The sequence below is a fragment of the Amblyomma americanum genome, chromosome 4 (genome assembly GCF_052857255.1).
Source record: "Amblyomma americanum isolate KBUSLIRL-KWMA chromosome 4, ASM5285725v1, whole genome shotgun sequence".
In the NCBI taxonomy this organism is placed as follows: Eukaryota; Metazoa; Arthropoda; class Arachnida; order Ixodida; family Ixodidae; genus Amblyomma; species Amblyomma americanum.
The window spans coordinates 129731365-130007797 of record NC_135500.1 but is presented as its reverse complement, the minus strand read 5'-3'; the positions used below and the strand labels follow the sequence as shown (position 1 = coordinate 130007797).

Below are 276433 nucleotides of genomic sequence, written 5' to 3'. Positions count from 1 at the left end.
TTGCACAGATTTCGCCACCTACGGCAACACCCGGCACCCCTGCTGCGAATTCCTACGCAGCGAGCAGAACACGCCGCCGGCCGGCAACACTGAAGGGCATTGAAGGAGGAAAAAATAAGACAAGAACGACACGCAGGCGCGGCCGACCTGAAAGAGAAACGTTCAACCCGTCCGCTTTGCCGGCCCGAAGACCTTGACACCCAGTCCAGGGATGAGGACCGCACAGTTCGTGGAAACACGTCTCCCTTTCTTCTCTGTCTTTTTTCTCCTTCTTTCTCTCTCTTTCTCTGCGGCTTTGCTTCGCCTCGTTCCGTCCTTGATGGAGCTCGTTAATGCCTCCCTTGTTTCACTTCTGATTTCCCGGCATGGCCCACTATCTCCGCCTGCGGCCAGAGAAGAGGCGACGCGAGCTTGGCACGTTGCGTCTGGACGCCGCAATGTGCCGCTTTTGTACGCCTCCTGAAAAACAGTCGTCAGTAGGCACCGTTAAACGCACGCCCTCCCCCTCCCCCCGAGTGCTAGCCTTATCCTTACTCGTCGGTCATGGGCGTAAATAGTGTTTTTAATCCCCACTCGCAACTTACGGCCCTTGTGTGCCTCTGTCGCCGTTCACTCTATTCCTTTAAGGCTTGATAGCCACTTGCAGAATGCAAAAAGAAGAGATAACTGGCAGGCGTGAAGAGGCCCCCTGCGGTCGAGCTGAACGACGCCGTACGTGCCTGTTAACGAGGGCAATCCAGATAGCGTTCGACGCTTCGCCATTGTTTGTGTATGTTCCCTGCTGGCAGCTGCTGCCATTTTGTCACGCACCGACAGACCACGCGCAGTGGAAGCGTTGTGTAGGAGTCACGTGTATTTAATCGCGGCGAAAAGGCAGGCCGCATGATACGGAAATTTTAAGGCGAATCGCATGCTTTTTTAAACGTTCTCAGTTTGATTTACGTGTGCTTTTTGTGCACATTCCGCATGGTTTACACATGAAGTACAGTCGTGAGCAATATGAGTGGGAGCAAGGTTTTTGCGCACAATATCAAATTTCCTGGTTATTTTTTTTTCACCTACTTTGAGAATGACTTGGATATCACAAGCCAAGAAGAAACCTAGTTAGAAAACAAAAAATAAAACTCGTATCTCTACGCACATAGTGATGGAGTGGAATGAATAAATGAATGCTCAGACTTGCTTCCTCCTCATATTGCTCTGGACTGTACTACGTGACATCATGCGAAACAAGAAATGACACGCAGAACCCGGATGAAATTTCATGACTCATCACAGAGGGCGAAAAAGGGAAAGTTTTCTTGTCCCAAACGATGATGTTCCACAGTGCCTTCACCCAGCTACATCACTACGGAACGATGTTCACGGTGGCCAACTTACCTTTAGAAGAAGCGAGCTGGATTCCTATAACGCAAGCGGCTGCGTGTGGTACGTAAGCGCAAAGAACCACGAGGCTGACGCTGAACAGGACGCCAAGAGGAAACTCAAGATGGGTCAATGACATTCACGCCCTTAACAGTCAAGTCAGCAGGGACGTAGCCTGGGGCTTCATCCCCCCACCGAAATTTTTTCGAACTTCATGCTCCGCTGACCAAAACAACCCAAAACAACCACCGGCGCCGGAAGTCATTCCGGATTTTGTCACTTACAGTGTGTTTTTCAGACTAGAAAAGACATTTTAGCGCGAACATTGCTAACTAGGGTTGCATTTCGTGGCCAAACTCATGTATCTGGAGTGATGTAACGTAAGGAGCCCCATCCTAGCACAAACATTCAAGGGCCTATCGATCGCTCGCTGTTGCGACTGAAATTTCGGTGCAATTACTCGCAATACATGACCGGTGGCAGCCGCTGCTGCCCAGTACACTGTAACGAAGGACAGCGTCATTGAGATTTTTCCCTGGCCGTTGCATATGTTCAAAAATGTAAAGGTTCTTGAACGGCAAACATGCATTAAAATATTTGTCCTCTACTTGCTAATTTCATGGCCTTTACGTTTTTTATACCAGCGGCATGCACTGCTTTGCTGGTTACGGACCGATATAGTTATAGACTTCGTGTGATATTTTCTTTACTTATTAAATACGCAAAAACGTGGAAGCATTGTTATCAGTTATATGCTATACGAGTGAACGATGAGGGGATAGTTTGTATGACATGATTACAAGACATAAAACTGAGCAGGGGACAAGGCACAGAAGAGAAGCAAACAGGACGAGCTCGTCCTGCTTGCTTCTCTCCTTTGTCTTGTCCCCTGCTCAGTTTTATGTTTTGTAATCATATCTGCCACGATTTTTATGACATACGAATACATTATTTTCATTATTTTATTTGAAAATACATATTTCATTTGTCTAGACATTGCGTAGCGTTATCTAATACACAATGGAATTGTCAATGGCAATGGCAATGCAGTCATTATTGCTGCGTTTGATGCCTACACAAATTGTTTGAGGAGGTCGCGCTGCAAAATGAGCCCCCCTCCCCCGCCCCCCGCCCCCCCCCCCTTCCCCTTCCCGAACAAAATTTCTGGCTACGCCACTGCAAGTCAGTAAAGGGACTTCATTACTGTACATGCATCCGTCTGCATGATAGTGTTTGTTTACTTTTGTTATCACAACAATAGCTCCGTGAGGAGTTCTATGCGCTGAAAATGGCATAGGCACGGGCAGGGGCATCGTAACACGTCGTAGCCGAAAATTTTTTCGTTCACCTAGACTGCCTGTCTCGGTTGATAGCGTAAATAAGGACACGTACGTCCATGGTGAGCTTCCTCTGGCCAGAGCGTTTTCTCATTTGTATTTGTTTGTTTGTTTTTTATAAGATTCATGCTGCATATATTCTTCCCTCCCTAATAGAGTTCAGTTGAAGTCTGCGCCAGCCTTTACTGCGCACTTTGTTCTGTCCGCGTTTGCTGCGGTGTTGTGAATTATGAAGATATACCAAGTCGCCAAACATTCTTCACGCAGCCGCCGCGACCGCGGCGGCTGCCCGTGTGCCCGTGTGCCCGTGTGCTGTGCGATGTCAGTGCACGTTAAATATCCCCAGGTGATCGAAATTATTCCGGAGCCCTCCACTACGGCGCCTCCTTCTTCGTTTCTTATTTCACTCCCTCCCTTATCCGTTCCCTTAAGGCGCGGTTCAGGTGTCCAACGATATATGAGACAGATACTGTGCCATTTCCTTTCCCCATAAACCAATTAATATTATTATTCTCCACTCATCAAGGATATCATTAACTCAAGTTTGTTCCCTCACCCACTCTGCCTGCTTCCGGTCTCTTAACGTCACACTTAGCATTTCCTTTCCATAGCTCCCTGCGCTGTCCTCAATTTAAGTTGAACTATTTTGGTTACCCAACACGTTTATGCCCCATAGATGAGTACCGCCAAGATACAGCTGTTGTATACTCTTCTTTTGAGGGATATTGTTAAACTTCCATTCATGATCTGAACGAACCTGCCAAATGTGCTCCAGCCCATTCTTATTAGTCTGCTTATTTCACACTCATGATCAGGATCTGCGGTCGCTACCTGCCTTAAGTAGACGTATTCCCTTTCCACTTCGAATTATCCCTTGCCTCTTTGAGACTGCTGTTATCTTCCGAGGCAATTCGACGTTACTTTAGATTCCTTAATATTAAATTTTATTTCCACCATTATGATTTGCCTGTATAGGTGCTCGATCACGTTTTGCAATTCACCTTAATGTTTTGATATTATTATTATTTTATTATTTCAAAATACTGCAGGCAGCACTGCTGCCCAGGCAGGAGAGGGTTACAAAAGGTAAGCTTGCAAAGAACGCTCAAAGGTATTAATGTTAGCACATTCAACAACCGAAGCAGGCAGGCGATTCCATTGTTAGATTGTGCATGGCAAAAAAGATTTTTGGAACTGCTATATGCAAAGTTGGCTTTTTCCTCTACAACAGAGTAGTAGTGCACGAAATGCTTACTCACTTTAGTAGCCTCGCCCTTTGTCCTGACTCATTTGGCAAAGGTAGGCCTGAGAGTGATTTCAGTCGTAAGGTGGGACTCGTGCGACCACTTCTACACTTTTTTTTATATTGCTAACACTTGTTCGCGCGTGCGAGGTTGAAGAGTCTATGAGATTTTTTTTTGGATTACCTATAGTTCTCCGAAGGTCATTAAAATGGCAGGCACCTTGAGCATTCTGCTCTTAAAGCACGCCATGAGGAGAATGAAATAAATAAAAGCGGGCGCAGGGTAGCCAATAACATAATGAAGGAAGACGACTCAAAGGAACATCCGGGATTTAGCGTATTTATTTCTCTATTAGCGCCCTCGTCTTGCATCGCACTGTGCAGGTCACTGTGAATAAAGACTCAAGTAACCTATGGCAGCCCCCAGCTCTCGGGGAATTCAATCAGGCTGAAAGTACAACCAGCTCTATCGAAAACGAGTACGGTGGCGTTGCATCCAGAACGCACAGAAGACGCTTTATAAGGACGATGATAACTTTTCTTTGAGGACAGCAGAGACTTGGTAATGCTGCGACTCTCAGCAGGCACCTCAACTGCTCCGTAAACGAATGTCCTACAAAGAGTATAAAGGCCAGTTAAAAAGAACTAAAAGGAAAATTGCCCGGCCCGCACCCCCAAAGAGGGAAAGAAAACAGGAAAAGAAGGGAATTAGGGTTATGAATGTCATTGACGAAGCGGCAACGCATAGTTGGTCTTGTCGCCATGCTTTGAACCGCGAAGCTGATTCCTGTAGGCAGTGCGCACCAGAGGTCTCTATGCATAAAAGACAAAATGACTGCCCGCAAGCGCTGAAAGGCAAGCTAGGTAGCATTTACACTCTAAGCATTATTCCCAGTATCAGAGACAGAGTAGGTTGCCCAAGCCCTGGGGTAAATTCTCATCACTAAAAATACAGAATGCTTACGGTTGGCAATGAACGCATATTCCCTCTTCAAAACATGCGAAGTTCTTGCAGTTACACAGGTGTTAACCGAGGTTGGTAACCTCAAGACCTCCGGTGCACCGTTTAAAAGTCTCCTTAAATTTCTGACTGCACCAAGTTACTAGGCTTTCTTGTGAGAATATGCCTCCGTTGCCGACAGTAATGAGCCTGTCACACTAGGCCAACAGTCGGCCGATTTGGTCTGCCAAAACCATGTCGTATATTGATGTCTGGCTCTATGTCACACTGCGCCGACTAAAACAGTCGGCCGGCTGTCGGCGCCGGAGCCAGGTCTCCCACAGGACGGCAGTTGGCCGATGGTCCGCCAACTCCAATGTCACACTAGCGAGACAGCACGCGAGACCTCCCGCCGACTTGGCCCTTTCTCGTTCTCAGTCTTCTTTTGTCATTTCTTGCTATGCGAAATTCATGGGCCGGGACTGTTCATTTTTAACCTTTTTAAATAAATCCCACCATAGTAAAACAAACTCATTAACAATCATGATTAAGAACCTAGGCTGAGTGCAGCCCAGTACTGAGCGGCACTTATTGCTGGGTCAGAAAGGCATGGCTCGAAAAATAAATCCAGTCACTCGCGGGTAAACAGGACGGGAGGGATTATTTAAGGTTAAAATAATAAAAAGAAAAAGAATTCTCTACCACGCGGATTTGAACTGGGAACCTGTGGAATGTTAAGCTACTGTTATACCCACGACGCCATAGAGAACAGAGCAATTCGCGGTCTTCAGAGGTGCTGATAAGCACTCCGCAGTGTGACATTCGCGACAGAAGTAAAGCAGGCGACCCATGTGCGAAAACTCGGCCGGCGCGCTGCACCGGTCGCTGCTTGCGAATTGCAGCTCCAATGCAAGCAGGGACACACGGAGCAGCAAGCATCGCTGCGCCGCTCGACTCAAGCACTCGAGCTCAAAGCGTACGCTTTGCCACTCACAGCAGTCTGATTACTGCTTGGCTTGGTGTTGAAGTTCGCACCATAAAAGACAAAATAGCCATATTATCAGAAACACCGCCTGCTATCACGAGCAGCGGCAAAGCATGCTTGCGCTAGTAGCGAGCTCAGTTCGGCAACGGCACCGCCCGCGGTCGCACCAGGCGACGAACTGCGCTGCTGCCTGGCGCAGCGGACGCTGCTTCGCAAGTAGCCTGCGCTATAAATATCGCTTTGCTGTTAACAATATAATCGTACCGTAAACTAAAATTATAGTCAATTTCCGCGACACCTTCGTCTGCGGAGCTAGCGGACCACTGCGGGCGACAGGCGAGCCGGACCGCAACTGCGGGCCAACGGCGCTTGCGAGGTGATTCTGGCGAAAAATTTTGCTCGTATCAAAGTTGTTGCTTTTACCAGCAACTCGGTGTTGATCAACAAACCTCAGAAATGATACATTTGTCACATTTTTTTGTCTCAGCGTTTATTGCTTACGTCAGAAACAATCTTAATCTGATATTTATTACGACTGCGGACGGGATCCAGGCTGGCCTGCCGGCGAGCAGGCTCGGTTTACTTCACGTTCTCACCAAAAAAGACAAAACAGCCATGCTATCAGAAAGGCCGCCTGCTATATTCGAGCAACGACAGCATGCCTGCGCAACAGCCGCGCTTTCGGCAACGATGCCGCCTGCGGGAGCGCCAGGGCCACGAACTGCGCTGCTTCCCGGCTGCCGTACTCGTCGCTAAGCCTAGCTGGTTTCGCATCGATGCCGCAGCTCAGGGCGCTTTGGAACTAGCCAGCTCAGTAATAAAGGAACTTCTCTAGCCACCCATTTACTGCCAACCTGTCCTATAATAAAATAAAGTTATGCTCGATTTCCGCGACGGCTTCAGCAGCGGATCTAGCAGACGTCAGGCGAGCCGCACGAAGCAGCAGCAGCAGAAGGCGGCTATAGGATGAAATTTGCTTGTATCGTAGTTATCACTTCACCCAGCACCTTGGCATTGGCCAACGATCCTGAGTAATGATACCTTTTTGGACATTCATATATGCCAGAGCTTGTTATGAACGTAAACAAACAGTACTATAGCGGAATCGTGTTCGTGTCTGGTGGTTGTTTTTGCTGGGCGACCGATCTCGCGACGACATGGCCGGCCGACTGGTTTTGTCACCGTCCCGGGCGTCAAAGCATGTCACACTACGAAGACATCTGGTCGTCGGACGCGTTGGTGCCATTGTCGGCCTAGTGTGACAGCTTGGTCTGCCACAGACAAGGTCTGCTGACCGGGTAGGCCGATCTTTAGTGTCTTTGTCGGGTCGACGTCGGCAGCGTGTCGGGCTAGTGTGACAGGGCCCTAAGCAGTCCGCATATATTTAGTGATTGAAATCTACCTCTGGAATTCGGCAGTTTACTCTGTCCCTTAAAAGCAGGGAGCTATAGGACGGCTGACTTTTTTCTTACTTATATGGTAATTAATGTTTACAAAATGGAAGCGCGCGAAATGACAAAGGCTAGGCGAGACACATAGAAGCGACGAAACAGGCAAAAGGGGGAACAAAGCAAGTTCCGGCTTTATGTGCTTGTTTCGTTCCCTAGACTCTGTGGGGACCTGCCCTGCAGCTCCCTGAGTTTGCTTTCCCGCGAGGCACCGTGCAGCGGCAGTCTCACCTCGAAGCTGAGCGCATTCCCTTGTCATTTACATTAACTGGCAAGAGAGGGCGCCAGCATCCCCCTCTCAAGCCCGCGCGCGGGAGAGGGGGCATGGGGGCTTCGGCTGGGATCGTCAGCGCGGGCGGACGTGTCGCTCGCGGCTCCTCTCTTCGCCGGCGGGGCAAGGAAGCGACGGGGAGACAAGGCTCCCGTACTCGTCCCGTCCGGCCTTCGGAGTATATATCCCTTGCCATAGCGCGGGCGAACATTCACTCGGAACCTTGCTGGTGAGTCGGACGACCTCGATTCATTAGCGTACCTTGTTGCTAGCTGGCGTTATTGTTTCTGTAGCAATAAATGCCTGTTTGTGTCAGCCAATGTGTCGTTCCTTTGTTCCCCCTGAGCAAGGCCCGCCGTGGTCGGCGAGCGCTCGGTAGCGTACGCGACCACGGGGTGGGGTCCGGGCGGCTTTGAACCGTGTCAGCCGCGATTGAGTGGGGAGAACGGAGAACGTACTTATCTCCCCAATTCAACCCCACAACTCTAAACACGAATATACTTACATGGGATTAAAAAGGGAGTAAACTTCCCTCTAGCATCATTTTATTGCTCTTCTCTTTTATAAAAGGGTGTGCACAAGAGGACAGCTTATACGTCTCTTTTACTCCTTTCTGTTCAGAGTGCGCGTTTAACACCCCGCGGTTCTTTTTGCTTAGGCCTAGATTTTTGACTATGTAAACAGTGTTAGAAATCAGCTAGACCAAACAGTACTTTGGAAGTCTGCGCTTCTTTCCCCGTGTCCTTTATTTTGCGGCAGTATAAATAGGTACGAGTAGCAGTATCCTTTTGATCACTTTTCGCTTAATTAGGGGCAAAAAAATGCCGCTGGCGAAGAGGCTGTCAGGAACTCAAGAGCCACGGACACACACAAACACACATACAAAAAAACACGCTATTTCAAGGCCGCTGTTTCGCGGTTGCTTTGGCGATGTGTTCGCGACGTCATGGGATTTCTCACAGACCATGCTGCGTTGCACCATATAAACAAGGGGAATTCTCGCTCTGGTGGGAACGCAACACGGATCCATTGCTTATATTTATCGGTCAGAGCTTGTAAACCGAGACCAAGAAAGCCACACAGCAGGCCGCTAAATATGTTCCTAAACGGTGACTCGTTGATGGCGTTCAAAGCCATCTAAGGGGAAGTAACAGTTCATGTCCTGCCGTTTTTTTACAGGTGAGTCTAAACAATCGCAAAAGCTCTGAAGGTCATAAAATAGCTTACAGAGCCTACGCGACCGCATCCTGGTAACGCGTACTTGTGCAGCTAAGGGCGGTCACATTATTAGCTATTCTGAGCGAGAATGGATTCCGAGCAGCACAAAAGAAAAAAAAACGTAACATGTAAGAATACAGATTAGTGAGGCATAGAGCGCAAGATTGAAGTAAGTTTTTGTAGGGTTAGTTTGTGCTGACTTCGAATAGGATTTAAGAGCGCAAACAACACACACACGCACACACACACACGCGCGCGCACACAAACCACACACACACACGCGCACACACATACACACACAGACGCGCGCACACACACACACGCGCACACACAAAAAGAAGTGTGCGCGCGCATACAAGTGGACGAGACAAATGTCGTGGTGAAAGTCAGTGCCGTTTTGGCTTTTGTGCCCCTGTCTTGTTTGGACACCTAAATCTTATTGGAGTGTATAATACTGTATATACTTGTGTAAAGAGAGCGCCCGTTAAGGGCAGGTTTTGTTGCTTGGCTAGCTGATTTCTTGCAGTCATCATGGAATCCACAGAGCTTGCAGAGAGAATCACAAAGACGAGAACGAGAGACGAACAACAAGCGCTGGGGATTCCATGATGGCTCGTTAAGGGCAGCTCCTTCCTTATTCGCAGCCGATAATTTGAAACGAAGTTAATAAAGAGCCACTATTTTTCACGCGTGTACAATTTTTGTCCGTGTGGGATGCTCCGCATGGAGCGAGCAGACTGCCGCAGCTGCCTGCGACGCATATTACAATCATGCAGAAGACGCGTCGCTGCGTTCAGAGTTTGTCTAGAATTGCTATCACATGGAGGTTTCGCCACTGTGCAGAATTGCCTCCGCGCAATTTAACTCTTCTTATGTGCTGCGCGCATTCCGAAGCTAATGCAGGCAGACTTATAACGTATTAGCAGAGCCCTTCAATAATTTTAGTAGTCGTGAAGCTTCACTGTCGCGCTATGCGAGAACTCTGCACGCTGCCAAAGACGACCTCACCGCGGCGCCAGGTGCCGCCTGAGAGCACCGAACAGATGACAGATATGTGGCCGCTATTGTCAGCGATGTGTGATGGATTGGTTGGTAGTTTTCGCCTTTGATTTTGCGTGTTGCGAATGGTGCCTCAATTGATACTGAACGTCCGGTGTGGATCTGGATGTCGTTTCAAGATGTGTTCGCCGTGCCCGACACATTACGGAGCGAAGAGTGGAAGTGGGCCATACCGCAGGCAAAAATTACGGACTAACGGGCGAAGATTCCTGCGATCAGAGACGAAAAATGCGATAGGCGCATTCACGAGCGGCGACTGCTTCACTTCGGAGTCGCATAGAAGTATGCCAGACGTATGCATACAAGTTGTGCACGTATTCGTTCTCTGCATGAATAGGATGCATGGACTAAATTTTCGCCCACGACTTGCTTACAGAAGCTTAAACGATGCCCTATTTTCCCAGAACACTCCCGGCGTACTATTCTACAAAGGGCGCAAATATTGAAGATCCGCGGTGCAGATGACAAGCGCAGCATTCGGGCGTGACCGGGCGTGAAAGTATGACTGTCGGCTTACGAAATTCTAGCTGAGACTGCCAGTAAAAGCCGAACGAAACACAATTTCGTGCCGTACTATATCGCATCGTAGACATAGCCTCCGTTTGTTTTCGCGAAAATTTTTTTTCGCCAACTTTTTACCTTCCCACTGAGTCCCACAAATCATATTGGTACGAGGGGGCAATCCAAAGAACAAGACGACATGGTGACAGATGGTGATTTTTATTTAATGGCTGCGGCCCTAGCTCGAGCGCTCCATCCCGCGCCACTGCCCTCTCAGTCTTCGTAACAATATCTTACATGTAATCTTGGTCGAAAAACGTCACATTTGCCATTGCCGCAGTCGAGCCCTTGTAAAGTCAGTTGTGCGTCCTAGTGGCAGTTTCCGTCCCCATGTCAAGCTTACGGCGAAACTCAACAGGTGACCAGTAAAAATGTCAAAGGAATCAAGCCTTAGCTTCACGAAGGGTTCGCCGGAACAGCGCTTATTAGTCGTAATACACCGGTCGTTCGGGCTCCACTGCGCTTGGGGTTCCACTCACCCGGAAATAATGAGCAGAAAAAACTGATGGGGGCACTTAAGCTCCGCCTTAAAGTTACGGCGCGATAGCGTTAGTGAGTTGATGTCAATATATGCGAAACTGGTCACTCTCAACCTTACATTTACAGTTCCTTGGGAGTTCTCATACAATTCTTTTGCGCAATGGTGCAGCGTTTAACGAATGCGCCACTGCCCCGCAATGGCAGGTGCTGCCACCGGTGGGTCTTGAGCGACCCAAGCTGCTCTTTGCGAGCAACATCTCGCGACAAATCATTAATTTAAATGCCTGTCAGGTGGTTTGTTTGCTCACAATCCAGTGGGCAGGTTGTGATGACGTCACAAGGTCACGTGGCCTAGGTAGTTCCCCTAGGTTGCTCCTCAGGGGGCGGCCGCCTGGCAACCCGATGCCACCCTGTTTATCGCTCACAACGCCGACGCCGCATTTTCTGCACAACGGGGGCTTAAACGCTTTCGCGTTAAAACTCCACTTTCATGTAGAAACCGCACCGGGTCAAACTCGCGAAAAAAAACTGTGGCTCTCTCCCCAGTGCGTGCATTGTTATGACACCTACCCCCAGTGGAATCGGCGCCAAACATCGTTGAGGCGCTCTGAGTTTACATCACAAATTGCAACCTGATAGCATCGAAAGCTAGTAGTTGCGAGTTTAACATCCATTACAGGTACAAAGGCGCTGGCGCTGTCGGAGACCTAGCGCAAGTGTCTCGTCTTCTCTTTCTCTGTCCTTGCGGAGTTTGAGCTGTTTTCCTTTGTGATGAACAACCGGCTACCTCGAGATGTGTTATTAAAGTCCACTACAGGTAACCAGAACCATGGTATGTTTGTCCTTGTAAACAAAAACAAAATTGCTCGCTTTGCTTCCCGTACTTGCTGGAAAGGAACACCTTTAAGGAAGTAAGCTTGCCTAAAACAAAGAACGAAAACAAAGCATACACACTTTAAACAGAAAGAAGTGAAAGGGAGTAACCTGTACTCTAAAAGGAATAGAAGGAATAGGTTAGAGGATAGGTTACTCCTTTTTTCATTCCTATATAGGCGTATTCGCGGTTAGAGTGCAGGTAGCCCTGTATGCCGGACGGCACTCCTATAAAATGAGAGGGGCTAAATAATTTTGGTTGGTCACTTCACAACAGGAACTTTTCCGGGTATTCCCCCACCCCGCGCCTTTTATTTGTTTACTACTCTAGCGTGAACGTGTAGCAATGTGGGGTGGACGTCCATAAAAGCTGAGCCGGAACAGTATACTGTGTATCTGCCTCCGTGCATGGGTTCTGTGATAAACCGAGCCAGTCTAACTCTCCAACGAAAAGTTAGCTAGTTGACAGTCTTGTTTGATCCCAATTTAGCTCGTTTCGTACACCAATCAGTTCGTTAAAACAGATGGTTTCATCCGTATGGACGTACCGAGGTACGAGCAAAATTTGTTTCACAAACGTCTGCAACAATTTGGTGTTACTGTGTGCTCTGTATTGCAACCGGCTGGACGATGTTCTCCAGCCATCTATAGCATTAACGCGCAACACAATTTTCAAGGAAGCATTTAACCTTTAACACTCGAATTAAAAAGGAAACCGGCAAAAATAATCATTTCGCCCGCATTATGCGAGCAAGTGTACCGACATTAAAAAGTTGATGCCAGAAATTTTTAGGCGTTGAAATTAGAACATATCCATGTCGCCAATTCTTGACGCTCGGAGCTCGACCAGTTTTGCGCAACTAACCCGATTCCCGCGGATGACGAGCCGAAAGGCCTGCGTTCGTAATTGAAGTGGTATAAACTGTTTTTCTTGGCTAGAGATCGATGCATATTGCATCATTTGCAACGGAAGCGTATAGGGCATGCAGTCACTTTCTCCCTTTAACTCGGCCATGTGACGTTAGCTTGGTTGACGTCGATTTCACTCCTCGCAGCCCGCATAACGCAGCTGGTGAGCAATTTTCAATGCTAATGAAGGCAGCCATGTAGGTAGCAGACCTTGGCGGAATATAGGTGCGTGCAAAAAATAGGGAAATCGAAGGTACGTGTTAAGCAATTGCATTCGTTATCTGGCCTGATTCGTAAGCACTTATCGATCACGGTCAGCGGGTGCCTATTGCTTCACTTCTCTGTATTTATATTTTGGCATTCCTCGCGACGTCAATGTTTTCCTCCCATGGGAATTAGCGCTCTCCATCTTGGCTGCGTGCCGGTGACGGCTGAATTAATTGAACCCAAGGAACACTGCGTAACTTATGCGCTGCCACAGAACGCGATATATAGTATAATCGCGTTGCATAATTCGCACTGTGATGTTAGTTCCAACTGCGAAACTAACCACGCAAGCTACTAATACTATTTACCTACTGTCAATAAAACGGTGGCTCTGTGGTGGCGGCGTTCTGCCGTTAAACACGAGTTGGGTGGTTGGACTACTCGATAATGATTATGGCGGTTTGATTATGGAGGCGAAATGCGAACGATATCGAGACTCCTTGCTGAAGCATGCCCAGCATTATTAGACAAATATTTTGAAAATTGGAAAATTGTAAGGTACGCACCAAAATATTGAAGGTAATAGTCCGTTCTTCGGATTTCATACCCAACAATGCAGGGCAAAAGCACTTTTGAGCGGGAAACAGTTTATAAACGTAATTTTTTTCATATATAATGTAAGATTTCTTTATAACAGTCAATATATCCACAGATCACCCGACGGCAGTCCTGTATTTTTTCTTCAGTTAACTCCGCCAACGACGAACGCTTTGCCCATGACAAAGACAAGCACCGATCACGAGAACGCGGGCCACAAAACTTCACCACTTGTTGGAAAGTCTCCTGGAGAATCCGCACGCCAGGCCGATATGTATCTGAGGGCAGACGCCTTGTGGTCAACGAAAACCGTTTTATTGCGAAAGCATTTCTTGTCTCATGAGTGGCGTGTAAAGGACCTGTCGGCATGAGCGTGTCGGCAGCGGGTGTCGACAGCACATGTCCGCGGATGGATGGTGCGTCGCTGGATGGTAGGGTCTCCCAGGCTTCTCTACTTACTATATTTTGTCCCGCCGCTCTATAGGCTTTGTGACAGCATCCGTGACGTCATCATTGGGTAGAAACCCCGATTTGGTTTTGATTAACTGGTTTTGTCATTTTAGATGCTTCTACTTGGTATTATAAAAAAAATGTTTTCTTTTCTACCGGAGCGAGGGGACAATAAGGCATATGATGTGATGGTCAACTCAAAATGTTAAAAAAAACGGAGTTTGCCTCTAAGGGTGGAATGCGACAGCATTAGAACTCGCATTTGTCGCAGCTTCTGTTGCGACTTCTGTGCGTTTCTTTGCAATTCTCGTCAATTCTCGCCGGCCTCCGCTATGCTGTCATGGTGCCGAAATTTGCATATATCACGCTGTTTTTTTATCATTAAATTCGATTCTCTATCTATAGGTTGCTGTCTAGAATCTAGTTTGCTCACAACCCAGTGGGAGGGTTGTCTCAGGTGACATGACCTCTCTTGATCAATCAATTTTTAATGGCGACCTGCTTCATAAAATGGTGGCTAGGTTGCCACCTGCCAAGGTGGGCCCGTTGTGATGACAGAACAAGCTCACATGACATCTCTCGACCAATCGGGTGGCTCGTAAGGGCAGGTTGTGGTGGCGTCATAAGGTCACATCACCTCTCTCAACCAGTAAACAATTTCCTGCCACCGGACATCGGCGGGGTTTAGCGTAACGACTCTGCCACGGTGGACAGGTTGTGATGACGTTACAATGGCACGTGACAAGCCGCTCTGTCAAACAATTAGTGTGGACCATTAGGGCAGGGTGTGATCACGTCACAAAGTGACGTGACTTCTCTCAATCAGCCAGCGAACTTCGTGACACCGGTCGTTGGCGGGTTTTGGTGTGACGACCGCTCTAATGCAACCGGGTTTTTTTTTTTAATTGAGTAGTGTGCCCTTCGGCATAACACAGTTATATGTACTACTTAGGACAAAAGTTTCCGGGATGCAAGTTCTAGGAAGAACGTTCATTGTAGCTGCACCTCGCGACCCAATCGCCTGATATTGAATGAAGGCATTAAAGGCCTAAATGCTCCTGCCTTTCATCGCAATATCAGGAGGCTGAGTAGCGAGGTTGAGCTGCAATAAACGTTTTTCCTAGAACTCGCGTCCCGGAAACTTCTGTCTAGTACATATGAAGACCTGTGTAGGCTATAAACGCCCCCATGGCCTGCAATTGGGTCCCGTGTGTACAGATTGTAACCCCTGAGTTCGGCGAAGGTGACTGATTACGGGTATGGAGAGTGCGCTATCAGATGGCGGCAACCAGCAAAGCTGCGGCGATGGCTTTGCAGACAATCGCTGGCGAATTGGTCAAAATTGACGAAGCGCGCTCCAAAACCTTACGATACAGGCTGCTATTCATCTTCATTTCTTTTAATGCTCTCGCATTAAAAGCCGCAAAGCAGCACTAGGGAAATCTGAAGCCCTGTTCAGGGCACTAGGCCATTCGGTTTACATGAAGTTCTTGAGTGCGTGCTTGATTCCGCTAGGGGCTCTATACACGGCCAGAGAACTGCTTGTCCTCCGGGGCACCACAGCAACTGGCCTCAAGTCGACTGCTCGCTACATCACCCCAGCCTGCCCTGCCCCCCATGTCTTCCGCGAAAGCATTTCAAAGAGCCGCGGCGCTGTAATTATGATAATGCGTGTAAAAACGAACACAGATGTCTGTGGCTGCAGTAAGTCGTGCCTCGTTCGGCAAAGCATGCATTAGGCTGAAGTAAAAAGTGCGACGTGTGAGACTTTACCCGGCAGGTGTCGAAGAGTGCGGAGATCAGGGACACAGACACACAGAGAAAATAATTTCATTAACAAGCGACAGATGACGTGCTCAGGAGATCTTGAGTATGGATTAGCACCGTGGCGCACTAATCGTCAAGGTACCTGACGCCAGCCACGATCTCCAGATACAGGAGAGTATACGGGAAGGGGCGATTTCGCAGACCTTTTGGGCACTAGAAGGGACAGTGTTCCAGGGTAGGCTGGGTTGAGGGGTAGCTGGGGCAGAAGGATCCAGATAACTGGCGGGAAAGGCACAGGAAGGCTGGATATGAGAAGAGTGCTGGTGCAGAAGATCAGTCACGAGTGAGCTCGAGGGGGGGGTATAGATTGTTGTCAGCCAGCCCAGCATGGCCAGGAATACACATATTTGAGACCTCAGAAGAGAAAAGGGTATAAACAGGGAGGAAGGGAAAACTCAGGAGAGGGCCTCGTCTGAACTGCATGCCAAAAAGTGTGCCGGAAGTCGTGCGCTTTCGCAAGGACTACTGGAAGTCTTTGGCCGACGGCACAGCTAATAGTAACGGTGGCCGCAGCGGCGTCGTCTGCTGCATTGTCTTCTGCGCATGCGCAAGCGGGCTTAGACTGCGGCAAACTAGGGGGAGTGGAGCAGGGGGAGCTTTCCCGTCCGGCTTCAAAAAATGTGACGTGACAGCCTCTCCTTGATTCTTTCCGCCATGGGTATAATGAACACGAAGTGACCTGCAGACGGTGGATGCTGGAGACATAGCATGCCACTGCCGCCTTAGAGGCTTGTGGGTCCTCGCAGCTGATGTGCCGAGGTACCCTTCAATGCACGACACTCAAGATAGCCTTCGCATTATAAACCGAAAGTGACCTTAACATATGGCGTTATCGGTTATGTTTCGTTGCGCGCCATATCAACGGAGTAGCCGAACTATAAATACGCGTAAAAAAGCGAAAACAAATTTTGTGTATCCTTTAAAGCAGCCACGTACTACGTCGACCGTGCAATACGTGCGGTTATGCACATCAAGCACGTCATCATGCCAGTCCAAGCATTAAGAGGCTTAAAGCAAGCATGCGAACTGATCAGTGCGGAGACCGCACCATTCCGCAGGATGCACCGACTGTCTTCCATGTCAAGAGAGTAACGTCCAAGCGAAGGCGGACGACGTCGCCCAGAAGAGCACGGCTGCCAGGGAGAGTACTGCCACCTTTGAGCCGACGTTGCAGTGATGCCTGTCAGCGCACAGGCAGACCTCCTTCACGAACTGGTTGGCCATGTGCTCTACGAAACATCCCGTTGCCAGACTGTTCACGCACATCCACGTCACGTTCACCGGCTGACCTGCGATCACGGAAATGAAATGGGGACACGGAGAGACCAGTCAAGCCTTGTCACATGCCTCAAGAAACAATAGGTGATGCACTAATTCCAATGATTAGCTTGTTTGCATGATACAAGCGTCCGCTACTAGAATGCACCTGATGCAAAGCACGTTAATTCACCGTCTTATATAGGCTGTGCTCTCAAAACCTGCAGCATTTCAGCAAACGGCTCAATGCAAACAGCAACGCAGCAGGTCACAGCAGGTGGTCTGTGTAATCTCGTTTCACATGGAGCGGATATACATAGTAGATAGAAAGAAGGAAAAAAAGAAATCTAAAACGGACCAACTTGAATTGAGAAACAACTTGAGAAAAGCCTCATGCCGGTTACTAACTAACGACAAGATGACTTGTCTTTGCCTAGGCGACAAGTCCTCAACAACACGACAAGATGGGCGAATACAAACCCTCCTGTCGAAGTATTGGTTAGCGGATGGAAACTTTCCTCCGGCTCCCAAGTCAAGTTTGTGCTTACTAGGCGGGACCGTTACCCAACGTATTGCATCAAAATTTCAGAAGTTGCTTGAATGCGTCGTTGCTTGTTACGACGCTGTTCCGGAAATAACCGTCGGGTTCACTCTCTCTTGCCTGCAAGAACCGGCCTTTCGAAAAGATGAATTTCTTTTTAAACAAAGATAGTTCAATGTTTTCAAATGAAAAATCCAAACAGCTCAATGGGGCCAGGCGATGAGAATGCCGTACGACAGTACTGGTCGCTTCCAGTATAGTATTAACCCGCCCCCACATATCGTACGAAGGGAATCGCGTGGCGACCGCTGTAAGGCGTCCCCCACAGGCGACCATTGCTCCGCAGACGACATGGCGGACTCCTCACATCGCCTCACTTCACGTAGCGTCGCGGCTACAGAGAAGGCATGGTGCAGGCCCATCGCCCTGTAGACCTTGGACTTCTAGTTAGCGCTTCCGAACGGAAGCGCAATGCCTGCTCCTGGTCGAATACCAGCTCCTCAGTTGGGGATTTTGGTACCGACCTTCCGAACAATATGATGCCTGCCTGGATACAAGGTTACCGCACGACAGCCTCCTGTCGCCCACCAAACCTGAGAATAAAAATGTCTTAAATACACTTTTTACAGGCCTCACCGAGCTTTGATGAAGGCCATAAACAGGCATTTAATTTTTATTTATTTATTCAGTACCTCCACCGCATTCAGGCATTGCAGCAGAACGGATTTCTTCGCCGTGTGCTGTGCGATGTCAGTGCACGTTAAAGATCCCCAGGTGGTCGAAATTATGCCGGAGCCCTCCACTACGGCACCTATTCTTCCTTTCTTCTTTCACTCCCTCCTTTATCCCTTCCCTTACGGCGCGGTTCAGGTGTCCAAAGATATATGAGACAGATACTGCGCCATTTCCTTTCCACAAAAAACCAATTATTATTATTATTCGGAAAACAAGAGGTTATTAGAGGTATTCATACACCCAAATGGTGGTAAAAAACACCAACGAATGTAATTCTTGCAATGACAGGCGGAAAAAGAATCGTGGCACACGGTGTCTGGAGAAAAAAAAATACCGAAAAATGTCACCGTTAAAAGGGATGTCTTTGAACTCCAGAGGGTGATCATTTCTTTGAGATACATATGCGAAGGTGACTTTATGTATTTCACTAATGTAAGTTTCAGAATAACATAAGCTAAAGTAAAGGTTTATTGGCAGATTACTTTTGTAAGTGTTTAAGTCCAGCCACAGGAAAGTATATGTTAAGCCTTTGTCGTACTGAGTTTTCTATTATAGTTTCCAATGAAAAACCTGGCAACCCTGTTCTGTATTTTTTATAGTTCGGTGATTAGGTCTAATGTGTAAGAGTTCCAATACGCGTATGCGTAGTCAAATATTGATCGTGCATGTGTGAAAACCATTGCTGTTTAAAGCCATTGGACAGGAACTGAAATTTCGCGTCAAGAAACCTATAACCAAAGCCGCTCTATTCCTTAAGTGATTAGTGTGCCTAATTTATTGCCAATGCGAAGCGGAAAAAAAAGACCTAAGTATTTGAATTCCTAAAGTGGGGCTAAATTGGCGTCACAGATTCGATACGTCTGCTCTTGGTAGGAGTGTTTCCTTGTTAAGGGGACATGAATACATTTTCTCACATTTAATGATCTTCCAACGTACACACTGCGTTGCCATCACCTCCAAATCATTCTGATAAACTTCATTTTCACTGAAGTTGTCAATGACTGGTCTGCACAAAACGCAGTCGTCAGAAAACATTCGAAACAATGCATCTGTAATGTCATTAGTATATGGTAGGAATAAGAGCGGCCCCAGTACTGATCCCTGAGGTACAGCGGAAGTGTTTGGGGCATTGATCGAAGAAAAACCGTTCAGAATCACAGAATTTTGCCGGAAAGAAAGATAATTTGCAGTCCATTTGACCACATCTACATCCAAATTACAAGCTCTAAGTTTCTATACAAGTAAGCCGCACGCAACGACACTGAACACCCTCACGAAAATTGAAGAAAGCACAGTCAAAAACTAAATGCTTGTCAGTAGCCAGAGCTAAATCATCTGTAGACTCCACCAGCTGTGTCATCATCATCATCATCATCATCATCATCATCACTAGCAGCAGCAACATGACTACGCCCACTGCAGGGAAAATACCTCTCCCATGTCTATTCAATTAAACCTGTCATTTGTCAGCTGCGGCCACCGTACGCTCGCAAACTTCTTCACCTCATCCGCCCTACTAACTTTCTGGCGTCCCCCAATACGCTTCCTTCCACTGGAATCCACACCGTTACCCCTAAGGACCAGCGGTTATCTTGCCTTCACATTACATGCCCAGCCCAATTCCATTTCTTCCTCTTTTTTTTTGCAACAGTGTGAGTGCTGGCATAAAGCATTTGCAAACATAGGTACACAAAGGACTCTCGAAGAAAGTCCAGTAACATCCGGTGGTGGGGTCCAAAAATCCATTCTTCGACATCTGGTGACAGATACTGCGCCATTTCCTTTCCCCAGCAGCCAATTCAATTCAACATCTGGTGGACGGCCTGGGGGCGGCCCGCACCGGAGAAGCTGTTTCGGCCGGATACCACGCAAAGAGGGGCAGGTCCAAAACAAGCGTTTTGTGTCCGCCTCGCATTTCTTCCACTTGATTTTGACTACGATGTCATTGACCCGCGTTTGTGCAGCACAGAAAAATGCGCGAAAAAATACGCGCTGTCTGTCGTTTAGAAGATTATGCTTTTCAATATATGACATTATAGAAGAATAAATTATATCCTCCGTTACTTTGCAGCGGACACTTGTTAAATATACCGGTCTGTAGTTCTGAACGTTGCTGCATGGCCTATTCTTAAGTAAAAACTCGACGCGTACCGACTTCCAGTCACTTGATAAAGCAGCATGGTTTAGAGACTGTCGAAATAGCCGAAAAAGCCCTTGCTCCCGTGTTACGCACCCGTGTTCCCGTAGAAGGTCCAGCGTGCGCAGGCGCCGTCCGCCTTGGTGCAGTTGCCGCAGCGCGACGACGCAAGATCCGCCCTGGTGGGCGGCTCGGAGAACGCATCTTTGCCCAGCAGTGGTGGCTTGAACGGGTTGTCGATGGCGTGCTCCACGTGGCCGTACGCCTTCTCCCACCGCCTTGCGAATTCCTTCTCGAGCTTGGTGTTAACCTGCTGCTCGGCCAGCCAGCTGCACTGGAAGCAGCTCAGGCTACGCCGACCCCGCTGTAGCCGCTGTAGGCGCTGGTGGGCCGCGCACGAACACGACGCTGCGCCAGGTTACGCGTTCCATGAACGTTTCCCCCTTTTCGCACGGAATATGTTAGAAGGTAGGGCAGGCATCAACACCCAAGTTCAACACAAAAAGGATTGATTTGAAAGCTGAGTGGTCCATGTTTTCTAAACGCCGCGTCATTCACTCATGGGAAAATTTCACGCATGGGCGTGACTAACAGCTTGTAAGTTTGGCGCCAAATCGAAATGTTGAAATTTGACTTTTTACTCAAGGATAAGGCTTGGTAAGTCTCCTCATGTGCGCCTAACGGCGTTAATGTCCGCCCACCAACAAATAGGCTCATAGATTCTCTAATAGCATCCTTTGAAAGAAGGAACTGTTTCAAATATTCTTTTTTTTTCGCAATGCCTTAACCAAGTGAAATCATTTACCAATGTGACCCCTTTAAACGCTGACACTTTGGAACAAGTGGTTCGTTGACTTGCTGGTTTGTTGTTGTTGTTGTTAGCCTATCAAAAGATGGCACATACCCACACTGGGGGATCGGCCAAGAATCGGGTGGCTATTCACCTGAACGCAGTTAATAAAAAGGAAAAGCACGTGGGAGCGCAATACCGGTGAATTCTTCCTCATGAACAGAAAAGGGATGAGAGTTTTGATTTGAAAATTATAAGAATAATAATAAAGAGAGGGATTAAATAATAATGATTAAGTCAAAGGGTAATAATTGATAGAAAAGAAAAAATTTAGGAACACTTAGCAAGGCAGTCGGTGAGATTCTATCAGGAAATTTAGAACAGCGGTACAAACAGATCTGATAGATTTACTTGAAAGCTCTGATAGATTTACTTGTGAAGCATTGCTGGTTTCATTCATATATAATGCTTTGTACACTTTCTTTTCTTCTCCATGATGTCACTTCTGCCCACGGGCCCTCTGCTGGACCTGCATTATATGACAAACGTGTGAGGTAGGAAGTTGAAGGGAGGCGAACAATAAACGGCAGCTGATCAGCGTGTACGTTTAGGGGAACGGCTGAGGGCAGTGCGCAATAGGTGGGTTCAATGCTGCAAACAAGGCTCTACACAGGATAGTTGACGAAAATTCTTGCTTTAGGCTGTGTTTATTTTGTTATCTTAGTTTCTTCACTTTCTCCTGTAATTTCATGGGGAGCCTGAAGGCACATTAATGGATGTAAAGAAGAAAAGAGAAAAGTGCGAAACGAAGCCAGTAAGAAAAAATAACAGAAAGGAAAATAAAAGAGAAAGAAAGGAAAAAAGGAGAAAGCAGGAAAGAAAGAAAGTGAGATAGAGAAATAGAGAAAGGAAGAGAGAAAGAAAGAAAGAATCAAAGAAAAGTGTGAGCTGTGAAGGGATCCTGGTTTGAAAAGTTGTTTTGTACAGTACCCACGAAAAAAAAAAATGACACCAGCAAGGCACTGGCAATCAAAACGGAGACAAGACTGCTAGGCCCCTCCCATTATTGTAGCTGAGGAGAGGCCGGCACAAAACAGCTGCTGGCTGGTGAGCATCGTATCGCTGTTTTCCTTCCCTGTTTGTTCGCCTGCCGATAGTGACAGAGCACAATAGTTCACATCTTACCTGCTTATCGAAAGCAACGCTATCTACTTCCTCAATCAGTATTTGAGCGTTAGGACGCTGAACTGGTGTGAAGGATACGAGGCAGTGCTGGTCTACGGCCGGAAAAGAATGTCATTGTTTTCATGTCGCCGAGAACGCAGACCCGCTCTAGAACCGGTAAAACATTATCTGGAACGTGACCTGACAATACGTAAAACGGACCTTTTCTTTCTTTTCAAAGGCTGTGCGATAAACGGACGTTCACAGGAAAAAAGGGGTTACAGACTACAGGATAAAAGCGCACTATCTTAAACATGCGCCAAATAGCCCGTCAGAAATCCTTGGTAAAACGGACCGTTCGGCGAAGTACTTCTGCAAAAAAAATGCGCGCCCGTCACAGACATCCCCACTCCTCCCCCCTTTCGCACACAGACACACAAATACGCACAAGCAAAAAAAAATTGAAGGATGCTTAACCTTCTTCTTTAAGAGTGAGACGCGACAGCGTGTTGCAGCGTTGCCAAGGGGTGCACGGAACACCATCGCCCGTTCGGCGCGACGCGTGGCCCGTTGGACAATTTAAGGAAAGGACGCCTGTTTCACATATCTCGGTGGACACCCGAACCGGGCCGTAATAATAATTGTTTCTTGGGGGGAAAGGAAATGGCGCAGTATCTGTCTCATATATCGTTGGACACCTGAACCGCGCCGTAAGGGAAGGGTAAAGGAGGAAGTGAAAGAAGAAAGGAAGAGAGAGGTGCCGTAGTGGAGGGCTCCGGAATAATTTCGACCACCTGGGGATCTTTAACGTGCACTGACATCGCACAGCACACGGGCGCCTTAGCGTTTTTCCTCCATAAAAACGCAGCCGCCGCGGTCGGGTTCGAGACCGGGAATTCCGGATCAGTAGTCGAGCGCCCTAACCACTGAGCCACCGCGGCGGGGCCGGCCGTAAGAGAAGGAAAATGAAATGAAAATTGCTTTTAAGGAAAGGAAATGACATCTGTCTCACAATTCTCGCCGGACACCCGTACCGCACCGTATGGAAAGGAAAATCCCTTCCCTTGCGGTGCGGTTCCGGTGTCCACCGAGATGCGCCATTTTTCGCTCACGTCCAACGCCGCCGACGACACCGACTTTTCTGCGACACGGGTTCCTTAACGCTGTCGCGTTAATAGAGTGAGAACGGCATGGATAGCCTCGCCCTCGCGGATTTCGCTACATATAGCGATTTCCTCGCTCTGGCCCTGGTTAGGGCGCTCGACTACTGATCCGGAGTTACCGGGTTCGAACCCGACCGCGGCGGCTGCGTTTTTATGGAGGCAAAACGCTAAGGCGCCCGTGTGCTGTGCGATGTCAGTGCACGTTAAAGATCCCCAGGTGGTCGAAATTATTCCGGAGCCCTCCACTACGGCACCTCTTCTTCCTTTCTTCTTTCACTCCCTCCTTTATCCCTTCCCTTACGGCGCGGTTCAGGTGTCCAACGATATATGAGACAGATACTGTGCCATTTCCTTTCCCCAAAAAAACCAATTATTATTATTATTACTCTGGCCCTTCATCACTTGCTGCAGTTTCTTGTAGTGCGCACTGCACGCATGTTCAGTGTTTGCTGCCCTCACGCTGTGTCGAACGAAGAACACTAAAATCAAGCCCAGAACGGAGGAAAGAGGAATGCACTCGGTACTCAACCTGCAACCAATAGTGAAATATGCGGGCTCCTTCAGAACTGTGTTCACAAGCGTGGCAAGAGGCAGCGCGCCCTAAGAAACGAGGCACATCGCAGCTTTACCAAGGCTAGGAAACTCCGATCACTTTCGGTTTCAACTACTCCAGCGAACCTGGTGAGAGTAGGAGAAGTTATGTATAAATATGGTTCATTCCTGCACAAGTATGTACACAAAGCGAGCGGTAGTGCCCTTTGCCTAATTGTCTGAAGCACCATGAATTGAAGCTGCTCACTTCTGTTTTCCAGAAGTAGTTCAAATATCGCTCCGCGATGAAGTTTTTCTTTTGTGGATACTATTGCCATGACAACGAGACGACGCTGCTGGCTTCCACCCGGCTGCCGCTGTGTGAGGTATTGACGCTGACGTCTCGAGCGGCTGAACAGTGGTATATATAGCACGTTTCCTATTTTACAGCTACGACACCGCTGGGGGTGGGAGGGGAAGGACAGAGATGTTATGTGCGTCTCAAGCAGATAATTTATGCCCGAAATCGGACAAAGCACGCTCGACACAGCAAAGTACTAGACAATGTAAATTTCAGTCAGGAGTGCTTAGACCAGAGACAGTGTGACAGCTGAGGTCTCCCGACTTAGCTGCTGGAACATGGCTGCAAGACTGGCGCCAGCCATGTGCACCCGACAGTCAGAAGCAATACAGAGTGCAATGGGATGATATCACTTTTATCGCTACACCTTGTTACGCTTCGGTATTCCTTAAAAGTGGTTAAAGCGACAAGGCTTATGGCAGAAGCGGATCTATTTGCGGTCACACATGCACGTCAATTTTTTTTAAACCTCCAATTGCAAACCATCAAGGGTTGGCAACCACAGCAAGGTCGCTGTGGTTCTTCAGTACACTACTTCCTGGTGAGATGAGGCTGTCGCCCCAGCCCCAGTTCTTGAGCCTACTAATGAGTTAGGAAGACAGGTATAAACGTATAAACGTTCCTACCAACTATCTGCCACCTCGTGCACATTGCTGCCTCATATTTCACGTAGATGGAATTCGCCGATGTGTTGGTTCAATACCGCACTCGTCCTGTATCAACAGTCAGTACGGAAGTCGGCAGCGATGCCGTACCAAAAAAAAAAATAGTCGCCGATTTATGCGGTGAGGCCAAATCCGAACGAGGTGCGCTAGAACGTTTTAGCCATTGTTTTGCTGGTTATGGCAAGGTTATGGCAATGCATACGTAATGTAAGTATTCAAAGAACCATCATTTCCATAAGATACTTGATTGGCGTTGCAGTACCAGTTATAATACATGTCCACAACCAAACGTAACAAAAATGTCTTTCCAAAGCGAGCCTAGTTTCATAGAGTGTTTTGCCATCATGTTATGGGAAATAGGGCGGACACCTCTGCAAAGCGAGAAAGTCGGCGGTCGTTCATACTAGGGCAAAGGTAATGAGAGTTTACGGGTGTGACCAGCGCAAGCAACGAGGTCTGTGAGACGACTGCGCGAAGGAGTTACAGAGCGCGGCTGTACCCAAGCAGCGTCCACACAACAGAGATGACATGGTATGGTCCGGTGTGATATGGTATGCTTTGTCCGGAATAACGCCCCTAGCAGCGCATGAGCTATGAGTGACACTGCAGTGGAGGGTTACGAAATAATTTCGATCACTACGGATCTTTAAGGAGCACACGGATGTCTTCTGCGTTTCTCCTTTATCGAAATGTTTCCGCCCTTACAAAAATTTCTTTACACAGTCTACAGACTGTCCATAGACTTCCGTCTATAAAGTTTATAGACTCTCTATAGACAAACCCTACAGAACAGTCTACAGGCAATACAAATCCTATGAACAGTCTATAGACAATCTGTCGATTTATGGCCGTACACTTTTAGTAGACTTTTGGCTATACACAGTCTATAGACTATGAATAGACAAACCGAGATATATATAGGAGGACAATATAGTCGATAAGAAGTCTATAGACTGCCTATAGACTATTTTTATAAGAGCGCCCCGGCTGGCGTTCGCTCCCGCGAACTTGGGTCCCAGCAGGCGAACGCCATAGATACTGACCCACGGCGGCAGGTCACACATCACAGAGGCTAACTACTCTTGCACACTAACAGGGTGAAAATGCCGGTGCGGTGGTGCAGTGAATAAGAACTGATTCCATCATCTGACCGATCGAGACACACACAAGCAATTCTGCCAGTTGTCCTCATTTCGAACACTTATGAACCGCTCTCACCATAGTTAACATGGAGGTCTTTACTGCTTGTCCCACCTGCCACGAGTACAGCGCGGAGTTTCAGTATCCCAAAGAGTAAACGCAGTCGACGGCGCTCGACGATAAGACACACTCACCGAAAAGTAGCAGCAAGGCCAGGACAAAAACTTGCAGCGCTGGAGACGTCGGGCGCATTTTCGCGAGTGTCGACAGTTGTGCGACCGCTCGAAGAAAAGTCTAGCGCCGAGCGAGGTGCGACCGCTTATCGCGTGTCGGTGACGTCCGGAGGCGCCGATAAGGAGGCGGGTATAAAAACAAAGCCACTACTGGACTTGCACTGCTCCTCCTCCACTGCGCACTGTCGCTGCAGCTCCGGCTCGCTTATCTTGCATGTACTCAAAGCGGAGAACGATCGCGTACGGAGCGTCCGAAATGGCTTTTGCGAAACATAGGAAATTCCTAGAGGACACAAAAGGGAGAAAAGCGCTATGCGTTCACCCGCACCATCAGAGATAAGAATAGGGCGATGATAGAGGAACTGTTGCGTTTGCAACGAAAAGCTTGTAACAAAAGGGGCGGTGGTTAGAATCGTTGCCCGCCGGAATGTCGCACATACAGTGGAGCATCGAGACAGTTCGAGCAGCACGAAGGGGCACAACGCGGAGTCCAGGACATTCACTGACACCAGCACCAGGAAAAAGCCTCAGCGCCGTCCCTCAACGGATAACCGCTGAGCAACGAGCAAGGACACAACATTCTCTTATCCTTCCCGACGTCCCCTCCCTCTCCGGGCCAGTGCTGTGGGAGGCTGGCGGAAACAGGTCGAAATTATCCGGAGCCCTCCACCACGGCACCTCTTTCTTCCTTTCTTCTTTCACTCCTTCCTTTATCCCCTCCCTTACGGCGCGGTTCAGGTGTCCACCGATATATGAGACAGATACTGCGTCATTTCGTTTCCCCAAAAACCAATTATTTTATTATTATTATTATTATTATTATTATTATTATTATTATTATTATTATTATTGTTATTATTATTATTATTATTATTATTATTATTATTATTAACTGGATGCTGTCTGCGCTATGCTTGCCTCGACGTGAGACGCTTGCCGCAGTCGTCGCCCGATGGGGTGGGTTCACGTAAACGCAGTTAGGTTGGCTTCACTGTCGGGCCAATGTGAACGAGACTAATGCAGCCACCCAACCTCGTCTATTCGCCATGCCTCCTCGTCAGCTCAGTGTTACACTCTAAACTGAAAGAAGCAAGCAGGGAGTAAGCTATTCTCTAGGTTCAGGTGTCCGCCGATATGTGAGATAGATACTGAGCATTTCCTTTCCCCCAAAACCAATTTTCAATTTCAATTTTCCTCCCTCACCCTATACACGAATACGCCTGTATGGTAGTAAAAAGATAATGAAATGTACTCTAGCCCGATTCATAGCTTAGCTCCTTATTATAAAAGAGTGCGCTACAGGAGAGCTTACTCCCTTTTTAGACCTTTCTGTTTAGAGCGCTTTTATAAAATAAAGTTTGTTGTAGAGAGTGTGTAGAATAGTGTGTGTGTGTAGAGTGTGAGGACAGTGTTAACCCTTTTTACTCCCATATAAGCGTCTTCGTGCTTAGAGTACAGCTTCTGCTGCTTATGTTTTTCCCCCTCTACAGGCCTTCACGCCTTCTTGCTACCGGCATGGCAGCGTCTTCTTCAGTTAACCTTCTTCACAATTGTCCCCTTTCAAAGGCTCAGATGTTGCCACACGAACACACGGTCGTACGCTGGGTGTCCCCTCCAATAACGGCTAACACCGGAAAAGCAGCAAACACAAAACGCGAAAAAATGACCGGGAATTAGACACACACACACACACTGACAATTGTGCAACGCGACCAACAAGGCAAAATCCGAGCGGAAGTATAAAAACAGATAATCTTGACCGGTGATCAGGACAATTGAGCCCTAACGCTAATTTCACAAAAGGTTTTTCTTTTTATTGCATCGATATCCTTTCTTCTGACCTTGTCTCCTTGTTCCGCGATATGATTAAAGCTCTGCCGTACCAACCCGTCATATCATCTGCTCTCACGAACTACACCTAACATAGCCCCTTACTGCAAAATCTTAAGTTAAGAATCTGTTAATGCAGGTTTCCTCTTTAAAATACGACAACATAAGATTTGTAGGGCTAGTTGGTTCACTCTGAATGAACGAAAGGGCTAAGACAGGAGAAAGCATTCTTCAATGATTCAGAAGGGAAACCATTGCTCAAAAATATGTGTGCGTCAAAGGTTCTACAAATAATTAGACAGTTGACGGATAGGAGTATCGTTACAAGGGACGTTGATGCGTTTGTCAAGACCAACGTAAGAGCTATCAGCCCTACTTCACAGCAACCGCAAACTGATATATTAACTAGGAAAATACATTTCGTTGTTGCTACAGAGCATGTCGTGCTTTGCAGACCTGCACACCGCGAAAGACCTGCATTACGCAAAAACACAAAAAAAGACAAACCAGAACCCTCAAACCAGATTGTAAACAAAGTTTTCACTGCTAGTATAACATGAGCATAAATCGGGAGGCGAACGAATAAAACAAGCGAATGTGCGTCATTCTCAATAAATGCAGCGATAAAATTTAATCACATGTTTGCCACATAGGAGAGCGGAAATACGCTCAAGATTTCAAGATTTAACATTCAAGATTTTCGCATACTCCAAGGCAACTCAAGGAAAGACCATCCCGCCCAGCGATCAACCGAACACGCCGGAGGCTGTTGCATCGCGTCGCACGGTTTAAAAATAACATCCCAGGTTGTTTTCAAAGCCGCGAGTACTACTCGCAACGTACATTGAAAGGGAATGTAAGTAATGTCATTAAAATATAGGTAATTGTTCGATCAGTTTGCTTTCTAACTTTGCTAGCGAATTACGCGGCCGACGCCAGCCGAGGCCGGCGCGCGGATGCTGTTATGGTCAGGTTATTTTTATTCGCTATCAAGTAGTGAAGTGCTTCTGTTCCCCACAGGGAGGAGGTAAGGCACCAGGGCACATAATCTATTTCGTTTCTTCGCATGCATAACAACTAACTGGAATGCAACACTCCGCTGTCTTCGTTTGGAGTGAAATAGGCCTAAGTTCTGATCACTTCGACGATTGCTGCTACGAAGCGCGCGTCAGAATGTTCACACACATGGTGCAAAGCGATGCACGGGACACTCATTCGTCGATGACAACGAGCACTGTTTCAGCTGATCAAGCTTTCCGGTGTAACACGCACCGAATAAGAAAGCCAACGTGCACGAAACAGCACAGCCCACTGCAAAGCCTATTACAATTGAACCTCGTTATAACGAAGTCGGAGGGCCCGGAGATTTCTTCGTTATAGCTGCTGCTTCTTTAGATCCGTACGCGACCTTCGTCCTAGCTCTAGCACGCCAGAAGGCTAATCTGTCACAGTGCAGGCATACAACGTAGCTGGCGTTTAGTCTGCCGCCGATGTGTATGTATTGCGGTAGTCTTGAACACGCGCACCAGGCGCCCACTACGCGGCTGAATGTGCGTACACCATGAATACGCCGGCTCTGAGCTTTGCCAACTGCCGCCAGTATTTTCCGAGGCCAGCATACGGTTCAGCACTTAGAAGACGAGTCTTGGAGCAATAATTGCGGAATGTTTAGCTCCGTTTGGTAGGGAGTGAAGCCGATTAGCCGCACTGTAAAAGAGGGCTTGTCGATTTCGTGGTGGTGGTAGTGGTTTTATTAAAAATAATAGTAAAAAGGAAGGAAAAGATTTTTGCTAGCCCCGGCATCTGCCGTCGATACTGAAGCACCTGAGCTGGGGCAGCGGAAATAAAGGACAGCAGGCAGAATGGAGAAATGAAATGAAAGAGGTGAGGGGACAGGAATAGAGGACAGGGGGAGAAGTAATATGTACAAACTATTTACACAGTAAGTAATGTGTCCAGGTTGTGCGCGTGATTAGTTCATTTAAGAGGAATTAAATCACACACGCGCACAGCACTTTCGTCCAGAATACCCATCTTTGTCGGCTTTCCCGCACCATGCGCTGCCCGCAGCACTTCACCGCACAACAGTCTTGCCTTGCGGAGAATGCATGTGCCAGACCGAAGGCTACTTGTCAAGGCGGTCAACGGAAATTGATTTGTGGGTTAGTTCTACCTTGGACGATCAACAGCTGGACGCCCCATTCCAGCTGTAGTGTACATAGTGTTATGCGCGTGTGCTTTCTCTTTTTTTATGGACTCAACACGCATGCAGCCTGTATATATGCATTATTGTGTAAATAGTGTATTTGTGTATGTTACCTCTCCCCCTACCCTTTCTTGTTGTCCCCTCACCTCTTTTATTTCATATCACCATTCTGCCTGCTATACTTTATTTCCGCTGCCCCAGCTCAGGTGCCTCCGTAGTGATGGCCGATGGCGCGGCTAGCAAAAATATTTTCCTTCCTTTTGATTTTTATATTTCTTTTCATTTTTGAACAAACACTACTACTACTTCTAGTTCTCCACCACTTGGTCTTCTGAATTCAGTGGGACGTCGATACCGCCAAGCAGACCAAACACACTGCCAAACATTTTAAAACACGCTACTAAAACGGGAACTAAACTGCCCACGGCACTTGAGAAATAGGGAGTGTACGGAACGGGCCTTGCGCTGCGGAGAGATTAGCGTTACAGCACTGCACGGGTGTAATTTTGAGACCCGGGCCCGGCACGGACCCGAGCCTCAAAAACCGATCCCACCCCTTGTCTGCAGCCTCTAGCTCGGGCTACGTTCAGGCCCACTAAATTATCGCTTCGCTGAGCCCAGGCCCATCCTTGACCCAGCCCGTTCCTGACAGGTGAACTGCTTTGCTCACTGCATGCAAGTAGACGCATACAACACAGGTAAAAAATTGAACGGGACACTTAACCTCCACTTCAAGGCTCTGACGCGATAGCTTCAGTAGATAATGCGCTGCACAGTTTGCTCACAACCTCGTGGCCCGGTTGTGATGACGCGCCACAAGGTTCCGTGACAAAGGAGGCCCACCTGCCTCCTAGGTTGCTTGTCTGTGAATTTTTCGTGGATTCTCTGTTCATGGTCAACGACGACGCCGACGGCGATGCTGCAGTTTTGGCGCCACGAGCTCCATAACGCTATAGAGCTCGTGGTACGTGCCATGTTACTAAAACAACAACAACAACAACAACAACAACAACAACGACGACGACGACGACGACGACGACGACGACGACGACGACGACAACAACAACAACAACAACAACAACAACAACAACAACAACAACAACAACAACAACAACAACAACAACAACAACAACAACAACAACAACAACAACAACAACAACAACAACAACAACAACAACAACAATTCTTCAAGTCATGCAGAAACTGCAGGTTTTTTTTAACTCTTTACTGTCAAATAACCAACTAATCTGTTCTGACTGATGGTTCCTTCTGCACTAGCCTCACAAGTACTGTTGTGCCTCGGTTAGCTCATACCACTGCCTTTCAAGATTGATTTTTGTTCTTGCCACTAAAAGCTGGAATGGCCTTCCAAGATTGATTTTTGTTCTTGCCACAAAAAGCTGGAATGACCTTCCACCTCACAAGGCTTACTAACCTCTTGTCCTTTGAGCTAGTCACTGCAGAAATCCACGCAATAAATAATGATGTTCATCCACTGATTAAAGTAATTCCCCCAAGGCAGAGAATATCTGTAATAAGGGAGCAATTACTCATTAGCATCCACCCAAGTGCAGCCATAAGGCCACAAAGGAGAGCTAAAAAAGTTTTTTTAGTAGCCATATGGCTGTGCTTGGATGCTAACGGCTGATTACTTCTTATCAGTAAATTACAAACTCATGAAGTTCCTACTTGGCACATCATGTCAAAGCTGACCACTCAAGTATTGTCATTTAGTACTGTTTAGGTATAATAAATGTTAAAATAAATTGTTTTAATTAAGTGATTAGTCGCTTTTTCAGCTCGGCAAACCAATACAATGCTCTCCTCTGCGTAAGAACTTTCCTCACAATCTATTTCAAGTAATACTGGGGCATATTTACACAATAGTTTTGTCGGACAGTATACAGTTGCATTTACGCGAACTTGCACACTGTGCACAAGCTAGGTCTAGCTAGCTGAACCCGTGCACTGAAAAGCTAAGCATGCATTATTGTGCATATCTGTGTCAGATTTTTCTTCGTGCTTCTCTCTTATTGTCTCTTCAGCTAAGCAACACACCGCCTTCATAACTTGGCTCAGTGGGAATGCTACAAATGCAAGTTTATGCATGTGACTTTTACATATTCAGGATAGTGTTAACAGGGCCGTTGGTTCATCTTAAGCACAAAAGCCACCAACTTCAAGTTGCAGCAAAGAGACACCAGTAAAGACAAAAGCCATCACTGGTTTTCTGGGTTTTTTTCGGCATTCTTCGGTCTAACTTCAAATTGGTCTTTTCCAAATTTCTGATGCCTATCAATGCCTCAGTTAATTTCTTTCTTTGAGAACGAGACTGGCAGTGATGTAGGTATATTTTGCTGAAGATGTTGGCAGTCAGCAACTAATAGCACACTCTAAAATTCAACATGTGTTGAGTGGTATAAACATCAGTTAACAGTTAGCAATGCTCATTTTTGCTGGCTAGGTTGGGAACTGGTGACCTTTATATTCAGTCAGTCTACATTTTACTATTGAGTGAAAATAACTCTTAAACGTTGCTTTAAAGTTGTATCAGAGAACATACACATATATGCCTGTCACATATTTAATGGCTCAATTTTTATTTCATTTTATTGTGCGACATCACAGCTCTCATACTGGAAATCCAATTTTACAAATTCTGCTTGGGTGTTTGCTCGAGAAAATCAGACTATATGGTCATCATATCCTGTTTCCCTGACTATCAAAGTATTCTTTCCCAGCCTAAGCCAGGAGCCGTTGCCATGTAAACCCTCCAAATTGGTTCTTGCATTTCCTCTACCTGTAATCCAGTTTACTGGCTCCCACATCTCATTATGTTTATAGTAATGAGAAAGACATGTGTGGACTTTTATGCAATACAAAGGCACCCACTTTGTTTTGCACTCACAGCGACATCTGAGAATGCTTTGGAGTTGCACCGAGTATAAGCCAGCTTATTTTGTACATGGCAACAATAACATGGCCTTCAGCAGAACTTCCCATGCTTGTTTTCAGCGCTGTAGTCTGGTTTGTGGAACGGCAATATGAGCTCATGACGGAAAGCTAAAAGAGTACCTGTTGGCCCGCTGTCACTGTGCAGAACAAAGCCTTGCACTATAGCCAAGTGATGCACGTCTAAGCTCCTTTACAGCCACACAGTGCTATTTCTATTTTGGCTATATATTGGACTGAAAAAACAACAACAAAAAATAAGTCCCTATCGTTGCATTGTCACTGTTCTGTAAAATGCAGAATTGCTTTATTTCTTATAGGCATTTGCATTCGTGTTTGACAGCAGTGTGCAAAAATGTGAATTTTTAATGCATGCACAATTAACAGTCAGCTGACTCTAGGTAGCTGGGGAGGAGGTTGTTTACATATTAAAGTGAAACTACTGTGCAAATGCTTAAGAAAGACTGCAAGTGCAATTATTTTTTTCTCTGTCAGCAACGCAAAATACACTGCAGTATGCAATTTTGAATAACTGACTAAAATTTTTAAGTATGTAATCTTAACTACTTGAAAAATGTGATTAGCCCGGTTATAATTACGGACGGTTGTTAGCAGCCTGTACTGTGGCCTGACCCGATCGAGAATTCGCAATAAGAATCTCGTCGTTGTTCTGAAATCGTGAGGGGAGCGTACCTTTCAGAGCGTGCAGCCTTCCGTTATTTTGGCAAATCGTCGACCGTTGTGAAAACATAGCGACCGAACGATAAGGAGTACGCGACCGCGATGTGACGCGTTTTTCGGTCTCTTGGATAGAGATGGTCCACATAGCGTTTCCCACAACGTCGCTTCAGATGATCAGACTATCCTGCGATTCTGCAAAGTTTTTTCACGAATTGGTTCACAGCCGTTATAGTGGCGGCAGCACCGAGATCCATGCCATATCACAGCCGGCCACGATTGTATGTACCTTCGACGAAAATCCGGCTGAAAAAAAAAATAAAAATAACGTTGATGCAAGGGATGTCTCGAGTACGCCGCAATTAATACGGGTAATTTCTACTGCAGGATACCTGCGTGTTTTGCTACAAGCACATGTCTGCACCGCCGCACGACAGGCACTGCCTGGGCGCGCCAATCGGAATGCTGGGATCGTCCGGCTCGCTCGCAAGCGCCAAAGTGATCGTACAATATTTCCGTCCCACGGCCGCTCGCAGGCTGAAAACAGGCGGTCCGTTCGCCGAACGGGCCGAGCGAAAGCCGCTCAAAAACGATCGTACGACGGCCATAAGTCTCGAACTTTTCGTCCTATTATCGCCGCACATGAATACAATCCCCCTGATCGTATATAGGAAGCAGAATCTGCCATTACACGGTTGTCCACACCTTCGCATTTCTCGAGAACCGCCCGTTCCCGAGAGCTGGTTAGGCTGCAACAGCTCAAGGAATGCCTGCGGCGCATGACTCGACAATCCAGGCCAGACCAAGCCGAGAGTGTGCCGGTTTAAGCCATCTACCTTGGTTAAGCTTCCGCAATGCACCGTGCAGCTTTAGCTGCTGTCTCATTTACGCCGCGGCCACCAGTGGTGATTCTTCCAGCGTCTTGGCCAATCGGCGAAGAAATCCCAGAACCCCCTCAAATCGCTCAGGCTGACAGCGTACGTACTGCATTAGCCCCTGTTGGCCTTCGTCAGGCATTTAGTGACTGACGCTTTACCGAGCTCGGAAGCTCGTAGTGGGCGGATATCCCAACGAAACCGGCGTGAACGTTTTGCGCCGCCGCATTTGTTACCGCACTGAAGGAAGGGTTCTGACGCCAGCAACCGGACTTTAGGAATTCACTTTTTTTTCTTCTTCTGCATTGAATGAGTGATACTGTAGTCTTAACGAAAGTCGGTGTTTACCGAAACGTCATGGTCCTTGGCTGTGGCCGACCGACTGCGGGCATCCGCGCCTTGGTTTGACAGCGACCCGGAAGTTGGACGCTGCTGTGACCACCTCGAAGATTTGGCTAGCTCTTCCTTGAGCAGGTAGCCAGCTAAAGACTATGAGTGCGACGGATCAGCTATCGCACGTTGCGTACCACAGAATGCTGGAGGACCTATTGCAGGACACCGACGACAAGGATGACCTCAACCACAAGCAAAGTTGCATAGGTGATGGCGAATGTGATACCGCGCCCGATTACCTGGATGTGCAGCAAGCCGGCGATGAGCTCGTGCACAGCGGAGGCGATGTCGGAGCCGACGCAGCGGACGACGGGTTTGAAGTCTCCGGAAGCGTGGTAGCAGCGCGTCATGGGTCGGCGGTGAGCTGCTGCTGTGGTGACAACCGGGGCTTCAACTCCCGAGACACCCAGAGGGACGACATGTCCGGCGTAATGGTGGCCACAGGCGGTAGGTAAGTCGATCTCTACAGGCCACTCTACATGTCTCGTCTCGTCCTCTGTGTTCGTAAGCGCTTCTTAAATATGAAATGAACAACTGGGGCCAGATTACGCAACTGTCAATTAGGAAAATTGTCAAAAAGGTGTCAGTAAGCCTCGCTCCTATTGGTCGGTCGTGGCCGGCGGCCATTTTGCCTTTTTGCGTCATGGGTGGCTGCAGATTGCGTCACGGATGCGGCAGAAGTGGTGACGTTGCACACCTAATAATGCAGGCGCTAACTGACAGTTTTTTTGTGACAGTCTCGAGGCGGTCAATTTGACCGTTGCGTTTTTGACAGAAAATGGCGGCGGTGTACGTGGCGATACGACTGAGCCGGCTGCTCCAGCGTGAGAAACGGCGAAGGAGGGCGCACGAAGACGCGTTTGACTTGCCGGACGAGCTGTTTCGATGCATTCTCGACTGGAGAAGCTGACGGCAGTTCTTTGCTACCGGCGGCTTTCAAGCTGCCGTTGGTTACGAGGCGCACGTCGGCATCGCACAACCGATGGTTAGCACATGCGTGCGACAGGTATTGGAGGCAATCTACAAAGTTAGCGCACAGAGGGGGTGGGTTCCCGCGGTCACCTCTGTGCCACATAAATAAAACACGCTTATGATGGCAAAGCACTTTATTTTTCCCAGCAAATCGCACTTCGTGGTCGTCTTCTGTTCCCCAAGGGAAAAGAAACAGACAACCACACATGACGTACTGCAACACCTCACCTTTTGAAATTTTTGTGATCGATTGAAAGAGCCGAACAACACAGACTTCAACAAGTTGTCTTCGTCGATTTCTTACCAAGCGCCTCTTGCAAGTTCGCTCGGTAAGCACGTAGCCTTCACTGCATTCGTTGAAATTATTCTGCACACTTAGGTCAACCGCACAGTAGCTTGACTTCAGACGCCGCGTAAAAAAACAATAACACTTAACACAAAAACAATAACAATAACACGGCGTGGAATCGGCTGCTTTCGTGCAAAGCGGCTTGACGTTTTACCGCCGTCAGCAAAAGTTACCCACCAGGAAATTTAAAAGTACATCTTCGAACGCTTTTTGTTTTGCTTAATATTTTACAACTTTAAACACAAGGTTTCGGCAAAATAAAATATTAGTTACTTTTATTGCTGCGTATTTAAGTCTTTCTACAGAAATTTAGCAGACTGCCCCTCGCCGTGCAAATAAATGCTCTCGGAGCGCCGCCCTGCTCATCGTTTCGTCATTTTGACTTCACTGTCAATAAGCTTTGACAGAATTTGTGACAGTTGCGTAATACGGCCCCTGGTTTACGTAACAGATTTGTCTTTTAAATGGGCTCTGAAACACCTTCCGAGGAGAGAACATAAACTTGCTCAATCACTGCATTGTGTTGTCATGAACACCTGAGTCAAATAAGACACTTCTACAAGCAGCAGAGAGCCCAAAATCACGCGCGAAAGTTGGCGAGCCCTTCGCGGCGACTTTTTTATGCTCGCACCCTCCTCCGTCGCTCGCATCCACGTATACATGTTGAGAGATGGCTATTGGTTGGATTTCTTCAGACGTCAGGCAGCTACCGTGGCCGCGGCCAATAAGCCGCGTAGCTCCGGCGGGTCTGGAAGCTCTCCCCCGTAGGTGGGGCCGTCAGAGAGGAGCGACGACCTTCCAGTGTGCAAAAAGTGACGAGAGGAGAGGGAAAGGCGCGAACAGGCTGAAATTCAAATTTTGACTACAGATAACTGTTTCTACAAAGCGCATTAAAAAATTCTTCCTGGACAATATTCGTGCAGCGGCGTGCTTTAATATCCCAGGCATACGGCAACTTTATTAGAGCCCCTTTCAGAGCCCCTTAATTTAATAGGATGGATCACCACCAACTCGCCCAATCCTCATTTCTACTACACTTGTGACTTGGGTTAAGAAATCGTTATCAGTCGTCTGTTTCCTTCTTTTTATCATTACGTCGAAGTTTTGCCGCGAGCAACAAAAATATCGACGCCGTACAAGTGTATACCGTAAATAAAATTTAGTTGCTAGGAGAGAAGCGACATAAGGTGCAAGAAAGGTTAAATTACAGGGTATGACTGAATTCTGTCTGGCCAGAGGGAGACATAAGGAAAAACACGAACGCCGACCAGCTGAGTGAAAAAGATCGCGCCAGAAGAGTATCGGTGTTAGCATAAAATTCATTGTATTTCTTGCGCAGCGCACTCTAAGACGGGCGATGCATAGTACTCGCCGCACTGTTTGAAGCCTGCACGCATCAAGTTGGGCGAGTTGGTAATGGCTTCATTCATATCTCATCCATCTTTTCTAGTGAACTTGCAGACGCACATTACACAGACCAAGACAGTACAAGCGCTATCGACATCTGCCATGTCTTAAACGCTGCATTCGGCCACTGTTCTTCGGTTTCAGCGAAGCACCGGGGTACACTTTGAATGCCGACTCGTGGGTTCGCAGGAAACTTCCTTTTCGAAACGATCCCTTGCTTCCGAAAGGCTTCGAAACTATCCAAGCGCTTCATTTGCATTTGTGTCGAACGCAGTTACAGCTAGTGTTATCAGTGTGCCCCAATTATTTTTAGAGAATGTCGACGTTGACGCAAAACACTTGCCACCAACACGTAGGCATACTGTTGCGATGATGGCTGAATGGTCTGGACAGCTACTCTGAATGCAAAAAATGGAGCGCACAACATTTGGCGAAAAAAAAAAATAATAAATTCTCACGGGAATCCGCCTTTTTCACGACGCGACTGCGCATGCGCCCATCCCCTGGCGGCGGTGTCGCGAAACATATTGGAAGGGTCGCTCGGTCCACTCGAGACCGGTCGTGGAAGTGTAAACAAACCGGCTTCCTATACGCGGGGTGCGTTGCTGCAGCCGTCGGGCGTTCAGCGCGACGCATTTGGCGATACCTACGAAATGTGTTGCATACGGCAGCAATGCTCAATATGTAAAGGGAAGTAAACTCGGATTTTTTCGCTTTCCGAGTGCTTCCCGGGACAGCCTTCGACGCGAAGCGTGGATAAAAGCAGTTCGCCGGCTCGACGATCGTGCCGCCCTGGGGCACCGTCAAGCACGTCAAGACTGTGCGGGAATCACTTTGTGACAGGTGCGGACGAGGTACTGTGTTTAAAAGCGTGTGCAGTCTATCACGAAGTGTTTTATTCATGGGCAGGAAGGCCTCGAATGTCACCGCGGCACCCACACTTCGTTCCGACGCTTTTTGCTTTCTCAAGCAAGAAGGCCAAATGGGCAAGCGCTGTGAGCCGCTTTCAACGCGCGATGGAGCGGACAACGAAAAAGAAGCTACGAGAGCATTCACGCATGGTGCTAAAATTTTGTCATAATCTCGTAGAAGGGTCAGGGTTCGGGCTAGTGGGTAATCAGCATGAGGATTCATAGCGCACAGAATACACAGGACACAACACAAGCGCTTACTTCCACTGAAGGGTCTTTATTTGGCGCTGACAGCCTTATAAAGATCAGGTATTGCGCACGTACAAATAACTAACAATGATTATCTTGTCAAGGTCATGACGTGTCAAGGAAAGAAGAAAACCAAAACAATAAAAACATTAAAAAAATACAAAATAAAAACCTACCAAACAGTGCACAAGTTTCACACTTTCGCCCTCTGCCTTGCACCTAAGAAAGCTAAGTCTTTCATTGATAAAAACACCGAAGGATCACTGATACAATTTCCCAGTCCCTCTTTTGTATCAGTGATCCTTCGGTGTTTTTATCAATGAAAGACTTAGCTTTCTTAGGTGCAAGGCAGAGGGCGAAAGTGTGAAACTTGTGCACTGTTTGGTAGGTTTTTATTGTTGTATTTTTTATTTTTTAATGTTTTTATTGTTTTGGTTTTCTTCTTTCCTTGACACATCATGACCTTGACAAGATAATCATTGTTAGTTGTTTGTACGTGCGCAATACCTGACCTTTATAAGGCTGTCAGCGCCAAATAAAGACCATTCAGTGGAAGTAAGCGCTTGTGTTGTGTCCTGTGTATTCTGTGCGCTATGAATCCTCATGTCATAGTCTCCTATGGAAATTTCCTTGTTTATGCCTCTACACCCTGGCCAATCCCCCCGTGTGGCCATGTGCCATGTATTAAGAAGCAGAAGAAGGTGCGTTATGCGTGTGTTCGAATCATATCCATGATGAAGAGCTTTGCGTGGTATCGCCGGAATGGATTAATGTGCGCCTCTCGCGCTCGTCTTTATGGACGCGCATGCTTGTTTAACCTATGCAGCGGTGTGTTGTGGGAAAATACAGTGAAATGCTTGCAGAGCTGCTTTGTTGCGAGTACGCTTGTGCTTTTATAGCTCGTGTAGCTATTCGGCAGCGCTTGAGCACAACGATTGCTTGTGGAAACTGTTGTCCCCAGTCGTTTTCTGTACTACGGCGTGCACGATGTAGTATCCACCTTTCATGAATGGCGGGCATATACAGCGGAAAACGCCAACCTCACTGATCGGGGATATTTCATTGAACATTATGTTCCGAATGTAGCCTTCATCTCTGAAGCGGCGGCCCTTGCTAGCTGGTGTTCGCATCGCATGCCAGATGATCGGAGATACTGAAGAATTTGCTCTTCGGTGGGCACTACAGCCAGCCTCGGACTTTGCACCAAGCCATCAGTCAACCCTAGAAATCCTCCAGGTACCAGGTGCTGCCCAGGACACGCCATCGTTGACAGATTCCAACAAAACGTGCTCCGCAGCGGCACTCAGTCCGGCCGGGTTGGGCGCGCAGTACCCTACCAGTGAGCTTCCAGCGTTGTACGCGAGGTGGCAGCACAGGAAAATGAAAAAGGCGGATTGTGTCACCGATATCAGTGCCTTCTTTACCGTGGTTTCGTACGTCAGAGTGAGGTTGCCGAGAATGAGAGGTGAAAGCATTTTAATACGATAATACAGAATCTAGCTTTGCTAAATAGTGTCAGCGCATTATTAGCAGGCCTAATTCATATTCTTTTCACTCTAACTCGAATTGCGACCGATAGGTGGAGCAGTAGAGCAAGCGACTCTACTATAGAGGCTAGAAGGTTTAAACCTAGAAGGTTTTACCTTCTAGCCTCTATAACTCTACTCTGCTCGAGAAGACGGGCGATGCGCCCGGCTAAAACTCTTTTATCAGGCGCCTCTTCGCTGGTGTATCCGCACGCCCGCTCCGCCGCGCTGGCCGTAAAAACGCTCAGCTAAAACTATCTAATACTTTTCACGCTTCGAGAACACGCGAACGCACAGTACAGACGCGTCTGACACAACCGGTCACAGATAGCGATGACCTGCACTGGCCTTTCTGCCTTTTGGTGTCAGCATGGTAGACGTCATCGCCACCTGTAGTTTGACGCAGCCACTACCGCTGCCCTGAACAATGCGCCATCTCTTGTCAGTGTGCAAGCAGTCTCTAGCGAGTGTCACGGCCTTGTGGTGCTTCACCGTTTCCTAGCACTGCACGCAATTATCGCACCACGCCATTTGCTCGCTCCACGTCAGCATTGATTTGAATGCAGTTGAGCCCGAAGTTTTTCTGCCCTGTAAGAATTCGTTTGTCGCCGATATTTCGGTGTCGATTTCGCTTCTCGTTTTGCCGTCAACTTCGCTTTGATTTAAAGACGACGCTCTGTTGCAAATGCCGATAATGTAATCTAAATGCATTTGATGGTCAAAGCCGATAAATGCAACTCGCACGTCTGCTACGAAACGAAATCGAAGACAAGTGGTCAATTCGAGATAAGAAAGCAGACGCGATCAATTTAAGGCTGGCTATTCATATCGCACAAAACACTCGAACGTAGCGATAGCTAAATGGAAGCACTCTAACTACGGGCCAAATCGAGAAAGTTTGGTCCTAACCGTCAGCACCTTTGCCTGAAGCAATACTGAAGGAGACTAAATATCGCCGTACCGGTCCCCCCCCCCCCCCCCAAAAAAAAAAAAATGAAGGTTATGCATTCACTTTATTCACTGCGTATGGCTGGCGAAATTCACTCTTCGCGGTTTTGTTTGCTGGTTTTGTGCTATTTGTTTCGTCAGGTGGTCTTTAAGTTTTCTGTTTTGCAATAGCAATTGTCCCCCTTTCTGTAAATTTCGCTCATCTGGTTTTTCGAAATAGCTTCAAGTCCTCCCTTTTATGTTGGCATTAGTTGCCTATGTGCCATACAGCCCAACACACCACAGCTTTTGTACCGTTTGTTCTTTCGAAGTAAAAACAAACTACACAATGTGAAACCAGTTATAAGTGAATGGAAGTCCTGCACCCATCAGGAACGTTTTAAGGAAGTGGTTATCTGCCGTCTTCGTATAGGACACACGCACCTCACGCACAATTTCCTACTCGCAAAACAAGATCAGCCTGTTTGCGAAGAATGTGGAGACAAAGTTACGATTAATCATATTTTATTGTCTTGTGCCAAACTATAAAAACTAAGTAAAAAGGACTTTACTAAATTTTATACCGAATGCATTCCTTTTTATCCTGCACTGCTTTTAGGAGATGATGCAATTATTGATATATCATGTGTTTTTAGCTTTCTCAAAGGAACTGGATTTCTTAAGAGACTCTAGATTTTTTTCTTATCTACTGGTCTGTTTGTAATTGAGTACACCTCAACCACTTTCTCCTTCCTGAGGAAAAGGGCTGAGGTTGTTTTATCTGGTTGGTTAGGGGCCTCCAGTCCTTGCCCAGCCAAGGACAGGTGTTGAGGTTACCCGACCTCCTTTACAACTTTTAATCTTAGCCATTTATAGATATTGTTTTTGCTCTGAATACTGTGCAGAAGGCAATACCTTTTCAAGCTTTCTACCTAGCCATTAGATTTTATCTGTAAAAATCTGCATAAACCAATTCCTGATACTTTGAGTTTGGCGCATGATAGCCTTGGTTGCCTATTTGCCATACAGCCCAACACAACACGTTTGTTCTTTACCAATTTTCCCTAATTGCAAGCCTTTTTAAAGTTCGAAGTTTATTTGAAATGCAAGCGAGTCTACAGTTTCATACCTTTAAGGTACAGAAAGTTTTTCGAGGGTATTTGTGCTGAAGTGGGACTCCTTCTGATCAAACGAAGACATAAATGGCAGTTGTTGACAACAACAAAAACAACTGTGAAGGCAATGAATTCAAGCATGCAGATTAATAACTCCACTGATAACGCATTTTTCGGCATATCTGTAGAGGAAATTAAAATAGTTACAAAAACATAGCAAGAAAAGTTGATTATTTTTAATGTCGAATTTGGTATCATATAGTGCAGTGACTTTCAAATTTAATAAACCTCAAACCAACGGTGTGAGACCCAGAAAACATTTAGGATTAATTCCTTTGCTGTCGATTGAGCGTACCTCCGACAGCAGGATTAACTTGATGTTTTGGCACTGTGTTTATCAAAGCATGTTCCCTATGTGTGTATGCGCTGGATGTGCAGGGTACGTCTTCCCGCTACCGTGGATTCGCACCCGCTTCTCGTTCTCAGTGGGCACTATCTTCAAACATGCGACGATGGGCGCATGCGACTAGCCCTAATCTCCACGCCGCGCGAATTTGATTTTCACGCTGGGACCCAGTTTTGAGCTTCAAATGGAGTCTCTGTGACTGGCTTTCAACAGTACAATGCCTTAACGGCTTCTGGAAACGTGCTGCAGTGAGTCGAACCAGTCTAGTCTTAACCCGTAGCGCAGCTAGACTGAATAGCATAGGTGATAAGACAGCACTGGAGATCCCTGCTGCTTTGTATGGAGACAGTCTAGCAGGCATCGCTGGCAGTGCGCTTTCGTGTTCTTTTAAGAATTGTCTTTTCTTCACTTAACAGACTTCCATTCAGTGAGAGTAATGCATACTACCTCAAAACCGTCACTGAAGCTGCTTTCTATCCTTACCGAATTCACGCTTGATTTTCTGGTTTCGCATGCGATTTGAAGTCAACGGAAAGATTGTAGAGCGCACGGGAAACGTTGTTTTCTTCGCACCTAGTGATGACAAAAAAGTCTTGTGATCTGCGGTTATCTTTCTTTATAACGTCGAAAGAGGCCAGACGCACTGTGTAAAGGACATCAGCAGGCTTACGTAGATGTTCTCGACCTTGTTACTTGTGTATTCGGTTCGAATTGCAAGTCCCTGCTCTCAAGCTCTCCCTGCTTGCTCAAAGATCAAAGTCGAGGGAGGTTAATTTCGACAATAACTTAGTTTTGTAGCAGTGGTTACTCTTGGGCCCGTGTTTCCATTCCGTTTGCACACTTCCTAGCCAGAATTAGCACTGATTAATCACGGTGTCCGATAACCATGAGAGAAGCAAGAAACTCAACGAAATGATATCGCGAGTGAATGGCAAAAATGAAAACTGACCGCAGTAGCTTGCTTCATCATGAACTAATCACGCGCGCAACCTGCACGGCCTTCCTGATTTTTAATAATATAGCGCGAGCGTCGACCAAACCACTCGTCAGCGCCTTGTAACGGCGATAAGCGTGTAACACGGCGAGAGCTCGCGCATGCGCACGAAGGTAGAGCATCGTCTGCTATGCTGTGCCGATCATGAGGACACACGCCCTGCCACAATATCTGTTGGCACAAAACCGGCGGGCAGTAGAACACATGCGCATGTGACACTGAGACGTGCTTTCCCTCTTTTTTTTTTCCTATTACGGGAGGCCGCGTTGGCGAAGCACGGCTAAGATAAGAAAAAATAAAAGAAAAGAAATTCAGTAGCACGGGGAAACCATTGCCTGGAATGCGAACCTTCTGATTTGAGCAACACTCTGCGATATGGGAACACAATAAAGGGGCACCAACCAGCTCTTTAATCAGTCTTTCACTGTCTAGACGGTATAAAAAAAAGCATCGCAACTTTCAAACGTCTGTGTCACATCTTAGTCATGAACATGTGCCCTGCTGCCCGGCGGTTTTTTTAAGATATTGGGCAGGGCGTGTGTCCTCGTGAACGGAACAGCGCAGCAGACGACGCTCTCCCTTCGTGCGCGTGCGCGAATTCTCGCCGTGTTGCATGCTTATCGCCGTTATAAGGCGCTGACTAGCAGTTTTGCCGACGCTCGCGCTATATTATTAATGATCAAGAAGGCTGTGCATATTTATTATTTTGTAAATAGTTTTTGTCTATATTACCTCTCCCCCCCCCCCCCCTGTCCTCTATTCCTGTCCCCTCACCTCTTTCGTTTCATTTCTCCATTCTGCCTGCTATCCTTTATTTACGCTGCCCCAGCTCAGGTGCTTCAGTATCAATGGCAGATGCTGGGGCTAGCAAAACTCTTCTCCTTCCTTTTTATTATTATTTTAAAAAACCACTTACTACTACTACTACAGTAGCTAGATGATCGAACCGGTACAGCTTCGTGTCTAAGGAGGAGGAAACGCTGCAGAAGCGAGGCGCAGGAGGGGCTTTTTTTTCTTTTAGTTTCTTAACATATTTAACCATGTGATTCGCCTTATCCTTATTGAGAAATTTTAACAACGGAGAGAGTTACAGCATCGAGCCTCACGGGCTTCGAGGAAATCATTTCCGCGTGTGTTGTGTTAAACAGTGGCAGAATACGTTATTTTACACTGGACTGGCCCACATGTGTATTTTCGAGGCCATCTACGTTTATCACCAAACACTAACAGGATGTAGGTTAGAGAACTGCGCCCCGTAAAAGTCGGAGTCTTGGGATATGAAAACAGCGCCTGTGCTTATTTGTTAACAGTCGGCGACTTCCAGGAACGTGCGATCCTGATGACCCGCAATCACGATGCAGTGTTCTCTTGCCGACACCTAACTATTTATTTATTTTTATTTATTTATTTAAGATACCGTCAGGTTACAGATGTACGTTACAGAGGGGAGGGGCGGATACAGGTTATACAATGTCAAGACAGAAGGCTTATATAATAAATGTATGCAAAGTTCTAAAGAGAACAAGGAGGTACGAAATGTAATTTCTAGAAGGCGGTATTGGTGTCAAAAATATAACGAAATACAAAATGTAACAAGGAACACAGTACACAGTGAAGATAAACAAATGAAAAAGGGTTTAACACTAGGCAAAAAAGAAGCTCTGTAACGCGCATTTAAAGTTTTCTTCCCCAGTTATACTTGTTAGTGATGCAGAGAGGTTATTCCAGTATTGTGGCATCCTGTAGGGTACAGCACACTTTTAACGTCGACATGATATTTGAAGGAAAAACTCGTCACTACAGGCATCATTCTCGCGCTCTTGGAGTAACGCGGACGCCTAATGCTGTTCCCGTTCCCTCTCGCATTGCAGATTCCCCTGTCTTCACATCGGCCTGACGGGGCTCCGAGCCAGCAGGAGGTACTTCCTGGCCCTGGACTTTGTGGAAGTGGGTGGCGCCAGCGAAAACGGGCTCTCCCCTTATAATTACACCGGTACGCGAATGCAAAACTATTACACTGGACATTCACAGGATACCAATTATATGGTAACATCAGGGGTCCGACCCTGCCTAGACGCCAATTAGCCCTGCGGCAAAGTGTCGGCAAGCAGTGATGCTTGTGCGCAGAGGCGTCGACATGCTGGCGGCATAGCATTGTGGGTTCGCTGGCCTGCGATAGCATAACCATAAATGCCTATCAAGAGGCACCCCTCCCCACATGCGGCTGCCGATAGCGGCTGACGATAAGATCTTGCATGCGGTTACCTATGAGGCGGTGTTGCCTCAAGTGCTTGCGCATGTTCTGCTGGGTTTTCCTACTTTAAAAACCTCACCATTTTTTTTTTACAGCGATAGCTGTTGGCGACCGTCTCTGGTTTGCGCGACCGCCATCGGCGTCGTCGGCGTAACCGGTGGGTGAGTCAACGCACCCACCGGTCATTAACCCACTCACCTTATATCACGGTCAACCTTGGTCGCATAAGCCTATGGGTGGCTCTGTTTGTAACAACCGCCTGCCAATGCAGGGGCGCATCACTGAACCACTGCACTAGCTATCGCTGAATCTCGCGTTACACAGTCTAACCGTCCTGTGAGTTTTTTTCTGTGGTACTGTTCTTCCGCAGTGCTTTTTCCTTTTGCAGATGTTTTCCTGTACATCTTTTGCAATATAGTCAAACCCGGATGTATCGCTCTCGAAGAGGATCGTGAAATGATGCGATATGTAAAAATGGCAATAAGCTTATCTGTAACCCGGAAGTAACAATACATTGCACCCACTGTAGTGGCGAGCTTCTAGCAGTGACGTGCCGTCCGCCGTCGTGCTAAGCTTAACATGCTTCGAATCAAAGCCGCAATATTTGCTGCTTTGAAGCGAGCCACTGCCTGCCATAACATCTTTATCGTGTTGTCTGTTCACTACAAACAGAATAACCTCACCCGAATTAACGTACAGTTTGTTTCCGCAGCGCTTTCGGCAGCGTAGCTTCACCACATGACAATGACGTGGCGTGGAAAATGAGTACAAGGAATAGAAGGCCGCCCTCAAGCACATCCCACGTTCACGTCGTCATGCGATTTTGCAGCACCAGCGCTGGCGGCAGGTCCCCAAAGCCGCGCAGCCACTAGAAGAGCCACTTGCAGGGAAGCGGGGCGCCGTTGATATGTCTAATTTTCCGCTGAACGCGAGTTTGATGAACGTGAATAGGGCTATAAGTTTGCATGGGATATGCAAGGGGGGGGGGGGGGGGGGTGTTTTGACTCTTCGATATAGACAATAAGTCGACATATCCGAGGTCTAGCAGTGTGAAATCCTTGTTCCGTCCCATTCTGGTGCAGAGCCGTACTACGCTCCGCGGCCGAACAACCTGCCAGGGAAGCAGTGGATGAGCGGCGTGCTCTACTTCAGCCTCAACTCAATCGCGAACGGCCGGCTGCAGGAGGGCGGCGTAAGTGACGCACAGATGACTCCTAGCAAGCATGTAGAATAGCCGAGTGTTGCTGCATTTCTGAAAACAAAAAGAGAGCGGAATAAAGCTGGAGCTTCAGAGGCGTGTGCTTTGGACCATCACTTCTCATTCTCAAACTTTCTCAAACCAAGAGCCCAGCAGAGGGTGCTTAGTTCGGAGGCCCAAGAAGTATACAACATCATGGCCATTACCATATCTGCCGTGCCATACGTAGTATGAGACAGTGTATACACTAGGACATGTGGGGGCTTGCAAGGAAGGATAAGCGTCCCGGACGTTTTGCCCGTGATTGCTCTGTCCGAGCTTTGATCCCATCTTCTTTGTCCGGCAGACCACACTGGAGGTTGGCGGCGAGTACGAGCCCACTCTGCGCCTGCTAGAGCTCCGCGACGACCAGTGGCCCTCGGGAAGCTCGGCCATGCGTTTTCCGCTGCGGGGCACCGCCTTCCTCGTGGTCTCCCTCAGCAGTGAGGTACTCACTTGAGTGATGGACGTCCGTCACGTACCTTTCACGCCACAAATGGTTCCGGGTGGTGGTGGTGAAAATCATTTAATAATATTTGCAGAGAGGTTGAGAGGAAAGCAGCCTGTAGTGGACCGCTCCCCTTACAGTACTAGGTGGAGTCCTTTATTCAGGGACCCCACTGGTCTGGACCGCCAGGTCCAGGCCGCCGAGCAGGGCAGCCTCCCAGTCCTCTCGGGTACGGGAATGGGTTAGGGGTGGAAGGGAAGGATTTTGCTGGCGTGCCCAGACCATGTGGAAGGCGTCAGCCACCTCCCCACAGAAAGAGCAGAGGCCAGAGAAGGATATTTCAGTACTGCCGGACACAGTAGAGTGTTAGTAAGGAGTCTAAGAAGTATTCTTTCGCCCGCTTTCCCTAGGCCCTTGATAGGAGCCGGGTACTGACGGTGCGAGTCCCGGTAATAAGCGGATATATCTTTGAATGTTAAAAGAAGACAGGTGTCCTGATCCAGATCGCTATGGTCTACATCGGGGGCCCGGTTAGTGAGGGCGCGGGCGGCCGTGTTGGCGGCCGAGTTCCCTGGTAAATCCTGGTGACCTGCAATCTAAATGTGAAATCGGATCGTGGGGTCTTGATCCCGACGATATGTCGTGATGGTAGCCAGTTTAACTTGGCTACAACTGTTAGTGGGAGCAGGCCGCTCGCTGTAGCCTCGAATCTTTCTTAGTGTTCTCCAAGTTCTATCCAGGGTATCTTTAAGCTCGTTAGGACGACCACATTGCGAGCTGTTTTTACATGATGAAAGCTGAGAGCGCGAACAGTTTAAACTAAAAAGAAAGGAAACACACGCAGTTGTTGTTGGCCTCTGGTGGAAAGGCACGTTACCCACAGTGGGGAATTGGTCAGGCTGTCTTGCACATTGTCCTCGCAGCTCAACAGATTGTGCTCTTTGTTGTCTTCGTGTTTTTTTGTGTGTGGTCAATCGTATGTCCTGCGTAAGTGTCCGTTTATCGCGGCAAATCGAGTTGTGTGTGTTGCGCTCTGACTTAGCGCAAAACCTAGGTAAAACCCTATAATCTATGGTTCGCGCCTTTGGCCACAGGTATGACGCGTAGTGAAGTGCATACTTAGGCTGTGACAATAAATCCGGTATATATATGGTGTGCACACATGGAAAGGGTACAAAATCAAAGCTTGTGCATGGGCCATTCCACCGTTCTACAAAGCACTTTTCCGCAGGTTCGCACGAGCAGAACGGCTCTGGCCAACGAGTTCCTGCTCGTCAGAAGGTCCGAGATGACTAGGTGAGTTAATAATAATAATAATTGGTGTTTGGGGAAAGGAAATGGCGCAGTATCTGTCTCATATATCGTTGGACACCTGAACCGCGCCGTAAGGGAAGGGTAAAGGAGGGAGTGAAAGAAGAAAGGAAGAGAGAGGTGCCGTAGTGGAGGGCTCCGGAATAATTTCGACCACCTGGGGATCTTTAACGTGCACTGACATCGCACAGCACACGGGCGCCTTAGCGTTTTTCCTCCATAAAAACGCAGCCGCCGCGGTCGGGTTCGAACCCGGGAACTCCGGATCAGTAGTCGAGCGCCCTAACCACTGAGCCACTGCGGCGGGTCAATAGGTGAGTTCCCATTTCTAATTCTACGGCATAGCTATTCAAGACTGAAATTTCATTATCAGTGAGGCTCACGCAAACGAAGAAATTACGCGCTACTGAGGCGACCGCTATCCACAGGTTGCGGTGGCTCAGTGGCTGCGCCGTTCTTCCGCAGAACCCCAAGTCGTGGGTTAGACCACTTCACTTCAGTAGAAATGCCCGTGTACAGAGACTTAGACGAACCCAAGTGATCAAAATTTATCCCAATCTTTACTGTAAAGCATCTCTCATAGCCGGCAGTGTTGTTTCGGCACGTAGATATTCATCAGTTGATTCAAATGTTTTTCCCTCTCGACTAGTGTTATCGTATAGTTCCACTACCTACTGTCCGCTTCTGAGCTGGCTGGCTGTGCCCGTTTGTCACACCCGGACTTAAGCTTATCTGCTGAATTTTTGTTTGCTTAATTTATGAGGGCTCAGTAACTGCAGTGGTGCACATTTAGCGGTCCATTGTCTCTGCCTACAGCATTCCCGGTCGACAACTTTCTCATTCAGCGGGGACGACTGAACGGCACTCCTGTCAAGTGCCGTTCGGAAGAGGGGACTCCTTTCACCGCATGGCACCCCATTTAATTTGATTTTATTAGTTGAATTGCGTGCTAGGGACAGCGCATCCATGCGTATCTGCGTTCGTTAAGTTGGGAATTTTACTAAACAGCGCAGTTTCGTAAAATGAATGCTCGGTCACATAATCCTATTAAGCTAATGTGGCACCGACAACACTGCATATTTCCACCTTCTTTTTTTTTTTGTCTATTTCGTCCACCAATAGACTGTCTCCAAAAACATTCCAGACACGGCAACTCAGTGCTCTTTCCTTCTCTGTCTCTCCATAATCCCTTCAATGGGGCTTCCGTCACCAGAAGTCCTTGCGCCTCTCAGCGCCAGCAGCAACAGCCTCATGAGCAGCACCAGCCGCAAGATTCTTTCCGAAAGAGCCCTCCCTCGCGGGGCGTATTTCTGGAGCCGTCTGCCGCGTCACCAACTACGCTGCAGCAGCCCGACTGGCGGAGGCTGCTAGAACTACGTGCGGGAAGTCGGCAGGTCGCCACCGCCGCAGCCAGTAGGTCGCTACTTGCGGGGAGCGGAGAATCAAGGTCACACGGTCTGCAGGTAAGTGCTGAGCGAGGTGTGCAACTTAGATCATTGTCAGCATACACTGCAAGAAGCAAATTTTTCTCAGTCTATAGCGTGCATAACATGGAAATACATACAAAAAAGACTGTATTTTGGAGCGGCAGTGAAAAATAATAGCCTCTCCCGCACCACTACTGTATCGCGGGTGCAGCGGCAGTGAGTAACAATTGCGAAAGAAAACAATAAGCGCCCATGGACCACATTGGATATGGGTCCTTGGCTTTGAGGGTATTGTTCATTCAGCCGTCCACACCTACACTTCCAAATAATTTTACTGAATTTTATAATAAATGCATTCCTTTTCATCCAGCACTGCTTTTAGGAGACGATGCAATTGTTAATATATCATGTGTTTTTAGCTTTCTTAACGAAACGGGATTTCTCAAGAGACTCTAAATTTTTCCCCACTGGTTTGTTTGAATTTTAGTACTCCTCAGCCAATTTCTCAGGCCTGAGAAGGAAGCTGAGGATATTATTTTGACTGGTTGGGAGCCTCGATGTCCTTCCGCAGCCAAGGAATGCTACTGAGGTTACCCGGCCCTCTTTAAAGCTTTTACTTGTAGCCATTTATAAAATTTGTGTATGTGTTCACTGGGTAATATTAATGTTTGAGGGCCGCTAGAGCAAAGATTATTCTTGCATTTCTATAATATTCAACAAATGAATTTTCCTATACCTTGTTCCTGGCGCATGATGGCCTCAGTTGCCTATGTGCCATAAAACACAACACAACACAACACCTACACTTCCGCCTGAAGTGTGTATACATGAATATATACTCTAACCCTAATTCGTCACTTGGTTCTCGACCGGTGCGTTCAGCCGCTGTGGTTCGCGCTGCAGGCATTGCCGACGGCCCAAGAACTGCTGTCCACGAGCAGCGGGGCCGTGTACTCCAAGCCCGTGGTGCACGACCACTTCTCAGGCGGCGTGTGGAAGTCCCTGCCCGCCCAGCCATCGGCGCAGCTGCCTCACCAGCACTGCCACCAGCACGGCCACCAGCACCCGGTCGGCGCCGGAGCATGGCACTCTTCCACGGCTAGGCACAACCCCTTGGCACCGGGGGCTCACATGGAAATGGGCGCCGCCCCGCTACAGGGAATACAGCATGGTCGGGAGGTGCGATGAATTGCTATGGTTTAGGCTGATAGAATTCGGCGTGGATTTAAGGTTCTCGTTGTGCAGAAAATCGGGCGTCGTCGTCCGCGTTGAGCGAAAAACACCCAGAGAAGCAACTTAGGTGGACTACCTAGGTCACGCGATCTTGTCGCGTCATCACAAGCTACCCACTGGACTGTGAGCAAAGTGACCACCATGGCACGTGGCAGTTAAATTAATGGTTGATAGCGAGAGGTTGCTCGGGAAGATAAACTTGGGCCGCACAAGATGCGCACCGGTGGCAGCACCTGCCATCGCAGGGCAGTGGCTCATCGCTTAACCGCTGCACCACTTCAGCAAAACTGGCATGAGGACTCCTTACTCCTAGGGGTCTATGAATGTAGACGTTGAGAATGACCAATTCCGCATATATGGGCATGGACCCATTAACTCTATCGCTTCATATTCCCTTAAGGCGGCACATAAGCGCCCCCTTCAATTTTTTTTCATTCGTAGGTTACCCGTTCACCCGCCGCGGTGGCTCAGTGGTTACGGCGCTCGACTACTGATCCGGAGTGACCGGGTTCGAACCCGACCGCGGCGGCTGCGTTTTTATGTAGGAAAAACGCTAAGGCGCCCGTGTGCTGTGCGATGTCACTGCACGTTAAAGATCCCCAGGTGGTCGAAATTATTCCGGAGCCCTCCACTACGGCACCTCTTCTTCCTTTCTTCTTTCACTCTTTCCTTTATCCCTTCCCTTACGGTGCGGTTCAGGTGTCCAACGATATATGAGACAGATACTGCGCCATTTGCTTTCCCCCAAAACCTATTATTATTATTATTATTATTATTATTATTATTATTATTATTATTATTATTATTATTATTATTATTATTATTATTATTATTATTATTACCCGTTCGTTTTGAGCATACCGTTCTGAAAGCTCTTCGACCTTCAGAGGGACCGTAAACAGTTCAGGACTTGTCTTTAACAGATTGCAAGCGGCAGCTATAGTGCTTTACCTCGTGGATCTCGATAAGCACCCATGCCTGCGTGTGAGTGCCATAAAGTTCGTTTCACCCGGAGCACTCGTCCCATGCTTTCACCCTCAAGGAAGCAAAGCTGCTCTTGCGGATGTGAAACCACTGCGCATCCATTTTAACAAATATGAGTAAGGCTGTGAGTTCGGGTCAGCAGTAGACTGTTTACGGCGCCTGCCCGAATAGAATTTGGTAAGTTGAGGTACGCAGCTCCCAGGCGCTTCATTAGCCGGAATGCAGGTAGCAGGAATGCAGAAGAACCGCTTTTAGTTTCCTTGGCTGCCACCACACGGTCCATGACATTGAACGTTCAGAAATAGCGCGCTGACATCATCCCTGACGTAAGAAAGGAAATGAATATATATTCTCCCAATGAAATGCTATATGCCACTAGGCTTAGCAGCACTGACTGGGCGCTATCCCTTATTCGTGATTATTGTCCGCAGTACAAGAGCACTTGTCTGAAGTGTCCTGACTGGGTCTGTAGAGCTTGCGTTCCAGCGAGATTTCTTGAAATCTTGCGCACTCCGTCTTAACGGCCAGCCACCCTTGTTATTCTAGAGTCCCACTCACTCTGCTTTCACCTTTGCCATGTACGTTGACCCGCGGACGTCGGCACGCAGGCGTTCTCGTCTCTGCTGCACCAGCGTCAGCAGCGCAGCATTTCCCCGCAGCAGCCGAGGTCCGTGCCATCGAACTTCGCCAACGGCGCGCGAAGTGGTGCCGTGTTCCAGCCTGCGGCCGACCACCGCCCCGTGCTTCCGCCGTTCTGTCCGACGGCCGCGACTGCGCATGCGCTGCAAGAGTGCTGGACCCGCAGCGCGCCGCGCACCGCGGCCACGGCAGCTATGATGCGCCTCAACTACGACCTGCTGCCGGCCAGCTACCTGCAATGGTTGGCACTCGCCAAGAACAGCATGGCCAGGCCGTCTACGACTGCAGCATCCGGTACGCGCGTTCCCGAGTATGGTGCAGCGGCGGAATCACTGTTTCAGCCGAGGTGGCTGGCTGCTTCCTTAAAATTTTTTATTTAGACAGCCTATAGACTTTGCATATACTTTTGTCTAAAGTCTATAGACTGGTTATAGTCTACAGCTTAAAGGGACACTGAGGAGAACTCTATCAATTTTTTTTGTTAGCAAAATCTGATAGTTCGGCATTTCATGGCTTTGTTGCCGCTTGCCCGGGCGCGAGAGATGGATTTATTTCAAAGAAATTTGGATTCGAAGTTGAAAAAGTTTTTCCCGCCGCTCTGATTCAAACTCAGGGAACTCTTATGACGTCACAGAACGGAGTGACGTGAAACGTGACGTAAACGCAGACTCCGTGATTTCTGACGGCTAGCGGTGCTGTGCGCAACCTTCCTTTGCCAGCCTCAGACATTCTTGGCGTCCATGAAGTAAGGAAATTTCCTCCAAGGTGGCGCCTCTTGTCCTAGGAAGTCATCACGCTTGTACTTGCAAGATTGGCCTGTGGCGGCGATACCTGTATTTTGGTTCTTGCTATTTTCTACATTACAAGAGCTTTGTTTTCAGGAAGAGCGGCGGTTTTGGGATCAGGAGCTGCTATTTTATCGATACAAGCCAACTTGAATTTCTCCTCAGTGTCCCTTTAAGGACAACGCAGCGAGCTATGGAAAGAAAAATTGTAGCTGTATACGTTAAGAGACCAAAAGCGGGCAGAGTAGGTGAGGGAACAACCGCGGGTTAATGACATCCTAGTCGAAAGAACGGAGTTAATTGGAGACATGGGAGAGGCCTTTTCCCTGAAGTGGGCGTATTTAGGAGGATGATGACTGTGATGATGAGACAAATCTTACAGAAGTCTACAGGCAATACAAATCCTATACAGTATATAGGCAATCTATAGATTTTTCTCCATACGCTTTCAGAATTTCGTCGATAGACTGTGAATAGACAAATATCTACAATAAGGCAATAGTATATAGCGTGTCTATAGACCACTTTTATAAGGGCTGTCCTTAAGCGCTACTGATCTCGGCGCCGCAAGTTTAACATGCATGGTTACTTGCGCCCAATAACGAGCATGGACCTCAACCTGTCTCACTGGTAGACATTGAGCGGTTAACGATAAAGTGTGCGGGCTATACGAATGGCGCCTCTTCCGTAGCCTGGACCGCTGCCCTGGACCACGACCAGCAGCCACAGCATCAGCCCAAGCAGGACCTGGGCGTGCAGGCAGCTTGCTTCACCACGCCGCCTGGGGAGGAGGAGCCTGAGCAGGACAGCGGGGACACAGTGCGCTCGAGCTCCGCCTCCCCCGTGGCGCCGTTCAGCGCGCCTCGTCCGGCCATGTATTATTCGTCCTCGCCTGCCAGCACCTTGTCGCCGCCTTGAAGCAGCATGCCCGTCCAGTTTTCGAGCGTTTTTATGCATTTATAATGTTAATATAAAACAACTAAACTTGTTCCTCGTTTACAAGATCAAAAAAGATGCCTTTGTTACTTAACGAACCTCCAACACAAAACGCCTACGTTTGTTTCCTGCGCTGGTTTTTGTTGCTTTCATGTTATCTCTTGCACATGCACGAAAGAAATCCGCGGAGTCAGCTTTTAGGTGGATTTTACCCTTTAATGCATTCCCTTCAGTCCAGATGCCTCTCTACCGACGCGCATTTCGTGATATTTGGTTTGGCTCGAAGACGGTGGCATCTTACCCTGATGCATGCCTCTGCGTTTCAGAACATGCGCAGCCGCATAGATTTTTACTTACCCACTTTAGAAGCCGGCGAGCTACGCTCAGCAATTGCATCGTGTTTAAGTGATGTATCTGGCACTGCATGAGTAAAGTGTGACCGAATGATCACACTTCATCCTAGACGTGAAAAACCGTGCCTAATAAACCTTGTAATTGGACAGTGATTGCACATTTGCTTGGAGCTTGGTGCAAGCCATCGTCCGTTATCAGACGAGTCCGAAACCTATAAAGTTGGCGGAGAGCCCGAGTTAAAGAGTAGTAGCCAGAGAAGAGAGAGAGATGCCGCTTATTAAAGAGCGGGGATGTTAGCTTTCATAGAAGCCCATACGTTCAAAACACAACTCGCGGTGAAGTGAGTGAATAACTAAAATTTGATGGCACAATGGGTGAGGTGCGTTTCCAATGTCAACGCAAAGGATCATGGGAAGAGTCTTCTGCTACCACTACTTCTAGTTCCAACATTGTCTGCTGGCTTGCTTCATGGACGTCGCTGTGTTAATATCGCATGTTCTACTCGTTTACTTAAACTGAACCATCGCCTATTGTACAGCCTTTACATGCTGTGAGAAAAATACTTCTACCATCTACTAAACTTTGCACGTTTCAGCACTTTGCAGAGTGGCGGCAAAAATAATGACCGACGCGTTAAACTAATACAAACGCGCGTGAAACTGACTAGCGCATATGCAGAACAGCCACCCTATGCCGGCATACTGAACACGACAGACCACGCTTACCTTTCGGGATTGTCTATTTCTGTACACAGGACACGCAGCACGCGCTGATCTTACGGTGTCGCAGCACAGATAAGTAAACGATGCCGGTATGCACGGTAACTGCATGCAAGGGGCAGTGTATCGGTGAAGATTGGAACCGGAATTAGCTTGCAGACGATTTTCCCATGACACTTCGCGTTGGCTTCAGAAGCTCACCTCACTATAACATGACGTCATAGCCACGTGTTGTTTGGCGGAAAATGAAATCCTCTGCCTCGAGGCTCAGCGCAACGCACGAGACAATGACGAAAAAAAAAAAAAGAAACACGAGTTCTTGCCACCGACGCTATATTTAATATTTTTGTATCTTTTCCTTCGTCCTCGACTCGTGTGTCGCATTAAATTTCAAAGAGTTGCGGAACAATAGGCGCAGTTGTTTGCCTTCATGACGGAAAGGTAGTTCCAAGGGATTGACTCCCCGTGTGGGAGTCTCTCTAGAGCAGGCTAGAGGAATCTGCTGAGAAAATTGTCTTGATCGAGTTTTGCGGAGATAAAAAGTAGTGGTGAAAATTTTCATTGAAAGTAAATAAAAGACTAAAACCACAACAAACAATTCAGACTCGGAATAATGACACAAGACGTTGCTTAACAACCGATGAGTATTAGCTAGTTGCCCGCTCTGCATAAATAACATGATTGGTGTAATTAGTGCTGTCCTCTACTAGTGCAATTAGGCCTGCCTTTAGAACATATGGACAGACATTTTCATTAATAGGACCAAAAGCCACTTGGACCAAACGAAACACACAATCAAGCGCTCACACAATTGGCAAGCAAGAGAAGATAAGGGAGAGTGATTAAGTGCGAATAGTGATTGCAGTCACAGGAAAGGTTTAGGCACACTCGCTCAGAAAAAGCTACGAATAGCATACCACAGCATCATTGCGACTGTACACTCTAACACTAATACGCCTATATCGGAGTAAAAAGGGGGTATGTCGTTCTCAAGCGCGCTGCTTTTTTATAAAAAGATAGTGCCCTAGAGGGCATCTTACTCCTTTTTTTACTCCATCTGTTGAGAGTGTAGTAACTCTAGCATGGCAGCGTGATGCCAGTGGAGCAGTTCTCTGACACTCAATTGCCTACGGAGCACGAGCACCACGGGACCAATATTCGTCATCGGCCATGAAATTCGCACATCGGCAGGTGGGGCAGTGACGGCACCAGGCCGCAGCATTTCCACTGGCTGAAGGGATGCTACGTCAATCAATAGCTGGTAATGCTATCGCATTGCCCACACATAATGGAGTTATGTGTCCCCGTGAATTTTTTGCGTGTCGGGTGTCGAGCGAAGCCGCACAGGCGAGGTTTCTCGCTGATCCACCACATTTTGGATGGACAATAGTTGACCGTCACACACGGCTTCTGTGACCTGCACAAACGAATGTCAGTAAGAAGGATACCTTGGTGAGAAGGCTGTTTTCGCTAAAACTTGCCCATGCGCCGTCGGGTTCTTGGTAAACGGTAAAAGTCAATCATATTACGATGCACTATTTGTGGGAGACTCCTCTGGACGAAAAACGAAATTTTACTGATCCGGAGTTCCCGGGTTTGAACCCGACCGCGGCGGCTGCGTTTTTAAGGAGGCAAAACGCTAAGGCGCCCGTGTGCGGTGCGATGTCAGTGCACGTTAAAGATCCCCAGGTGGTCGAAATTATGCCGCAGCCCTCCACTAGGGCACCTCTTTCTTGCTTTCTTCTTGCACTCCCTCCTTTACCCCTTCCCTTACGGCGCGGTTCAGGTGGCCGGTGACATATGAGAGATACTGCGCCATTTCCTTTCCCCCAAAACCAATTATTATTATTATTATTATTATTATTATTATTATTATTATTATTATTATTATTATTATTATTATTATTATTATTACGCACATGCAAACCTTCGAGAGAGTATCTTTTCTTTGAAGTGCTGTGTGAGTGAAAGTAGCCATGTATAAGTAATCATTTACTTTTCACAAAAATCGTTAGGGCTACTGTAGGCTTAGGTACTGCCATGTAGAAGAAGCTCATCGCACAGCGCGCTACGGTGAAACGTTAGAAAAGCACAAACCGACATCTTGACTCTTCACATCTCTTCCTTGTCTGATACTGTTCGTTGTAAACTGAACGTGGGTGCTGCTTAAATACATCTATTACAATCGCAACAGAAAATGAGCTCGGGATGACATGAAGCAAGGTTTAATCATTGACAGGAGAGGAACTGTCTACTGGCGACATTATCTAAATCTTCATAGGCTCCTTAAACATCTCAGGTAGACGAGGAAAGCTCAAGGCCCCCGCGCTATATTTGTTCTGGAAGCATATGGCCTAAATATCCCAATAATTTTCTTCACGGGTCCTTTTTCACAAAGTTGCTTTTTGTTGTAGCACAAAGCTGGTGCAGCATTCCAAATTTGGCGCGTTTCGATGGAGGCGAAACGAAAAAGGCGTTCGTAATAATAATAATTGGTTTTTGGGGAAAGGAAATGGCGCAGTATCTGTCTCATATGTCGTTGGACACCTGAACCGCGCCCGTATGCTGTGCGATATCAGTGCACGTTAAATATCTCCAGGTGGTCGAAATTATTCCGGAGCCCTCCACTACGGCACCTCTTACTTCCTTTCCTCGTTCACTCTCTCCTTTATCCTTTACCTTATGGCGCGGTTATGGTGTCCAACGATATATGAGACAGATACTACGCCATTTCCTTTCCCCCAAAACCAATTATTAATTATTATTATTAGTAGCAGTAAGCGACAACAAAACTGCCATTCAAAATTTTGGAAGAGACGGGATCTCACCGGACGCCGCCAAGATCCTTAGCCAACAACCGCTGGATAGGAAAATTCATTTAATTTGGACACCCGCACACACCGCCATCCCCGGTAACGAGGCGGCTCACGAGCTAGCCCGAGTTCTCTATTTCCGGGTAGGCGCCGAGCCCCCCGAGCACTGGGGAAAGAGGAGCGCCTGCAAAATTACGGGGAAATTGTTAACCATTACAAATTGGGACGTAGGGTGGTGCCCTCCCCCCCACATACGCACACACAGACTCAGAATTAAAGAATGGAGAAGCTGTCGCGTGGAGGCGGCTACAAACCAATATATTTATGAACCCGGTATGGGCTTACCACGTGTACCCGAGCTGAGGTCGCATGATCGATGCACACACTATGGGGCGAGAGGGACCCTCGACCGCATAATTTGGGAGTGCCCAAATTCTCCCTGGCCGGGCAAAAACATTGCTAGTAGAGAAGCCTGGGAGACCCTGCTAAGAAGCCCGGACCCTGAGCTCCAGAGGAACACCATCCATCTGGCGGAAGAGGCCGCTACCAGTCAAAGGCTGCCAGCCAGCCTCTAACCGCGGACGCGCAACTCCATGTCTCCCAGGCATGCGTGCTGGGGGCAGGGAGAAACGTCTTTTCCGGTGGAAATTAAAGCTTTTCAATTAATCAACTTCCTTACGGCGTAATTCGAGTGTCCGCCGAGATATGCTCACAGTTACTGCGCCATTTCCTTTCCTCTAAACCAATTTTTAATTTGCAAGCTCAGGGGAAGACAAGGAACGATAGCACTGGACAGTTATGTCTTGTTCTGTCGTCTCTTGCCTTCCCTCCCCTGCATTTGCGAACTTCCTAATGTCCTTCGTCGCGTTCTTACAATTAGCTGCAAGGTTGACTTTCTTGATTCGCGCCCAAGGCTTTCGTCGCAGACAACCCTGAGCATACGTGCACCCCCGTCAAGAACAAAATCCCGGGTTATAAGCTTCGAAAGAAGCTAACGTTAAAAAGGAATACCTGATACCGGCGTATCAGAAAGTTCTTTTTATTGCTCTTTCACTGAGTGATTGGTTTTAATTTTAAGATATGAATGTCATCGCTGGAGAAATCAGGGTGTTGGTCCTCCGTGGGCACTTCTTCGATGAGGAAATGCTGCCTGCAGCCCTGTGCACACCAAGAACAGAACACGCGACATTTAAAGCAGCCGCCTCTTACCAGGCAGCATGACACAGAACGAAAAAAAAAAAACACTTGCAGCCCTTCTACGGGCTGCAATTTCACTCTCCCCCCTCACCCTTGTAGTCTATGCGCAAGTGCCACCAAGCAGAGAATTTTTGCTTAAAGGGACATTAAAGACAAACAGAAGAGAAGTTGCCTTGCATCGACAGGGTACCACGTTCTAATCACAGAGAGACCAAACTAAACGAAAATAGAGCCTTTAAAAGCTAGGAGAGAAAAAAAAATACAGGTGCGCCACCACCGGCCGCTTTGGCAAGTAAAATGTGTGCATCGACACTGATTTTTTCTCGCGGATCCCAGAGGCTAAGCTGCACCACCATTAGTTTCAAAACGGTGGCAACTCTTCTTTTTCGGTGAGAACGTCATGAGTTTGAATCGACAGGCGGGAAGCTTCTAAAATTCAATTTTCTCAGCAATAAATTCGTCGTTTGCTGTCGGACAAACATCAGCACCGTCACAAATATCCCGAGAATTAATTTTACGCAGAAAGATAATTGGATAGAGTTGCCCGCATTGTCCCCTTAAGTTTTTTGAACATGTACAAGCGCGCCAGTTTTTCATCGGTTTTCCTACTAAGGGCCGGCTGTACCAACAAAAAAAGTGGTAAGGTCTTGAGGTATACTTAAACCGAGCAGACGTGGGAAAGCACCCCTTGCTTGAAAGCTGCAGAAGCAAGAGACCTTGAGGGTGCCAAGGTCACCCTCAAGGTCATAATAATAATAATAATTGGTTTTGCGGGGAAAGGAAATGGCGCAGTATCTGTCTCATATATCATTGGACACCTGAACCGCGCCGTAAGGGAAGGGATAAAGGAGGGGCCCATTGGCTACAGCTGACGCGACGTTCCTCCGAACTTACCCGAGCTCCCTCCCATTGGCTGCTGCTTGAGCGACGCTCCTGCGAACTAACCCGGGCTTACCCGAGTTACTCCGAGGTTTCACACTACATTCTTGGTTGGAATCCTGCTAAGTACGCTTTCGCGCTAAAACGCAATCATACCGAAAGAAGACGTTAGTACGCACCCCCGGTGCTGGCAATCGAAGTGCAGTGGCAAACTTAAACAGGGAAAAAATTAGCAGGCAACCACCAAAGGTGCTTCAAATTTCAGCGCTTGCAGTGGTGGCTAAACCCTGCCGACCAATAATACTACTGACGAATGAGCTGGCTAAGCGTAGAGCTACCACCGAAATTCGCCGCGTCTGTGTGTCCCTGAGCGAACATGCAAAGCCAAGCGGGTTGGCGTTGACAACTGACGCTCAAGCTCCCAATTATTCTACCGTCGAGGTTCAACCTCCCTCTTGCTCGATTGGGGCGGGGAGGTCGAATCTTGACGTAATCGTCGCTTGCGCTCGCGTACGCGGTATCATTCGCGAAGTTATTCCGAGTACTGATTCGGACAACCCATCTCCATCGCAACGGTAGCGAGTGATTGAGTGACGGTGTGACGCGGGCGACGCGAAATTGCTCATTACTCCTTCCCCGGGGCGAGGAGGCGAAAACTGTGGCTGTTGTCCCTCCCCCACGACAGCGTCCAGTGCCAAGCCCTGCCTGAACCAGAAGCAAACGCAGGGCAAACAATATTTTGGTACACGGGTCCTGCGAGGAGTTTTGAAACTGGGATGGTCAAAGAAGCTGTGAGGGCACATAATAGAGAACGCCCGTACAATGGCGCAGAAACACATGGATTGCATGACCCCGCTCAGCTCGTTCTACAGATCGTCCTCCCCTGGCTCACCTGACCAAAATTCCCGTAGTACAGCCGGTCAAAGGGGGAGTTTTCGGTTAAGGCATCCGCGATTGCAGCGCCGTTCGCCCAGCAGAAATTCGTCTCTACAACTATTGCCGTAAAGAAGCAGTATACGTGTTTCAAACTATAAGTACAGTTACTATAGACACATTTTGAAATCATATGCTGTTTACTTAATAATTCAATTGCATTTCTGCTATTGTATAACTCATTGTTCTTTGCATTTCTTGATGTCAATTAACACGGACACTACCTGTTGCTGTAAACCACTACTGCCTTGTAGAAGGGGTCATGGGCCTAGTCGAGCTGTCGAGACAGCTTTTAGCTCTTGACCCTTTCCAGGATCCATTATTTCTGGAAAAATAAAGAATTGAATTGAAAATAGAAATTTGTGCACGTTATAGCATTGCTGTAGAAATTGCTGCGTTTGTATTCAGTGAAACGCGACATCGTTGGTGAGCAAATGGTCCCGCTTAGTTGCTTGGATGGTGGTAATCTTGCGGGTTTATTGTGCGATAACTTAGTGACACTCCTGCAACTCACTTAAACACGGAGCAGGATGTAAATGAGGCATTTGCGGCGGGCCAGAAAAAAGATGCCGGCCTACGTTCCTTCCTGCGTACGCACCTGCAAGAAGCGGTTGACCGCCGCCGAGTTCGCTTCGTTGTCCCTGTCCTCGTAGGACAGAAGCACCTCCGTGTTCGGGCCACACAGTTCCGTCATGGTCTTCACAAGGGGATCCACAGCCTGCAAGCAACAAGGCTCGTTTGACCAGCAGCGTCTGCTTCTTTTTTGCTGCGAAGTCGCCGCTTTTCTAGCGGTGCCACTCACAGGAATGCAGAAAAGCGAGAGAAAACAGAAAGAAAAAGAAAGGAAAAAATTTGTAGGTGAGTTCATGTCCACACATGCGGAATAGTTCATTCTCAACTTTGCATTCGTACGTCCCTGGAGGTCCTCATACCACTCCTTGCGCAGTGGTGCAGTGGTTAAGGGATGCGCTGATGCACTGCCATGGCAGGTGCTGCCATCTGTGGGTCTTGTGCGACCCAAGTTGCTCTTCCTGAGCATCATCTCGCGATCAACCATTAACTTAACTGCCACCTGCCAGAGTGGTTAGTGTGCTCACAGTCCAGTGGGTAGGTTGTGATGACGCCACAAGGTCACGTGACCTAGGTTTCCCGCCTAGGTTGCTTCTCCGGTGCAACCGCCTGGGTCACCTTACGCCACCCTATTTATCGCTCACCAAGCCGACTACGACGCCTACGACGCCGGAGTTTACGCACAACAGGAGCCTTAACGCTATCGCGTTAATAAAAGGTGCGGTAATGGGAGGAAAAAATTCTGCACTTCGAGGACCTATGCTACATCATGACGAAAAAGTCGCCGAATTTCATAAAGCACTGCAGAAACGTGGAGGCTAACGAAGAGGGTTCAGCTTAAGCTAAGGACAGCACAGCGAGCCATGGAAAGGAAACTGATAGGTGTAACGTTAAGAGACCGGAAGCGGGCAGAGTGGGTGAGGGAACAAACGCTGGTTAATGACATCCTAGTCGAAATCAAGAGGAAGAAATGGGCTTGGGCAGGGCATGTAATGAGAAGGAAAGATAACCACTGGTCCTTAAGGGTAACGGAGTGGATTCCAAGAGAAGGCAAGCGTAGCAGAGGGCGGCAGAAGGTTAGGTGGGCGGATGAGGTTTGGAAGTTTGTGGGGATACGGTGATCGCAGTTGGTAAAAGAAAGTGTTAATTGGAAAGACATGGCAGACGCATTTGCCCTGCAGTGAGCGCAGTCAGGCTGATGATGATGATGACGATGGCTGCGTTGGAATTTATCTCAAGGGAAATATAAAAACCGTCTTCGTGCGCTATTTTCCAAGTGACCGCCTTTTTGGCACAAGCGCAAGTGATAATTAAAGACAAGGAAAAATTGCTCCGCATGTTTTAAGCAACCTCCGACGAGTCATTAGCTATCGTTTCCAGCAGATAGAAGGCAAAAAAACAACAAATAATTGTTCTTGCAGACCTCCACCAAGGATGGCGTCCCTCATAATCTGAGTCGCTTTGGAACGTTAACCGCCTAAAACCAAACACAACCTTTACCAATTAAGGATGGTCGCTTCTAGTGTAATACGGCTTAGGTCGGGCATGATGAACTCCTAACACACAACATGTCCAACGCGTTTCCACACTATCGCAGGGATAGCGAATAAATAATCGGTAAAAGTCAAGTGCATGTCAATATAAGCACACCTTGAGAGACACGCTTCGTTTCCAAGGCGCACATTATAAGCAACTTCCATCCTGCTTGTGATCACTTTTTTTTGCTTGTTTTCGGTTACAGAACATTTCAACTATTTTTCCTGCCACGTAAACTCATCATTACTGCGTAATTCTTTTCATTTTCATTTTACATTTACGATAGAGAGGAGAAGCCATGCACCGTACACCGTATGTTGCCTGTCGGTTGTAGTTCCACTTTATCCCTTTCAGCCGTCATTGTCATCATCGTAAATGCCCCGCTACAGCTACCAGAACGAAGTAATCGCATTTTCAATCGTTAGTAAAACCAGAATCAATTTAGGCGCTTTTCACTTACTGGCGCACAGGTCCCGCACACCGTCACGGCCTTAGCGGAAATCATCAATATTTCATCGCCATGCGGTGAGACATATGAGAAATGGGACACGTGCGGTGTGCGAGCAGTGCCTTTTCGATACCGAATCGAACGCGAATAATGTAATTAAAAACCAAATGGAATGCGATTCGAGTAGTGAAAGAGCCGGAATGAACAAGAATCTAACGTTTGATTTTGTTTTATAATTGATACTGAGATTTGTTCTGTAATCGTTCGACATCGCTATGCGCTAGCGGCACCTCTAGCTGTCGAAAGACAAACACTAATCTCCACTAGGGAGATCGCGTCACGAAGTCAGTATATTAACTCTTTAAGCGTCATGCCATGCGAACAGGAAAATTACCGTATAGATAATGAAATCGAACAAACTAGCGCCACATCTCAGTTGATGAGAGGGGCAAGTTATAGACCATGGCCTCTGAAATTGGTAACGAAAGCAGGGTTTGCTAAACCTGAAAGAGCCTTGCCGCGTCTCCCGATCTTGGAGGCCATGTGTATCAGCATTGTGAACTCCACCACACGAATGATCGCGTCGTGGTGCTGAATGGTCCTTCTCGCGCCAACCGATCACGGTGGCTTGCTGTGCGAAGTCAAAGAGGACTTTTAAACAGTCGCCAATGAAAAATACGGCCTGTCCTAATGCCAATTATTCGAAAACTTAAGAACGCATCGGATTCGTCTAGAATAATTTTAGGCGCACACCATTCTATTCATTTATTGTTTTCTTAAAGGCCCGAAGGCATTATATAAGGGGCATTACATATTCTATTTGATTCGCTCAGCGATTTGAATGGCAGGATTTTCGATTCGCTATTAGAAAATTTCGAATATTCGCACAAGCTTAGCACTAAGACGATGTTCACTAGCTCTGACCCAAGCGCGGGAACGTTGCGCTCATTTTCCACCGGTGACTTCCAGACTTGAAAATAATTATAGTAGAAGAAGCATTTTTGTTATCCTGTAGAATACATACGCAGAGAGAAAGATCTTGACGTAGGAGACTAAACAGGCGAGAACTTATAGTTACTAATATAGAATACGGTCTCACAGCAAGCTGGCTCTGCCGCACTAATACTAACGTAGTGGAAAAGCATCCCTTCGCGCATTATGAAAGCGTTAGAAGGCACCTGATACGCAAGGGAAGAAGCTGTAACGTAACTTGGTTTTGGGAAGCGGCAAGATAACGGAGAGGGTCAACCAGGAAGAAGTTATAGTTCGAAAAGTCAGCGGAAAGGCACCAAAATAATGGACTTCAACAGCAGTTCAGTGTCTGCGCTAGCGTGGACAGAGCAGCCGCCTATTTCAAGCTCACTTTCGAGGAAAAATACCGCAATATCGCTTTCTCTTCGAAAACTGGGGCACTGGGTGATTTTTTCGAAGTACTACGGTTTTCCCACTTAATTATTCATTAAAAATTAATCACAAACAACGACGAAAAAGTTGTTTAGATGGAATTAAAGACGGTTGCATATGCACAATACATAACAACGGTGTGTTCATTTCACGCAGACAGAATGGAGAAATTTCGAAGCAAAGTTTAGACTTCGAGGAGTCGCCGTAGGGAAATTGGTCAGGCTTCAGTATTTCCGCGTATCCCAAACTTCAGTGTGGAAAATATAGGAGGGCGTTGCATGTAACTTGTGCTAAGCTTCAAAAACGACAACGTGCTCTGCGAAGATTCGACTAGTGCAGAGTTATAGGCAGCCGTATTTTCCAGATCAGTGCATTTGCTAACTTGAAAAGATGGGCCTAAATTGGCTAAATTTGACATCATTAACTTTCGCGCAAAATTTTCAATGTAAAATTTGCAGAGCAAGTTGAGAAATGCCCATTACATTAGTTTTCTTGAAAGTAACTTTAGTGTGGTCCCTCTTTTCGAGATTAAAGTAAAGAATTCGAGATTTAAAAAATGTCACGTGACTATGCGCTCCTGCATCGCGGAGTGAGCACCCTCAAGCCTGGACTCCATGTGCGCGAAAGAGCGGGCGACGCGACAAGGCGGCACGGCGACGCTCGCTCCGTCGCTTGTGGGCAACCTCCATGCAAGCGAAGGCGGCAGGCGACGCGAACCCGCGACGTGCGCAGCGGACTCCGTGAGTGTGCCTCATAGTCGGGGCCAAAGGAATCTTTCCTCAACGGCAGCGGTGTAGCGGCAGTGGAGATAACCAACGGCGTGCTTGCGGAGACGAAGTCACATCACGGATTCACGGGGGAGGTGTGCTTTCGTTCGGTGCCTGTCCACTCCGGCTTAGTAAAAACACTCCCATAAACTGTCACCGCAATCTAATTGTAAGTGTGCAAACTATAATATACCAGCGAGAGTGCGCGCCACGAGTGTTTCTGCACGTATATACAGTTGGAGCGCAGCGGCACGGTGGATCGAGCGCCGGTACCCGCGGCTCGACACGCATCTCTCCCTGCAGTACGCCCGCTCGCGTAGCCCGCTCCAATTGCTGTTCGCCCTCCGCACCCAACAAGTAGATTGTTTTAATTGTTTAAATAATGCGGGTCTGCCTCTCAGCTACAAAACCAAATATTTTCTCGACGGTGGCGATGAACAAGACGACGCGCTGGTAGGGTTTCGTGAGATGTACTCGTGACAAACCATGGACAAACCGGAAACGGCTTTGTGGGGCTCTGATTGGCCAGTCGCATGGGGGACTTCCGGGCGACGAGCGAAATTTTCTGTGGGTGCAGGTCCGAGCGACACGGCAAGCGACACATGCATTTTGCTTCGCGACACATGCATTTTGCTTTGCCTGGCTTAAACCTGGACTCCATGAACGCGAAAACTCACGCGAACGCGACGGCGGCAAGCGACGAGCGACACCGTCGCGCGAAGCAAAATGCATGTGTCGCTTGCCGTGTCACTCGGATCTGCACCCACAGAAAATTTCGCTCGTCGCCCGGAAGTCCCCCACGCGGCTGGCCAACCAGAGCCCCCAAAGCCGTTTCCGGTTTGTCTACGGTTTCTCACGGGTACATCTCACGAAACCCGCCCGTCGTCTTGGTCATCGCCATTGTCGAGAAAATATTTGGTCTTGTAGCTGAGAGACACACCCGCATGGTTTATATAATTAAAACAATCTACTTGTTGGGTGCGGAGGGCTAACAGCATTTGGAGCGGGCTACGCGAGCGGGCGTACTGCAGGGAGAGATGCGTGTCGAGCCGCGGGTACCGGCGTTCGACCCACCCTGTGCCGCTGCGCTCCAACTGTGCAGAAACACTCGCGGCGCGCATTCTCAGTGGTATATTATAGTTTGCTCACTTACAATCAGACTGCGGTGACAGTTTATGGGAGTGCTTTTACTAAGCCGGAGTGCACAGGCACCGAACGAAAGCACACCTCCCCCGTGAACCCGTGATGTGACTTCGTCTCCGCAAGCACGCCGTTGCATGGCTATCTCCACTGCCGCTACACCGCTGCCGTTGAGGAAATATTCCTTTGGACCTCACTATGAGGCTCGCACAAAATTTTAAGAGAGAGAACAGGTTACGGGCGTGTTTCTAAGCTTGAGTGCGCAAAGCACGGAGTCCGCTGCGCACGTCGCGGGTTCACGTCGCCTGCCGCCTTCGCTTGCATGGAGGTTGCCCACAAGCGATGGAGCGAACGCCAGCCGTCGCCGCCGCCGTCGCCTTCGCGTTCGCGTGAGTTTTTGCGTACATGGAGTCCAGGTGTAAACGTGTCTCCGGTTAAGAAAAACTGTTACGCGAAGCCGCAGTGAATTAACAGGCTACCTTTCTCGGCCACGATTCCCCGATAAGCACAGACACTTCGCTTTGCTATAATCATGACGGTGCAGAAGAAGCGTGACCACGCTGTCGCCGTTTTCCGGCGCACGCATGCGCAATAGGAAGCCTGTTGGTCCTGTGTATTTGGGCTGATATATTCCTGTAATTCAAGAACTTTAATATCGCGATGTCAACGACGCAGTGCTTCACAAAATTGCGCCAGTTAGAAACAAAGTCTTAAATGCAGGTTTTGAGAGCTTCGCATCAATTTTACAGCGGAAGTTAATCGATGTCGCATTGCCTTGCGTACTGTTTTTTTTTATGTTTAAGCCACCGCGTGGCTAACAACTTGGCCAGTTATAAACAAAAACGGGCATTTTGAAGGCTTCCGTATATTCTATATGCAGCGATATTTCGCTAATGTCGAGTATTACGCTTTGTCACATGCCGTTTTTTTTTTTCGTACCTTTTCGTAGTAAACGCACTCGCTCATGAGAATGACGTCAGGAGTGACGATGTGTGGAGCCAGTTGTGCGCCCCACTCCAGCGCTTGGGCATGTGCTTTGCCTTTCAGATGTCTGCGGTTTTCTTCCAGGTTTTTGTCCAACAGAGGCATGAACTGCGGAAGGTCGGTCAGCACAACGTCGTTCCTGCAGAATACAAGCGCAATCAAACCTCGCTATAACGAAACAGTTGAAACGTAATAATGGCAATAACGAAGTAATAGCCATTCTCCTTGGAAGGTCCCACAGAAACCCACGTATTTCATATTTCGTTTTTCCAAAGTAAAATTTTCCTTCAACGGAGTATAACGAGCTTCCGATGAAGCCCACTGGCCAAATCGCATTGAGTATGTCGATTTGACATACCGATTTGTCTAACAATTCAGTACTGATTCGATTGGGCAAACTGAAATCACCGCGCATAATTAACTTGCTCTGTAAAGAACCACAAAAAAAAAATGTACGGAAAACTTATCAGCCTCAAGTGGGGCCTGAGTGGTGCGCTTGTCTGGACAAGTTGTCAGCCTTGGTTCGTTTTTTGACGCTGGTGCTCTCTTCGCTGAAAATTGGGTAAGCGACCCGATGAACGATGCCACACTGCGCGGTACGCACCTGCAGCCCGCTGCGCCATGCTGCGGCTCGACAGTTGATAAGCTCATTGGAGTTCCCGTGTTCTCCAACCCCCTCGCCGTACATGGCTTACTTCGAGCGCGCTCTGCTTCTGTGGTTCAGCGTGCCGCTTAGTTTCCACTCTCTCATCATAGGCAGCCCGCAATGGTGCTGCGTAATTTACTTTATTTTAGGCTTTCACTTCAATAAAAGTTTTTCACCACCTTTTTCAGCGACCCATATTGGTTTCAGCGTCTCGAAAAAAAAATGAAATTGGTTTTGGGGGAAAGGAAATGGCGCAGTATCTGTCTCACACCTCGGCGGACACGTGAACCGCGCCGCAAGGGAAATGATAAAGGAGGGAGTGAAAGAAGAAAGGAAGAAAGAGGTGCCGTAGTGGAGGGTGCCGGAATAATTTCGACCACCTGGGGATCTTAACGTGCACTGGCATCGCACAGCACACGGGTGACTTTTGCGTTTCGCCTCCATCGAAACATAGCCGCCGCGGTCGGGTTCGAACCCGTGTACTCCGGATAAGTAGCCCAGCGCCCTAACCACTAAGCTACACCGTGCACTAAGCCACCGCGGCGGGTAACTCTATAAAACATAGTTTAATATTCAGGACAGATATCTCCGTATCCTCTGGGACATTGTCTCTCCAATATCATTTCCCTGGGTCCTAGCCATGCCGGCTGCAAAAGACCCGTAGGGCACGTGTTGGCAGGGGGGCTGACTTGTAATCGATTGGCGTACGTATGTTCGCCCTCGTGGTGGGCGCTCCGTGCGGGAGTTTAATTCTCCCCCCAAAAGCACAACAGGTGACACATTAAGGGACCCCTTCGACTTCGTTATAGCGATATTTAACTACAAGAAAGTGCGCAATTTAATGCCTACTGTTGCAGCTGTACACATATGCACGATTAGGCTGTGAAGCAATCCAGCCCGCTGTTGCCGCAAATTGTGATCCAGTGAACATTTCCCACAAGGTTTCACGCAAAATCAGCCTTTCAGTATCAACAGGTAGAGCTGTTGTGTGTTGGAAGAGCGGAAATCAATGCTTCATCCTGCAGACACCGACATACCCTACCACGCCGGTAGTAACAGGTCAGTGAGAGCCTAGTTTGAGCACTACTTTGCTGCGAAACTTAAAAAAAAAAAAAAAGATCTGAGTCAAAGAAAAAAAGAATGCTCCCCGTCGGGGAATCGAACCCCGGTCTCCCGCGTGACAGGCGGGGATACTGACCACTATACTAACGAGGAACGAGAACCAACCGCACTAAACATTAATAAGAACATCAACCACACGTACCCAAAACTAGATGCAATGATCCCAACAATGCCGGTGCCGGAACCTAGCTCCAAAACGCTCTTCTTCGGGTCCCATTCACGAGTGCAGTTCTTGTGGTCGATGAATTTGCCCAACACGAGGGCACCGTCCCACACAACGCATCCCACATCACCTTCCGTCCACTGATGTATGGCAAGTTCAACACCTGTAGAATCCAACTGCACAACGCGCACAAATGTTGACAAGTTCATTGGTTACCAGTGAAAGAAGGCACTAAGAAAAAAATTACCGAACAGCGCTATTTAACCCGCCACTACAGAAAACACCAAGTGAACTTTGAAGAGCTACGCACGCAACTACCTACGGACAGCACCAGAGGACTGACTGACTTAGTTTCAGATCAAGCCGTTTAATTAACTTAAAATACTTTTATCATTTCTCTTCGAAATGGGCGATTATGCGATGAAAAAGAGACACGAAACCAGCTACGGCCTCGCGGCTAAGGCTGAAGCAGCTGACGTGTAAATACGTGTGCTACGGCTGCAAGTCGCCGTGTCAACATAAACTAACGCGAGGGGTCTCTCCGGTTTTGAGACGACGATGAGGCGAGGCGAGAGGCTGTGTAAGTTTGTTTTAAACTTGATTTTTGTCCGTTGAAGTGCATTGTGGTCGCTATTACGCTAAAGAAAAGTTCTGCTAGGGCTCAGGAGCTTATAACTGAGTAGTTGCAGCACCGTGCCGCCCGGCGATAAAATAATTTTGCCGGCGTTGACACGTGGCGTATCCGAGCGAGCGAAACACTTGACTGTTTGCGGCGTCCACGAAGAGCACCATTGTTGGGAATCATTCTCATTACCCGAATAAACTAGTTGCATTTCTTGGCGCAGCTGAAAAAAACAAAATTCTGTAATTAAGTCGCCAGTTTCTAAACCTGCGCTGTTCTCGGTGCTTCTTTCGTTCACGTATATGCAGTACTGAACTTGATCTGTACCGGCATTTCTTTCGCATGTTTGAGAACCGAGTTAATAGCGGAGCAGTGAGAATACTTAATACTGTCTTCAAGAGCTTACTTCCTCGTCCTACGCGGGTCATAGTGACTAGGTTTTTCAAATATTTACTATCTGAACTTAAAAAGTTTGTTGACGGTGCCGCTTGCAACTCATTGGACAGGCGTTGATAACCGTGAATGTTCGCCCCTTTTTTGTTTTAGTGGAAAACTTTGCAAGAAATAGAAGAAATTGGTATAATAGCCTGAGATTTGTGAAAGGCCTGCCCAAACTTGTTCCCGGCATAAGCTGTCGGTAGATTGAGCAGTGGATATTTTCTTCTATTCGAATGGAGCAGAAACGAGAGGCGACTCAAAAACGAACAGTGGGACCTCATTTGAGGGTGAATCCACATTCTAAGTGCACAGTGTATGCCTGGTGGTGCATAGCTATTTCGTGCAATTATAGCGTTATTAAGTTTGAGCATCAAAATGTTAATTCTTTTTACTGTATGAAGCAAATGGAACACCCCATAAGTTTGGACATTATCTGCTGTACTCCTACGCAATGTAGCCAGTAACGTAGCCGGTCTTTTGGAGGCATCTTTTCTTGCTGACGAAGTCCTGTTGAAGTGGTTTCAGTTTAGTGCTTTACTCGAATGTGGTGTCATGAATTTGACTAAGCTGTTTGCAGTTCATTTCTAGTCGAAAAAATCTGATAAATTAATGGTTGCACTGATATGAGTTGTGCTTTGGGTGCCTTTTTTCCTTACAAGTTACTGATGCCCTGTTATGCGTTGTTTCTGCACTTCATCCAGAGCATCTGTTTTAATTGCAGCCATACCTAGGCTCGTCCTAGCAACCGTGTTGGGAGCCCAGCTGTGCTGTGCCCTGACGCTGTCCACATACTTTGGACCTGAGGACAAAGCTCGCCTGAAGAGCCTTTTCACATCACCCAGAGCCTTGGCAGATGTGCCATCTGCACACTATGCAGCTTATGGCTTGGGCTTGCTGGGTGAGAAGATCACAAACCCGCAGGCAAGTCTAATAACTCCAAACGAACTCTTACATTAGCTAGGCGTGTTGCTGGGCGAGTTGGTTAAGAATCATCAGTTGTGTGTCCTCATTGTTCTCGTCCGTTATCTTCCAGAGCTGTGCTTCTCAGACTGCATTAACTAAGTGGGGTTGGCACAGCGAGGTGAAAATGAACGAGCTACTCTGCTAGTTTGTTTTTTTGTTTTCACTAGGTCAATAAATACAAGAGTGGGGCTGTTCCCAAGCAGTAGAAAAAACATTAAAAGTGTTGTATGGCAAACTCATATTGAAGGGCTAACGAGATCAATGGAGGGCATCTTTCTCAGGTTGTATTCAGAAACAAGAGCTTTGAACACGTTCCAGGGAAGAATTGGAAAAGACCACTGCGTGAGCATTAAAGCGGCTCTGAAACACCTTCCGAGGAAAGCACATCAACTCGCTTAATCACTGCATTGTGTTGTCATGAAAACCTGAACCAAGTAATGCACTTCTACACGCAGCAGAGGACCCACAATCACGCGCGAAAGTTGACGAGCCCTTCCCGGCGACATTTTCATGCTCACACCCTCCTCCGTCGCTCGCATCTACGTATACATGTTGAGAGGTGGCTACTGGTTAGATTCTTTCAGACGTTAGGCAGCTACCATGGTCGCGGCCAATTAGCCGTGTAGCTCCGGCGGGTCAGGAAGCTTCGTCCCAGGAGGTGGGGCCAGCAGAGGAGCGCTGACCATCCAGCGTGCAAAAAGTGACGAGAGGAAAGGAAAAAGCGCGAGGACACTGAAATTCAAATTTTGCCTACAGATAACTCAGCTTCTACAAAGCGCATTAGAAATTTTCTTGCTGGACAGTATTCGTGAAGAGGCGTGCTTTAACATCCCAGCCATACTGCTACTTTATTAGAATCCCTTTTCTGAGCCCCTTTAATGCAATTGTGCGCAAATATGAAATTCAGAGAGTGGAGACATTAGAGTGAGCAGCCACTATGGTGGCTCAGTGTGGTCGCGTTGCTTGGCTGGTGACCTGAAAGACGCGGGTTCGGTCGCGGTCGCAGCCGCGGCAGCCGAGGCGAAATGCTCAAGGCTAGTGTACTGTGCGTTGTCAGTACCCCTCAGGTGGTCGAAATTATCCGGAGCCCTCTGCTATAGTGTTCCTCACAGCCTGAGTCTTTTTGGGACATTAAACCACATAAACCAAACCAAATATTACAGTGAACTATGTCTATGTCTATTATGTCTATTATTATTATTATTATTATTATTATTATTATTATTATTATTATTATTATTATTATTATTATTATTATTATTATTATTATTATTATTATTATTGGCATGCCTTAAGGGCAACTCCAGTGGTTGTACCAACATTTTGAGGTATTGATCACATCATAATTCTTGGAACCCCATGTCCCCGGCATAGCAAACCATTTTTCAAAATGCCAAGTAGAACTATTTTTAAAGAGCAAAAGCAGCAAACCGAAACACAGTTTGTGGCCAAAGACTAATCTCTAGTTGACGCAGCGATGACGTCATATAGAGTGTTCGAAGAACACTCGTATGCGCATTGAATGGCTGAAATAGCTACTGGAAATGAGTGCTGAGTTGACGAAATGCATAATACGACCTTAAACAAGCCTTATAATTTGTTGCTTGTGCGGGGAACGGCTAATAACATAGGATTGCTGTTTGTGACATCACAAACACTAAGTTGCCCACAGATACAGCCTGAACTGAGGCCACACAAATGGCAAACTTTAAAATTGATTTGCACAGGAATTATTCACTGCACAGCTCCGAAACTGGGTTTAAAGTATCAAGGCAAAGAGGAAAATACTATACAGTAAAAGTTTCATTAGAATGCGTGGATCTTGGAAAAGTCCCCCCCCCCCCCCCCCCACCCCCCTTTGAGTTGCCCTTGAAATCATTTGCATCTTCTTGTTCTGAAACGCAATCACAGCCAGGACGTAAACCTTGTGATGTGCATTGAAGATGGCAGCTGTGATCATATACTTATCAAATAAAACAGCAATTACATCTTGTGTGAGGTGGTTTCGCCTGTCGCACATTTAGGGGTTGGTATTCTTGTTCTATTGATTTGGTTGTAACTGTAGGTCATTTACCGATGGCTGCCTACTTTTACTTTTTGCTGCTCAGATTAACCTTTATAGTTAAGGGATTGTGAATGGAAATGTTCTGTTCTTTCGTTTCTTTTCTTTTTGTACTTGCTTAAATTAAAATTTCAACCATAAAACTGCTGCCAGAAGTTGTTCTGGTTTTGCAGTCCGTCATGAAAAGAAATTTCTACAGCTGAAGGCACTAAGATTATTGCCAGACATCCTGCTACATATGGAATGATTTGCTTTTGCTCGAAGTGAATAACGTCTGATTTTTTTCTTATTTCAGGATTTCTGTAAAGTTCTAAAGACTGTTGACCAGAAGAACTTGGAGTCACTCTACCATGCAGCATCTGGGAGCAAGGCTCTTGGGAACTGCCAAGTAAGTTTTCCGTTGCCCTCGTTGTTTGATTCTGCTATTTTATGCGTACCTCCCTAAATTGAACTTTCCCATTGTAAAATTCTTCTTATGGTGCGCTACTCTGCATTTTTTACTCTTTGCTTTTGTGTGTGGTTCTCTTTTTGTGAAGCAATTCAAGATTATATGTAAGCATATTTGCAAGGCATGTTTGAGAGAGGGAATGATTAATCGCTGCCCATAATCTGGCTCTGACCCGTCAAGGGACTAGAACCACTCATCGATGGACTTAATTCTAGTGGCAGTTGCACAAGCCAGCTCTCTTCAATCTAATACCTGTGTTACACGGGCATTTTCAAAGGCAGTTCAGTTAATCGCCAGTGAGGATTTCAACTGCCGTTGAACTCAACTGGAATCGCCACCTGTTACACAAGCACTTCGCGTTCAGTTCAGTTAGCACTCTAACCACATGACCTCGCGTCTAGAGCGAAGTGTAAATAAGAAAAAGGCAGTGTCTGCATTTTCTTCTTGTTGTAAATGATCGTAGTGTATATATTCTTTACTATAGTGACAATTCTTTTTGTGTATTTTTTGCTTTGCGGTAGAAATTTGCGGGTGCGAAGCACACTGAGTCAAGAAAATCCAGTACGAGGGCAAGTTTTTCGTTCCGTAGGTCGCCATCTTGTCAGTTGGCCGTTCCACTGAGATCCCCGATCTCAGTCGAACTCAACTGCCGTTGAGATTTGAACGGCAGTTAGCACTGCCGTGTAACACCGCTAACTGCCGTTCAGTTCAACTGAGAGTCAACTGAACTGCCGTTGAAAACACCCGTGTAACGCGGCTATAAATGCACAAAACTCAAACACCAAAATGCCACTTTGTTCTCGTAAAATTGCCGCATTGAAATATGTCTGCAAATATACTCCTGCTCACTATAGAAATGACTAATTTTGTGGTCACTGCTGAGCAACCACAGCAATGTCCGAGTTGCTTTGAAACCACGAGCAACTGTTGTACAACATGGAATGCTAACAAGACTTAATTACCTGGCCCTGCCTGTAGTGTCAGAGGCCATACAGCAAGGAATACTAGTCACTGAATTGTTTGTGATGATGTGCACCTCACCCTGTTATGGCTGGTCTGATGCCTTGCATTACAACTGAGTGCCTGAAGAGCTTTCACTAATTGAACCCATCGGTGAGTGCTTCAAGGAATCTGTCCTTCAAGGGATCAAAATTAGAAAATACACCCTGGAACAGCAAAGAATCTGTTCAAACAGCAAAGTTGTTGGTTAAATTGCAGTGATAGGGAAGTTGCATTTTGCACAGGGCAAAGGCATTTGGCAGTCCTCTGGCAGGAGTCTTTGCCATGCAGCAAACGCCGTTGATAATGGCAGCACAATGAATTCTTATTTTTAATCACTTCACTTCCACAGCTGGACATTCCAGAAGGCAAGGCGACACTACAGGCTGCACTGAAAGAAGATTCATCTGTTGTGCAGCTCTATCACACAGTTCTGGCTCTCAAAGCCCTTGGGGTCTCAGGTCAGAGAACAATTTTTTTTACTTATTTGTTGTTGCTTGTTCACCTGTTGCTGCCTGAAGACGTTCACGATGTGTGCCTTGCATGGATGGTTGAGATTGTGGCCTATAACTATTGTTGCAGCATCATCAGTGTGGCACTTATCTGTCTGATTAAGAGACTGTCCATCTGTAATTCTGACTGTCCATCTGTAATTCTGATCACATGAGTTTGCTGGAACGTCTGCTAACACAGAAAATTAATTTAATCAAAGAAAAAAAATTTGGTTGGCTGGACTACAGACTGATGTGGACTGGTGACCTACAGTGGGTGAAAGAGAGGAAGGAGGAGAACTTGTAATGGGTCAGAAAGGGAAAGAGTAACGGGGCGGGGCGTGATTCTGAGCAGATACTATTTTCTAGTTGGGCTTGCTCATAACCAGTAGTGAAGTCTTACGATGTGTAAAAAGCTAAATTAGACCGTGATAGCTGGAACTACGCCTTGTAGTAATAATGAGGGAAGCATGCATGCTTAGGTGTTTTAGTAAATTGTGTCCAGAGTAAGCACCTTCAATCTAAATGACATCTAACTGATGTCTTATGACAGGCCTGCAAGGCTATATGCCAGTGCTGCAATGGTAAGCATTGCTAAGGAAACCCGTGAGCATGTGGACTTTTACTTGAAGGGCCCCATCACTTTTTGTTAATTGCTTTTTGTTTTTGCACTGCATATTCAGTGGACTCTGCTAAGGTCAGCCAGCTACTGCTTGCAGCCCTGAAGAAAGATGACAGCATGGCCAAGTAAGGGAGTGACCTTCTTTTTATAAGAAGTCTTGATGGTGTTTCATTGCCCACTGCTGCTTATTGTAAACAGCTCAGAATCATTTAGTAAGTTTGTATTTGTCTATTTGGCTATACAGGCATGCAGCTCTATTATGTGAACATAACAGCATTTTCCATGCAGATTAGCTCTTAATTACTAGTTTGGTTCTAGTGCATCATTACTGCTCATAGAAAATAACCGCAACTTGCTTGTCAGACAGTCAATTGAATGCGAATGCACAGTTTAAAGTGTTGCGTCTGAGTTGTCACTGCAAGGCCAAACGTGCTGCCCCTCTAATGCATGCTACATTCTTTTTCCTTGTCTTGCGGTGCACAGCTTGGGCTACGCTTTCCACGTGGCCTCTGTCCTGGGCGGTAACCTGAGCCCCTTCACTGATCGCATCGAAGATGCCATCGTGCAGGCCGACGAAGTTGGTAATGAGCTGCTTCAAGTAAGCACTGATATTTTTTCTTTCATAAATTTGTTGATATCCTACAGACTTAACTCTGTCATTCAGCTTTGAAGAGGGCTGCAAATTTGTTTGTGTTGTGCAGAGTTTGGATTAATGGGAGCCTTTTTATTACACCCAACGTTAACAGGGCTAAACCAGCATTTCGAATTAATAGATTTGAATTAACGAGAGTCTCCTGTACTGGGAAAATCATTTGTGTAATTGTTGTGCGTGATGTGCATCGTGCATATGAGGTTATCATCAGAAACTGATTATTTGACAAGGACGCAGAAAGCAAGCCAGCAGACGGAGCACTGGCTGTCAAGTGCGGTTTATTTCAAGAGGCATGCAGAAATATCAATGAAAATTGGACAGTTGTAGGGAGGCGGTAAAGAGACGCAGGTTCCTTTAGTATTATTACAGGCTGCACTGCCTGACTCATCTAGCTGAAATGCATAAGAGGGGTTTGCAATGCTCTCATAGCATCATATTAGCTGAGAACAGATGGCATTGTCGACCAGCCTGCCACCTGCAGATGGAAACAGTTGATGACTCAATGACTCGGCAACATTAACATCTTTTACTGCTTGGTGCCACTGCTGTTTCCCTGTCCACTTGCTGCAGCATGCATCGAAAAGAGTTTTTTTCGCCCTACTTGGCTTCATGAGTGGTTACCGTTCTCTGCAAAACTGTCACTTTTGAAAGGGAAAAACAGTCGTGGGGTAAGCGGTGGATTTTTCTCGACTTGACCCGTGTGCTTTGTTTTTTTATGCGTGTTCAGTTTGAGGGTGGCCTCAGCGTTACTGCTACCATCCTGAGTGGTGTGTACCGGCTTTCTGAAGCGGCCAAGAAGGCTCCCACAGTCACCAAGGCAAGTATAGTTGACATATTAAGCCTGTAATAAGCTCATAGGTAGCGTTGGTCAGGTTCTGGATAAAGTTCTGAGTGAACTTCACTCAACATTGTGGAACTTTAGTGAGACAAGTGAATTCATACCACTGAGCCAGAACGAAACCTGCTTTCTCCCAATTTCCCATGCCTAAACAGGTGAGCTCACCTCATTGCTTGCTCAGCAGTAGTCAGAAGGGCCGTTGGCATATCGTGTGCACTCGTGTATTGGCTGCTTTGTTCCTTTTTGTGTGTGTGTGTGTGATTTTGTCTGTATGTGGCTCTTACACAAAGTGACGTTTTTCCGTTCAGTATTTGCGACTGCAGTGAGGCTGAGGTTATGCATACCCTGTTTGAGTACAGCCATATTTTAAGACTGAGCACGGGCCCAATGGGCGCATTGAAAGCCTGTATGGTACAACTACTGACAGGAGCTGGCCTCAGTAAAACAGGCTGCAGGCTGCCTTACTTGCAAACTTCACATCATCCTAAGTAATTCAGAATAAGTATTAAGGTGCAGACATATGAGTATAGTGATGTGAGTTGGAGCTGATTAGTATTGACAGGAGTAAAACCAGTCAAAAATGGGACACAGCGAAGAGACGAGGCACACACACCCAGTCGTCATGTGTGTGCCTCGTCTCTTCGCTGTGTCCCGTTTTTTTACTGGTTTTACTCCTGAACATGTACCAACTGACCCAGATTTCAACACTACTAGTATTGACAGTTTGGCCGACAGTTCGTAACGCTGCTTCGTGTTGTTTGCAACCTGCGGCTTGTAAGTGCAGCTGGGAGCTACGACTTGTCGTGGGACAGGTGCCGTGATAAATGCCTTAATCGGTTTTTCTTTTCGCTGCTTCTTTTAGGAGCAAGTCCTGAAGTTTTCAAACTACTTGCTGTCGCGCAAGAACGTTCAACAAGTCAAGGGTGCAGCCCTTCTGTATGATGTGCTCAAGCTGCTTGCGACCAATTCAGTGAGTTGATCAACACATTTCACCCTCCCATTTCACCTTAGATTCACATCTCGTTCGTCATCAAAGCTCTTATGAGCACAGCAAATGTCATTTTTTGCTTGAGGTCAATTCTTTTGTGCGAATCGAATTGATATCAGGATTACAGATTAAAGAAGTTTACAGATTATTTTGTTTGCACTGAAAACCCCTGCATTCCTTCTTATTCATTTAGTCTAAGTGCTTTATAGTGACAGTCTAACGCAGGAGTTCTCAGCCTTTCTAGCCTCACATAGCCTCAGCGGCTTTTAAAAGATGCCGAGAAACCCTACATGTCTTGGCGTTGATCCTTTCCTGCCTAGTATACAACCAAAATGAAGTATTCAAACTTATGGCCCCTCAAAAAATGCTCACATTAGTAACAATGACTGGCCGCATAGCATAACAGTCTGGTGTGAGCACTTACAATATGATCCCATAATAATGCTTCCAATGAAAGGGGAGCATGATGCATGCATGGATTAGGGGTCCATAAAAGAATTTTTGTTTGATCTGGGAGAGTTACTCGGGCATCCAGGCTGTCACTGAAACATCTGTTTCCACAAAAATAACTTTTTTCTGTGCATCTTGTGTCAGGGGAGCTCTGCTTGATTAAAATAAAAAATTTTTCCCTGAAGCCATGACCTTTCTTCAAATTCTCAGAATGAACTTGTTACTTTCGGAAGCTGTGACTGTGCTGCAGTTGCTCCATCTGATGTGTCTGAAACATAGATGCATGCATGTCATAGGGTAAAGGTATGCCATCCTATGACATACAGTCGAGCCCATATATAACGGCCCCACTTAAGACAAACTTTCGCTTACAACGAATGCGACCTGTGCGACCGTCAAAATATACATTATTTTAATGGCACAAAATCACACGAATAACGAACGTCAATAAGCCCTGCTGATCGGTTACAGCGTACGGGCGGCATAATCCTGTCGCCGCGAGGCGAGATAACCTGCCTTCGAACCCTTTGCGCGCCTGGCGCGCGATATGTTTTCTTGAACCTCATCGCAGGAGAACTGCCCGCCCTGTTTTGTGCCGCTCTCAAGCGAGCTACTCTTTCCTCGTCGACGCGCCTTCCAAGATCGCCCTCCCGCCCCTCCTCGCAACTCTGCTCCCCTCTCCTCATTCTTTTGCAAATCCGTGCGTGGCCTCCGTGATCACCCACGCCGCCGCCGGCGCTGATCACAGAAGCCATGCTCCGTGAAGCAAGCCTTCCATGGGAGCCAAGAGGTGGCTGCGCTGACGCTCACGGGCGCCCCTCATTGGTCTCTCCGCTGGCACTGTGCGTCAGTATCATTAGCTTGATTGCCGCTTGTGCACATTGCACGCCTACCCGTCGCGCAGTTTTGTCACTCTTGTTGCGGTGCGGATGTTTCGTTGGCTTCGTTCAAATCTCGGGCCCTGGTTGTAATTCGGGATGGCAGACGGGAACACCGTGCCCATTTCCATTGCATTCAGCGGTCAAGATGATGAAAGCGGCCTGGGCAGAGGTGACGGTCACTTGCGTGCGGAACTGCTTCCGCAGGGCTGGCTTCGTCGACACAGTGTCTGATGCCCAGCCTGATGCTTCGGAAGATGACCAGCCCAGCGGCGATTTGCGGCAGCGCGTCGTCGACTCTGACATGGTTTGTCATGACATTGGTTGGAATGATTTTATTTCTGCCGATAACAACGCCGACACCGCGGAACCGTGCCCGGATGAAGGCATCGTTCTTAAAGTGCGGGACAAGCGTCTCGCGGAGGAATCAGATGAGGCTGAAACTTCGGAGCCAGCACCCATAAGCGCGCCTGTAGCAATGGGCTACAATGAGAGCCTCAGACGACTTGTCTGTGCCAAGGGCCTCGGCGAAGAGCACGCTTCTGCTTTAAATAAACTGGAAACCTCCCTCATCGGATCTGCGCTGCAAAAACAGATGTCCATCATGAACTTTTTCGCAAAGAAAAAATTGTTTTGACAAGCAACTGTCTTTAAAGCTGTGGTCCACTTACTATGAACATCGGGATATAACAAACGGATGCCGCATGCCACTCATGTTCGTTATAAGCGGGCTCGACTGTATTGCCTGCTTCTGGCCTGCCGAGCGCCCTTCTTTTCTTGCTTTCTTCTGATGATCTGCCTTCCAGATATCAATGGTGCTAGTGAATGCTCTCAAGGTTAGACTACATGTAACGCAAATACCATCGAAAGTAAAGGGCAAGACAGCCTTCACCTTAGCTCAGTTGGTTCAGTGCTGCGACACGTGGAGGTCGCCAGTCCGGACCTTTGCCCTTTGACATTGGGTGACCATTGGGTTGACCTTTGACCTTAATTAAGAACATCCGATCGGGGGATGTAAAGCCACGTGATGACATCCGATGGGGGTGTCATAAGACCATGTGATACCACATCATAGCCACATGGTTGCTGAATTCCGGGGTTAGCGAAGTAAGGCCACTGCCAATTTTTTTCTTTCATCTTGTGCAGAGTTATCTCCTATGTAAAAAGATTTGCTGCTAATTTTTCCCTCCAATCAGCAACAACAAAAAAAATTCCCCTGTGCTTTTTGTGGTTTCATTGATTGTTGGCTTTTTTCACATGCAGTGTTTACCAGTAATAGTTGATATACAAGCCTTGGAGGTCCTCAAACCTATCGCTATAGTAGTTTTGAAAGTATAGGATGTTTAATGAGCATGGCGTGACCTCTTCTGTTGTCTCTTTTTGACCTGCTTGTTGTCTGCATGCGTGTGTGCCTCGTTCCAGTACCACGTGCCAGTGGCAATCAGCGTGTCTGGCTCGAGTGCACTGAGCAAGGCGGCGCCCACAGTGGTGGTGCAAGTGACCGACCTTCTGGGCGCACCCCTGGGGCCGCTCAGTGTGTTGCTGAGCAAGGCTGTGCGACTGCTCGACAGCCAGGTGATCATGGAGAGGAAGCCCTTTGCCCCGGCCAAGGAGGACCCGTGAGTGCATGTGTCCCACTTCATGCCTCCCCATCATCCATCTGCCCCCCATTACTCTCTTCCCTCCACTTTCCACTTTCTCTCGGGAGTGAGCCGGATTACACTGGCTCAGGCTGGCTTTTTGCCTTTCCTGTGTATGAATTCTCCCTCAATATGAAACCCAAAAGTTCCGCGGATGTCTTTTCAGTGTACGTAAGCATACCTGCATTTGTCTCGCAAAGTGTTGGTAAAAAAATCGTAATTTCTCTCACACTTAGGTCCCTGTACGTGTACAACTTCATCTCAAACAAGCCACGTCGGGGCTTCTACAAGCTTTCCTTGAATGCTGTCCCAGTCAAGGCTGATGCCCGCCTTGTTGGAAATGCTGACGCTGAGGTGAGCACTGCTCTTTTCTGCTTGCACGTACAAGTGCGGCCATAAGTAAGCGGTATGGGGTCACTGCGTCCTGCCGGCCGGGAAGGCGAACTTCCGTGCCAGCTACACGCAGGCGTCATTCAAGTACGCAACACGTTTCCCCAACCCGTGGCGCAGAGTCCCAGTCACGGCAGGTCCGGACGAAATAGGCAATGGCAGGGCATGCTAGAAAACAGTTTATTATCCTAACGCGAGGCAAAGCACACTGCGGAAGAATGTTCCATCCGTAAAATAGATGTTCAGTAGCTCACCAAGTCGTTGACGTCGACCGGCGTTGGGTTCGGGGGCCGGCGGGCCGCGAAAGGATTCCTCGGGGCACTTAGGTCAGGTCCGGTGGCGAGAGTCCCTTTCCCACCGTGAGTTCTCCCTTTTATCCCCTCAGACATTGCCTCCCTAGCAGCAAATCGTTGCCGTCAAGCTTAGGCATACAGCCCTCTCCGCAGAAGGCAGCGCGCTGCCGTGACGTCATGTCAGTGCTGGGGCGGAAATGAGCAGAGTCGCAGGGGTGCCTTCTCTCCACATTCCTGGTGGACAGCGCTCACGTGGAAGTTACGGTCGCCGCTGGCATGGGGGACAAGGGGGGGATACCAGTGTATCCCCACCACGATTTTGTTGCAAGTGCAAACACGTCTTCACTATAGGGAATGGAGAAACACTGTTTGTCCATGAGGAAGTGCAATGGCGCCCCCTACCAGTATGCGCACACCATTGCTTGCAATTTCAATTAGGGAACGCGGGGAAAATGTTGGAAGCCGATACCATGCTCTGTTTAATTTTGTTCATGCCTGTACATGCAAAAAGAAGATCTATGGACATGCAGATTACAACATGACATGCATGCATGTGGATTAGATGCCCGTTTTATTGTAGAGCAACCTGTAAGTGCAAAGTTTTATTCTCCCTCACTTTTATGTGTCTAGGAACTGTCACTACTTGTGTGGCACGCTTTGTGTTATATTCCCTTTGCAAAATTCGGTGATTCAGTTTGATACATACTACTGCTTAGCTGGGGCAGAAACCTACGGGGCAGAAACGTGGAGGCTAATGAAAAGGGTTCAGCTTAAGTTAGGAACAACGCAGCGAGCCATGGAAAGAAAAATGATAGGTTTAACCGGAAGCGGGCAGAGTGGGTGAGGGAACAAACGCGGGTTAATGGCATCCTAGTCGAAATCAAGAGGAAGAAATGGGCTTGGGCAGGGCATGTACTCGAAGGCAAGACAACCGCTGGTCCTTAAGGGTAACGGAGTGGATTCCAAGAGAAAGTAAGCATAGCAGGGGGCGGCAGAAAGTTAGGTGGGCGGATGAGATTATGAAGTTCACAGGCATAGGGTGGATGCAGCTGGCAAAGGACATGGTTAATTGAAGAGACATAGGAGAGGCCTTTGCCCTGCAGTGGTTGTAGTCAGGCTGATAGTAATGATGATGAATTCTTAGCTTACATTATACCAGATACTCATGTTAATTCTCTGATCTGAACTGCATATTTCGTACTGTCATGCCTTGTTAATATGGACACTTTGGTCCCTGGGTGAAACTGCCTACAGAAGGAGCCATCCATTACAACCAGTTGTGAAGAAAAGCAAGAAGTGTTAAGAAACGCGCGCACACACACGCACGCACGCGCGCACACACACGCGCACGCACACACACACACACTCTTTCTGCTTCTGTGCACAGCAATGTGCAGTAAAATGTTAAAATGTAAATTAGAAGAACCTTTGGCAGCTCCATGTACATTACCCTGGGCACTATATTGTAACCTGATGTGCCCAGTGGTTGATAATATTCACGATGGCGCCTCAAGGAATGATGACCTGTCTCGAACTAAGATTGTCCACATCCCATTAAGCACTAGTCCACATCTGTACCCAGTAATAACAGGGTGAAGTTTGGGTCACTGACCAAGTCAAAAACAAACGAAAATGACGTTTCGGGTCCCGTACGGGACCCTTGTTCACAATAAGACTGTCAAAGAAGAAGGCGGGATTATATAGTCTTCAAGATTGTTCCTAATCTTTTTGCTTAGATATGATCCCGCCTTCTTCTTTGACAGTCTTATTGTGAACAAGGGTCCCGTACGGGACCCGAAACGTCATTTTCGTTTGTTTTTGACTTGGTCAGGGACCCAAACTTCACCCTGTTATTATGCTTCATCCTGACCAGACGGTATTCCGTCGAACGTTAGACTATCTGTACCCAGTCTGCTGTCGAGTGGTGAATGCTGCTTTCAACATAGCAGGAGCTGCAGAGAGAGCTTCTTTCACAACCATTCCTACAATGCAGCAAATGGAAAGGTGCATCGACCAGGCACCAGTGTAAAGAATGAACCCCACAAACAAGCGAACAAACTAATAAAAATGCATCGCAATGGTACTTTTGCATTGAGTTTCGTAGATGTCCTGCACTGACAAAATAAAATGAAACATCTAGTTGGGGCAGTCAAGGTTTTGTTCTTACTTCTTTCGATATTAGCATCACGAAAATATTTGGGCCCGAATGGGTTCTGTGCATTTTCACCCTCTTTATTGTCTAAAAAGCAAGTTTCCATATTAACGAGGCTTAAATATGTTGTTAAGGTTTCATTCCCACAAAATTGTCCATATTTCGAGTAGCCCAATACTGACTAGGCACGAATGCTGTATTTTTGTTTGGAACCTTTTGAATAGCCCTTTTGTGTTCAAATTTAGCTTAAAATGGCTATTTTGTGATCAACAACAGTGTGGCGATTTGTTGTCAACAGATTGAAGTTCATAGAGGTTGGCGGAAATGGTCTTGAACCATATCCCAAAAGCTACGAGCTACTGCATGTGCTGGGTAACGAAAGCTGTGCGAATGTTGCTCGTGTTTTGCTGAAAGTGGGCGCTGATCAGGATACTCATCATGTTGGAAAATTGTAAATGTGACATTGTCGTTGCTGATTTGCTAAGTAGCATACCCTCAGGTTTGCTGAGGAAAGCAGCCATGGTGAGCATGCTAAACGAAAAAGGTGGCTTTGTCAGCACTTCCCCAGAGGTGGAAGGAAGAAGGGAGGGGGGGCACAGATATTATGGCAGCTTTTGTATGAGGTTGCACAGCTTTCCTCTTGCATGTGTGCCATCTTTTGGGTGGGAATTCATCATTTCCTTAACTTCGAAATATTTCAAGAAAATGTGAAATTTCCGAATCCCAATTTCAGATCACTAACTTTGAAGCCTCATCAAACAGTGCCTTACTTTACTCAGTACTGTAAAGCTTCAGCTGTGCATGGAACATTTCCGAAGTGGTAGTTGTTAGGGTTAAAAATAATGTCAACTACTTTTCTTTATTTATTTATTTATTTGTTCCTCAAAGGTCCTCAAGAGACATTACATGAGGGGTGGGCTGAAAAAGGCAGTAAAGGCAGTTAGTATGTACAGATGATATTTGATGGCGGTTTTGAATTTGCTGAAGTCGATGGTGGTTGCCACTTCAGATGGAAGGTCCTTCCAGTCTCGGGCTGCTTTCAGGAAAAAAGACTGGTAATATGTTTCGGTGCGGGCTTTCACGGTGTAGACGGCGTTAGGGTGACAATTACGGGAAATACAATGAGCGCATGTGATAGGAATAACTTCGGGATTAAAGGTGTGGTAACATTTATGATATAAGGAAAGACGGGCAATCTTGCGAATACAGGCCAAGGTGGGGAGATTAAGCTGAAACTTCTGTGCGGAAACGCTAGTGTGATATGAAAAATTAAAACAAATGAATCTTGCAGCGCGATTCTGGGTGGATTCGAGCGTGTCAGTGAGGTTAGAAAAGTTAGGATCATAGGCAGCGCATGCAAACTCCAATTTCGACCATAAAAATGTTAAGTAAGCAAGCAATTTTATGGAACGCGGTGCTAAGGCATGGTATGACGCAGGTGCCCTAAAACTTGATTAGCTGAATTAGTTACATGGTGAACGTGTTGCGACCAGGTTAGATTTTTACTTAAATGGATGCCGAGATATTTATAGGAATCTACTGATTTAATGGGAAGGTTGTTAATTGTATAAATTGCATCCTGGTGGTTGCACCGGCAGTGGGATGAAAGAAGGTGCCTTTTGTTGGTAGTGAATTTTTTCTTCAGCACAGCTGTTTTGTAAGTTGTGTCATTCTGCCTTGTGGACTGTGCGCATGAGCTGGGAGGTGTTTATTTATTATTCTTTATTAGTACAATATCCACAGCACAACTGGGGCATTACATCAGGGGGGGGGGAGGGGCGGGGGCACTAAACATTATAAAACAAATCTACAGTTTTGTGGAAAACTACATGTTCAGGTAATACGTTCCAATTGTTTATCGTATGCGGAAAAAATGATTGTTTATTTTTTCTCTCTCTCTCTTTCTAGGTCAATGTGAAAGTGCTGACAGATGTGGAGGTGGTTGGCCTTGAAATCGGCACTGCTGACAGAGACCAGACAGCGGCTCCAAAGATGATTCCGTGAGTGCCCAGTTGTCGTGGGTTGCATGCATACTTCCTGTTAGTGTGTGTGACAAGTGGGCGCACGTGTATATGCACAAAGTGAGGCTTGTGCGCTGCACTAACCTCGCATCGAAGTTTCTCTCAAGCTTGGTTCACAAAGTCAGTAGACTAGTTGTGTAGCCACTTTTATCACGCCATGCTCTACCAAAGCATTGGGCCTAGATGTGTAGTGTAATGTGCAATTTTATCACAAAAATGACAGCCCGAAATTGGTGGGGTTGGGTAGGTGGCTTGTATGTGTAGCCGACCTATCTACAAGGCGTAAGGCAGGTTCAGCTCAGCCACAAGTGATGTGCGCCCAGCGGTGGTAGCACCCAGTCTGGCCGGGATGCTTGGACCTCCATGTGTAGAACAAAAAATGCATTAACTTGTGCATAAATTGGTGCCACCAGTGAGAATGTGAATGTGCCAACAGGCCTATTTATCCTGTCCACTCGGGCTAACGGTCGCATTCCCATACGAGCAGTAGGTAGCACAAAAGAAACATATATTTACTAGCTAGAGCTCAGATAATTTATTTTTTAGGAGCGGGACAGTTGCACCATTTCGATACAAACGATATTTTCTGCGCTATGCTGCGCCAAAAGCATTAAATTGGCGAAAAGTTGTGTCAAAGCTGCACCAGAGGCGAGGCGAGCTTAATTGCTTTCCCAGTACTTTATGGCTGGCTTTCTGGTTCTTGCAAGGGTTGGTCAGAATATCTGAAATTTTGAGCAGTCAATTGTTAATAGCACTTGCTGTTCAATTCGATGATTCGCAACACACTTTAATAAAATTATTTCAAGTAGTCATCCATCTGAATATTTATAAATCTCAAAATTTCTTGCTGATTTGAACTCGCGGCCTGCCGTTGTGGTGTTTCCAAATGGCACTGCCAGTTGCAGTGTCTTGCACTTTTCACATGGGTAAACTCCTCATTACTCACAGAATTGACTTTTGACTTCCAGCACGCTATTAAGTGCGTATACAGTAATGCTAAGCCTTTCGTAAGAAACAGTGCGTTTGCAATGATCGGCTCGAACGCCCACTGTGCACTTGTGGGTTGGATCACAAGGTGCGGCACCACACACAACGCATCACCGCATCAGGCTGCAATGCAGTCTGCAAGTGGCAATGAACACGTCGGTGAAGAAGGCAGACAAGTAGCTGCTATTACTTCCAATCCATGTGGCGCACATGAAAACAGGTCTTGGGAGGATAGTGGAACAGCATGTGGGTTGTGGGTGCCCCTGTGTTGGGCCCACGGAAACTGATTCCGGCCTACAAATACAAGAGAAAAAAAAGCAGATGACTGGAACAAAAGCTTCGAAGCCAGCCTGCACAGCTGCATCTCGTGTAACGCAAACCCTGTGGTGCATCTCTCAGCTTAATTTCATTTTTGCAGCTTCGGTTTGCGACAGCAGTTTGGCCCCTCCCAAGATTTGCCGTGTAGCAGAACTGACATGCAAGGGCTAAGCAGTTTACGCCCCATTAGGATCAGTGCATTAGAGACGGCATGAAAGCTGTTCCCACCTGTGTTGTAGCTTAAGCGACCGCGCTGTTTTTCTAGGCATCATGTCACGTTTTAGTGCCAGCAGTGCCTTGTCGCTTCAATACAGAGCGGTTGCGAGAGGCTTGCTTTGGGGTGCACAAGCACAAAAGTTGGCTTGTGGCATGGTACGCAGTGTAAATTGCAGACCGTGCCAATCACTGGCTGATGGCAGGATTTTCATATATCTGAAATTGGTCATGAAAACCATGCTAGATGAGCGGGGACAAATGCAGCGCCTATTGAAGTTTATTTTGTAGAGTAGAAAGCTCGACCTCACTGATATTTTGAGGCATGCGAGTTCAGGCTAATCAAAGTTTACGTACTATATGTACACGATTGTAAGTCTACCTATTTTTCAAAATTTGAAAGTCCGAAGTGGGGGGTCGACTTAAAAAATCGAGACCAAAGCATCGCACCATAAGTAAAGGCGAAACGAACGAGATATCGGGCATGCTGCAGCGTGGTTACATTTGCTGCGCGGCTCCGTCGCATCGCTCTTGGTGCTGTCCTTGAGCAGCTGCTATGTCAACGTGCAAAACCGGCATCCCCACCCCGCGCGCGGCGGCCGATGGTGGCTGTTGATAAGCAGCAAACCGCCACCTGCCCACTCCCCACATGTGGCCACAGATTGCGTCTGCTGATAAGCGGCGGTGGCCCGATAACGCGAGTTTTTTTGTTTGTTTGTTTACTTTCAACCGCGCACTCGGCGCTCAAGGGAGCGTCGATAGTTGATGGAAGGGCCGCTGTTCCAATCGCGGCGGCACCGCCACTCGGAACCGCAGCGGCGTTGGGGAGTGTCGTTAGCCGACGGAAGAGCCGGCGCCGCTCACGCGTAGGTGGATTTCGAGGTGGATTTCAAAGGGCTCCAACAAGTGGATGTATCTGTGAGGTCATATGGCTGACAGCACACCGTGTGCATGTCACACAGATGTCATTTGTATCAGTTCTGGTAATGCTCGGTAATTGCTGCTTTTATAGTGGCTCTCTATAGCAGCGGGACAGCTCTCTTGTCCCTTTTGCTGTTCAGTATCATTGTAGGGGCTCTTTAGGGGATGTGACAACTGCACATGGCCGTGCCAACGTCCGAGACTGGTTCACTAAAGCAAGCAGCATTCACTGGTTGTGTTGCATGAGAATAAGCATGCTGCATTTTCGGGAGTTCACTTCGTTTTCTTTGCATTGCACTAGGTAGCATGGAACAAGGTTTTGCAAGTTTGTAATGACCTTCACGCATATAAATGACCTTTAAATATTTTTATGAATGTGTAGAGGTCATTTTTCATGCAAATTTCTGACGACAACAGTCGTTTGCGCAATGATTCTAACGCACTTCCTGGTGCAGATTGTGTGACATCTTGGCTCACGTATGCACGCAGGGTGGCATTCCGCGGCAAGCTGGCCCAGACGGTGGAGGCAGACCACCACCAGAAGCTGGTGATGAAGTTCTCGCTCAAGGACGTCTCCAAGGGGGATGTCATGTCGGCCCACCAGGCCTTTGTGCACCTCTACCACGTGGAGACAAAGCGCGAGATCGTGTTCCTGGCCGAGCCAGACAACAGCGTTGTCTACCGCTTTGACCTGGTCAGTTGCCTTGCCTTGGTTTCTTTGTGTTTTTTTTTTGTGTGTGTTTTTTTTGCATGTGCTGAGTTGGTGGTCTTTGGCACCAGGAATTTGAAATTTGCCCAACCGTCTGCGCTCGCTGTTCCTCTTTCAGGACCTGTTCCAGAAGGCAAAGGACATGGGCTACCTCTCTGGAAAGTACGACTTGTCGCTCATCATTGGTGATGCTGTGATAGCCAACCCCTTCAAGTGGCACCTGGTGAGTTGTCACCACAGAGCGAGATGACATATGAGAGAGGGCCGCCGCGGTGGCTGAGTGGTTATGGCGCTCGGCTGCTCGCCCGAAAGACGCGGGTTCGATCCTGGCCGCGGCGGTTGAGTTTCGATGGAGGCGAAATTCTGGAGGCCCGTGTACTGTGCGATGTCAGTGCACGTTAAAGAACCCCAGGTGGTCGAAATTTCCGGAGCCCTTCACTACGGCGTCCCTCATAGCCAGAGTCGCTTTGGGACGTTAAGCCCTCATAAACCAAACCAAACCAAACATGTGAGAGGGAGGGAAATCCCCACTGGTGAGAGCATCTGAGAGCATCTAGATAATTTCACATTTGGGAGGGTGCTGCTACTGTCAGCTGGGTAGCAGGGAGTGCAGGCTTCCCATACTGGTTTTTGTTATGAGGGCAGCAGTAGTTAGTCAAGCCACCACACGTGCTCCAAAGTCTTACACCAGATGTGAAAAATGCATCAGTACTGACTACTGGGTGGCCGAAAATTGGCTCTCTTTTTTTTTCCCCTGCGGCACCCATGGTAACCTATCGAGCAACTGGTAATTCTGGCAATAAACTGTTCTTTTTTTTTCTTTTTTTGGTAATAAGCACCTTTTCCAGCAATGGCTGGTGTGGATGTCCAGTCGTGCTTCAGGTTTTGTGCATCTTGGCCCTTTTGCCTTTTTTTTTAGTAATGACAGCCATGTGAGGGACACGTGCTGTAGTTGTCCATCGGTGCAGTATGCCACGAGCTAACACTGCCACATTCCCCCTATGGCCATTGAGAATACATTCCGCGTACCATCTGTGGCCATGCAGTGCAGGTGGGTTTGGAGGCTCTCATGAGGTTGGGGGCGTGGCACAGCTGTGACTGTTTTTCCTTCACCTCCACCCAGTAGACACTCAGTGAAGTGCAACGCTACGGTCCCTCTTCTTCTTTTCAGGCTTCCCTGCAGCTGACTCTTCCACCGAACCCATCACCTCCAAAGCCCACCGTTGACGTGCATGCTCCAAAGCCAGAAATCAAGGTGGGTGCCTTCTGCGACAACTTCCCACTTCACAGCTGCTACAGCCGAGACTGTACAGTGCAGCTTGACACGTATCTTTATGACAGCCGCATGTACGTCTTAACTGGCTCATTTGTTGGCAGATGTTCTTTCTGCTCAGAACATAGCTTCATAGTTCCCTTGCATGTTGTGATACCTATTGAGGCGTTTTTCTTAACTTTGGCCTTTATAATTTAGCTCAGCGTTGCTTGTGTCTTTCGCAAAGGGACGGATAGCGAAGCTCGTGTTATATACACAGTCTGTAGATGGAGTAGCTGCGCCTTTTCGTGATGCGAACGGAAAAGGCAGTTGCATTCTGGTTCAGTTCTGAGCAATGAGCTATGATGGTCGTGAAATGCACAGTTCTGCCCTGTTACTCGTTGCATTAGTGCCACAGTGCTTGCTGGGAAGGGAGTGTGTGTGTGTTGTGCCTGGACGGGTTGGTCAACTTCTGCCGTGTGCCCGCCTGCAGCATCTGTTCAGGGAGCAGGAGAAGCGTCCGCCAGTGTTCCTCTCCAACGCATTCTGCGGCCTGGTCCTGGCTCCCCTGCTGCTGCTGATTGTGCTGGTACGGATGCGTCTTCTCCCCTTTCTCTTTTTACATGCCGCTATGTGTCCCCGATCAGCTTTGAAATAGTCTTCAGCAGGCCAAGGTTTGTGGGGTCAAATGAGGCGCATGTTGCATACACAACACTGTCATAGTTCTTGTCGAAATCTGCAAATTGTTGATGGCACCTTATGCATTTTGACTTCTATGTATGAACCACATTGTCTTTTCTCTTGTTCAATTCATACATTCCGAGGCCTGAATTGGGAACAGTTGGGGATAAGAGTTAATGGAAAATACCTAAATAATCTGCGATTCACTGATGACATTCCCTTGCTGAGTCACTCATGAGATGAATTGCACAGCATGATCAATGATTTAGACAGGCAGAGCAAAACGGTTGGTCGAAAAATTAACATGCAGAAAACCAAAGCAATGTTCAACAGCCTAGCAAGGGAACAGCAGTTCACAATTGGAAGCGAGGTGCTGGAAGTGGTAAAGGAATACGTCTACTTAGGGCAGGTAGTGACAGCTGATACGGATCCTGAGAGGGAAATAACTAGAAGGATAAGAATGGGGTGGAGCGCATATGGCAGGTTCTCTCAGATCATGAATAGTAGTTTACCAATATCGATCAAGAAAAAAGTGCACAACAGCTGTATCCTACCGGTACTCACCTACGGGGCAGAAACGTGAAGGCTAACAAAAAGGGTTCAGCTTAAGTTAAGGACAGCGCAGCGAGCCATGGAAAGAAAAATGATAGGTGTAACGTTAAGAGACTGGAAGCGAGCAGAGTGGGTGAGGGAACAAATGCGGGTTAATGGCATCCTAGTCGAAATCAAGAGGAAGAAATGGGCTTAGGCAGGGCATGTAATGCGAAGGCAAGGTAACCGCTGGTCCTTAAGGGTAACGGAGTGGATTCCAAGAGAAGGCAAGCGTAGCAGGGGGCGGCAGAAGGTTAGGTGGGCGGATGAGATTAAGAAGTTTGCAGGCAAAGGGTGGATGCAGCTGGCAAAGGATAGGGTTAATTGGAGAGACATGGGAGAGGCCTTTGCCCTGCAGTGGGTGTAGTCAGGCTGATGATGATGATGACGACATTTTGGGTTGAAAGGGATGCTGAAGCAGGTTTTGTTGATGGCTACATGTTGGTGAGAATGAGCTGTATGAGACACTGTTGGAGTACTCACCTGCTCTTCACTGCCCTCATTCGGTAAAAAATATTCAGGAATGGAAAACACTTCCAATGACACCCTTGGTGCTCGGTATAAGCCATTAAAAATTCGCCCATCGGAGTGCTCGTGGTGACAGCACTGAGTTGAATCATTGAACATCAAAAGTGTGAACACCTTCATCAAAGGCATGAGTTCTGTTAAAAAAAGAAGAGTGTCTAATTGGGCTTGAGCATAGTGAATGAGATTTTGATACTTCAAGCTGCATGGCATGGCTGAAAAAGGACTATGTATTGATTTTTTTGTCAGTGTATTTTGAAATGGCATCCTCATGAGAAGGCAGTCATCATTACAATGGTTAGGTTTTTGCCTCCATGCTGCATCAAAGGACAGATTAGCATGAACTGACTCGTATGACATAATTCTTCTCACCTTTGCACATGTTTCGAAGCAAACATATATTTTTTTCTGGTGGTGTGAGATTCCTGGTAGTGGAAAGTGTAATAATTTGATAAGTTAAATAAGTGCTACTAGCTTAGCATCCTAGCTTTTAACATATTTCAACATCAAACTCTTGGAGGCAACGTTCTGCATGCTTTGAGGAGTAAATTTGCAATTGTAAGTAAACTTCACAGGGGAGGTCAAAATAGTAGTGGTGTGTGAATATTGAAATTCTCAGATATGAATTTGATAAAAATAGCAGGAAGAAAAATTACTTTGAATGTTCAGTCGAATGTAAAATATCTATGCAGTGCGAAGAAAATCTTTAAATAATCGCAAACAATTTTTGTTCTTTGTTTCAGGATTGCACAGAGTCTTTCAAATGAGTTTAAATAAGCCTAGACTTGACTGGGCACCGCGTAAAAAATAAAATTACATTCACAGAAATGTGTTGTGCTCAACTAGGCGGCATAAAGTAGGAAACCTATACTATTGTGGTCATACGAATGACAGATAGCGACACTTAGAAAGTGAAATCAATGAGTTGACACTTGACTACATGACAAAAATAAAATTGCAACATTGTTTGAGGCACTATTCTGCTGTAAAACCTCTTTAATTTTGATTTCAAAGTACCAGAAGGAATGTTCAAATTACTTGAAGGTTGAATTAACTACTGTCCCGGCAAAAAAAAAAAATCTGAAAAAGCCATTTGCATCGCAACAAATTTATTAGCTGAAAAACTGGGGAATGGTCGTGTTTGTGAGATAAAAACTATACGGCAGTGTTGAACTTTCACGATTCCGTTAGCTGCTCTACTGCGAGCTGTGCGCATACTGTCGGGAATGTTTAAGCAGAACTGCTCCAAAACAGTAGTGGCCGTAGCGGCCTCTTTTGACGGTGTCACAAACTGCGAACAGCACCTGACAGGCGCACTGTTTCAGTGCACTTGAACTTTAGAACCACATGGATGGTAGTGACGCAAATGAGTAAAATGCACATTGATGCCAGAGTGGTGACAGTTTTTCAGACGAAAAGAAAAAAATCTAGCAATGTGTGGCCAATGGCCACCTTTGCCATGGGACGAACAAAGTGAAACCGCACAGCCGGACCATTTTTCAGCCCATTGATGGGGACACACTGATCATTGCTATACTGGCTGTTGCCCGCACATAATGCATATGTAGGCAACAGTGCACCATGTGATAGGAAAGATATTTGGGCACGCTTGCCCTGTTGGTCGCACCTCGACTCGGCCGCAACAACCGCAAACGATCGTGCACCACATTGATTAACAAAAATGAACATGACTTCAGGTGTTTTCCTGACAGTTTCAACTTGATCTTTTGATATATTTGCCCAGATATTGTCCAGATATTGCGCTTTCATCACGATCGGATTTATGAAACGCCAGCTGTATTCAGTCGCTACTAAATGTTCGAAAAGTTTAGAATACCAGTGTCCCAAATTGAATATGAATTAAATAACAAATGTGTCCAATTTGTATTCATAGTTCCAATTTTTTGCACACCCTTTCAAAATATTGAACGTCTGTCCATATACATGACTGATGATTGACTGTCCATCTACGACTGATGATCTACACTTGGGTGGATGCCAATGAGTAATTACTCCCTTAATGCAAATCTGCTCTGCCCTGGATAATTCCCCTAAAAACAATCGCCAGTTGTGGGCTGTAGGCTGAAAGACAAGTGTGCTAGACACTTTATCTACGGAGATCGGACATGTGGATGCCTTTTGCTGTGCCACGAATGAAATGCTCGGAACCTAACTTTGACATTGTAGGTGATCCTTCCTGTTGCTGCATGCAGTACTGCTGTGCAGTACAGTGCCCTCTAGCCTCAACTAGATAACTACAGATTCTCAGGGAATACTGATCGCTAAGGTATGCATAATTTGCGGAAGCCAGAAATAAGAAAGAGTGAGGGTATTTAAAAATCAATGTAAGAGAATGAGAGAGTACATCGATGGAAGAGAAACTGGGAGTAATGTGATGGTGTGGAAAGGGAAAATTATTATACTAATTTGTGTCTGCCACATTACACCTAGAGAGTTCAGATGAATATTTAGGCATTTCGTGCTGGCGTTTCTTTTTGACCATAGGAACACTCAAAGCACATGCCTTCCCCAAGACACGTCTGGCTGCAGCACTGTTCTCAGACATAAGATATGCCAGCAATTTTTTTGTTGTTGGGGACATAAGCTCCATCGAATTGGATGTTCTAGTGGACTGGAAATGCAGCGCAATCATTGCATACTTGTGTATAGATTCATGTGCATCCGTCTTCTCGTCTCTTCCCTTTTCGTTTCGTTGCAGTGGGCACGCATTGGTGTGAACCTGTCAAACTTCCCCTTCAGTCTCAGCACCATCGTGTTCCACCTGGGCATGTTAGGTGAGCACACCACAGGAGCAGCGCAGCTTTCTCATATCTCGAGGGACACCACCTGTTGTTTTGTGTAGTGTGTGTCAGGAAATTTTCAATTGCCAGGCATGTCTGTTGCTCTTGTTTTACTTAACGTTATTGTTATTAGTGGCTCTTTATTAGTAAAATAACAAAGGAAGGAAAAGATGTTGCTAGCTGCGGCATCTGCCATCCTAACCTGAAGCACCTGAGCTGCGGCTAGCATCAGAAAAGGACAGGTAGAGGGAAAGAAAGTGTGGAGCGATGCCAAGAAAGGATAGGGCTTAAAAGAGGCAGTAAATTTAATTTTCTTGAAAGGACACTACGGAAGGACTAATTGAAGTAGGCTTATACCAATAGCTTTACCGCATTATAACAACAAAGACTCTGCTTTTGCTGCAAACAAAGCTTTCTGTAAAATAGAAAAGGCCAAAAGATTAAAACAGGTGTCTCCATAACCGGCTGATTTCGCTAGTAAACTGCGGTGCGTCGACGCAGGTTCTTGGGCACGGACCTCGGAAGCTAGGCGGCACCGCCATTCACAAAATTTCACAGAACAGTGATCCCAGATTCCTTTGTTGGTAAAATTTTTAAATTTAATTTTGTTCAGCAATTAATGAATTTTTACTAAAAACAAAATTGGATGGAGTTGTCCTCAGTGTCCCTTTAACCTAGCAAAATCCCCATTTGTCAGCCCATTGCTGTGTTGGTTCCCTGCCCGCCCACCTGCTGTCTCCCTAAACATTGTGTGCATCCCTCATTCGTTGACAGTGCAGTGTTATCTTCTTTTTCCTCTTCTGTGCAGCCATCTTTGGCCTGTTTACCTGCTTCTGGCTGCGGCTGAGCATGTTCACCACCCTCAAGTACCTGGCTGGCCTGGGTACTGTCACCTTCATATCGGGCCACGGCATGCTCACACAGCTCTCTCAGAGGAAGTGAAGCAAGGTGAGGCACCCGCATTCACATTCTGCCGGCAGAGGGCACCACCTGCAGCAGCTGAGCTCAGTTTGTGGCTTAAAGGGGTACTAAAGTGCATTTTCATTGTAGCTGCATGTTGCAACGTGAACTTTGCATTGCATTGAGTAAATTTTTCTGTGGAGGATCTGCTGAGTATAGAATAGGGAGTGAACTAAAAGCAACCCGCTGCGGTGTAATTATGTGGCATTGTTTTGAATTGATCATTGTTATCCTTTATAAACAGTGCAGAGGTGGAGGCATTACGAACCAGTCTATAGTATTGGTAGACATTATTTATTTTGTGGAAAAGGATGCTGCTTCCACAAGAGCCGCAGGCAAACTGGTTTATTCCAGCTGCTACGTGTCGCTTCCTTCACTTCACCTCATAGCGCGTGGTGCGTTAGCATCACCACAGGGCCTCCCCCTCAGGAGTCTGAGTCGTCCCAGCAAACAGTCTTCCGGCAAGGTGAAAAAGGGTAGGGAGATGTCTTGTTGGGAAGAAGTGGAGAGGGCAGCTGATGAAGGAAGCGTGGTGGTGTCGACGTGGGCAGGCTTTAGGCGGTCGAGGGAGATGCTGGTGTCAAGACCGTTGACTCGCAGCATGTAAGTTTTGTCACCCCATGCGATGACGAGCTGGGGTCCAGTATAGGGTGCCTGAACCAGACGGCGGGCACAATCCACACTTAAGAAAACGTATGTGCTGTTTCTAAAATTGCAGTGGACAAAGGTCGGCTTGCAGTGGCAAGCGCGTGTCAGAGGGGCAGAGATACGGGACAGGAGAGTAGTTAAGACGTTGAACGTAAGGTATACCAGGAGAAGGACAAACGACGCTCTTGGCAGGGAGGCACACGAAATCAGCTGGTAGACGCAACGATGTGCCATAGACAAGATGAGAAAGGGCACATCTGAGGTCTTCCTTGATAGCCTTATGAAGGCCTAAAAGGACGACTGGCAAGGGAGTGGCCCAGTGCTCCGGAAGGTCGTAAGCCATGAGCGATGCCTTCAGCTGAAGGTGTAACCTCTCAACCAAACCGTTGGCTTGCAGATGGTAAGCTGTAGTTTTGAGGTGCGTGATTCCGAGAAGCTGGGTCAAACTGCCAAAAAGTGCGGACTCGAACTGGTGGCCTCTGTTGGTGATGATCTTTTGCTGGGACGCCAAAACGGGCGACCCACGTGGAAATGAGTGCGGAGGCAACTGTTTCCGCAGTGATGTCTGGTATAAGGGTGGCATCCAGCCAGAGCGTAAAATGGTCAATTACAGTGAGTATATAAAGGTACCATGCGGTGCTGGTAATGGTCCAAACAGGTCACTGTGAATAACTGCAAAACGGGAGTCCATAGACTGGAAACTTCCTAAAGGGGTCGTAATGTGACAATAAATCTTGCACTGCTGACAGGCAAGGCACGCCCGAGCCCAGTTGCTAACGTTGGCGTTGAGGCCAGGCCAGACGAAACGCTCCACAACGAAATGCTGAAAGGCATGAATACTGGAATGAGAAAGGCGGTAAGGGTGCAGCTTAAAGGCACAGGTATATAAGGGCATGTTCATCCAGTGACGACGTTCACATTGCAAATAATGTCGACACCAAAATCAGTATAATGTACAGGGCGTAAGGTGCAAGGATAATGAACGTGATGAGCAAACTGCTTGAAGTTCTTCGTCCTCCTGTTGATAACGGGCCAGGTGTTGCAGGGTAAAGGAAGTGGTTTGCAAGATAGATACACAGCTCAGTGTGCCGGTGGGAATGTTATGGGCACCCTTGATGTGCCGGATGCCGGTAGAAAATTCCGCCAGGAAAGCCAAATGTCGAATTTCCCTCACTAAGTAGGTGGTCTTGGATGAAGAGAAAGCGCTTGTTAGTAGTTTGTGATCCACACAACTTCAGCTGTCCAAGACTAGGTACGCCACGAGCAGGTCACGGCTGAAAGCACTGTACCGATGCTCCAAAGATGAGAGCTTCTTTGAGAAAAAAAAAAACAAGCGGACACTATTTGCCGTTAAGAAATTGTTGCAGGATGCCACCAACGGCGGAACCTGAAGCATCAACCATAATGTTCGTAGGTGTGTCGTGTGCTGGATGAACTAGAAGGGTGGCAGAGGTGAGACGCTCCTTGACAGCACTACAAGCAGCATTGGCAGCCTCTGTCAAGTTAAGAGCAAGTGCCTTTGAGTTGACCAACCGAAGTAAACCGAGTGGTTGTAGAAGGGCAACGCATCCAGGAATGAAACGCCTGTAGTAGTTAACGAAGCCAAGGAAACACTGGAGCTGACGTAGTGGTCCGGGTAGGGGAAGTCTGCGACTGCATTGTCCTTGTCTGGAAGTGGTTGGATACCGTTGGTGTCGAGATGTGCAAGGAATACCAAGAATGAGATGCCAAACACACATTTGTCAGTGTTGAGAATGGGTCCGTCCTTGTCTGGAAGTGGTTGGATACCGTTGGTGTCGAGATGTGCAAGGAATACCAAGAATGAGATGCCAAACACACATTTGTCAGTGTTGAGAATGGGTCCGTGGTCAACAAAATGTTTAAAGTCTAAGTGCAGATGACTGAGGTGCTTGGCAATACAGGAACTGATGACGAGGACATCATCAACATATACGAATACGTACGGGGAACCATGAAGAATGACATCAATGAAACGCTGGAAGGTTTGCGCTGCATTACTAAAGCCAGAAGGCACCCTGATGAATTCGAAAGGCGTGATGATGGCCATCTTCTGTACGTCGTCGGGAGCAACCGGAATGTGATGGTACGTTTTTTGAAGGACAAGTTTCGAAAATATGACGCAGCCACATAGGTTGCTGGTAAAGCCCTGGATGTTTGGCAAGGGGTAACGATCAGGATGAGTAGCCCAGTTGACTGCGCGATAGTCCCCGCAGGGCGCCATTCGCCTGACTTCTTAGGGACTATGTTGCGGAGGGATCGACCAAGAGCTGGAGGATAGCCGGGCGATGCCAATCTCTACCATGTGCACGATCGCCTGACAGTCAATGCGGAGCTTTTCAGGAACAAGGCGACGAGCTGTGTCATGCGTTGATTGACCACTGGTAATAATGCAGTGCATGACATCATGCTTAGCAGGTTTTGTCCAGTCAGGGGCGGCTGTCAAAGACGGAAACTCTCTGAGCAGGTTCCCGTAAGGCGAAAGGACAGTATGCTGGATCGTAAAGGCAAAGGGGTAGAAAAGGGAGGGCTGGCCAGTCAGAGAGGGTCCGGTAGTCAAATCGCAGAGTTTCTTGTGTGCCATGTCAACAAGGAGGGAGCAGTGACAGAGAAAGACTGCTCCAAGGATGGGGTGGCTGGCCTTGGCAGCCAAGAATATCCAATGAAATGACCAGCATATACCAAGGTTGACAAGGACTGATCGTTTCCTGTTAACTGGCATCCACGAGCTGTTCACAGCTTGGAGATGACACAGTGGCGGAACAGTACGGTCCACAGCATTGGCAGGGAGTATACTGACCTCGGCACCTGTGTCAACCAGAAACTTGAGTCTACTGATAGGGTCGGTAATGTAGAAGAGGCGACCTTGATTGTCCTGGAAACCGCTCATCACCATTAGTGATTCTTCAGTGCGTTTCCCTGCCATCCACAGGGTTATGTGCAACACTCCGCAGCAGCACCAAAACGCCAGAGATACCAGCAGTGCGGCACGCTGGGACACTCCTCAGTGTTCCGAAAGAAGAGCGGTAAGGAAGAACGGAAGCAGCTGTTACAGGAACGGCTTGGATAACTCCGCTGAAGACTGGAGCGGAAACTAGGAACGCCCTGCCTGGAAGACTGCAGGACGCCAGCAGCGAGGTCTTGGAGATGATGCATGTTGTTGTGCAGCTCTGCAAGTTCTTGAGGAAATGCCGCGGCGGATAGTTCAGAGTTGGGGACCGGGCACATGCCACAGAGAGTGGCCCCTGATAGAAGGTGGCTACGTCCATGATCTCGTCCGCTTGGTCGGCTAAAGCTGCAAGAGGCATGTCAGTGGCCATCGCCAGTAGTATCTGCACTGAAGGCGGAAGGCGTTGCAGGAAGAGCTCCCGAAGAAACTGGGTATCAAACGTGGCTGCATGGTCACCAAGCAAGCCCTGCATGTGCCGAAGAAGTTGCGATGGACGTCGGTCGCTGTGCTCTGATGCGGAAAAGAGCTGTGCAGCCGCTTGCGGTCGGATGGCAAAGTGTGTTATAAAATGGCTGCCTTCAATTGGTCATACAGATCCGCCGCTGGGGATTTGCCAGGATGTCGCGGACCTCGAGCGCAACCTCGGCAGGGAGCGAGGCCTTGAAGGTGCACTAAACAGGAATCTGAACTCATTTTTTTACCACAGGAACTCTATCTACACGTTCCGGGCATTCTCAGGAACTTTGAATTATTGTCCTGTGCGGCGAATTGCCCTAATTTAAACGGATTAACCGTCCCGGCTCCCGCCTTTTTTTGATGTCGGAGCCTGGGAAACGTCATGGAGCTCAGCGATGCACTCCATGTTCCAGGTCACCAGTGTAAAAAAAGATACAAGAGCCACAGGCAAATTTGTTTATTTTATCCACTGTGCATCACTTCCTTCACTTCATAGTGCGCAGCGCTAACGCGCCACCACAACTTGCTTTAAGGGTAATTAGTACTTAACCATCATTTGGCATATTTTATACCATGTGTCACATCATCTATAGGGTTCCAGAACTTTGTTTTGACCACTTCAGTTCTGGAGTACGAGGAAAACAGTTTCTGTTTAAGCAGTTCTTTTTTTCCTTTTGAAAGCATCCACTCCTTAGACATTTCAGTGTTGGCAGTTATTTCACTAAAATATCTTGCCACATCTACCAGTTACATACTAGTTTCGTTCGTGGAGGTTGCGCTGTGAGAAATTTCCATATATTTACACTGCATTCAATATCATTTCTACTATCAGAGCAGCTGACATAGTGCCATTTTTGCTGCTAGTGAACACGCGACAGGAGCAAGGAGCTCTGCTGGCTTGTAAATTAAATAATTACAGGCATATTAGGTCACTGCAAACAAAAAAAAAACAGTCCGGCCACTGATTCCCCGCATTTGATGTTCTGGTCCCTGTGTGTTTTGGCGCTGCGTGCCAAACCTTGAAAGTGTTGCAAGGGAGAATCGTCATCATCATTGGTCAAACTACCTTGACTGCTAGACAAACGCATCTCCCATTGATCTCCAGTTAGCTGTCCTGCCAGTTCAGTTCGGCCAAGTTAGTTCATACTTGAAACATAAGTGACGTGGACAAGGGGACACTCGAGACAGGACAGGCGCTGTCATGTCTCATCAGCCCACCTGACTCGCTGCTGCACGGTGCTGCATTTTTTTTCCCTTGACGCCCACTTAGCTGCCATAAGGGACCATTATTTATTTCTTTGTTTTCCATGTTACATATCCCGCCGAGGGTGCAGGATCCAGTGGAGTAGAGTACTGCGTTACAAAATCTTGTAGGTCATTTCCAACTGCAGAGGCGTAATTACTAAGGTTCAGTGCCACCATGTTGAGTCATCTTTTCTGTATTATTTTTTCTCTTTGCAGGTGTTCTTTAAGGGAGGTCATCAGAGACAAGGGATAAGGAAGACATCATTCCTTTTTTTTTTTTTTTCCCCTTTACATACCTTAAACTTTCAGTGTGCTGGGCTGTGAGCAGTTGGGGGGACTACAGAGAGGTGCATGTGACGTGTGCAAGGACATTTTCATTCCACAGGTCTATTTCATGAATGTATGGCCGTGCTGTTTTTTTTGTTATTTGTTTAGTACACAGGCTGACAGTGCTTTTTTAATGGGATGCAGTTGTTTTGTTATTTTCTTATATGTCAGCGTGTCAGCAGCTTGCTTATTAAACACGTGATCTTTTGTCTGCCAAGTTCAAGACCTGTAATAAAGACTTTTCAAATGGTGCGAGCTTTGTCCCTGGTGTGTGTGACTGTGTCTGTGCATGTGTGTGGTACTGGCTAAATAAAGAATGACTAGGAAGAGACACGGAGCATGGTGCTCAGTCGGACAGACCTTAATCTCAAATTTCTTAGTTTTAGTTTATTGAGCCTTGTCCCTGGTGTGTGTGACTATGCTGGTGCATTTGCGTGGCACTGGCTAAACGAATAACTAGAAAGAGGCATGGTGCTGAGTCTGACAGACCTTAACCTCAAATTTATTATGTTTAGTCTATTGTTTAATGGACTTTTCAAATGGTGAGAGCCTTGTCCCTGGTGTGTGTGACTGTGCTGGTGCATTTGCGTAGCACTGGCTAAATGGATAACTAGGAAGGGACACGAAGCATGGTGCTGAGTCGGACAGACCTTAACCTCAAAATTCTTACGTTTAGTCTGTATTGTTTAATGGACTTTTCAAATGGGAGAGCCTTGTCCCTGGTGTGTGTGACTATGCTGGTGCATTTGCGTGGCACTGGCTAAACGAATAACTAGGAAGAGGCATGGTGCTGAGTCTGACAGACCTTAACCTCAAATTTATTATGTTTAGTCTATTGTTTAATGGACTTTTCAAATGGGAGAGCCTTGTCCCTGGTGTGTGTGACTGTGCTGGTGCATTTGCATGGCACTGGCTAAACGAATAACTAGGAAGAGGCATGGTGCCGAGTCTGACAGACCTTAACCTCAAATTTATTATGTTTAGTCTATTGTTTAATGGACTTTTCAAATGGTGAGAGCCTTGTCCCTGGTGTGTGTGACTGTGCTGGTGCATTTGCGTGGCACTGGCTAAACGAATAACTAGGAAGAGGCATGGTGCTGAGTCTGACAGACCTTAACCTCAAATTTATTATGTTTAGTCTATTGTTTAATGGACTTTTCAAATGGTGAGAGCCTTGTCCCTGGTGTGTGTGACTGTGCTGGTGCATTTGCGTGGCACTGGCTAAATGGATAACTAGGAAGGGACACGAAGCATGGTGCTGAGTCGGACAGACCTTAACCTCAAAATTCTTACGTTTAGTCTGTATTGTTTAATGGACTTTTCAAATGGGAGAGCCTTGTCCCTGGTGTGTGTGACTATGCTGGTGCATTTGCGTGGCACTGGCTAAATGAATAACTAGGAAGGGACACGGAGCATGGTGCTGAGTCGGACAGACCTTAACCTCAAATTTCTTACGTTTTGTCTGTATTGTTTAATGGACTTTTCAAATGGTGAGCGCTTTGTCCCTGGTGTATGTGACTATGCTGGTGCATTTGCGTCGCACCGGCTAAATTAGTAAATAGGAAGATAGACAGCATGCAGCTGAATCGGACCGTAGCCTCAAATTTATTTGTCTGTATAGGCTGTATTGCTGTCATCGTGGACTGCTAGCATTTTGCAGGAGTCGGCAGTCTGTCCAATTACTGGAATGTTCTCGGTTGGTGACCTGCCGTGAAGTTTTTTTTTTTTTTTCTCGGCAGCTATGGCAGACCTGCATGTGTAGCACATGCACTCACAGGAAATCTACAATGAAATTTAGAAATAAAATGTGCAAGGATGTTCTGACGTGCAGCCAGTGTCTCTGCAAGGAATATTTTTCCTGCATTCAGCAAGTCGCAGGAACGCACGACTAGACATGCTTGGCACAAGCCATATATTGCACTTAGCACGATAGTTTGTCAATGCACCTAAGCAGTACGCGAAATACATATCACTTGCGCCCGGCGTTTGATCGTAGAAGTGCAACTAACTGAGCTAAGGCTGGCTAGCTGGAACTTGTTGGAAAAATAAAAATAGTCTCCTTCAGTGAGCATCCCGTCATGGTAAGAGCAAACAAAACCCAAGTTGTTGGCAGCTGGAGCAGACGTTTTTTCAAAGGGAAACTGAGTGCAGTTTGACATATCAGTCACTAAAATTGCCGAAATGCAGCGCCGGCGAGCCATGACGCTCGTAAAGGCCCACGTGTTAGGCTAGACCAAGACTGGATTAGTTAAAGTAATAAAAAGCTAGTCACGCACGAGACGCACTGCGCATTTCAAAGCAGGCAGAAACCGCAACCGGCATGGCAACCGAATTAACGTCACGTGACTGCTTTTACGTTTGCGCGCCCTCTGTTAAGTCATAATTACTCCTCATCTGTTTTTGTCTTCATAAAATATTATGCACTAAAATGTACTGTTCATTTTATGTACTAAAACTGCGCACAATCGTCTTCTTTTGGGTGACGTTTTGTTGAACGGCGTCCAATCGCCGGATAGTTAAATAGCGCCATTGCCGCCTCGTGGTCTCCTTTTAATCTCGACGAGGGAGGCCGTCTTTTGTGGTCTCTGCGCCGACCGTGTAAGTTGCTTAATATCGTCACTCCCCGTTTGATCTGCCGTGTTTGTTGAATCGGGACAGTGATTTCATTGCTCGAGCGACCGTGTTTTATCGTAGCTAGCACCTTGTGCGATATTTGAAAGGTCAGCGAGTTTCAATGAAGCGAACCCTAACTAAGCGCGCTAAATCGCACTACAAAGCAAATGCTTCTCCGTGTCTGTGCGTCGCGTCATTTTCGCTGTTGGTGTAGTTTTTCTCAACTCGTCGGCCTGGTGCCGCTGTTAATGAACATGCGAGAAAGTCTAGATAAGTCGGCGTCGCGTCTTTACTGGCCGTTGGATGGGACGCTCATTCATGTGGCGAACTTCGAGTCGCCCGTGTGTCATGCGTCAACCGTTGTAACCGGCCTGCATAACTGCGATCCACCCCTCAAACTGCGCGTTTTGTGACTAGTTTTCATGAGGGCCACCCTTTCTGCTCTTGGCAGGCCGCAAGAAGCCTGAATGTTGGCCGCCGCCTCGACTTTCCACCACGTGGGGCTGCGTCGTAGGCGCGTCTTCCAACATCCAACAAACGCGAGCTAGCGTTCTTATCGGCCTCAACGACTCTCGTTTTTTTTTTTTTTTCTTCTGTCAATATCTCGTGGTGACAAGGACCTAGAGCTATTTGCGTGGAATCTTTTTCGCTGTTTCCCGCCTTCGGTCCTTGCGGGCCGTGCGCGCGGCAGGCGGTTCTTGGCCGCTGTGTCAAGTTACGTCACCGCAACGCGATGAATGCTACTGCGTTCTTTGGGACGGGTACGAGAATTTGCGCGCAGCTTCCTCGTGAGCTTCTTTCCTGTGTGTCCGGCGCGTCATTTTCTTCTTTGTTTCGTTTTTTGCAGAACTTATTTTCACGATGGCAGAGCCTGCTCGGTGAGTTCACAGACCCTCGTTCACGACGCGACGTGGGCAACGGAATAAAAAAAAAAAGCAAGATGCTGACTGCCTTTTATTGGGGAGGGCTTCTTTGTAGAGCCGGCTCTGTGCCCCGTCTGACCGCTGGACCTTTTCTTTTCCCCTCTTCTGCCGGTCACCTTTCGAGCCAAGGGAGCGGCACACCTTGTTCTCTGGGCTGCCTGAGCGCTGTGCTGTTCGCGGGGACATTGTTTCCTTGCCTTGTGTGAAACAGTAAGGGGAGGCGATGGGCGGTTTCAAACGCGCCGATGTTTTTTTTTTTTGGTATGTCTTATGAGCTGTCCTTTCGGATTAAACGGCGCCTTGAGTATTAGATTCTTGATTTATTTTTACCTTGGGAGTTTTGCGGGCTGTTCGTAGTAATCAGGTGAAGCTGCCTTCTAAAATGTTCGCCTGGTCAAGCATGGCATTGCCATGCAATTACAATGCAAGGTGCGAGTGCCATTGCCACTTGTAACAACGAAAATTCTTAGGCAATCGATCTGTTCTACAAGCTTTTCCTGTGGTGTTGGAGACTGCATGCTGATAGTGCTAAGAGCCATTCATTGTGGTGCTGGGTTGAACTGTTTGTCTGTCTAGACTGTTGCCTGTAGTATAGTTACTGTATGACTAAGAAAAGTTGCAGCTTGCTTGACATTGCTGTCAATTTTCCATTCTACATTGTGCTTGTTTGGTTGTTTGCTGTCATCAAATATGGAAGATAGTGATGTCGGCTTAAACCTTGGAACTCGAATAGGCTTCACGTTTATAGAAATTCTAGTCAGTACTGATGCTTTCTAAGGTTCTGGTCATTTACTTTGTTAACATTTCGTGTGACCACTTCTTGGCATCGTGCTGGTATTCGTTGTCCTCGGGTGAGACAGGAACGGTGCAGAAGGAACCTGCCTTAGTATGTTAATGGGTTTTATAGCGATTTCAAGGATGTCAGATTTGATCCCCTGCATGAAAGATGGCAGTGGATCCTTGAATAAGGCAAAAGTAGGTTTAAATGTGGAAGTTGTGAAAAGCCAAATTCTTTTGTGGAAAATGCAGGCATCCCGCAGTGAAATGTTGTATGCTCTCTTGCGCAAGACAGGTGGGCGCACCTGCAAGCAGCAGCATCCATGTTGTGATTTATGCGAACACATTATTCAGGAGGGGGGCGGGGATAGCCTTCACGTCAGCTCTGCTCACAAATGTAGCTATGTAGCTATCCGCACCGTTCTTTGTGAAGCCTTAGTACATGTTGCAGATGTGGCTTCCACGTGTGTCGCACATCCAGAGGACATGCAGCACTACACCCCATACTGGATTGTTGCAAGTCACGCCTTGATCTAGATGTCATATAAGCAGTCGGCAATCATACCTGTTGGGGCAAGTAAACCTTGCACGGTGTATGCTGTAGTGGTCAAATAAGGGGGACATCGGCTCGAGATAGGGATAGGATCCTAATCGCTGTGCTTTTTTGCATATGGTGTGCGAGCTGGTGTTTTGGCCCTCCTCATAACTAACTGTTCCTCTCGTCTAGGGAACCGGAAGCTGGTGAGGGCAATGAAGCAGACATTGAGGATGTGGAGGAGAGTGAAAAGAAGAAAGGAGGTGAGCTCTCTGCATCTCAGACCGGTAAGAGTCAAGGGAGAGTTTTTGTCTCTGCGCATGTGTTATGGTGGGCATGGCTTTCCAGGCCCAGCCAAAGTGGCTGTTTCGGGCAAATGATTAGTCGTTAATTTTCCTGCCTTTGTTTAGTCATGGCTTCGCACTGCAGCTTATTAGTGATGTTTGTTGAAGGTGTTCCATGTTGCTTATACTCTCGATTCATGCACAGCAGTCAACGCTGCCAAAGCCAGCGTGCCTGTTCGCACAGCCTAAGTTCGTGCCCAAAAAGTAGTTTGCCACACAGATAAAGTGAACACAGGCATGTTTCTTTGGGGAAAATCTCGAGCACTGCGAATAAAGCCTCCTGCACTTCGTTCTACTTCTTTTCACATTTTCGTCCTGAGACTCATCCAGACTTAGAGCATTAAGAAAGACGTGGTGGTATAATACGCGGCCGATGGGTTGGAATCACTTACTCCATCCGTGCCTAAGAAGTACGCACTCGGCGAAAGTTATAGCCAGAGGGCTCGAACACTGGTCGCCTCACAGCTTTGACCATGATTTTCATTGCTACCTACCACTTCATTTTTTTACCGCTCCTTGTTTTCTTCCATACACTCTCTAGGCATTGTGGAGAGCAGATGATACATGGTGGAGTAAGTCTTGTGTACGCACTGCTTCTGCAGCATTGCTTGCTTTGTATGAAACAGCATAATTTCGCCCTTTCGGCGGGTTGAGCTGTGGTGAGCAATACGAAATGACTGCTCCATTTGGTGCTGTGTTGGATTGGTTGTACATATTGCTAAAAAATGCAAACTTGCGATGTTGCATGTCATGTTGAGAATAGACCATATATTGCGGGGTGCTACTATTTTTTATTTTTTTTTGACAAAGTAATGTAATGTGTCTCGTGGTGTGTAGCAGGCGGATGTGTCTGATTAGCTGCATGCAGCTTTATTTTTTCTTGAATTTTATTTCTTTAGAGTTCGTTGCATTGCAAGAGCACCCAGTTTGGTACCCTATCACAAAACCATCCTACGTCACAAATCTGCCTTGGACAAGTGTTTTGCACAACTTTCTTTTTTGATCCATAAACCATGAATGCAGACAGACTTCTTTTTGTGGTAGTGTACATTGTCCTCTGCATTCAGGCTGTGAAAACAATGCATGTGTTAACAGGGGTATTGTCAGCATTTTGTTTTATTTACAAGGTACTGCAAATGTTTATTATCGTAGTTTCGCAGTAATATCAACTACTATTTCTAATTGCTATAAGTACTTGAATTAGGCTGACTTGCAATACAAATGTGTGTACTACTGTTGAATCTCCCAGTCTACAGATTGACACAGCTCGTTCTCTAATTCCTGTTGAGGTGGATGGTCATATCAAAGGCAGATGCTGAGCTCTAGAGTGCACTGCAGTGTGGGACATGGTTTTTTTGCTTTGAGTGAAGAAAAAAAAAAGAAAACAAATTTTCTCTCGGCTTCGTGTGTTTCATAGTTCAGACATGCCAGTCATGTACTGGAGCATTGTTCTTGCCTACTTAGCGTGGAGAATATTTTGTTCTAGCTGCTAGATATGTTGTTGCCGGTACACAGGAATAGAAGGCACTTGGGCGGGTAAATTCTGGTGATCAAAAGTTTTGTTGAGCCTATGTGCAGCATTTAACTGGTGCTGTCAAAATTTCTAAGTCAGCTTTTCTCTCTAAAGTTCGACTATTGCTTTCTCGCCAGGGACAGTGGTGCCATCGTGTTTTGTATACCCCGCCCTTCATCATGGGACAGGTAAAGCACGTCTTTGTAGCCATTAGTCCGCGATAAGTGGCGCCTTCAGCAATATAGTGCGCAGGCATTAGCGCGCATGTCTCTCAAAGCTGAGAGAGTTCTAGCAGTTTGCAAGCTTGTACTCGCTGTCATACAGTGCTGGCTTCCCTGAGTTTTTTTTTCTAGGGACAGTTGTGTTGTTCTGCTGTCTTGAACAAAGGAATTCGCTTGAATCAGTGCCATGCTGATAGATTATACCCATGGTTGTTCTCTCCTTGGGTGTCTATTTGCCAACCAACACTGTGTTGGTTACTTTCTTTGTAAGGCTAAATTAGCTTATGCAAAAAGAAAATGTCTGGAACTTTTACTTGCTTTTTGCTGTCACTCTGAATTTGCATTTGAGCACTTTAATTATATTTGTAGAAATGTTTTGACGAGAGAAAAGGTGACTTAAAAGTGTTGTGAAATGCAGAAAAAAAAATGGCGAGGCAGAGGAGAGGTGAACGTGCAGCGTTACTGCTGTGGAAGTGGAAGGAACAAGGTGTTCTCGGTGTTTTGTTATGGGCAAATAGGCGAGGGGTGAGTGGTGCAGGGAACTTGCTGAAATAACTCCAGCGTTTGGGCAGTTTCTGCCATGGTTTAGCCGGCAGTCAAGCTTGGCTGACAAGTACAGTTGGTCGGAAGAGTTGGTAACGATTTATAGTGGCAAACAATGCAGAGGACAAAATACTAGAAAAGGGAGCACACAGGGTTGGGTGCACAGAGATGAGTCCCCACAGTATAAATTCGCCGTAATGGTTGGCTCACGTGCCGGTTACATTGAGAGACAGGTTGTGTGGGCATGACTTGCACTTAGTTAATGTAGAGCCTTCTGCAAATGTCCCCCATGGCCTGTGGTGGATGCTGTTTTGGATGAGAGTTCTTTCAGTAATTATCCTGCAGACACTTGGTGGTTGGACCTTAATCATGTCCAATTCTCAAAGAAACTGACAGGTACATCAATGGGACGTAGTTGCGTACTGGAGATTCCCACAACTGAATCATCCAGCCCCGTTATGCATCCTACATGTTGTGCTGGGAGAAATCTGATGTTGCATGTCACTGCGAAGTGAAATAACAATGTTGGCTACAGCGCAGTCCTAACTTCTCAGCGGTGCTTCCTGGTCTAGTTATTTACTTTGTGGCAGAAAGCTGCAAAGGCAAGATCAGTAAGTTAAAAGCCTAAAGTGGCGGAATTGTCATTCTTACAGCATAAATAACGAAGTTGAAAAAGAAGCAGTGTGGCAGTAATTTGCCCACACTTGGCCTAATTGCTAATCTATCATGTTTAAAGGATAAAGGAAAGCTTCAAGATGTGTGGTGGGCCCTTGAAAATGTCTACGTATTATTTAAAAACTCTTTTTAACTGAGAAATTATCATAAAGACCTGTAAGAAATGACCTAAATGGGATGTTATTTTGTCATAAATTTCTTTCCAGGAGAGAGATTTGAAATCTAGATGCATATTTGGAATTAGCATTTCTATGGTATGTGTGCCAAGTTTCAACAGGTTATGTTGAAAAATAAGTTTTTAAGACCCTCATCCCCCCTTCATCTGCCCCTCCCGTGCACCCCTTTTTTCATTTTCCGCCCTCTGCACTGTTTTCCACTAAGAGCTCACCAGAGTTCAGCTGTAGCTGCACTTCGCCTCTGGGTCAGGCTTGAAACACCTGGGAAGATACTTATTTGAGGTTGGCTCGTACCAGTTTAAGGATTTTGTGAAATGTTCATGGTTTATGGCGGCTCAACGTCCCAAAGAGACTCGTTGTTTAGCATTTAATTTTGCTTTCATTAGAAATTTACCTTGAGTGTTTTCCTATACTTTATTCATTATGTAAAATTCAATTGGAGGTTACTGGCTCTCCATCACAACTTGCTGCCTTAGAGGTAGGGGCCACCCTTTGTGAAATCAGGTGTAGCCATTTCAGCCTGGCCCAATTGTGATGCAGTAAATCTTTTTTTTTTTTTTTTCAAGCCACCCTCCTGACATGCGCCAGCTGCTGTGGCTTGGGTTCTTTCATTATCAGTTATTGCCCAGAACAGTGGAAAAACGCCAAATTATGTATGTGTGTGTGCTCACCATTATCTTTTGGCCCTTCCCCCATCTATTTTGCAGCCCGGTTGACAGCAGAGATGATGAAAGACCCCAAAATATTGGCAGCTCTACAGTCTAAACTTGGTGTTCTGGCTGGCGCAAGTTCTGGTTACATTGAGAAGTGAGTGGTGTGGGCTTGACTTGCACAACAAACTTGACACTGAAATGTTACCAGGGGGCATTCTGCAGATGTGTTTCTTGTGGCCTGTGGGGGGTGTTGTTTCGGACGAAAGTTCTTTAGGTCATGGTCCTGCAGACACCTGGTGGTTGGACGTTACTCCTGTCCAATTCTCAAAGAAATTGCAGGTACATCATTGGGACGTAGTCTGCGTACTGGAGATTCTTCTCACGTAATTGAATCTTCCAGCCCCGTAATGCATCCTACATGTTGTTCCGTGTTGTCACTTGAGTTGCAGGTAGTGTTATACGGAATGGTAACTGCTCAGCGATGCATCTTTTCTGGTTACTTGGCGGAAAAAGTGTGATGTGGGTGAACTGGTATTCTTGAATTTTCAGCATAGTTAACCTTTGATTTTATTAAGGCGAAAGCCTTTAATGGCTCATGCTCGCGGCCACGCTCGTGTCCATCCGTCCGTGACGCTTCGTTTAGTGGGAACTAATAAAGATAGGAGAAAAAGAATGGTTGCTTCAGATAGAAGAGGAAAAAATAACCCTAGAAACAAAGTTTGACTTCAGAGTCATTAGTTAATTATAGCCAAATATGTCAAAATTGCGTCGAAATAGCACAGATGTCGATATAGCCACGGGAACGGTGGGACATCACATCCACCGGAAGTTGTCACAGCATAGTGAAATAACTCGGGAACTAACAAAAATAGCAGAAAAACAATGGTTGCTTCAGATAGAGGAGGAAAAAACCTAGAAGCAGTTTGGTGACTAAAGTAATTGGTTAATTATAGTCAAAGATGTCAAATTGCATGGAAAAAAACTGAGACTTCACATCCACCGGAATTCGTCGCAGCACAGAATGGACAGGGGAAAATGCCGGATTACTAAGTAGTAATTGATTAATGATAATTTACAGAGGCTGCTACAGTAGCAGCCAAAGTCTCGCGAAAAGGCTTTCGCCTCGCGCATTTAACATCGTCAAAGTTCCCCCCGAATTTTTTAGAATTTCTGCTCAAACTTGGTCTTTGTGGAGACCTTAATCTGTAGTAGTCTTTAACCCTGAATTCAGTATTGCAACTTCGACTCACGCCACATAAATTGTCAACTAATTATTATTTTTTTTTGGTCTTGTTTAATGCAAGCTGTGATACTTTGCCAGTTTTCCCTCGATATTTTTGTTTGTCTTATTCTATGTGTGGCTCCCTAGAAGAGTTCTTCATGCAGCTCTTTTTCTCTCAGTGGTGCTGTTAATTTAGCTATACCTGCTTTTCCTGCACCATCCATCTGAAATGCATGCAGGTGTTGAAAATATTGTCTACAATTTCTGTGTCGGCAGTCTGATTGCAGTTTTGCACTGTTGCCATCGGGCTTCACCTGAACACGCGAGCGCATGGCTAATGGGTCCTTCCAGAACCCTTGGTCTCGCACCGGTTCTTGGGTCTGTCACAGCCACTTAGCTTGCCATGTGACCGCCATCAGCAGCAAATGTAACAGTTGTAACTGTGACAGCAGCTAGCAGATGGAACACATGCATCTGTAGTTGACAGGCGTGACACGGCAAGCTCTGCTGCTCTCTGACAAGGTATAGTGCTACTGAGTTGCACGGCAGCAGTGAACCATGCTGTGGTACAAATTATGACGTTTACAGGGCTGTGCTCTAAGACTCATTGCCGAAAGAGTGGTTGTGCTGTGAAGTACAGCTTTCATGCTGCACTTGTAAAGGTACAGAAGTCTGACAGTGAGGGTCTTTGGTACATGCCTTGTGTGCCGAGTCTGAGGCTTTGGTGGGAAAACTTTTACAGTAGCCGACGAGTAATTTGGACTCTAATAATTTGGACTTGTAGGATATTTCGGACCTCGATGAGGCATCATCAGTCACCCCATAGAAACGCATACGTATTCGCGACGGATATTTCGCTCTTGAAAAGTCAGAAAGTTCGATTTTTCGGACTAATTTCAGTCGCCTGCGGGCCAAAATCTGCCATCTTGGATTGAGGTGGATTTACGCTGCAGTTGGATTGGCTTGACATAATTTCGGTACCTCATTTTTGCCAGTAGAGGTCCCTACTATCTCTGACACTTCAAGGTGGCAGTCAGATTGTCATCGCCGTCAACTTGCTTTTGTCGCAGACGTCGCGGGCAGTTATCACTTGTCTCATACATCGAAAATTTGTTGTTAGGGGAAAGGAAATGACGCAGTATCTGTCTCATATATCATTGGATACCTGAACCGGGGATTAAGGGAGGGAACAAAGGAGGGACTGCGAGAAGAAAGGAAGGAGGTGGTGTAGTGGAGGGCTGTGGAATAATTTCGACCACCTGGGTATCTTTTAACGTTCACTGACATCGCACAGCACATGGGCGCCTTTGTGTTTCGCCGCCATCGAAATGCGGCCACCGCGGTCAGGTTCGAACCCGAGTACTCCAGATCAGTAGCCGAGCGCCCTAACCACTGAGCCGCAGCGGCGGGTCTCATACGTTCGCCATTCACCGTTTCGTCACTTGGGTTTCTCTGACCGCGTCGACCGAGCGGCGCTCAGTCTGCACGAAGTTACACCCAGTCGCCGTTTTGTCATAGCGTCCGGTGGTTCCACTGCATTGAGTGAAAAGTGCCTTGTCTTTGCATGTGTTTGACGAGCATTGTGGTGCACAAATCGGGTTGTAGACAACATGGTCCCGCCTGTGCCACCGGGTCCCTCAAAGAAGCATGGGAAGTATTCCACCTGAACGCCGTGACCTTGCTGCCTAGCGTGTACAGTGAAAGCACAACTTTGGCGTGAATACAGGTGCAAATCGTTGCCAGCAAGAGAAATTTTCCGCAAGGTAAAATCGGTGACATTTTTAAGCAGATTTCATCTCAATAAAGTGATTTTTTTGTACTTCACTGATTTTTCTACTGTTCGATAATTCAGACCATTTTTCGGGTCCCTTAGAGTCTGAAAATTCGGTCAGCGACTCTATATCGAGGGAATTTTTTTGACATTAAGGTTGTTGCTGCAGTCTTGGTATCTGCACTACATGACTGCTGCTGTTTAGGTTGAGTGGCGGTGTCACCTGGCCATGGCTACTGCATTCTAAGAATTCTTCTGGCAGGCTAGTTGCTGCGTATTCTTCATTTTCAAACTGAGTGAAAAAAGTAGTGTCCTCGTTAGCGTGCTATATTTTGATGGAATTGAAATGCAGAAGTGCCATTACTGTTTCCAGTGCACATAGCAGGTTTTCATAATCTGTCCCCTGCCACCTACATGAAAAATTACTCGTGCTCAGGGGTTCAAAGCTGTGTGCTACACATTGAGTTTGTCACAGTAGATTTAAAGTGAAATGCATGTTCTAGTCCCTTTTTCTTACTTAGAGGCCTATTTCACTTCATCCCATCAGTTCGGAAGCAGTTGGTAAACTTCTTGGTTGGGATGTGCTTGTCTGTTTCTGCTGACAGCGTTTTGACTGTACTTGATTCCTACTGCTAGACAAACACTGCATTGAAGGCTACTGGTCTCAAACCTGCTAAGCAAAAATAGTGCTGTTGTTCAGTTGTTTTCGAGACCGATTGCTTTCAAGTAGTTCCCAGCCATCGCCGCATGTGACATTAAATCTTTATGAATGGCACTAGCTGTGGAAATAGTTGCCTTGGAGAGCTCTCTTACAACTGCATTTCTTTTGCTTACCTTTTGTGCTGACATTTAAATTCTGACTTCTGCACAGAATTGGTTGCTTAGTCTCCATGTTGATCTGCGTCTGTTTCCCATTTCTGATGCCTTCCCACCCACAGTCTCCCGGCCTGTGTAAAGCGACGCATCAAGGCCCTCAAGAAGTTGCATGTTGAGTGTGCCAAGGTGGAGGCCCAGTTTCACATGGAGGTCTATGCACTCGAGTGCAAGTACTTCAAGCTGTACCAGCCCTTCTACGACAAGGTACTGCTGCTGCTTCTTTAGCACTGCTGGCTAAAAATATTCTTCACAAATGGGTTCTGTTCACTGTACAGCCGGCCAAATCTTTAACTGGCGTGCGCGGCGGCCACTTTTTCCGTGCTCCTGCAGCTCATGGTGGAGCAAACTTTCGAAAATATCAAATCTAAGCACAGGCTCACTAAGCCCGTGCCTAACATCGAGCTTTCTGCAAGCTTGCTTCGTCACAAAGCGCAGGAGCGCAGAAAAAGCTGCCGTCGCGCACGCCAGCTAAAGATTTGGCCGGCTGTACTTACCAGCTGCTGCATTCAGTGAATTATTTGTATCAAGAGTGATCAGACTGATTTTCAGTTGCAGGCTCAGGCGTCTCTAAATACCGTATTCACTCGAATTGAACGCGCCCTCGATTGTAACGCGCATCCGTTTTTCGTGACCCCCCCACCGAAAAAAATGGCAGACGGCATCGTGCACCACGCATTTTTCGCCCATCCAGTGAAATCTTGCAGCGAGGCACGCTTAATTCTATTGCTGGGAGTGAATTCATGGCAGCCATTCACAAGCCATTCGGTGTAGAGCGCGCAAATCCTATCTTTAACCGGCTTGTTTAAACAAACATCGAGCAGCAGGCCCAAACTGATGCAGGGTCTCTTGCGCCAGGCGCGATTGATCCAGTCGGCGACAAAGTCCGTAGTCATCCAACCTTTTTCATTTGCACGCACAACCACGCCACTCGGAAACACGATTCCTTTCGGGAGCGTCTTGCGTCTGAATAAAAGATACGGGGTCAGCTTGTGTCCATCCGCGGTGCAACAAAGCATTGCGGTGAGGAGCGTTTTTTCGTGGCCGGAAGACAACACGCGCACTTGCTTCGCCCCCTTCTTTCCAGTGGTTGTGGTGGCAGTCATGTCGAAGTAGAGCGGTGTCTCATCGGCATTTACAATCTGGCCGAGGTGGTAACCATTCCTGCGGCGCAAGCTCAAAACGAACCGCTGAAAACTGTGCAGCTTTTCTTCATATTCTTCAGGCAACTTCTGGCATATCCCGTCCGCCTTCGAAGAGAAAAGTCTTTTCTCTTCATAAAATTTGACCGCCAGCACCTGCTCGCTTTGAAGTCGCTCCGCTTTAGCCCTGTTTGTAGGGCTAACTGCATCGTTCGGACTTTGAGCAGATCGGTCGTCACTGGCTGCTGCGCCGCTTGCTGCTCTTGAACGTATTCTGCAAGCCGCTCTTCTATTTCGGCGAACCAGCCCTGCTTTGGGCCACTGAAACCCTTTCGTGTAGCCTTGCTGGTGAATATCCTTTCCTTCTGCTTGCGCCAGTCCCGCACGCATGTTGCTGGAACTCCGAATGGAACTCGCGATGCGGCACGCTTTCCGTTCGTCTCTGCACACAATTATTTCCCTTTTAAATGCAGCATCATGATGAACTCGACGTATCTTCGCTGTCGGCACGTCCATGCTGGTACATCAAACGCAGAAAACTGGTAGACTGACCTAAGCACATGTACCACAGCACACGGAGGACGCTACTGCAGCTAGGCTTAGGCAGCTAGGCTCGAAGTGTGTACGAGGTGGCCATTTTGAAATGGCGATATATCTGAGATTTAGGGTTGTACTCTATTCTAATGTGCACCCAATTTTTGGACCCGATATATCGGAAAAAAGGAGCGCGTTACATTCGAGTAAATACGGTATGTCTTGGATAGTACTCTTAGAGCCTCTGAAATTCAGGACCAGGTGAGCCTGTTCTCTAGGCGTTCATCATGTTCATTGTGGCTTTGATTTGGGTCTTCCATCATAACCTTCAATGTCTCTTCTGATCACTCTCAAAAGAAATGCAACTGCAATGTGCATGAAATGGAGCTGCTAGCCAGAATATTTGCTGGAGGAAGGAGAGTTCAACCTGTGGACACTTGGAAAATGAGGTCAGATGCTCATTTTCTAAAGAAAATGCAGGGACATTAAAGGAACTGTCTAGTTTTGAAGGGTGCTTCTCCGTGCTGCGGTCCCGTTACTCTGATGGGACACCAGTCCTTTTTTGCACCCTACACTTAAGTATCTGCGAGTTACGTGAAGCAATAAAAAAACTTTCTTAAGCACATTGTGGCAGGATTGTCACAAAATAGGTTCTGCCCTTGCGTAGCCATGCTTGGGTTTTATGTAGAGAAACAACCATGTTGACTTGTCGATATTGACTTAAGGTTTTTTTTTTTAGGGGTGTGCAAATATTGAAAATTTCGAATACGAATCGAATACTGATATGAAGAAAAAATTGCTTTGAATATCGAATATCTGTTCAGTAACAAAAAAATTTTCAGACAATGATAAACAAGCAAATGTTGTTTCCTCTTTTTTTTTTCTAAATAGTGTATGGTTTTTGCAACTAAAATAAACAAAACTAGACTGCATCAGTACCATATAAAAATAAACATAATGTGCACAGAAATGTATACTACTTGATCCATTTTGAAACAGCGCAACAAAGACGGGACGTGGAAACTGAGGTGTCTTTGTTTGTGTTTGTCTTTACACCTCAGTTTCCACGTCCCGTCTTTGTTGCGCTGTTTCAAAATGGATACGTACCAACTTGCCCAAATTTCTGCTTTACTCAATACAGCGCTTGTTTGTCTTTACACCTCAGTTTCCACGTCCCGTCTTTGTTGCGCTGTTTCAAAATGGATACGTACCAACTTGCCCAAATTTCTGCTATACTACTTGATTATACAGCACAACAGTATCCAAACTGTAATGAGGTCATGCAAAACAGTCCATAAAATGACAAGACTGGCAGCAAAAAAATATGACTAGTAAAACCTCAATCGTTCGGTGTTCAAGGGACGGGAAGAAATGCCCCGTTCACCCAAGGCCTCGGTTTATAAAATTTTCCGCGCCCTCCAAAAAAAAAAAAACCTGAAAATGCGAAGTGCAGTAAGGCCTTATAAGGCGGCTCTATTGCGCTATCACCTATAAGCCGAAGGCGAGCTGCACGTTTTGGAGTGCTGGAAGAACAATACAAATGCAAGCTAGGGCTAGGGTCCCTGCCTGTCACCTTTTTTCTCTTGCAGTAAAGATCTTTCCCGCACTGCATGCATGCATAGGTGGGTGGGTGGTTGGTTGGCTGTGGCCACATGGGGTATGACGAAAGGCTGCTGGACATTACCATTGCCAATGAGGCTAGTGTGTGTTAATTAGTGATCCATCACCTGTTGTTAAAGTGTGCAAGGTGTTGTGAAAAAATGTATTGAGCTGATGTGGATTGCTGTTGGTGGTGGCTCCTTTAATGAGTGTGCAACTTTTTCCTCTTGTTTTGTGATCCAGAGGCACCAGATCACAATGGGCAAGGTGGAACCCACTGACGAGGAGTGCGACTTTCACACAGACTCTGACAAAGAGGAAGACGAGATTACGGTGAGTTGCATGACATCGCACAGTTCTGTTCGTCGTTCATTTTGCGGCCGCTTTATTTATGGAAGAAATTTTCACGGTTTCTGCAGGAAGGTGTGAAGAAGGCCGACATCAATGAGAAGGGAGATGAGAAGAAAGAAGGTGAGTGCTGTCTTTCTACCACTGTTCTTGAAAGAGCCGGTGTGTTATCAATCACTGTTTGTACATTTGGCTCTTCCAGAAACCGTGGTGGGCATTCCAGAGTTCTGGCTAACGACACTGAAGAACTTGGATCTTGTTGTAGACATGATTCAGGTAAGCTGGTAGATGTCATTTAGCAATTGCTGTGGGCCAGCAGGTGTTTCTTCCAAAACCAGTGTGTGCATTTCATGAGGGGATTGCTGCTAGTGGCAGTTTTTTTTAGGCTTGCCGACTTTCCTCCTTTAAACTATGCGTATTCAGTAGAATTTTGATGATGTCGCAGTTGGTGTGAATTTGTAAAAATGGCCAGCCGGAGTGCATCGTATACAATGTGCAGAGTTTTGGATGCGCCGAACATTCTGCGCAAGCCACAAATGCATTCTCGGGCACTAAGAGCTGCCTGCACATTGCAGCCACTGCAATTGCCAATCGTGCAATTCCCACAGTGAGCAGCGCCATGCGGCCTGCCCATTGCCGAAACTACGTAGTGTGCGGTGATGCAGGGCCGTACATAAATCGTCAGCCATAAGCAGTTGTTGTCCATGAGTGAATTTCCCATGCTTCCAAATACACATTTTGTTAATTTTGGACGAAGTGGTATTTGCGGATGACTCCTGTTTTTCGGAACCCCTTGAGGTGCATCTCTAACCTACAGTTACTTTATCTGTTTAATGTCTTAGCCAATTCATCTGGCTGCTAGGCTTAGCTGTGGCAGCTCATAGGGGCATGAGGCGCTCGGAGCCATATTGAACCAGACATGGGATCTTGTTGTACTGATTGCTGTCTGTATTTTGTTCTAGGAGCATGATGAGGAGATCCTAAAGCACCTTATAGACATCAAGGTTCGCAACCTGGAGCCCCCAGGCCCCCCACTGGTAAGTTGGAATGCTGCCTCTAGGCTTGAGATTGGTGGCTCAATGCAGTAAAACCTTGTTAATTCAGTCATTGGGACCATGAAAAATATTCAAATTCAATGATTTAATTGGCACACTGCAGAAAAAAGGGATTTTGTTGAGGGAACATGCTCGCTTTATTGGGCAAACTTTGCAATTGTCGTATGCTGCCGCATAAAAGTCTGCCTTGCAGCTCTTAGTTCTTGCTGGCCAAAGTTGAGTATAGTGTAAATATAAAACAGTACATCAACAGCAGTCTTCTTCTTCTATGCAGACTATACAGTAGTCGCAAAGTTCGTCAAGGAAAAAGATCGTGTATTCCCTCAATGAAATTTTTTGCCTCAGTCCCCTTTGTTTTTTCTATGCTTGGTTAAGGGGGGACACGGGTCTTTCGGGCCGAAAAATCTCGAAAAAATCAGTTTTTAGAAAATGTTATTTTCGAAATCAGCAGCCATTTATCTACCTCTCTGTTAAATTTCTCGCCTCTAAGGTCAGTATTTTACTCACAATACCAATTTATATAATCCATGTCGCCCGAATTTGAGCTGAAATCGGCGCTGAAACAGCAGTATTTCGCAAAGCGTAGCTCCCGTTTCATGTGCGGCACCTCAGCCATCTTGGTCTCATTTGAAAAGGCCGCCTTTCGCCTTCAATTTCCCGCCACTACGGCTTCCGTTCGCCCATTGGTTGCCGAGAAAATAGCAAAAAAGAAAAGGTAGTATTCAAAATCCTATTGGCTGCCGCGGATCACGTGACAGCAGGTCGTCATCCGATTGGTGGAGCTGGCTGGCAGCGTCTGCTTGACGCGCCCGAGCCACGGGGAGACGCGACTCTTTGTGCCGGACCGTGCAGTGCAAGAAACGCGCAGCGATGCCTGGTTCAGCGCGCAAGGTGCACTGAAGGCATAAATTCGGCAGGAAAAGGAAGAAGTCGCTGGTCGATAACCTCAAGAGACGCCCTGCTGTGCGCCCCGACAATGATGAAACTCCTGCGCTGAACGATCGTGTCGGCGAGGCCGCGCAGGTAGGCCTAACGCGCTCCGCAGCACGGGAAGCTGTAAGCGGCAGCGCCCGCATCCGCCGTGATACAGTGATGCTGGAGCCCTCAGATGTGCTCCAAAATAAGACGAAGACTGAACAAAAACTGCGAGAACTCGCCTCAACTCCAGCAACGGAGCGGAAGTCTCGTTGTTTACGTGACGGCAGCGCGTCGGACTGTCTGCTCGACGAGGCAAGCTTCACGATCGTTTGTTTGGAATCGCTCAACAGTTTGTTGAAACTTGTGAAGTGTAAAACGTGTGGCGGCAATGACTTGAGCTTCGTAAAAGATGAGCGAGAATACGGCCTTGCCGTTAAACTTTCTCTTCAATGTGCGAGCTGTGGAGACGCATCGTCTGCATGGAGTTCGCCGCGGGTACGTGGCGATCAGAAGATCAACCCTTTTGTGGTGAATGTGCTCGCTGCTCGTGCAATGCAGAGCACTGGCAACCAGCAGACAGCTCTAAATGACATTTTTTCATCGCTGAACGTTTCGCACCGCGGTCTTCACAATAAAACGTGGCAAGACTATGTGAAAAAAAAGTTGACACCTGCAGCAGCTCGTGCAGCCGATGAAGTTACACAAGAGTGTGCGCGGTCGGTTCGAGAACTTTATAATGAATTGGACCTTGGGAACCCCGGCAATATTGCAGTATCATACGACGGCACTTGGATGACACGCGGCCACACATCCCACATTGGTGTGGGAACCGTAATCGAACTGTTTACCGGGCCTGTGCTGGACTATGTTGTATTGTGCAACTTCTGTGCCGGCTGCGAGCGAGGCCCAAAAGAAGGTGACCCATCATACCAGTCCTGGAGGGCTGGGCACCTATGCCAAAAAAACTCGGAAAAAAAGGCTGGAGAGATGGAAGTTGAGGCAGCCCTTAATCTTTTTGAAAAGTCGTTGAAGAAGTGTGGCCTTCGCTATACCACAATGCTTTCGGACGGTGATAGTCGGGCTTTTCTAGCTGTGCAAGAGGCAGATGTGTATGGATACATCAAAGTAAAAAAAGAAGACTGCATAAACCACGTGCAGAAACGTATGGGAACAGCGTTGCGGACTTTGTTGTCCAAACACAAAGGTGCCGAAAACCTTGGAGGAAAAGGCAAACTGACAGGCAGCCTCATAACAAAGTTAAGCTCCTATTATGCCTGGGCTTTAAAATCCCATAATGGGGATGTAGAGGCTACGCAGAAGGCTGTGATGGCCACCTACCACCACATTACCTCTACTGATGAGGCATCAAACCATAGCTTCTGCCCATCGGGACTGGACTCTTGGTGCCAGCAAAATGCGGCAGCAGCCCGAGGCGAATCTGCTCCAAAGCATCGGTACAACATTCCACCCCATGTTGCTAAAGCATTGCTCCCTGTCTATGAGCGGCTGTCGGATAGGAAGCTCTTAGAGCGGTGCCATAGGGGTAAAACCCAAAACAGTAATGAAAGCCTACACTCTTTGATATGGTCCTTGGCACCGAAAGAGCGCCACGCATCATTGTTTACTGTTGAGGCTGCCGTGGCTGAGGCAGTAATGCGGTTCAACGCAGGCAGCAAAAGAACTTCTGCAGCAATATTACAGGAACTGGGCCTCAATACGAATGCTATGAGTGCAAAAAGAATGCGAGAGAAGGATGAGCGCCGAGAGCAAAAGTGCGCTCGAAAGCATTCCATTGCGGGAAATATTCAAGGAGTGCTCAAGAAGCGGCACCTGGATACTACTGGCAATCAAAAGGACTACATTCCTGGTGGCTACTAGCCATTTCCTATTGTAAATATGTTACTGCACTTGTAAATATTTATTAAACTGTCCCCTGCTTGTTTTTGGGGCTTTTCTCAAAATGCATATGGTTGACTGCTAGCAGTCTTGAGGCCTTGATATCTCAGCAACCAAGTCACATAGAGCTGAAATTTCGGTTGCAATGGAAAGCCTAATGTATGCTGTGTGAAATGTTGGGAGCAGATTTTTTTCATTTTACCTTAAAAAAATAATTATTTTCGTTAATTTACCATTACTTGGTACACACATTTTTTATACTTAAATTCAGAAGGTTGTAAAATGAGTAATAACTGACATATCAAAAATCTGCTCTCAACATTTCATAATTCAATATTCTGGCTATCTAACCATGCCTTAAAATTAATTTTAGATGAAATCATTATTTTGCTATTTGGGCCTCAAACAATGGGCATTAATTGTTAATTATCTTGAAAACTAATTGGCCTACATTTAAAATAAATGCATATTTGAAATCAGCATAAAAATTTGAATGTCTATGCATTTTTATTAAGATTGGTCAAAAAATAACAAAAATAGCTTTAAGACCAGTGTCCCCCCTTAACTTTAATATTCCCTTAACTTTAATATTTTTCGAACGAGGTTTTACTGTACTTGATCAGTCAGTTTTGTAATAGGTCTGATTTGGCTGCGCTTGCTGCACCAGTTCAATGACTGCAGCACAAGCACTCTGTGGTTTCATATTCGTCAGAAAAGAAAGACTGCAGTCTAAATGAAATGGCGCCTGTTCTTTCGTGATAGGAGGAGGTGGACCGATGTTTGTGCCGTCGGTAATGTCAATCTGGCCAGTGAAGTACAGCCCCGTGGGTGGCATTCTGGCGCTTATTCATTGATCATGCATGTGTGCTGCAATGCTCTCCTGATACTGGTTGATGACACCCCTTCGCTGTGCTGTGTGAAATCTCTTCACGCAATTATGGCTGTTTGCAGCTGCTGATCTGGCGCCAAGCAGCTTGCTGCAATTTCGCAGAGATGCCATGGTGAGCAGACGAGGCCTGCAATAGTTTTGAAAGCAAACAGTGCAGACGTGCACTGCCTGAAACTGCACTGCGCACTTGTACTCTGCAGAATAGTTGCAGCCAAATCAAACAGCCCTGGTGTCTTCACAAGCAGCAGCTTAGGGATTGCGATGTTCATTCGTGTGGTCTTCTTCAATGCAGGGCTTCGCGCTGGATTTCCACTTTGAGCCCAATGACTTCTTCTCCAACACAGTACTCACAAAAACATACGAAGTGAAGTGTGAAGTGGACGACAGTGACCCGCTCTCTTTTGAGGGACCAGACATTGTGAGCTGCAAGGGGTAAGTGCAGACGTTGTTTGCTTGGTGTTGGAAGGTGGTGGGGTTACTTTTTACAAAGAAAATCGTTAGCACTTCATTGTATTGAATTTTTGGAGGATTTTAACTGTGCAACTCGGTACGTCCATGCTACATTTAAAATATAACACGATAATTCGAACGCAAATGAACTTAGATGCCCTGGGCACAAGGCCATAGCCTCCTGTATTTTCAGTGCCCTCTTGTCTGCAGACTTTTACGCTGCTATATTGAGCAATCGTAAAGGTAGCGTGTCCCTGCAAAGGTAATTTTTTATCTGGGTCCTTTTTTTTTTTTTCTCTCTGGACTCAATTGAATTGCCAAGGTTTTACGGTATTTCTGAATCTACCCGCACCGCGTCACGTGGTTAGGCTGCTGAAACCAGCCTTTTCCGCTCGTCAAACGGTGCAACACTGAGGAATGTGCTGTTCTCATTTTGCTACCATGTTTGCACAATGTCCGTGGTGGTAATTACAACATGCGCACACTGGCCTGTGGCACAATAGTTTAGTCTGGTGTGTTGTCTAGTCACCTCCTTTTTTTTCTTTTTCGTGCAGTGCATGATTAAATGTTCGCTTGCTCTCTGTAGGTGCACGATCGACTGGAAGAAAGGCAAGAATGTGACAGTGAAGACCCTGAAAAAGAAGCAGAAGCACAAGAGCAAGGGTACAGTGCGTTTTGTGACGAAGACTGTGCAGAAGGACTCGTTCTTCAACTTCTTCAGCCCACCCAGCGAGGCAGCTGGCGAGCAGCTGGACGAGGACACACAGGCACTGCTGGCTGCCGACTTTGAGATTGGCCACGTGCTCAAGGAGCGGGTTGTGCCCCGCGCCGTGCTCTACTTCACGGGGGAGGCCCTCCAGGAGGACGAGGTTCGTGCCCTGCAAAAAGGCTTTGAAGAGGGTCTCCGGGAGGCTAGCTTTCTTGTTTTTGGACGTTTTTTTTTTTTGCAGATTTCAAACATTGTGTTCGGCTACAGCATTTGGTTGTTAATCTCTAAAATACGTAGTGGGTTGGTTAAAAAGAAATGCCATGGTTGAAATTTTTTAAATAATTTAGTAATCTTGCACCCTATAGTCCGATACAGCTTAAGTCGTGAAGCAACCCCCCCCCCTCCCCCGGTCAGAGGATCCCCTTCCAGCAGATGGCGTCTGCCGATTCTCATGAACCTGCTAGCATGACAGTGCAGGCCGGAAACTATCCCAGGCCATGGAGGGAGGAAACTATCCCCCTTCATCTGCCACTCCCTGCACTGATCATGCTGGCAGGTTCATGAGAATCGGCAGACGCCATCTGCTGGAAGGGGATCCATTGACGGGGGGAAAAGCTGCTGCGTTCTTGAGTTGCGTCTTAGTTGAAGCCTGGTTTTCAAAGTGCGGCTACTATTTTGCTGTTGCCATTTCAGTTGACTTGTTTGCATTTCTCAGTGCCAAAGCTGTACTGGAAAATGGGTTTTGTTGTAATTTTCTCCCCTGAAGGATCTTGAACCCCGTTGATAATAAGAGCAGGGGTTGGCAAACCAGTGCAGACTATGAACACTCGCGTGGTAAATGACATGGCCGATGTGTTACTGAGTCGTGCGTAATACCAAGGCCCACTACATATGCCTCTGGAAGGCTGCTGAAAGTGATGATCAAAATTCTCATTGGCTCATAGCACATGACTTGCAGTTACAAGGTATAGATTTGTCCAGCCAGTGCTGGCTTTGATTTGCAAGTAGCTCATCTTAATGTTGCTTAGCTTAAGGGGGGACACTGGTCTTAAAGCTGTTTTTGTTGTTTTTTGACCAATCTTAATAAAAATGCATAGACTTATTCAAATTTTTATGGTGATTTCAAATATGCATTTATTATAAGTGTAGGCCAATTAGTTTTCAAGATAATTAACAATTAATGCCCATTGTTTGAGGCCCAAATAGCAAAATAATGATTTCATCAAAAATTAATTTTAAGGCATGGTTAGATAGCCAGAATAGTGAATTATGAAATGTTGAGAGCAGATTTTTGATATGTCAATTATTACTCATTTTACAACCTTCTGAATTTCAGTATAAAAAATGTGTGTACCAAGTAATAGTAAATTAACGAAAATAATTATTTTTTTAAGGTAAAATGAGAAAATCTGCTCCCAACATTTCACACAGCATACATTAGGCTTTCCATTGCAACCGAAATTTCAGCTCTGTGACTTGGTTGCTGAGATATCAAGGCCTCAAGACTGCTAGCAGTCAACCATATGCATTTTGAGAAAAGCCCCAAAAACAAGCAGGGGACAGTTTAATAAATATTTACAAGTGCAGTAATATATTTACAATAGGAAATGGCTAGTAGCCACCAGGAATGTAGTCCTTTTGATTGCCAGTAGTATCCAGGTGCGGCTTCTTGAGCACTCCTTGAATATTTTCCGCAATGGAATGCTTTCGAGCGCACTTTTGCTCTCGGCGCTCATCCTTCTCTCGCATTCTTTTTGCGCTCAGCACAAGCCCGGTAAACAGTTCGATGACGGTTCCCACACCAATGTGGGATGTGTGGCCGCGTGTCATCCAAGTTCCGTCGTATGATACTGCAATATTGCCGGGGTTCCCAAGGTCCAATTCATTATAGAGTTCTCGAACCGACCGCGCACACTCTTGTGTAACTTCTTCGGCTGCACGAGCTGCTGCAGGTGTCAACTTTTTTTTCACATAGTCTTGCCACGTTTTATTGTGGAGACCGCGGTGCGAAACGTTCAGCGATGAAAAAATGTCATTTAGAGTTGTCTGCTGGTTGCCAGTGCTCTGCATTGCACGAGCAGCGAGCACATTCACCACAAAAGGGTTGATCTTCTGATCGCCACGTACCCGCGGCGAACTCCATGCAGACGATGAGTCTCCACAGCTCGCACATTGAAGAGAAAGTTTAACGGCAAGGCCGTATTCTCGCTCATCTTTTACGAAGCTCAAGTCATTGCCGCCACACGTTTTACACTTCACAAGTTTCAACAAACTGTTGAGCGATTCCAAACAAACGATCGTGAAGCTTGCCTCGTCGAGCAGACATTCCGACGCGCTGCCGTAACGTAAACAACGAGACTTCCGCTCAGTTGCTGTTTTTGTTTTTGTTCAGTCTTTTGTTCAGTTTTTGTTCAGTCTTCGTCTTATTTTGGAGCACATCTGAGGGCTCCAGCATCACTGTATCACGGCGGATGCGGGCGCTGCCGCTTACAGCTTCCCGTGCTGCGGAGCGCGTTAGGCCTACCTGCGCGGCCTCGCCGACACGATCGTTCAGCGCAGGAGTTTCATCATTGTCGGGGGGGCGCACAGCAGGGCGTCTCTTGAGGTTATCGACCAGCGACTTCTTCCTTTTCTTGCCGAATTTATGCCTTGAGTGCACCTTACGCGCTGAACCAGGCATCGCTGCGCGTTTCTTGCACTGCACGGTCCGGCACAAAGAGTCGCGTCTCCCCGCGGGTCGGGCGCATCAAGCAGACGCTGCCAGCCAGCTCCACCAATCGGATGACGACCTGCTGTCACGTGATCCGCGGCAGCCAATAGGATTTTGAATACTACCTTTTCTTTTTTGCTATTTTCTCGGCAACCAATGGGCGAACGGAAGCCGTAGTGGCGGGAAATTGAAGGCGAAAGGCGGCTTTTTCAAATGAGACCAAGATGGCTGCGGTGCCGCGCATGAAACGGGAGCTACGCTTTGCGAAATACTGCTGTCTCGGCGCCGATTTCAGCTCAAATTCGGGCGACATGGATTATATAAATTGGTATTGTGAGTAAAATACTGAGCTTAGAGGCGAGAAATTTAACAGAGAGGTAGATAAATGGCTGCTGATTTCGAAAATAACATTTTCTAAAAACTGATTTTTTCGAGATTTTTCGGCCCGAAAGACCCGTGTCCCCCCTTAACAGTGATAGCAAGTTCTGCTGCTATTGCTGTCTGAGATAGCAGCACTTGTGCCAGTAGTTCAACATATTTTGTTATTACTGTGTGAATCGGTGCACTGTAAGCATAGCAAAATTCTGTGCACTCAAGGGGATGATTCAGGCCCCTGTAGTGAGCACTGGACGTGTGTGCCCTCTTCTTTCTGATGTGGTATTGAGCTTGTTTTGAGTGACATTGGCTTGATAGAACCTTTTAAATTGGTGTCGGAGCATGTTTTCTAATTTGCTATAGTTTTCTGTCACTAGCAGTTAGCTATTTTTGTCATTGCGAATGGGGGAAAGGTAGTGGAATTTTATGTTGGTGCTCAATTAAAATTGCAACTTTTGCGTAAGGCTTGCAAAACATTTGTCTCGTGCGCGGCACCTACGTACAAAGGTGGAGTAATAATTGTGAACTATTTGAGGGGTCCACTGTAGGCAGGAGGAAGTGCCTGCTGCTGCTGTGCTTGTTTATCTTGGAGAACTTGTTGGGTAACTCGATAGCTATTCGTTGTAAATATTTTAAGGTGCCTAAGTACATGCACACACACAGGCGCCACTCACAACTACTTCATTTTACAGAGAAACTTGTACGCATTTATGTCACTTGGTGCATGCGAACGAACACATTCGTGCATCAGTGCAACATCATAAGTGAAGTTCAAACAATTTCACTACTTCATTTTACAGAGAAACTTGTACGCATTTATGTCACTTGGTGCATGCGAACGAACACATTCGTGCATCAGTGCAACATCATAAGCGAAGTTCAAACATTTTCTCTGCCTTATACAATGATGAAACCTCTATATCATTGTATAAGGCAGAGAAAGTTTTTGAGTGTTACGTATGTCACACTTGATGCATGCGCAGACTGAGGGCAAATATGTGCATGTTTTCCCTAGAATAAAACAGCTGCGAGTGCTGCTCTGTCTGGTTGTCTTTTCTCCCATCATGTTCTGGCTAGTTTTGGAAGGGGCTTATGCATAGCCATGTTTCAAATGTAAATTTGCACCGAGTGTCTCAGCAACATGCTCTGTAAACAAATGATTCAGTACAGTGTCAGACAAGACCTGTTATGTAGCAGGACTTTTTTTTTTCGTTTAGTATGATGAAGATGAAGAAGATATGGATGATGAAGAGGATGATGATGACCAGAATGAGTTCCTTGATGAAGATGACGAAAACGACCCAGACTTCGTACCCAAGGTGAGGAGCTGAGTTGCGTGCTTCTTTTGGTGGCTGTTGCACTTTAGCAGATTAACATCTTGTAATAAGCAAACAGCAGCAAGCTGCTCCTAAGGATAAAAAGAGCTAATTGGATATTTGTGGCATGTGGCATTTTCAAGGGAAGAGACCTGCAGGTTTTGTAAATCGGGAAAAATGGAACTGGTTGTTGCAAGAGCTTTCAGAAAGCTGCTTGCATCAAATACAACCTAAAAAAAAAACTCCTAAGAAATCGGCAGGTCACATGTTGGAGTCTTAAAGCAGTAGAATAATGCAGTATGCATCTCTAGTTACTGCAGGCACAACAGCGACAGACCTCTCAAATGCAGTCATTTAAAGTGTGTTGTCTCGATGGTTTTCATGCAGTCAACATGAAGTACTTCTGAAACCAGTTCTGATGCATTTGTTACTGAAGACTTGCCTGTCACAATGGAAGGTTTCGGAATTGGTTGTTTGCTGCAACTTGTAGCTTTGCAGTGTTGGCATTTATCTAACTTGGGTAGGGATAACTACACACCATAGGCATTGCTCTAGAATTTTTCATTAGGGCTGTAATGTCAGAAGAGGATATTTCAGTGCTTTCTGCTGTCAGTGAAGTGGCTGAGCAGATTTGCCGGAATCTCAGCCTTGGAGTAAACTTGGTACACTGTATCAGCATAGTTTCTTGGGGCACTGAGACAATCGTGCATAAGTGGAGGAGTCGGTACTGCTTGTGCTATGCAAGAACTTCCTTCATGCACTGCACTTTTTTTTTTCCCCCGTTCGATTGTGTTGCACGTATTCTGCAAAATGAGAGGACTACATTTGGATCTCTGCCTGTGTGATTGCAGCGGCAGCAACGTTGTTTTGCAATGCAGTGCTTACATTATTTTAGTTAGGCATGCTAAAAGCTTTTGTCAGCCGTAAGTTGAGTCTGCCTGCTTGACATGTGGGGTGGCAAAGGTAGAATGCGCTGGAGCATTTATGTAGTGTTGTTTGAATATTTCGGTGGTGTATCATTGTGAGTGATCTCTTCTACAATTGACTTTTTGTGTTGTGCACAGGATTCTTGGTAGTGGCTAAGCTTGGATTCCATGTGCATGGCTTGTGCTCCCGTACCCCCCACGGCAGGCTTGAACTTGATTCCTGTGCTGTTTTGTTTTCAGTTGTGATGTCTTTTGCTTCACAGAGCACCAAGAAAGGGGAGCCTCCAGCAGAGTGCAAGCAGCAGTAATATAGACGTGGCTTAAATCTTTTTTTAAGGACACATGTAACCAGTCTCCCTTCTTGCATGTCAGCTGTTTGAAAACAATTGTTACCAAAAGTTCCCTTTTCAAACCGAGTATTTTGTGCTCATGCATTTACATGTCGCAAGTCAACTGCAACCAAATTGAAAATAAACTGCGTTTACAAACCTCTTGTTTGAAGTTGTACATTCGGGTGGGTAGTATGCTGGGTGCAATAAAATTTTCGCCTTAGTGCAGTATTGTCACTTTTTGGACAGGTGGTTGCCTCCAACTAACATACTGATGGGTAGAGCACACAGCCAGTTTGCACAGTTCCAGAAAGAAGCCTTTCTGAGGTACTGTAGAGAAGCTGTGAACGGTGTGTAATCTGGACTAATTGCCTGTTTCTAGCATGCCTCATTTCAGGGAAAGGCAATGGAGGAAGCCATACAGAACAGTGGGGCAGAGGTTTTAAATTGCCTGGTAAGGCACAGTGCCTTTGGCCTCTACATAAGCTGCAGGTTGGGCACTTCGCAATATTGTTTTGGCTTATTGTCAATTAAAATTTCCTCAGAGCTCGAGGTATATTTGCAGTGTATCTGCTGGGATCTGGCTCGCTATGAAATACTTCGTTCAGGGTGTCATTACATGCATTGCGACCTTAAGTGCTGGAAGTGCAGTCTAGTGGGCACAATACAAGGGGTGCTGGAGTTCCTGGCTTTGCACGGAAAGAATGGGCAGTTCTGAAAGTGCATTCATTCAACATATTCCCCCTTTCAGACTAATGCACTTGTTAAATCGTTTCAGCTTTTCTAGTTTATCGTGATAGGCTGTCAAAGCAGCTCCCATTGGCAATGTCAAAATGACAACCCTTCGGGTGTTCTTTAAAGTTCGGAAACTGACTAGTCTGAAGGGACACCGAAAGTTGGGCGAGTTCGTTGCAGTTCATATTTGAAAAAGGCGCAAACAACTGACGGGGAAAACGGGATGAAACGACAACACAGCACCTGTGTCGTTTCGTCCTGTTTTCCCCGTCGGTTGTTTGCGCCTTTTTCATGTATGAAGTCTGAAGGGGCCAGGTCAGGTGAATGGGGGATGGTGTGGCAGTTTGAAACTGCCACAACTTTGCACCTGCACACACGTCCATTGCCCTGCAACAAAAGGATCCCTTTTTTTGAGCGTTCACCTACGTACCAGATAGTGGCTGCGCAATTTCTTTGGTCGCGGGGACTCTCTGTGGTGCTACTCGTTTTACTGTTCCTTGGTTTCGGGATCATAAAAATGGAGCCAGGTTTCATCATCGGTCACTAGTCTATTCAAAAAGTCCTTTGTAGCATCAAAATGAGCCAAAACAGCTCTGGATACAACTCGTGCCAGTTCCTGTTAACCATTCAAACATTTTGGCATTGATCACTCAAAACATGTTCCAGAGAGATCAAATATCTGGGCTGTCCGGCAGGTATTCACTAGTCCTTAAGAATATGCTTGGGGGACAGGATCGCTTGTTGCCAGGTCTGTTGAGGTTGTGAGGTGCCCTCTGTGGGGTTCATCTTCAACGGTGAAATGCCAAGCCTTGAAACAAGGAACCCAGGATTTGACAGTGCTGTAGGAAGGAATCTTCTCCGCTAGTGTTTGTGGCATCTTGGTGTAAATGTCCTTTGCAGACTGTCCCTGGAGAACCAAACTTTATGACCCTTCATCACTACAGACTTGAAACTTGTGCTTCTGCCATCTCTGGTTCTTCCTGAAATTAAAAATCGTTATAAAAATGAGAAACATTTGATACTTGCGCAGTTACATAAAAAGATGAGCTTTTCTATGATCTTTCAATTCCGACTGAAAGGAGGCAAAGCCAGGAACTTCTTGGCACCCCCTCGTACAAGAGATGCAAACTTGCTACTAGTTGGCTTTCAGCCTGTGGCGATTCTATCCCGGCTACATTTCAATGAATGTGAAACTTTTAATTTAAAAGCTCCCCAGGTGGTCTAAATTAATCCGGCGCCCTCCACTGCGGTGTGCCTTGTAGCCGATGTATCACTTTGGGATGTCAAACCCCACGATGGACAATTTTTTGTGCTGTGTGCTTATGCCTCTATAACATAGAAATCTGCTGTTTGTACAATGGACGGCGTGAAAGTACGGATCCCATTGGAGCCCTTGGTATTTTTGTCCAGTATTTGTATATATGGGCAGTAATGTCAAAACTGCTTCCACAACCAGATGTTTCTTGTGTTATATGAGTGCAGAACACCAGTAAAAAGTGAGTAAGCATAAATCCTTTGTGGTCTACAGTGCCAAGATGCCAGGCTACCACCTAGCCATGTGCACATCGCTTTAATGCCTTATGCCATGTAGAAGGTGGCTTTCAGATGGTCTCTTGTGTATTAGAGGTGGTGTACCAACAGAGAGAATGTTGCAAGATGCCTTGACATATCTCTTTGAACAGTAGGTGCTTAACTGCAGTGTATTTCTATAATGGCGATGAAGATAGTGTTCTCAGAACTGCCAAAATTTTCCAATTTACACATCACTGCAGCTCTAAGCAGAATTCACAGAAGTGCTCTTTCAGAAATTTTTTTGTCGCAATTCATTGTTACAGATTACCTGCTTTATGGATGTTTTAGTTTAGAAACCAGTGTCTGTAGTGGGAAAAGGCACAGGACAGGGTTCTTGAAATACGCTTGTATTTTTGTTTTAGTTAATTTACAGCATGTTAAATGTGCAACTGTGCTGACCTTGGAATGCTATGGGTTGAGGCAAGTTAGCAGCAGGGCCAGCATGCAGTTTGACTCCTGAGGAAATGTTCCCCCGTTTGTACAGCAATGTTTTTCAAGTATCAGAATCCTGCAGTTGACTACCTGAAATGATGCCTGCCATAGGTTTCGTGCACAGCCCCGAAGTTTCATTATAAACTCTCACGCCAGCTATATAAGCTTGAGGCCATTGTGCGTAAATTGCATGTAATAGTTTGACTAACTGTGTTGTGTGCCGCTGTTGTTGCCTCTTGCCAAGTGTTGACTAAAACTGGGTGGGCCTAGTCTAGCAGGATTACCATTTTTTCTGAGAAAGCTGTGCATATGTTGCTTAAGAAAAAATTCCAATGTTTATTGTAACGTTTTAGAAACACTATGAAAAGACAGTGACCGAAAAAGTAACATTGCTGGAACATTTCAGTGCTACCTGGGGCTTGCACAGTTGCACTAAGTTTGTGATGAAAGGCACTTGTTGACTCATCATGAGGCTTATAGCAGGGAATCATAGGGCGCCTCACTACAGCTTTGAGGTAAAACTCTCCATGACTCTCATGCTCGTCGCATTGCCAGAAACGCTATGGAGAGTCTTCGAGGCACTTGGGACTGGTGCCCTGCTTACGCGGTGGCAGGCAAGCGTCTAGTGCAAGCTTGGCAGCCCACTACCTTTGCACTCACATCTGCAAAACTACATGCTTGAATTCATTACGTTAGCGCTAGAATTCTACAAGGGCACGACATACATGTCATGCCCTTCAAGTCATGGGGCATGTTTCTTCACCCTCAGAAGTGCTTGGTACTCCGGATATGTTAAAAGAAAACGGTTCTGCAACACCCATACATTATAGGTGGAGAGAGACTCTGAGAATCCTCAGTTGTAAAATACGTCGGAGTTCAAATCACTGACCCTTTGAACTGGGATACTCATACTGACACTATCTGCACGAGTGCCTTAAGTCCCTCTGTTATTTTCCACGCATGCTGCCCAAAGCTCCGTTACAGGTGAAGTTGGCGGCGTAAAGGCTTTGGTGCGGCCTCGCCTCTAGTACGCTTCTTGTTTATGGGATCCCTACACAGCAAAAAACATAGCTAAACTAGAAAGAGTACAAAAGATCGCAGCCCGATTTGCAATAGCTACAGAAAAACCGACAGCGTAAAAAAAATGATAAACTTTTTTGGCTTAGAATCACTCCAGGCGAGATGCACAGAGGCCAGACTGAAGTAGTTGTATTTAATATATAATTTAATACCAATAGCCATCAGTACATTACCCATGTTTCCCGCACAAGTACACGTCATAACAATGAAAAAATGATGCAAGAATATCGAGCTCATAGTAATGCATTTAAATACTCATTTTTTTGCGAACACAGTTGCCAACTGGAACAAACTGCCGAAGTGCGTAGTGGATAGCCCGAATGTGGAAACTTGAGAGCCTTCAGTGCGTGAACTTTGTAAAATGCACACGATCGTATCATGTGTCTGTGTATGCAAGTGTTTTTGTATTTTTTGGGGGGGTATTTCATTGTGATATTTCGTGCTCACACCTGCATGGAATGAAAACGACTCTGCAGTATTAATAAATAAATGACGAGCGCTGTCTGTCGCGTCCTTGTCCTTGTCGATTTTACGCGCTCCCGTAATTACATTTTAGCACCTATGAGAGTTTAAGCCATAGCGCGGCTTCAGCGAGGCGTATCGCAATCCGCACACGATGAGGTCTGCACGCATATACAGTCGAGCTAGCCCACCTGGAAAATTGGTTTTTGGGGAAAGGAAATGGCGCAGCATCTGTCTCAGATATCGGCGGACACCTGAACCGCGCCGTAAGGGAAGGGATAAAGGAAGGAGTGGAAGAAAAAGGTGCCGTAGTGGAGTGCTCCAGAATAATTTCGACCACCTGGGGATCTTTAACGTGCAGACATCGTACAGCTCACGGGCGCCTTCGCGTTTCGCCTCCGTCGAAACTCTGCCGCCGCGGTCTCAGTAGACGAGCGCCCTAACCACTGGGTCACCGCGGCGGGGTCTAGCCCACCTAGTCTATCGAAGTTTTTGTTTTTTTTAGGGATGAGGAGGCTGCTGCCGTCACGTTCGCTGCTGCTCTCCGTCGCTGCGCATGGTTGCAAGCATGACCGGCATGACTCGGGAGTGATCGACTGAAACGAGCCAAAACCGTCCGAGCTGGGCAAGCCCCAACATGCACGGCATGACTGTACCGTGACTCAACGTTTCAGTCGATCACTCCCGAGTCATGCCGGTCATGCTCGACCATGTGCAGCAACGAAGAGCAGCAGCGAACGTGACGTCAGCAGCCTCCTCCTCCTTCCTGATCATTTCTGCAAGAGCTGGTGACTATGACTGCAGAATTTTTTGTTTCTCTAGCGCCGAATAAATTATGCCAGCATCTAAGCTTGAAGACGGACGCCTTGGACGCCCTGTGAAAGGCAAATTTGGAATATTTAACATATAAAATGCAGTAACTGTCTATACACCGTGGACCCCTCTACCACACCGCGATGGGAAAAATGCAGGAGAGATTGAAATAAGGAAGAGAGGAACACAGCACATGAATGCTTTTGCCATTATTTTGTATCGCACTGAAACTACCGAAACTGCGAACGCTGCTGCCGCACCAGAGCCAGCCAGAGCAAACGGAATCGTCATCGTGACAAGTATATACGTCATATAATGACGTGTGCTTGCGTCACGACGAAAAATGGCCGATTTGGGTCGTTGTCGTCTGCTTACGAAAGAGATTGTGAAGAATGATTTGATCAATTCAATCACGTATGTACTAGTGGATTGTGATGGTGAGTAGCTTATATATCTTTCGGCAACGTGTACAAGGGAGAGCAGTGCGATTCCTCGAGCTTACAGGCGAACTGTCACCTGTGCCCTTGAGGTTTCGGTGCTCGTCCTTTTCCGGCAGCAATTTCGAAATGGTTTCATTCATTTGGAAACGCTTTTTGCCTTCTCTTTGCAGGCGTCTTGTGGCGCGCAAATAATCCTATCCCTGGCTCATCGGAAGCGTTGTCTTTACTGCGAAAAATGGTGAATATTTGGGTGTGAATTGTTGTACGTGTTCGACAATTTCCTGCGGCAGCCGCGCGCCTTGACAGTTTTCGTGTTTCAGGGTAAAAAAGTACGCTTCGTGACGAACAACAGCTCCAAGTCGCGGCATGGCTACCTCAGCAAATTGCATCAGCTGAAGTTCGAAGCTAATATCGTAAGGCGTCTACTGTTCTGCATCGTGACTTTTGAATGACAGGCTTTGTATACGCATGCATAACCTAACAAGATTCGTCGGTTCTCCTAACAGGACGAAATATTCACGGCCCCGTACTGCGTCGTGTTGTACCTGAAGCAGAGAAATTTCTCTGGAAAAATTTACCTCGTTGGCACCACTGGCCTTCAGCAGGAACTCAATGAGGCAGGATTTACGACATTACCTATTGGCGTATGTACAACTTCAATTATACAAATGATAATTTTATAGTACCATATCCTATGCCTCGTATTTACTAAACGTAATTACATAACTTGAGCTGTAAATTTGATCCTGTTCACTTTGAGATCATGACATACATGTCTCGCCACAGCTTGGTAAATGGTTCCTTAATTCAAGCTTCGAAAAGTCGTGAAAGTGGCGAGATGTATATTTAGAGCCCTGGTTATTCTTTAAACTTAGTGTGACGTAATTAAGTGTGATGTGAGATAATTTTAATTATATTTATTTGTTTGCAGCCGGACACAACTGGTCCCGACTGGCTGAAGTGGTGCCTTGAAGATGTTAAACTAGAGACTGGCGTATGTTAGCACATCACGTTTTTTTTACGCTGTTACACCACGTTATAGAACTGCACAAGCACGCCGAATATAAGAGAGCCAGAAGATGGAGACCAAGAATGCATGAAAGCCAGCATAGGTGGCAGTGCCTTGGTCCACTGCCAACGTTTCAACAAGGGGACGCGTCCTTGTCGTGGGATTTGGCTTGGCTTTGTGACTGCCACTTATATGTTTGCCTTTTGTTTTTCTAGGTCTCTATCTTTCCAGCCTCTACAAAAACAAGACCTGTTGCCAGAATGTTGGCTCTAGTGTGAACCAGGTGTCTTGTTGAAACGTCGACTCTGAGACTGGGGTGCTACCACCCTTATTCATTTGCAGCTGTGTGTGCTAGCACCGCAGGTCATTCTTGTGCTTTTTGCATGAGTGCGAGGATTCAGTTGTGTGTTATTTCTCATATTTTAAGTTGATGAGCAAATCAACGTGAATACGCTTCCTCGCAACTACTCAGTGTGGAGATAGAAATTGAACATGCTTGCTTTCTGATGCAGTTGTACAATGAGGGCAGTCCCTGTGAACATAGCTCCTATATGCACTGATCTCTGTTAACATATCCTGGTAACTTTTTCCTACAATGGTACAGATGCCCACGTAAATCTTTCAGACCACGGAAGTGAAAAGAGAGACCTAATTTCTGCACGCCTGAACTCAAAGCGTAAAATTGGGATGTGCAAGTTTTGTGGGCATGCTTGATTCCAGACTGCATGCTTAGCACACAAGGAAAGCCAGCTATTTCATGATTTCCGTGTCATGAATAAACCTTTGTACCCCATTAAGACAAAATGCTGGTTTTTCTGCTTATGCTTTTATGTAGCACTTCGTTGCTAAGTTCAGTGCCCAACTTGATGTCCTTGCCAGCAGTTTTATAACCTTGTGCTTTGTCTTTAGAGCCAACTTTGCAAGCAAGTACCAACTCTTTGTATTGTCCAGAACATGTATAGGTGAACAGTAATAGATGCTTTTAGTGTTTACCGAACTAAGCTGTCACTCTTTCTGCAGGTGAAAGCCGTCGTGTGTGGCTTCGATGAGCACATTAGCTTCTACAAGTGCCTGAAGGCCGCAACATACTTAAAGGACAGCAACTGCCTTTTCCTCGCAACGAACACGGATGAGACATATCCATGCTCCAATACTGAGATCGTCGTACCTGGTCAGTACAGCACATGTCATCAATAAGGTGTGAGAGAGCTATTATTTTGCTGGTATGTAATACACAAAACATAGGCACAATAGGGGTGGAAGCACTTCACCACATTTGCTAAGTGTAGTGCTCGTCCACAAACTTTGCATCCAATTATCCTTTTCATGTGTAGTATGCAAGAGCTGCAAGTCATTAGCAAAAGGTTCTCACCACGTTCTCAGCTGCTGTCTAGCGTTCTGCAGCACACGCCTGCTGTAGCAGAAATGTCTGGAGTTCTTAAGATGTGTTCGGGGATTGGGAAACCACAACTGGAGAAATGAAAATGCTAGTCTGTCTTGTTACTTTGATTTCATGAGCGGTGGGGGGGTCTAGCAACAGATATCTAGTGCGTATGATGTCACAAAATAATGTGAAAAAATAGTATAGTATGCAGTTTTTTCTTCGTACGATTGCTAGTTGAGCACTGCCACTCGGAACTGCTTCTTTGCCGCGGCTTCGCTGAACTCAGCAATACACACACATTTTGAGTTTCATTCTGAAATTCACTTCAGTGAAATGCGTCCTTAAATATGTGGGGAATGCGGCGTTTGAGTATTTTATGCAACTACGTAGAGAGGGGAATATGGGTGTGCTGCTGAAACAAAGACAAAAACAGAGGAAGAAAATGAAAGGACGGCTACGTTTAGAATCGGTGTAGCTAAACTTTACTTTTGCCTTCAGTTGTTTCGGAAAAGCAAAGTCTTCATAGCTTGCAGGAATGTACAAGGCGTAAAGTGTGCGACTAACGTCCAGAGTGCTGACATTGGATTTATGGGCCACAGCTCTTCTCCTGTCTGGACTTTGCAGATGCCAATACTGTGTACATCTGTGGGTTATGAAGGAAATATTCAGATTCAAACAGCAACATGCGAGCAGCACCACAGTCCTTGTTTACTTTATGCTGTTTGAACCTTAATGATTGGCGCCAACCGGCCCCAACTTTAGTCTCAAATGCAATATTGTTACACATGAATGTGTAGCCCCTGACTTAATGATTGAAGGACCACTTCTGACAAAAACAAAAAGGCAACTTGCTTGGTTTAATGTTCGATGCCATATTCATTTACAAGCTGTTATTCTCTTTGATTAAAATTGAAAAAAAAGGTACTGTTAATTTTGTATGTTCAGGTCTTCTACCTTGACCAATTGTCTATCATTGTGGACGCTTCATTGAACAGGCAGCATGCACGTTGCTGTCAATTATGTAAATGGACAGTGACACAATATGTAGGCACATTATGCAGGCAACTAATACCTCTTGACCCAGTGATGTATTTAAAATGGTAGCATAGCTCTACCTTAGGAACCTCATGTGCACCCATGTTTCATTATTCTTGACATGCATTGCTGATGTCAAGTGACTTGAAACCAGCAGATAGGAAGAGGACATATCGTGATCGGTGACACAGCCAGCCATAAATGCAGCTAATAAATTCACTTCCCACACTGAAGTGCCATGACAGAGTTCTCACTGCTATTTGCAGTTCTGAGTGTTATCTAGGAGGTGAATTGCATCATGCGCAAGAAAGAAACGAGTATTGTTGGCAGTGAGGCACAAATGCAGTTCTAAATTTCAGAAGTCACTTTCTGTGACCAAAGTACATGGGCCCTGGTGTGCTGACTGAGTTCTTTATATGGCTGCAGAGCTACCCTTAAGTTTGACAGTTTGCACATATAGAGAGGCTGTAGTTCATTATGAAACAAAACAAGACGATAGGTATACTGCTGCCTTGGTTGCTTAACCCTTTATAAGGCGTAAGCTGTATGCATGTCTCTTATGCATACCAATGGTAAAAGTGCACTCAGAATGACTTTAGAAATCGAATGACATCACCTTCAAGCCTTTTCAACCACTGGTATTGTAGAAAAAGAGGTACACATTTGTACCAATGACTTCGTAAAAGGCCTTAGACGTGGCACATATCCGTACCTCAGTCTTATCAACATGTAAGAAAACATTCATTAGAGTAGAAAGTCACTTCAATAAGTATTATGAGGCAGTTGACTGAAGGAAAACACTCAAAAGCTCGACAAGTTTTCAAATTTTATTTATCCTACCAAAACAAGCCACGTCAAACTGTACACCCGCACATGTAAAAAGACAAAGAACACTATGAAGGCCTGTTAGTGAAAGGTACAAAGATGCTGTGAGTGATTTGCTTAATAGTTTGGGGCAAAAATTTGCGACATGGGTGCACCATTGTCCATTTGCCATCATTTGAAGCAAATGGGACAGCATGGGTTCCGCTGTCCTGCAAGGTTTTAACATGTATTTTTGTCAGATTCCCTTAGCTTGCTACATTGATGCTACCATCTGCTAAGCCATGTTTGCCATTGTTTTGCATTTTGTATGCTGCAGTGAGGAATGTGAAGGAGGTTCGCTGAACTAACCCGGGCTTCTTTGAACTATCAGCTGATGACGGATGTGACCACATGAAGTTTGGATTTGAGGCCCCTTTAACTGATATAAGTTTTGTAGAATGGAATGTTTACTTACTGCGCGTGGTAGGGCATTTTTCATTTATACACGAGATTTAGCTGTAATTCTCAGCTTGGGAGTAAAATTAACACATCTTAATTTCTATGCTTTACAGGTTCAGGCAGTATGCTCGCTGCAGTCACAACTGCTGCTATGCGTAAACCCACAGTTGTCGGGAAACCGGAACAGTACATGGTTGACTGCATCAAGTACGGCTGTCCAGACCTGAAGCCTGCAAATACTCTCATGGTTGGAGACAGGTACTGTTTCTGTTCAGAAAAAGTAGTTCCTTATTTACCTTGGTAGAAAAAGCATACAAGCGATGAGAACCAAAAATTGGAGGGGACACTTAAGCTCTGCCTTAATGGTGTGACGCGATAGCATTAATGGGTTAATGTCCATATATATGGATTTGATCATTCTCAACTTTACGACCATGGATTCCTCGGAGCCCTCATACCACTCCTGGTGTAGCGATGCAGCAGTTAAGTGATGCACCTATGGCAGGTGATGCCACCGGTGGGGCTTATGCAACCTAGGTTGCTCTTCCAAAGCAACCTTTTACGACCAGTCATTAATTTAACTACCACCTGCCATGGTGGTCAGTTCGCTCATAGTCCGATGGGCAGGTTGCGAGGACTCCACAAGGTCACGTGATCCTGGTAGCCCACCTAGGTTGCTTCTCCGGGGATTTTTTGTACACAACGCTGACGACGCCAACAATGCCAGATCTTCTGCTATTGCGTTAACAAACAACTGATTTTTCTTCCCCTATAGGCATGTAGCCTTCATCTGATATATACTGGTTCAGCTGAGAATGATTGATGACTTTTTACTTTCAGGTTATGCATGTCGGGCATATTTTGAAAGTAACTTTCACATTATATTGCCATGAGCAGAGCTAGTGTTTTCAACATTGCTTGCAATGTTGCAGCGTTTCATTATTTATTTTTTTTCTGGTGTAAAATGTGGAGCACCACCGCAGAGTTAAAACCAGGCAGGAGTTGTGCCATGCATTCTAGGAAGCACACAGGTACAGTGCATGGGAGCTTGAATGCAAAAAAAATTGTTAGATCTTGTCTGTAGTGAAAGTGTAGTATGCTGGCTCAAAAGTGAAACAAGCATATGAACTTGCAGAATAAGGAAGTTTACGAGTAAGATGTTAAAGGTATAGTAAAACATCGCTAAAGCAAGTGAAGGGAACTCTACCACAATGCACGATGTTTTGCACTATGTGCAAAGAGTGCCGTACGAAGAGTATATCCTCAATATCAATTTTCAGTTCAGTAAACTCATGTCACCAGGGAAGCCCATGCCACAATGAGAGTTTAAAAAAAAAAATCGGCAAAAACACTTAAGATTGCTTATGAGTGGGAACGCGAAAGCATTACTGTCCCAGGGTGCATTGACACCCGCCCACATACACACCACCCACACACGCGCGCATATGACACCACCCAGAACGCTATACGATAAATGGTTGCATCACAATTTTGATGTGAAAGTCTGGGATTGCATGCATAAGGTGCATATGTCGTCAGTTCGAATGCTAGCCTCAAACTTGACTAGCACATGTAAGCTATATAGAACCAACAATCTTATGACACCACCTGGAATGCTGTATGTCAAATAGCTGCATCACAGTTTTGGTATGAACACCAGGAAAACTGGCGCCACGTGGAAGTTAGCCAGCGGCGAGTATGTACAGACAAATGGCATGTATAGGATTGCCTGAAGGTGCTCGGCTTGCTGTGTGCGTCAAACAGCCGCTTGATGACGTCACCCTGTTGTTCTTTTTGCCATTGCTAGAATTTTTTTTTACCATCTGCAAGCACACACACGCCACCGATCGACTTTTCCCTTAATGAGACTAGTAATGCATTCGCCATTAAAACGCTGATTGAGAAATAATTGGCCTGTTCACTATGGTATATGCCTTGCTGAACACGAGTTTGCGGGTTAGATGCCAGCTATGGTGTTTGCACTAAGAAGCAAGCTGGAAAATTGCCCATGTACTCAAGATTTCATTACACATTAAAGGTCCCCATATGGTTGGGTCCCCCCACCGCATTGGGTCCCCCCACCGCAGAGCACAGCGTTGGTTTGGCATGTAACAGTCAAATAACTGATCAAAACACTTCAGTACAGCTTTTGTTTTATAAAACTTAATCCCTCTATCAAGTTCTTTTTGAGCAAGGACCACTATGCTTGCTGTGTTTCTACAAGAAAAAAAGTGGAGTTCAGCACTCATGAAAACAAATCGTGACCAGCTTTTATTTGCACTGCTTGAGCACGTGAATGCAACCTTGTGTGCCTAAACCACTAGTTGTGCAAAATAGCAATTTCATGCTGCACATGCAGACATAACAGTGCTCAGATGCACCGCACAAAAGTACCTAAACAAGTGGTCCACATCACCACCATTGGCAGTGACATTGGTTGGCAGTGCAAAATTTGAGCATTGATATCGGCATGCCAGAAAGCCATCGCAGAAACTGTGCTGAATCATGCCTTTTACTTCTTTTCTGCGTTCAACTGTGCTGCCTAGGGATTTTGAAACTGCCGAGATTTCAATTTTTAAAAAGTTTCAGTGCGGAAACACAAGACAGACGCTCTAACCTGCAACTTTCTGGCATGCCGATATCAATGCTCAAAGGATGGCAATCACATGGGACTTGACACGAACTTCTTCTAAAAAGCAGCACAAGTATCATGAACGGTAAAGAAACAGTACACGAGAGTGCAAAGCATAGTGAACTAAGCTTAAAAGGAGTGCTCCAGTTCCTTTAATTATCAGCTAATTTGACTGAATAAACATCAACTCTTTCTTAAACACGTGAACCAATGTTGTACTGATGCACATATCTGGACCTCGCTGCTTGATGTCAGCCGCTTCCAAGATCCTACTTTGTAAGCTAGCGCTCGTGTTGTGTGCCTCAGTGTCTGCCCGGTGTTTCCACGCTTAAAATTTTAAAGAATGTGTCGCCAACTGGCCCAACATTTTACCCTTTCGACATTTAAAGTCTGATCCTAATATTAACTGCTACATATTTGGTCAAACATTGAAAAGCTGCGCATAAATGTATATTCTGAATTGCACATTTGTGTATATCGTGCAATGCATCAAAGGTTTCATACTTTCTCTCAAAGTGTGTTTGGTGCTGATTCTGTTGACCTCAGCACAGTACTATTTCTAAAGTGTTTGTTGAATTAGTTTGGAACAGAATGAATAGGCCCAGTCTAAACTGTGAGGAGAAGCAAATAAAAAATTGCTGGTGATTTAGCTCTGGTTAACCCTGGTCGAAAGCGAAAAGCTGCATCTCCCTGGCTACGTTTGTGGTCGAGCAATGTGCGGTTTCCATAGATAGCCATACTAACACACACACAGTAGTAGGCATTTTTTTTATTTGTTAAACGTCTTGCTTTCTTTGAAACGACATAAGTTCGCAACGATTGCTTCTTGGCGCGCTGCTACGGCAGGATGTTCATCTTCCTCCATCGCCCCTGGCGTCTGGCAGTGAGCGCACACACACGTGCTTGCATACCCCTCAACTTCTTGCTCCTCCTCTTTTATATGACGTCAGCTACAGCAGCGACTATTACACCAACTATCTCGACTTTGACCTTATGAACTACCTTGGTGTCCATAATAAATTCTGCGGATGCAGAATTAAGAATCCACGAAATTCTATGGGAAGCATAAGACACATGAAAGAAACATGCAAGTTTATTTTCTGAACACATGCAGTGCATGCTGCAGAAGTTAATCTTCTAAAATTGAAGGTAGCTGTGGCAACTCAGCATCAAGTAACATTTCATATTATCTTCACTTAAAGAATGGCACTTGTTTGATACAAGATCTCCATAACGAAAGAATGACCCCTCCATGTCAGCAGAGTTGATTGTGATCGTTATAATGTTAATAATATTTCTTTTAAAATTATCCTAAGGTGTCAAACTTTCCTTCGTGGTATACTTGTGCAAATAAGGTAGATTAGTTATTTTCCCATGGTTCTTCCATTCCTACTGGTGTCTGCAACAACACTTGTATCAGAAAATGAGCATTTGGCTGCCAACACAAAATTCCATAAAAAATGCTTGAATCTGCGATTGATCGCAAAAAACGAGGGGCCTTTATCATGGCAACACATCTGCGCCATTGGTTGGAGGGCCTCCTTTGAAGGGTATTTGCCAAGCTATTCTTGAGTTGCATCCCACTATATATAATGCCGAATTACTTGGAGTTTTAGAAAGCAGTGAGATGTAGTTATGATCTCATGCATTGTATTATTTTGCAGTCAACTCTGCACATACATAGTCTTGTCATGACATTGCGGATGGCTGCAACATCATAATAGGTCGAACCCATTGGCATCGCTTTGCGGCTGAATTCCCACAATTTACTGCTGTGCTCTTTTAGGACTATAGTCAGACACAGCTAAAGAACAAATCAACATATGCCTATCAAGGAGACCCTCCAACCAATGATATCAACGTATTGTTATGATGCTGCAGTAAGGTACCTGCAGTGACGTACTAGCAGGTGCAAGGCAGCTGCTCATGTCATCATGAAAATAAGTCCACGGTATTGGCTGCACAGCCTGCTTTGATAAAGATTTGCGGCTTCTTTCCGTCAGGCTATAGTTGCTTTGGCTGGCTGGCACATCAGTGAAGTCTGATTACTATTTGGCTGCTGCAGGCTTAACACCGACATCCTGATGGGTTGCCGAGCTGGAATGAAGACGCTGCTCGTGGGCTCGGGCATTCACGGGCTCGATGATGTGCGCAAACTGGTGTCTGAAGGGAAGCACAATGAACTGCCAGACTTCTTCGTGCCTAAGCTTGGTGACATGTTGGACATGCTGGCGTGAGCACTTAGCAAGGGAAGGGATGAACTAGGATAAAAATTTGCTTGTGTGATCTCACTCAGCAGCCATTAACATCAGCTTAGTGTACATCTGGTATAGTGCCAGGATAGGAACCATCAGCCTTCATTTTTTTGCACCCAAATTGCTGCTGTGGCTTACTCTAATGGTGGACAGTAAATATGAATGGGAAACACCTGAAACGTTGCCATTTTGTTGTCTTACAAAAGTGCATTTCTGTACAGGCACATTGTTTCGTCACCAGAAATGCAAAACTGTATTTGCAGCTTAAATTTCTCCTACTGCCAACAGAACCCGTGCAGACTTGTTGAACCTGTGAAAAAGTCCGATTTCCACACACCTGGTGCAGCCTTTGTCAGAAATGTACAGGACCTCAAGTTTTTCCCTGGGCAGTGCTGTGCGGCTCATTTTGCATTGTCAGCTCTGAAAAACTAACGAAGATTAGAGGATCTGCTTTGCTTGCTCATATGTGGCTTAAGAGCATGGCCCAATAGCAAACCAAGTAAATTAGCCCATGGACAGAGTTATGGGCAACTCATGGAGGAAGTGGTCCTATGTGCAGAAATTTCTGCCAAAATGGTTTTACCATTAAAAGCTTTTAAATTTTCCACAGGAAAAATTTTTTCACGGGATAAGTTTTCACAGGAAAAATTTAAACGGGCCAATAACTGTGTGTTCAGATTATGGCAAAAATGGAAAGATCCTGTCTCATATTGACAGTATAGAGCTCTGTAATAGCAATGAAGCAAAGATTTACATTTTTAATGCAGAATTTAAAATTGCACCGAACAAGCTGGAACGATTCTTTGGTGAAACCTTGACATTATCAATATATCCCACCATGTAACCGCGTCTCAGTGAAATATGAACTGTATGATGTCAGGTGAATTACTTTTTTTTTTTCAAAAGCATTTGTCCTATTTTACTATATTTCACGCCGTCTTCAGTTAGTATTTCAAGAAAAAGCAACACTTCTTACACATTGCCGATGGATTGCTTTAACTTATCGTTACTAAATGGCACCAGTGTTCTGCATTTCTTGGTTGAAAAGGCCAGTAAAACTGTTAACAAGACATGCATCACTGTGCCGCAGTGTCTTTGTGTGTGGAAACGCAAGTGTATGCTAGGCTGCACTAAAACTCTCCAATTACTTTCCAGCAGTTCGGGCAATAGTGGCTCTTGGTTCCTCAGTTTTGCCGATTTTGCAAACACCATCATACTCACTGGTATGGTTTCCAGCTACAGGATAAAACAAGTGCGTTCTCTCAGTGAAAAATTCTCAGTAAAAGTCTTGTATACGGCATTTCTAACAAAACCATTGCAGGATTCGACACCAAGGGCACTAAGCTTTTTTGCATTGTGCTATCATTATATGTGCACCCTCAAACCACCCCTGTATATGTTTTTAATATATCAGATGCTATCGGCAGCAAAAGTTTACGGGGCACGATAGTGTGGAAAAAGGTTATTTCGCTGCATTCATGTAATAAAGTCTCCTCATATGTGTCAGGTAAAAGGGGACATGCATGCTCTCTCCGCTTGCAACAATACCATGCACTGCATAGCAAGGCAGCTACAATAATTTTTTCCCCCCTGAGAAGACTCGGTCTGTAAACTTTTGCTGTCATTAGTACACGTATGCACCAAGACAAAGTAAAACACAGCAGACATTTGTAAACGCAAGTTCGTATTTTCCTCTGGTATGCCAGTTCCAATCTCTCCAACCTGTACTAAGCAATACAGCCACAAGAAACTGCTTTGGCGAGGATTCTCATCCATTACCTTGAAGTCATACTTGTCCTGTGCACTTCCGAAATAACAGCAGCGCGAATAAACGCAATCCTCTTGATTTTTGGTAGGCAATGCACATTAAGTCGGGACACTGTAGTGCTCACTAGGCCTTGCTGGTATGAAAGTTTTCTTTGTGCCATGTTTAGAATGCATAAGGAAAGGCTATGTGAAGATCAATTACACTTTCCTGCCTTAGCAATGCTTGTACATTCTCAGTGAGCAAATTTAACAATATCAGAGACATCAGCTAACTTGCATCAGTTTCCAGCATCGTTCAGTCTCTCTGGCATTTCGGAGTGCCCTGAATGAGCGATTACTTGCCTGCACCTAGACTTCAGAGAGGATATTTGCCAGCAGCATACCACCTGTCACAAAATTCCCAGTCAATGGCACTCCAAATATTGTCAACTTCAACAGCATTTACCTGGCCCTAACTCATACCATGCAATATCAGTGTACAGTGCCTTGATGCAGCATTCCTGTACCAGGGTGGCGACAGCCATTGTTCGGTTTGGAAACACTACTTTGGATCACAAGGATTTGGCAGTCTATGCGATGAAGACGTACCTACTAAAATTTAATCTCAAGACTTCAATGTCTGTAAGCAGTACTGGACATTCTCATGACTAAAAAAATTACAAATGTTTACTACATTCGAATCAGTGCGAGAGCGCAGATTCATACTATGTAGAAGACGGCAGTGAGCGAGCAGTGCTGTGATACAGAGCGCTCACACTGGGCCAGCTGCGAACAGACAACGGATGATTCTGCTCAGGGTTGATACCCATCAGATTAGAGCTTACATATTAAAAACGAGAAAATGCAGATTTCTGCAACAATATACGGACGTAGCAAATGCTCCGAAATGGCAGAGATGTCATCACTTCGGTAAAGGAATGCTGAAATGCTGTGTCGAGACACCCTTTGTCAGTGCATGTTCAAGAACACTAGTTGGTTGAAAATATTCCAGAGCCCTCCACCATGCCATTGTGCATTTGAGGTGGCCACTGAAAAGTGAAACAGCTCCTGTCTTTCGTTTCTCTAAAACCAATTACTGGCAGGCTAGTTGGTCTGACTTGCTAGTGAACAGCTGTGCACACCGAGACCAAAAAAAAAGGGACTAACACAACGACCAAGTATTTTTGGTTGCATTCTTTTCCTTCATCCGTGTCAGTGCACGCACAACTGTTTACTAAAATTAGCCTGGTTGCGTCACCATTTTCATCTTAAATGCAGCGCAGAAGGTACCTGCATGTTGTGGAGGTTCTCCTCCCGTGGCTCATAAACCATTAGCATATAGCGTGCCCAGGTAGCCAACAGGTGCTGGACAGTGTCGCCCAATCAGCTGAATGAAAGCTTTTCTCACAGCCATTCATGCAATACAGCGAAAGTTGTCAGTTGGGCACCTTCATGCTGCAAAGCATGAAATCCGGTCGTCATTGAGGCATCCGAGCTTTTGTGCTGCCTTTCACAGGTGTTCACCCAAAAGACTGGAGGCAATACCTGTTTCAGTAGACGAGGTGGCGTTCCCATTGTTATAAAAATGCTGGGCCGCTGTGGTGGCGGCACTCGTCTATCAACTGGAGTACCCGGGTTGAGACTCAGCCGTGGCGGCCGCATTTCAATGGCGGCGAAGCGCAAAACGTGCCCCATGTGCTGTGCAATGTCAGTGCACATTGCATATCCCCAGGTGGTCAAAATTACCCTGGAGCTCTCCACGGCACCTCTTTCTTCCCATCATCTCTCACTTCCTACTTACAGGGCGGGTTTGGTCTCTGCAGAGATGCGCTGCGAAATTTCCTTCTTAAAAACCAATTTTTTTCCAAATGGGTTTTTTCAGCATGCCATCCAGGTTCTGATATTAATAAACTTTGGCGGATATACATCAGACACAATGTGAACTGTTATTCTCATACAAGCAACCTGTATCAACTTTCCCTGCTCAGTCTGAACTGTTAAGAGAAAAATTGACGTTTTCAGAGACCACATGCCAATGGCAAGAGATGCCATGTTCTGATACAAAACTCTTACAAGCCAGGAGAGGTCAACAAAAGAAATGGAAGTATTGCTACCATTAACTAGTTTCACATGCTAACTGTAGTGCATAAACTTTTCACAATGGGAGTTTCTCAACGGTGCAAGTCTCAACCAGTGTTGGCGGTAATGTTACTTTTTTTGGGAACTTAGTAACGTACTCGTTACCATTTCAGAACTGTAACGGGCAACATACTTACGTTAACGTTTTTCGGTAACGTGCGCTGTCACATTACTAGTTTATTTTTTGTTCCAGTTGTGACCCACTCCACCCTCGTTTAGAAAAAAAGCGCAGAGCACCTAAAGTGTTGTAAATGAACAAAATGTACAGGTGCTCTCGATGACCCATGTTGCGGCTCGCATGCATGCCAGACAACAGCTGCCCTTGACGCACCCAACTAAAAAAAAAATAAAAGATGCATTAAGCACGAAATAGGCACAGGAACACGCACACACCTCTCTGAAGAACGGGAGCATGCTGAGCATTTTGGAACATCAAATTTTTCAGAATTACATTAAATTTGTTGAGTTGCACGTTTTTATGAAGTTAGAATTGATGGACTCACATTTTGTTTAATGTCACATTCAGAAAATGGGTTCACCATGTGCCAGATTTACAAGCCATCACTTGCAACTCTACTGTAACTTTAGGCCACTATACATTGCTAAGCTGCTGCATATGTGTGCAAAGTATATTCTCGTTAAATCTTGTTTGGGCTAGAAGTTTTATGTGAGCTTTATAAAACTGCTATCGTAAGTTCGAATTAAAATTGCCATGAAGTAATGTGCAGTACTTTTTTTCGGTAACTATAACGCGTTTTTTTAGCATAAACGAGTAACTTATCTATATTCTTTTCAGTAACGCCTACAACATTGATCTCAACTATGGTTAAAGTGCCTTTGTGACAAAGGTATAAAATTTTCCTGCAAGCAGTGGCCAATTTTGAACTACATTGCCTGCAACATACAAGATTTTGCAACCTACAATGCCGAAAAGTTTTTTGCCAAGAGGCTGACGTATGCACGTGCAAGTAAAAAAATGGCACGTCGCGACATGCAACAAGGCACAGAATATGACCAGCTTAGATCTACAGCTCAAGGTTGCACACCACAGCATTTGGAAAACACTGGCATCATGGCCAATGAAATGGCACAGCAAGCGCCAAAATTTATTCCATTAACAATGGCGACATTCTCATTCAGCACATACAGCAAAAAGAAATTGTCCATCCATACAGCACATTCACACACAGGAAAGTATAAGCATTGGCAGAAATTGTGACGATGAGAAAAAAAAAATTTATTCTTGGAAACCCGACAAACTGTACAATCTATATTAAGTTCATCACAACAAATGACAGTATGTGGTGTGTATGTCCAGAAAGAAAGTGAACTTGAACAATCAAATTGTCTCAACAGCACAAGGGGGGGTCCAAGAACAGGGTCACAAGAGATGGGTGTCTGCAAAGAAATCAACGGGAGAAAAAAAACATGTGGGTAGAATACAAGACGCACAGATGCCTTTGTACATCAGTCCCAACATAAGTTAAGGTGGGTAGCAGCGGCAGTTCTCAGGGACAACTTTGTCCCCTCGTAAATGTATGAAGGGGGTGGGGGGAATGCAGAGGGAGGGGGGAAGATAGTAGGAGTTCCGTCCTCAGGTCGTGGGCTGCGTGTGGAAGAAAGCGGAACGGGCTGCTCATGCTGCGGCCTCCTCTGTTGGCGCCTCCTTGGCGGCCTCTTCCTCCTTGCTTTCCTCAACCTTGGCCTTCTTTTCGGGTGTGCCGCCAACGTCGTCTTCCAGTTTGTGCTTCTCAGCCTTCTCTGTGTCAGCTTCCTTGTCCTCGGCAGCAGCTTCAGCGGCTGATTGGAGAAAGAAAGCACCCATGTCACATCACTGAGCAAAAGTTTTGCAAAACGCTGGACAACTTGCACCTTTACCACGGCACCTTGCACACTACAAGCTACATATCTAACAGGGCAAGAATTGACCGCACTCAAACATGCATAGTCACTGCACCATCCATTTTCATCCTGTAAACTTCATAGCTTTGAAGCAGCATGCAACAAACATCTTGCCCCCACTACTTTAAAGAGAAAAGTGTTCTCCAACCAGACATGACAAAGCTAATTAGCTTTCTTTTATACCCATCTAGATGTACTCAATGCAAATATTCCCTCAGCAGGTTATATCTGCACATCGCATCAAAATGCACTGAAATCTTTCTGTACATAGGTTTGCAGTCCCAAATTGACGTTCCACATGGCCCATAGGTAGTTTTGCTCATGCTACTACCCTTACTGCTTTCATTACATGTCCAAACATCTTTCGGTAAGTTTGATGCTGGTGCACTTTTGTATTCAAGTGTCAACTGTTCCTTTGGTCCTCCTGATCCAAGAACTTTACGCACTGCATACATTCATGCCTAGTTGTGCACTGTGCCAGCACAATTAACACCTTACTGTTCGTGCTTAAATCCACCATGACAGCAGATCATAGCAAGAATGAAAACAAGCTTAATGTGGTGTTAGCACGAACAGTAAGATGACCACGTTTTTACTTGAGAATGCTCATTCTAACTGGAACTTTGACACAAGTGTAGCTCTGTACAAAACTTATTCAGTCTTGCAAAAATCAAGCCTCACTAAGCCTACAACTCTGAACAAGCATTTGCATAATGATATCGGTCTTCCTACATCACTGGTCCTGCAATGCACCAGCAATAAAACAAAATGCAAGGCTGCCTGAAACAGCACAAGCTGTTTATCAGGAAAACTAGACTATTCTGAACATCAAACTAAGAGTCGAAAATTTAGTTTTGAAGGTGCCACATGTAACAGGGGTATCAGCTTTTAAGACTTGATGCTTACGGGTCTGAAGTGCCAGTCTGAATAAACCAGAGCATTGAATTAACGATGGCCTACTATATGAATAAAACAGCCACACCCATGTGACTGCACAGTTACAAGAACCTGCAAGAGACATGCTATAAACTCTCAGTGGAACAGCAAAGAACAATCATTAGTACGCCAGTGAAAAAAAGCACAGATCTGGGGCAAGCAAGTGTCACTGCAAAGGACAGTGCTATCTCCAATGGCAGTAGAACAGTAGGGACAGTTACGTGTGCATCTGTAAAATAACACACACCTCCGTTTGCCTTTGGGGCCTCCTCTTCAGTCTTCTCGGCCTCTTCCTTGGCTTCCTCTGTGCTGTCTCCCTTCTCTTCAGCTGCAGGCTTGGCCTCCTCCTGAAAGACACGGCAAGTTGAACAGAACTTGTGAAGCAAAAGCGTACACTTAAACAAGTAACTCTGAAAACAAAGATGCATGAATGAACCTAGGCACAGACGAAGGATAACGCCAGAGAATGCAGGAACTGGTCTGCTCCTTGTGTGCTAACGCTGCGTTAAAATGCAATTAAAAATACGCACCGGCTTCGTCTCTGCCACCTTCTCCTTCACCGGGGACTCAACATCCTTCTTCACCTCCTCGGCAACCACCTCAGCCTGCTCGGTGCTGCGGAAGAAACAACAACGCTCGTATACGGTGCGACAAGGACTCAACGGCTACGAGCGGACTCGCCACTCGCGCGCAGCGGAAGTTCGCAATCACGCAAGCGCCACCACTCGTAACGTGCGCGCGTCCAGACAGCGGCGCGACACGAGATGATCGCGCGGCACGCCGCCTGCAACGTGTGCGCCGTCTGCGGCATCAAGGCCAGACGCATAAGTCACGCCGGGGACGGCCAGCCAAAACGTAAACCACGGCCGCCGTTCAAATAACATGCACACGACGCCGGATACAAAAAAAAAAGGGTGAAGGCAATGACGGTGCGTTTCAGTCTACCCTCTCGCGCGCCCACGTCGGTAAGAGAATAACGGCCGCTCACGTGGACCGGCAGCCAATATGGGGCTTCCGAAATATACTACGGCGCCACTTCCGCGGCGGACGATGCACGCGCCAAAAACCTCCTCTCCCTCGACTCGCTCTTCAGAAACGGCAAAAGGGGGGAAAGAGCGGGCGAAGGCCAGGGCACGGTGAGGAGCAGGAAAGGAGCGGAGCAAAAAAAAAAATCCAATGCGAGCCCCGGTGACGGACTTGGCGCCAAAAAGCAGCAGGCGCTGCCGGCCGGCGAGGCTTAGCTTAGAGCCGCGCGCGAGCCGGCACGACGTTCCACCGCCTGCTTCCATACAGGCGCCCCATCACTCGGGCGAAAGACAGCAGCTGTCGCGAGGGAAAAGGGCACGCTAGAACCTGTCCGCCGCAACACTTGCGTCGCGAGCGGCTCGACGAACGTCACCGGCGCCGGCAGAAACAATAGGCCGTTGCGGCAGTCGAGCTAAACCGGTGTGCGCGCACTGGCGCGTGGTCGCCACCGTCGTTACCTGATGCGCCACAAGCGCAAGAGCCGAACGGGGCTTCACGGGCCGCCGCTGGCTTTTGTTTTGCTGCAGCTGCTCTCTACCCGTACTAGAAACGCGAGCGTCACGACCAGTGCGTTAACGTTCGCCGCAAACGGGACCGGCGAAGTCGCTCCGCGGATTATCCCCCTCGCCTCCACCGTTCTACCGCTGAAGAAGTGGGTCAAAGCACTCCCCGCTATCGCGACACTGCGCAAACGCTGCTGCACGCCTTATACATCAATTACGCGCTACAAAAAGTATAATAATGAGCGTAGAAACGAACCTACAAGCCTTTAACTGACAAAGAACTTTGTCCCGGCATTAGGCTTAGCTCGTGCTACCGCCGGTTCCAGAGCGGGCCCCAGCATTTTCGACCGAAAAATGCAACGATACGGTTTCGACTGTAATGCTCGTGGTTCGAGGACCAACTCACCTAGGCCTGGAACGTGTGGCGGGCATTCTGGCTGGTCTTGCGAAATAAATAACCCGAAACGAGGCACACTTAAATGAAAGCGGCGAAGCGACGTGACACACGCACCACACCAGTCACTTGAATGCTCCTCAAAATGGCGGGACAATGCTTATATACCTGACCCCACGTGGTCGATAGACTCCAATGAGCGACGAGCCGGTAACCTCGGTCGTCCAATCAGCGCTCGCAAAGCTTCGCGCCAAACGCTGCGCTATGAATTACAAGCGGCGAGGTTTGTAGAGAAAAAGAGTGAAAGCGGGAGACGGTACTCGGAACGCACGTTCTCTTCCTCTCTCCGTTTCTTTTTTATGTTGCCGACTTCGGGCCTCTTCACCGTTGCCCTTGGGGCAGCGTTTTTTTTTCGCAATCTCTCCCACCTTGCTCTTTCTCTTTCGGCGCCTCCTCCCTCCCTCTAACCTTCTCTCTACTCTTGGCCTTTTGCATCTCTCTCCACTTGTTCCTGTTTTCTACGCTCGTCTGTCGCTCGCTTTCTCTCCAACTTTCGCTCTGTCGTGCGCCACCGCGCGCGGCGCGCGCGTTTCTTGCGGAACAAGCACGACAAGCGCGGAACATCTGCCGGTTCCTGTTGCTTGCGAAACTTTTTTAGCTGTCTCTGCGCTTTCCCTCCTCCCTCCGGCATGCGGGCAGAGGCGTGCTCCCGCTGTCTCGAACGTCACGTGGCCGATCCCTTTTGCCTCGTCACCGGCGAAGTGTTCGCCGCCACCGCTCGCTACGACACCTTTCCTCTTTCATCTCCGCACCTTTCTTTCATGCTTTCTTTAGATTGGGACGAGCCGCCACTCGCCCTTCCGTTTCGTAACGAGTGGAAAACTACCGGCTGCCTATGTACCCAATCGCCGCGCTTCCGGTGTAGATGGTGAAGGTGTCACGTTGCCGGCGAGATTTCGCGCCCCCTTTGACCACAATTAACGGAATGAAACGACGTCTTTCCAACAGCAACGCCGTTATTACGAGCTGCTTGTTGTTTTGTTCCGCCATTGCCAGTGAAGCAGCCATGCGCTCACGCGGAGGCACCGATGGCCTTTGCCCGGTGCATGAGTCAATGCGAAAAAATGGTTTTCAGTGAAACTGCAAAATTTTAACGCTCAAGCGCTGTCACTCCGTGGCCGGTGAAGCAAAGTAGCGAGACGACAGAGGAAGCGTCAATGCTACGATTGGCGCCACCGGTGCCGGTGCTTCGTGCGAGCATTGCAGGAAGTGCACGTGCACTTTATCTTCTGCGCAAATAAAAGTGCGATATCAAAAGTAAAAACATAGACCCTCCAAAATAGACCTTCCAAGGGACAAAACAGAATCCGAACGGAAGCATCATCTCGCGCTTTTTTTTTCGCATTGTATTTTACTTCGTTTCGACAGCGGCTACTTTCGCGCCACCGCCGCCGTTGGCTCTGCCGTCAACCCTGTGAGTGCATTGAACCCGCCGCCAAGGGAGCCGCGCTTTGCGGTTTTTTCGGCGCGCATGTTGGTGTTGACCCGCAAAATACTATGACTTTGCCCGCACCATGTCCACAGCACCACGTTTAAGCTGTCTCATCGTCTTGAGCGGCTCCAAGGATGGTGAGTGCGGACTACTGTGGCCGCGATCCGACCGCTTTTCTCGCCCTGACGTGGACGGGGGTACGCGGCCTACTTGAGGGGGGCAGACGACGATGCGTTGAGGGGGAGTGAGCTTCCCTGCCTAGGCCTAAAAGCGCAGACGACTTCTTACGTTTTGCCTTCGCTACCCAGGCCAGCCAGTGTTGCGATCTGAAACGGTTGCGAAAAATTTGCGTCGCTTCGATGTTTCCCGCGGGCGGTACGACCAGTGTAAGTACAGGCGCCGCTTTGGGCTTTCGGCGTCTGCAATGAACTCCGCTTGAACTCGGATCCCCTTGTCCTACTTCCTACTGATGCGCGCCTGCATAGCTGGGATCGGCGCTGCGGAACGCGCATTTCGCGTGTGATGCACGCGAACTTCGCTGCGTATCAAGAGAACAGAACCAGCTACTGGGTTCACTGCTTGCAATAGTAACAGATCATCCCAGTAATGTTCGGCGGCGTACGTCTTGCAGTTTGGATGCGTGTTATCTGCACCGCTGTTGACAGTGCTTGACAGTGCATGTTGACGGTATGTGTTTGTGTACCATGTTTTCGCAGGAAACTCTGCCCCGTCGTTCATACAAACGTTCACACTTCTTCACAGCACGTTCACGGTCCAAATAGCCACGCCAGGGGTGAGTCTGTGAGCAAGGTGCTGATAAACAGCCTGTTGCAGCACTGCTTGACACATATGAGAAATGTGTTGTCATTTAGGGAGGTGATTTTCGTTAAATAATCTCGGTGATGTGAACCATATGAGCGTTATTCGCTGGAGTGATATAGTGCAGCTGTGCGCTTCGAATCACACGTTTCATCTTCAACCTTATGTGACACAGTCCGAATGCAGAAGAATGTCGCATTTCGAACCCCTGCGGAGATGGGTGTCAGCAGATAAATAAGTATTAGCTTGAAGTTAATTGTATTTTTTTTTCTAGATGTGTATGTTTTGTCCTTGCATTTACTGGTAGATAAAATCGTATGCGAAGTGACAACAATGTCTTCCCTGTCATTGCTGTTTTATGAAGGAAGCATACCTTGCTTTGTGTACAAATTTATTGGCAGAGGCTTCCTCTTTGGTCATTTAGATGCACAATCAATGCATATCTGTATTTGGTGCATATACCTTGATGATCTTCATCATTACATTCCTTCAAGAGTAGCATTCATACCTGTGTGTTCCATTTAACCAAAAATGAATCGTTGTGGAGCATGGTATCCTTCTTCATAATCATGACCCTTATCATTAGGATAACAAATTGCCATGAATGGTGTGCTGAATGGATTAAAGCCTCTTATGTAGGCCCTCCATATCCTTTCATCTAAAGAAAACAACAATGACCAAAAACAATCTCTTGTTCCCTGGAGATGCATCTCTCCCCTGATTATCATCAGAATTTGTCGCAGCATTTAGAGTGGCCTGAAAAAAAAAAATGTTGAGTGCAGCTTCCTGGAAATGCTAAAAATGACAAAACTCACCCACTTGTTCATGACATTGTGACAAGAGTGAGGACCATTACAAACAAATTCTCCAACCTGCCTAGCCAGCTGGAGTTTGAGGTCGCATGTGTTTGCTTGCGTTCTTTGAGCAACTGCAAGAGGCGGGAAGAACTCCACAAGTTGTCGAAATTAATGTGAAGCCCTCCACAATGTTGTTTATCATAGTTCATATACAGTTTTGGGATGTTAGACTGCACGAACCCATCTGTGATGAACTGTGACAGCAAACTAAGTTACAAAGATGCTTGTGTCCTGATGCTTTAGCACAAGCTGAATAACTGCACCTGGTTCAGAGTAATCCGCAAGTGTCCACAACGTTATCTGATACGGTGCAGCTGTTGCTTCTAACTCAGAACTACTCTAGTTCTTTTATCTGCAGGAAGCAGTGCCTTGCAGGGCTTTTTTTCTTCCTTTTTTTTACATAGACTGATATCCGGGACAAAACATTTTTCTTTTTGCTATGATGCATTTACGCTTTGTTTGCTTCTCTTACTGTCCTCTTGTCACATTTTGTGCAATGAGTAGGTAGGTAGTAGTGTGAGGTCTAAGAAAAACATTGCACTAGTATTTACCTGCCCATGTCACAAAATTTCAGCGTTTTTGTTGAAAGCAGCTCAACCTATTTTGCAGGGGCGGCCCTTGGAGTTTGTCAATCAAGATGACCAAAGCAGACGTTGGCTGAACGACTTTCGGATGAAAGTCTTTGCAATACCTATTGGACTTCACACAGTTGACCGTAAGCATGAAACTTGTTTATTCTGTTTTTGTGCCCTGCTTTTGTAACCAGTGCAGAATTCTTCAACATTCAGTGAATGCCTGCTTTATGGCATGAGGTTATATAATAGTGCCAAAGCGGTGGGTTCTTCAGTTGTTGTGTTGTACATTAATGACTTCGGAGCATTAACAGGATTCAGTGGCATCACTGGGGTGAGTAGCACTCAGTACAGTGGCACGGCATGTGAGGGAGACTTCATGCACCACATCCTCGTCCTCGTTCTGTGTTCTTCCTCTCCCACTCCCCTACTCTGCACCCATTGCAATCCGCACCCCTTGCACCCAGGGACTCTGGAACAAGTGGGGGGGGGTTTCCCCCCTAACATTTCTGCAAAAGAAACAGCGCCCCCCCCTCTCTTGCCCTTGGTCTCCAACTGCTTGCACTGAGGTCAGACATCAATTCTGGGACATTATTAATGTGAAGCACAGTGGGGCTGAGCTGGTTGGCTTTGTAGTCAGTCGTAAAGGATTTCTTCTGAGTAACATAAACTAATCATGTCCCAATAGAAGTCATTGTCTAACCCCCGATCATGAGCATGATTAGCAGAATTAAAATATAATATATGCAAGCTTTTTCAGTGCAGTCGATCATTCCTAGTCAGCACGTCTTTATAACGCAGCCCATTTCAGTTCCAGCTTTATATGCATTAACCAATACAGCTTTGAAGAGTGCAAAATGAGAATAAATATAAACTAGAAATATAAAGTTTAGTATGTAAATAAAACATGGAATAAACAAATAACAAAACAAACTTGCCCACCCACTTAGAGAAAAGTAGTCCCTGCTCGCACCACCCTAGGGATGCCTGTGGCAGCTGTGCGGTGACTCTGCTTGGGCCTTGATACTAATCCATGCGTAGGAAGGTTGTGGGGAAAAACCCATTTGCCTGAGTGGCAATACCTTGTGTGGCCAAGCCATTCAAGGTATTGAATCACACCATTGATGTGGAAAGGTTTTCGTTTTCCTTGGTGTTGGGAAAAATCACGGGAATGTGCATCTATTCTGTGGCAGAATGCATTGTTGACATTTCTTGGTTATGGCCGCTCCACTCTGTTTGGCTGCCTTTCACTTTACCACTAGATGCAGTTACTGATTTCAGTCCTTTTTTTGTAGTGATAGCTACATTACACTAGCATTTCGAGCCTTTAGCGTGGCCACCCCATGGCCGCCGTGGCTGGTCACGAGGTTGGTCACATGGTGTGGAGCAGCTGCCAGCGAAGCCGAGTGGAGAGGGGGGGGTGGGGGGAGCGAATCCACGTCCAGGGACGAAGATGAAGAAAGAACGCACAGTGAAACGGAGCGGAGAAAGACTGGCTTTGCAATTCGACTGAGCGAGTTCCACTCGGCCAGCTGTAGCTATCGCGTCACTCCAGGTTTAACCAGAGCTAAACCACAGCCAATTTTTTTTTTTATACTGTCGGAAGGCAGTCAGCTTGCAAAAAAGTTAATCATAGCTCCTTTCTGTGGCTGCTTTCTGTCTGAGTCATAACGAATTAGTCCGCTATGTTTGATGACTGCCCTGCAGTGCAGAGTGTTTTTTCTTCCTCTTTTCACCTCTTCTCTTGCAGCACGACTCAGGTGTCCACCCTGAGAGAGACAGTCGCTTCACCTTTTAGCACAGTAAATCTCAGCGGAAAGTCTTGCATACATGGATGCATAGCTGCTGCGGTTCCACGGCCGAAAGATGTCATCTTGATGACCAATGTGTGATGTTGTCATGTATGAGCAATCCTGTCTTGAAAAGGTCTTTATTACAGGAGTGGGGAAATGAAGTGTATAATATTTGCTTTTTGCCATTTTTCTTACTTACACTCCAGAAGGCTGCTTAGTTCATGTTGGGCTTAAGAGGTTCACAAACGTCACATCGCGCTCAGGTTGATTCACGGAATTCTTACTCTCAAGTGCTTTTTCCTTGATGGAAAGGTGCTCTGTTTTGTGCACAGCCAATCGGTACTCATGCCTGATCCTGCCACACTGTCCTGGAGCAGTCCATGACCTGTGCGAGAACAAGGACCTGGGTCAAATTCTCAGGCACTTCATACAGGAGAAGAGTGAGTTCCCAGCCCCTATTGTGAATGTTCGCACTCTAACACGATTCAAAGCCGGGTTTCAGCCTCCTGAAATCACGCGGGGTGACCGTAAGATGTGTTTTTATTTGCATTTTTTAATTTTGCACAGGTACAGACAGAAGCAAGCTGTAACAGCAGGAGAAGCAGTGCATATTTTTGTTGTGCCATGTCATCCTTGGCTGCACGTGTGAGCTGTTGGTCTCTGCCATCCCGGTTTAGAACTGAATGAAAGCAGATATGCGTGTTGTGAACTCTTGTTCGATAATGCGAATAAGTGCAGTCGATCCTGGATATATCAAATCATTGTTTATATTGAACACTCAAAACATCCCCTTGGAAATCCCAAGCAGAAGTATAGCACTACTCTCCGCATCTCTCAACCTCCCATTCAGCAGAACATTCTGTGCATCAAACGCTGCACCACACCCTTTCAAGTAGTGCTTCTCCTACCAGCCCTTCCGCAATCACTTTTCATGCACTGAACCTTGTCAGCAGTGCAGCCTTGGGCACCTGCTGACAGCACTAGCCATGTGGAGACATAAAACTGCGTGACGAGGGAAGCATGCGGGGCGCTTACGAGTAACCTTTGATCTGGTGTACTTATTTTCAAAGCAACACCGCAGTCTTACGAGGAAGCCAACATTCCATGCACCAGTTGTCGTACAGAGAAGCCTTAGCTGACCAAAGGCTTTTGATAGCTCTCACATGACCTGCTTCAATTTTGAAGGCACTGTGGAAATCAGTTGTAACTTAATTTCAATAGGATATTTTTATTGCGATTTTATGTAGCAATAACAGAATTAAATCTGTAATGATAGGTGATGGGTGGCTCCAATGTTCTGTTCATTGCTTGTGCTAGGCCTGACGACACCCAGCAAGCGGGATGCTTTCAGTATGCTGGGGGCTGGCATGTCACTGCAGGATGTGCACAGATAGTGTGGACACACTGTATTTATGCTTCTAGGTTACACACTAGCCAACCTATTGCGGTGTTTATATACTGAATTATCAGTGCATCAAACTATATTTAGTAATCCCCTTTCAGTTGGATATATCCGGGGTTTAACTGCAGTATTTTGCAATGTCCACGGTATGCCCCTGGGTGCTATTAGGCGAGAATGAAAGGTATATGCAACTTGCAGTAGTGGCTTCTTGGCTTTAGCATTCGGCTGTTGAACCCTAGGTCACCGGAGTGAATCCTGGTAGTGGCAGTCACATTTTGATAGAGGCAAGGTGCAGAAATGGCTCTGCGCTATGCGATATCACTGTGCGCTGAGGAACCTCAGATGGTGAAAATTAGCCGATAGCCCTCCCGTTAGCGTCCGTTATAGCCCAAGTGTAGCTTTGGAATGTTCAGCTGCACATAACCTACCACCAAACGCGGATGCTTTTTGTGCACTACTGTGAAGGCGCACAGTGTGACGTAGATTGTCACATACTTGGCATGTTTTAGGCATGGCCTTTTCCGTCAAAATATTATGCACACAATCTCAGTGTAAGAACATAGAAAAGTGCGTTCTGGTTGGCCCAAGCTTACATTTTATGCCATCCTGATGTTGCGTTTCTTTCATTGATGCTGACTTATTTGAAGGCCCTAGCAAGTCTCCTTACCCTGTACAAATTGGAAGGCAGGGACCAAGGTATGGTTCTTACATTGTTAAAATTGTTGGGGGCACTTGCTATCCTCTTATATTCTTGCTTGAGGCCTTGCTTCGTTGGAACCATGCAGCATGTATAGTTCTGCACACATACTGTTAAAAAAAAGTGTTCAGATTCTGACAAATGCAATGCAGTGTCTTTGCCAAAAGTAACCGAGCAGCCATGATGATCGCGGGAGCGGCTTTGAGGCCGAGCGGCGGTGCTGCAGTTCGCGGCGCTGGGCCCTGCTCCCTGGCTGCGAGTTTAAAGTGGGGGATGTAACCCGCCGCCCTTGCTCCCCATCCTTGGATGATAAGAAGTAAGCGGGCAGCTTGGGCGGCAAACAATTTCGCGCCTTTGGAGTGCTGTCGTAATGAGCGAGGGTGCAGGCTAACATCAGCCACTTTACACTCACAGCCGGCACCGGAGACCGCAGCGCCGCCACTCGGCTGTGAGCCCGCTCCACCGCCGGCTCGGGTGCTCGATTAGTTTTGGCAGAGACAGCAGATTGGACATTTAGCACAGCCTCTTCAATAGCAAAACAGTGCAGTTGCGGTGTTTTAAACTTCTTTGAAAACCGCCACAGACGCTCACTGGTTACGGTGCTTGGCTGCTTATCAAAAGGGCTCTTTCGATCCCGGCTGCGGCGGTCACATTTCGATGGAGGCGAAGTGCTAGAGGCTCGTGTACTGTGTGATGGCAGTGTACGATAAAGAACCCCAGGTGGCCGAAATTATCTGGGGCACTTGACTACGGCGTCCCTCATAGCCTGAGTCGCTTTGGGACGTTAAACCTCAGAAAACAAAAGCCAACCTAAATTGCCTTGCTAGGTATGTAACACTGTATCCGTGTGCTGCATATAAAACTGATCTTTTTAAGTTTGTGGTAAACTGTAGTTCTGGCCCATTGATATGACTGCTTCACTAAATTTGATTATTGCAGGACAGTCCATTTGCCTAATGGTCAGGCCACTTGCCACTATCTGTTGGTAACGAGTAGTTACAAATGTTGCGAATACTTATTCTGGGAACAATTTACTTTGTCATATGGTTTCAGAACGGCTGGTTGAAAATTTGTTCTAACATGACTTACGGCGCATTTGCGTCCTAAGTTCTCTTGCTTTCTATCAGTGGCTAGTTTATGCAGTAAATAGTATTTAGAAATACTTTGGTTACAGATAAGTGCGTTCCTGTGCCACCTGTATTGCTGCAAATTATTATTATTATTTTTTTTTTCACCCAGAGCCGATCTGTGCCATTGGTATGGGGGTGGCTGGTCTCTTCTCTGCAATGGAAGACTCTGACGTTTGGAGCTTCCGTCGATGCACGTTGACTGCCGTAAGTAATGTTGACTGTGTTGTGTTTATCTTGTTTTATTTTTTTCACCACCAGACGTAGTGGTAACATTAGCAGCTGACGTTATTTGGAGATTTGGTTGCGCCACTGGACTTTTCGTGTAAGCACATGGAGGCTCGAAATTTTTTAACAGGTAATGAAGCTCCAGCTCTTGGCCAGCGGCAGATTCAGCTGCAGGAGGTTTGACTGTTGAACCTGAGTCGTTATGCTGGATGTCTACAGATGGTCTTTTATTCTGTTCATTCATTATTCAAAGACATTTGGATTGCAACCATGTATACAAGGAAAGCTTGGAAAAGTTCTTCGCATTACTATTGGTCATTGAAGTAAAGAGTGATGTTATGAATAGCTTCTTTGTTTAGATGTACTGGTTGCTGCTTTCTAATTATTTGCACAAAACGTGAACTGGTGTCTTTGTTTAAGGGCTGTTTTCAAGCTCCTTTCAGAGTTCCTGCTGCACTGAGGCAACAGCTATTGTCTTGTGAAACATTATTGCTTGTTACTGTTGGCACTGTGTGCCTCTATTTGTCTTATGGCTGGCTTGAATTGCCAGCAGTCTAGCACTTGTGCTTGTAGCCCATTATGTACTACGAAAGTTGCTGTTTTTTTGTCATCATCGTTAGTCATCATTGCTAGCAATCTAAAAACTCCATCATAATTATTGTGCCTTGTGTGTTTGCATGACTACCATGGGGTCATTTCGACATTTTTGCCTTTGCTTCTGTGACATGTGAACCAGTTTCCCATTCATTGCTACTATGTTATATGTTGTTGCAGCTAGCTTTCGTTTTTTTTTTTTTTTTCTGGAGGGTCATGAAAAACATCTGATTTAGGTGTTTTTTTTTTCTTTATTGTCTGATTTAGGTGTTTCCACCTGAACGCACTTAATTTTCTCGCTCATCAAAAGGGGAAGGGAAAGCCTGGGAAACATGAAATATACTGCATGACAGTGTGCTGCAATTACAGCGTTCCTAGGCATAGTGTTTAGATTGGGCAGCCTAAATACTAATGCCCTGCCCTGAGATAAGAGCCAGTAGCTGCATGCAGAGTCAGCATGTGCCTGCGCTGCTAGTCTGCACCTGCTGGAGGAGGGACTTTAATGGAACAGGAGAGGTCTGCCTGGTTGTCGGCCTGGCATGCTCAGAGCCAGCACCATTGCAAAGCCCTGTGCTGGTCTCCGCAGAGGATGCAAGGGAGGCCTCTTTCCACCAGACCAGGGTTAAGAGTGCGATATTCGTGGCACACAGGGTGTTTAGAAGTTGCAGTGTCATCAGTGCAGTTTTATATGCAAAGTATTTATAGGGCCAAATTTTAGCACCTTTTTGATGTCTCTGTTAGAGCTGGTAGAATACAGCAAAGGTTTTCAAACTGGGTTCGTTGGAGGACTTTGTGGGCTCTCGAAGAATCTACAGTTGAGACTTACAGCTTTGCATGGCTTATGGGGTTTAATGTCCCAGAACACCTCGGGCTATGAGGGGTGCCGTAATGGAGGGCACCGGCTAATTTCAACCACCTGCAGTTCTTTAACATTCACCGACATCACATAGTACGTGAGCCTCTAGAATTTCGCCTCCATCAAAATGTGACTGCCGTAGTTGGGATCAAGCCCGCGTCTTTCGGATCAGCAGCCGAGCGCCATGACCACTGAGCCACCACGGCGGCTTCAGTCTTCTGAAAGCCATTGGGGTTCTCCAAGGAAAGTCCTTGTTGTTTTGCATCGCTCAGAACAGAGCATCCAGTCACATACTAGTCTGCATCACCCTCGTATAGAGTGCATGGGCGGGGCATTGCCGTGCAAATAAAGCCAGAACTCGTCGCAGCTGCTAGGTTCTGGAAGCAGCAGTTGTGCAGAAATAGTGTCAGATAAACCTGCAAGCAAGGTAGATACAAACATTTTGCCCAGAAATGAGGGACTGCTCTCTAATTTCAGTTTTTCTTGCCCAGTATCCACTGCTCAACCACTCTACACTAGGACAACGCAGACTATACATGGGAGACATAGTCCTCTAAAAGTCCTGAAATTTGTTATGCAGACCTACAAAACTCATGCGATTGGAAAGAATACATTGAGAACCTTTAATTGTGAAACACTGATTTCCCATAACATGTACAGCAGTTGTTTTTATATCGGGATGGTTTTTTGCGAATGTATGATGCACAAGCTGTAAAAACTGTCGTGCATTAAAGCAAATACTTCCCTGCTCTGGGATTTTACCTGTGGCTAGTGCTGCTGTGGAACAACCATTCCACCGACTAATCTATGCAGGATAGGTAGTGATTGGTAGGGCAGGGCTGTCAGTAAAAATTTGAAGTATTTTGTGTGTTTTAACAGGACGTGTTTTAGCAGAATTTAAATTAACTTTGTAATTGTCACTTGAGCATTAGATGCAATAGCTAAGACACTGACCAATTGTTGTCACCTAATTAATGCAAGTACAGTAAAAAAAATACTGGTCACCCATTACATAATTCGTATTTACTCGCGTAATATGCACTTTTTTTTTAGTTAAAGCTTCAAAAGGGGGTGCGTGAATTATGCGGAGATTTCACAACCACGTCCTAAAGAACTCGTCTACAATGGTAATAATGTGCAAAATATACCATATATTGCCACAATATAAGTCGACCGCCAACTCTCAACTCTTGCTGGGCAAAAAAAAAAAAGGTTGACTTCACATATAAGTAGACACATACCCCGCCACCCCACCCCGTCCCACCACTGCACACTTTGTTTTGTAGTTCCCCACTGAATAGCATGACCACACTTCTACAGCTCAAAATAATAAATGCCCAACAATAGAGTCCCAAAGCTAACAGTCAGCTAGCAATAAAGTAAAGCTAACAATGCAAATAAAAGGCGATAAAACAGCACGCTCGTGTGTAGCCTGGCTGACAAGTGGAAAACTGGACAGCCAAGGGTTCAGTAGTTTCGGATTCTGGCGCAACATGCTCCAGAGGTTACGAAGAGTTTGCTCTTGCAGCTGTTTGTCTGGGAAAGTGACTGCCAATGAGAGTGGGCTAGGTAAATGGCGCGCATTTCAAGCAGGGCTTGAAATTTTTTGGCACTAAGCTTAGGTAAAATCGTGCATCAGGTTCACGTTGATGGCATAGTTCTGTGTAAATGAGCTTGTTACTATTCATGAAACTTTTTCGAATTAACAGCTGAAGAAGCCTTGTCAGTTTTACAAACTATCAGTGGTGGTTGAATTGCCAGATACTGGAAGGTGTGGTTTGGATTTGAAGAAGACGTAGGTTATTGTGCTTAGTTAGGCCTGCTTCACCTACTGAGGGTCAACACTAAAAAAATATATGGTGAACTCCCGTTAAAAGGGGATGACGAAAAAGAGAGGAAGATAACATTGAGACATGGGAATACGGCAATTAAAACTATTTTTGTCACTTATGCATGAAATGTAGCGAAATATGGCACAGAACAAATACGTGACTTTATATGCTGATTTCGGAAGTGTATTTAATTTTATGTTATCTGGTATAGTTATTACAAATAACATCCTTATAGAGTCATTCTTGTGGCATTAAATAATTAATGAGAAAGTGCACAAGTTTTGGATGTCAGCATGTCTGAAAAGGTCTTTTGTGTGCATTAAAGCTATTAGTTTATTTTTTTTTAATGCTAGGTAATTTTGCATACTTACATTTTTAGAAAAATCAATTTCAAAAATTATTACAGCCACGTTACAGAAACTAAGAGCGTTATTGCGCTCTTGGATGTCTTAGAAGTCATGTGGAACAACCATAATCATTCTTCTGCCAGTACCTATGAAATGCCATGGGAATGAGTTACAGCAACTGCACGAAAAGTGAAGTGTGAGAAAATCAAACTTCAAAGTTTAATGCCTCGTTTGCCTTGCTTATTGCCTCATATGCATTTGGTTTTTGTCAGAGAAATGCGCATTGTAACCAACGAAAGCTCTGATCATCTGAGTCCTGACCACTCCTCTTCATGGCGGTACTAAGATTGTGGTGCTGCCATTGGAAACCTGCGGAATTGGCGATGCGCCGGAACTGTCAGAGGGGCGGTCCGCTCACACTACCACCAGGCATCGAAAAAGCATCTTTTTATTAATTTTTACTGCATGTTTGCCATAATTTTTCGTCACGAGTTAGATGAAGACCAGATAGTGGAACCAGAGATACTGACGCAGGACAAGACAAAGAGGCACACACACAACACTGGACTTACAACTGATGTACGTCCAGTGTTGTGTGTGTGCCTCTTTGTCTTGTCCTGCGTCAGTTTCGCCGGTTCCGCAATCTGTGTGTTATGAATCAGCTAGCCCAGCAGTTCACTCTAATGAAGACCAGAGCATTACGAAAAAGCAAAGAAATCGAATATTTTTATTAAAATGGCCATTTTATGACGAACTCGGTTAATATGATTTCTCGGGGTGAGACGAACAAGATGAACATTTGGTTCTAGACGAACAATATGAACATTTGTTTTGCTTCCCATAGACTCAGTATAAAAATAATCTATGTAAGATGAAATGTTTGGCGAGTCCTTGGGTTAAGTTGAACTTTCGCAGCGACCGTGATCCACAACAACTCCTTGCTATGGTACTAGCGGAGCACCCACGAGCCACCCTTGAGGCAAGCTAGAAGGGGGGGGGGGTTTGAAAAAACACATCCTCCCAAGAAAACGTACCCCGCAGGAGAGCTTCCCCGCGCTATCGTGCGAAAGTGCAGGAAAGCGCCCTTGCGGGTGCGGGTATGGAAGGCAAGGCTCCCTGGCGCCGGCCCGCGCGTAGCGCAGCCATCTGACATGGCCAAAAGGCGCGAAAGTGCAGAGTGCACCTTCTAGTTGGCTTGGCGCTTACACAGTCAGATGGAAGCCGAACTGCAAACTTCTGCAGCGTTACAGCACTGGTCTTAATGGTGCAGGGCCAGATAGCGTCGCCACGTCCGCTTCGGACGGTAGACGCGAGATGTACCAGCTCGCATATTTCGCACTCTCTGCTGCGCCGGACCATCAGCATGTACGCGGGCGCGCCAAGGGATGGTTTGGGAAGACCGGCGTCGCCGTGTGCGGTTGCGAAATGTGCGATTTGGCGAGAGAGCTCGCTTTCCCGGACAAGCAGTTGCCCGCAGGTCCGAATCCGAAACTATTGAACCGTTTGCTGTTCGTTCGGTTTGCGTCTAATTAGCCGAGCCGCACGTGAGGGCCCCGTTTTATCTCTCGTTATCTCCTTTGCCTCCCACTGCTGGCTTCACGATTGTATCCTTGCGCGTTTATTGCTATGAGCTGTGCACACGCCCTCATGCCGTCCTGAGGGGAACTTGGAGTCAACGGTTTTTTTTTTTTTTTTTTTGCCCACCCAGGGGTGCGAGATGCTAGGCCTGTGTATAGGCGTCAATATACTGTATACATTGTACGTTATGACCTTTGTAGAGCTTTTTAGGATGCGTTCAGAAAAGTTTTGCGTAATTTGCGCACCCCCTTTTTGAAGCCTTAATTTAAAGAAATAAGTGTGCATATTACGTGAGTAAATGCGCTATGTAAAACTAACTGAAAACAGCTAGGTGTGGCTCACTGTAAAAAGTGCTCTGAAAATTGAGCCAATGCAAGAACACCTGTTGCAGAAAGCAGGTATCTTCAAGCGATTAATTTTGCATGTTATTGCACTACATAGTGTGCCATTTAAAATTTTAGTGCGCCATGTTTCTAGGCATGCTGTCATTTGATAACACTATCTGAGCAAAAATTGAGAAAACTCTCATATATAGGCACCTATCATGATGTTGAAGTTTTTGGCTTAGTCTCTGCATGTCAACAATCTTTGGGTTAAAAAAAATTAAGAATGAAATTGTATCAACACATTCTCTCCTTGTTATCATTGGTTGTAACATCACACGAAAGCAGGTGCCATACATCAAGGGTGTGGACAGTTACATCTTTCTGCCTTTTTCTTGATGGCACTGCATTTTTCTGCCACATCAGTGTTTAGCTGCTTGTATGTGGTCCTTTGACATAGTCCAGCTGTTGCTAAAAAATGCACTAACATATGCTTGTGCCAGTGATGCGCAGAATCGTGAGGGTCGATGCCGAAAGTGTCGCCGAGATCTGTGTACCTCTCCATCGCAACTGTCTCACCCCCTTTCCTAGTTTGGGGAGTCAAATTTTTGAAGAGAAAGGAAAAAATGGAACAGGGGCTTGTATTTGTGCTAATAGCATGCTTCAGTTACGGTACCCTTGTCAGATGCAGTTGGCTGCAACTTCGATGTGCGCACTCTTGCATGCAGGTGTCCGTGTTCGAGCTTGCCCGCAGCCCTGACTTTGCCAACCTTCCTGTCATCCCCGAGGATGTCATCAAGGATCGAGGAGCATTGTACAGCTGTGAGTAGCAACCTTGACTGCCTCGATTCACTGCTGTACACATGGATGGGCATGCTCTCGCCACAAACTTTGCTTCTTGCTGGGCTCACTGAGACAGCTGCTGTGATGAGCTCATCTTCTTTCAAGCATTCCTTTGTAGGGAACCAGGTGGGTAGCTTTTGCGCATAGTCGCTGTTGCAGCCTTACCCGTGGCACTGGCTGTTGCTGTGATAACATATGCCAGAACAGCACTTGTGCTAATTCCTTAACATAACAATTTTCTTTCGTTTGTTTCCCCCAAGTATAGCTTTCATTGAATTTTTTCGCGTTTCAAACACCTTGGGGTTCGGGGTAGGGGACCTCGGGTTGAGGGAGGAGGCAAGGTTTGACATGAGTAGTTCTGATTGTACTGGCTCCTGGTGACCTTACCACAAAGCATGAGTTCCTTGAGGGCAGCTGTACACGTCGGCTTCTTGTTTGCGATTTGTACACAGCCTGACTTCCAGTCCACATTTGCATGCTGCCTGGTGTTGATAGTGATATCACAAAGGCGTTTCTTGAATTTCAGCCTTTCTGAAGCTGAATTTCTACAAAGTAGGGCAATGGTTTGATCTCAGTGACTGGGTGGCACCTTACCGATCCATTCATGCTGTGGAAAAGCTGAGCACACAGCACTAACACCCTGGTTTCCATTAAAAAGCAACAAACGCGTGTTAGACGTCCTAGTCAAAATCAAGAGGAAGAAATGGGCTTGGGCAGGGCGTGTAATACGAAGGCAAGATAACTGCTGGTCCTTATGGGTAACGGAGTGGATTCCAAGAGAAGGCAAGCATAGCAGGGGGTGGCAGAAAGTTAGGTGGGCGGATGAGATTAAGATGTTTGTGAGGATTTGGTGCTGGTGGAGGACAGGGTTAATTGGAGAGACGTGGGAGAGGCCTTTGCCCTGCAGTGGGCATAGTCAGGCTGATGATGATGATGAGATTAAACTCCAGGACCATTCACATATGATGGTGTTACACCATTTCTGCACTTCTATGCTTTTGTTGCCATTTTTGTTGTATTCATACAGGCTACATGTTTTCTCTCGCACTATTAGAGAACAGCGCACACATTATTGGAAAACTCTTGATAATCTCAGATGTTGTTCAAAAAGAAACTTCCTGTGATGTTACAGGTTATTGTTTTGTGGATATTTCAGTCTCGGGGGAACACTTCAGACCGTGAGACATAATGCAAAAGAAGCACAGGTCCTTTGACGTGCGCCGAAATCTCTGTACTTGACTATTTTTCTGTCTATCCTCTTCGAAGAGCAGTGACCACAGCCAATAAATGGTGACCTCATCCTCAGCTGCTGAACACCGTGGCTGCTGAGCCTCAGGATTAAGTCTGATGTTAAGGCTCAGACCATGTAGCTTTGTTTCATACTAACCACCATTTCATTTTTGTGTAGTAGCTTCATTTGCATTGACACTATTCAAAAAGGGTCATGAAGCACTTTTAACACTTTTTTTTATTCTGCTGATGTCTAGAAATTGTAAGGGGAATGACCTTTGAGAATTTGCAGAAGGCATTGACTACACAGAGTAGGAAGCTTTCGTGATGATTTTGTACTTGTATTCTTCCTGACTTCAGTTCAGGCCAATTCAAGAATAGTGCATCTCCCACGCAACCTAACTATTTCTCTGTGCCACATGTTTGTTTCTTGCACGCGGCCATCATTAACCTCACCAAATGTACTCTGTCCATTTGTAATTGTGAAGCGCAGGTGTGCTTCACTTCCTTCTCTGCCGCATGTTTGCCTACATTGAGGTAATGGCTGGTGCAGTTGAACCCCTCAATAACAAAAGCCCCCAAGAACGAAATCCTCGCGGCAACGAAAAATTCTGGCGCCCCCGGCGAACTTTCATAGAGTTCAGTGCATTTGCCCCCTCTCAATAGTGAAGAGTTTCTAAAAAGCAGTCCCGCATTGACGAAATTTTAAGGTAGTGATCTGCAACATTTTTCAGCACATCAGCCAGTTGGGAACAGAGAAGTGGCGAAACTGCAGCAGCACACTCATCCAACAAGTCTGGGCCATTCATTTCTGCGAACAAGCACTGACACGGCCATTGCTGTTTACTTTCTGTCGGTTCGGTAATGATGATAGCAACGAGATTTTTTCTTGTTTACTGAAAGCGGCTTTTTGCTAGCCCATCTGTTGGTGACTATGCACGCACGTGACGTTTCACGTGACGACACTGCCAGCCAACTGGGGAAGCATCTAGGCAGAACAACGAACCCTTCTTTTTCGTTTCGCTACCACGCCTCGTGCACGCCGAATCCGCCCGTGACTTGCTTGTGTCCACTGTGTTTTTTTTTTTTTCTTGGCCTGCCGGAAATATGCTGCCTCCTGTTAAAAAGTGCAAGTTTTTGACGCTGCAAGAAAAGTCTACAATCATCGCCGAAGCTGCAAAAGACGGAAAGACATCGGACATTGCGGAGGAATTCAGTATCCTGTGCTGCTCACTTTCTATGATTCTGAAATCCAAGAACAGCATCATGGCGGTACTTCAGAAAGGCGCGCGCGCGCGCAGTACAGGACGGTGGCAACGCCAGTCTACGAAGGAGTCGACAAAGCCGTATTCCAGTGGTTCCTCGACAAGAGAGTGAACAAGATGCCTTTGTCTGGAAGCCTTCTGCAGCAGAAGGCGATTGACTTCGCGTGCATTCTGGGGCACAACAACTTCAAGGCGAGCGCCGGAGGGCTAAGCCGATTTAAAGCACAGCACTGCATCATCGCCAAGGTGTTGTTGGGGGAGTCTGCGAGCGTCAACGCTGAAGCAGCATCGTCCTGGATGCAGGAAAGTTACGAAACCATAATGGACGAATACGAGCCCGCTGAAATTTATAATGCGGATGAATCTGCTTTTTCTATGAAATGTTGCCATCGAAAACGCTCGACCTGAAGGGACAAAACTGCCATGGCGGCAAGCTGAGAAAAAAGCGAGTGACAATTCTTTTGTGCTCAAACATGGACGGATCCGACAAGAGTCCCCTCCGCATGATCGACCCGAACAAGACTCCATGGTGCTTTAAATGTAACCGAAGGCTTCCGGTCGCGTACACTGCTAAGTTCTAACCAGAAAGCTTGGATGACGCGTGCAAAATTTCCAGCTGGCTGGAAGCCTTTGATGTGGATATGTGGAAGCAGGGCAGATCAGTCTGCCTTTTTTTTTGGATAACAGCAGTGCCCACCACATTGAAGACGTTGTCCTGACGAGCGTCCGCTTGATTTTTTTTCCTCCGAATTGCACATCTGTTATTCAACCTCTTGACCAAGGAGTTATTAAGAGTGTCAAGTCTGCGTACCGGGGAAGACTCATCCGGCAGATGTTGTTAAACATCAAAATGAAGTGACCGACGAAAATTGATCTTTTCATGGCGCTGGAGATGCTTGGTGGGGCATGGATTGCTACTTCGGCCACCCTTGTCCAGAACTGCTTCAGGCACGTCGGTTTCGTGGCTGGTCAGCAAGCACGCCTTGGCAGAACCGGGAACGAGTGTTCCTGCAAGCGGTGACGATCTGCAGCCACTAACGGATGGATGGGACGCGCCTCACGGTGTCGATGCAATGGTGCCAGACGCTGTTGAACTGGATGACTTTTTGTGTGCGGACGCAGACTTGATCGTGCACGAGGAATTCAGCGACGACGCTATTGTCGATAGTGTGCACAAAGGAAATGAGGAGAGTAACGACGAGGATGGCGAAAACCAAGCACAAGGAAGGGAAGTAAGCTCGCGTGATGTGCTCAACGTTTTTGATGTTATCTGGATTTTCCACGACGACGACAAAGCTATGCATATCTTATCAAGTTGCGAAGCCGGAGTTGTGAAGCTCCTGCACAGCAATGTGAAGCAGAGCAAAATAAGCGACTTTTGCATTAAATTTTGGTTCTGGAAAGTAATGAGTGTGCTTATTTGTTCATTTTCGCGACAGCGAAATTCTCGCGAGAACGAAAAAGCTTTCCTTTGCCGGCAGTTTCGTTATTTCGGCGTTCGACTGTAAATAGAGCATATGAGTCTCCTGATATCAGGGGGAATTTAGGAACGCAGTGAGCAGTCGCTGTATTCTTAGTTTACACAGAGCTGAGTTTGTGTTAAATATAACAGATAATAGATGTGTGGTGCAAGAGAGCCACGTTTCAAACAAAAACTGCTTGCCTGCTGGACCTCAGAGCTTTGGAGTCTTTTGAGTCCTTTCCAGCTTTGGTTCTTTTGGAGGCAAGCAAGTTTGCCCTGACCGTGCAACACTTGTGACATTTTGCAGCGAGCGACCCGGACGAAGTACACGTCGTGGTGGACCGGCACCTCGTGACCGGCCAGAACGAGCAGTCCACCCTGACTGCTGTGCAGAACCTGGTGCTGCTCTGCAACCAGAAGCAGGGGGCCACGCGCAAGGAGCGCCATCAATGAAGCCCCCTGCGCCTATCTTAACAGCCTAAACACCTCTCTCCCTTTCCCTCTCTTGCTGAAGGCGGTCTTATCCCGTGAGCTCTGTGCAGTTGCCTGGAAGGAAGCGTGGGTTGCCCCATTAGCGCTAGCCAGGCTGCGAGACATGGTCGGGATGATTGCACTGCCTCTGGGCAGACCTTGGTCTTGTTGCCTAATGCTGACTGACAGCTTTAAGGTGAGAGATGTGAGGCAGCAGGTTATCCACTCAATAGAATATGTGTATAATTGTGTTTACTGTGCAAAAGCCAGAGGTGGAACGGTGATGAACAATAAGCAAGGCTCATTTGCGAGCACCCCGGTGTGCTGAATAATCAACGTTTTAGAGTGTCTTATTTCTATTTCCCGAGTATCACGAATGAATATTATAATACAGAGTAAGTAAAGGGCTGCATGTAATGCAAGAATAGACTGTTGGGAGGGATTCAATAATTGCGTGCTTCATTGATGCTTATGTCTAGCGAGGGTGGGCAAAACCATTCAACCGCTCTTCTTCCTTGGTAGTTGCAGGAAAGCTTCATTGGCCTCCTGTCACCCCTGTCTTTCCATGCCTGAAGTAAGTGCTTCCTTTCTACTTATGTCTGCCTCCTCTCATTCTCTGTGCCTCTTAGACCTTCTCCCATAGCCTTATGCTGCCCTCTATTTGTACATGCAAAGTGCACTAATATATTTTTTTACCGCTCCATCCCTTCCACGTGCGTGCTGACTTCTTTTTGTGCAGGCATTACACTCATTTGCTGCAGCAGCTTCCTCGTTCCCTGCCCTCTCTCTCTAGCCCTGGAGCAGGCGCTTGCTTTGTGTGCAGGCAAATCAAAGGAGAGAATTAAAGAGAAGGGTGTCGCATGTCTTAGGTGCTTGTGCTGACTGTTTCATGTGAAGAGCCAACAAAGTTTCAAGTGGTATGACAAATCAAGTGTTTACCTACACGGGCGGAATTCTGTCTGGTTTTCATTGGTTTTCGTGAAGGAGGCACGCAGACCAACTGAACGGACGTGGAAATCATGTTGCTTACTGAGACTGTGAATCGACAAGCATATATTAAGTGCAGCCACTCGGGGAGTTGGCTGTCGCCATTGAAGTGAAATGCTGTTGGAAGTGCATCTCGTGCATAAATAACAAGAATGTATTAAATGTTTAAAAACTGTGGTGGGAGTGACCTGGTTTCTTTGTCAATAATTGTATTCTTAATGTCATGCTGTTGCTCTCTGCTTCTGTAGTGGAGACCAGTCAGCCACGGCAAAGGTTCAGTGATGCTAGCTACAATGGTCGAATACTGTACTTATTGCTTTTATTCCTATTAATGGTAGGTCCTTTTGAGCCTTTCACATCCAGAAACTAACTGAAAATTTGAATTATTAGTTTGATTCCTCTTTACTAAGACTTAGCAATTTCTTTACTTTCACAGTATTGTCCAGTTGGCAAGGCAGGTCATAAAGAAGTAGGGACATACCCAAGGGGAGCCCGAAGGCCCCCCCCCCCCCCCCCCCCCCCCCCCCCCCCCCCCCCCCCCCCCGGGCTACACCCTATACAACTGCCTCTGGCCCCTCCCAAAAAAAATTTCTGTAAAGAAGACAAGAAGATGAACAAAGGAAACATGCATTATGATGCAAATGGCACTGATCTGTACACTGCGAGCTAGCAAGAACCAAAGCAAAGTACCTTATTGGAGCTACTTTATTGAATTTAAAATTTAAGCTGGAGGGGACACTTCAGCTCCACCTTAAGGGTATGATGGGATTGTGCTAATTTCTTGATGCCCAAAAATGCGGAACTGGTCGTTCTCCACATTCATAGGTATATGCATGCGCAGGGTTCTGCATTAGGGGGAGCCAAGTTTCACTACAGCACTGTCCCCCCAGACCCCTCCCACTGATGCCCCTATGGCCAGAACTCAATGCAAAGATGAGGAATGTTAAAAAAACATTTATTTCAATGTGATGGAATTGTAAAGTATTACTGAGCAGTAGTTCTTGCATCGGAAGAGGAAAGCAGGCATTGCACCTCTGGGGCATCATCATAAAAAGCACCTACAATGTAATTTCTATTTTATCTACACGAAAATATATGACGCACATGTATTTTGTTAGCGGCAAAAAAAGGACCTGGAAAGATTGCTTCAAAGTGACCCGTCAAGTAAACAGTTCTTTGAACGCAACATTACAGGTCAGTTCTTCGAACACAACATTACGGGTCCTTGGCCGCCAGTATCGTCAAAAAACCTGCATGCCCATAACACTGCATTTTAAACAATGACGGGACAGGTCCAGCTGAGTAAAGGTGTAAGGTAGACTTGACACCCCCCTTAGCTGATTTGATGGGGGGGGGGTATACCCTCTCTCCTCCTCTGTGGACACACTGATGTTCATAGGTCCATAGGAGTCCTCATACCAGTCCTGGCGCAGTGGTGCAGTAGTTAGGCGATGCACCACTGCCCTGCAATGGCAGTTGCTGACACCGGTGGGGCTTGTGCAACCTCTAGCAACCAGTTATAAATTTAACTGCCATCTGCCATGATGGTCAGTTTGCTCACAACCCGGTGGGCAGGTTGTGATGTCATAAGGTCACATGGCCTAGGTGGCCCACTAGGTTGCTCAGGTGGGGATTTTTAATGGATCTGTTGCTCACAATCAAACATAATGGCTTTTCTGCTACACTGGGCCCTTAACGTTATCACGTTAAAACATTCAGTGCATCACTTGCGTATTTAAGCATGTAAGGAAGGAGGGGACACACTTGGTAAGAGTTGATTTTTAACGTGTGAAGCACATCCATGTGGTCCTTGTTTTCAAAGTAAAAAAAAGGGGATGGAAGGACGCTTAATATGCCTACAGAAATGAATGTAGCGGTAGTTTTGTTGCAGTGATTTGAAGTTTTTGCAACTGAGTTCACTAGAACACGACCGCATGATGGTTGTGCAGATAAGAGTGACATGAAGGGGATGGAAGAAGTGAGTATTATAAAGCACAACTCTAGTAACACCAAGTATTAAAATATTGTTATAGAATTGTTGCATAAGTTGCAGTTTTTAGATTACGCTTGAACGTTATGTTGGTAAATGACCATAGACACTTAATTTTTGCTTGTTTTTTCTTCTTTCAAATGATTTGTTAAGCATAATACATAGTTCACAGTGTGGTATTCGCCTACAACTGCTAGATATTTTATATGTGAATTTATTTTTGATGCTGTTTGGTTTTGGTTTTGTCAGCCGAGTGATGGCTGTGACGCACTGGGAGTGTTTAGGTCATGTGGCGCTCAAAGAGAACTGCAATACAATCACTGACTGTAGTTTTAATTCACTACAACACTCAGACCAGCCTGCTTGAAGAGCTGGAATGACATAGCAGTGGTTATGTTGCAGTTTTCATGCCTCTGGTCGCAGCCTTCGTTCGGTTAATGAAACTGCAACAAACAGCATCAAGAAGTTCAATTATAAATTGTTTAGTTGTCGTAGGCAAATACCACGTGGTCAGCCATATATTTTGATGTCTAACACATCATTTAAAGAAGAATACAAGCAACCAAAATTAGGTGTCTATGATTCTTTAAAAATGAATGCTAATGTTGTGCGGTAAACATTGCTTTAACATTCAGTGCCAATGCTGAATTATCTCTTCTCTACAACAATACTCGTATCATGACAAAACAGTGACAACAATTTCAAGCATTGTGGCTCAAAACGTTTCGACAGGTTTGTGTAGTAGTAATGTTTCTCAACCAGCAGAAATTCGCAATTAAATACCTTTGATGATGCCTGCCTTACATAGCATGTTACCCTTCATAGCTGGATGTATAAGCTTGGGGCCATGGCATCCTTTTGAAGACGAATGTGCAAATTGCATGTATTAGTTGAGCTTATTACCCTTTGCTCCTTGCAAAAATGCTGATTGAAGTTGTGGCCTATCACAGTTTGTGGATCTGGGCAGTGGTCTTTCAGCATTACTTTAGCAAAAGTAGCATTAAGAACATGTTGCAGTTCTAACAAAACAGAGAACTTATGCAAAATTTCGTTGCTATCTGGAAACTAGCTTGTATACGAAAGTACTGAAACTGGGGAGTGCTATCATCAAGACAAGGGGACAACACCACATAAGAACACCACAAGACACGAGCGAGATGTGGTGTTGTCCCCTTGTCTTGATTATAGCTCTCCCCAGTTTCAGTATGTACAACCAACTAGCTTTACTGATGTACCAAACCAAAGCTTACTGATGTATATGAAAGGTGTACCTGTCAAACGCAGACCCGATTCGTGCCGCGTGGCGATATTTAGGGTAACTGGGATGCAGCGGCGAACATCGGCCTGGCGTCCACGTAGGCAACCAGAAAGCAATTATAAATTGTTTAGCAGTCATAGGCAAATATGTGGTGAGCCGTGTGTTTTGAAAGCTGTGTCCTGTGGATCGGGTCATCGTCAGTTCGCCTGGTTGTGTGACGGGCAACGACAGGCCGTGGCAGACCGGCGCCTCCGCTCCCGCCCGGGCACCGTGGAAGGGGCCATGTGGCACGCAAGCTTCTTTTGGGTCTAGCCGAACGCACCCTTCGGACCCTTCGCGCCACCGCGGCAGGTGGCAGAAATGTATGCGTGCGCCAACGCAATCACAGGAAGAAAACTACTCGGATAATGGACACGGCCGGAAAAAGCTTAGATCTGTATCGCGTTAACGGAAGCCACGAAGGCAAGTTGTGGCGGTGAAAAACAGATCAACGAATCTAGTCCGGGGCCGATATAAGCCGGGGCAAGAGTTCTGAGGAAATAACTTTCTATGCACTTCTTTATTTTTTTCGCGGAACAGACAGCCCAGAGATGGCGCCGGTATGCGCGCTGGCACTGAACACGGCTGTGCAAACCTGGCCGCGCCGTAGCAACCGGCAGCAATAAGGAAAGCGTCGCCTTTCGATCTCTCGCTCTTTGGCGGCGGGTCTGGGCGTCCTCGGCTACTGATCTGGAGTGCCCGGGTTCGAACCCCGACCGCGGTGGCCTCGTTTCGATGGAGGCGAATTGCAAAAGGCGCCCGTGTGCTCTGCGACGTCAGTGCGTCCCCAGGAGGTCGAAGTTACTCCTGAGCCCTCCGCTACGGCACCTCTTTCTCCCTTCTCTCAGTCCCTCCTTTATCCCTTTTCTCGTGGTGCAGTTGAGGTGTCCACCGAGAAACACGCCTTTCTAATAACCAACCATTCAAATGGGTCTGGGTGTCGCGTCTGCGCTCAATCGCTCCGACGCTTCCCACGGTTGTGCGCCTCTGTGTTTTCAAACAGAATCCCGACGCGGTGGCTCAGTGGTTAGGGCGCTCGGCTACTGATCCGGGTCGGTTCCCGGGTTCGACCTCGACAGCACGGCTGCGTTTCGATGGAGGCGAAACGCCAAGGCTCCCATGTGCTGTACACTGTCAGTGCACGTTAAAGACCTCCAGGTGGTCGAAATTTTTCTGGAGCCCTCCACTACGACACCTCTTTCTTCCTTCACTCCCTCCTTTATCTCTTCCCTTACGGCGCGGTTCAGGTGTCCGCCGATATATGTGAAACAGATACTGCGCCATTCCCTTTCCCAAAAAGCAATTTTCATTTCTACACGTGGAGTTCCCGGGTTCGAACCAGACCGCGGCGGCTGCGTTTTTATGGAGGCAAAACGCTAAGGCGCCCGTGTGCTGTGCGATGTTAGTGCGCGTTAAAGATTCCCAGGTGGTCGAAATTGTTCCGGGGCCCTCCACTATGGCACCTCTTCCTTCCTTTATTCTTTCACTCCTTCCTTTATCCCTTCCCTTACGGCGCGGTTCAGGTGTCCGCCAACATATGAGACAGATACTGCGCCATTTCCTTTCCCCAAAAACCAATTATTATTTTTACACGTGCGCGTCATCGGTTGGGGCAGACATCCGGAACAGTGTATTATTCCTGTACGCATATACAGGAACACTAGAGCTGCGCACTTTTGCGCCAGGTCTGCAAAAATTTCGAGTTGAACGAATCATCCCAGCAGCTCTCACCTTTCGCATCTGACACAAATGTGAAACCTAACTCGAGCGGGGTCGCTAAAATCAAAGCTTTACTTTGTTGCAGCTTTTATTTAATATATACTTCATTGTTTGATTTTCAGTGGTAAATGTTTCGTAGTGCTGGGTAATCAGCTCTCACAATATTTCTTTTCTGTGTGCATTCTTTATTACACTGTATGGCCAAAAGGGGGCCCGTCGGTTTTAGTTTGGTCCTTCTGCATCATGTATGACGTAATGGTCAAACTTATTGTTATGCCACTATGCGAAGAAACTGCGAGGACCTATACGTATACTGGTCGGAAACGCCAAGTCCACAGGATATCAGTGTGTGCAATGATAAATGTAGGACTACCACATTTTTTTAATCTGTTCTAGCTCCTGAGCTGCGCCTCTCTCATTCAGCAATGAAAGATGGTACATTGAAATGAAAGTTTGGAATGGCCTCCTTCCGAAGAGCTTATCACTCGGCAGACCTACGCGCAACTCTAGGTAGTTATACAATAACTCTAGTCGACAAACACCAGCAGCTCTCCCCATCGGTGACCTTTTCGTGCGACGGGAAGCCCACACATATCAGAGGTTCCTGCATCTTGGGAGACAGGCAGAGAGGCCCGATGACGCAAGGACCAGGCTATGCTTGCCGTGCACGGCCACATTTACAAACGTCGGCTCAAGGTGTCTCACCACGACGTCATGACGATAGCTGACGCCATTGGCTGGAGGGCCCCCTTCAGGCGCACTTGTCGCTTCGTTCTTCAGTTGTATCCGACTATAGTGGAGTACTGAAAAATCCGCTCAAAAAAATTGTCTTCCGACTTCCGACACGCTGTCACAAGAACACGGGCAGAAGTACAACGAGAGCCACTTGAAAACCCATTCAGAAACAAATGTCAGCTGCGCAGATCAAGTGCTCAAAGGTGGCAAAACTTAACGGGATGGATTTCGTCTCGATTTTCTGAACAGGTGACCCAGGCAAATGTGGTTGTTGCCCGCTCACTGAAAAGCACTTGTACAGGCATGAGGGTTTGTGGAAGGTGATCCACATTTATTGGATGTCCCAGTAGCCGCGGCTGGTGAGCTGGAGGAGCGGGCCGTCGACGCTGCTGGCCAGGCCGGTTGCCAAAAGCGTTCTGCACTGCGCGAGCCAGGTCGCGCTCCCAGCTTCATCTTCATCAGCGCCGCTACAGATGCCCCCCCCCCCTCCCCCTAGCGCGGTGCGCGATAAAGGAAAAAAAAACGAAGAGAGTTATGTACAACAACCGTGGAGGGCCTGGGAATTTCGTTAAGCACACAATGTTTAAGGAGAAACGAAACTCGGTGATCCGAGCAGGGGCGCCGGCGTTGCGTTCAGACGTCAGGAGGGCGGACAGGGCTAAAGGGCGGTGGCCGAGGAATGGCCACGGGGCAGTAGGACTAAATCAGAAGGGGAGTGTCTCAGTATGCACGGGCGAAGGGCGCACTGCTCACGTAGAAAATGGGGCGCTGAGAAGTGATGCAGAAAGAATCGCGGCTGAAAACCGAAGCGTCTGGGTGGCCTGGGATTTTGGTAGACGGGCAGTAGCCACTGTTGGGCGCGAAAGTTTCAGGTGGAAGGGGCGGCACTGAGCTGTGGACTGAGGCGGCACAGAGCGCGGGTCATGCGAGGCACGCTGGGAAGTGGGAGCGGTTGGGCTTTCAGGAAGCCAGAGTGCGGAACTGCGCGACTGCGGCCGCTGAGGTGTCAAAGCGCAGGGAAAGCGGATGTGAGGCCGAGGGCAAAAGTGGGCTGTGTGTCGAGTTCACAACCGGACTGTGCAGGAGCGTGTGTACCGGAATGCACAACACAGGTGGTTGAGAGAGCTGTGGTTGACGCAGCACTCCGGGCATTGGCAGGGCGTCGGTGCCCGCCAGTGGCATGATCGGCGTCCAGGTGTTCGGACGTGTCGGATGAAACTGTAGAGTCGGAGACTACGAGGTTGTGCACTGGGCGTGGGCCTTCCCTGGATGCACTGGGAAAGGAGGCGCTGGAAGGGGCCGATGGAGCAAACTGGGGAGAAACGGCGGTCCAGGAGGAAGCAGCCGGTTGAGACTGTTGGCAAGAGACCGACGCTTGCACGCGTTGCCCTTGCAGAACCATGGGTTGGGGCTCATTTGGTGGTAGCGACGGTGGAGAGACCAGTGTGGGGAGGGGCTCCGACGTAGGGGTGGGCGGAGGGAAAGCCGAAGCAGCTCGGTTCGGGAATGCGGCCAGAGGTGCTGAGTTGAGTGGCGCCGCAGCTTCTGAGTCCGGAGCAGGAGCGCAGGAAGGCGGCGGGAGCCCCAAGCCAAAGTACGCCGTCAGGCCCTTCTTGAAATCAGCGTAAATGTCTGGGCCAGGAGGCGGCAACCGCAGCTTTGCCAGGAGACTGGCTGGGAGTTCGCGGCTGACGTGCTGATAGTGCAGCAGCTGGCTGGACACATGGTTGACATGAAAGTGCGAGTCCAGCAGCGCCAGCCACAAAACGGGGTCCCTGGCATAAAACACGGGCAGCCGAGGAAGGAAGGAGCGCTGATATGGCTGGAGGAGCTCACCGGATGCGATGGTAGGCGCATGCATGGCGGCGAGGAGCAGCTGCCTAAACCGGGCGCGAACAACGGGTGTGCAGCGCCAAGTGGAGGGACAGGACGGGCAGGAGCGCAGAGCCGGTGGGGGCTGTCGTCCGGAGTCACCAGAATGTGGTAGGTAGCCCACATTTATTGGAGGTCCCGGTAGCCGCGGCTGGTGAGCCGGCGGAGCGGGCTGTCGACGTTGCTGGCCAGGCCGGTTGCCGAAAGCGTTGATGATGATGATGTCCTCAGGCTGAATGGTACGTACCCACGGCGGGGGATTGGCCAGGGTGCATTGCTGATTGCACACGTGGGTAAGGAGCGGAGTAATTGGATAATTTTGTGAAGAAGACTCGAATTAGAAGTAAAAAGGTGATAAAAAAGGAAATGAAAAAGCCGAAAGCGTTTTGTACCGCGCGAGCAAGGTCGCGCTCCAAACTTCATCTTCATCAGCGCCGCTGGCGACGCCAGTCCCGCTACAAATTAGAGATGATATTAGTGTGTCGACGACAGATGGCAGAAAGCGTGCTAGGCTCTGTGCTGTGCCCAACGTGGCCGCCACAAAGACGCAACGCCTAACACTACCGCCACTAGTGATTCTACAGGTTACATGTCCGGGTGTGTCTTGATTAATTGTTCATGCACTGTTCCCGCAAACACGTTCATTAAGCTCGCAAAAATTCACAAGAATGAAGGTGACAATGTAGATCGTGTTACCACTTTAAGTTAAATACCTCATACATGGATAGGTTTTTTTTTACTCGTATTATCTTTAAAAAAATTAGGGCAACACTTAAGCTCCTATCTTAAAGGGACACTGAGGAGAAATTGAAGTTGGCTTGTATCGATAGAATAGCAGCTCCTGATCACAAAAACGCCACTCTTACTGAAAACAAAGCTCAATTGTAATGTAGAAAATAGCAAGAACCAAAATACAGGTGTCGCCGCCACAGGCCAATCTCGCAAGTACAAGCGTGATGACTTCCTAGGACCAGAGGCGCCACCTTGGAGGAATTTTCCTTACTTCATGGAAGCCACGAATCTTTGAGGCTGGCAAAGGAAGGTTGCGCACCGCACCGCTAGCCGTCAGAAATCACGGAGTCTGCGTTTAAGTCACGTATCACGTCACCCCGTTCTGAGACGTCATAAGAGTTACCGTGGCGTCACAAGAGTTCCCTGAGTTTGAATCAGAGCGGCGGGAAAAACTTTTTCATCTTCGAATCCAAATTTCTTTGAAATAAATGCATCTTTCGCGCCCGGACAAGCGGCAACAAAGCCATGAAATGCCGAACTATCAGATGTTGCTAACAAAAAAAAAATGATAGAGTTCTCCTCAGTGTCCCTTTAAGGGTATGACGCAACATCGTTACTGTCACCCTTCAGCAGTTTCTTTCCTCACGCAGTCATTGCTATTCTTTTTGACATTCACACGTTCCGGCCGCCGTGGTGGCTCAGTACGGCAATCGGCTGCTGACCCGAAAGACGCGGGTTCGATCCCGGCCGCGGCAGTCGAATTTCGATGGAGGCGAAATTCTAGAGGTCCGTGTACTGTGCGATGTCAGTGCATGTTAAAGAACCCCAGGTGGTCGAAATTTCCGGAGGCGTCCCTCATAGCCTGAGTCGCTTTGGGACGTTAAACCCCCGTAAACCAAACCAAACATTCACACGTTTATCACAGTTATCACGACACAGTTTCCACATTCTCGCCCTTGAACTCTTCCACACTGCAGTTTAGTACACACATAATGTTACTCTAATATGTATCTCACTAGTGAGAACGTCTTTATTTCAGATTACTAAACTTCATATTATGCCAACACCACACACATATCCCCTCCCTAGCTTGTCTCTAGTCAGGTAAACGGGCCTACGTGGCCTGGTTGGTAGCCGTGCCTGGCTGGCGACCCAAGGGTCATGGGTTCGAAGCAATACTAAAATTTATTGAAATATTCGTTATGTAAAATCAGTTACTTTACAAAGTTAAGTTGTTTGATACATGCGCCGGCCTTTAGTTCACATTGCAAGTCCTCTTTCAATTTTTTTTTTAATTCTAGACATACACGCAGGACGTGGGTTTCTCGACACAACGCCACCTGGACGACGCCGGGTCTTCAGCTGAATGGGAGCCTTAAATGGGCTCTAATAAAGTTGCGGCATGCCTGCGATGTTAAAGGACTCCTCTTCACGAATGTCTTTCATCAAGAATTTTTTTGGTGCGCTTTGTAGAAGCTGGGTTATCTGCAGTCAAAATTTGGTTTCACCTTCTGCGCACCTTTCCCTCTCCCCTCGTCACTTTTGCATGCTAGAAGGTCGGCGCTCCTCCGCCGGCCCCACCACCGGGGGCGGAACTTCCTGACCCGCTGGAGCTACGCAGCTTACTGGCCGCGGCCGTGGCAGCTGCCTGACGTCTAAAAGGATCTAACCAATAGCCATCTTTGCTAACATTCACAGCGCAAGACGAACACGGACACGAGGGGAGACACCACAAAGCGCCGTGTCCGTGTTCGTCTTGCGCTGTGAATGTTAGCATGAAGTACCAACTCGCCCAGCAACTGATTTTAAGCAAGCCATCTTTGAACTGGAAACGTAAGAGCGATGCGAAGGAGGAGAGTGCGAGCATGAAAAAGACGCCCGAAAGGGCTTGTCAACTTCCCCGTGTAATTGTAGGTTCTCTGCTGTGTGTAGAAGTGTATTTTGGCTCAGGTGTTCATGTAAACACAATGCAGTGACTGAGCTAGTTGACGTGCTCCCCTCGTAAGGTACGTGTTTCAGAGCCTCTTCAACGCTTCCGCGTTAAAATCCTTCTCCTCTTGATCCCCTGCTCCTCGCATGCTTTCATTAACGTCTTTCATATAGTGCACCTTGAGGAAACTCTCAGCCTCACCTCATGAAAGCCAAAGGCTTTCTATCTGTAGCAAGATTGCAGACAATAGGCTGTGCTCTTTATCTACATGCTTGAAAGAAAGTAGCTCAGGAAGGTCTCGTTCTCAAGTTGTTTTTTTTAGTCAAAATATATTAGATGTCTTGAACGATTCCTGCTCGAGAGAGAGAGATACAAAATGATTGCTCATGCATACGTCACTTCATAGGCTCTCATTAAATCCGCACGCTCTCAGCCTACTGACCGTAAGTCTGTTTTTGCCTCCTGCGCCCTGACCTAAAGGCGGAACGAAAACCCATGCGCGTGGTTCTTGTGAATTCTTCACTCTTTTCCACAGTTCACGAAAGAGCCAACTGCCATCTCTACTTCTTAACATAGTTACAGAGCTGCTTGCGAACCATTAAAGGCGTGCAACTATCAGGTTGTTTCCAAGTGATAAAAACGAGCCTGATTTTTGCGAGGACCTAACCTTCGAGTTTTTCGCAGATCGCGTGCAACTCGCGTGAAATCATTCCCGCTAAAAATTTGGACGAAATGTCGGCTTTGATACGAGTGGACGCTGCAAGCTGGAATTCAGGTTTAATCAAACATTTTTTTTTCTTTTCACAGCATACCTACCATCATATCCGTTCAAACAGCGTCTTAGCGCCCTTCGAGTTAACGACGCGCTTCAATTAGCCACGACGCATGAATGGGCTTCATGAAGCTTGCCAACTGCCCAGCTGATGTCCATTGCAGTTAGTGCTTGCTCCATTGCTCGTTGTGTGCGCGCAGCTTAATGTGGACCAAATCGCAGATTTCACAGATTTCACCAAATCGCAGATTTGGACCACACGTGGACCAAATCGCAGATATCAAGGACGAACCACGCATCACGTGACTTGACGTCACGGGTTCAGGCCGGCCAACTCGTGTCCGCAGACGGCGCAGACGGAAAAAAGAGGGCGCTTTTTCGCTTTGGGATCTGCCGTTTTCATCCGGTTTATGGATGCTTTCAACACCGGACGGTCCCGTGGCTTGACGTGACGTCACGGATTCGTACGCGACCTCATTCGTCGTGTGAATGCACCTTACCAGAGCGTGAAATTACATACCGGCCGCGGCGGTAAAATTTAATGGAGGCGAAATTCTAGACGCCCGTGTACTGTGCGATGTCAGTGCACGTTAAAGAACCCCAGGTGGTCGAAATTTTCGGAGACCTTCACTACGGCGTCCCTCATAGCCTGAGTCGCTTTGGGACGTTAAACCCCCATAAACAATAAACCATAAACCATAAACATCGTGTAAGAGGGTGGCACTAACCGGGTGTGACACTCCTGCTTCGAGGAATTTAGTACCCACAAAGTATTCCTTATCTGCGACTTTAGCTGCATTCGTGAAGTGGCGAGCTGAAAATAAGTCGTTTTTAGTATTTTAACGAAACCTAGTTTCTACCCTTTTTTGCAGAAACTGCTGGTAATCGCGATTTTGCTGTGATTTTGTTCTATGTGGGAACATATAGAGCTGGAATTTCCGCCATTTTTGTGTTCTCTGGAAACCAGTGCTTGCCTTATATTCTAAGCCTCAAATGAAGTAGTTGTGGAGAACGGCGTCCGGTTGGCTGAGTGCAGTGGAGGCGAGCTCGGATAGGAGCGGGCATGCGACCGGAGAGCAGTGCATACTGATCTTCCATTATATCTTCACAATTTTCTGAAATTTTGTATGTTCAGTGATTAGGTGCGCAACTGTTAACTGGCCTGAAAGCATATAATAATAATAATAATAATAATAATAATAATAATAATAATAATAATAATAATAATTGGTTTTGGGGGGAAAGGAAATGGCGCAGTATCTGTCTCATATATCGTTGGACACCTGAACCGCGCCGTAAGGGAAGGGATAAAGGAGGGACGAATTTAGAAATATATTTTGTTCTTAAAACCTTGTACGGTTCGATACAAAAGCTGTCGCTGCTATCGGATTGAATTCAGCGGTTTTCTAGGTATACGTCGCGAATGAATTGTACAGGTGGTGGCCTTTTCCGCGTTGTGCAAACCATTGCGAACGAGGCCAGGTCTTTCTGATGGAGAACTGGATATATAACAATATCTGCAACGCAGTTCATTTCGATCGCTCGTAAACTTAACCGAGAGTAGCCTCGTGCTTACGTGTAATACGACGACAACCTGAATCCAGAGGTCTGTTTTTGGTCAATCGCATCCGTTCGCCTCGCGATGATGCCAAACGAAACTGTTTGCCGCTACACGTGGCGCGTACGGCTGTTCACGTCACACGTACATTGCTGCTGTTTTTGCTTTATTTCTTTTCAAAAAGTGAACCGAATCAATCGGAGTTCCATCTCTTATATATAAAATATAATATTTCCTGCAGCGTGTGTAAAGAATATGTAAATATGTTTTATTTGTAAGGAGAAGGAGCGACCTTATTTATGCGCCTCATCCTAAAGGAGCCAGTGCGCTGACTTTTCTTGTTTCTACAGATCATGCATATCTCTATCTTGAAATCAACAAGATATTTTATTATGATCATCATCATGATTTAATTTGATTGAGCGAATGTCTCTGTCTTAAAAGTTGTCAGCTACTTTATTACTAATTTTCATTTCGTGCATTGCTTTATTAGGGCTTTCTTATTATCTCGCTGGCTTGAGTCATGCGAATGAGTACTGTTGCTATGTGTGGGACAGAGTTTTAACTTTTTTTTTTGCATTCGCTGATTTGAGTAGAGGCTGTGGAATGTAATTTCCTGCCTGCAATTTTCTGCTTCTGTGCTTCCGCTTCCGTTCAAAGTCCTTGCGCTTATTTTAAACGTATCGCCAATGATACTCGTGCGTATATAGTCGTGCGCCAGTCCTCCCTTACACTGTTAACGTTTTCGTAGCCTTTTTATTTTTTGTTCTCTCCGCCAGTTTCGGCATTTCTCTTTTCAGTTCTGCCAGCGTTGTAAAATGTTTTTCTTGTTTGTACTCTGCAGCCTCGTTGGCAGTCTAGAGACACCGACTGACAGCTCTCCCCGCTAATCTTTCTTTTTGTTTTTTGTTTTCGAGTGAATCCCAGGCCTGCACCTCTGGCGCAACCATCTGCCGTCTGCTCGTCTCCTCACAAATTGCCGTTAAACATACATATACCGAGTGAACCTTTATATTGCCCATATTTCGTCTGCGCGTTCCGGCATCGGGACTGCCTTTTACAGTGGAAGTCGTATGAGGAATTTTTTTTTTCCGGCACAAATGGCGTCGCTGTTTCGCAGAGAATAAATGAGCGGGAAAGAACAGGCTCGGAAAAGAAGGACAAACACAACTGAGTTTATTTTTTAGAAGAAAAAAAAAACTCTCCTCTAGAGCATGCCTGGCGTATACTTGCTCAAAGCACTGACTTGAAGCAGACCACAGTGAAAACATAAAATTATCAATCACATACAGAAGCAAAGGATCATGCACGTTTTCCAGCCTGCACGTGTTGTGTTCCGACGTCTTTCTTATGAGTATCCTTCCCTTGTGAACGAGTTCTACTTATACAACTTTTGTTTTTTTCTCTCTGAAAGCATGCACCAACTGGACGAGCAAGCCACCGTGGGCAGAGTGCGCCTCTGCTATACTCACGCGATAGCCAGGAGTGCCTTCTTCGAGTGTGACTGTTGGGTTACGAGCCCGCCCTGCTACGTGCTTCAAATTGATCTTCATTCAGTGAACCACACAAGTAGCTTGACTTTACAGACTGTCAACAGAGGGTTGCAGATTTTTATTCGATGGTGACGAAACAACGCTTAACATTACGACTTCGATTGAGGACGACTGTGGAAAGTACAACGGTAGGCTCAAATACAACATGAAAGAAGCCAAACTGCTAAGCACTAGTCTGCGAGTATATGTATAGTGAGGTACTGAAAGTTGCCACGAAATATGTTACCTCTAAGGATTGTAGCCGCAGACCTTGACCATGACACAGAAATTACCTGAAAAATAAGGGTGTTGGAGTGAATTAGGCAGGGGCTCTTAAATTGTGAACAAGATTAGCGCTATTCCTCAAAAGGAGCGCATATATGTAGCAGTTTACTCTGCTCACGTATGGGGATAATGTGAAGGCTTGAATGAAAATTGATAGCAGCGGAGTGAGCAATAAGAAAACTGATGCGGGTAACATAGAAAAAGTAGAACGGTAAATTGCGAGGCAGCCACCATGGCTGTAGGTGGGAGTATAGAGGCAGAGGTAATGAGGTTCTAGCGGGTAATTAGGATGAGGAAATTAACTTGGGCGCTACGTATGCGGGTACTGCAGAGACTAGAGTGGATTCCAGATTTAAACGCACCGACAGGAGGCAGTTGATACAGTTAGGCGAGGAAATTAGACAAGGAATTATATATGCTGTGGTATAGTTGCCACGGCTGGCGCAAGCCGGGGCTCATTAGAGATCAACGATAAATTCCTTTGTCCCGTATAGGATGTAGTCTGGCTGATCATGATGATGATGATGATGAAACCAAATTTTATATGATAGCCGCTTAAGACCCGGCAGCTGCGGTCTTGATGACATAATTTTAATTGTTTTCTTGGTTAATCAATAACAAGAATAACTTTATCTGCGTCCGTGACCGTGTTACTCCGGTGCCGTTGATACTTCTCTATTATCCGAAGAATCGTGCTTACAAGCACTGCTGGAAGCAAAGCTAATGCGTGGGCACGCGTGTTTATAGTCGCAACCAAAATTTTGAACAAAGGTGTAGTTGTATGCCCCGCATCGATGTTTCATCCAAGGCGCCACGAATAAATACTTCAGGCAAAGCTTTCGTAGCTGGTGAGGAAGTTGACGCGCTGACAAAAGTAGAATGAAGGGAAATAAAAAGAAGAAAGAAAAAAGAGGTTGGTGGAAGAGAGGAGGCTATAGACACACTGGCAGAGCTTGTCAGATACAACCTTGCTGCTTCGCGCCGATAGACACAGTACATCGGCAGTGAGTGAGTGCTGTTTTCCGCTGTTAGCAGTACGCGGTGTTGCTTATGCCCACTTGGCTGCTGCCAGCTCCGTCGTGTCTGGTGGTATGTCGAAACGGTCGAAAGCGAAGCCTGCGGGAAAGCGATGCCCTCTGTCGAGCTCGGATGAAGTTTGGGCCGGGGAGTCACTAGAATCCCCTCAGCGTCACCGCATGGTGTCGCCACATGCATTCACACTGGCACACCGCCTATGATGCGTCCTGTTGCGTCGCTCTGGCGCTGGTTTCAAACCATGGAGTGACAAAGAACTCGAGAGTATGGATTGATTGATTGATTGATTGATTGATTGATTGATTGATTGATTGATTGATTGATTGATTGATTGATTGTAAAGCATTCATTGCGTCGAGAGCAGGTTGCAGGAGACGCATACTAGATGGCCGCTAGCCCATGGCTGGCGGCGACCTCATTGGCCCTCTCGATTGTCCGTACTTGAATGTTAGCGTCCGAGCTGACCAGCACGGCCTCCCACCGCTCGGTAGAAGGGAGCTGTATCAACTCTGCCGGAGGCGGATCATTTGCGCAGTTCCAGAGAATGTGGTCGTATGTGGCCCTTTCACCACATTTATGGCAGTTTGGGTCGTACTGGCCAGGGTACACGAGGGCAAGCACTGCCGGGTTCAGAAGGGAGCGTGTTTGCAGTCGGCGCCAGGTAACTTCCTGCGCTTTTGTTAACGATTTGCGGGGAGGGGGATATGCGCGCCTCTCCAGCCTAAAGTGATGAGTGATGTCATGAAATGAGATCAACTCGTCCTTCGTGAAATTCGGGTCGGAGGGCGCGCTCACTGTCGGGTCGACGAAGCCTCGGGCTTGTGCGTGAGCCGCCTCGTTCCCCGGATTAGACGAGTGGGCCGGGACCCAGATCAATTCAACTTCTCTAATCGGAAGGGGGTGTTTCGAAGGATGCGGAGTGAGGTAGATGTGATACGGCCCCTCGCGAAATTGCGAATGGCTGCTTTGGAGTCGCTGAATATAATATCAGCACGCGTGTTCACTATAACTAAAGCTATTGCCGCTTCCTCCGCCGTCTCGGAGGAGGTGGTTTCTATCGACGCGGCCGCCAACGGGGCGCCGTTCCCGTTCACCGCAACCAGTGCAAACGCTTTTCTCTGGGTTTGCCTGTATTCCGCTGCGTCCGCGTACGCCACATTGTCGTTCCGGCCGTATTTGGTGTGTAGGGCACGAGCCCTCGCTGTTCGTCGGCCTGGTCGTTCTGCGCAGGGTGCATGTTCTTGGGTAGGGGTCTAATCAAAAGAGCTTTCCTGATGTGCGTTGGTAATTGCGTTTTCGAGTCCCTCTCATGGGAGCTGTTCGCACATCTTTAGTCTGTATAGGATGGCCCTTACCGTGCTCGTACGAGTGAGTCGTCCGAGCTGGGAAACGAGGTGCGCCTCGCACAGCTCCGAGAGTGTGTTGTGAACCCCAAGGGCCAGCAAGTTTTCCGTGGACGTACTGTGCGGGAGCCCAAGGACCGCCTTGTAGGCCTGCCGGATTACAGCGTCGACCTTGTTCCTTTCCGCGAGCTGCAGTTGCAGGTAAGGGAGGGATTAGGCGATCCTGCTCAGCACGAATGACTGCACAAGTCGACATAGATCGTTCTCGTTTATGCCTCGTCTTTTGTTGGAGATCCGTCTGATTAGCCGCACAGTCTGATTGACCGTGGGCGTAAGGCTGTTGATTGTTTCGGTGTTTTTGCGATTGCTCTGTATGTACATGCCCACTATGCGTATGGTTTGGACCTCCTTGACCGGTAGTCCTTGCACATATACATTCAGAGGGGTCGGCGGGGTCAGGTTTGCGTTTCTACCGCGTGGCTTCGCCCTAAGGACCAGCAGTTCCTATTTCGAGTGCGAGCATTCAAGGCCCACCCCCGACGCGTAAGTTTCAATTATGTCAACCGCCTGCTGCAGTGTATCTTCTATTTGGCCGCCATTCCGAGTGGTCACCCACAGGGTGATGTCGTCCGAGTATAAGGTGGGCTGCAGCCCCGGCAAGGTGGCGAGTTTTGGGGTAGTGTAATGAGTGCAAGATTAAAGAGGAAAGGCGAGAGCACCGAGCCTTGTAGCGTGCTTCGGCTTCCCAGAGGAATGGGCTCCGATTTGAGGCCACCTAACGCAAGCTCTGCTGTCCGCTCGGATAGGAATGATCGGACGTAATTGAATGTCCGTTCTCCCGGGTCTATTTTAGAGAGGTTCGTGAGGATGGCCTCATGCGAGACGTTGTCGAAGGCCTTGTTCAGGTCTAGTCCGAGCACTGCCTTCGTTCCGGTTCCGCGTGGAGGGTCCAGCAAGTCCTTCTTAAGCTGGAGCATCATGTAATGCGTGGACAAGCTGCCCTAAAGCCAATCATTGTGGGAGGAGGTAGCTCGCGGTCTTCCGCGTAAATTTGCAATCGGTTAAGTATGACATGCTCCATGAGTTTCCGATGCAAGACGTGAGGGAGATGGGCCGCAGATTCTCGATCGAGAGTTTCTTTCCCGGTTTGGGGATGAAGGTCACCCGTGCATGCCTCCATTCCGGGGGGATCTCGCCTTCCCTCCAGTAGGTGTTCATTAGGACTGGGAGTATGGAGGAAAAAAACTCAGGAGAGAGCGTCTGGCGATGACCATGAAACCTAATCATAGAAAGTAAAAAAGGAAAGAGAGTCCTTGATCGCTGCGCTGTTCTGCCTCTTTTTTTAGTTATGAACCAGCTAGTCCAAATTGCCACTACAAAGATATATTTCCCTTTTAGAACCGTGAATATGTCTTATATCTAAGTCCTAAGGATTGTAGGGATCGGATATAAACAATTGTTCAGGCTTGTTCGAACCCCAAGCAGCTATAGTCCATGCTTTCTGCATTTTCATGAAGACGCGCTACACCACGCTTATGTCCGTATGCACTCTTCAGTCAGCGATGTTGGCTGAACTACCGCCTGCTTCAGAAGTGCCACACCATCACTTCGCCATTCCTCAGGTATATCTCTACGTACTGTATAGACGGATGATTTGTAGCTTCCCGTATAGATCGAAGTGGCAACAGTTTTGTCACCTAGGTAATTAGCATGACTCCTAAAGTGTCTATCAAAATCATTCTGTCACTTCTTCTCTACCTGGCTAACTACTCTCACCCTCCAACATCTCTCCAATCTCCTTTCTGTACATTTATACTTTCGTGAATGCAACTTCGCAGCTTTTAAATCCTTAAATGCATTGAAAGCTGGGGGTGGGGGGGTTACAATGGATTCGGATTTGCTCCATCATTTGCCTTTCCTGCATACAGAAATGGCAAATATCGCCAATTGCGCTATAATTTTTGTCGTCAGCATCTCTTCCTCTTAATACCGTCCAAGCACCGAAAAGTAAGGCGTTCTACTTGGAATTATCTTAAAAGTTTCCTTTAAATTTACCTTTGCGATTTATCCCTGATTTAATTCATTCTGCCGGGCTGCCAGTGTTATAGACCTTAGGGACATAAACACTTGAGTGCAGTGGGGTCGTGCGGAGACCCAGGGGCGTGCCCCGACTTCCTCTCCAACAATAAAGTTTTTTTCTCTCTCTCTCTCTCAAGTTTTTTGTCAAGGTTACCCTACACTCTAAACACGAAGGAGTAAAAAGAGAGTAAGATGTCCTTTAGTGCACTCCTTTTTATAAGCGCACAACTTATCCGTTTTTACTCCTTTTTGTTTAGAGTGTACTATCATGTCCTTTCCATCACGAGCGAGCCAGAAATTGAGTTCCCCTCAAGGACGCTTGATTCATTTTATTTATCGCGAGTGACGGGAACTCCTCTTGGCAAACCACACCATACAAATTGCGCTGTATGCCTGGGAAGAAGATTAGCGAGAGTATATTTCTTTCGAATAAAACACACGTTGGTCCACAGGCGAATAAAGCACGTGTCGGTCCGCAGGGATATAAGTCTCGGATGGAAACTCGTTCTTTAATGGGAGACAGAGAATAACCGCACCCGATTTTTGCGAGTAAAGATCGATCCTGCGCCTCTTCGTGGCCGTGTTGATGTTTATTCGGCAGCAAAGGACGTATTTATTTATGAGATAATTAGATTTAGAAGTGGGATATTACATTTCCGCGACTGGGCTAAAATTTGACACGTCAGTAACAAAATTGACTCTGTGATCACCACTGGTAATTGAATGGTGGTGCAGCCTAGACTCGGAGATCCGGGTCTGAAATCTATTGACGTCATCGCAGTCAGCTTGTTAAATCGACCGGTGGCGGCGATACGTAACTTTAGTTCATTTTTGCACCCTTTCTGGCTTATCAAACCTCCGGCTTCAGTGAAACTACACCTCTTTTTTTTATTAGAACGCGGTATTTAATCTATACAGGCCAACTTCAGTCTGCCCCCAGTAACCCTTATGCTGGTGTTGTAACAATTAAATAATGAAGTTTCCACCTTGTTCAGGAGCCGCACATGGCAGCCGCAGCTAATTCCATGGAGCTCATCTGCAGCGTCGATGCATGACCTATGGACAGATGCCAGGAGAGAGAAAAGAAGCCAGTTTTTCAGCTGTCTCTGCAATGAATGCAGCCAGCGCGACTTACCCATAGACCTTAACTGCTTCATATTCCGCGGTGCCTTGTGCCCTCGTGGCCTAATGGATAAGGCTTCGGTCTCCTAAACAGGGGCTTGCGGGTTCGAATCCCGCCGAGGGCAAGAATTTTTTCTACGTTAATTGCATGCTCGCTGGAAGCAGCACAGCTGCATCGAACCATGAATTTCACCTGTGCAGGTAATGAGCTTCTTTCACAACCCTTGAAGGGCCGTCCTAAGGTACATATTTTCTCACATATGCGGACAGAGCAGTGCGCACTCGAATCAGTGATAGGTTGTTGTGACGGACAGTAGATCACAAGCTATGCTCGCACAGGTCGTACATAACCATAACCCTTTCGATGAGGACAGTCATCGTCGTGGGCTGTGCAGTCTAGCAGCGGAATAAGGGATTATTTCCATGATGACTAATTACCGCAATCATGCTCCTTCCTATATACTTGCACGCCTTGTAACCGCGTGCCCCCGCGCTACCCTATGCCCCCCTCGACGACGTATGCCTTCCCTTGGTACGCACAGCCTTGGTCAGATGTCTTGGGGCCAGTTAGTTTAATTGCTTTTAGTGCGTGTGGTGGAGCACTTATGGCATCGCAAATGTCTTGAAAGGTGAGCAGTCGGTTTCTCGCTATTCTAGAGACTTAAAGCTTAAATGTGCCATAAATGTAAATCAATTAAACAATGTGTCCTTACGGCTTTTTACAAGGCTGTAAGGTCGTGTTATTTTAAGCGACCACCGGTCTTCTCTCTGAAACATGTATGCCCTGACCAAGTCTATTCCATCATCTAAATTCCAGCTGGGATATCAATCACTCAAGCATTGTTATATAATACACGCAGTTCATTTTACGTCTCCCTTTAACGTCATCTTTCTTTTCACCTTTCGACGTACCGTCCTCAATCTCATTTCGAGGTCCTTCCGATTAGCCTTAACGTTTTGGCTGCATACGGCAGTGCTGGATGAAAGCATTAGTCATATAACGCGATGCCATGGCTGTCTCTAGTAGTAGCGTTGGAACGATGCTTTTGATACTCGGCGACTTCTGTGCACAATGCAATTTATTGGCGGCTGTGCAGAAAACATGACCTAAACAACTACAACACACCTAATCGGAGCATTCGTCCGAGAGACGAGTTCGTAGGTAGGGGCTTGAACGTGGCTGCTGGAAAAATGGTTGGCAGTCCCAGTGACTCCTTGAAACGCATGGCATTTGTGGTGCAGCGGCGCAACTTGCGACGTTTGAGTCAGTCAGTGCGGAGCACAAGGCCCCTAGTTGACTCACAAAAGCTGCACGTTGCTGAGACAGACGCCGAAGCAATAACGCTGGACACAGAATTCTATACGCAATAAAGATAAAACATGGATGAATGCATAAAGGAATGAATTATTGAACTGAACAAAATGATATTAGGTTTTTAAGGGAGGGGCCACACTGGAAACTAACAGGACCCCAGATCAGAAATTTAGGAGATAAATTATAGCCGAACGATTAGAATTGCGCGAATGCGGACCAGTCTATGGATGTCTTAGGTAGTCGAGTGAAACTTTTTACGGGGATAGATGGCGATCAATTCTGTTTGGTAGCAAGTCAGCGCAACGTATAAAAACGTTTACAAGGGAGACACACAAGACAGCGCAGTACTGACTACTACTTGCCACGCGCTATATACTTGTCACTAGAGCGTTTTGTCTCCCTCTTCAGCGTTTGCCTATGTTGCGTTAACTTGCTACCCAAAAGGGTGTTTACTCCGAGGTGAAGGTTTCAAAGTAGCACTTATGTGATGTGTTCCAACCCCTGTCAAGTGCTAAAATTGAGGAATATGGCGGCCCACTTCGGACGGTATGCAACCTTCGCTTCCTTTAGCGGCTCCACGGAGTTGATGTTCCATGCTACTGCATTTCATTCACGCGTAGACGGATTTATGATATCACCTCGCGGGGAGCGTTAGGTGTCCATGACCGTCAAAACGACTGAAGGTGGGGCTGCTTCTGCAGCTGTGCTTGTCATAAGCCAAAGTGGTCGTGGGAGTAGCTGTCCGAGTCGAAGCAATGGCTGGAACGAGGTTCCCAACCACCTGTGTTCGCCGAGCGAGGAGCCTTTGTGCCGTAGCGTACGCAGTTTGGACGAGAACGCGAGAATACGGAGCGGGGTAATGTGACACCAGCAGCGTGTATATCGACTGCAGAGCTTTTTGGATCATGAGGTGCTAGCTTGTATGACTGGAAAAAAAAAGCATGAGAGAAACATAGGTATAGTTAGCCTCGGAAGACTTCCAAACCACGAATTTCTGTCGTGGTACTTTCTCCACAGATTCTACAAAAAAAAGAGCAACCAACTGTACTTCCTAGCGTCTTGTGAAACACATTAAACTGCCTGCATTAGCCTACCCATATTTCATTATGACAAGCTATTCCTATGCATACCTCTTGCAGTTAACATTGCTCAAACACAAATAGAAGTCTTACTCGAGAATGAAATTCTTTAATAAACAAGGAAGCAAACATAAAAGACTAGCACATTTGGTAATACACCAAGAGAAGATGGAGAAAAATTTTTAAAAAAGACACATGAGGTAAAGTGGTGCTACTCAGTGCAAGCGAAAGACCTCAGACGAGTCTGCAAGATCAGAGACAGTTGTGAGGCGGATATCCACCACGTGTTGTGGGACTGCCCGGCGCTGAAGCCGACGAGAATTCGGCACCTGGCGGCGGTGGGTCTCTCACCGGACAATCCGGATTCCTATAATGCCTGGACACAGGGTCCATATCATCGTTCACTGCTTGATTTCATTAGATCAGCCCACCTTTTTTCATTTATTTAATCATTTTCCTCATCTCTCATTTCATAACCTTTATGCCCTGAGGCAATAAACATCGCTCGAAAAAAAAAAAGCAAAGCATCTCAACTATATACAGAAAATAACAGAAGGCAAACAAAGGTGTTCTTAGTCCACAGGGTCTCGTCAGGAGACTAGTTCCAATATGCATCCAGCCTCTTGATGGAATAGTGAAGGAGGCCAAAGGAGAGGGAAGATGGGGGCAAGCGACTAGTGAGGTGCGTGGCAATCGGGAAGTTCGCTGCGGTGGAACTAGTGCCGGTATCACTGACATTTTCACGGCACTCACAAAGCGTTATCTATCCTCAGCCCTGCATGCGCCGGTGTGCCACCACCGGTACACGTTCTCGGAGCGGCGCTTGTGCGGACGCGGCGGCGCGTGCAGCAGGGCGCACAGGCGGCACCAGAAGTAGGTGTTGACGAACTCTCCGGTGCCCTTCCACCGGAAGTACTCGTTGTACAGCGTCCGGTTCCGGCTGAGCACCAGCAGGTACTCGGCCAGCTCCTTGGGCGACCGGAAGTTCTCCACGTGGATGTACGAGTGGTGCGGGGCCGCGGCGCGGTACTCCTCGCGGGAGGCGCCCATCACCACCGGGACCACGTTGTGCCTGCGAGCAATGGTGGCCCGGGTGGGCATACCGCACTGCATACGATGCGTGCTTTTCAGCTGTTTTGTGTAGTAATGTTGACCTCAATCCTGCTTCATTTACAATCTTTCGTGCATGCTCTGTGCAGTAAGCAGCCGCTCAGTTATATGGCATCATTTGGTCCTGAATGCGGTGCTGAGCATTCTTGCGCTACACCGGGTGGTTCACGGAAGCCTAATCTTTAAATATAGGCTTTCTGAGATAAAAAAAAAAAACAACTGCCTACTACGGTAAAGTAATACCAGTAACTAAATTCGAATTTTTAACTTTTGAACTATTACAGATAGGCACCTGGCTGCAAATAGAAATTTGTAGCTGACCATTAGTTACAAGAACGTCCTATGGGCGCCGGTGGAAAAGCTATGCCCGTCTATGGCCTTTTATGAGCGTCTATAATGTACACACTAAGACCGGTGCTTACTGCCAGCTATTCAACTCAGTCTATAGCTCAGGAACCATAAATCTTTTTAGCTGTATATAGAAAAATATATCCGGCTGAAACTACGGCTGTAGATGGCCGTATAGGAAAAGTTTATAGCTATTTGGGCCAAATATTTATAGCCGGCCATAGGATATTTATGTGCGATACCTGTTTTTTAAGTTTCAAAAATGTGATTATCCTTGTCTCTGTGTCTTAACAAATTTTGGGCATTTCTGGAAAAATTATAAAATCGCACGCGGGCTTTGTGCGCACAGCGGCGTCCATCTAATCGCGTCACTACCCGGCGCAAGTGCCATGTGACCTTTTCGTCCCCGCCTCAGCCGGGGCAGTCACGTGGTATACATGCACCTCGGAGTGACGCCATTTTATGGACGCCGAGATGGACAACCAGACGGTATACCTGCCTCTGGAAGGTCCCGTAGGCAGAAGGGATGCGCTCAAATTACGTATCACGTGACTATCGTAATCGTATGTCAATTTTTTTTCACCTCAAAAAGCCTATTTTTAAAATTTTTGGCGGGTTTTCCTGAAACGCCTGGTATATTAACGTGGCCGTCGATTTACAGAGAAAACTCCTTATCTGCCAGAAGACAAAGCGCTCGACCTACCGCAGGGCGTTGAAGAATTTCTCGGTGATGTAGTCTTTGCAGTTTGCATTCTCGAAGGCAAGGTAGAATAAGTAGTCCCTTTCCAACATTCGGTTGCACTCCTGGTTGAGCGATCGTGGACAACTCAGCGGCCCGCACGCACCGTATATATCAACCTGCAGAAAACATACAGTGGATTGATGGAGATCTCGAGTGGCAATTTAGGCTAGTTGGTTCATCATGGAAAACTAAAGCAGGGCAAAAAAAACGACGACGCAGAAAGACAAAAACAAGCGCTTACTTGCATACAAATATTAATTGTAACTGAAGTCATCAGCTGCTGTAAAGGGACACTGATGACATCTAACTTTTCTTCATAGTAAAATGTGTGTGTGTGTGTGTGTGTGTGTGTGTGTGTGTGTGTGTGTGTGTGTGTGTGTGTGTGTGTGTGTGTGTGTGTGTGTGTGTGTGTGTGTGTGTGTGTGTGTGTGTGTGTGTGTGTGTGTGTGTGTGTGTGTGTGTGTGTGTGTGTGTGTGTGTGTGTGTGTGTGTGTGTGTGTGTGTGTGCGTGCGTGCGTGCGTGCGTGCGTGCGTGCGTGCGTGCGTGCGTGCGTGCGTGTGTGTGTGTGTGTGTGTGTGTGTGTGTGTGTGTGTGTGTGTGTGTGTGTGTGTGTGTGTGTGTGTGTGTGTGTGTGTGTGTGTGTGTGTGTGTGTGTGTGTGTGTGTGTGTGCGCGCGTGTGTGCGTGTGTGTGTGCGCGCGCGCGCGTGCTTGGTGATCGCCCACCCACCACCACTCTCGACCCACCTCCCCAGCACGCGTTCCTTCATCTTCACCCTTCAGAAAAGTGTTAAAAGTCTCGGCTAAAAGTATAAAAGTAAAAGCATTCATTAGTGTAAAGAGCATCAAAGTAATCATCGAGGGTGAATCCAACTGCTTTCGCAGAATTGTCGTACCAGTTGCCTGATTGTCCCGTAATTTGTTTAAACTCCGTTCTTAGGTGTCAATGTTTCTAATGTTTCTTCTTGGCCAGACAGGATTCCGTCATACCTCGACTTCTCATAATGCCACGGTGTTTATTTCGATCTTAATGACACAATGACCTTCAGTGCCTCACAAGGTCAGATCGAACTTAAATGCGTGGTTTTATGGCCCAAGCTATGCTAGTATGACCACGTGATCATACGACTATCACCATTGGGTACCTGACCTTTGACCTTTACCCTTGATTTTGACCGTGACCTTGACATTTGATTTGAGACAGGGGAGACCATGCTTAACAGAGCTTTCTCTCGTATAACTAGCTTCAAGCCACTTTGAACCCCAGCCATCTTTTTTAGCACTATCCTTTGTTCACTGCTGCCGACACATGGTTTTCTGTCTGCATCGTGAAGGGAGTTATTTGGCGTACAGACGGTAGACGCAGCAGGCTTGTTCGCGGCGCATCAGGATCATGCGTGGGCGATTATGTGATGTTCTGGACAGTTCGCGAAGGTGTCATCATCATCATCCTCACTACGCCCACCGCAGGACATATCTCTCCAATTAACCCTGTGCTGTGCTAGTTGCGGCTGCCCCATCCTCGCAAACTTCTTAATCTCATAATAATAATAATAATAATAATAATAATAATAATAATAATAATAATAATAATAATAATAATAATAATAATAATTCGTGTTTTGGGGAAAGAAAATGGCGCAGTATCTGTCTCATATATCGTTGTACACCTGAACCGCGCCGTAAGGGAAGGGATAAAGGAGGGAGTGAAAGAAGAAAGGAAGAAAGAGGTGCCGTAGTGGAGGGCTCCGGAATAATTTCGGCCACCTTTGGATCTTTAGCGTGCACTGACACCGCACAGCACACGGGCGCCATAGCGTTTTTCCTCCATAAAAACGCAGCCGCCGCGGTCGGGAACTCCGGATCAGTAGTCGAGCGCCCTAACCGCTGAGCCACCGCGGCGAGTTAATCTCATCCGCCGAACTAACTTTCTGCCGCCCCCTGCTACGCTTACTTTCTCTTGGAATCCACTCCGTTACCCTTAAGGACCAGCGGTTATCTTGCCTTCGCAGTACATGCCCTACCCAAGCCCATTGCTTACTCTTGAGTTCGACTATAGGATGTCATTAACCCGCGTTTGTTCCCTCATTCACTCTGCCCACTTCCAGTCTCTTAACATTACACCGATCATTTTCCTTTCTATAGCTCACTGCGCTGTTCTTAACTTAAGTTTAACCCCTTTCGTTTTAACCTCCACGATTCTGCCCCATAGGTGAGTACAGGTAAGATACAGCTGTAGTATACTTTCCTCTTGAGGAATATTGGTAAACTATCATTCATGATCTGAGAGAACCTGCCAAATGTGCTCCACCCCATTCTTATTCTCCTAGTTATTTCACTCTCCTGACCCGGATCAGCGGTCACTACCTGCCCGAAAGAGACGTATTCCCTTACCATTTTCAGCGCATCGCTACCAATCATAAACTGCTGTTCCCTTTCGAGATTGTTGAACATCACTTTGGTTTTCTGATCGAAGACGTAGCACGCTCAGAATCGCGTTTAAAAAGAGCACGGTCGGCAGACTTCTCTATTCCAGTCCTGACGACTGCGAAGTACGCGTCAATATCGCCACCTGTCAGGTCAATCTAAAAGACACAAGTTCACTCAACGGACAGTTGTTTTTCAGTGCATCTGTGTGCTTGCTTGCAAGGACGTTGTCTCCTATACGAGCCATCTGCTGGAGTGGCGCTGGGTATGAAAAGAACTCCTCCGGCAAGCTGCTACTAATGCCCGAGCAGTAGTGTTCCAGCACCTGTAACCGCAAAACCCGCGCAAACCCTCAAGACTGAAGACACAAGACGAGAAAGGCGCCAACTCTATGAACTTCTTTCAGAACATAGTTTTACCACAAAAGACGTATGCCGGAGGCGATAAACAGGTGCACTTTTTAAAACAAAGTAAGCATCGTGATCGCGCTCATGGCAACGTCGCGCAAATTCTATTTGGGACGTCGGTTCCTACAGGCGCTACGAGGGAAGGAAGGTAGAAAATGTGTCGAAGTTACCACGTACCTGCACATGCTCCTGCAGCCTGTACGCGTACTCGAGGCGCTTATTGGAAGTGACACAGTTGGAGACGAACCAGGCCACCAGCTTGCTCTTGTTCTGAGCGTAGTCGTGGTGGCGCCTGGTGGTCTTCACCAGGGGGTCGTAGAGAACAAACTTTGCGTACGGTGTAACAATGTCCGAGTCCATGCTGCGCTTGAGATAGAGAGAGTTGAGGCTTGCTCGTGACTCGCTTTAGAATGGGTTTTAATCAAGGTGCAGTTAGGCTGAAGAAGACGACAGCTAATAAATGAAGCCTAAATATGAATCTTACGACTGCCCAAATGTTCCGATGGTGCAGCGCCTTTGAAATGAATGTAATGGCAATCAAAGCTGTCAGTATGCCGGGACACGAACACGTACGCAAAAAAAAAAATGAAATAAAATAAATGCTCTAAGAACAGGATCGCAAATTTCTACCGCGCTCTGAAAATAGATAGTAGGTCCACATGTGTTGACTCTGTAAGAAATCGGAAGATTGAAAATAAACTAGAAGTAAACACAGTTATTGCCGGAAAACGATGAACGAAATTCCAGAGTCTGGGCCGCCTGATGCATTTCCGGCTTTTCCGATAGTAAGTTGGCGCTTGACGATTGTATGGGTGCCAGCAAGTGGTGATTGGTGGTTATGCTGAGTTATAATGTGGAAATATCAAGGATTATCAAGGAACCCTTAGGGGTTCCGAAACGTCAACGGACGTTTTTGAGTTGGTCAATGACACAATATTCATTATACTAACCCACAGCAAGTTTGGTTGGTCATGAAAGTAATATAGCGTTGGAAAGTTATCAGAAGTAACCCATTGTACGCGGCTTCTTTCTCGTGAGTTTGTTTCACGCCGAAACTGAAATTATTCGCTGACATTAAATTTCCATAGATAGCCTGAACAAAATGGCCTATTACTGCTGGCGGACACTGCACGTTAATGAATCCTTTAATATGCAACCAACAAAACCGGAATGTATATATATATATATATATATATATATATATATATATATATATATATATATATATATATATATATATATATATATATATATATATATATATATATATATATATATATATATATATATATATATATATATATATATATATAGACAAGGTAAAGTAAATGAGGGCCCCGTTTGACAAACTTATGAAGGGAGCCAACAGTCACCGAAACCAAGGTGCATAGGGGAATGTTATCTTTTTAATGTGTAGTGCTTATCAGTGGGATAATATTACTTAGATTAATAAATCGCTTAAAGAAAATTACTTATAAAGCAGCAGAAAAAACAAACATGCCGCCGATGGAATCCGAACCCACGACCTCCGAATATCGCGTCCGCCGGTGCTCTTATATATATATATATATATATATATATATATATATATATATATATATATATATATATATATATATATATATATATATATATATATATACACCGAGTGTTCCAGCGAACACTTTCAAAGATTCCTGAAATATTGGGTTCAGTATAGCAAGAAGATAGGCGTATATATGATCACTCTCTCTGCCCCGGCTAACACAACATGCTGCAATACCCCTCTAATTATCCAGATAATTAACAAACCCCACTAATTATCTTTAAATGTATCGTATCTGGGTAGTTAGTCCCGTTTGGGAGTTTGTTGCCGTGAACAGGACGATGTCATATCAGTTTTTGAAACGAAGAAAAAATCAATTTCTAGAGCCTTGCAGCGCGAAGAAATCTGACGCTTTTTCCCACACCCGACCGGAACTGAGCGCACGAGGACAGCAGGAAGCGACGCGTCCGCTGGTGACCTGTCGTAATGAATGCAGCGCCCAGTTGGAAACGGGTGTGCTAAGTTTCCTCGCTAGAGAACCTCGGCGCTCAGCTTATACGGCGGCCGGCGTTATCGACTGCTTCGTGGCTCGATGTAAGGAAAATTATAGTCATGGTCAGTTACTGGAAAGTCGATTTTGAGAGCCCTGATGGGCGCATCTGCAGGCGTTGTGTGTGCGCGCGTGCCACTTCTTATGTGGCTGCCCGACGGGCTCGTTTTTGTGCGTCATCATGAATTCATTTACTCACTAGGTTTATCTTCTGTTTTCTTATAATCGCTTCGCATCAGGAACCACTTCCGAAAAAGAAAAGCTTTGTCAGCGTGGCAAGGAAAGCTTGCGCGGCAGTGGCTGTGTGCTATGGGGCAGTTGCTCTTGCGGTTGTGTTAGCTTCAGTTTTCCAACAGAGCGCAGTCGTTTGCATTTCGGGTGCTTGTCTTGGAGGTGCGCGTGTGACAAGGCTATTGCAGTTCCAGTGTTTCAAATCACTTGAATGTGTGGAAGTGCCGCCTAGAATTAAAACGTCACGTCGCATTGTGTGAATTGTGGGAATGGCCGCGCTAGCGCAACTCCAATACTCCACTGCCGAGTGGGTGGACGTTGTGATCGTTTGTGTGAGCGGGCAAACGGACGCGGAGCTGACATCCAGACTCTATATGCTGCCCAACATCCTGCTCGTCGTGTGCCGACTCGTCCCACGTTCGGATAGATATTTAATTCGATTTAAGTCTACTGGATCAGTTAACGTTCAGAAAAGGAAGAGACCAGGGACCCGCCGCGGTGGCTCAGTGGTTAGGGCGCTGGACTACTGATCCGGAGTTCCCGGGTTCGAACCCGACCGCGGCGGCTGCGTTTTTATGGAGGAAAAACGCTAAGGCGCCCGTGTGCTGTGCGATGTCAGTGCACGTTAAAGATCCCCAGGTGGTCCAAATTATTCCGGAGCCCTCCACTACGGCACCTCTTCTTCCTTTCTTCTCTCACTCATTCATTCATTTTTTCGTTTTTATTTGTTCTTCACAACATGACGTACACATTGTGAAAGGGGCCAAGAAGAAAAGCCGTTCCTTTACGGCTTGAAAAAAAAATCTTGGTCCCCCCTGGCATTGACGGCAACGAAGCAACACAATCCAGAAACAAATGTACAGAAAAAAATATACAGAAATATACAGAGACAAACAAAATTATAACTTGGCATTTTTATGAAAGGTATGGCGACAAGCTCATGGAACGGTCGGGAAATAAAGACATGCAGTCATAATGAAACAGTGGCTAAATATCTGTACAAGGTGTTTTGTTTATGAAATGTGTGGTGTTTATTAGGGACATGCAAATTAATAAAACAACGCCTTCAGGTTCCGGAAATTTAGTCCTAAAATATCTGTTCCCGCTTTAATATGTTCATTTAGTAATCGAGGCAGGTTATTCCTAAGACTCTGAAACCCATAGTTCGTACGGCAGTTTGGCACTTTCCAACGGTCTGTTGTCCTCGTATTGTAGGCCGCGTTGCCTATTAATTCTAAGTTCGATATGTCCAAAAACAGCCTTTGATTTTCCTTGATGCTGAGTTTATATTCGCGTAGGAGTTTATAATGATACATTTTACGGCGCGGTTCAGGTGTCCAACGATATATGAGACAGATACTGCGCCATTTCCTTTCCCCAAAAACCAATTATTATTATTAAGAGACCAGGGAGCGCGAACGACGATTTTGACATAGATGTCCTCGCGTACGTTTCTATCAGGCCAGAAGCAAGTGTCAGAGAAATCGCAAACGCGTACGGAGCCAGCCCGGCATCAGTTTGGAGGTCACTATCAAGACGCAGCTACCACCCCTATCATGTGTGTCTTCACCAACAACTGACACCGAATGACTTTCAGAAACGGTTCGATTCTCGCAACTGGTGCCTAATTAAATGTGATGAAGACCCGGAATTCCTGCACAAAGTGCTTTGGACAGACGAGGCTCAATTTCGCAGGGACTCCAATGTCAACTCGCACAGTGCGCATTATGGATGCGACAAGAACCCACATTGGCTTCGCCAGCACAAGCACCAAGTAGGATAGTCAGCAAATGTTTGGTGTCATTTATGACGGCCGTATTGTCGGTCCTTATTACTTCATCGACGGAAACCTCACCGGGAAAAAGTACACAGACTGCGTCCTAAAAGGGCCGTCTCTGAATTTGTCTCAGAGCTACCACTGGCCAGGTTGAAAAAAAAAAAAAATGTTGTTTCAGCATGACGGAGCCCCGCCACATTCTTTTAGCGGCTACACTAGCCTACCAGTCGAGCATTTCGCGGTGGCCGTGAGAGGCCAATTGTGCGCATGCGCCGTTACCATGGCAACCGGGGAGGAGCAGTGGGTGCGCCGCGCGCTTCGTCACCGCCGTCGCCGCGCGCCTGCTCCACCGTCGAAGGTGAATGTGATGTCACGCGGATGAGCAGTTGTGCGCATGCGCCGATACTATCGTAACCAGACAGACCCCACACCTGCGCCGCGTTCGTCACCACCGCCTCGCCGCACGCCGCTCTATCACCCGAACCGCGCGTCGTCGCATGTGCAGCATTGCGTATAAAAGGCGGAGATGTAATGGGCGGCTGTATCACGTTTGACATGCATGCAGAAAAGGAGTCCAGCCGCTGATAAACGGTGGTATAGACAAGACTTCCGATCCTGAGGTTGTCGCCTGCCACTTGGCTACTCAACAAAGAGTGAATGAGCGTCCGAAGGCGAAGAGAGCAGCGGAGACGCCCGAACAGAGAGAGGAACGCCTTGCCAAACGGAGACGCCAGACTGCCGAGCGTAATAGACGCCGCATAGCCGCCGAGATGGAGACTATGGAAGGCGTAAGTCAACGGGAACCAACCGAAGAAGATGTGAAGGCCCGTCGTGTGACTGATCACCCCATTCGAGTTTCCGAAAGTGCATCTCCGACCCGGGCATTTGAAGCAGAGTTTGTGAACAATCCGTCTGGACACATTTGTAGTGTGTGCGACAGACTGTGACACCAAAAGGACTTGAAACCAGTGGGTAATCCAATGTATGACACTTTGCGTTTGTCATTAGCAGAACAACAAGCTCAGCCAGGGAAACGTACCTCCCGCTACGTATATCCTGGCATAGCGGAGCTAAGCCACTGCCAATTTTTTTTCGTTCCGTGGTGCAATTCCTGGAGAGCACCTTTCCCAACCAATGGATAGGCCGGGAAAGGGGGGGGGGGGGTGGACAACAGCGTGGTCTACAAGATTGCCCGATTTGTCACCACTGGATACCTTCCTCTGGGGATACGTTAAGAACGAAGTTTTCAATACGGAGCCAGCAAACCTCGAAGGCCTGAAGGAGCGCATCAAGATATCAACTGAAAAGATTCCCCGAGAGATGCTCATATCTGCTATTTATTCCATCAAAGACTGCATTCTACTGCGCATCGCAATGGACAGCAAGCATTTTGAACATGTGATGTGAAAACGGCTTCTTTTCATCCCATATACTAGTTCTTTCCTGGATTGTCCAAGTGGGGCTGCAAGCAACTAAATCCATCAAAGGTACAAAATTCTGTCATTCCTGTTTGTTATACAACTCGAAAGTGCTAATCATCTGCGGACAAGGCTTCCTAATTAAGTGCTAGCATTTCTTACAGCACGGGACGTGTCTGGTTCAGCACACAGCAACCGTGTTGAGCCAGCCGGTACGGAGCATCTGAGTGCTAAGTCATTCTCATGTACGAAATCATTCTCATTTATTGTAGCAGTCGAGCCGATATCGCAGAAAAGAAATAGACGCTTGACAGAAATAATGCAATGTATGTGGATATGCCAGCACTATTTAAAGTTAAACAGTGATCTGCACACTGTCAGTGAAGAATACCTTTCGAAGCTAGTGACGGAAATAAAGAAGATAAAAAAATTCTTACCACAGAGCAGTTAACCAGATAGGCAGAGCGCTGGGTGCGCTTATCAGTGTTCCCAAAAGCGAAGGCCGCGTAGCAGCCGATGACTAATCATCCTTACTCCGAGCGACGAAGCAGTCGATAACGCCGGCCGTGGTATAAGCTGAGCGCCGAGATTCTCTAGCGAGGAAAGTTAGCACACGCGTTTCGAGTCGGGCGCTGCATTCATTACGACACGTCACCAGCGGACGCTTCGCTTTCGCCATACTTGCGGCGCTCAGCTTCGGTCGCGTGCGGGAAAGAGCGTCGGATTTCTTCGCGCTGCGGGGCTCTAGAAATTGGGCTTTTCTTCGTTTAAAAAACTGCTGACATCGTCTTGTTCACGGCATCAAACTCCCGATCGGGACAAACCACCGAGCTACGATAATTTAAAAAGTTAATCAGTGGGGTTTGTTAATTTCCTAGATAATTAGAGGGGCTTTGCAGCATATTGTATCCGCCCGGGTAGATTGTGATCCTACACCTATTTTTTATATATTTTTTCAATAATTTCAAGAATATCTTCAGGAATTTTTGAAAAAGTTCACTGAAACACCCGGTATAATATAGGTTAAGTGAAGTAGGCACTTCTACAGAGACACATTTATTGTCGATGTTTCGACCGCATCGCTTAAAAAAATCCGCTTAAAAGAGTATATAGCGAAATATACGCTTCGTTAAAGGAAACATTTTTATTTGACTCGGCGTTTCGGTCGGAGGGTCGATCTTTCGCAAGAGTGATTTGTCTTCGCTGATATTTGCCCCTTTAAAGGGTCGGACACAGAAGTAGGTACGTAGCGAGAAACGGATAGAGAGTACAGAAATAAGTAGATAGAATTAAGAAAATATACGAGTAAAAATAAAGAAGTAAGTATTTGACTTGGTTATAGGCAACCTGCAGTCAAAATGTGAGGGCCAGACCACATGGGTGTCAAGGAACCGGAGGTCCTCGATAGACTACACACTGATGTCGCCTGGGTTATACGGATTCCCGACGAGAATGGCCATCGACGAAGATGGGACGTTTAGCTGTGGAAGTGACCACAACAGAATCCAGCTGGAATTTGGTGGAAACGCCCGGACACTATGGTCTGTTAAGGAGAGACGGCTTTTCCTGTCTGACCGAGACGTCGAGCAGCTAGCAGAGGTCTTGGAAGCTGCACCAGCAGAAGACTACGGAGGTTTGGTAGAACGGGTGCAGACGATGCTTCGCAACAAGCGGCGTAGGGGTAACAAACGTGGCAGGCACACTCCCAAGCGTTGGTGGGACGGTGAAGCTCAGAGGGCAATCAAAGAAAGGACGGAGGCGTGCCGGAGACATCGACTGGCACTGAGAACAAACCAGCCCGAGCAAGCAATCCTACGCCTATGGGAGGATTATAAAGAGAAGGGGATAGCGGCTAGTCTAATACAGCAGAAGATCCGCACATCAGACAGGAAGTTTTTGGAGGAGCTAAGGAAAAGCGGGCGGAACACGCCTCGTACGTTCTGATGGCATGTGAGAAAGTTGTACGGCCGCACAACACCAAAACAGCAATTGCGTGATCCCCTATCACTTCAACTGCTCTCGCCAGAGGACAGCGTGGAGCTGGTGGCAGCGCAAGTCAGAGCGAAGTTCAGCAGCAGCAGTGGAATACCGAAGAGGGGCCGGATTCGCAAATTGGACCGAGGCCAGATGTTCGAGAATGGTTGGGACAAGTCGGGGATCAGGAGCTGAAGAAGGTTATCGGGCGACTTTCGACCGATTCCGCAGCCGGCACGGATGGCGTCCCAGCATCACTCCTCAAGAATTTAGGCCCGGTACAGCGACAGGCATTGAAAGACGACCCTCAGTACCTATTTAGAGTCAGGGGAAATACCTGTTGGCTGGAAACTTGGAAGAATGTTGTTATTGTCCAAGGGCTCCGGCGACCGCAGCAGCTATGTGGCCTATAGACAAATCACGGTGAATCCGGTTCCACACAGGCTGTTCGCTCAAGTCCTGCGCAGACGGATACAGTCATGGGCGGAGCAGGAAGAGGTGCTGGGCGAGTTGCAGCAGGGCTTTCGTCAGGGACGGCGGTTGCAGGACAACCTACTCATCCTGACCCAGTGCATAGACCTCGCGACAGGTCAGGGCATAGAGTCGTGGGGGGCCTTACTGGTTGTGGAGAAGGCCTATGACTGCGTAGACAATGGAGTCCTGTGGAATCGGCTACGCCTCAAGGGACTGCCCGAAGAGGTAGTCGCCCGGCTTCGCGTGCTCTACACGGACACGAAAGTAGTTGTCGAGTGGCAGGGCCTCAAGTCTCGTCCGATCGAGGTGCAGCGGGCTCTTCGTCAAGAATGCCCACTCTCCCCACTGCTGTTCATGCTGCTGCTGAGCGACCTGGAAGCCGAACTGGAGCGGTGCGGCGCAGGGTTCGGCCCAACATACATGGACGGTGGGTGAGTGGTGCGACAGGTCCTCCCAGGCCTGTTGTACGCTGACGACATCGTGCTTGTGGCGGGCTCAGAGCCAGGCCTCCAAAGCTGCTGGATGTTTGCACCGCGCATGCAGAGCAGTTGGGTCTGCGATTCAGCGCGCGGAAGAGCGCAGTGTTGTGCTGGTCCCGTGCCCCGACGGATGTGGAGCCGAAACTGCTGCTACAGGGACGTGAACTACCGTGGGCGCATAGCTGCAGGTGCCTCGGAATAGAGCTCACGACACAGCGGACATACCTAGAAGTTCATGAGAGTGGCCTCCGTGCGAAGGCGCTACGAAACCAATGTGTCCTGAGAGCCTAGGCGCTATGGTCGCTCAACAGGTTGGAACTACTGCGCACCATATGGAAGGCGGTGATGGTGCCGGGATTGACATATGCGAACGCTGGGCTATGTGTCTCGTCGGGGACCCGTGAATTTCTGGAGCGGCGACAGAGAGAGGTGGGGCGGCGGTATCTGGGTGCCCACCGTACGTCCCCGAACGAGACTGTGCAAAGAGACCTGGGGTGGTCATCCGATTCACGGGAGGCAACGGCGAAGCTGGATTTCGAGATGCGCTCGTGGATTATTGGGGAGGAACGCTGGGCTCATAAAGTACAGCGTTGTCTGCTATACTCTGGTATATACATGTACGTGCTGGAAGAGGAGAGTACGAGCGTTGGGGAGCAAATACGGTGTGCCACTGCCTATATACGATCACGGACACCGAGGGAGACAGAGCTGTGGAAGACCAGCGCGAAGGCCAAGCCAGCTCTCGGACTGTACACCGCGCTCAAGCGAGATTGTGCGAGAACGCTTCTACGACAACTCCTTTGGCAGTGCCCTACTCTTCGAGGCTCCGGCGGGGGTGCTGCGCCCGAAGAAATGACAAGCCCGGATTTCCGGCCAGGACAATGCGGACATCATGTGCACAATGTGTGGGCAGGAAGAGGATATGATCGAACATGTTGTTCTGACATGTCGATCACTCCACCCCTGCCAACCGAGTGGGTGTACCCTTCCGCAAGCGCTCGGTTTCGACTCAGGTCAGCCGACAGAGGGCAGTGCGACCGACAGCGAAGTGAACGAGCAAGAAGCCATTTCCAAGGCCAAGACGGTCGAAACAACGAAACGAGGCCTTGAAAATTGGAATAGGCTCAAGTGATAGGTGGTGGTGACGACACGGTGGGTCAGGCTCCGCCGTAGCGTCTCAGAGTTGGCTAGGACTTTGGTGTAAGGTCCGCCCGTTATAAAGGGATAAGCCCCAAATCCAAGGAAAATGGGAAGTGGGACCCGCACGAAAAAAAAATGGACAGTGCGCAGAACGTGTGAGGAGTAGGGAAATACAATATCCGGATGCGACCTCTGTTTTGTAAGGCACTCCATGACTGCTTATTGACAGGCATGTCGAGCTGAGCTGAGATGGGCGACAACATGCTTGACCGTGCAGCTACCTTCGTGGAAAAGATGCGCGAACTTGTCCCTCCTCCCGGCCGCGAGTGCAGGGGGGGGGGGGGGGTGGATTACATCTCACTTGTAATTAATGGGCTCACTGCACGTGCATGCTACTTGTGCCCGCACCGGTAGCTGGCCGTCCAATCGATGCCCCTCCCCTCGTCCACGATGAAGCCGGTGTGGTGCGGGTTCTCGAGCAGATGCAGGATCCACACCTGTTTCCCCTTGAGGTCCAGGGAAGGGCCGCTGTAGCCCTCTCCGAAGACGACGGCGTCCACTGCGACTGCGTCTTCGTTGACGTCCCTGTAGCTCCTGTACACGCGGCACCTGTCTACGGGGCACCTGTCGCGGAGGAACTGCGACTGGCCATCAGGAACGCCGCCCCAGCTTCCTTCCAGCAGTATCGTCTTCAGTGCTGACTCTGCAAGAGAACATGGCAAATGTAAAGCCTCGGTCAAAAGTTCTCGGGCCGCAGGCCCTGCTTCCAAGTCATGTACTGAGGAACTTATGGCACATGTGAAGCTACCAAAAGTGACAACACTACACCGTACGCGAAGGGCACCAATACAAACCAGTCTCGGGAAGGTAGTTTCACAATAAAATCAAAAAGATTAGCAAAAAAAGAAAAAAGCTTGAAGAAAGCATGCGACTAGAAAAGGAGGACAGTTCACTCCTGCCCGTTTGACGGTCACACCACACTGGAAGCTGAATCAACAGAAATAATCCATTTTGAATCCAAAAAAGAGCCGAGGCATAATTGCACTTAAATTGCGCAAAACATGAAAGCTGGACGTCTCTGTGATTTGCTTTTCAATTAGTTAACTCACAATCGATAAAAGGAACTAACAGCCAATGCGCACTGGCCTGGGGTTTATGTTGACAACCCGCAGTACCTCTAACAAAGGGAGAGAAAAATCACAGCACGGTTATAAATGCGAAACGCGAATATTTAGTGTTAGTTGTGGTGTAGCAAGAAGAAGGCTGATGGCCACGCCGTGGGCAACTATGGAATGGGCTCTAGGAATAAATGAATTGCAAAGCATGATTGATGACTTAGACAGGCAGAGCAGAACGGCAGGTCTAAAACTTAATATCCACAAAACCTAAGTAATGTTACACAGTGGCAGAAGGGAATGACAATTCAAAATCAGTAGCCAGCTGCTGGAAGTGATAAGGGAATACGCCTACTTAGGGCAGGCCGTACCTGCGGATCCGGATCATGAGGAAGAAATAACTAGAAGAATATAAATGGGGTGGAGCGCATTTGGCAAGTATGCTCAGATCATGAATGGCAGTTTACCAGTATCCCTCAAGAGAAAAGTATACAACAGCTGTATCTTACCGGTACTCACCTACGGGGCAGAAACGTGGAGGCCAACGAAAAGTGTTCAATTTAAATTGTGGACCACGCAGCGAGCCATGGAAAGGAAAATAATAGGTGCAACGTTAAGAGACAGGAAGAGGGCAGAGTGGGTGAGGGAACAAACGCTGGTTAATGACGTCCTAGTCGAAATCAAGAGGAAGAAATTGGCTTGGGCAGGGCATGTAATGCGAAGGCGAGATAACGGATGGTCGTTAAGGGTAACGGACTGGATTTAAAGAGAGGACAAGCGTAGCAGGAGTTAGGCGGGCGGATGAGGTTAAGAAGTTTGAGCAGCTGGTGGCCACAGCTGGCAAAGGACAGGGTTGATTGGATAATTATGGGAGAGGCCTTTGCCCTGCAGTGGGCGTAATCTGGCTGATGATGATGATGATGATGATGCTGTGGCGGGACAGGAAAGAATTGTTCTCTGTTTTTTTTTCCTCGCAAAGTCAGGCAGACGGATATGAATCCGGAATTGCCCAGGACTGCAATGATACTCTGAAGTTAGTTCCGATGGGTTTCGAATTAACCAGCTCTAGCAGGTGAGGCAGACGCCGAAGCCACTAGGCTAGACTACCCGTGTCCTCCCGCCCGCCTCCCTCTCTCACCTTTTCTCTCCTTCATATTCCTTAAAAGTTGACGGGGAGACTTCCCTCTCTCCGCTTTGCCACCTGCCAAGGATGCAGGTAGCAGGTGGCGCTGCGCTCGCCGAAGACGGCGCGGAACCGCAACCAGTTATAACAAAAGCGAACGCTCTAAAGTAAAAAAAAACAAAAACGTTGTGCTGGTCTTAAACTGGCTAGGCTAAAGCTGTATGTATGAAGCACGTTGCCGTGCACTTACACTATATAAATGAGCGCGTGTCAAGCGTGCGCATTTATAAACTGGCAACATTAATTCACTGGCCTCTGTACACGCAATCACATGGACTTTTACTGGCTTTCTCAGTTACAATTCGTACTTCAACTCTCTTAAATTGCACATGTTAGTTGCTGAAATTTGAATGCTCACTTGCAGGGTTTATGATACGTGCATTAGAGTCCAAAGCCAATTCGATTAGAAAAAAATTAGGAAAAATAAAACAGTAAGGGTTTCGCGCTGTATTGGTGGGGGCAAAAGGGCCAAAACACCACTAGTAGAAATATATTACGTTAAATAGTATCGTTTTTCGTTAGCGGCACCTCTAGTCTAAGAAGTTATAAAGTACGCCATGGACTCAAAGAAAACAGCAAAGAGCGTACTACATATGGGCGTGGCTGCGTGCTTGCAGGACGGCGTACACGTTGGAAATATCACGCAACTTGCAATGGTGCGGCCTGCGTCTGCCCCTGAAAGCCAGCTTTGCATAAAGAAACAGAAACATTCATTTCTATTTATAATTTAGTTAGCCTATTCATTCGCTGCACAGATTTGGAGCTTCTTGCATGTGTCCCATTGCTGTGTACCCGCCGAGCCGCTGTTGTTAAGTCTTGTCCCCAAAATTTTTCGTGTTGTGACGACAAGAACCTCTAATTTAAATAACGTACTGCTCTCGCATTTATTACTGTTGTTTTTGGAAACCAAAGGAACAACGACTTGAAGTGTGAAAAATAACGTCTAAGAACGCTTTTTTGAAAAGGACAGAAAAGACAGAACGGAAAGTATCTCGCCAGGGAAATCACAATACCATGGTGGAGACAGACCGACAAATCTGGCTGGACTTCTTGATCGCAGGTTATTCAGACACCAAACCTTTGCCGCTCGAGATCAAAATCGCTGTCAAGCTTATGCGGGGACGACGGAATAAAGGCCTAAATGAATACGCAAAAATGAGTATGATTATGCGTTAACATTAATTATTGCGTCTGACCAAACAATTCTTGCATGCTTTTTGCGATTTGTGCCTTGCGGCGCGGAATGCGTGATCTCATCGTGGCGTCCGGTTCGTCACACAGCCCTTTTCTTAGCTTGTTCTGACTCCTTGTTCTTTCACCAGCGTAACTAACTAATGGGGCACTCTCGGTGTTCAACAATTCAGAAGCTTTGAGTACCCACATGATCAGCGAACGGGGATCGCGCTCACGTGGGCGCCGCTGGTCACACTCGGACGACTCAATGCTCGCAGTGACGTCACGGCGCAGTCGCATGACCAGTGCTGATCACCTGGCCGGCGTTGGTCGCATGATAGGCTTCAACAGCGCCTATGACGAGACACCACAATACCTGTGCGGAGCGCTCCCAGACGGCTCCTCCTTTCCTCTGACGTCTCGGTCACGCGGTGACACGTGACCACCGACGTCACGGGCAAGTCACGTGACCGCGAGATGGTATCGCCATGTGTTTCACCACTTTCAAAAATTATATAAAGCGCACTTAGGACAACAGACAAGGAAGACCAAACAACACAAGCGCTTGTGTTGTTTGGTCTCCCTTGTCTGTTGTCCTATGTGCGCTTTATATAATTTTTGAAAATGAAAAACCAACGAGCTCAGATGTCAATTCTGTTTCACCACTATCGGACGTCGTTCAAGCAAGGAACGGGCGCTTAACAGCAACTCTCTAAAAACATACCACGATCACCGATTCGTGCCAATGTGGATGACCAGCGCTAGCTGGAGTAAAGCGAACTTTAGCCTCCTGGCGTCTTTCACAGGAGGCTTCGGCCGGGCAAGCCTGCACATCGGAACCCTGGCGTATCAGACGGGCGACTTGGGCGCGTCGTTGGGGCCCGTCTCGAACGCTTCGGCGGGAGCGATTTAAGCGCCCTGCGCTCCTTCGGCCCCTTCGCGCGATCAAGTCATGTGCACCGAATGACCACGTGACCACGTGGCTACGACATAACAGTCATCGTCTTCTTGACTCTCCGGCCGACAGTGGATTTTCACGAAGACTACGCGGAGAGGGGAGCCATACCCTGTTGAAAAATTTATACAGGCTTGAATGGGTCAGCAAATAAGATTATAACACGTTTGGTTTGGCTGTAGAGAGTCAATGTTTCAAAACGACTCAGGCTATGAGAGATGCCGTAGTGGAGAGCTCCGGGTACGTTCGACCACCTGGTGTTCTTTAACGAGCACTCACATCTCAAAATGCTATATGCTCATGTACTGTTCGATGTCGGAGCACGTTAAGAACCCAGGTGGCCTAACTATCCGGAGTTTTTCACTACGGCGCCCCTCATAGCCTGAGTCGCGTTGGGACGTTAATCCTATAAAGCCAAACAAAATGTGTCATAATCCTATTTGTGTACCCATTGAAACGTATAGACATCTTTCAGTAGGCTTTAACAGCTAACGCTGTAACAGTAGAATAAAGAAGCGGCACTGCGCCAGGGCTCACTGGCCTCGTGACGACGTCCTCCGTATCCAGGCGGCAGGTACATGAGCTGCGCGACGATGCGGTCGTCGTGCGGCGCCTCCGGTTCGGGCCACACGTTGGCCACCCGCGTCAGCTTGCTCGACGGCCGCGGCCACTCGGTGCCGTTTTTGAAGAACCACGGCAACCGGTGGTCAGCCACTTCACTGCCACTGCGCGGAACGCAAGAAAGCGCACGACTGCTTTGTGTAGTGCGCACTTTCTGCTGGCCCCTAACGTGGTTCTTTTTTTTTCTGTCGTCGATACGTCAAAGGATCTTTTTGCACAGAACTCCAAGGTCTACGGCAGGCACGTGCTCGAATAACTGAGGAGAGTTAAAGGGACCCTGAAAGGATTTCGATGGGCATATTCTAGTGCCACAGATCAGCAGAGGTGGTCTTTTTGGGTATTCGCGTCAAATTGAAAGCTCTACGCGGACCCTATAATTTAGAATAAATTTTTAAAAACCGCTTCTCTCAGTAGCTCGCAACCGATTAAGGCGACACACCTCACCCCGCATCCCCTTCCCCGATGACGTCATCGCGCAGACTGGGCGAGCTTGAAAGCTGGCTCTTCTGCCCACTGACGTCATAGGGGTAGGGTAGGCGCGGTTAGATGTGTCGCCCTAATCGGTTGCGAGCTACTGAGAGAAGCGGTTTTTAAAAATTTATTCTAAATTATAGCGTCCACGTAGAGCTTTCAATTTCACTCAAATACCCAAAAAGACCACCTCTGCTGATCTGTTGCACTAGAATATGCCCATCTAAATCATTTCAGGGTCCCTCTAAGGCACGAGATTTCCCGGGCGCAGTTGCCACAGCCCTGAAGTCGTGTGCCTTGGAAGTTGTAAAAAGCCCATACCCGCACTGAGGCATCGGCCAAGAATTCGACGGTGGCTTGCAGATAATTACCGCGGTAAGCTTTTGTCAAGGACAGGGGACAAAATGAACAAAACACGGATCTCAGTATTGTCAGGAGGGTATATTAATATGGGATTGGAAGGCTTACTTGAAACAAATAAATAAAGAAGCGAAGAATAACAATTTAGCAGTGAAGTTGACGCGCATTTAATATCAATTTCGTACGGCGGAGAAAACATTCCTGTGGCTGTGCCCAGGAGTGGTGGCTCCAAAAGGCAGTAAAACGGGACCGCTGAGGCTGAGGCCAAGGTGGCACAACCAATTTTCTGGCGCCTTGCCCCCTCTGAGATGAGAAATGGTGACGTGGGCTGCTCTGCCTGTGAACTCATAATGCGTTCTTTCACGTACAACATGTTCGGTTCTCGTGAGGGCTCATAATTGAAAGCAAACAATCAAAAAAGAAATAGGAGGGTAGGATGTCTTTGAACTGGGATAGCCAGGGAGCAAAATTTTACCGGGAAGTATACGTACTACATTTACATGAACTGTGCCCCCGTTTGCAGGCGGACTTTTAACGCCCGAAAATTTCTGCCGTTCCTCTTATGTTATATCGGAGTTATTAAACCCACGCCCCGCCATGACAGCGATTCTCATAGGCCCGATGTCTGAGTCCTCATCTACCGGCGTGTAAGCGCACAATTTATGGCAGCTTGACGTTTCCGGCTCAATTGTTCGCACACAAATTTAAACAGTCAATTGTTAAAGACATACTTATTTAGGTAAAGTAAGTCTAACGATCTTTCCAAGACGTATTAGGTCGTCCACATGCAAAATCGCTGAGGCCAGTGCAGAATCGCTTTACTTTTGAAAGAAATTGGTCGTGCCAGCGCTTCTACGTCCGCTTGACTTCAGTTACTCTGCACTCTTAACAACAACAACAACAACAACAACAACAACAACGACGACGACGACGACGACAACAACAACAACAACAACAACAACAACAACAACAACAACAACAACAACAACAACAACAACAACAACAACAACAACAACAACAACAACAACAACTGGTTTTTAGGGAAAGGAAATGGCGCAGTGTCTGTCTCATATATCGGCGGACACCTGAACCGCGCCGTAAGGGAAGGGATAAAGGAGGGAGTGAAACAAGAAAGAGGTGCCGTAGTGGAGATTTCTGTGTAATAATTTCGACCACCTGGGGATCTTTAACGTGCACTGACATCGCACAGATCACGGGCGCCTTAGCGTTTCGCCTCCATAGAAGCGCGGCCGCCGCGGTCGGGTCCGAACCCGGGAAATCCGGATCAGCAGCCGAGCGCCCTAACCACTGAGCCACCGCGGCGGGTATAACGTACCAGGATATTAGCTTTCCCACGCTCCTGTGCGGCCCATGTGTTCGTGCGTCCATAAGGTCGACGCGGTCTTCGTCGCCGAGTGCTGAGAGTATTCTCCGTGTCGGCAGCGTGCTCCTTCGTGTTCTCAGCGCGACCAGCGTGGCACAGCTGGCCAGGAACACGATGAGCATTCGACGGCGCAGCTGCCTCCACTGGCGAACGAACCGCGTACGACGGAGGAACGGCCACAGGGCCATGTCGAGGCACTCTGATAGCGCAAGGTGTGAAACACAGAGTAAAATAGCCAGGTCATGTGCAAAGCGATACGGGCTACATCGGCACAGCTGAGCTTGATTGCATTTTGTGCAATGCAGGACTAAGGCTCCGCCGTAGAAGGCGGGTCAACTGGACAGAGGCCGCAGTCCTAGCTTGATGACCAGTTTGAGCCTTTGCAGTTTACTCTACTTCCCGATCGACTAGTTGATGCTTCTTGAGATCTTCGTAAAATGCGAGAGAGAAAAAAAACAAGGGCACTAGAAAAATGCCGAAACCACAGAAGCATGAGACAGAGAGACGCATTAGACAGGGAGGTTTATTAGGAGAAAGTTATTAGAGAGGTTTATTAGGGGAAAGTTATTAGAACATAATCAAAGCTAGTTAATGATGATGCTTTCTGAATGTCTAAGGACGATGAAACTCCTCGCAATAATGCAGGCGTACGCAGTAAATAAAAAGAAAATTTAAAAACTGCCCCACCGCATTTTAAGCGCCTTTGCCGTTAGGATCAGGTTTTGCGTCCATTTGTCTTCTAGCAGGTCACCTGCGTCTCTGGGAGCTAACTATTCTGCGATAAATGTATTGTAAAAGACCATTTCTGCAATTATCTTAGCAAAATCATGTAAGTAGCTGAGATTAAAATTATTCTTATTTTTACATTCTGTGGCACAGGTGATAACTGAGACTTTACTGAATAATTCGGTATTGAAAACTGCATAAAATGAGATGAAGTGACGTTCTGTGTGAATCTTTGGATCTATTCGGTTATCCCACCTTGAAATCACATATTATTTATCTTATATATTCAGTACAGAATTCTGCAGCGGCGGAAAGCATTATTGCAAGGGGATAATATAGAAACATTAGATATGTTGGTAAGGGCAAAAAAACTGAAAATGATAAGGCATAAAAGCAATAGGAAAAAACACACATACAAAGGGCAATTGATTGCCAAGTCAAGGACCTCATGCATATGATATAAATACGCGGAACCGATCCTCAGTGGAGCATTCAACCACGCTGGCAGGTAACCTGTTGTAGTCAGTGATCGTCAGTGGAAAATATCAGTTTTGAAACACGTATGTCCGATATTTAACCGTATGGATTTAGCCTCATGCACATTTCACCTCATGACCACTGACAGTCATGCCGACTGAATAAAAAATGAGGTTGTAGCAAGTACCGGTTTCTGACAATGTTCACCTAAAGCAGATGAGATACATCAATTGCAACCTAAGATGTTTTCTACGCTTAGCTAAAGAATTGCGGCCGGACACAAATCTCGCGGCATTGTTTTATGCGCGTTCGGTAAAAAAAAAGGCAAATAGCGGGTCCCATACTTCAGAAATATATTCAAGAATAGTTCTCATGTGAGTTCAAATACAAGTTCTTTGACAATAAGTAGTGATGTACTAAAACTACGTTTCAATAAATTAAGAATTCTGCACGTTTTGGATACTTTATGCTCAACCTGTCTCGCCCAGGCGAAGACAAGTACTCACGTTGGCACGTTGGCTTAGCGCGTTGAGGAGGTTAGGTGATATGAAAACGCCAAGATATTCATGTTGCGATATTTTTTTGCCGAGGAACATTGTTTATTGAGTATCAAGTTGGAATTCGGGCACGCATTTTAGTGAACGACATTCTGAAGTGTTCAAAGACAATATCCATTTAGAACACTAGCACTGATTTGAATATAGGTCGCACTGAATGTTCAGTGCATCAGAAGAGCTTTCAGTGGTACCGGTTGAGATTAACCTGGATGAGTTTTTTCCTGTTTGGATCTGCACCAAATCCTGGCCAATCCCCCACCGCGGGTATGTGCCATCGATCGTTTTTGAGGCAACAACAACAACGCAGTGATCAGCCGAACATTGGAGGTATATACAAGCGGCGTCCGTCCGTATCTTCCTACTCATAAATTGTCAGCTTGATTACTGTTTCCTCCTTCTTTAGGGTGCTTTTTGATGCAGGATTAGTTTAGCTTGAAAACTGACGCTGCCATCGCGTCGACTTGTGGAGTGCCATGAACAGCAGTGGCCCGCATATCACGGCAGCGTGCATAAGCATATAAGTACTTTTCTGTGCCTCCACGCCTAAGAGAGCATGCAGACATGTGTGTCACTAAATAACAGCCCTGAAGCCATGTGCGAAGATTACAGTCATTGTTCAACGCAATGCTTATTTCTTGCAGCTGACGCCAAATTTGTTTCCGGTTCCTCAATTCTTCCAGCGTCCGATCGCTAGAGCGCTCAGTTTTTGCAGTTTCCACAACCCGGAATTTTTTTTAGAAAGCGAGTTTCTGTCTATCTGTTGCAGGATTGGTCACAAGGTTCTCGTTACGCTACAAAAATTAGAGTTTGTAAAATTCAGTTCTCCCTCTGTCACTATTTTACGTCTTGCAAAAAAAAATGCATGCATATGACACGGCATCCTTTCTTTACCTCTCAGACATGTGCAAAATTAGTTTTGTAAGTTTGGCTGCCCCGAGGGGGTAAACAGTAAAATGAACGGCGTGCGCATCTGTCCTACGACGCCAGCCACTATCCAATATAATAGAACGGCGCTGCAGAATCGGTGCTGAGTAGGACAGGACTGCCGCGGACTTTTCGTCGTTCACTCTCAAAATTATGCTCTGCTTCATTTTCACTTTTCAAGCATTGCTTCCCAAAGAAGGTAGACCACTCACGTGATTAACTTGCTGCGCTGAGAAGACGTGCCCTTGCGAGCGCCGTCGACGTGTCACAGCACAACACCGCACAGAACGACATCTATGCGACTATTTGGTCATCGCTGTGGAAGAGGAAGAAGAACGGAGAACTACCGTTCATGTGCATCTTGTACGTGTGCCCATCTTTTCGAGGACTCAAGTTATGCACAAGGCGGGCCCCCCTCCTCAAAGCCCAGTCACTTTATTCAATCGCTCGCCTACCTCGCAAATATAACTGCTCGAAGGACTTTCTCTTGGTTATAGAGCTTCGTCATATGTCTAATACACTTCACTTGCTGGCCAAAGAGAACGTTGTATTTAAAGGGTATAGCGTACTAGATTCGTAAAGAGAACGTTGACAGGAGTTTTGGATGGAATGGATAGATTTATTGGCATCCACTTTGAATCAGGACGGTTGCGAGCGCCAACTTGCCTGGTTTGTGCACTTTAGTGTGTGCCCTCTGTGATCATGCCATCCAGTTGGGCTTCTGATTGGGCGTATTGGAAGGTGGGTGGGGGACAGGGTCAGGTGCGGTAAAACTATCCTGGTTTTTTCCCCAGCCCGGAGGGAGGCGAACAGTAGTTCTTTTTCAAGCACATATGTTTTGTTCCTCGGCTTCTGCTCTTTCTCCAGGGATAATGTATTTTTCTATCATTAACATCTTCCCTTCTCTAAATCGGACGCAACTACGTCCTTCCTTTCTTGAATACATTTGTCTATCCAATAATTCTTCAGCCTGTATTCACCAGCTGCACTACAACAGCAGCTAAAGGACAATGACGTTCTGCTCGTAGACTAGAAGTTACGGCTTCGATTCCAGCGCCATCGGCAGCATTCCAGAAGAAGAGGAATTCGCAAGCGCCTTTGTTCTCAGACACGTATCCGCACTTAAAAGAACACCAGTGCATAAAAGTTAATCCAGATCCCTTCCTTACTGTCAAACTGAGCTTTGACAATAAGATACATCATCATCATCTCCACAATAATTCAATAGACAGTTTTAGCTGTGCGTACGCAAGTGCTTGCGTACGCAAAGAGCTACGGCGCTGCGTGCGTTACGCTGTCCGCTCCGAAGTATAGTTTTAGCTGACCGTGCCGTAGCGTCCCTCAGGCGCACGTGGCGCCATCTAGTGACAAGAAGTCAAACCACATCAAAGCTCGGTTGAAAAAAAATTCATCCGTGATTACTGATAACTACTGTGAGTGCATTGGGAGCCTTTTTTGTTCCAAGAAGAAAAACTATGCAAACCGAAGAAAATGCAAGATCTGGCTAAAAGTTAGAAAACTGCTTCGCCAGGTGTCGTTGCTACGAGGAAAACACACTGAATATAGTTAGGCTTAGGAGCTTGAAGATCGCCAAATTATCTGAAAAACAGGGGCTAGTTATCGCTTATACCGCTACGTGTGGGCAAGATTAGGCGAAATAAAAGCGAACCGCTACCATTTTAGCGAGCTATTGCGTCGGAGAATCCAGCGGCGACATGTATTTATTCCGAAGCGGGCGAGCAGGGCACCGCCATCTTGTCAAAGTTAGCGTACGCAAGCCACGCAAGCGCCGCAACGCAAACTCCGCTGGCTAGCGTACGCAAGGCTACCGTACGCAAGACGCAAGGCTTGCGCTTGCGTTCTGCGCATGCGCACTACCGTCCCCGCAAACTCCTCGCGTCCGCTAACTATTTGCGTACGCACAGCTAAAACTGTCTAATACTTAAATTTAAAGCAGATATTCTGTGCCATTCCAGTGCTCCTCAGAGCAGTGTTTGGCATGCGGGTTCCGTGATATTTACACATGCACACAACCATCAGCAATGAGCACAGTCTCTTTGTGTGTTTAGAACAGCTTCTTTATGTGTCGAAATTATGGACGGTTCTGCCAGGTGGCTATGCAGTGTTACACAACTTATTCGTATAAGAGTGGATGCATATAATGTTTCTGCCCTGGCGTCGAGGGAAATGCCGGATACTCAGCTCCTATAGTTATAGATAATTTATGAGGTTCACACCAACCACATTTCCCTGCCTTCTGCGTCAGCAGTCGCCTTTGTCGTTGCAGATATTGCGCACAGCATAGTGGCTTGTACATACACTTGCGCGCTGTTTTGTAGATTATATTTTGCATTAGGTGTGTTTGGCGCATCATAGCCATAGTTGCTTTTGCGCCATTAAAACCAATATAACTAACTATTTTGCATTAGGATTGCTTATTTCTCCCCCCCCCCCCTTTTTTTTCTCTACGCAACTGCTACGGCATGCAGTGTATGAGCCATATTACTATCTTTTGAATAGCAGAATGAATTGGATAAAAATTTATTCATAAATCGGCACAACAGTTCTCTCTGCAGTCACTGTGGCGTAGAGAAGACTCCACTTTAGAGACGCCACAGTGACATCACCGTTCTGCGTATTATGTGAGTCGCATAGATCCACTGACAACGACAAGACAATGGTCTAAAATGGAATGCAGGTGCGTTTCTGGAAGTCCAAAGTCTTAAAACACAGGTACAGAAAACGCATTAAAATGTGGGCTCGTACTAGTCCAACCGGAGACATCAAGCAATAGAAGAAAAGCGGGATGACAGCACGCGATGCAAGCACGGGGAGTATATAAAGGGGGAGGGTGCCAAAGAAGATTAGATGGATGGCAGGAAGAGACAGGGCAAGTCGATGGAACAGGCAGCAAAATGCTTTACAAGTTCACGCAGGTGCCTGCGCTGTTGCTGTGTTTCGAGTATACAAACACATAGAGAGGAGGTCTTGGTAAGTTGCATGGATAATCACTCATTCACGCGCGACGGCGTGAAGCGAGCGCAATGGCAGGCGGTAGGGGTGGCTCGTACCCCGCCCTGCATGCACCGGTGTGCCACCACCGGTACACGTCTTCGGAGCGGCGCTTGTGCGGACGCGGCGGCGCGTGCAGCAGGGCGCACAGGCGGCACCAGAAGTAGGTGTTGACGAACTCTCCGGTGCCCTTCCATCGGAAGTACTCGTTGTACAGCGTCCGGTTCCGGCTGAGCACCAGCAGGTACTCGGCCAGCTCCTTGGGCGACCGGAAGTCCTCCACGTGGATGTACGAGTGGTGCGGGGCGGCGGCGCGGTACTCCTCGCGGGAGGCACCCATCACCACCGGGACCACGTTGTGCCTGTCAGGAGACCAGGGGGAGGGGGTCGAGCATGGATGCTGTACTACCACATGTAAATATAGGAAAAGAGATCCACAATTGGGAAACAAAAGCGCAGCATAATGAGTTCATTGCGACATGATGTTATGAGAAAAATCTTTGGCCGCACCATAACAGCCCATTAGTAGAGCCATTTGCCGTCAAATTTGGCCCTGCGTGATCTTGTTTCCTCGTGCACCACCCTCTGCGATGTACCACTTCGCTCCGTTAACTCCTCATTGCCGGAGATACTGACATTCCTCCGTTCTCTTCTACCCTCGCGGGTCCCTTGTTTGTGAGTGTCTTCCTCATTGGCCTGTTCTCTCAGCCAACCGAAGAAAACCGCCAGTCGTCAATGCCCTGTCCAAATTACGTTGTTCTCACACAAGTGATGCTTTTAGAGCAATTACGTTTCCTACTCATTTCCTTACCCGTCCGCTATCTATCGCATTGCTTAAGAACTCTTTGTCTTTTTACCTGAGACATTTCCAATGACCTCGCATATTTTCATGTCAGTGCCACATGGCTGATGGGCTGCTGCGATCGATAAGGCCTCCTTGCATACGTCGTACCGTCGAAAACAACTCTCGCTAGAGTCACCTGTCTAGACTGTCGCCCCTTTTTAGGATTTTAATCCTTCCTTTAACCTTCCACAATCCTATTTAGAACTCTCATCAGGCACTGTGCGCACTGGATTGCTCGAGCGCCCGTTCCGCACGTCAGCCACTCAGCGTCACATAGTCAATGAAAACGTGGATGAGGTAATTCAGCGAGGCGTACCAGAGCTTTTCCACGGGCCGCTCTGTTCAGCTGGAGGAAATGGAAAGTTCCATCGCGTTATATACAGTGACTGCCGTAGGCTCAACAATGTCTCGTGCGAAAATCAGAGTGTTCTATCAAGAATTGATGACGCCGTTGATGGCCTGCGGGGCGCATTTCTTTCCTCCTTATTCGGTTTGCGCCCCGACTATACACAAGCAGGTATGCATATATACCTGAAGCTTATCGTCCGAAAACCATTTTTGCCTTTCGCACAGCAGTTTGGCACTACACTTTGATCTCATCCAAAAGGCCGAGTACCCGGTTTCGAACCCGACCGCGGCGGCCGCGTTTCAATGGAGGCGAAACACAAAAGGCGCCCGTGTGCTTTGCGATGTCAGTGCACGATAAAGATCCTTAGGTGGTCGCAATTATTCCGGACTCCACTAGAGCACCTCTTCCTTTCTTCTTTCACTTCCTCCTTTATCACTTGCCATACGGCGCAGTCCGGGTGTCCACCGAATATGTGAGACAGTTACTGAGTAATTTTCTTTCCTCAATAATAATAACAATAATAGTAATAATAATAATAATAATAATAATAATTGGTTTTGGGGGAAAGGAAGTGGCGCAGTATCTGTCTCATATATCGTTGGACACCTGAACCGCGTTGTAAAGGAAGGGATAAAGGAGGGAGTGAAAGAAGAAAGGAAGAGAGAAGTGCCGTAGTGGAGGCTCCGGAATAATTGCGACCACCTGGGGATCTTTAACGTGCACTGACATCGCAAAGCACACGGGCGCCTTAGCGTTTTGCCTCCATAAAAACGCAGCCGCCGCGGTCGGGTTCGAACCCGGGAACTCCGGATCAGTAGCCGAGCGCCCTAACCACTGAGCCACCGCGGCGGGTTTCCTAAAAAACCAATATTCAATTTTTTTTCGCACCAGGGAACGTTCTGCCGTTGCAACGCCTAGCCACGTTTTAGCGAACAATGAACACTGTTCTCAATTGGTAAAAGTGACCGATGTGGCTTTGTTAAATCGCCGATATCATCAGTATTTTGCAAACATTTTTTTCCATATTTTCCACATTCAGCGCACTATGGCTTCTCAGTCTGGAGCTACAAAACTGCTACTGGGCTGTTAGGGTCCTGACTGTATTTGGACACGTTGGCTGCATGAGTCGTGTTCAACAAGAGCTAGTCAAATTTCCTTCAGGTCTCATGAAATCGAGCATTCAGCACACTGTGCTTCGTTTTGGTCTTGCATCCGATACTACGCCGTTATACACCGGCGCACCGACAGATATCCACACTGACGCCAGCGGTGTAGGACTAAGGGCAGTTCTTACTGCTTGCATGAACATGCTATTGTCTACGCCAGCCATCCTCTTACTGAAATTGAATCCAACTATTCTGCTGCGGAAATAGAAAGTTTAACCATTATTTCGTATATTGTAAAATCTCACCCCTACGTATGTGGCCGCCTAATCAACGTCATCACTCACGGACCATTATCCGCTGTGCTGGTTCGCTCCCTGAAAGGTCTTTCTGGCCGTCTCGTTCATCGGGATTAGCGTTAACGGTAGTACGACCTTGTAATTTATCGGTCTGGACGCAGGCATTCGGAAGCCTACGTCCTCTACCACCGACCTCTATTATGCAATCTTTATGCCGCACCTCTGTGTTTAAGATTCCTTGTCAGCTGAGATCGCCGACTTACGCTGTGAACAACGCAACGACGCCTAAATTGCCTCGCTCATAGTCCTCCTTTCCACTCCTCGTCACACCTGCTTCCTTCCTGGACATTCTACTGCCCTTCAGCCCATTTTAATTTCCTTCCTGGATGAACTCCTATACCGCAGTTAATAGGTAACCAACGAACAAAAATCGCTGTTGGTCATTCCCCGGCACTGCTCGAACATGTGCGCCTCTTTTCAGGATGATTCCCCCCTCCGGCCCCAGTGCGCCTACGCCAGTAGCCCCGGGCGCGACTTGTACCGCTGTGTTCATAACTTTGTTCGTCCCTGTCCAGTCTGCCAGCGTCGAAATACCCGTCCTCATAACTGCGCTGTTCCGATGGCACGGCCATTGCCATGCCTTGCACGACCATCTTACCAAAGTCGATCTGCACGCATCATTTCCAACATCTCCAGTTGGGGACCATACCATGGCCTTTTGCAGCATCCTTCAGCATACCTTTTACTCAACTACATCGTGAAGCCTCCCCGCGTCCTCTTCCTACTAGTTCTCTACGGCCTAGGTGTAATGCAGCAGGCCGGCGCCGATCTTAGATTTGGACATGTTGCTTGGAAATACTTTTCGCAGCGAGTTCACTTACCTCAGGGCGTTGAAGAACTTCTCAGTGATGTAATCCTTGCAGTTGGCGTTTTCAAAGGCCAGGTAGAAGTAGTAGTCTCTCTCGACCATCTGGTAGCACATCTCGGTTTCATATCGCGAGCAAGTCAGCGATCCGCAATTTCCGTAGATATCAACCTGTGGGGCGATTAGGAGTGCAAGAAAAGCAATCAGGAACTCTAAACTCTCACTCAGGATGCGCGTGTTGTGTGTGTGTGTGTGTGTGTGTGTGTGTGTGTGTGTGTGTGTGTGTGTGTGTGTGTGTGTGTGTGTGTGTGTGTGTGTGTGTGTGTGTGTGTGTGTGTGTGTGTGTGTGTGTGTGTGTGTGTGTGTGTGTGTGTGTGTGTGTGTGTGAGAGAGAGAGAGAGAGAGAGAGAGTACGAGAAGGCTGGCGCCGTGTTACCGTTTCCACGCGTTGAGTTGTTTTCTTGAAACTGAAGAACCGCACTGATCTATCCCTGTGCTGTGTCTCGCCTCTCCTTCCCTCGTCCTTGTGCCGATGCGCTGTTTAAGCCTCATTATGCCATACCAACTTGTTTATCAGTCTGCGTTGTTGGTCTAGCCGTTGCATCATGAAGATGTCTAAGCCAAAAAACACAGGCCACGTGAGAAAGCTGAAACATGCTTTCCGCTGACCCAAACCAACGATATCTCTTTTTAACAACGTTATGTGTCCTAAATGCTCTTCTGCTCAGGTTCATTTTTTTAAAGCGAGATTTATTGCATCAGGGCATCAATGATGTACGAAGGTGTGATTAAAGATGTAGTAGTGATTAAATTAATGGAAAAAGGCTAGCTGATTTGATGAAGTCCAGTAGAGAACGATGGTATAGTCCCTGCGTCCAGGCAATATATGAAGCAGGTTTGCCACCATACCTAGTGGCGTAAAAGAAGTTTTCAAGAATTCATAGATTTTGAGCACCTTATAATTAATCTTTGCCTCAATAGAAGACAGGCCTGCCACACCGTGAGATGCTGTGCACTCTTCAGATGGCAGTCTTCTGACAAGCTAAAACGGGCTTCTGACAGTTCAGCGTTCGTGGTATTCGTTCTTTGTCTTTCCACCGTTGTCCTGCAGTACCGAATCCCATTCCGATGACAGCTTCATTAAACGCGTATAATTTCCAATCTAACGTGTGTGATGCTGCACGGTAGCTGCTGTTCCATTCGATTAGAAGTTAGGAGTTTTTTGTAGTGCTCGACAATAGAGTCAGGCGCTCCGTTTCACTGACTATCACGAAGATGACAGCTATAGAATGAAGTACTCTTGCGTCAGTGGTAAGCCGCAGAAGAATGGAATGACGAGCCAGGTGGTGTGGAAACATATTTTTAAAAAAAGTGCGTTAGGAGGACGTAGGCCGCAAGGAACAAAATTTGACCGGGCGCCCACTGACTCTTAACTGGCAGGAGTTTTATTCAGGTTCGAAAATATTATGGAACGGAGCAATGAAAAACTCATAGCAAAAACCTTGGTAGTGTTATCATAATTGTTTTGAGATATCCAAGATTGTAAGGCAACTGACGGATGCCTGATGCAGTTTTCTTGGTCTTATATGGTAAGCCTCTATAATTTCGCATGTTAAAAAAGGTACAAACGCACAAATAATATCCAAGTATTACTTGGCGGAGTGAGTGGGAAAACTCAGAAGCCGACACCGACAAGCCCACCACTTAACCACTCAGGAAAAGGAGTGTTCGGGATAAATACTACCACATGTTTACGCTCTGCTACGTAACGCGCAACACTTAGCGAAAGTTGTCACTGTGCTTCTGCCTGTCTTTTACTTCCGCACAGCATTTCAGTAGCCCAGGTTGCCGCGATATCGTGGGTTTTTAGGCTTAGCACTTCGGTAAAGCCTAAAAACCCACGACAGCGTGGGTTTTTATATATCGCAACGGCGTACTGTCACGTGCGTGGTACTGATCACGTGGGCAGCTATGGTAACGTGACCGGATGTTTACGGTATACAGCATGCAGTCCACCTGGGAGGCTTCCGCATAATAGCTTTCGCTTTAAAAGCTGACAACTACAAGAAGTGCCAGCAGAGCAGGAACCGCTCCTGCATCGCACACAAGAGACAAGATATACGAACATCATAAGCAACTCCGAGTTGTCCAACTACAGTCAACCTACGCCAGGCGTGGGGTTCCCTGCAAAATTTCGCCGCTCGCCAGGCACAAAGGCAAGCGAAGGCTTTCAGCAAACTATTAATGGACAAACTTTTTTCCCTCCAGAGGGGCAACTAGGTAAGTTCGAGAGAAAGCGCATGAAGTTGGGCTAGATGGTTTTCCATTGAAATGAAAATAAACTCAGAGCAAAAACGGGACACGAGAAGAACAGCTACTGGTAGCTAAAATTATGGACAGGAAATAGACTTGATCGAGACACCGATAACCGATCGTCTGCCGAGGTAACGCAGTAAACTCCATGCACGTGACTCCATGGCAAGGGGGCGAAAGCCGGGAAGGCGGATAACAAAATAGGGGTGAAAATTAAAAATTTGCTCAGGTTGGACAGTCGGCGGGTGGTACGTGCAAGACAGATTAAACTGGAGATCGGCGGGTGGTACGTGCAAGACAGGTGAAACTGGAGATCGATGCGGGATACATTTGTCCTCAAGTTAACACAACCCAGCCTATAACTGCATCATTTCAGCAAAATAGCGCATCATACATGAGAACCTATACAGAGCTGGCCAATCTAAAAATCCACTGTGTGACGGCAGTTCTCCCTGATGTCTAAACGTGCTTCGCCGCTCTTGGTACCTGTATGTGCTCCTGCAGCTTGTGCGCGTAGTGGAGACGGTTGTTCTCGGTGTGGCAGTTGGAGACGAACCAGGCGACCATCTTGGATTTGTTCCGGGTGTAGTCGTGGTCGCGCCTGATTGCCTTCACCAGGGGGTCGAAGAGCACGAACTTCTCGTAGGGCGTCACGATGTCCGAGTCCTTTCTGCGAAAAGAAGAAAGAAGGAAAAAAAAATGAAGGGAAGCAGGGAAGCGAGGTAAAAGAAAAAAGAATAGAAGGAGAGGAAGGAAGGACTTCTCGTTCTGCCATTAGAGATGGTCAAAGCATGCTAACATACGAAGTAAAAAAAATGGCTACATTGTACCTATCCCCATGACCTGATACACGCAGATATCAGTAAGAGAACAGACTTTGTAATAGGTATAGGCGCGGAATTAATGCAATATAGAATGTTTGTATTTTCCCTCCTTGTTTTTAAGGGCAATCGTTGTTAATTTTTTCAATAAAAATCAGAGTTCCTTTCGTCTGTGTCTTCTCGTGCTGTAATCTCCAACTAGCTATAACTCCTGCATGCTTACTCCAAACGCACATGTGGCTTATGTGAGTCACAGAAGCTTGCACGGATGTAGGAAGTACCCAAGAAACCAACGGTTTAGTTGTAGCGGCATAAGCTCGAGTGCAGAGTCCAGAGAATTTTCGCAGCGCGTAAGAAATATGGGGTCGTATTTTATAAGCTGTCCATTTTCCATTGTCCATTTCGCGGCTATTTGTTCCTCTGTCACTGGCCACTCAGATATAGCCGCGGCTTTCAAGCGTATGTGAGAAGTGACCCGGCTATTGGGTGGTTGCCGACGGGACCTCACTAATGGCTTCATATCGCAGCCAATGGCAGCCAGTGGTCAGGTCCGGTCGCCTTCTGTTTATACAGCGCTGCGATGCAAGTCGCTATTGGTAGCACGCCACAGCCAATGTCACCCAACGGTGAGGTCTGGCTGCCAACCACTCAATGTTCGTGTCGCTTCCCACAGACACTTGAAAGCCACGGGTATATGTGAGTTACCTATGGCAGAGGACCAAATAGACGCGAAGTGGTCAACGTAAAATGAACAGCTTATAGAATACGACCCTTGGTGTCGCGCTGTTTTAGGAGGTGTTTCGTGATATGGGGGTAACGTTAATATCTTGTTGACTGTACCCGAGCAGGTCATTCCTGGGCGGGAAGAACACGTTCTTAGATAGCTGTGGATCCCGCCAAGAAAAAAAAGGGGGTTCAAAATGGCAGCGCCTCATGCTCCGCTCACACAAGGTCCGTATTCCTCGTGTGTGCGTGCACGAAAACAAACAAACAAACAAACAAATAAGCAAACAAAGGTACGCAACCTCTCGGTAAGCTGAGCAAATCGAATGCTGTGCATGTATTTCTTCTTCGGGAGCGGCAAAATGCTCCGCTCCCAGCTTATGCACCCGACAGACACACACAGTCATCTGTGAGAAGGTTGCCACGCGATCTTACCACGCTACAGAGCGAGCACTGATTGGCTGCAAAGTAACCACACTCAGTTCGTCAGAGAGAAATACATTTAGGGTGCCAACGATGCCGAAAACATGAAAAAAGCTTCACCGCCCAATGCCGCACAAGACCGAGAAAGACCTATATTAGGATACAACTCAAGATCGTAGCGGCAGATGCCCCTAAAAGGAGGCTCTCCAGCCAATGGCGTTGGCCGGCTTTCATGACGCCGCGGTTAACGCGATTATTGCAATGATTAATTCCTGTCACTCCATGCGATTTTACGCCAGCAGGGTACAGAGGATTAGCCACGCCGTCGTGATTATCGGTCGACGCTATTGGCTGGAGGACCGCTTTGAGAGGCATTTGTCACCTCGTTCTTGAGTTGTATCCGCCTATAGGAGCCGCACGCACCTGTAGGTAGCCGTCCAGTCAATGCCAAGGGCTCCCCCTTCTTCGAGGGGCCCGTTCATCGGATTTTCGAGCAGGTAGAGGATCCGCAACCCCTGGTTTCTTCCTTTCTCACCCGTGGGCCGGTAGTAGCTACTGTAGCCGTCCTTGACTATGGTGGCGTCCACCTTCACGCCTTCGGGTGCTCTCCTTCGGTACACTCGGCACCTGTCCACGGGACAGCGGTCCCGGAGGAAGAGTGTCTGGCCGTCCACGAAGTCGTACCAGCTGCCGTCCAAGACGATCGTCTTCAGCGATGTGTCTGCGCGCATGTTAAACGGTGAACGCATGTAACTGTTATACAGGTTGTTTCACCTAAAACTGTACACAGTTTTTAAAAATAGGCTTTCTGAGATAGCCGCCGCGGTGGCTGAGTGGTTACGGCGCTCGGCTGCTGGCCCGAAAGACGCGGGTTCGATCCGGGCCGCAGCGGTCGAATCTCGATGGAAGCGATATTCTTGAGGCCCGTGTACTGTGCGATGTCAGTACACGTTAAAAAAACCCAGGTGCTCGAAATTTCCGGAGCCCTTCACTACGGCGTCTCTCATAGCCTGAGTCGCTTTGAGACGTTAAACTGCCATAAACCAAACCTTTTTGAGATAGAAGAGCGCTTTTTTCGGCATACCATTATCAGTGGTGAAGTACATCAGAATACAGCTAAGACGTGCTAACTAGCAGGCTGGTTAACTAGTATTGAATAGTTAACTATTTAACTATCACTGTTAGGCTCCTTAATTATTGAGAGGCGTCTGCCCCACCGTAAGTAATAGCCATATCAGTTTTTAGAATTTCGAAAACGCGTTTACAGTCGGCGTTGTGGCCCAACAAATTTTGGCTATTTCGACGAGTTACGTGCACTGGGAAGGTTGCTTTGCATGCAAGCTTCTCTAAAGAGCATGTATTTTGGCGCGATTTTGGTAGTCGTTTAAAGAGACCCTGACCACCTTCTGTTCGAAAATTTGCTATACTTTGGCGGTTGTCAGGCGTGGGCACTCAGACATGCTTGGAAGCCTACTCCGAGCCTACCAGATCTCTAATTACATTCAAAGACAACATATTATAAGGACGTTCAGCGTCGCTTTCCGGAACCCTGTAAGGTTCTCCGGAGAGCAGACGAACGGCTTCTTCTCAAGACTTTTACAAATACAATGCTGTGCCCGGCAGTATTAAACACTTCAATTCAGAATTTGATGGTGGCTGCAGGCTGTGCGGAGCGACGTTCTCGGACGTTTTCCATATGGTCTGGGGCTGCCCTTCCAATCCCCACCCTCCCCAGTCTTTCATCTCCCACCCTTCTAGGGAGGCCTGGTAGGCGGCGCTGCTCAGCTGCCATGACCTACAGTCCCAACGGACCTTGGTCGCTAGGGCGCGAGCGGCGCTAGACGCCATTGGTGCTCCGGAATAGGAGCGCCACCTAGATTTGTGAGGAGCTGGGCCAATTGGGCCTGGGCCCAAACACCTCCTTGTACATAGTCAATAAATGTTTACCACCACAACCACCACCCTGGGACGCAAAGCCGCAAAATGTTTTCAGAAAAACTCATTAACAGCAGAGTTACAGCAGTCGTAATCAAGTGATTTCGCCACACTTCTGCCGTGCCTGCTTCGAGTCCGCTTCTTTGAGTCCCCTTCTGACAACAAGGGTGTCTGCACGGGTCGGAGTGGCACGAATGGGAGCACTATCAGCATTCAGTCAACTCTTACTCGCAAAGCACGGGTGTGAAGCATACCTGCTTCTTCCTCAGTATTTTTGTCTGTAGATAATACGCTGTTTTTATTGGTCGATGCATAAGTAAAAATGACTTAGGTTCATGCGACCAATAACATTTACCTAAATTTCCGTGGCCTTTACGTGACGAAAATGACTTTTAAGTTGCCATTTCTTTACTGCCCACCGCTGCCGACCGCTCAGTGACATTGGCGTTCGGATACTAAGCAGAAGAACGCGGGATTTAATACCTACCTCAGCAGCCGGTTTACGGTGGAGGCCAAATGCAAAAACACCTGCGCGCTGTGCGGTGTCTGTCCACATTGAACAACACCAACTGAAATTTACCCGTAAACCCTTCTACTATGTGGTGTTTCTCATAGCCCGACGTGTGGCTTTAAAGCGGTAAATCCAGCGTTCCATTTCTGTTGGAAACAGTACTAGTGATTCGTAACAAATGTAGGGTAGAACTCGCCGTAGCTATATGTAGGTGAACCTGGATAATCCCACATGAGAGGCCAACTCAAGGGTAAGCGAAATTTTGGTGAAACGACGGCAGCCCTTGACGCTATTCTCAAAACATCAGTGAAGAAAAGCGAACGTTGTGCATGCCCTGTATGTGAGATGCTGCAGGCTAACTCTGCGATTTATCGGGCAGTTTTTTCAAGTGCACTGGAAAGCTTTCAAATGCGAAGCAAGGCAGTGCCAGATAATGCAACGTTCATTCGTTGAATCCTGGACCACGTCTGTACACTCTAAACAGAAAGTAGTAAGCTGTCCCCTAGAGCACTCCCTTAGACAGCTTACTCCTTTTTTTTTTTACTCCCGTAAAGCGTTTTTAAATACACATGATATTCTTTCCGAGACATCATGAACTGCGCCTTCGCGCACGCCTATAAGTTTAGAGGGGATATTTGTGCACACTATACTGTGGTTGATGGGCCCATCACGTGTCTTGTTATGAGTCATGTAACGGCTGAAAAAAAGTTCGTTGGATGCACTTAGATATCTCTTAACTGCGGGAGGGCGAAAGCCGTTTGCGACTCATTGCACTGATTCGAATTTGCCGCGCTTGAATTCATTTCACGACAGAGGAGAAGAGCAGCTGGCGCGAGCATGGCAGAGCAAGCGATGACGTCACGCAGCGCATGCGCAGCGCGTCGGCAGTTGCTTTGCGGCGGATCACACTGCTTCGACGTCCTTTCGTCTGATGTGACGTCATCATCCACGTTTCCTCGTTTTTGAGCAATTTTTACCAAAATTATAGATCTTTCGACGATCATAGCGTTGCGTGACCTTATGATCACGTGACATCACAAGGTCACGTGACCTAGGTGGCGATGTAACGGACGGGTGGTCACCGCGAGTATGAGCCGTTAAAGGCTATCGCCTTAAAATAATCATTGATTTCGGCAAACGGAGCAGTGCTTGGCTGAGTGTGAAAGAGAAGAGAATAGAAAAATTGCGGGGATTGAGGGGAAAATTGAAGGGCGGTCAGTTGGGTTGATGCAAAGGTGATGCGAGAGCATTCTTCTAAACGTCCTTCGTGCTATCATTGTGCAGCCTGGACCCGAAATGTGCCACTACGACCAAACCACTACTTGTACCTTCACTAAGCCGCTATCGTCATTAGAACCCAATCGCTATCAGCGGTCGCAGAAGTCTCCTTACCGGTTGCTATCGCCGGTGTATCATTAGAGCCGGGGTTTCATTATAGGCGGCGTGTCATTATAGCCGGTATTTCATTATAATGTGTGTGATGATTGCCATTGTATCATTATAGTCTGCGTGTCATTATAGCCGGCGTTTCACTGTAGTCGGTGTGTCATTATAGCCAGTGTTTCATTATAGGCGGTGTTTTATTATAGCCAGTGTTTCGCTATAGCCACCTGCCATGGTTGGTAGGTGGAGGCTGTACACACGATGCCGACGCCGACGCGGGAAGTTCTGCCGTCATGGCCCGCCTAATGCTCTCGAATTAAAAGAAAAGACAGAATAATCCCACGAAGTAAGCAACATGAAAAGCAAAATTCAGAAAGCAAAAGATAACATGAACGACGCGTGCATATCGTCTTTCCCACACATCAGCAGTTCTGAGCAAGGCATGCCCTCACGATAGTTATAAGCCTGCTCTCTTGGTTACCCTCGTACATGTGTGTTCCTGGGTTCCAGTGGCTTCTTTTGCATACCACTTTCTTCTTCCTTTTTCTTTTTCTGCTACCACATCTGGGAATTACTCGCACTTCGTTTAATTTCCCTGGGTATTGCTTTTGTGCTTTTTTAGAAAAGGGTTTCGGATCTCTATAAGAGCTTCACCACTCACTGGCGCTCTTGGGCCCCGCCTTGTATCCAGGCGGCAGGTACATGAGCTGCGCCACAATGCGGTCGTCGTGCGGCGCCCCCGGGTCGGGCCACACGCCGGCCACCCGCGAGAGCTTGCTCGAAGGGCGAGGCCACTCGGTGCCGTTTTTGAAGAACCACGGCAGTTGGCGTCTCGCGGGCAGAGACACGTCCACGCTTCCGTCATGCCGGTGGTCGGCCGCGTCGTCGTCCCTGCAAACGTTGTTCATTGAGTGCAGCACTATTTACTTATATCATTTTATCAATTCCCCTCCCTCCCCTCCCCCACTGCGCACACACCCACACGAGCACTGTTCAAACGGGGAATGGCTTGGGCCGTTGCCAGAGGAACCGCCAGTGGAACCGCCAGAGGAACCGCCAGAAAGCTTGTAAGCGGCCCCCAGGGCCACGGCACCGATATCGTAGCGTCTCAAAGCGTTGCCGCACGCATTCAGACGCACGTTTGCACGTTTTGAGGGAGCTGGGATCTTGTATTGGCGTTTAACCTTTTGCTTCTATGCCTGTGAACGGCAGTGAAGCTAATGGCCGTGCATTAGTCTATGTTTGCGGACAACATACGCGTGGGCAAGGTATACTATTTTTGCGACAACCGGGCTGAGCACGATAAAAAGAAAGCAAAATGATTGGCTACTTGACGCAGATGAATGCATTGCAAGGGGGGCGACGGCTTCCATAAGTGCGCTTTTGTCACTCGATCGCAAGAAAACACTCAAGTCTGGAAACCGTTGCCTTGGGCATAGTCTCACTCGACTACGAGCAAATTGGGAGACGGAATGGAAGCTACGGTTGGTTCGCAAGAAACAAAGCGCCTCAGAAGAACCGGTATTATCTAACCAAAGCTACCGAAAATATTTCTGTAAAAAAAGGCGCAGGCTTAGGAAATAAACTTGGACGCCATAAAGACTGCGTAAAAGGCCCTACGGGGCACATGCAGCCATGTTGCAGTCACTGCCGTTCTCATTGGCGAGGTCCTATTGTGACATCGGATCAAAACTTGACATGCAGGATATGTATGATACGTAAATTCTTCTTGGGTAGTTAGCAGACTGTATCAGCTTGAGTAGAAGCCTCAACTTATCTCGAAAAAAACCTCACGGAGAACAAGCAGAGCAGCAATGTGTCGTGACATTCGTTGGCTAAATGCATCGTTCATTTAGGCCTTCCGGAGCAGTGGCTAACCAGTCATCCAAGTTCATTAAACCTTGGGTATCCAAGAGCAGGACTTACCCAGCGCTAAATATCTAAAGGATGTTTGCAGCTCCCATTTTTTACTCGGTTGTGTTATGGTTCCGGGCAAACACAACGTAACACGGCGCCTTGGATTATGTACTTATCATGAACGATGAAGGTTTTATTCAGCAGTCATCGTCTGCTGAAAAGATAAGCGGGTAGGTCTAAACAGTACGACTTGTTATTGAAATAACACTGCTTAAATTAAGGACAATGCAGTGAGCTATGGAAAGAAAAATGATAGGTGTAACATTAAGGGACTGGAAGCGGATGAAGTGGGTGAGGGAACAAACGCGGGCTAATGACATACTAGTCGAAATCAAGAGGAAGAAATAGGCTTGGGCAGGGATTGTAATGCGTAGGCAAGATAACCGCTGGTTCTTAAGGGTAGCGGAGTTGATTCCAAGAGAAGTCAAGCGTAGCAGGATGCGGCAGTAAGTTAGGTGGGCGGATGTAATTAAAAAGTTCGCTGGGATACGGTGGCCGCAGCTGGCAAAGGACAGGGTTAATTGGAGAGACATGGGAATGGCTTTTTCCCTGCAGTGGGCGTAGTCAGGCTGATGATGATGATGATGATGATGATGATGATGTTGGATTCCCGCAGAAGTGTAGGGACATTGTCCATGGCATACACCTATTTCCACAAGGGCTACGTTATTCAGTGATTCACGTTGTCCCCATATGGATGCTTTTTGTGAGTTCTTCTCAATCCCAGCTTCAAAATACCAAAAGTACTTGGCTACCATGAGCTGCCACGATCCAGCCCGAGCTCCGCCTTCATTTCTTATATCCGTTAAGACGCCGTAACAGGATCTCTAAAACACCAACACCACCACACAGCCTTGAGTGCGCCTCTTTGCCAACAGACCTGAATATCTGGCGCTCCATAATCCTTTGGGCCCGCTCCGTCCTGCTCTCGCGGCCGTCCTGCTGGCCTCCGCGAGCCTGGTTGTTGCGAAGCTCGGAGGGCACCGGCTGCCGCATCCAGGGTGGCACGGCCGTCTCTCTGTGGGCCGCCAGCTTCACCTGGAAGGCGAGCAGCACGGCGCAGCTGACCAGCACCATGAGCATGATGCAGTGGTAGAGGGTGCCCGCGTGGGGAAGGAACGACGGGAAACGCGCAAGCAGCGATGGTGCCATGCTGCGGCGGCGGCAGACAGCAGCACGAGGGAATTCAGGCTGCGTGCAAAGCATGCGGTCAGACCGAGCTCAAACCAAAAACAGTGTGCGAGCGTGAGCACCAATGTAGTGCGCGTTTAATGACAAGACACACAAGCCCTTTGTCTTCCACGATCATCGTGGGACGCTGCCGATTGGCTACGCGGCAAGTCGCTCGAGAAATATTCGGCAAATAATTGCAGTGGGCAATTAAGTTCCTCCTTAAGGGCATAACGCGATAGCGTAATGGGTTAATTCTCATATTTGGAGAAGGGCCTTCTCTACTTTACATTCATAGATGTCTGGGGAATCCTTATGCCTTTCCTGGAACAGTGGTGCTGCGGTTAGTTAAGCCATGCGCCCCTGCCCAACGATGGCAGCTGCTCCCATCGATGGGCCTTGTGCTGCCCAGGCTGATCTTCCCAAGCGACCAACCATTAATTTAACTGCCACCTGCCATGGTGGGCAGTTTGCTAACTATCCGGTGGGCAGGTTGTGATGACGCTGCAAGGTCACGTGACCTAGGTGGTCCACCTGCCTCCTACGTAGCTCTCTGGCGACCAGCTGACAGAGCCATGCCCGTGATTTTTCGCTCACAGCGCCAACAACGCAGACACCAGATTTTCTGGCGAACGGGGCCTTTAGCGCTATTGCGTTAAAATGCAGTTTTAATGCGATAGCATTAAAGGGCCCGTTGCACAGAAAAGTCGGTGTCGCTGTTGTCGGCGTTGTGAGTGATAAATAGGGTGGCGTAAGGTGGCCACCCCCGGGGAAGCAACCTCAGCGGGCATGCTAGCTCACGTGACCTTTACGACCGACCCACTGGATAGTACACAAACTAACCGCCCTGGCAGGTGGCAGTTAAATTAACGGTTGATCGCGAGAGGTTGCTCGGGAAGAGAAACTTGTGCCGCACAAGGCCCACCGGTGGCAGCACCTGCCATCGCAGGGCAGTGGCGCATCCCTTAACCTCTGCACCACTGCACAAGGAGTGGTATGAGGACCTCCAGGGAGATACGAATGCAAATTTGAGAACGAACTATTCCTCATATTTGGGAATGAAATCATTTACGCCATCACGTCATATCCTTAAGGCGGAGCCTAAGTGTACCCCCGCTGATAGTGATTGGGTTCTAATGACGATAGCGGCTTAGTGAAGGTACAAGTAGCGGTAGTGGTCGTAGTGCGTTCTAATGACTCGGGGATGTGCAGATGTCGGGAATTTCACCGGACGGAGTAGCTCTGCAATTCAGGCGCCATGCGCTGTGGCTTCCGGCCTGCAGTGTATATACCTCTATTCTCCATTCGTGAGATCTACTCGGCATTTTGCACTTTTGTGCCGGGATACGGCATTGCCATCGGCGGCTGTAGGAAAAAAGGGAGAGGCTCACCTAATGCTGCTGTCGGGAACAGGATGCACGGTGCTCTAGCACCGATGGCTTTCGGATACAGCGGCGACAATGTACTCTTCTTCTTCTTCCCCTTAGTAAGCATGTCTTCTTCTTCTTCACCCCAGGTATATGGCACATACCCACGCGGGGGGATTGACCAAGGTGTAGTTGAATAAACAAAGAAGTTTCCATGGAAGATGATGACAAAAATGTAGCACCAATCGTGAATTTTGAAAAATCAATTAATAAAAACAAGAGAACAATATGGCATCACTGCTTCCTCTTTCTTCAACCCTCTTTGTAGGCTTGATGCCGATGATGATTTCAAGGCCTTGTACTTTTCTCGTCGTAAAAGGCGCCAAGAAACGTGAAATGTGGGCCACTGGTTTAAGCATCTGATACGCTTTTATCTATAGGTATTTCATTGGGTATGAAATTCCTGAGAAAATACAGGCCATTGTGATTGGTCATTGTGCATAGAGAGACAAGCATGCATACAAAAAAGATTCCACGTTTAATTCCTTTTGTATAACCATTTGTTTACGAGACACGAACGGAATCGTTAAGGAGCAGAAGGAATCTTGCACGGGCGTGTTTGAGATGACGGGATGCTGTTGAGTGATGTGTGTGCGGAGGGGGGAGGGGAAAGGTGTCGACACTATGTCAGGCATTAACTTACACTTATGTCTGCCTCCTAGGCATCTGTACTTGCCTGAATAAAATACTTTGACTTTACAATGAGTTTCGAACGACTCGGTGCATGTGTTCTGAGCTGCGATTTTTCAACGAGGGATTCCTGACGGCGCTGTCTATTTAATTGCACTGGAGAAACAGTGCCCGGCGCTTTCGGACAACAGCCGCGGAGACTACAGGGAAGGTGTGCTTCATCCAGCACCGCCGCTGACGCTCTTGCTTCCACACTGAAGCTGACTGTCGTCCTCGTCGGAAGCCAGCGCAGGGGGCGCTCGAATCGAAGCTACCCTGTAGTTCTATCATCATCATCGTCACCGTCTTCGTCGTCGTCATCAGCCTCACTACGCCCACTGCAGGACATCTCTCACCAATTAAGCCTGTCCTGTGCCAGCTGCGCCCACCGTATCCCCGCAAACTTCTTAATCTCATCCGCCCCCTTAACCTTCTGCCACCCCTTCTACGCTTGCCTTCTCTTGGAATCCACTCCGTTACCTTTAAGGACCAGCGGTTGTCTTGCTTTCGCATTACATGCCCTGCCAAGCCAACTTCTTCCTTTTGACTTCGACTAGGATGTCATTGACCAGCATTTGTTCCCTCACCCACTCTGCCCGCTTCCGGTCTCTTAACGTTACACCAATCAGTTTTCTTTCCATAGCTCGCTGTGTTGTCCTTAAGTTGAACCCTTTTCGTTAGCCTCCACGTTTCTGCCCCGTAGGTCAGTACAAGTAAGATACAACTGTTAGATACTTTTCTCGTGAGGTACCCTGGTAGAATGCCATGCATGGTCTGAGAGAACCTGCCAAATGCGCTCCAGCCCAATCTTATTCTATTTATTTCGTTCTCGTGATTCGGATCTACGGTCACTACCTGCCCTAAGGAGACATATTCCTTTGCTCTTTCCAGCATCTCGCTATAGCATTCGTAAGTGTTGACAAAAAAAGAACTGCGCAATAAAGACGTGGGCGAGGCAGAGGGGACAGGCGCATCATCTGTAAGCATTGTTGGTCTATCGAGCATTTTGCGCGCTTGGTAAATGCGTATGTACAAAAACGTTGTGCAGAGAGGAGTGTAACTCACCCCCGCTTTGTGTTATGCTCGCTTAATTGCACTTTTTTTTTCTCCTTAAACTCCTACAATGGGCGACGTATGCGGAATATTTCAACATCTGATATCGCAATAAATCTGATATTTATTCATAAACCAAAGGAAGAATAAGTTCCTGTTGCATTTTCTGTTGCCCGGAGCAGGCTTCGCGTACAGAAGCGACATTGATGTTGATGTTTTGTGCGTTATCCATAGGCACTGATGAAATGCTGAACTAAAATGGAATACATATTTACATATATTATTGAGTAAGTTCGAGCGATTAAACACAGGTGCAGAAAACGAAGTATATAAGGCGTGCTCGCACAGGCTCAAGTGGGGAAGAGGCAAGGGGAGAGGGGAGAGATGCTGCTTTTCGACCGCAACAGGCACGCACAGGATGACTGATAGCGATGGACTTGTGATGAAAGTGGTATCAGTTCGCGTTAAGTTGCGCAAACTATTGAGTGTCATTCACGCACAGCGGTCCTGAGTGAACGCAGTGGTCGACGGCCGTCAACAACATCAGAGCGACTCGTTCACAGCCCTGCATGCACCGGTGTGCCACCACCGGTACACGTCCTCGGAGCGGCGCTGGTGCGGACGCGGCGGCGCATGCAGCAAGGCGCACAGGCGGCACCAGAAGTAGGTGTTCACGAACTCTCCGGTGCCCTTCCATTGGAAGTACTCGTTGTACAGCGTCCGGTTCCGGCTGAGCAGTAGCAGGTACTCGGCCAGCTCCTTGGGCGACCGGAAGTCCTCCACGTGGACGTACGAGTGGTGCGGGGCCGCGGCGCGGTACTCCTCGCGGGAGGCGCCCATCACCACCGGGACCACGTTGTGCCTGCAGGAGACCAGGGGGAGGGGGGGGGGGGCATGGATGATGTACTAGCATATGTACAGCATCTTGAAGCGAAAAGCTTCACTACGCTAAGTAAAGGAGTCTTCGGGTAACTTGACCCCTGATCTTGACCCCGTGACCTTTATTTGACCTTTGACCTATGACTTTTGACATTGGGTGACCTCTGGGTTGACCTTTGGTCTTAAGAACATCCGATGGGGTGACGCGAAACCACGGGATGACATTCGATGGGGGTGTCGAAAGACCATGTGATAGCACGTCATAGCCACGCGGTCCTGTGGGTATATATAGAACGGTTGTTGCGAGCGTGCAGCGGAGCCGCCATGGACGATCCTCAGACGCTTAGTAAGCGCCCTTGCTCCTCGCTGAAATCAAGGTTAGTCAAGTTAAGCCACTGCCAATTTTTTTAAAGTCCTTTACACCGCATAGCTTTTCAGCCGTACAGTGGGGCACTTATAAAACCTCTGAAGCTTTAAATATTCGCAGAGAGAGGAGATATACCTTCGTCCTGTTGGTCTTTTTAGGGTTGCCGCAGTGACCTCACTGTATGGCTCAAAATAAAACTGTGTGGCTTGAAGACTTTTTACTAAGGATGTACATGCGCCCACAGAAATTATCGGCACACAGAAGCCGCGAAAAATGCTGAAATGCGCCGCATTTTTTAATGCTGAGTTGAGAGTTAAGTAAGATATGCATTTCGATCAGGGAAGTGTAGAGTTTCTAGCTGATTCTTACACTTCGAAGCACTTCAGCACTTCTGTCGTTTCGAGGTTCCAACTAATCACTTTGCAGACAAAAAATGTTAAAAAAGTATAAAATTGGCGTTTTTCAAACCACGTCATCAAATGTATGGTAACATATTCTGCATCGTCCCGGACTATCATAGACCGCGCCGGCTTGCCTCCCTAAAAGACCTCTGGCCATCACGCTGGTTGCACTTGTTGATGTGGGATTAAACAGTTTGACGCTGGCGCCCTTTGCCGCTAATCCCTATTATGCGATTCACAAAGTGTACTCTGCTTACTATGGCCTTTGAACAGAGCGGCTTCCTCTGGGTTGCCTCACCGCCAGCAACCCTGTCTACCCAACCATCACCGCGCCGTCTGTTCCGGGCGATCTACCGCCATGCACGCCACTTTTCCACGAGTATTTGATTACAGCACTGCCTTAATTACACTCATAGAAACGCAAAACTTCGACAACTATACTCTGGCGCATGTGTCTCTCTTCATGGAGACCCCGAGCGTCTAAGCCAGCTTTATGGGTTTATGAGGGTTTAACGTCCTACGGGGCAGAAACGTGGAGGCTAACGAAGAGGGTTCAGCTTAAGTTAAGGACAACGCAGCGAGCCATGGAAAGGAAACTGATAGGTGTAACGTTAAGAGACCGGAAGCGGGCAGAGTGGGTGAGGGAACAAACGGATGTTAATGACATCCTGGTCGAAATCAAGAGGAAGAAATGGGCTTGGGCAGGGCATGTATTCGAAGGCAAGATAAGCGCTGGTCCTTAAGGGTAACGGAGTGGATTCCAAGAGAAGGCAAGCGTAGCAGAGGGCGGCAGAAGGTTAGGTGGGCGGATGAGATCAGGAAGTTTCCAGGCATAGAGTGGGAGCAGCTGGCTAAGGACAGGGTTAATTGGACAGATATGGGAGAGGCATTTGGCCTGCATTGGGCGTAGTCAGGTTGATGATGATGATGATGATGATGACGACGACGACGACGACGATGATGATGATGATGATGATGATGATGATGGTGGTGGTGGTGGTGGTGATGGTGATGATGAACGTCCCAAAGCAACTCAGGCTATGAGGGATGCCGTAGTGAAGGGCTCCGGAAATTTCGACTGCCTGGGGTTCTTCAACGTGCATAGACATCGCATAGTACACGGACCTCTAGAATTTCGCGTCCATACAAATTCGACCGCCGATGGAGGCGAAATTCCAGAGGCCCGTGTACTTGCCAGCTTGTCCAAACCTTTGTCTGCTGCCTTTATCGGTAGTAAACTTTGTTCGCAAGTTTCCTTGCGTCAGCCGTGTCTGCCACTGTCGAAAAACGTTTCTAGCTATTCCGCTCATCCAATGCAGAAATCACAATACCGTGCTCAAGCATCTGAGAGTTTTGGAGTTGCTGTCTTCCTTGTACCTTAATCCTTCCTTTCATCCGCATGAACGCCTTGCACCTTAATCTGATACACTGCCACTGATGTGCGTCTGAGTGTGACGTTGCGCCTTTCATTCTCCATCATCTCTGTTTCCGACATAGCTCAGCAGAAGTATAGCTCAGTGACCGAGGACGTACTTGCTTCTGTGTGCTATTGAGGACCACTTTAAGGAATGCCGCACTATTAATCTCACCACTGTGGCGTGCAATCCTTGGACCAATGGCCAAGCATTCGATCGCACCCTCAGTGACATGCTCTCTAGCTATATTATTGACCCTGACCATACCAATAGCAGGCGGGTTTAACTGGTGGCTAGTTCTCCGTTTTTGTTTGCGGACGTAAACATATCTGCAACTTGGACACCATACTTCCTAACTAGCCTGATGTCTTCTCAAGCTCATTCCGCTTCCGAAAACCATCACGTACGGCGAGAAATGACGTTAATGTGCCAGATCGTTTGCCACTGAAAACCGCAGGTGACAAAAATGCAGCCGTAGTGCTCCGACCTTGTCTCCCGCAACCCAAGTACCTTTCTCGTGTAGCTAGAGTTCCTTCCGCTTGCCCCTGTCTCTCACCGAACCCCGTTTTCAGAGTCATGGCCCTGGCCCTTAGCCTGCCTTCCAGCAAACTCCTCTAGTCTGATAAATCGTTAAGACCGTCAGCGTCTCATCTTTTTTCGCCACGGTGTAGAGGTGAAGATGTACTTTGAGGCGCAAGGGCATCTGTGGCCAAAGAGCGCCATGGCACAAGGTGTTTTTCTTCTACTGAAGGTGGGGACAAAGACCAATTTCCCAAACATTCCACCCTAAAGAAGCCGAGCACCAGACCAGGCGGAAGCTTGTACCCATTGTATCACCGGTGGGTACCCGACGGCACTGTAGATCGAACCCCGCACCTCCCGCAAGCGAGGCGGATGCTCAGACCACTAGGCCACCAGTTGCCTAGTGGCCACCAGGTAATTCAAAAGACCGGTGCAAATCTTAGCTTTAGACGTGTCGTCTGGAAATGCGTTCGCAACCGAGCTCACTTACCTCAGGGCATTGAAGAACTTCTCAGTGATGTAGTCCTTGCAGTTGGCGTTTTCGAAGGCAAGGTAGAAGTAGTAGTCCCTCTCGACCATCTGGTAGCACTTCTCGCTTGTGTGTCGCGGGCACTCGAGCGGACCACAGGTTCCGTAGATGTCCACCTGCGGGGCGATGAGAGGAGAGGGTTCAGCGAAGAGCGACAAAGCTGTCAAGAACACATACCGCCTTCCTTCACTCAGCGCATGTGTTCTATGAGGGCATCAGAAGACTGCCGTCGTGTTGCTGTTTCTGTTTCTTAAGCCTCGCTAGGCGACACCCTGCAGACTGTTTCCGATAAATCGCGATCACTCGATCACGACCGATTTTGCCATGTTAAAGACGGTTCGCAATGTTAGAGTGATACCTGAAAAGTTCCGGACTTGGCTGACAGTAACGGTCATTCTGCTCCCAGCGATCCGGGTCGGGGTTGCCCTCACACGAGTCATCACTCGGAAGTGGCCTCAGTACCGAGAATTGTTTCCTCGGCCAGGGTGTCCGGTATGTAAACACGATGACATTGAGGCCGACATTCATCACTTAACTGTGGGACTGCCCAGCTCTCAAACCTACAAGGATCCAGCACCTGATGGTAGCAGGTCTTTCACCAAGTAACCCTGATTCATACATTGCCTGGGCGCAGGGACCGTACCATCGTTCTCTACTGGACTTCGTCTAATCAGCTAACCTTTTTCCATTCATTTAATATCTACTACGCCATTCATCACACCTTCACCCGTCATTGATGCCCTGGGGCAATAAATTTCGCTTAAAAAAACTGTCAATTATGGGTTGTTTCTTTTCGCTGGATGATACTAGGTTCCAAAAGAACAGTTTGCTGCCGGGCCATTCGTCCGTCTTCCGACCTGCTTGGCACCGCCAAGTAACATCTGGTGGAAGTACGGGGCATGCTGAGGATTCCTCCTCTGAGCCACTGCATATGCTCTAGACCTGTCTCAGTGTTGGTTTACCAACCGTCTTCGGCGGCTGAACAACAAAAAGAAAAAACTATACAGACAGGCAAAACTGAATGGTCTTGTGAGTTCACATGACAAATACAGAGCATGTGAAAAGGATTATAAGGCACTATTAAAATCTACTCGGCGCAACTTTTTTTCTCATGACTTGTCTTCCATGCTGAAAAATAATATTCGCCGTTTTTGGCGTGTGGTAAACCCAGTAATTCGACCTGACATCACTCTTACAGATTCTGTTGGTGTTCCCATCCCTGAGTCAGAGTGCGCTCAACTTCTTAACGATGCGTTTGTAACTGTGTTCACAGATGAAGACATTACACCCTTGCCTACATTAAGCGCACTAGTGGAACTAACTATGGACGAGATAGTCATCAGTGAGCCTGGTGTTTTATCTCTACTAAACAATCTCAAAACATCTTCTAGCGCTGATCATATGGGCTTCAATAATAAAATTTTAAGGAATACATCACATAGCATTTGTTCCATGTTAACCGCATTATTTTCCCAGTCGCTATCAACTGGCACCATTCCTAACGACTGGCGCATAGCTAAGATAATACCCATTTTCAAATCAGGTGATCGTGCTTCTCCGCTTAACTATCGTCCCATCTCCTTAACAAGTACAGTTTGTAAATTACTCGAGCATATTATACATACTCAGGTCATCAACTACCTTGAAGATCATAACATTATCTTCGATCATCAGCACGGTTTTCGCAAGGGCTACTCATGCGACACCCAACTTGCCGGTTTTATTAACGATATTCATGCACTGATTGACGCTGGTTTCCAAGTTGACGCAATATTTTTAGATTTTTCTAAAGCATTTGATCGCGTTCCACACCAAAGGTTGTTGCTTAAACTTTCCCAACTGAACATTCACCCTAATATTATTGCATGGATAGCAGATTTTCTCTCATCTAGAATTCAGTTCACATCAGTTAACAACTCTAACTCATGTTACGCTAATGTTACGTCTGGAGTTCCACAAGGCAGTGTACTGGGACCTTTACTTTTCCTTATCTATATTAATGACTTACCCAATTGCGTGACGTCCAGAATCAGACTATTTGCTGACGATTGTGTGCTTTATCGACGTATAACCTGTAACACTGACAGCCAGCCACTGCAGTCTGATCTTGAAGCGATAAGCACATGGTGTTCTAATTGGTTAATGCCTTTAAATCTTTCCAAAACTAAGCTCATGTCTTTCACTAACAAGCCACGTATTCCTACCGCCTACTTTCTTGATAACAATAGTGTAGAATTCACCACAAGTTACAAGTATCTTGGCATTAACCTACGATCCGACTTATCATGGAATCATCATATTAATCTCACTCTTGCCTCCGCTAACCGTACTTTCGGACTTCTCAAACATAATTTAAAAGAGGCCGCGACACATGTAAAAAACTAGCATACACCACATTAATCCGTCCGAAACTCGAATACGCGTCTGCCATTTGGGATCCTCATCAGAATTATATCATCAGTAACATCGAAGCCCTGCAAAACCGTGCTGCGCGATTCATCTTTTCTGATTATTCATGTTACACCAGCGTCACCTCATTGAAGACTAAAGCCGAGTTAGATAACTTAGCACTACGCCGAAAAATTTCCCGTCTGTCACTTTTCCACAAGCTTTATCACCATCCTTCTCTTCATGATGAATTCTTTCAGCCACCGCAAGTTATCTTTCCACGTCGCGATCATCCTTACAAAGTTAAACGCATTAACTGCCAGTCATTCCATTATGCCTATTCTTTTTTACCACGCACAATAACCGAATGGAACGCTTTGCCATCAGAAATTGCCACTGAATCTGATCTAAATAAATTCCAACATCTTATGCACTCATGTTTCAACAACTAAAAAGGTATTTTTTGAGCGTTCTTTTCTTCCTCCTTGTCTTCTTTTTATTTATTTTTTTTTGTACTTCAGCGCACCTTTTCCAGTGTTGTCTTTTTCTTTTTCTAGCGGTGCTGTTATTTATGCTCAAATTTTGCTGTTATGTGCATTGTTGCGACCCTTTCTGTGAATGCCTATTTATGATTAATATTTTGTGATTTCTATTTTATTTTAGTGCAATATCTTTAACCTTATAACAATGCTTTGTACTTACTCCCCCCCCCCCCCCCCCCATGTAATACCCTCAAATGAGGGCCTTTGGGGGTATTTTGAATAAATAAATAAGAACTCTGCACTAAATAGCCTGCCGAACTCAAGACAGAAGTGATCCGCAGAACCCACCGACTGCAAGTGCTGCCGACAGAGCAGGCGCGCCGCTCTCAGGTCGCACACTGAGAAGAAGCGATAGCTTCGCCAGCAGCACAAGTAGTGCCGCGGTGGCAACCGCACTATGTTTGCATCGTTTCGGGATGGCGCATGCGACCTTTTGCCTCTCATCATACATGAGGAAGAATGAGGGCTCTGGAAGTAAACTACTCGTTGGGCGAACATGTGCACTCGAACAAGGAGTAACGCGGTAACTCTAAACAGCAGCACGGGTGCAGCACGGATAAAAAAAAACGTGACTTAATGATACCTTTTCTGTGTGGTGGGCACGCAATGGACATGAGCTGAGCACGTAATGTGGAGATCAAATTAAAACTGGGCACAATTAAGAGTATACTGCTTTAATACAAATCATAGTCCATATAACTGGTGACGCTAATAAGAAACCCTGATTAAAACACTGTTCCTGTAATGTAATTCGCCTATTGTGTGGTGTGAAACGTTTGTACAAGGCCTCTATTGCACTTAACGAACGTTCTTCAGTGGTGTAGAAGTAGCGTGCCTGGTATACCGATCCAAAGGACCATGGTTCGATTCCGCTTGACTGCCTCTTTTGCAATGAAACTTTTTCTACGTCTTTACCCTCTCGACCAGTAAGGATCTTCCAGTCAGTCGCGTCAACACCGTGTTTTTCTCCAAACGACACCTTTAATACGTACGCGTTAAAAAAATTCTCAGGGTAACACTGTAGACACCGGGTTTGGGTCGGGGTTTTGTATTAAAGAAAGGTGCAATAAGTGTCCTGGTCACGGTGTGCGCTCAAAACGTTCCAAAAAGGAAGGGATGTACGAGGAGGTGGAGCGACGCAGAAATATCGACTAGAATAGAACGATTTCGACTGCCTAGTGTTCTTTAACGCGAACAACAGACATTACCAGTTTTTTTTTTATTTCGCCTCCGTCAAAATGTGGACACCGTGGCTGCATGGGGCTCAACCCTGCAGCTGCGAGATCAAGCATTCGAACGCTAAAACCGTTGAGCTACCGTGGCTGCTTACACCAAGGGAAGGCAGGCAGAACATGAGAAGGTGTAAGGAGCCATGGTGGAGGATGGAAAATCAGGACTTTCGCTTGTACAGAATGTCTACGGCTACCACGTTATGGACAGAGTTAACTGAGGATAAATACGATGGTCCTTAACGGAACCAGACTGATGACTATGGTGGCGGTGGTGATGATGTTGATGTGAGCACCTTAACCGCGCTCTTTCATTAAAACCGTGCAGCGTAAAGGAAGCTAAGAGTGGCCAGTCAGCCGTTCAGGAGCCGAGACGAGAAAATTATACGCACGGGAGGACTATCCGCGGCTTGCTGCCCCACCCCTGTTGGCTGACGGCCGCTCCACAGCTTCCCACGCTGCATGCTTTTGAGAACCAGGACGCGGACAAGGTGTCCGATTCGGTTACCTGTATGTGCTCCTGCAGCTTGCGCGCGTACTCGAGGCGGCGGTTCGAGGCGTAGCAGTTGGACACAAACCAGGCCGCCACCTTGGATTTGTTCTGGGTGTAGTCGTGGTCGCGCCTGATTGTCTTCACCAGCGGGTCGAAGAGCACAAACTTCTCGTACGGCGTCACGATGTCCGAGTCCTTCCTGCGCGCCAATAAAGAACAAAGAAAAAAAGAAAGGACGGAAGCAGCAAAGAAAATAAATAAGAGATCAAGAAGGAAAGAAGGAAATAGGAAAAAGGAAGCAGAGAAGTAAATAATGGTTAGGAAGTTTTTGCTGGTAGTGACACCGTGCACTGCCGCGAACAGATAATAATTGAACAAGTTAATAATTGAACAAGTAGGAAAGTTAAAATAGTTCATAAAAATGGGAAATAGGCCAGAAACATAAGACAGCTCCTATTCTATGCTGCAACCCAACGTGCACTGTCACAGTTTTGCGCTGGATGCTGTTTCTGCGTGGGCTTTCACTGAATGAAACTTTCGTTAGGAACAGAAGAAAGCACACCAATGAAAATTCGTTAGTGGTGTGTGCTGTAACTCGTACTCGTGAGCTTCGACACACTGGATTTTCGCGTGTTAAGCACACATGTTGCACGTTTACTCCAAATGCAAATAGATGCAAATTGTTGTCTGTGTTTGCCACAGAAACGGAGGCAATATGATGTCAATAGCTCAGCTGTAGCGGCAGGAGAACCGTTGCAAAGAAATTTCTCGATGACGCAAGAGGTTGCGTGTTAGGCCGTTCCAAGAGGTGTCTCGAGGGCTGAGAGTTGCATACCTTGCTGATTAGATACTTATGCACCAGAAGAGCTTATGAGTTTATTTCACCTGATTTCAGCTTATTTCACCTGCTCAATCTGGATTTATAAAAACGCATATACAGAATTAGCTTTGGTGGAAAAGTAAGTTTATTATACCTGAATTTGAAAAGTTTGTCGTTGGTATCTATGTCAATTTCTCAAGAGTTTGATTCATTGATCACTACACTTCACGAAGAAAACTGGAAATATATGTATGGAATTAGCAGACATTATCTGGAACTGCCCAAGTCATATCCCAGTTTTCAGCAACAGTTTGCCCAAATTGAATCCGAGGGCAGTATTCTGTCTGCTTCTTTTTAACGCTTAAATTAATGGTCTCACTAACCCCAGCACTAAGTCAAAATATATTTTATATGCAGACGACCTTAGTATATATCCTTTTTCACATTGTCATAAACTGCAAAATGGAGCACAGTCTTTGCTTATCATGGCTAAAAAATGGTCTATAATAAACAACTAAAGATAGGCGTCAATAATAAAAAAGCTCTAATGTTTAGACCTAAGTTTAAAATATGGAAGGCGCCAACGAAAATAAATAATTTTTAAATTCTTGATATTACTATTTCTCAGACCATGCAATGGGGAAACCACGCTGATTCTGTTTTGATTGAATTGTTGCTTGTCCTTGGCATGGCATACAATAACTGAGCATATCTGATATTTGAAATAAAAACTCTGATTTATAATTTCCTCCTCTACTTGCATCTTTATTACTGTTTAATGTTCGGAGGCACGACATTTATTTCTGCTTAATGGTCGGAGGCACGACATAAAATAATCCGCGAAAAATATTCGTACTCCAAAAAGTTTCCTAGAATACTTTCATATAAAAGATCCACTCAAAAAGTTTTCTCTTCAAAGCAGATATAATACTAGTATTAAATTTGTATAATTACAAGCTAACATTTGGATTCAAGAATCGAATCAAAAGACAATCGATTGTCCCTGCGGGAATAGGAGGTATTGAAAAATAGCACAGTGCCTTACCCTACCAGTAATAAAGAGTAGTGGGGTCTAGTAACACGTAGAAAGACCTACGCAATGAAAAATTTGTTCACCCTTCCTGCTTTATCCGGTTACTCTGATAAAACTGGTATGGAACCTTTAAATATAACAACGAAATACGTCAGCGTCGCTCCCCACATACCTAATACTACATTGTGAACTTGCATGCTTCTGTTCTCATCATGTTTATATGAACTCTGTTCGCTTCTATGCTGTTTTGTGTTTATTTGCGGCCGTTTTACTCTAATGCCTTGCATTTTTTGACCAGGTAACTAGCAAAGCAAAAAACGATCGGGATGCGACAGCATCGATCGGGTGGAATGCGACAGCATTATATTTCACGCGTGTCCCAGCTTCTGTTGCAAACTTCAGTCTGTGTCTGCGTCAGCTTCTTTTGAAATTGTCGGTCCACCAACCGCCATATTCGGTCTGCCAGATGCGCAAGCAGGTATCCGCTATGGTGTGACGGGGCTCACATTTGCATATGTATTTTTTTTATTTCCATTCTCTATCGACGTTACTCAAAACCCGATGAACAGGTTGTGATGCCATTGCAAGGTCCATGACCTCTCTCGACCAATCAGCGAATTCCACGGCACCGTAAATCGGCGGGGTTTTGGTGTGACGACCTCTAACGCTATCGCATTAACATGCACTTTTGTGGTCGTTTTCTTTGCGTGCTTTTGCTGCCTTGTAAGGAGGGTTGTGGGACCTTGTCAAGCTGCCGTTTCCCGCGCAATTTTTACTTACAGGCTGCACCATTTTCTCAATGAATATAGATATCAATATTATTATTCCATCCAGGGAAGTCAGTCACTGGACGCGAATCTCACTTTCCTCCGTAAATTTTGATGCAGCTAAAGTCAAAGCAACGAAACCATAACATCGCAAGCTGCGCTCGCTAAAGGTTCACATATAACTCTACTGTACCTCAGTTTGCAGAAAAAACAAGTCGGCTTTTTTTTACCTTAGTGCGAATGGAATGCAAAGTGTTTTCCGGCAAAAGTGAAATGTGGCTGCCTGTGGCTTCCAGCAGGAGAGAGACAGTTACATCACTGGTAAAAAGGTAGGCGCCTGGTGCGACGACGCTACAAATCAAACGCTGATTTTCTGAACAGAAGCCCCAAGCTGTTGATGGCACTGTGGTCGCATGATTTTAGAACGTCTCAGATCAGACGTCTACTGGCCCGCCACCAAAGCTGCATACTCTGGAAAAGCTCCCTGATGCGCCTATCGAAAACATGCGAGACGAATCTCAGAGCCAAGTGGTCTATAGACTTTCTATAGACTTGGTATCGACTGTATTGCCTTCCTATAGATTTTTCCTTTTGTCTATTCATAGTCCATACTACAGACTGTCTAAGGCGAAATTCTACTAAGAGCATGCGGCTATAAAACCATAGATTGTCTATAGACTGTCAAGGATTTGTATGGCCAATAGAGTAGTCTATAGCATTTGTTTATAAAAATATCTGTAGAGTTTATTGGCAAAAGTCTGAACAGTCTATAGACTGTTCAAAAAATTGGCAGTGCCTTAACTTGGATAAACCAGGAATTCAGCGAAAAGCAAGCACGCTTGCTAAGCGTCTGAGGCTCGTCCATGACAGCTCCGCTACACGCTCGCGACAGCCGTTCTATATATATAAACCCACACGACCACACGTGTCTATGACGTGTATCACATGGTCTTACGACACCCCCATCGGGTGTCATCACGTGGCCTCACATCACCCCATCGGATGCTCTTAAGGTCAAAGGTCAACTAAATGTCATGGGTCAAGGTCAGGGGTCAAGGGTTCGACACCATAACTGTACCACATATGGTCATACACGGCTATCCTTGGTTGGGCTGAAGGTCGTTCAAGGTCGTTGTGCTGCCTACCGGGTGTCATCACGTAGCCTCACATCACCCTGTCGGATGCTCTTAAGGTCAAAGGTCAACTAAATGTCATGGATCAAGGTCAGGGGTCAAGGTCAGGGGTCAAGGGTTCGACACCATAACTGTACCACATATGGTCATACACGGCTATCCTTGGTTGGGCTGAAGGTCGTTCAAGGTCGTTGTGCTGCCTACTTCAAGCCCGCTTTACTTAGCGTAGTCAAAATTTTGCAAGGGACACGCACCTGTAGGTGGCCGTCCAGTCGATTCCCGTGGCCCCCTTCTCTATGGGCGTGTGCTGCGGGTTCTCGAGCAGGTAGAGGATCCGCACCGTCTGATTTCTCTCGTCTTCCCTAATGGCCTGGTAGTAGCTACTGTAGCCGTCCTTGAATATGAAGGCGTCCACTGTGGCGCCTTCCGGTGCTCTCCCACGGTACACTCGGCACCTGTCCACGGGACAACGGTCCCGCAGGAACAGAGCCTGGCCTTCCAAGAAGTCGTACCAGCTGCCGTCCAAGACGATAGTCTTCAACGACGTGTCTGCGCGCGTGTTAAACGGTGAACGCTTATTGTTTCGTGAGAGAAATTAATTATAATTGATAACTCGCGCGCACGCATCCGCCGAGTTTTAGTCGACGCTTTTGCCAGCATGGTGTGTCAAGACCCACTGGTAAAAGTACCTGGGCTAACACTCTTCAGTTCAAGTTTATTCGTGATTCATGAATGCAATAGACCTAAGTGAATCCAGAAACAACAGGTGACACACTGGTATCGTCTGCGTCGCAAAAGATACACAAGGTGTTTCAGCGAAGACTTTCAAAAAATTTCAATAATAGGCTTTTTGGGGTAAAAATATGGCTCTTGCGGCATAGCATTACCAGTGTTGGCGGACACCAGAAAACCAGTGAATGGCCTTAACTAGTAAGCTGGTTAACTATTTTTAATAATTAACTTTTTAACTAGTTGAGTTAGGCGCCTAGTAGCAATTAGAGATTTGTAGCCGGTCTTTAGTAATAGCTATATGTTTTTAGAATTTTGAAAACACGATCACCCTCGCCGCTGTGGCTCGACAAAATTTGGCTGCATCGTGGGAAAATACATGCGCTTTCGAAAGCATGCAAGCAAAGCAACCCGTCCAGTGCACGTAATTAGTCGAAAAGGCCAAATTTTGTCGAGCCAGAGCGCTAAGGGTAATCGCGTTTTCGAAATTCTAAAAGCTAATGTGGCTGTTACTAACGACCGGCTGCAAATCACTAATTGCAGCTAGGCGCTTAGCCTTACTATAGGTCAGAAGTTAATTATTAAAAATTAGTTAACCAGCTTACTACTTAAGACGATTCACCGGTTTTCTGGTGTCCGCCAACACTGGTAATACTATGCCGCAAAAGCCATATTTTAACCCAAAAAAGCCTATTTTTCAAAAATTTTTGAAAGTTCGCTGAAGCACCCGGTATGTAGCGCTCATAACAGATATTGTCACCATTTCAAAACGCGAAAAAGAAATCAGGATAAAATATAAATAAGTAAGGAGAAATGCGGCGCTGCCATCTCGAGACCAAGCTTGAGCTTGGGTTCCCTGGAGGAAGAAATTTTTAATCGTGACATGTACAGAGGGAGAACGAGAACATCGATGTAGTCTATTATTCCGCGTAGGTCTGTTATGAATGTAAGGTGAATATGATACAATTCCTTTGGTGCGATACTATTTTATTCTTGGCATCCGCCCGTCTGTATGTCTAGTTCTAGCAACAATGAGGGCACATGGGTCAATAACGAAGTGCAAAAAGAATCAGAATGAAAATAAAGTTCGAATCAAATAATGATATCACTACCCTTCTCTCCCCGTGGATGACAACAAAGCGCCATATCACGATACACGCATGCCGTTTATGGCCTCCAAATTACAGAGACAGTGAGGCACAAAACTCTTAGTCATACTTGAGATGTGCCCGTCAGTCATCCGATGTTTGTCAAAAAACATCGCTGAGCATTTAGAATGACAGATCAGGTAACTAAACTGTTTAAAAATATATGCTAGATGACTGACAAGAACTGAGCTGCCATGGCTTTGCAAGCGTTCCACTGTAGAGTGAAAATTTCCTGCTTCTATGCTGCCTCTAAATTTCTGGCGTCAGAAAACTCACGGGCTCTTCCATCTCATTAGGGTGTAACGGCGTCCCTATATTTTACACCAAAACTCTGACAACAACGTCTGAACGTGCTGGCGAACTACTCGGGCAACGGAGCAAACGGTGTGGTTCAGCGTGCCCCTGATTCTTCTTCGACTCGTACACAGCGCCGCCGCAGCGTGGCGTGTATTTTTTTAAAATCGCCAATCTATTACGGATGATCAAACGATCAAGGGCAGCGACATTCTAAAAGCGAACTCAATTAGCGTTGCTCTTGTGGCAGTGACGTACGGTGAACAACAGACTCGGATAAGTCAGTCACTTGCCCGACAACAAGCTATTATAAAAAAGTTCCATAGTTACTCGCATGTCGGTCGACAGTCGACCCCTTAACTCCGGGAACCGCAAAAAAAATTAGCTGTGGTTTAGCTTTGGTTAAACCTGGCGAGAAGCGAAATAAACCTCCGACTCGGCGTCGCTGATTAGACGTATCGCGCGCCTGAAGTACTTTTCTTCGCATTTGCACTCTTCCGTCGTTTCTCGACGCGTGTCGCACGTTCTTCTTCTGTCCCTTCGGCACGGCGTTTCTTCCTAGCCTCATTGAAACGTTGAAGCTTAATTCGCTTTCCGGCGTGCTATCACGGCAGGATGTTCTTCCTCCTCCGTCGCAAAACCGGTTTATACCCCCCCCCCCCCCCCCCGGCTCGCCGTTGGTATATATGCACAGCTCTCCATTGACGTCACAGACGGTGGCTCCACCCCCGTTGTCATGTAGAGTATCTATCTCCATGATTGATGTGCTTGCTTACTCAGACCCGCCGCGGTGGCTCAGTGGTTAGGGCGCTCGACTACTGATCCGGAGCTCCCGGGTTCGAACCCGACCGCGGCGGCTGCGTTTTTATGGAGGAAAAACGCTAAGGCGCCCGTGTGCTGTGCGATGTCAGTGCACGTTAAAGATCCCCTGGTGGTCGAAATTATTCCGGAGCCCTCCACTACGGCACCTCTTCTTCCTTTCTTCTTTCACTCCCTCCTTTATCCCTTCCCTTACGGAGCGGTTCAGGTGTCCAACGATATATGAGACAGATACTGCGCCATTTCCTTTCCCCAAAAACCAATTATTATTATTATTGCTTACTCAGATTCCTTTTATAGGACGTCACCGTCATACAGCATCGCAAGTTGTCCCAGCTCTTCAGCCTTTGACCGTGACCTTCGAGAGATTTGGGGGGTGTCCCATCATCCTGGTTTGGCATATATGCGCCACCATGGCTTACGTGACTTAGCTCCACGGTTTGACCTCTAAAGCTTTTCAAGATCATCAACGGAACTGCACTACTTTCTTGAAAACTAGGCATAGTGATTCAAAAAGAAAAGGTTGGATCGCCGTATTCGCAGACCACTGGAAGCTCGGAGGCGCCAACGAGCAATTAAGGCGACCGGCACAATGCGCCATATACCAAAGTTGCAGTGGTGGTGCGAGAAACTCATCGCAGATGGGCCGCTGGCACTGCTTCCTGATTAACTGATGTGCTTTACAGCGAAACTGAAATCACGTTTTGGCGCTTAATTTTTCTAACCACCGCGCACAATATGATCGCTCGCTTAAATGCTGCCAGCCTCCCTCCTAAACCATTCGGAATGGCAGCCCTCATTTAGGAGGAGTGACTCGCCGCAATACTGAGAGAAGTTTCATTTTTACGACGATGCCTCCAAAGTACACGCTCAACACAGTTACCGCACAATACGACCCCATTCTTTGTTCATATCGGCCTCTTGCGTGCTTGTGAAGATTGTGAAGGCTTCAAGGCGGCCAGAACTCGACTTTCTGCAGAAGCGTCGTTGGCTTCATTCTCTCTTCCTTGCCTTTAGACGCATTCTAATCGGCGATTCGGAGCATGTTTTCTTGCCACGCGAAACCAAGGGGCGTGTTGCAATGGGGCGATTTAGAATCAGATCCCGAATTCTGATTAGGCCGCGACGCATGTCTTGTTCCTACGCGGACACTGAAAGCTGCTCTGGATCACCGAACAGAATACATAGTTTGTAGCCGTGTTTGCGTCTCGCCTTGGCTGTGATTCGTGTATTGGTCAACCCCCGCGTTTGGAACGCGATATTGAAAAAAAAAATCGGCCTACTACACGATAGTGAATGTGGTGAGCAAAATTAGCGAACAAATAAAGTTAGATGCGAAGTCGCGTATACGCATGCTTCAAGAATTGAGTGCGCTTACCATTCGATTGTGATGTACCGCTGCCAGGCGTATAAGTGGTGTCTGCGAAAAATCAGACCATATGTGTCAGTGACTGAAATTGATCGGGGGATCAGTCATCAGGAAATCATATCGATATGACAGCCAACACATGCGTGATTGCTGCGAATAACTACGGTGCGTAGTTTTCGAGAGCGAAATATGGCCGGAATGCTCGGGATACATGGAGCGATTTTACGGCGGCATGTCGGCGAGCTGCGCCCGGCGACGCTCACTTGATGCCCGACATCAAAAATATTCCGGCCGCCTCCAATGTGGACTCCGCGGAAACCGGAAGAGGCGGCTGATGCGAGCCAATAATAATAATAATAATAATAATAATAATAATAATAATAATAATAATAATAATAATAATAATAATAATAATAATAATAATAATAATAATAATTGGTTTCTGGGGAAAGGAAATGGCGCAGTATCGGTCTCATATATCTTTGGACACCTGAACCACGCCGTAAGTGAAGGGATAAAGGAGGGAGTGAAAGAAGAAAGGAAGAGAGAGGTGCCGTAGTGGAGGGCTCCGGAATAATTTCGACCACCTGGGGATCTTTAACGTACACTGACATCGCACAGCACACGGGCGCCTTAGCGTTTTTCCTCCATAAAAACGCAGCCGCCGCGGTCGGGTTCGAACCCGGGAACTCCGGATCAGTAGTCGAGCGCCAGAACGCCTTTTCTCGTTTGACTGCTTGCACCGGCCGCCGGCAGCATGGTAGCCATGGCCGCCAAGGCAAGCTACGCAGTGATTTGACCACGAAAATGTGATTATCGCAAAAATAAATGAGCCTTAATTAAAGCACGAAATGTCGCTTTTATCGAGAGATACGTTCTAATCTCTGATCGAAATGACCGTGATTTCTCCCTGGAGCGAAAAGTACCGAAGAGAAACGCGCCGCTGGTAGCCGCGTCCAGGCGGGCGTTCCGAGGTACGTGATTTCAAGCATTCAACTGCTTCAGACCAAGCACTCGTGATACTGTGAGTGCTATGATGTTGAAATGAACACTGTTTCAATTTTAACAGGTAGTTCAGCTTAAGTGCTCTCAAAGGCCTCTTCGCGCAGCGGTATTTGCTACTTAATAATAATAATAATAATAATAATAATAATAATAATAATAATAATAATAATAATAATAATAATAATAATAATAATTGGTTTTTGGGGAAAGGAAATGGCGCAGTATCTGTCTCATTTATTGTTGGGCACCTGAACCGCGCCGTACGGGAAGGGATAAAGGAGGGAGTGAAAGAAGAAAGGAAGAGAGAGGTGCCGTAGTGGAGGGCTCCGGAATAATTTCGACCACCTGGGGATCTTTAACGTGCACTGACATCGCACAGCACACGGGTGCCTTAGCGTTTTTCCTCCATAAAAACGCAGCCACCGCGGTCGGGTTCGAACCCCGTAGGTCCGGATGAGTAGCCGAGCGCTCTAACCACTGAGCCACCGCGGCGGGTTATTTGCTACTTGACCCCTTGTGCTTTCGCGTCGAGGGATGCGCGAAGCCGCGCGCCGCTTGTTCGATCCACGTAATTTCCGCCCATAAAACACTTGGCGTCGCGCGGCTGCCAAGTTTTTTGACGGACTAACTTTGTTGAAAAGACCGCCGCTTGTAGCCGGGCCTTGAGAGTACGTTTAGACAAATATGATACAGATGTAAATTAATTGACATAAAAAATATTATGATTGATGGAAACCAAAACGCTTTCCCAAAGAAAGAACAATTCGCCCAGGTTAAATATAACGCTACCATTTCGTTAAGTATAGTGAGAATAATGCGAGGTAATTGAATGCAAGAAATGCAATACACACACATCCCGTTCTACGCATATCCCCTAACTCCACAACCATGGAAATGCATACCATCATCCAAGCGATCAATGGGAGGGCCTTGCGTATCGACAACACAAAACTCCACAACACCAACACTTAAACTAACTCTGTGCAAGCAGCCACGTAATGTACATCAAGCGAGTCCACTCCAGCCTCCGCTACACACTGAAAGAATCCCTAGATATAATACCTCACCCTTACAAAAATAGTCTATAGACAGTCTATAGACTTCTTATAGACACTATTGCCTTCCTATATATATATATATATATATATATATATATATATATATATATATATATATATATATATATATATATATATATATATATATATATATATATATATATATATTTCTATTTGTCTATTCATAGTCTATAGACAAAAAGTCTACTAAAAGTGTACGGCCATAAATCTATAGATTATCTATAGACTTTCATAGGATTTGTATTGCCTATAGACTGTTCTCTAGGGTTTGTCTATAAATAGTTTATAGACTCTATAGATATATAGACAGTCTATAGACTGTCTAAAGCAATTTTTGTAAGGGGCAGTACATGGTCATCCTCGGCTGGATACGTGGTCCCACGGGAAGCGAAGGCAATGGGGTGCATGATCAACCCGATCTCCCTTGAAATAAACTACCGGGCACCTCAACTCCCCTGCCACATCCAGCAGAGGCACAAAAGACGCATAATCGAACAGGGGTGTACGGCTCAGCACTGCACTAACATCAGGAAATATATCGCGCACTACTGCGCGCCCACAACTCTTCACGAAACATCCTCGAATCTTGAGCAAATTCAGACACTCTCATCACTCCACACAGGATTTTTTTTGTTCTGATTTGTCAGCACACCAGAGTGCCTCAACTGCTCCGCAGACACTGCAGATAACGAAGTTCTCTACGACTGCAACACAGAGCTACATATTACCCCTTCCTCATTCCTTGAGCATCTGGCTTTTTTGGCAGCGGAGAAGTTGCAGGGAGCCGTGGCGGCTCATGCCACCTGCACAGCCTAACCTTAATTTGGTGAGCCATTAAATATTTTCTCTATCTTTATCTTCTAAGGACAGCTTGTCTAGAGGGATGGTAGGTGCCGTGCATAATATATATGTTTCTGGCTGCCAGTGCCTTCCTTCCCTTGCACTGCACCAAATTTTATTCCCTGCTGGCATTCTCAATCATTGAAGCCGTCGTGACCTTTCCTTTTGTTTTGGTCTATCCCTACGAGCAAGGAAGAAGTTAACTGCCAAAAGGCGTTTCTTCCTGAAATAAACCCGCCGCGGTGGCTCAGTGGTTAGGGCGCTCGGCTACTAATCCGGAGTACCCGGGTTCGAACCCGACCGCGGCGGCTGCGTTTTTATGGAGGCAAAACGCTAAGGCGCGCGTGTGCTGTGCGATGTCAGTACATGCACGTTAAAGATCACCAGGTGGTCGAAATTATTCCGGAGCCCTCCACTACGGCACCTCTCTCTTCCTTTCTTCTTTCACTCCCTCCTTTATCTCTTCCCTTACGGCGCGGTTCAGGTGTCCAACGATATATGAGACCGATACTGCGCCATTTTCTTTCCCCAAAAACCAATTATTATTATTATTATTCCTGAAATGAATGGGAAAGAGCAGCATAACTCACTGACATTCTTGGGCTCCGCCTTGTATCCAGGCGGCAGGTACATGAGCTGCGCGACGATGCGGTCTTCGTGCGGCGCCTCCGGTTCGGGCCACACGTTGGCCACTCGCGTCAGCTTGCTCGACGGCCGCGGCCACTCGGTGCCGTTTTTGAAGAACCACGGCAACTGGTGGCTCATTGGCCGAGACTCTGTGCCGGCGCTTTCGTCGTGTCGGTGGTCGGCCGCGTCGTCGTCCCTGCGAGCGTCGCTTATTAATATTACCAGGAATTCGGCAGGAGTGTTTCAGGTTCCCTTGGCTGCCACCACGCGGCGCATGGCTTTGAACATTCAAAAATAGCACGCTGACATCGTCCGTGACGTAAGAGAAGAGGCTATCCGAGTGGCTGCCATTAAAGCTCTTTCTGCCGCCCCCTGCTGCGCTTGCCTTCTCTTGGAATCCACTCCGTTACCCTTAAGCCCTGCCCAAGTTCATTTCTTCCTCTTGAATTTGATTAGGATGTTATTAACCCACGTTTGGTCCCTGACCCACTCTGCCCTCTTCCTGTCTCTTACGCATTACGCCTATTGTTTTCCTTTCCATAGCACGCTGCGTTGTCCTCAATATCAGTAAAAGCCTTTAAGTCAGCCACCACGTTTCTGTCCCATAGGTGAGTACCGGTATCGCGCATGGCAAAGAGCAATTACGGTACCTCTTCCTGTCGTCATTCTCTCTTCCCTCCCTTTCTTACGGCGCAGCTGAGGTGTCCACCATGAAGTGAAACAGTTAATGCGCCTTCCATTTACTCAAAACCAGCTTTCATTACGAGCTCGAGGTCCGGTAACCGAACGCATCAACAAGGCGTGAGAGCCGCGACCACCCCGACCTTCTAATTATTACACGGGCCACAAGCCTGCTTTCGTCAAAGTCGAGTAACAAAAAATGAAGCATTGACAATTTTTGTATGGAGCATTTTCTATAAGACCGTTCCTCACTTCAGCATCGTCTCTGAAAAATTCTGTTCAAACCACAGCTCAAAACCACATAGTATCTAAACCATAGCTCAGGCCACTGCTCATGTGACAAAGGTCAACACGGAAGACACCACGGCCGCGCGCAATCCTTACTCGCCCATAATGCGCAAACTATTCAACAGCCCTCCTCTACCGCCCCTCTTTCTCTCTCTTTCTACTTTCACTTTCCCCTTCGTTTCTTCCCCTACGACGCGGCTGAGGTGTCCACCGATCGTGAGACAGCTTCTGCGACCTTCCTCTTATCACAACCGATTATTAACAGCAGATCCGAGGAAGCTGTCACCTAACGCTGTGAGCTACTACCCCACTAAGAGAAAGTTGCAAAGCAAGGACAAGGCCACTCTCGACCTAAGTACTCATGCGATTCCTCCAATCTGGGCCCTCCTTTATCGCTTTCCTTACGGCGCGGTTCAGGTGTCCTCCGATATGTGAGACAGATACTGCGCCATTTCCTTTCCCCAAAAAACCAATTTTCAATTTTCAACTCAGCTACCACCATCCGATATCGGACGCGCTGCTTGTGGCAACCGACCTGAATATCTGGCGCTCCATAATCCTTTGAGCCCGTTCCGTCCTCCCCTCGCGGCCGTCCTGCTGGCCTCCGCGATCCCGGGCTTCGCGTAGCTCGGAGGGCACCGGCGTTCGCTTCCAGGGCGGCGCGGCCGTCTCCCTGTGGGCCCCGATCATCATCTGGAAGAAGAGCAGCGCGGCCCCGCTGGCCAGCACCACGACCAGGACGCAGCGGCGGAGTGGGCCCCCATGGCGCAGGAACGACGGGAAGCGGCGGGGCAGCAACGGGGCCATGCAGCGGCAGCACGGGGGGTCCGCGGGCTGCACGCAAGGGGCACGCCTGGAGCGCGAGCTGGAATAATGCTCCGCGGGTGAGCACTAGTGTACTGTATACAGCTCATCAGTGGCCACATGAACTTTGAGGTTCGTTAAAGACGACATGGCGAGACGCTGCCGGCAAGCAACGTATATCCATGCAGTCGCTTGGCACATTGACAGAGAAGCGCGTACTGCAACTCCACTCGAAATGGGTACGTGCATAGCCGCCCTACTTTCGGCAAAGGAACATGCTTGAACGGGATTATTCCCTGAATGTCACATCTCAGTCGTCTTGAACAAAGCAGGACTACTTGAGACTACAATAGAGAGAGCCCCCGCGTTAGTTTTCGGCAGCGCTTTGCACGAGCTCAAACGCTTCTCCAGTCGTTGGAGCTACTAAGCGTTGTGCACATCTGTTCTTTGTTACGCCACTATCATCAGAAACTGCGGAAAAAGCAGACTTACCGAATCCTTCTCTTGGTGGTCGGATGCAAGGCAGACGTGCTATAGCGCCTATGGCTGCACGGTGCTGCAGTGTCGACGTGTTTATACGAGTCGAGCAAATTTCCCTTGCATGTGCAGATTTTTCGTTTCCAGCTGCGCGAGCACCGTTCTGACACGTGCCTGCGCGAGGGACGCCAGAGCCGTCGTCGTTTTTTTTTTTTGTCGATCCTTGTCACGGCTTTGCTTTTCACAGAAAGGGGAACTCCGCTGGAAATGCTACCCACTCTTTGACATATATATAGTTAGATATGAATGTATGTACATTGACTTCAGTGCTTGGCTATGATGGCAATGACATAACTCTGAGAGAAAACATGTGGTCCCGATTGACAAGTGCCCATAGGAACAAGGGAACACCGGTCGACGCCTCCATATCTCGCTCGTATTTGCACGCCCCACATGAAAGAAATTGTCCCGGAGCTCTGCACAACGGTCTCCCTTATAGCTCGCATCCTGCCTCCAGACCTTAAACCCCTGCATCATGCGTTCCTCATAAGCATGATGCAGGGGTTTAACGTCTGGAGGCAGGATGCGAGCTATAAGGGAGGCCGTTGTGCAGAGCTCCGGGACAATTAATTTCTTTCATGTGGGGCGTGCAAATACGAGTGAGATATGGAGGCGTCGACCGGTGTTCCCGTGTTCCTATGGGCACTTGCCAATCGGGACCACATGTTTTCCCTCAGAGTTATGTCATTGCCATCAATTTCTTTCATGTGGAGCTACAGCTCTACGCAGCAGGCAGTCAACTGAGGGAGGACGGGAACAATTTTGTAAACGCAAGCTTGAGGAGATTAAATGAGGTTTAGAACGGTGCTGAAACCGTTCCTTTGGTGCCAAGGGAAAAGACCGCTGCCATAAGGTGTGACGTTGGAGTGGTGCACGAAAAACGAGAGAGAAAAAATTCAGGGGGGCACTTTGTTGACCTAAAGTGCGGTGAGGCGAAATCCTTTAGCGCGGTGTTGCTGCTTGTGTCGCTGTCGATCATTTGGTTTCTGGGGCGACAGGACAGCGTTCAGGCGGCATGCATCCTTCCAGATCAGCGTTCAGGAGGCGTCTGGCAAGATTCCTGGAGAGCGCTCCTCTCTAACGATGGTGGCGCCACTCAATGACGTGACACGCATGCGCAATAGGCTGTAGCGCAGGTGCATTGTGCGCTGGCGCCTTGCGCGTGCGCACAATGCGAAATTTGAGAGACAGTTACTGCGCCATTTCGTTTCCTCCAAACAATTTTTGAAAAAACGAAAATGGTTTCGGGCCGCAGTGGCTCAGTGGTTAGGGCGCTCGACTACTGATCCGGAGTTCCCGGGTTCGAACCCGACCGCGGCGGCTGCGTTTTTATGGAGGAAAAACGCTAAGGCGCCCGTGTGCTGTGCGATGTCAGTGCACGTTAAAGATCCCCAGGTGGTCGAAATTATTCCGGTGCCCTCCACTACGGCACCTCTCTCTTCCTTTCTTCTTTCACTCCCTCCTTTATTCATTCCCTTACGGCGCGGTTCAGGTGTCCAACGATATATGAGACAGATACTGCGCCATTTCCTTTCCCCAAAAACCAATTATTATTATTATTATTATTAAAGGAAATGGTGCAGTATCTGTCACATATCGGCGGACACCTGAACCGCGCCGTAAGGGAAGAGATAAAGGAGGAAGTGAAAGAAGAAAGGAAGAAAGAGGTGCCGCAGTGGAGGGCTCCGGAATAATTTTGACCACCTGGGGATCTTCAACCTACACTGACAATGCGCAGCACACGGGCGCCTTAGCGTTTGTGTGCTGTGCGATGTCAGCGCACGCTAAAGATCCCCATGTGGCCGATATTATTCCTGGGCCCTCCATTGCGGCACCTCTTTTTCTCTGTGTTCTTTCACTCTCACCTGTCCCCCTTTCCTCACGGCCAGCTGAGGTGTCAGTTGACTGCGATCCGCTGCCACAGCTTAGGTGCTTCAGTATCGATGGTAGATGCCGGGGCTAGCAAAAACCTTATCCTTCCACTTTATTGTTTTAATAAACCACTTCTATACTAGCTGAGGTGTCCACCGAGAAGCGAGGAATTTACTGCGCCATCGATTTTCTTTTTTTCTTTTTTTTACTTGAAGGGCACGTAAAAAGCATGGAAACGCATGAACCAAAATCTTCAACGAGGTCGGCTCATCGCGGCGGGGTTGCACGGTTGGGAGCGCTGAGAAGATCGCAGTTGCTGTAGCGGTCTCTTTGAAGGACAGAACCGGAAAGTTTCTGAAGATCGTCACGGACTGCCAGGACGCGTGCCGGAGTTTTATGAACGGAAGACTAGGAAAAAGGGCAGCCGGTATCCTTAGAACGGGGCGCCCATCGCAAGCAAAGCATCAGATGATATGAACGTCCCGACTTTTAAGACGTGAGAGACAATCTTCAGGCCGACCGCATAGCTCGAGGACACACCGCGCGAGCAGGTCAGGTCGTTGAGGACGAGACAATCGCGCTTCGGACGTTCGGAGAGATATTGGAATACTACACAGAAGGCAGGTGAAACCACCCGCCGCCACATGACATACTAAACAGGGAGCAGTCAGTATTTTGGCGGCAGCTGCAGTCAAATTCCTACTCATGCCTGTTTAACTACAACAAAATGCACCCGACCGCATACCACTTATCCTTGGTGCAGTGATAGACCGACTCTCTATAATGTTACGTGAGGGTGCCAGTGTACCACGGCATTCTCGGTGATTCCGATAGCCACTGCGGAGCAGTGGGAGCCTGCCATGTCCATCTATACGACGCGGGAGACCAGATAGAGGTTACTGACCCCACGTGCCGGGCAGCAAAGGTCATTGGAGTCATGGTCTAAGGACCCGATCACTGAAGACGCCAGCAACGACCTTTGATTTGGGCAAATAAAGTTCTCTCTCTCTACGTGGTTTGTTTTCACACCTGGACTTTAATTAATTGGTTTTTGTGGAAAGGAAAATGGCGCAGTATCTGTCTCATATATCGTTGGACACCTGAACCGCGCCGTAAGGGAAGAGATAAAGGACGGAGTGAAAGAAGAAAGGCAGAAGGAGGTGCCGTAGTGGAGGGCTCCGGAATAATTTCGACAACCTGGGGATCTTTAACGTGCACTGACATCGCACAGCACACGAGCGCCTTATCGTTTTTCCTCCATAAAAACGCAGCCGCCGCGCACACCAACTCCCGGCCAGCGATCTGCCCCTTGCGCTGGAGGACGTGCGTGCGGCCATCCACGACCATCTCCGAAAGCAGCACCCCGACCCACGCATCGCGGGAGGTGAGCGCATCGACAGTATCAACGGCTGTCGCGCACTTACACGGTCACAACGTGCAATGATCCTCCGCGCGCGCATTGGTTGCGTGTGGCCCGGGGAACGACGGGTGCGTCACGGAATCGCGACGAGTGATGTGTGTGACGGATGCGGTGCAGTGGAAACACTAGAACACCTGCTCCTTCGCTGTTCCGCGTTCGCCGATGCTCGTCGCGATATGCTCGCGGCCTATAGGGCGCAGGGCATACTACCAGACTCCATCAAGACGCTATTGTGGCCTCAGGGCAGTGCGCGCACTCGTGAGCGAACTTTGGTGAGCCTCTGTGCATTCCTCGAACACACTGGCTTGACGTCCCGTCTGTTCTCCGTCAGGTAGTTACACGCAGTGACCGAACGCTCCGCGAGTTCTACCTTGAACGATTAATAACTGGACGCCCCACTCCAGTTGTAACCAACACAGTGCTGTGCGCGTGTGTGATTTAATTCCTTTATAAAATGAACTAATCACGCGCACAACCTGGATACATTTCTTACTGTGTAAATAGTTTGTGCATATTACTTCTCCCCCTATCCTCTCTTCCTGTCCCCTCACCACTTTCATTTCATTTCTCCATTCTGCCTGCTGTCCTTTATTTCCGCTGCCCCAGCTCAGGTGCTTCAGTATCGATGGCAGATGCCGGGGCTAGCAAAAATCTTTTCCTTCCTTTTTACTATTATTTTTAATAAAACCACTACCACCACCACCGCGGTCGGGTTCGAACCCGGGAACTCCGGATCAGTAGTCGAGCGCCCTAACCACTGAGCCACCGCGGCGGGGCCACACCTGGACGCATTTGTCCATTTCTGAGTGGCTACGCTGTTTTGGTATGTTGGCGGCCGCGTTTCGATAGAGGCAAAACGCTAAGGCGCTCGTGTGCTGTGCGATGTCAGTGCACGTTAAAGATCCCCAGGTGGTCGAAATTATTCCGGAGCCCTCCACTACGGCACCTCTTTCTTCCTTTCTTCTTTGACTCCCTCTCTTATCCCTCCCCTTACGGCGCGGTTCAGGTGTCCAACGATATATGAGACAGATACTGCGCCATTTCCTTTCCCCCCAAAACCAATTAAAAAAAAAACACGAACTGACATAAGACGGGCGCGGTGTAAGTAAATTTAATTTTAAAAAAAGCGAACGCGAATTTAAAAACATATTCTCGTGGAAGTCTCTATCACTGCAGACACGTGCAGAGGCACCTCGCACGGTATCTCTCCTGATTATTTCCATTTCTCCTGCGCGGTGAAGAACACCAGGGCGCACTGACGCATGCGCTCAACGCTGGATTGCGATGCCAAGGCTTCGATAATCTCCGTTTTCTGTTTTGCCGCATCTCGCGAGAATCGAAGCCCCGGTGAATTTCAGGTCATATGCGATCCTCGAGCATCGCACTGTCAGGCTTTCCGATGCGAGCGTTCTTTTACGGGCGTAAGTGTGTTCGTTTAGTCGCTCTAGCGGTACTTTAATTTGGACTAGTTGGCCGCTACATGACATGTCCGTCGGAATGAGAACTGGCCCGGAAAAACGAAAACGGGAACACAACTGCAGAGCGTCCTCACTCCTTTATTTTACTGTCCTCGTTTTTCGCGCCGGTTTTCATTTCATCGGTTTATACGCTCATTTATTTATTTATTTATTTATTTACCCTAAAGACCCAGAAGAGGGCATTACAGCATTACGTATGTGGATCCGCACGGTAACGGAATCTTGGGCACCGCGTTTTAATACGATCAATTAATTTTGCATTTGTGTTCGATGCCACAAGTTCTTCAGGTTTTTAGCTCCGGTTTGTTTCCTGTCCATGAGCGTTTTACTGCATGGCTTTACCTCCGAGCACATTCCCTTCAGCTTGATGAGTGTAGATAAGATCACTTGTATCGTCTTGGCAATCCTCTTTAGCTTATAAAATAAGCCCCGAATCTATGCCAGCACAACAGCAAGTAACTCATTGCACTACTCGCCTGCGTTTCAGCTTTTCTGCGGTGTCCTTATGCCATCTGTAGCTCCTCTGCTAGCCTTCTGCGTGGGCGTCCAAGCTGGATGCGCAGGTATTACTCCACTTGCCTGCTTCAGGCAAGCAGTTTCAAGCGTTATTTTTTTTTAGCTTCGAGTGCCCTGAATCAAATTCGAAAATTCTCTTCTGGTTCCTTGCGCAAGGTTTCGAGCGAGTGCCGTCAGCTAGGAACAAGATGCCAATGCTCAGGAGCTGCAGAGTCCTGACTTCATGTGAAATCCAATTCAGGATGGGCTCTTTTGAACAGGCCGTACACTTCTTTTACGACCTCAGGGCTGGGCTGCTGGAGGCCGGAAAGTACGGAAACGTGTACCTTGACAACATATTCTGACCCGCGCCGGCTGGTTATACTTCTTCGAGAATCCGATTCCGCTTAGTACGAGCGTACAGGGAACAGGGGTGCGCAGAGGAGGGACGGAAGGAGCAGTGGCCCCCGTAATATGCATGGGAAAGGGGCGCAAAATTGGTATCCCATTGTTTTCTATTACTCAGAAGGCATGAAAATGCGCTACCATAAGCACTGGCATCCCCTTGGGGGTAGGCATATATGGTACAGGCTGGTCAAAAAGTCGCAGGAGGAGTGAAAACTGTATAATTCAAGAAGTGGATGCAGTATAGCTCTAGGCGGTTTGCACAGAAATGCTCAAAAAGACAGGGGATATTTGTTTTGTTAATAACGAAAAATGTATTGCCATATTTTAGCGACAGGCGCTGTGGCACCACTTCACAGTGTACCGGATATATAATTACAGTCGCGGCTTTGTGCGTACACGAGATGAATCACTTGTTTTTGTTGTTGGCCTCTGTTGGAATGGCACATACCCACGGTGGGCGATTGGCCAGGGAGTGGGCGATTGGCCAGGGAGCACTGCGAACTTAAACACGAGGTTTATTTATTTATTTATTTATTTATTATTTATTTATTTATTTATTCATTCGTGTAGTACCTACATTGCGCCCTGAGGACATTACAGTGGGGGAGGGGGGGGGGGGTTACGAAAAAGTGACATTTTATCATGCCAAACAATGGTGCAATTGCCAAAGCAAAAACGTCAAACAAAGCATGGCAAATCGTCAGGGCAAAAGAGGAAAATTGCATAAAATGAAAGTGTATCAAAAATATGTGATCGGAAGGTGAGAACACAGGTAACGGGCCAGCCATACAGTAGGTGCCTATAAAAATTAAAGAAGAAATAAAATAGACAGAGACAGCTAGAAGGAGAAAGAAATGCGGCAGAGGAAAGGCAGGGAGATTTACCAGAAGGGTGTTCCGGTTGGCTACCCTGCACTGAGGGAGAGGGGTGAGGGGGCGTGAAAGGATAAGAGGAAGTAGAGGAATGTGGTCCGTATATAGCAAGCACGACAGGCAATGACACACGCGCTGAAGGTCACAGGCCGCCGCAGCTGTGTCCCGCACACCTATAGGGGGCTGGCGAGCGCTGCGGCCTGAGTAAACACATGCACCGTCCTTCATCGTTAAACACGAGGCAGTCACAGAGCGCAGATGTTCCACCGTGAGACCAGGCTGCTTGCCGTTGCGGTTTATAATGTGGATGACAAAGTGAGACACCCCGACTTCTCTGAACCATGGGGCTGGAGGAGCCATTGTGAAAGCTACTGACGAGCTGCAAGGACTGTATTGGACACATACAGCAATAATAATAATAATTGGTTTTCGGGGAAAGGAAATTGCGCAGTATCTGTCTCATATATCGTTGGACACCTGAACCGCGCCGTAAGGGAAGGGATAAAGGAGGGAGTGAAAGAAGAAAGGAAGAAGAGGTGCCGTAGTGGAGGGCTCCGGAATAATTTCGACCGCCTGGGGATCTTTAACGTGCACTGACATCGCACAGCACACGGGCGCCTTAGCGTTTTGCCTCCATAAAAACGCAGCCGCCACGGTCGGGTTCGAACCCGGGAACTCCGGATCAGTAGTCGAGCGCCCTGACCACTGAGCCACCGCGGCGGGTACACACATCTAGCACCTGCAGTGCATTTCGTGCAACTTGCATGTGCTGGCTGGAAATTAGCACACGTATGCTGTTGATTAATGTCTTCAGCATTGAAATTGCGCGTCTTCAAAGTGAACCGTTTCCTGGACAAGTTCCTGAACAGCAGAAGATCAGAACACTGGGATGCGCGGTGCGTGCTCTGTCATTGAGAAACACAGGAATACTACTGTCACCCTGCAGCTCGTAGGCGCCGCATCAGCAGCACTGGAAAAGTGTCGTCAGCGGCTGAAAGGACAAATCCTGGTTGCCGGTTCCATTGGTTTATTGTAGGCTGAAAAAAGGACGATTGGTATACAGATGCGCCGCGAGCTGCATCACGTATTTCGCAGCTGTCGTCTTTTCTGGCGGATATAAACGTAGGTAAAGACTGCGATCGACAAAAACATTACCCCGCGCTATGTACTTCAACAATGTGACCCCAGTTAACCCGTTCATTGCGGCAGCGATTTTCGGGGCCCTCATGCCTGGCCGTCGTGGTCCACCTGTGGGCCATCCTTAGATTTTCTTGTGGATCGGCGTGATCCACCGGTGAGTCTCGGCGAAGTCAATAGAACGGGCAACAAATGGCAGCAGTAACCTGGAATGCGTGTTCCTCGCAGGCTCTTTCAAAAATCTGAGCTGTCCCGCTGCATCATATTGCCACTCAGTATTCGTGCTGCAGAGTTGGACACGACGTGATCCACCCGTGACACAGTTAACGGGTTAAGTATCGCTTTCTTGATCACTTCCTTCTATTAATGTGCGCCTTTCCTTTGCATTTTCATTTTTTCTTTCTCTTTCTGGCTTCTACAACTACCCGCAAAGCACTAAAACTTAACCACCGCCATTCGATGGCCAGTGTAACTATGCTGCCCTTTTGCCCCGGCACCTTGGCAATGCTGCATTGTATTGTCAGAAATTTCAATAAACTCAACTCAAAATTATTTGTAATTAAAAAAAAGCCTCGTGTTTTTTTAGATTTCTGTCAAAACTTCATCGTGGTATACTATCTATATGCTTTTCGAGTTACTGAATTCTTATTTGTTCAGTTATTTTTGATCACCCTTATATCGGACACTCGTGGAGCAATGCTCGACCCAGTGCCTAAATTCTTTGATTCTGTGTGCCCGCCTTTCCATCGTGCACCACGCACTTGTCAAGATAAGGCCGCACAAAGCTCAGTAAACTGGCTGTGCCTGTGCAAAATACATTTTGTCTTCTTGTACCAATAGAGCCTATAACTCATTTTCTTCCACACTAGAACATGTACTGGGCGTCGACCGAAACACCGCCGTTCAGGCGTTTTGTCCTTTAAAAAGCTGCCGTAAAACCGCACTGTACGTTCTTCGAATTAGTATCACATTCCTATATGACGACATGTGCTGGAAAATTCGCAGTTCGACTTTGGTTCAGGGCACTCCGAAGTAATAAAGACCAGCCTTACAGCTGCTTTTCTAAAGGAATTATTTAGGAAGTATTTCACACTCCAAATGAGAAAAGCCTGCTCGTTCATCTCTGGTACCTGCAAAGGAGCTGCTATCAGAGTAGCGACTGACAGCAGTGACTAAGAAATGCAGAAGTCCATCGAAGAAAACTGAAAAAAAAAAACGGACGCATAAGACGATAGACGGCCGGTTATTGTGGTATATCATAATCTACGGCGCACCCTATGACCTTTAGAAGACTGCCAACAACAACCAAATGAGGCTGCTATCATCTGCTCTTAGAAAGCTCGAGGGGGTTCTCTCGAAGGTAAACAGCACAATCTCAGGAAGCAGAGAGGGAAAAAAAGTGCAATAACGCGTGGTGCCAACCACGAACACAGATTCGATGAGTTCCTTTAAAACGCCGTGTACAAGATTTTATCATGCATCGGACAGATTGCACGGCTCGCAAATGAACGAATAAAAGAAGACAATTGAGCACGTAAAACGACGCCTGCATTTCTCGAAGTGCGCATGTTGCCAGGGATTAACCGAGATTTCAATTACCGCAAGATGCAGCAAAAAAAAAAACTGAGAAATCCTTGAAGCCTTCCAAGTGGCATCGGGATCCCAAGACAGGCGCGTCAGCCTACCTCTTGGGAGACTCAGCGGAAAAGAAATAGGTAACATCAGGAGTCCTTTGCATGTGTATAGGCAGAGATAGATCCTTCCACGCGAGTGCATTTTTTCTTCCTTATTCATGCTGGATTTTCTTCCTTCAATGCGCTTGTAAGTCTCTGCCCGCATTGCGTCTGTCTCTTCATGTTCTTCTCCTATTAGTGTGTCCAGTTTTATTGTCCTTTTGCAGCGCAACCACTTCTACAGTAGTATATCGCACC

At 47.1% G+C, this 276433-nt stretch overlaps 11 protein-coding genes and 3 non-coding genes across 29 annotated transcripts in view; 7 read left to right on the top strand and 7 right to left on the bottom strand.

Annotated features, from left to right (window-relative positions):
* Positions 1–15757: 15757 nt before the first annotated feature.
* Positions 15758–20858, bottom strand: LOC144129832 (uncharacterized; the record flags this gene model as incomplete). Its single annotated transcript, XM_077663899.1, has 2 exons — positions 15758–17059; positions 20537–20858. Coding segments are annotated over 2 exons (531 nt in total), but the record flags the coding sequence as incomplete, so codon positions are not given.
* A 14329-nt stretch (positions 20859–35187) lies between these two features.
* On the top strand, positions 35188–55617 carry LOC144130368 (uncharacterized). The gene is made up of 9 exons (XM_077664294.1): positions 35188–35872; positions 46149–46270; positions 47614–47723; positions 48076–48216; positions 49448–49512; positions 50741–50990; positions 51858–52133; positions 53780–54104; positions 55287–55617. The coding sequence occupies exons 1-9, from the start codon at positions 35520–35522 to the stop codon at positions 55511–55513; spliced, it is 1869 nt and encodes a 622-aa protein (XP_077520420.1). The 5' UTR covers positions 35188–35519; the 3' UTR covers positions 55514–55617.
* Positions 55618–60435: 4818 nt separating this feature from the next.
* LOC144128363 (protein N-lysine methyltransferase METTL21D-like) lies at positions 60436–71554 on the bottom strand. The gene is made up of 4 exons (XM_077661721.1): positions 71186–71554; positions 69231–69414; positions 63025–63144; positions 60436–60575 (listed from the first exon to the last, which is right to left on the bottom strand). Exons 1-4 carry the CDS (start codon positions 71413–71415, stop codon positions 60468–60470), a joined length of 642 nt encoding a protein of 213 aa, XP_077517847.1. The 5' UTR covers positions 71416–71554; the 3' UTR covers positions 60436–60467.
* Positions 71065–71136, bottom strand: TRNAD-GUC (transfer RNA aspartic acid (anticodon GUC)). The gene has a single exon. It is a non-coding gene; the product is annotated as a tRNA-Asp (tRNA).
* Positions 71555–71648: 94 nt separating the features above from the next.
* Positions 71649–104007, top strand: OstDelta (oligosaccharide transferase delta subunit). The gene is made up of 18 exons (XM_077661720.1): positions 71649–71786; positions 72988–73187; positions 75587–75679; positions 77091–77199; positions 77913–77976; positions 78335–78449; positions 79231–79320; positions 80204–80311; positions 83080–83276; positions 83534–83651; positions 88041–88132; positions 91082–91286; positions 91420–91524; positions 92473–92556; positions 93047–93142; positions 97070–97145; positions 97960–98099; positions 103645–104007. Exons 1-17 carry the CDS (start codon positions 71765–71767, stop codon positions 98091–98093), a joined length of 1908 nt encoding a protein of 635 aa, XP_077517846.1. The 5' UTR covers positions 71649–71764; the 3' UTR covers positions 98094–98099; positions 103645–104007.
* Positions 104008–106227: 2220 nt separating this feature from the next.
* Positions 106228–131954, top strand: LOC144128360 (nucleosome assembly protein 1-like 1-A). Of its 14 annotated transcripts, none has more exons than XM_077661712.1 (14): positions 106228–106353; positions 107216–107246; positions 108796–108866; positions 110598–110648; positions 112783–112882; positions 116660–116801; positions 120113–120202; positions 120289–120340; positions 120420–120493; positions 121180–121254; positions 125268–125407; positions 126012–126294; positions 130437–130538; positions 131725–131954. In XM_077661712.1, exons 2-14 carry the CDS (start codon positions 107230–107232, stop codon positions 131767–131769), a joined length of 1242 nt encoding a protein of 413 aa, XP_077517838.1. In that variant the 5' UTR covers positions 106228–106353; positions 107216–107229; the 3' UTR covers positions 131770–131954. The 14 variants fall into 14 exon arrangements, with proteins under 14 accessions (XP_077517838.1, XP_077517834.1, XP_077517840.1 ...); XM_077661708.1 differs by having other exon boundaries at positions 108796–108890; XM_077661714.1 differs by having other exon boundaries at positions 108796–108890; positions 131702–131954.
* A 5212-nt stretch (positions 131955–137166) lies between these two features.
* On the top strand, positions 137167–150581 carry LOC144128356 (glycerol-3-phosphate phosphatase-like). The gene is made up of 8 exons (XM_077661701.1): positions 137167–137321; positions 137495–137562; positions 137645–137737; positions 137831–137968; positions 138256–138318; positions 139354–139504; positions 142129–142273; positions 146713–150581. Exons 1-8 carry the CDS (start codon positions 137228–137230, stop codon positions 146882–146884), a joined length of 924 nt encoding a protein of 307 aa, XP_077517827.1. The 5' UTR covers positions 137167–137227; the 3' UTR covers positions 146885–150581.
* Positions 150582–152000: 1419 nt separating this feature from the next.
* Positions 152001–155718, bottom strand: LOC144128358 (uncharacterized). Its single transcript, XM_077661703.1, has 4 exons — positions 155561–155718; positions 154156–154240; positions 153873–153972; positions 152001–152587 (listed from the first exon to the last, which is right to left on the bottom strand). Exons 1-4 carry the CDS (start codon positions 155584–155586, stop codon positions 152424–152426), a joined length of 375 nt encoding a protein of 124 aa, XP_077517829.1. The 5' UTR covers positions 155587–155718; the 3' UTR covers positions 152001–152423.
* An 825-nt stretch (positions 155719–156543) lies between these two features.
* Positions 156544–176500, top strand: LOC144128357 (glutamine amidotransferase-like class 1 domain-containing protein 1). The gene is made up of 7 exons (XM_077661702.1): positions 156544–157177; positions 157757–157833; positions 159326–159431; positions 161414–161521; positions 164420–164514; positions 170794–170887; positions 175173–176500. Exons 1-7 carry the CDS (start codon positions 157123–157125, stop codon positions 175316–175318), a joined length of 681 nt encoding a protein of 226 aa, XP_077517828.1. The 5' UTR covers positions 156544–157122; the 3' UTR covers positions 175319–176500.
* A 19876-nt stretch (positions 176501–196376) lies between these two features.
* Positions 196377–196449, top strand: TRNAR-CCU (transfer RNA arginine (anticodon CCU)). The gene has a single exon. It is a non-coding gene; the product is annotated as a tRNA-Arg (tRNA).
* A 3028-nt stretch (positions 196450–199477) lies between these two features.
* On the bottom strand, positions 199478–220769 carry LOC144129831 (glycoprotein 3-alpha-L-fucosyltransferase A-like). Its single transcript, XM_077663898.1, has 6 exons — positions 220534–220769; positions 218283–218470; positions 213728–214022; positions 203929–204112; positions 200880–201034; positions 199478–199790 (listed from the first exon to the last, which is right to left on the bottom strand). The coding sequence occupies exons 1-6, from the start codon at positions 220767–220769 to the stop codon at positions 199478–199480; spliced, it is 1371 nt and encodes a 456-aa protein (XP_077520024.1).
* TRNAS-ACU (transfer RNA serine (anticodon ACU)) lies at positions 206550–206621 on the top strand. The gene has a single exon. It is a non-coding gene; the product is annotated as a tRNA-Ser (tRNA).
* Positions 220770–226017: 5248 nt separating the features above from the next.
* On the bottom strand, positions 226018–240991 carry LOC144128355 (glycoprotein 3-alpha-L-fucosyltransferase A-like). The gene is made up of 6 exons (XM_077661700.1): positions 240644–240991; positions 238508–238737; positions 234441–234738; positions 232537–232720; positions 229754–229908; positions 226018–226639 (listed from the first exon to the last, which is right to left on the bottom strand). The coding sequence occupies exons 1-6, from the start codon at positions 240967–240969 to the stop codon at positions 226282–226284; spliced, it is 1551 nt and encodes a 516-aa protein (XP_077517826.1). The 5' UTR covers positions 240970–240991; the 3' UTR covers positions 226018–226281.
* A 2406-nt stretch (positions 240992–243397) lies between these two features.
* Positions 243398–276433, bottom strand: part of LOC144128354 (glycoprotein 3-alpha-L-fucosyltransferase A-like) — a 34834-nt gene continuing 1798 nt past the window's right edge. Inside the window, exons 2-8 of one of the 3 annotated variants that reach the window (XM_077661697.1) lie at positions 266015–266313; positions 264474–264706; positions 260969–261010; positions 256855–257149; positions 252863–253046; positions 248157–248311; positions 243399–244944 (exon numbers count right to left, since the gene is read on the bottom strand). In XM_077661697.1, coding sequence (XP_077517823.1) covers positions 244626–244944; positions 248157–248311; positions 252863–253046; positions 256855–257149; positions 260969–261010; positions 264474–264706; positions 266015–266313 — 1527 coding nt within the window. In that variant the 3' untranslated portion in view covers positions 243399–244625. Of the gene's footprint in view, positions 244945–248156; positions 248312–252862; positions 253047–256854; positions 257150–260968; positions 261011–264473; positions 264707–266014; positions 266314–276433 lie in introns of all 3 variants that reach the window. The other 2 variants (XM_077661699.1, XM_077661698.1) reach the window with 2 other exon arrangements.

What these genes read in the sequence shown, in the direction of transcription:
- LOC144128355 (XM_077661700.1), bottom strand. Translation starts at nt 240,969, where the DNA reads ATGCTTTGCACGCAGCCTGAATTCCCTCGTGCTGCTGTCTGCCGCCGC. An exon ending in GGCGGGGCCCAAGAGCGCCA is followed by an intron (nt 234,739 to 238,507) that starts GTGAGTGGTGAA and finishes ACATGCGCGCAG; the next exon opens with ACACATCGCTGAAGACGATC. An exon ending in AAGTTCTTCAACGCCCTGAG is followed by an intron (nt 226,640 to 229,753) that starts GTAAGTGAACTC and finishes GTCTCCTGACAG; the next exon opens with GCACAACGTGGTCCCGGTGG.
- LOC144128360 (XM_077661704.1), top strand. Translation starts at nt 107,102, where the DNA reads ATGAATGCTACTGCGTTCTTTGGGACGG. An exon ending in GGGAGATGAGAAGAAAGAAG is followed by an intron (nt 120,341 to 120,419) that starts GTGAGTGCTGTC and finishes TGGCTCTTCCAG; the next exon opens with AAACCGTGGTGGGCATTCCA. An exon ending in AGCCCCCAGGCCCCCCACTG is followed by an intron (nt 121,255 to 125,267) that starts GTAAGTTGGAAT and finishes TCTTCAATGCAG; the next exon opens with GGCTTCGCGCTGGATTTCCA.
- LOC144128363 (XM_077661721.1), bottom strand. Translation starts at nt 71,415, where the DNA reads ATGAACTTGTCAACATTTGTGCGCGTTGTGCAGTTGGATTCTACAGGT. An exon ending in ATCATTGCATCTAGTTTTGG is followed by an intron (nt 69,415 to 71,185) that starts GTACGTGTGGTT and finishes TGTATTCTGCAG; the next exon opens with GAACGACGTTGTGCTGACCG. An exon ending in CGGTCAACCGCTTCTTGCAG is followed by an intron (nt 60,576 to 63,024) that starts GTGCGTACGCAG and finishes TGGTGTGCACAG; the next exon opens with GGCTGCAGGCAGCATTTCCT.
- LOC144129831 (XM_077663898.1), bottom strand. Translation starts at nt 220,769, where the DNA reads ATGGCCCTGTGGCCGTTCCTCCGTCGTACGCGGTTCGTTCGCCAGTGG. An exon ending in GATTGGACGGCCAGCTACCG is followed by an intron (nt 204,113 to 213,727) that starts GTGCGGGCACAA and finishes TCTCAAGCGCAG; the next exon opens with CATGGACTCGGACATTGTTA. An exon ending in AAATTCTTCAACGCCCTGCG is followed by an intron (nt 199,791 to 200,879) that starts GTAGGTCGAGCG and finishes CATTGCTCGCAG; the next exon opens with GCACAACGTGGTCCCGGTGG.
- LOC144130368 (XM_077664294.1), top strand. Translation starts at nt 35,520, where the DNA reads ATGAGTGCGACGGATCAGCTATCGCACGTTGCGTACCACAGAATGCTG. An exon ending in ATGGTGGCCACAGGCGGTAG is followed by an intron (nt 35,873 to 46,148) that starts GTAAGTCGATCT and finishes CTCGCATTGCAG; the next exon opens with ATTCCCCTGTCTTCACATCG. An exon ending in TGGTCTCCCTCAGCAGTGAG is followed by an intron (nt 48,217 to 49,447) that starts GTACTCACTTGA and finishes ACTTTTCCGCAG; the next exon opens with GTTCGCACGAGCAGAACGGC.
- LOC144128356 (XM_077661701.1), top strand. Translation starts at nt 137,228, where the DNA reads ATGGCCGATTTGGGTCGTTGTCGTCTGCTTACGAAAGAGATTGTGAAG. An exon ending in TTACGACATTACCTATTGGC is followed by an intron (nt 137,969 to 138,255) that starts GTATGTACAACT and finishes ATTTGTTTGCAG; the next exon opens with CCGGACACAACTGGTCCCGA. An exon ending in TACTGAGATCGTCGTACCTG is followed by an intron (nt 139,505 to 142,128) that starts GTCAGTACAGCA and finishes TATGCTTTACAG; the next exon opens with GTTCAGGCAGTATGCTCGCT.
- LOC144128357 (XM_077661702.1), top strand. Translation starts at nt 157,123, where the DNA reads ATGTCCACAGCACCACGTTTAAGCTGTCTCATCGTCTTGAGCGGCTCC. An exon ending in CTTGAGCGGCTCCAAGGATG is followed by an intron (nt 157,178 to 157,756) that starts GTGAGTGCGGAC and finishes ATGTTTTCGCAG; the next exon opens with GAAACTCTGCCCCGTCGTTC. An exon ending in TCCAAATAGCCACGCCAGGG is followed by an intron (nt 157,834 to 159,325) that starts GTGAGTCTGTGA and finishes CCTATTTTGCAG; the next exon opens with GGGCGGCCCTTGGAGTTTGT.
- OstDelta (XM_077661720.1), top strand. Translation starts at nt 71,765, where the DNA reads ATGAGGCGAGGCGAGAGGCTGT. An exon ending in GCGGCTCCAAAGATGATTCC is followed by an intron (nt 88,133 to 91,081) that starts GTGAGTGCCCAG and finishes GTATGCACGCAG; the next exon opens with GGTGGCATTCCGCGGCAAGC. An exon ending in GTTCCACCTGGGCATGTTAG is followed by an intron (nt 97,146 to 97,959) that starts GTGAGCACACCA and finishes TCTTCTGTGCAG; the next exon opens with CCATCTTTGGCCTGTTTACC.
- LOC144128358 (XM_077661703.1), bottom strand. Translation starts at nt 155,586, where the DNA reads ATGCCCGCCACACGTTCCAGGCCTAG. An exon ending in GCCACACGTTCCAGGCCTAG is followed by an intron (nt 154,241 to 155,560) that starts GTGAGTTGGTCC and finishes TTTCTTCCGCAG; the next exon opens with CACCGAGCAGGCTGAGGTGG. An exon ending in AGGTGGCAGAGACGAAGCCG is followed by an intron (nt 153,973 to 154,155) that starts GTGCGTATTTTT and finishes CGTGTCTTTCAG; the next exon opens with GAGGAGGCCAAGCCTGCAGC.